The sequence below is a fragment of the Nyctibius grandis genome, chromosome 1 (genome assembly GCF_013368605.1).
Source record: "Nyctibius grandis isolate bNycGra1 chromosome 1, bNycGra1.pri, whole genome shotgun sequence".
Lineage (NCBI taxonomy): Eukaryota > Metazoa > Chordata > Aves > Nyctibiiformes > Nyctibiidae > Nyctibius > Nyctibius grandis.
This window is the reverse complement of record NC_090658.1, coordinates 90,531,610-90,781,982: the sequence shown is the minus strand read 5'-3', so window position 1 is coordinate 90,781,982 and position 250,373 is coordinate 90,531,610. Positions and strand designations below refer to the sequence as shown.

The following is a 250,373-nucleotide window of genomic DNA, read 5'->3' as shown; positions in this document are numbered from 1 at the left end:
AATATTTTTGTATGAATGGGCATGGAGTGATGAAGTTATTTTTCCATTACAGTATGGGCTCAGGTCAGCTTCCTGCCAATTGCTCTGTGATTGAGGAGACTGTACTTCTACACTTTAAAAAGAAAAAAACATAGCACTTGAATTGAATTTTTTAAATTTTGTCTGTTTGTGTGGACTGGAAGGTGAATACACAAAAAAGCCTTTAGTTTAGGGACCGAGTCTACAAACTCATTTGAACCAAAAATATAAGAGCAAATGACTTCAGGTGTGGATGGATGAGTGAAACTTAAACTGGAGCACAAAGGAGTATAAAGGTGGGGAAAGGGCTGTGGAAGGGAAGGAGCCAGTAAAAGACCAAATGCTGGCCAGGAGCAGGGGTTCTGAAAATACATGAATTTGTTCTCTCAGGTTAAGTAAAATCTGACAGAGCTGCCTTGTGTGATGCTCATTTCCTTTTTAATTAGTGGCTCTGTCAAACACTCCTCTGATGTTGCAGTACATGATATAAAAGCCACCTGGCTGTTTGCTGCGAGTGAGTCAAGGGTTACACAGAGTTGGTCCGTAATAATTTCTCAATATTCTCGTGTAAGGTACTGGCTTTGTCAAAACTGAAGCATTGTCCAAGACTTGAAACCTGTTGATTTTTGCAATTTATTTATCATTTCATGGCTGTTGAAGATAGGAATTAGAAATAAAATGTTGACTATACATTCCAAAGAATTAAAGTTTTTGTTTCACAAGAAAATTTTTGGTCTAAGTGCGAATTTTTGGTCTCTGCGTCTCTGACCAGCCACAGAGCTTTAGGGGATGCTCTAAAGCCCTTCAATTCCTGACTTAACATAATTTTTCTATTATAGAGCAGCTAATGCACAAATTTAATCAGAAACATGTGTTGGCTAAACTGTGTTTGCTTCTCTTCGTGTTCTCTCAAATAAACCTTGCTTTTAAAAAAAAAAAAATACTGTTGCATTAATGTGCTGTCTTAAAATCTGTCCTCAATAATTAAAAAACAGTCATTTTGGAAGCATTTTAAAAATTTTAATAGTGTTGCCATTGTCTTAAAAAATGACCCATTAGGGTACAAAAGGGCCAAGATAATTTTGGGGTTTGTTCTCAGTTACTCAAACTGTGGCAGTCACAGTTACACAGGGCTGATGGGCAATGGTTTTGCTTCCTGCACTGCTTGGTTGGTCTTGTCCAGCAGCTGCAAAAGAGTTTCTAACTGCATTTCTGTCATAAGCCGCATCCTGTGTATGGAGAGATTTAACAGAAAATGTTCTGAATTGCGTAAAGCACGTTGTCTCAATATACACACTGATTCACCATCACTTGATATGTAAAACTTCAACTGACCACAAGCTGGCAAGGTAGTATCTGAGAGATTGCTGTCACTGGTAAGTTCAACAGCAGCAAATGTGTCTCCTCCTTTTATAAAAGCAGGTTTATTTTGGCAAAGCAACTTGAAAATCAGTCAAAAGCACAGAGTTTATTCATTAGTTGTTAAAGTTAATTCTGTAACTGCTCCCGCAGTACTCATAAAAGTAATGCTTTGTAGCCAAAGCTGGGGTTTTTTGGAGTGAAAAAATAGTTAACGCGGTTTTGCTACTGTTTTCCTCCTCTTTATCCCTGGCACAAATAATAAAATCAGTTCAGCATCCAGGCAGCTCTGCTTATTGCAGGCAGTGTTTTTCTCTAAACAATGTATTTTGGTCAGACTCAGTACTGATGCATGTCCGAAGATCTTTTATCCCAGCAATGGAAAGAGAACGCTACCCTGAAATAAGTCTTAAGCACTAATTTCTGTTGTCTCAGAAGTCTAGGTTCAACAGAAGACACGTCTTAGCTAATTTCTGTCCCTTTCCTGTTAGCCCAAGCAGCACAGATAACAAAGAGCAGAGGCATGTGGTGTTTAAGCGATCTTCTGAAATTTGGGGGGAAGGAACAAGTGATTCTTTTTTACTTTGTTTCTCCTGGAGGCTTTTCGTATTTTTAGATTTCATGTGTTCACCTATGGCAGAGAAATTTAGTGAAGGAGTAGCAGTATTTTCAGCCTTTAACTAAAGAGACCAGATTCTAGGCTACTGAATAGTAGGACTACTGGCTACTATTTTGCCATATTGTACGGTCTACATTTCTCTACTCAGATCCTAGGGAATTGGGAATGAAATGCCACAGCCACGGAACAGAAGAAAAGTCTAATGACTGGGGAGATGCTCGGTGCAAGTGACCAGGAGTTAAGTCTGTACTCTGGTATATGCTGCCTGCACAAGTTTGAGAAAGCATCTTTTCTTACAGGATGTGTTCTGCTGATAAACACCCTAAAAACTGTAAAGGGCTCAAATACCTCCAGAAGGTATAGCTACATATATAGCTATATAGCTAAATAACCAGGACTGTCTTTATCACCATGGGCTAAACTAGATGTGTCTACCTCTTCTTTTTTTTTTTTTGAGATGTTTTACAAGCCCAGTGGAATGGGCTTGTGACCATCCAGCTCACTTCAAGACACCAGCAGCCACTGTATGCCAGCGCTTTCTGATTGCTATTTCAACAGTTATCAGATCCACCCACCTGCTGTACATCCCCTTACTGTTCAGCGTGCTAATTAATCCCAGGTTCTTCCAACTGCATATAAAAAGCCTCGTTTTGCTTTTACCAAAGCCATTCTGTGTAATATTCAAAACACAACTGTTTGAGCAATTCTTTTAACATGATTTATCATATGCATCTGTGTTTATATTAAAACTTCATGGAATTTTCAGACTTCACCTCTTGTTTCAACATGAAATGATCTAGATGATTCTATGTACGACATACATAATGCGACTGATTTTATCCACTCAAGTAAGGGGGAACTAATAGAGAAAAAGTGTTTCCTACATAACTATCCTTCCGGTTCTGTAAAGCACTGATTGGAAAAGCAATTCATCAAATACAAGTTGTGTAATGGGAAGGTGGTCTTCAGCCGCCTTTCACATCAACGGGGAACTTTTTTCACGTTCATCTTGTATGTTCAGAGGCAAGGACGGGGAGCTGTTTTGGAACCGCCCCTGCAGCTGCTGGTCGGTTGTGACTGATGATTTCTGACTTGTGGCAATCACTTTTTGAGCCTTGACGATTCTTGATGACCCTCTTCAGATAACATTTTATGGAGTATTTGAAAATGAGATAACTCAATTCACTTAGATTTAATACAATGCACAGGCATGAAGTCGTGACCAGAAAATAGAGGAAAATCATCTTCTCTGTGGGTTTGGAAATATAGCAGTCTACGGTATTGGGACATGGTCTTATGTCACATTTCACAAGACGTGGTACTTTGAATCCATTGTACAACTTATAAAACAGAACAAGAAAAACTATTTCAAATCCTGTTTTTAAAATAAGGCTGATAAGGTAAGTGTACAGCAATCCACCGTCTATCTCTCCGGGACTTTTATAAAGTTTCTGGTTGTGGTGTTTCTCTCTGTTCTCTCGGTAAGCGACATGAAAAACAACCAAGAGTGAAGGGGTGGAGACCATGATTAATTGCAAAGCCCAAAGTCTGATGTGGGAGACAGGGAAAAAATGGTCAAAGCAGACATTTTCACAACCAGGCTGCTTGATATTGCATTCAAATTCATCATGTTCATATTTCCAGATGTTTTCTGCAGCCACAATGTAAACCAGTAAGCGAAATATGAACACAACTGCTATCCAAATTCTTCCAATTCCTGTTGAATATTTATTCACTCCACTCAGCAGATCACGTAGGAATCCCCAGCTCATTTTTCTCCTCAAGGAAAGAAGGAAATGCTCTATCTAAGAAACACAAGGTCAGAGAGATGCTTCCTCTTTGGGTGAAGAAAAATGAGACATTGATCAAGGTGAAATATACGTAGCTGAAGCAATTTAAAATTATTAAGTGTTTAAAAAGGAAAACAACAACAACCAGCTGCTCTTAGTTCTGATAATTTGTACCTTCTGAGGCTAGTGCACAAAATTTATTTGCTGCTAATACAGATTTTGTCAATTAGGCTGAAGCCTAATCATTGTGTTAAACCGTCCTCTGCAAGTAAACGTGCCTGTTCTTCCCAAGGGGAAGCTCTCCTGAGCGTCAGGTAGAGCTTTCTCTGGCAAGTTCACGTTCACACTCTACCACTGAGGTACACTCAAACTTAGTCCTGTCGGTTATGCTAATACTAAACACAGTCAAATCAGATTTCACTTTCAAATTCATGTATAGGAGCCATGTGTCCCATAATCAGTTGACTACCAAAATGCAAATTCTTTTCTTTTTGTCTGTAGTCTAACTTCTCAGTAAACTTGTGCAATATTTTAAATCCTGTCCTGATTCATTGGATTTTATTTGTTGCATTTCTTACATTGTAAACTTTACATTGTAAACTTTACTCCAAAAATGTTTTTATTTTATAGTATCTTTTCCACACAAGTTTTCCCCTGTCCTAACTTTGGAACACTTTTTTTGGAAGAGCTGCCTAAGGAGCCATTGGCAACCAGACTCTCCTCAAAGTCAAAAGAAGACCTGAGATAACCACCAAGAGCATACAGTCACCTTCCCACCTGGCCCCACCTCTGAAGTCTGTGTGGATCTTCAAGGATACCAAGCTCCTTTGTTTTGTAAGAGCAAAGAGTAGATGTATTCTCAGGACACAGAATAGCTGTGGGACATGAGGAGGGAAATCTGAGAAGTTTCCAGATCTATGTGTTTTATCTTTTAATGTCCTCAGCCCATCTACTGCTCCTGCAAGCTCTGCCTATCAGAAAAGAAAATGTAGTCCTCTGTGGCTGCAGTGGCACATGCAAATCCCACTGCAAGCGCCATAGCTGCAGTTGGTACTGATGTATGAGCAAGGTTATCAGCTGGCAAGTTTGAGTACAAGCAGTAACGAGGCCACAGCATCACACAGCTCAACACAGATGGAAAGCTCCGTACTTCTTTTGCTGTCCCTTGATTCTCAGCCCATCATGACCTCTGCCTATGGCCAGGCTTCTGCTGGAAAACAAGGTTATTTGCCTATTTGGGTATTCCTGCATTGCTACCATTAGAGCTGATGAACTGGTGACTTACTTGAGGAGCTGAGGGGCAGCTGTGAAGATGAATATACCACTGATTTATACTGGAAAGGATGTTGAAAAAAGATGTTCTCACGAAGAATGGTTACCAAGCTTCTCCTTTGTGCTGCGGGTAAAAAAGAATTAACGGGAATATCAATTGGCGTATATCGTATCAGACATATGCTTATATGCTTTTAAAAGTGTTTGGCATCATGGTGACTTTGTCATTAAAGAGCTATTTCTGTCCTCCATGTCTGCAATTAGAGCTCAATGAGAAGTTTAAATTAAGTTCTTCAAGATATCAGCACTAGGGCTTTAATGCTTTCTAGATAAGTAATACACAGTCAATACATCGGTCTCAAAGGAGCTGAATAGCAAAGCATGAAGATAACTACTATGTAATAAAGCACAGGCAAGGAAACAAAACATTCACATGAGCGAGTGTGAATACTAACATGTACGGATGCATCTCGTGGATGAGCTGTCCTCTGGAGGAGATTTGAAGGAAAACCTCAAAAGGCATTTCCCAGGATTTTAAGATGAGCACAAGCACTATAGAAGGGAAGACTGAATTTTGGTATTGCATGGAAAATGAGTGGGCTTTTGCTAATGGCCATAAGAACTGCACCATCCCTTTCTAATGTAAAAAGCCTAATGTCACCTATCGATCCATGACTGGAGTTACACCAGTTCTGAGCCTCCAGCTGAACAAGTTGGGACAGAAATTAAAGATATGCTGGGTCACCAGCAATGCACAAAAATCAATGGGAACCAACACTGGTGGAAATCAGGCCATGGAGATACCTAAATACAGATTGAGAAATTTACCTTGAGGTCTCTTTTCCCAAAGTTGAGCTGCTACTTCCTTACCTGAGCAGCAACACGGATTAGAAAACAACAACTTTATACTTCTTTTGCCAATCCCACATTGAGGAGAAGGGTGTGAAGGGGAAAAGAAAGTCCTGCCCAAAGAAAATGGGGATCAAGAATTTGACTAAAATCTCGAGCAGATCCTGAGCAATGGGCAAAATCTAGCCAGCCAGAAGGTGAGGTGGATGAAATTCCTGCAAAGCTATTTTGAAAGACGGCAACACAGTTTTGAAAGACAGTACCTAGATGTTTGGCAGTGAGGCAGCAGGGTTTTCACAAAACTAAAGATGGTTCATGGTCTATATGTTCTGTTGATGAGAACTGAAATTTATTAAAGGACTGCAGGGCCAGCACTCTCATGGCCAGCGGTGCTTCTGCAGCCAGACCTCTGCAGAGCTCTGGTTGTATTTTTCCACTTGCAGCCTTCACTTTATGATGAGAAATGGTTGTATAGGACAACCTTCAGCCACAAGCCTAAAGGGCCACAGAGACTCTTTCGTGGTTTTTGTTTGGGTTGTAACCCGCACTGCTCCTCTGTTCAAAGGAGCTGCAAATGTGCCTTTAAAAGGTCATGTTTGCTTTATGTGCCGCTGTTGCTATAGAAGATTGTGGATGTTAACTGATGCTTTTGTATCCTTTGAAAATACAATTAAATCATTGAAGCATTGCAAAGGACATATGGAATGGGAAAAGTAAAACGGACTTCAAAGATAAGGAGTTACTCAACAGGTAAACAAGAAAAAATTGACTGAATGGGACAGCACAGGCACAGACTGATGAGAGGTTAAGTTAGCTGAGGCTAGAGAAGACAAATACATTATATAGGCTGTATGAAATTCAGAGCAAGGTGAGGATTCAGACAACAAAAAAAAAAGAGATCTTCAAATAAGCACACAATTAAGCAGTAGGGAAAAGATGACAGTGGTATGAGGTTTTGTAACACTTCTAGAAGTGGCAGTACATGTGGAAGCAGATGCCAAGAGTAGTATCAGGGCATGACACTTTAGCAAAGTTATATTCTGACTAATGTAAGGACAAGAGAGGGAAAAATGTGATCCAAATCCTTGTAGCCAAAGAGAGATTTCAACTTGAGCATTTGAAGGAGGTTCATTTTGTGCAGAATGAATCAAAGGGAGACAAGAAGGGAAGCTGGCTAAAGAAATTGAGTAAATTGTGGAAAATCTTGATTATATCAGTTTCCACTAAGGTAATATCCAATGTTGAGGCTGACAATGAAATGACTCAAAGGTTTAAAAAAACACAAAAGGGTCAAAGGGGGATCTATTTGTCACTGTGGACATAAAGACCACAAAAAGACTTAGCCTGTATTGGAAATTATAAAGGAAGCACTAGAGAGTCTTAAACAGTAAAAGAAAGATTATTTGCTCCATGTGCTCAAGAAAAAGTTGAGTGGAACAAGAAGTGAAGAGCAAGGATTTGAGATTAGATATACTTCAACACCTTGCTCCATACACATACGCGCACCACAACTTGGACAAAAGCTGAATACTAGAGATACGTTAATTTGTTATACTCATTTCTAGCTGAAGGGCTAGGGATGAGCATGAAAACAAGTGCCTGGGCTGCTCCTACTACCAGCTAGGAAATGGAGGCAGGTAATCTCTCTTCCTCCTCACGTACATCATTTATTCCCTAGATGTGACTTAAACACCCCCCATCAACAACACACACACGCTTTGTCCTGCTCACTAGAGACACGAATAACCAGAAGAGCCTCCACACCCCGTTTCCCTCAGACGTATCGGTGATTTGGTTTCCCCCCCTTAAGGCTGCACACGTGCTCTACTGAGCAAACAGGACAACTTGAATGCACCATTAACTTCTGAGTGTGCTGAATGTAATTTATTGAGTAAAGGGTTTGAATAATGCTATTGTTGATGAATATATTCATCATTCCTGTTGTTCAATGAGGTCTACGGAAGGTTGGCTAATGTGCATTGAGCAATGCATCCATTGAAAAGCATAGTGCTCAGAGAATTAGTTCACCCAGATTTCAATCAGCTCTGCTAATTTAATTACTTAAAAAGCAGAAAAGGTATCTGTGTGCAGAGGAAAACGGGAAAAAAAATAAGAAAATGCAAGAACAAACTGACTAAGTAGAGAGGAAGTGGGGAAAGCATCCAAAGTGTTAGGGGCACAAACAGGGCAGGGAGCTCGGAGAGCAGGCAAATTACAAAGGCACAGTATTACGGGAAATGGAGATGGAACGGTGAGAAATAACAGAAAGAACACGAGCCTGGGATCTATGAACTCTGTACAAGCAAGCTGAATTATCCTCACAGGGTGAGAGATAGAAAAACACTTTCTGATATAAACATTGCTAACGGGAGTATTTTGCTGCACCTACAGCTTACCTACAGCTTCTTTTTTGATAGGAAGAAAGAGAACCATAAATAGTGGCAAAAATGACAAGAGAGCAGAAGTAGAAAATCACAGAAGAGGATATAGAATCATAAAAAAAAGCAGAGCTGGTAACAATCTTGAGAGTTCATCCTCTCCATTTTTTACAATTTAATCAAAACATCATCGCAGCGCTTTTTTTTTTTTTAAACACCAAGGATCATCTCAGTGTTATGAGGAAAAGAAAAAAAAAAAGCATTGGCACAATGGTTTCCATAAACAACCAAACAAATAATGAAGCTTAGCTTTAGATGTTCATTTAGTAACTGCATTTTCCTCTTATTTTCTTTGTTTGCTGAAATAAGGAAGTGTACATCTGTTTTATGTTTGCTGAGTCTTTGTGCTTGTTTCATGGACTACCTCCTGCTTCCTTACTGACCTTCAGAGGTGTAAGGTCCACAGGTTGAGAAACACTGATTTGCTTCTTTCTCTGGCCCTAAGAAGGCTTTGTTGTGCATATACTGTTCCTGATGGTTCAGTCTGCTCTTAAATTGATGGAAGCTCTACTAGTCACCCCACCCCACCATGGTGCATCTATTTCAGTGCTCTGCTACAGAAGAGGGAGCAGGAAACCTCCTGGGAACACCAGGGTACAGTATAACTCCATTCGAAGTCACCCCACCAAGCTGCGCATGCGCCAGCTATTCAAACTGTTGCACATCTGCAATAGGAGCTGAAAAACTGTTCCTACAAATCACTAACCTTGCAACACCTTTGTTCCTTGTTCAACGGTGAGAGTGCCAATGTAAGGTGATTTCCAAGTCCTTATGAAAGAGCCACCAAGAGAAAACAGAGAGGTCATAAAAATTAACCTTGCCTTGTTCAGACAACTCATCTTTTATCATAAAATAAGTAAAGCTGTAACATTAACACAGTATTGATACTCATTGCTTTTTAAGGCTCTTCAGAAATAAGCCAGGTAAGGTTTGACTACCCATGAGCAAAAAGACAGCCCTCCTGGTCTGTGTGCTGGCCAAGTTGTTCACTCTGCCACAACTGCTGCTAGTGGTAGTGCGGCAGAGACTGTGGCTCTCAAGCTGATGTGAGCCAAAGATTTCCCACCTATTTCATCCTTCAGACACTTCCAGTGGAAGTGGAAACCCCTGAATGGCAGATGAAAATGTACTGGCAATAGCTTGCTCTTCCCTCACAGACCGACAAAAAGTAATCTATAGACACTTAGATTGAACTTAATTGGTATAAACCCTTCATTAATGTGTAGCAAGAAATGGAGTCCTCTCCTCAAAACATCAACAATCTAGACAAAGAAAACACGTACTGTGGAGGAGGAGATGTCCACCAGAGAGGTGATGTGGTTTATCCAGCATCACTCAGCATGTCAGAGGCAGACCTAAGAAAAGAGCCATGATCTCTCATAGCCTTGTCCCTTGCTTTCATCTTCCTTAGCTTACTGATTCTAACCTCTCACTGTTTCATGCCTATTATTAACATTTAACTCCTTGGAGCAAGAAATAAGCCCTTTGGTACATTAGGAGATAAACCTCTGTGTACTGTGATATTGAAAGTAGAATTCCACAAACAATTAAACAGTGTTTAAAATATACATGTGGTGTGTAAAAACATCAGCCTAAGTATTTATTTGCCAAACGACTACAGGAAGGAAAAGACAAGACTGGAGGGAAGAGGGCTCAGCTGGTCATTTAGCACTGGACCGGAGTCAGTTGGTTTGGCTTTTACACCCAACTTTCGCATAGGCTTCTGCAGTGGCTGGGGACAAATCTCCTTCCTTTCCAGGCTTCAAGATCTTAGCTGCCAAACGTTCACTTCTCTGGAAATATCACTTCTAAACTACATCTTCAGTAGGCTTCCTAACCTTAAGCAGGCTTGGCATTCTTTTTTTATAGCCAGCGGTGGCAAAATCCCGTCTTGTTTTGTATTTAGGGAAACCGCAAACACCGCTTAATAACCCAGCAGCTGCTGAGTGTGATGATTTGCCAGCTGCTAATTGCTGTGGTCTTTCCTCTGCAGCGATGAATGGGTTTTGAGAGAGGGCAGACACAGTTCACTGTTTTCTTTGTTACTTTGGTAAACTGTCTAATTAAAAAAAATTAAACTCGGAAGTAGCCAAAATGACTTAATTTTTTTTTGAAGTCGTGATGTCTGTATTTTGCCTACACGACAACTACTGCATTTCTCATCACCTTTGTGCCAAACAGATAACCCATCTCTCCCGTGCTCTCTTGATGTAAACAAAAACTCCCTCTGCAGCAAACGATCTTCAACATTAGTAAGTATTACTGCTCCATTCAGGCTACTGTTGTAATGCTTTAGTCAACTCGTAAAAAAAATGAATTGACAAAATAAAAAGCTTTCCACTGGAACAAGTGATCGTTAGTGGCCACATTACAGCGTATAACTCCATAGTAGTTATAAAGTACCACAGTAGTGCAATGAAAAGAGGATTATACCTGTGGTTTATGCTGGGACACTTTCACAAGGCTATTATCAAGCCTGTTTGACATTAGAAAAACAACTTTTCATTTAGTAAAACTATATTTTATAACAAGAAACTAACTTACCTGCGTCTCAGTGAATGATTACAGCTGGACCCCAGCTTTCTAGTGGCATTAACAATCAACAATTCATTTTCGAGAAAGGGAGTTACTGCTTTAAGCCTTGAAAATGGAAACTGATTTCCTCCTAGGTAATATACACTAAACGAGTGAAACCTGATCATCTGTCCTGGCACACTGTTCGAACCAGAACTATAGTGTGTCTCGTATCATCAGAAAGATACGAGGAAACTACGGCATTTGTTTAAAGTTGCAGGCTTTATCTCCATCTTTTGAGTGCTCATTGGCATCGGCTCTAATGCTGCACGCTTTGTGCTTTCACATTAGCGATGGCACAAGCGACGGCACAAGACACACACGCTGGGGCATTCAAAGCAGTGGGCAATGATCAGTGACCCTCTATGAGGCACGTGTAGCCTGTGCACTTGCAAGCCAAGAAGTCACTCGATGACATCAATCTTGCATGAACGTGCGCAGAAGACTCGCCGCAAAGAGCCTGCCTTTCATACGCCATTCCTACAGGAACGACCTGGAGGATCCGGCTAGTTCCCTGTTTCAGATGCTGCTTCATTACTAACTTTTGTCTCATCCAATTTATGCTCTCTCTTCGATATTAACTTCACTGCAATATCAAAAGAGCAAAAAAGGCTTTCATTAAATGCTTCTTGACTCTTAGCACCCCTTCATAGTATGGCTTCTGCATTTTTTTCAGAACTTTGTCCATGTCAAAACTTAAAACTGCTGTATGGAATTACAGTAACCTTTTGAAATCATATAACTGACCTAAGAGCCTTAACTCCCACCCTGTTTGCTCTCTGACATTTTACATCAGATTTGTATTTTGGGTTCTCTTGGGCAAGTAAATTGTCCGCCTAAAAAACTCTTTTAGGCACACATTACTCCTAACACTACATTACACAAATGTTCAGACAGGTCTTTCTATTAAAATATTAAATTACAATGGTGTTCCCAAGTAACTGAGGCCTGTTTTTTGTTATTAAAATGTATTTTGGTTACTGTACATGCTAATGAAGTCCTACATTGGACTAGGCAGCTGAAAGAAAGCCCATAACTTTATTTTTAATAACTAAGCAATGGAGTAAGTGTTTATGTCCTGCCTTATGCATCTTATCAATCATCAATGCTTTGGCAGTCATCTTTCTGTGGGATGTGGCTATACCACTCAGTAACATTACAAAAAAAAGCAGATAGACTGAACTCCTTGCCTCTTAGATGAATTCTTCATGGTATAATTTATTCACAGTATAATTTATTTAGCTTAAACTTACTGTGGCTTTTATCTTGGAATTATATGTGAATGTTCAGTAGTTCTAAAGAGAGGAAAGTATCACATAGCCTAACACATGTGCCTGAATCAGGAGCTTGGTACTGTCCCCAGAGAAGCTGGTGCCTCCAGAGGGTGACTGAAGGTGCCAGCGCTTGGAGCTGGACTGCAAGTAATGCAGAGCCTCCCAGCTGCCTGCTGGAGGGAGCTGCCTGCCGGGCGAGCGCCTTCCTCCCGGTGCAGCTGCGGAATGCCTGACAAAAGCCCCGGCTGGCTGAATAAGGTTCAGTTCACATCAGTAATTCAAAGGCCAAAATCACTGTCGGAATATTGTGATTACATGTAGTACTGAGAAAGCTAAAATTTAACTTTAAAACTAAACTTTATTATGGCATTAAAGGCATCTGAACAATTGTAACTGTCCTATAGAGATGGAAAAGAAAAAAGCCCCAACAGCCCTTTTTTTGTTAATTGGAACTGCATGGTGACAATCCCATCACTTAAATGTCAAAGCTCTTTAAGCATCTTCACAACACCCACAGCTATATCCCCATCATATCTAATATATAATCGTTAGACACTGCCACTCTCTACTGTATTTCATTATGTGGTGCTATTTATATATTAAAAGACAACTGTAAGGTGCAGAAAGTCTGAGCTCCAGATTACAGGGTGTCAGAGTCCCTTACTACAGAGTTCACTCTGTTAAACCTGCGAAATTTCTACCCTCCGGACTCTTCCCAGGAGCTGTGTTCCCTGCCTGAGATCTGGAGGGTGCCTAGAGCAGAGAGGGCACTAGGTGAAGGATTTTAACTTATCACAGCTGATTGGGAACCCCGGTGTTGCAGGCAGAGGTTAGTCCTGGTCCTTGCCCCCACTTCTAACTGCCTTCCCAACTGCATTGCCCTGCTTACATCAGACTGTCTCACCCATCTAATTGAAAATTAAACTTTGTTCTTCCTTTTTCTTTTCTGGCAATGTTAGTTTTCAGCTGGACCAGGGAGCAAAATGGGCATACTCCAAGGCTGAGCAAGGAAGGCCACAGCAACCACAAGTGAAAACAGGTCTCCCCTTGCCCCCTCCTTTTTGGAGGTGCAGTCGTAGATTAGCTCAAGTTTGTCTTTAAACCCCACTCTAAGGTATCTGGCTGTTTATTGTTGTAGTGAGCAAATTCAGTGCTGCACATGTTTCTCTGCTCTTCCTTTTTAGTAGAACTAACTTTTTTCTTTCCAGAGGGGATGCTTTGGGGTTTGATATCGTTCTGTTCCTAGTCAGAAACAATTTGCCCACTCATTAATGAAAGCAGAACAAACAAAGTGCCTTTTCCCTTCCATACTGAATTCAGTTAAAAAGATTTATAAGCTTGATCAGTATTTGAAGAACAATTGTTTTAATCTTTGCTGGAAAGCATGGCTGGGTGATTTGTTTCTCTGTCTCTCAGAGACACAGCTGACTAACAAGTGTTATAGAAGACATACACATAATGTTATGAAACAGAGAAGATGCATTGTAACAGATTTTTGTTTTTAAAATACATATTGCCTTAAAACTGTTCTGGATTTTCAGTGGTAGGGTCCCAACCACTGCATGCTGCTGTCTGAAAACTCTGCTTTCTTTCAATGGGAACGATACAAACGAGTGATAGCAGCTGAAAAGCAGCGTAAGGGCTCTTGAGATTGACATGAGCTGAGCACACAGAAAGCTCTCAATGCCACCCCTGTCTAGCTGGAGATCTGCTTGTTTCTTCTTCTGCTTTTATGTCCTTAATATGGCAACACTGTTTCACATGCCTTAGTGCAATAATTGTTCCCCTCCCCATTAACTTCGAATAAGATGGAGGAAGCACTTGCGATTCCTAGTTTTTGCTTCCCCTTCTCCCCCAGACTTGTCCAGGACAAAACAAGTCCCAGTTGTTAACTCTAATTAAAATATCGTGAAACCCACAGCATATAAAACACTGTAAAAATCAGGAAAAACAGGAATGCAAATACACACTAGACATTCACATATGAAAATCCAAAGAGACACGTGATGGAAGTTGCCCCTCTCACGACAAGTCACGCCAGTGCTGAAGTCCCAATGTCGATGCAAAAAGAATTTTTCTGTCCACAACAGCTCTGTAACTGTGTTTCTAAAGTAAGGATAAGCTTATCGGTACCTTGAGGCATCCTATCTTTATTTTGAAGACAATGTGAAGCTCTGCTCTTGTGCGGTACTTGAAAAGAGCAGGAGCTGTGAGGTGAATCAGCAAAGAGGCAGAGGCACGCTGCTGCTCCCTGGACTGCATTCGGCCGGCTATCGCATGCGAACGACGGCTGCATCAGATTTGCTCCATTCTCTACAGAGGCTCTTCTGCACCTCGAATGATAAGGGGATGCAAGTTTCAAGAAAAACAGAAACTGCTATTAAGTTCTGAGCGGCCACGGCATACAGCACAACACCGAATGCGGAATCCCAAAGGAATTTATTTAAAAGGAAAATAAATATCAGTAACAGCCTCAGGTTTGGAAAAGGAAGTGTCTTTTGCATGGTTACTTTTCAGGAGAGGTACTCAGATATTAAGAGCATGGGTGACTCAGAAATACCACAGATATTTACATTACCTTATAGAGTCTCTTCTATAAAAAGATGCCAGACAATTTTACAAGCCTTGATGGATCGAGCATTTCAACATCCTGTTGGGTCAGATGATAGCAACATAATATTCACATTAAAGATAAAATAAGACACTTTCCCACAGTCATAAAGCAAAACTAGGAACAGTAAGCAGCCCAAGCTTTTCTTCACTGCAGAGTTAATCTGGTTAGTCAGCACCTGCTCAATGTATGCTGAGTACCAGCACTCTCCCAGCCCCGTTTCTAAGTCCCTATCTGCTTCTTCTCTTTCTACACATAAAGCCTTGTACCACAACTCTTCATACGGAGAATATTTTCTCTTCAGCCAACAGTGTTCTTTGTACTGTGTGTGATTTCTTCCACCATCAATGACACCTGGGACTTACCCGTCCTTTACAAGAAGGATAGGAAGTGCTAGAGAAACTAGCAGCAATCTAACAATCCTTGCCACCATTATCAGGCAAATGTGTTCTGGTGTAAACCCATCCTACCATGACCTGGAAAATACTGTTATGACTCTGGATGGCCTTGAGTCAGAAGTTTTATCTGTGTGGATGGGGTCAGTTAATGACAGTAACTGCTGGGAAGAGGTGCACATGCTGATAAGCAAGTGCACTTCCCAGTGAGGTGATGTAAATGTTTTGCATCCCCATATACAATGTGTCAGTTACTTGTCAATTACTGTAAAATATCCCCCTTCCCTCAAGAAAACCAAGCTACCTCCCCAAAAACCAAGGCTCATGCAAAAACCTTGTATCGGCTTCTTTCAGTTACACAAATATGAAAACAAATGACAGCAGCAACCTTCACTCACATGTGACTTTCTACCCAATGGTTTCCAAACAAAATCAGCTGTGTGGCACATGCTGCCAAAACAATAGCTACCAGATTAGCAGATGGTATGTTGTGAATTAAATGTTGACACAAAACACAGATATACTACTCAATCCTCTCTTGACACCAAAACTTATTTCCCTACTATTTTTCTCACCTCATGATATTTACATACAGCAAAAAAAAAATCTTTAGATACTCCATCCGGATTCAGGAGGGACAAGTTAACCTGCAATATCGTATTGCTCTGCCATCTTTCAAAAAAAAAGTAATGCAGTTTGATTACTGCAGAAGAAAACATGGAGCAAGTGGTTCTGAGAGGCTGGATACCTCTACATTTATGTTTGTCCCCCTCTGCCTCCATGGCTGCCATAAACAGACCCTCCACCAAAGTCCTCTCACACATCCCCCAGGTGCAGAGAAGCATAAACTGGGATTGGCAAATCCAGAACTATGTATGTACTAATCCTCCAACTGGCTGCAGCTAAATCTCTGTAATATCGTCCATCACATCTCAGTTCTGCCTGCCTGTTACCTTGGGAAGTGCTAATCTGTCTCTCCCTTGCCCCCAGGTGTTGTTTTTTCTGAAGTTTGACGTTTCTACCCTTCATTCTAACGTGGCTGAAACTGCCCAATGGCATCGAAGTCAGTAGAGACAGAAAGGGAGGCAGGAGCAGGCAGATGCAATCGCATGGACTTCGTTTCCTCTCTACCTCGGGTAATTTTATTAATTTTAATGTTTACAAATAATAGAAAACAAAACACTACCTCAAAGCGGCATTTACGTAACCAGGAGTTTCCAGATGCCTGAAAACTTGAGTTCAGATCTAAATACCAGAAACTGGATGCTTAAATCACAGCATATTTTTCTACTCAAATAACTGCACTTCCAGAGACGCATCTCTGCGTGGAACGCCCCTTCCCGATCCCAGCACGTGGGGTCAACAGGTGGGGGGATCTCGCTGCTTCTGTATTTCCATTTCCCACATTTAAAACATAATTGCTGCTGGCCAGAGTACCAACATTTCCACCAACTGGATGAATCTTGTACAGCTCTCGGGGAGGTTGCAGGGGATTACCGGGGCCGGGACGTTACCAGCGGCCCGCCGGCAAGGCCCGCCAGCCGAGCTCTGCTCCCGGGCCGGGGGGCCGCGGGGGATCACGCCTGCCGGGAGCTGAGGAGCGGCTCAGCGGGGAACTGCTCCTCTTCCGACCAAGCCGGCTTCTTCCCCCACCTCCCCTTGTTATTCGGAGCTGTGCCCGGGGAAGTAGACCCACAACCCCGGCCGAGGAGCATTTGCACCTCCCGCCACCCCACGGCCGCCTGACAGGAGCGCGGGGCAAGGCCCATCCGCTCTCCCGCCCCTCCCGCCCGCGCAGGCGGCCTCCACCCAGGAGGGGGCGCTAGCGCGCAGGCCGGCCCCGCCCCCTCTGCCGGGGAGACCCTGGTGGCGGCGCGGGGTGAGTAGCGGAGGGGGTGGGGGGTGAGAGGGCGCGCGGGGCGGTGCGCGCTGGGCGCGAGGCGTTAATCGTAGCCTTCCGCCCCGTGAGGGGCCCTTGGAGCGCGGCGGCCTGGCCTGGCCCGGCCCGGGCTTGCTCGCTACGTCCCAGGCGTCCCCGCCGGCCTTTTCCTCTGGGAAGCTGCCCCCTTCGTCCCCGGCCTAAGCCCGGTAGTGGCGTCAGGAGCCCCCTCAGCGCCCGGGGGAGGTTTCTGCCCTTTCCCTCGCCGCCCTCACGGTTTGTGCTGCCCGGCGGCCGGTGCGAGGGAGTCAGGCCGAGCTGCTGGGCGGTTGTGCCTCACGTATGGACTGGCGCTGGCCCCCCCCTGGGCCTGGCAGTGCCTTGTGCCCGTGTGGTCACCTTTAGCCGGCCTCCACGGTGCCCTGACGTCCCTGCTGTGCCTAGGGCCTTGCGGGAGGAGGCCCGGGGCGATTGCTGGGTTGAGTTTGTGAATCTTGTCCGTGGGCCCCTGGCTGAGCTCCACTTGCGTGAACTACGGGATAGGAGGGTCCTTGGCACCGTGTCTCCTCTGCCGCTTAGTAAGTGGGGATAACCAAGGGCGTGTTTTGTTCACCTTTGCTCAGGTGGCATCTTGCAGGTGTGTAAAAGTGAGACCTGAGTCCTGGGGCTGCTGGGGTGGGTGAATAGAGTGACTGCACTACAATGGGGTGTGGGCTGTCCTGTCACATGTAAGGTTTATAAAAAAAAAAACCAAAAAAAAGATCCCTGGCGTTGTCTTTTTAGCCATTGGTCTCAAGGCTGCTCCTTAGTCCACAGGTAGATAAAGCATTAGCCAAAGGCAGGTAAAGAACCCCAGGTCCATTATCAGGAAGCTTACATTTGCTGTATTAAGCTGTACATCTCCAAAAGTTAATTTTAGGATGCACAAAATTGACAGGATTGAAAATCAGTGAGCTTAAGCTGGGAATGTTAGGTGACACCAAAGACAGTTGTTAATATATACACAAACAAAACTTCATGCTGTAAGAAGACAAGCTGAGTGTGAACTCGTACTCAGTGAATGTAGTTCAGTTTTTTATAAAAATGACATCTGTTTTTCATTCTGTTTTTAGGAAATATTCAACATTATTAAAATGTCTTCCACCAAACCTCCAAATGAAAATGAAACACCCAAAGCGGGAAAACCAGGACTGAGGAGTGTTCAGACAACTATGCTCTTCCGAGCTGTGAACCCCGAGCTTTTCATTAGACCTGTAAGAGGCTCGTTCTGAGAAAAACTAAATATGCTTGGAGAGACATGGTTGCTTTAAAATAATCATAGCAATTCTATGTGCATTATGTAACCATCTGTTGTTATGCAAACCACTCAGTGATGTAACTAGAAATATTTTTACTTTTTTTCCACTCTGATTGTGAAGAGCCCAGAACATTACATTGTTTATTCCAGCTTTTATTTCACTGTTATATTGCCTGATTCTGTTGTACCTAGCTAAGTTGCTTTCAGAAAGACTGTTTACAGGCACATTACCCATGTCATTTGACAGGTTATGTAATAGGAGTCCTCTTTAAAAGGGAACAAATGATGAAATGCAAGCTTTTTGATATGAAAGGAGGGAATTTTTGGTAACTTTTGAATATTTTGGATTTTTCTTTTTCTTGCTTTTATAATTAAGTTGATGATACTCCGGTTTTATTTACACTTGTAGAACCCAGCAAGACTGGATGAAATTTTGTGCTTTTTGTGATGATAATACATGATCTGCTTTAGAGGAATATAATTAAGGTTGGTTGGCAGGAGCAGAGTGCATTGTCCCAGTAGCATATCCAGGTGAATTCTGTTAGAAGTTTGTAGTAGTTACCTGTAGTTACTGGTTTTGGCCTGTTCATTCATGCTCAAGCAGTGTTAGGGAACAGCAAAAGACAGAGCACTGGGCAATGCGATGTTCTGTCTTCAAAAGGGAGTCATCTTTTTCAGAGGGAATTCCTTTTGCTGTCGGAAAATCAAGTCTCTCTCCTTGCTGCTTATCAAAGTAATTTGGATCAGTCTGCAAGAAGGCAATGATGATTTTTGCAGACGTCAGAATAGTTTACTGTTCGCTTTCTAAGCTAAGAGAGAATAATGTGATGTTTGTGTTGAATTAAAAATGTTTTAACTAAAAACATGTACTAATTTTTGGTTTTTTTTTGTCAGAACAAACCTGTGATGGCATTTGGACTTGTAGCAATTACCCTCTGTGTGGCCTACCTTGGTTATTTGCATGCAACAACAGAGAATAAAAAGGACCTCTATGAAGCCATTGACAGTGAAGGGTCCAGATATATGAGGAGGAAAACTTCCAAGTGGGACTGAGAACGTAAGGAAGGAAATCAGCAAATCAGTCACAGAACTTTTCAAGGCAACTACTACTTTTCTCTCTGTCCATTGAAATAATGGATAAATGTATCTCTTGCTGTTTAATGCAATTTAAGTTCCTTTATAAAATGCCGTGCTTGTACAAATAAATTGCAATTCAGATACATACAAACATAAAAGTGCTTTTAAGAATTGTTGTCTGCAATCTCCACAGTATGTCAGAAGATACGCAATTAACTCAGATGTGTAGTCAAGACTGGTAAATGCCTTAGAAATTTACGTGATGGTTCAGCTCACTTCTCTCTCTGCTTTGATTAAGTGAAAACACAGGTTTGTCTTTTATTTTTTAAACAGAAGGCATAGTTTACTGTGTGTGGGAAGAAAAAGTTGATCTCTTAATCTGTTGAAAGTTGATAATCAACAGTGGTGCAAGTAAAGATCTGATAAAGCAGTCATTGAAGGGTTTTATTTAATGAAGGAATTTGTAAAATACTGGCCAAAGTAATCCTCTGATGTTAGTATACTCCTCCTTACAAATCAAAAAACAGATCAGTAGCTAGATAGAGGAGAAAAAGTGAAGCAAGTGCTTCTGCCAAGAGAAAGGCAGGAAGAACTCTGCCATTACCTTTCCTGCTTGGCATCAGACAGCAGATCAGTGAACATACCAGTATCAGCTTGCCAATTGATATGTGTAACTCCAGGTTAGCCAGAGCTTGTGGGGTGTTCTTGACTAGTCAGCAGGACTAGTTTATTTAAGCTGCGTTCAAAAATTAAACTTCTCTGTATTGCGAAGTACATTATATAACAATTTATTATAGGTTCCTGAACTCAAAATAAGGAACGGGAAGTCTCAAATCAACAACAGACACAGAGAAAAGAACGTATTAACCTGAACAAGCCCAGTCTTGCCGAGCAGCCCCGGGTGTGGGTTGGAGGTGACCTCGTGGCAGTATGTGGGTTGGTGCTGCTGTGAGTGTGGCTGGAGGACGTTGTGGCATTTCCTTAGCACACGAGGTGGTCCCCTGTGAGCCTTTACCTTGAGCAAAACATACAGGTGGGTGCTTTCCTGTTCCAGCACTGAGGCCTCCTGTGGGCTTCTCCAGCTACCTCCGTGTGCCTGACATTCCTAGACGGTATCTCGTTAAGAAAACTCCAGAACACGTGGTGGGAGGGCACGTACCAGGCCGTGCTCTTTTTCTGCCACAGACCCTTATTAATATTCTGGTTGCCTTTTTCCATTCAGCTTCTCATATTTACAGCCCCATCAAGGGCTCCCAAGAAGGTGAGAGACCTCTTTGTTAACCCTCTTCTGGCCAAAGTGGCTTCTATCAGTCCAAAGAACACGCAGGGACGTCTGCTTTGCCACTCTGGGAATTGCTTTGGGTTTTGTTATTGAAAGGTTTTGTTATTGAAGATAAAGAAGGTGACCGACTGCCTTGAGGGGCAGCAGTTGCTCTATGGGTTTTCTCTGTATCTCTCTCTTAAATCCTTCACTTTGAACCTGTGATTTCCTCCTGTTCATGTTTTATAGTTACTGTATCCTAAATTCAGCTGGGCTTTGGTTTGGCTACCTCCTTCCTGAGAAGGGAAGTGAGCTCTGCCTTTGGTAAAGCTATAAAAAAATAGCATTTTTACAGCCTTTAAAAGCATATTCTCCTCTGTGAGCCAGCTGCCTCACAACAGCAAGGTCTTGGGCAAATCCAAAAGCTTGCAGGTGAGGAAACTCCTTGCCTTTTGATGGGTGAAGGAATTTCCATGTGAATTGATCAAATATTCAGAACTGTTCCATGCTGTGCATACCCTGTAGAACATGTTTTGTTTGACAGGATGTAATGGATCTTTAGAATTAATCTGTTCTTTTGAAAAGGGTCACACAGGATTTTAGCAATCTTCAGTTCATTAAAATGCATGAGTCTCATATGTTTGCATTAATTTAACTAAATTATTCCAAAAACAGTGCTACAGTAAGCATTTTAACCTATTTTTCTGCAGGCTTTTAAAATACACACTTTGATCCTTATACTTGCAGATTATTCGAAGTGAGGAAGCCCAGTCTCTCATTTTCACGTATTTGGGAATAATACAGGATTTGGGTTCTCAAATTTTTGAATTAGGTTTTGTGAAGTAAATATGGATCTGGAAGTTACTGAGGGAAAAGGAAAAGGGTGAGGGGGTGAAAGAGAAAGGTGTGGGACTGACCTGGGCAGGGTCTACGTATATGTGCATGCCAATGGCACTTCATAGAAAAGCTGTCTGAGATGGGGCCTCTTATCTGTTGCATGGAGTAAAGTCCTGTTAACCAGGTTAATTTAGAGCTGCCCAGGCTGAAGGAAGAATGAGTGTTTAGACTTGTCCTTATTTTTAAGGAGCTTCTCCATATTGTGGCAGCTGCTGTACAGGTAACTTCCTTAATGCTACAAAAAAATATATTTATAAAACGGAGATAAAGCAGGGCAAATACAGAGAAGAATGTAGAAAATTAATGGGTGTTATAGTATCAATACAGGCATTTGCTGTTTTAAGTGCCTCATTTATATATGTAAAAACTATGTGTGTATAGGGATTAAAGGAAAAAAACCCCACCCAAACACAACTACATCAGTAACAAAATTTGTTCACTCAACTCTGAAAGCATGGCTCCCTGTATGCATCTGGAGGATAAGCAAACAGCACCAATTTCTTTCAGCTTTTTGCCAATTCTTCATTGTCTGTGCTGGCTTTTACATCTTTACCAAGAATAGCAACAAAATGCTATGATTCAGATATCTGAAGCAGTACCTATTGCACTGCTCCTCAAATCTCCTTAGACTGCATGGTTTGAATAGAAATTGTTGACATTCAACAGCAAAATGCATTAAGAAGCCAAAGCCTACTGTGATGCTGCTTAGCTATTACCAGAGAAAGATAGTTCTTTGTGAGCAAAGCCAGCCCTGCCTAGTGACGGTTGCTACGTAGGGAGCTGTATTAAGGCTGGAAGGGGTAACTTCATACAACCCTTCCTCATCATCATCTGCCTGCTGCATGTTACTGAGTTGTCAGCATGTGTGAATCCTCACCTGAAGGCAAACGTTCCAGCTAACTTGGTAAAAAGTAATTGTCAATAATTTTTCTCTCTTCACCAGCTTGCATATTTTCTGTAGCAACAACAAGCATTTCACCTACAAGCAAGAGACCTATCAGAAACAGAGTTCTGACATTTTTGTAATTGTATTACAGAAAAATACTAGAATACCACAATGATTAGAAGTCCCGATCTGGACTCCTTTGTTTGTTGTGCTGTATGTTCAAAAATAGTACCACCACCGCCTTCCAACGCTACTTTTAAGCGGATTCGGGAGTATAAGCCTTTCAGAACACGGTATTACACTCATCGCAATATACTGGGTAAGTTTGTTTCTGAAATCCTTTCCTCGCAGTCTGAGATTTAGGAAAAGTCAAAGAGATGTTCCATCAATCTGTTCTTGAGAGTCATGAAGGCATTCACATCTTGGTAAGAAAGAACTTCACTTACCTTCTGAATATTACTAAATCCTGCATATTCAGAGGGGGGACAGGGTCAGCCGTCCTGTGGTGCATGAAGGCATTCGGATTTGGGCATAATGAAGTGCAAAACAGAAGTAGCTGTAAGACTGTTAGCAAACGTTTTGTAAGGCTCAAGTAGTTTGGGAAGAACTATGCTTGATTTAGCATTTGCAAAGATCATCCCTTCATCCTTCAACAGGACACAGCTGGGATGTTTTATCCTGAATCCTACCTTCTTATACCTGATTCTGGCTGCTGACCTTAGACTGAGGCTCTGTAGAGCCTCCTGATGTCTGATTTTTCTTGTGGCATACCAGAGTCATAACCTCAGCGATGAAGGAAAGCATATGGTAGCATTCATATGTTTGAGGATCTAGCAAAAATCTGAAGTATTTTTATATGCTATGCCTAATTGTCATAGAGGTTTCTGATCAGCAGTGTAGAGTTTTGTAGAAACCATGTTGTGCATTTTAATTAAGGAGTGTGCTTGGTTTCTATTTTAAAGAGTATCAAGAGATTATCAGTGCACTGAGAGCCCCAGCAGCAGAGTGAGTGCTATGTACGTCTTAGAACACGAGGCTTCAGCCCTGGGTCAACACACCCAGAGTAAAACACGTCCAGAAGGCCAGAGACAGTCTCTTTTAAAATTATTTTCTCTCTACTGCTTAATATAATGGACTGAGGAAAAGCTATGCATCAGAGCACAACATGCGTGTTGCTAAGATTTATATACTGTTGGACTTCTGTTTTGCTGATTTAAATCATTTGACCCCTTCATCCCATCCTGCTACTGTTTTCCTTGTACTTCGTGTTAGCTCCATGAGAGGACTCTGCCCACCCATGTGGAGTGGGAAGACAGGAGTGAAAGAGAGAGACTTAATCCTCCAGCGGCTGTTGAAAGCTAGATCTCCTGTGGCTCTATTCCTTTTTCATTTTTCCTTTATAATAACCCAGGAAAATGTGACTGTCTGGCCCTGTCAAGCACAGACGATGGGATCCAAAGCAATGCCCAGGCTTGTCACTGAGTAGGAAAGGTGGAGGAGGAGGATCTGAAATCCCATTGTTGGGAGGGGAGTTTTGGGTTACAGAAAGGCATCTTTATCCATCTCCCTCTGCAGTGGCTTCTCTTTTGGGCAATCCTTGGTGCTGAAGACCAGCCTTTCAAATGAGTTAGCAGGGCTACCTGTTTACTTCCACCGCATGTCCACAGGAGGAGGTGGTGATGCTAACATCTTACTTAGACCCCATCCATGTTGCTAAAGGGAGCATCTCTGGCCTAGGCCCTGTGAAGCAGTGTGGCTCACCTCTGTGCTGCTTTGCTCCCCCTTTCTAGAAGGGATTAGCTGTACTGCAGCACTGGGGCTGCTTGGGCCCTGGACAGACACAGCAGCCCTAGAGACAGAGCGACTGCTTTGTATGTGCATGCTCTGTTCCTAACACCTAAACTATCCTGCCATATCTCCCTGAGAATATTTATTGTGTGCCCCAAGAGTGCATGAAGGCATCTGAGGGCATCTTAGGGCAAGAGACCTTGCTGAAAGCCTTGGAGGACTCTGAGGGCACAGGGAGCCACAGAGAGCACCGTCTCACCCGCAGCATCTAAAGGGAGCAAAGCCATCCCCCGAGCTGCCACGAGGTTTGGTTGCAGACAGAAATGGGTGAATCATTCCCAAGAAAGCTGAGGACTGAGCTATTGCTTGTGCCATGTGGATGGCTGTCAGGTCAAGGAGTCAGGAGAGACAACTGTGATGCTCTCCTGTTCTGCAGCCTTGCCTAGAAGGTGAGAGTTGGGTTCAGTGCCTTCCTATTATACTTAGGAACTGCACAAGCAATAATAATTGTATTTTCCTATATGTGAAATGAAGGTGCGTGGTTTTTAGACTTTTGATTTTTAATTCACCTGCGGAGCCAAGCGAAGGGGTCGGGAGAGAGGCATGGGTTTCTGCACTCTGGTTGTTTGCTGTGCATGGTCCACTTGTGTTGATTGTGCAGAGATTGGAGCAGACATTCAACAAAAACGACATAAAAAGAAGGAGGCAGAGATACAGGAGCGCATTGAAAAAATGAAAGCTGAACTTTGGTCTCAGGTAAATTGAATTACACTCCTGTCATTTAAATGATTATGATTCTTTGGAATAATTGCTATAGCATAAAGACAGTTAATAAAGAACTTTGAGGTCACTGCTATAGAGCTGTCATTAGTTTCAGCTCGTCCTTTGTCCACGGATTTCTGCGTGCACGTATTTTTCCAGTTTTTGATCACAAGAAAGCATACTTTGAATTAATAACAAATTTTACATCTGGTCTGAAAACGGCCTCTAAAGCACACAGAAGTTATCAGTGGGTAAAGCTGTTCCCCGTAATGCTACGTAAGATTCGGAAACTGCCCTTTATGTTATATAGACGTCTAGTGGTTACAACTCACGGCTCAATGCTATTGTGTAACCACATTTTAACAGGCATCGCTGCAATAAAATTGCCAAATGGGCCAAAACGTATTTTGCCATCTGGTTTTAAATTTAATTTGCTCTGATTTTTTAAACAGAAAATACAGAACTATTGGTTATGTAATCTCTGCTTCATCTTAATAGGATGTTAATAGAATGTGAGCTGCTATACTTAAATAATAACTTGTTTCAAAGGCTGAAGCGTGCAAGGAGGATGCAGTGGATAAAGCTCTCAAAGAGGCAACCGCTAACCACAGTGCATTTGTACAAGACCTTAAACAAAAACTTGGAAAGGAATTAAAGGTATGAATGCGTTTGCTTTCATTACCGTGGAAATAGCCAGCGTGACAGAATCATGGGTTTGGCGAACAAGAATGTCATTCTATGTTAAAAAAAAATGGATTTTTTAACGCTTGCTGTAACCAGGACCTTCGTTCATCTGAGATTTGTACTCTAGTGCCAGGAGAAGTACTTGGCCTGGAAGATGACTGGCTTTGTCTTTATGTTAGATGAGATGTGAGCTTGAGCTAGCTGCATTTTTAATTCACTTTCGGCACATTTCACATATTTTTTTTAATTGAATGAAATTTGTGGCCTTTGTTGAAAATTCCCTGTCAGGCCTTTATTTGGCCAGCCACTGAACCTGATGAGGTGCATTTCTTAAGGGCAGTTAAATACAGGCTTAACTTTTAATCTGTCCTGCAGTTTTGTGTTCATCAAAGCTAGAAAGGTCTTTAACTGATTTGCTGAACCTGGACCCTAAGTGGGGTGGAGGAGAAGGAAAACTGCCAGCATATACATATTTTTAAATGAAGCACACCAACTGTAGCTTTGTATTTCTATATATACCTAGCACATGCTTTATATGGCTGTTTGGATATCTGAGAGACATGTACAAAGAGAAAGGAAGGCAATTTTCTTCTGGATCTGAGCCTTCCTGCTTTCTGTACCGCTTCACAGGGCTTTTTTACTACTAGAGCATCCAAGCACTCCTCAGTCAGGCATTATGTAGTCCATCTAACACCTGTCGTCCTTAGTCTTAAAGCCTCCCACCAGCAGACGAAGGGCGCACAAAGAGTTGCTAGAGTGTTTTGCTTTGGAATTTTATTTCATACAAGTTTGTAAATAGCTATCTGTTTGTACTGCAGGCAGTCAAAGCAATGTGCTTGGCATCATAAGAGGAAAAGCAGGGAGGTTTACAGTGGTCTTAAGTTTCTGGCAGAGTTCATTCCATTTTATGGAGCTGTTTTCCAAGACAGCTCTGTCTTTTACTGTCATAGCATCTGCCAACAATAGTTGGCAGAAGCTCAGTGCCTCATGTTTAACCGTTCAATTACTTGCCATAAGCCTGTTATGTATCTTCACAGACCTGAGTGCTCAGGATCTGAACATGTACCATTTGTTCCGATAACATTGGCTCCAGTGACTAAGGACTAGGGAGCAGATACAGAATTCTACAGCTGAAACAAAAGAAGAGGCAGTTATAACTAAAGTAATTGCAAGATGTTTTCAATTTGGTGGTTTGTGTTTATTGCAGTTCATTTTAAGAGGTGTCTTAACAGTGAGCTAACTGTTCACTAGCAGCTAGCTTGGAGAGATGGTGGCAGAAAATTTACTCAGCATCTGTCTAAGCAAGCAGACAGTGGCAGCCAACAAGATGTCTCGCTGAATGAGTGATTGAAGTGTTTTTCCATGTAGGATAGGTCAAAGACAACTGCTTTCAGCTGACAGCCTCAGAAATGGCTTTTTGCAGCAGTGCTGATGTGGCTGTTCCACCACCACTAATGGTCAGATGGCTTTAGTTAGGGTTCTTGTAGGCAGGTCCTATTATTTGTCACTCCACTTGTCACCAGCAGACGAACAACCAGTATCCACCAAAATACATGGAATACCGAGCTTATAGGTGGCTGCACAAAAGATTTACGGCAAACCTCATGTAACTCTGCTCATCCTGTATTAGAAAACCCACCAAGTTCTAAGCAGCCAGAGCCTTCCCAATAATGTCTTGCCACTTTCACAGAGGATGCGCTTGTCAAGGCTCTTGGAAAGAACTGTGAATGGTGGCAAAGCAGCATAGAAGACTGGGCAGTGAGTTAAGTGGGTTGGATTGCTGACCTGGATGGTCAGGTTTGGCAAGGCCTATAATGGCAACAGAGGTATATTGGTATATATTGCATTGTCTGAGATTCCAGATGTATATATGTCCATCCAGACCACCTGAGCTTAGTGTCGTCGTACCTTTATGTATCAGCCGCCGCAATATCTTCCTGACAAGCATGCCAAGGACTCGGCTGCTTCTCCATCTCACTCTAAAACCATGCCACCAGCCAGTGTGTGCTTGTGAAGAAAATATATCAGGGAACTATTTGTGCCTTATGTAGAAAACACGGATGATGTGGAATGATGCTACAATAAGTCACTGTAATTGCCCTGTAATATTTTCTGACGTCTGTTCTGCTGGGCTTTGCTGGGGATTTTTTAAAGACAACTGAGCAATAAGCTGTTGTCACTACTTACGTCTACTTTTAACTTTGCTTAAGGAAGAGGTGAGGAAGGTAAAGGCAGAGATGCAGCAGTACATGCAGGATGAGCTGAAGAGAGAGGCTGAAGCTGCAGAGCAGCGCATGGCTCACAGACTTCAACGCACCCTCATGGAGTGTGCCCGGGAGAAGATGCAAGCTGTGGCCGAAGCCAGAAAACAGGAGAGGGAGGCAGCCCTGAAGGAAGCAGCCAGACAGCACAGGTGCTCTTAGTGTTTCCCCTGACTTGGCTGGCACACATGCTCTGCTAAGGAAAATGACCAGAATTGCATCAGCATTGCTCAGATGCAAGTCTTCTAGGGAAAGATTGAGAGACCCTTTAGAAAAAAAAACATATTTGGAAATGTCAAGTGACCAGCAAGAGTTGCAGGGTCACTCTCTCTCGCTGATGCCCCATGTAGAAATAAAACATATTTTGTTCCTAAAAACAAGTATCACAAAGCCAACCAAGGATCCAAAAGTTTTGCTTTTTATGGCTGATTTGGAGTCATCAGAAATAAAGATCCCAGGGGCCTATTGTGCCATTCATGACATCTATGCAAAACTGAAAAGGATGTGTTCATATGGAGATCTGCAGAGCACAGCAGATTCTACCCATACAGATTAAGCATTGTGAATTAAACAGCTTTGATGTCAAAATAATAACACACTCCTCTCCCTTAAGAGTAGAATACATTTCATTTTTTGACAGCACAAACAACAAAATAACACTATACTCTCACAATGAAAAGATCAGTTCAGGTGTGTTCCTTTGTAAGATGCTTTTTTTTTTTTAACAGAGTCACACTTAAGCCTTGATCCATTATTTAATACCTTCGTTTTCACTATTAAAACATGCCCTTTCTGACAAAGATAAATCACATTCCACTGGTCTCTTTAACTTCTCATGTTAGCAGAGTTCCATGAAAATTTCTCCAGTGAAGTGGAGGGAGAGATAACAGAGGGCAGAAAGTGTTTTCTCTATGTTCAAGTATTTGGCTCAGTAACCTTAATGGATGCCTGATGCACCATTCTTTACACATCCCTGAACCAGCTCTGGTGAATAGCACCCATGATGTTTTGACTACATAATATAAATTATACATTTTATTCCTGGTGAGCTAGCACAAAGATGTTCTCAGTACCACTTAAACAAAATTACAGATGAATCTGTAGTCTGTTAATCAGTCCTTAGATTTCACTTCAAGACAGCATTTTTACTTGGGGGCAGAATTGTTCGAAGTCTGTTTGAAAATCAGTGTGTACTTAAGTGATAGCTCAAAGAGAGACCTGAATGAAGAGTGCACTAGTAATCCTTTAAGTTGTATTTTTCATTTGGAAGCAAGCATCATTAAATTATCGCTGGATGCGACACATGCAGAAATAGAATCTTCTGCAGCTGCCTTTCTCGGTGTCATCAGCGGCCTTCTTTTACCCTATTTTGTTTCAGAGGTCCTACATCACATTCTAGTTTGGTGTATATTTATAGTTGAATAGGAGAGGTTTTACAACAGCCTGAATAGACTTAAATTGTTTTTTAAATAATCTTTAATAACAGGTGTTACCCACAAATCTTTTCTTCTTTTTCTTTTTTAAATAGAAAGCACTTAGAGCAACTCAAAGAAGAAACTATGTTAGCTGAGGAACTATATCATAAGAGTATAGAGCAATTAAACAAGGAAAAAAGTCGTGAGTTTAATATTGCCCTGAGTATCACACAAAAAGAGAATCAGATTGAGACTGAAAAACGACTCAAAGAAGCAGAGACCCTACATCTTGATGAGCTGAAAAAAGTGATGGTTACACTGAAAGCAGCAGAAGAACAGGTAAAGACTCTCACTAAAAAACTGGAAGAGATGACAGATTGGAAGGACAGCCTGGAAGCTGAAATACAAGCTACAAGACAAGCTTTTCAAAAGTATATTGGTGCCACATTTCCTAACCTATCCCCTGGACAAGCAGATTTTATTCTGCCATTCAGAAAAGCATTTCAGCAGAAGGATGCACCAGAAGAAGCAGAGGACAGTGACAAGAAATGTCAGACAACTAGTATTGGAAGAATGAGATTCAACAGCTGTGGGTAAACAGAACTACAAATAGGTGATGCTGAAAAATAAATTCATCTCTGTTCACTGAATTATATAAGTGTGGTTAGAACGATACAGAGAAAAATAACCACTGCTATATTAAATAATGATGTGATGAGAAATTCTGCATTCATTTTTGTTTTAAAAATGCTAGTGCAGAGGTTGGAACATGGAGCACTTGAGGAGCTTCCCACTGAGTCCTTCTTGAGCAGGAAAAATCTGAAAATCTGATCAGAAAATCTGTCGCTTAGTTAAGCATCAGTGCTTGGACTGTGAGGACTTATGCCTCTGCCCCTGAATACTCAGGTGTGGAGTAAGACACACAAGCTTTGAACACCTGCAGCTTGGGTTCTGAGATTTACAGGGCAGTTATTCTATGTAACAGTGTGTATGTCTACGTAGAGTACTCGCAAGTGAGTGCTTACGTGATCTGAAAACTCACCTGGCTTGAGAGACAGCCTTTGGGCAAAAGGTGTGCGCTAGCAGGCATGCAAAATAACTTCCCTGGGGGAGGACTCAAGTTTAGCTGTTCACACGTGCTTGAAGCCTGCATTGGGTCTGAGATTCAGCCTGCCTAATCATCTGATTTGTCTTCACTGTGCAATAAGACTTCTCACAGCATTCGCTTAATATTCGCTATAGCTTTGTGTCTGTCTCATTTGTTACCTGTTAATCTGAAAACACTGTATAGCATCTTGTGTGTGAGCTGAGGAATGTAAAGGAGCTGGTCTTTACTGTAGGTGATAGAAAGTATAATAATGGTGAAGGAAACTCTGTAGGCATCTTGTTTAAGGGAGTTTTTAAGAGAGCAATCTGTGCAGCCTTCTTTTCCTCATGCGCAAAACCAACCCCAGAAAACAAAAAAGCAAAATAATCTCATAGATATCCATCACTTTACCAAACTAAGAAGTGGAGAGAAGTGAAGTCACTGGTTTCTCATAGAACAGTTTGATTCATATAAAATACTTTGAACAGATATTTGGCACACTCTGGCAGTATTTCTGACTGAAATGCCTATAAAACCTTACCTCACTGAATTGTGGAAGCTCTTTCTGTGGAGAGCTGATGCTCCCTGTTCATTTCCCTTCTTAGGCTCCCTATGAAAAGAATCCCAGCTTCATGTTCTCAGTTGACTAATCAAATGCATAAACTGCACAGAGCTCGAGATAAAATTCATGCTTACATCTTAAGAGTTCTTCAGCAGTCTGAAATACTCCATAAGCTCCATAAACCATTTTTTAAAGAAAACTTTTACATGTGCATTAAGCATAAAAGTCTTCTGAAACTACAGGAGTAAAATACTGGAACTAAAGTACTAGCAGCTGCATCATGAAATACCTAAAGCTGATGAACACTCTCTGTTGGGTTAGCTGATTAAAGGCTCACCTCAGCACATACCGCGGAGCTCAGAGGCACGGCAGCAGCTGGGGGAACCCCAACAACCTGATCAGAAGAACAAACCTCCAATCCAGCCCCCCCTGGGGCACCCCAGGAGGGCATCAGCCCCATGGACTGGGAGTGAGACCCATCACTGTGAGTCAACCAGAGAGGCTTTCTGGAGCACCTTGCAGACAGGGTGGATACAGCCTGGAGGTATGGGACTCCTTATGGGATGCAGGGAAAAGCATCTTGGCATTGTATGAGAATTGTACAAAGGCTTATTATGGGACATTTAGGGAAAGAACTGAAGGTTGGGAAGAGGGAAACAAGGTGCTTTGGGGAAGAAAAAGAGTAGGAAAAGAGAGGGATAAGGGGATAAAACAGGGGATAAGAGAGGCTGGTTACATGTAAATGGGCTGGTTATAGCTGACTATGCCCTGGAGACTGGAGTGCATATTATGTGGGTATGTATGTCAGTGTATAATCTCTAGCAAATATCAAGACAGGCTAGCTGACAAATAGGGTAAGAGGCATGGGAGCCAAGTGATGGAGTGGCCATAAATGTAAGGTACTGGAGAGACCAGAGCATCTGAGATCTGGCTACTTGAGGGACCAGGTGGTCAAAGTCAGTGACTGGAGAGGCTGTGAGGTCTGAGGGCTGGCTGCTGGTAAGGTCGTAAGTCTGGACCAGCTACCAGACATGCTGTTTGCATGCATGGGTCTGTGCATGAGGCAACATGAGGGGCAATTCTGCATCTTGCACATCAGAAAAACAAGATGATGATGCAGTGCTTCAACTCCCCTTGAACAAACAGCTCAAGTTCTCTTACAGTGATAGATAAGTAGATTTTTTTGTTCTTCTCTACTGGGAAGGATATAATATAATCATCATATACTTCTGCAATGCCTTACTGTTAACATTTGTTTTAGAAAAAAAGGAGCCACTCTGTCTTACAGGGTTAGCCCACTTACCTGGGATACAATGGCAGTGACTGATACAGACCATGGTATTTCAAGGAAATATTTTAGATGGTAAAGTATCTAACTAAGCCTGATGTAAGAAACTTTTTTCCCTTCTAGTGGTACTCACTGCACAATATTAATTATGGTTGACTGGCAAGCTGAAAAAAAAAGGTCATTTTTCATATTCTATAAGTTTCTGCATGTCAGATACTTAACTAATGAAATCTGTGAGTACAAGAGCTATTGGTAGCTAATAAAAATTGGGAGTTCAGACATACAAGCAGGCTTTTCATTGCATGAAGCAGAGACAGCATATGCTTGTTGGCTTGATTTTGTTCCTGTTTGAGACAGATTGCAGCATGAAAAGTAACACTACCCATTTTACTTGCACTCTGAATCAGGGAGAGAGTGAATACATGCTTTTTGACTGTTTGTCTGAATGATGCAAATAAAGAAGCTTTCAGATAACATCTGGATGCCAGGGTGCCAGTGATGGCACATATTGACGGTGGAGTGCATGAGACAAAACCTAGAACGGGGAGCTGTAATGCTGCAATGAATAATACAAAAAGCAGGATTTCTCTACTAGTCATTCAGGAGATGTTTAAGATTTCCAGGAAGTACCATAGTCTCAGGAACAGTGAAACTTTCTGTCTAAGGCAATGCTATAAAAGACTGAAAAGTGGGTTGTCTAATTACTGTAGCTGAGCAGCTGAAGTAGTAGGGAGCTGTGGAGTACATCTGATAAGCAGCTAATTAATAAACTAGAGACATCTTGCTCGTTAGTCCCTCAAAGGTCTGCAGAAGAGATCTGTGATGTCTTAAAAGGAGGATATGCAGATTGTGAAATCTCTGAATGCCTGGCATGGAGAAATGAAGTGTAAAAGGAACTAATGATGCTGGTAGCGTTTGGAGTATGAGCACATGCTGTCTGAGCATGTGAGGCAATTATGGAACCACTGCGTCTCAGGGCAACAGAGCGCAGAACAAATACACTCTGCTATGCATGGATGTAGTGTATCTACAAAGATATAAACCGAGTAATTGTGATTTAAGTTACTGATGTGATTTCCTTTGTTGGGCTCAATTAACAACAGTTCAGCATCACATTTGCTGCTAGTCAAAATACAGATTGAGTACAGGAATATGAGTGACTAATCACAAAATGCATCACGTGACTGGTGAGAGATGCAGGTGCTGGAACAATTGGCATTAATATTGGCTGGTAGGTACAGTACATGGTGTTTTGGGGATATCTAGGAGAGGGTTCTGCCTGGGGATGTGTTGGAGTCAGAGATTTCACAGAGGGAAAGACAAATCCTAGAAGGAAGAATGGGCCAACAATGATAGAAACATCCTGGGGAGTGAGGAAATCTGTGCCTCCTCCATTGCAGTTTACTGAGACTAGCAGTTAACACATCACCTTATCTTTCTTTGGCCAGGGAGCAAACCGTGAGTTAAACAGCTTGACTAACAATGGCTAGTAAACTAATTCCAAGAAGAAGGATAAATAAAACTGCTGTACCCCAACTGTGACATGGCCTGCCCAAATCTTGGCTCTTCTTCTAGCTGATTGTCAACAGTTTGTCTTGATCTTTGTTAAAACAGTCCCTAGCACTTCGTTTTGGCTTCTTCTAAGAGTATGGCTGTCTCATTACTGGAGCTTGCCTTTCTTTTGTGTACTTGAATGTTTCCAACATACAGCTGCAGTACTCTGTTATGCTTGTCCTAGAACTTCAGTGAGTAGAGCAAAATCCTGCCCATCAAGGTGTCTGAGCACCATATTTTTCCATTATTTTCCTCATAAGATTACATTCTTCCTTCCTCTAATAAACTTTCCAAAAGGCACAGGCACTTTCAGTTTGTTTATTTGAAAACTTAAGCCACACTATAAATGGAATATTGCTGGCTGAAGTTGAGCTCCACTTCACTCTGTCTTCTTTCACAGCTTCTCGGGAACTTATACCACTGATGCTAGATTAGTTGCAGAGCTCTGGGTACTACTGCTGCTAGGCACAAAAGCTGCAGTCCCTTCCCCGTGCTGCCTATGTCATCCCACAATGCTTCCTGATTTTTGTGGGTGTTTTTTTCATTACCTGCCAAGTACTGCAAGTATTAGCTTTTGGAAAAGAGTAGTTTAACTCTGAGGCTAGCATCTGAGCTACTTTGGCTCTATACCTAAGGTGTTAACCATCTTTTATACGTTTCTGATAGTCCCTCTTTAGTATGAGGTTTATAATCCTGATTTATACCCAGTTCTGATTTTCAATGTGGATTTAAAAGTCAGTGACCTGGACCTTCAGCCTGAAACTTCACCTTGAAGAATCTTATAATTTCGTTATACCAGTATGAATCTGATGCTGAGACACTTAGCTATTCTAGTGAGCACATGAAGCCCTTCTGTGACATTCCCTTTAAAATACTAAATCTGTCTGTCTGCAAGAAGTGCTTATTTCTGAGTCAACTGACTAGATGGTTCCAGCTCATCCATAAAACCTGTTTTCTGCTGTCCTGCTTCTATCTGAACAACCTCACCATTCACATTTGGTGACTTTTCAGGTGTTGCATGTCATTTCTGAGTTACGAAGGACATTTCTAATAGCAATAATAATCTCTACTTGAATGTATCCTTTCCTCTATTTTAAGGAAACTGGTTTTCTGTATACTGTTGTATTATAAACACCTCCTCTGTAGATAGGAATGACGTTTGGAGACTTTTGAAATAAGGGTCATTGTAATAAGAGGAGATGAATTCTTAGAAAGGTTATCTGGACTAGAACATTTAATTGCATTAAAACTTTAGAGCTGACTGTCATAAGCTGACTGAGGAGTCGACTCTCAAAATACTGTTCAGTGGGATACACATTCTCTTGCGTTCCCAGCCTGACTTGATAAATGATCTACATAAGCTATCGTCTACAGACATAACTTTGAATAGCCTTGGAAAGTGTCTCTTGAAGGTCCCAACCCTCTTCCTCTAAGGTCTAACATCTTACTTCTGACTGCCAAATACTTGCTCTTTCTGGCTTGTGACTTTCAGTGGCTGAAAGGATGGAGGAATCAAGATGCTAACACTTGTTAACTAAAGTAAGCTAGCTAGAAGTTCTCCCTAACCATATTTTCTAGATTCAAAGCTTAATTCAGGGGTTTTCAACAGGTTTTCATAAAACATGAATTCAAAGAGAAGTGTTCTTAGATGGTGCAAATAATGTGTATGCAAGTAAAGGCATTACTGCTGTGCTTGTGCCCCATTCCCTTTAACCTGACTTCTAACCCGGGAGATATGGTGAGGACACAACAGGTATGTTCCTTTGTCCTCTGTGTCACTGCAGTGAATCCTGAGCAGACCACCTGGATACAAGCATACTCTTATAAGTGCATGGTTATGAGAATGTGAGTGAAGCCAATTTTGTTTTAAATCAAATTTGCCCATCAAATGTAATACCCAAGAAAACAGCCCTTTGTGTTTGAGGAAGAGGAAGGTATAACATTGAAAAGGTACTGATTTGATCAGTCATATACTGATATGATCAGTCATAATGCTTTTTCAACTCTTTTCATTAGTTTGTTGTTAAGTAGAACCAACACAGAAGATTTTGAGTAATTGCACACTCCAAACCAATGTTCTGTCAATTCTTGTTTAGCTAGATTAAAAAAAAAAAAAGGAGCACCTTCTTTACCTTCTTTTAGGCACCAGGTCACAGTATTTACGGCACTTTATGCCTAAGGTTGCTTTACAGTCTTTATAGTAACACACATGGGTGGAAGATAATGAGTTAGAAATGAATCATTTATACAGCCCACCTGGTGCTTCAGCAGAAAAAGTATGAAAAATCAATAGCAGAAACTTGTGGAGGCTCTTGCCAAGTTATAGTAGGAGCTGCCATGGTTGAACGTACATGCAAGTCATCTGAAGATGGGCAGTCCTACAGAAAGGAAAGTGTAGCTTATGGCACTTATGAAGAGGACCTTTATGAAGAGTTGCTGGCAAACACTACAGAAAAGTACCAGAAAATACCTGAGGCCTGCAAACTTGCTAACCCAAAAGAGCCAGAGTGCATATGTCTCAGGTATGTCAAAGCACTAAACTAGGCTTGAAATATTTCCAGCATTGGCATAGCTAGTATCTCAACGCCAGCTGGGTCAGCACTGAAGCTCAGGTGTCAATGTTCCTCTAGGTACTGCAGGGCTACAAGGCAGCATTAAAGATAGGATCCTGTGGGGGTAACTCTTTGTACAGACTCTTCTCATTTGTACAAAAAGAGAGTTTACTCATTAAAACTGGAAAGTTACTCTGGACTTGGAGCTACATGTTGAAAACAGATTGTGCCCCTTCACTTTCTGAATCACATAATAAAAGTACCCTTGCCTTGCTAAACACACATTAGCATTACCTTCAAGTAAGGCCCCATTTTCACAGAATGGAGTGTCCCATAGTAAAATTGGATTAAAGTATTGTCCTCCTCCACCCTCTTCTTTTATTCTGGCCAAACGTTTGCTGTGGTGCTGTGAACTGGATCAGGGACCCGATTCCTTTTTAAAAGGGGAGAGCTGAGAGTCTAGGCAACCCAGATATATGCAGATCTTTTGTTATAAAACAGGACATTTGGTCTTGATTCAATAGCGAACAAGGTCAATGCTTACTGGCGTGTTTAATGCATTATCATCAGTCATGTGGGGAATGCAGAGGAGGAGCTGGCTGCTGCTGTAATGTTTGTATTAAGCTTTTCCTAAACTCTTTCACCTCTGAGACTGACTCTTTTGTTTTGTGTTGTGGTTTGGTTTTTTTTTTACAAAATTTATTTCTCCACTAGAAACTAAAACTCACATTAGTGATCACTTGTGAGTAATAACTTGGACAGATCTAGGTTTAAAGTTAACTACCTGAGGTGTGTTTCTTTACAGGGCAACTCTTGAATTCCACAACAGAAAATAAAACAAACTGTAAATGTATTTGACTTCTGACTTTCATCTATAAATATGTTTAACCCAAACATTGCGTCCTTATGTTAATAAAGAAGAACCAGAAAGCAAAGACAACAGATGCCATCACTGTGATGAGGAAAAGGAGGCAGTTCAAGGAAATAAAAGATAGCTGTATCTCCCATTTCTTAATGTGTTTAATCAATATCAGAAAATAGCTGTTAAATCATTATTCGTGTAGCGAGCTTATATTAGTTACCCATTCTGTTTAGGGACTGATTAAACATAAACAGTAATTTGTCTAGGGATAATTGAGAATGGAAACTGGGTAACATTCAAGAATATATACACATTCAATAATATCCATCTCTTGGTTATTAGGTAGTGCTCTATACAAGACTTGGTGATCTCTCCTGGATAAAGACTCCTAAATGGTTTGGAATACTCTATTTGTTAATGAGAGAAACCTGATCTCCACCACAAACTGGACTGGTCCTGACTTCTGTTACAAATCATGTTGGACAAAACTGATTGCTGCAGTCAAGAGCAGAAACTTCCTATGCCATCTCACAAACTATGTGAAAGTGTGGTGGTGCAGAACCCCCCACCACCACCACCAGGCCACATTGCAATGTCAGGACCAGCCAACATTAATCACAGGTGCAGTGAATGGTCTGAGACAATCAGGCACTCTCTGATCGTGCCTGCTGGTGCAGTGAGTTGACTATCTGGTACCTCCTGGTCCTAGGCACAAGTACAGTGAGTTCATACGATTAGGCACCCCCTAACCACACCTAAAATACCTGCTGCCCAGGAAATGGAAAAGAACAGTGAGTTGGGATGATTTAGCACTCCCCAACCGTTCCTAAAACTCCTATTGACCAGGAAATGTACTGAGAACTCCTCCCGCCTGGACCATTGCCTGCTCTGAAAGGCACCAAGACTGCCTGACAAGAATAATGGCCATAACAAGAAAAATGCACTGACCAAAGTCAATCAACTTGCAATCTTATAAATTCCGATCCTAAGTCAGACCCTTTAAGCTCTCAAGGATCACAGCAGGCTGTGACCCTGCATCTCCCCTTGAGGTGGGACGCCTCTCAGGGTAGATCTTCATGTCATTCAAGGTAGGTTTTGCGACGTTCAAAGTAGACTCACTAAGTGATTCAGACCATCCACCGATAGATGCCAATGAAGGGAAAGAGTGAGTAATTCACGTAATTAGGTTTCACAATGCTAAAATCAGAAGAGTGAGTAATTCACTATATTTTGATTTTGTGAGATTTTCAAAGATTATTGGGTCCCAAAAATTTATAATCTGCAGAAAAAGAAACATTTTAATTATAGGTTAACCTCTATATCTATATCTGTGTGTGGATGTATGTGTGTGTTTCTGTATATGCAATTTGATTTAAGAAACTTTGCTAAATCTTTAAGTCACTGTATTGATTATAATAGATTGTTGATTATTGATTGATTAAGTACTGCTAGAAAATCATATAATCTAATCTTGTGACATACCATAATAGTGTTAAATCTTAAATTGCTGCTGTCCCAAAGTTGTGCAGAACACATAACACCATGTTGAATCAAGACCACTGAAATCCTTGTATCCAATTCCCTTAGACATAAACCGTTGACCGAGTCTGGGACTAGGACTGGATCCAGCCGCACCTAGACTCCTCTCTGAGAAGGAGTTTAGAAAGCAAGTGGGTCCATTCTGAACCTCATGACTCAATGGGAAGGTCTCCCTTACCCTTTTCCCCTTTACTCCTGTCCATTCCCGATCTCTGTGTAAATAATTATAGCCCAATTCTAACTCAGTTTCCCTTTGTAGTAAGTAATAGAGTGAACCTTGCCATTCGAACTTTGTTAAGTCCTGCTTTTATAAATTCGTATTAAAATCACTTTTGCTAATATCTTTGACGGTGATTCTTTAAGCAACCTAAACCTTAATCACTGTCCTCTGTGATAGAAAGAAACTGTTTCAAAGCATGGCTCGGATGAGGCCGTAGTACTCGGTTCAATTCAGTAAGCTGCGCTTTCAAAGTGAAAGCTTGGAATTACTAACTTTACTGCCAAGGAAAAGTTCTTATGCTTTTAATTCTGCTGCCAAAAGGGGCTGTATTGGCAGGGTACTGGAGAGTTCCTGGCTGACTTTGCTGAAAACCTTGCAGTGTTACAGAAACCACGAGCCACCCAGTCTGCTTCATATGGGACAAGAACTGTAATTCACTGACATTATTACTGGTCAATTAGAGATGCACCCTTGTGACTGAGACCTTGATCTGTGTCTATGCTGCGCAAGCTGATGCATGCTCTTGCAGGCTTGACAATTCTGAACTGAGCTCCATAGAGACCATCCTCTTCAAGGCTTTCACTGAGGACAATGAGGAGTTGGATTCCTTTCATAGTATGACACGGGGCCACTATGATCTTGCCAGAGGATTCCTGGGAAGCTGCCAAAAAGACAGCAAAACTTTCTTTTATTCCAGTCAGAAGGAAAATAACCTGGGATTCTCTATGCATACCAGCAGAGCTCTTTCAGTATGTGCCCCAAGTCTTTGTAGCTTTAAATCCAAGGTTAAGATGTTGGAATGTACATTGTTCAAAGATCCTCCTGAACAAAAGGTTTCTAATACTGTAAAAGCCTGAAAGCCTTAACTTCATCTGTTCCTGTGCTTGGTTCTATCTAAGCAGCAATATGTTGAGTGACTTGGAGTGGGTCTTGAGAGTCTGGCAGTGGAAGAGAATATTCGTGGTGTTGAAAGACTGCTTGAAAGAACTGAGCTCATTTGGAAGTGAATCATATGAGTTCAACTCTATAAGCTCTATAAGTCCCTGCTGCTTGTTTTTTTTTTTCTTTACTAAAATTATTTTTCCCTTGAGAATACTGAAACTGCATATCTTTCTTTTCCTCTAGTAAAATTTGGCTTTTGGACACTGTAATCCTGAACATAAAATCAGTATACATCTTCTTTTAATTGCCTTGCAGCCTTACTTAAGACAAAAAGATCTATGCTTCTGCAATTTACTGATCTGTTCTCACCCAAATGCTGGCACAGGAAGCAGACTGGAAAACCTCAGAGGTACATTTCTGTCTAAAGCTCAGGGAAATAGCAAGAACAATTACGACCCCACAGGGAGAATGGCAGCTGGTGTTAGGTGGTGGCTTTTTCTTGGTTCTCAATATGTTCTTGTCAGGCCTCTTTACTCTTGGACACCAAGCGTTTTGGTAAATCCAATTTATGGCATTAAGGAGTGTCCGAGTTCAAACAAACATGCTGTGTGGATTTGTCACTGTGAGCAAGGCTCCCAGCGCTGCTGCAGATCTCCTTCCACAAATCCTGGCGCTAATGCTCTTACAGCAGCTTCTAGCGAATTATCTTTTTAAAAGCTGGAATTGTCCTTCCAGTAAAAAGTCTTGCAGGCATGATACTAACCATAATGTGCTGGAAAAGCTGAAAGTCAGCTGGTATCAGTGTGACTTTTTACTGAGGCTGGCAAAACTCTTCACTTTTCCCTTTTCCTTGCAAGCTGTCTTAATAAATCTGATGTGTGTGGACCAGAGAAGTGGTGAGTCTGCTGAGACTGTCAAAAGGATTGACAACAGTTTAAGAGCCACTTTCTTGGAATGTATGCTGGAGGCAGGAACTTCTTGAGCAATATTTTGCAGCAGTTTCTTTCTCCCTCCCCCTGGATGTGACCATCATGCGGTGTCACTGTATGTGCACACACAGTATGTATGCAGAGGGGAGGCACCGCAACATTTTTTAAAAAGTATTTCAATGGTTTTGACTAATCTACTGGAGTCAGAGTCAAGGAAACCAGAACCAGCACAGAAATGTGTGAAAGCTGGCAAACTGGCACCTTTGAGGAATTACAATACGCATATACAGTCATCTCTCAGCTGTATTTCACCCACACACACCCCCCAAGCTGTATGCATAGCCCATTTTTCTCACCTGCTCTCTTCTTGGCTCCAAATGGTGGAAATGTTCACTCTGCTACTGTCAGTACAGATAATAGGGAAACATCTTTCCTCCAGCTGCAGGCCTCTAGTTAGCCGTAAGTCTTCCATGGGACATGGAAAGATCTTTTTCCTTCATGTGCTGGTCAGAAGTCCCTTCTGCAGCTCATTGTAAGGCTGCTCTGAGTTACCAGAGTAGGGAATTTTTTACAAGCAAAGTATTCTGATGACTGCCTCACGCCCCAGATAACACAGACGTGGGTGCTAGGAATATCTGTCTTCATTACAAGTACGGGATGCAGTGCAGGAACAAAGCAAGAGGCTATTTCGTGCCTGTCTGAGTACAATAACATCCCAGTCTGGTATCATGTAAATGTTTGATCTGCTGCTCATATTTTAAGGTGTGACTTGGGCAGGTTCTACTTGATTGGGATATAAACAGGTTTACTGACAGATTTGCCCGTTGATATGTAGTAAGCTTTTGGGGAAGTTCTACATTGTGGGTGTTTTTCAGGTACTTCTAGAAGTCGGCTGATATAGAGAGCATACAGACCTTAGCAGGCTGTAAACATATATTTTCTTTTGATATTCTATATTTTTTTACCCATTTAGATGTCCATTATCTAGAATGCTGGGAAGCCTCCAGCATAAGCAAGAGGTCGAAGAAATGACCAGGGTCTTTCAGCAAAACATCCTTCCAAAGTTTCACAGCTACTTTTGAAAGCAGTTTGTGCATTCAGGGTCACCCACAAAGCTTAGAAATAAGCTTTAGTGCCAGTGTGGGCTTCCTTCAAAAACTCTTACTCTAGGAGGAAGAGGATATTCTTCAGTATGCAGAGTGCTAGAGCTGGCTGGAGGGGTTGAAGGTCTTCTGAAGTAAAGAATTGCATCAAGTGCAGCCACTAGGCTTGGAACTGGTGTGAAAATCCTTGCATTGCTCAAAGTGTACATTTTTACAAATCTGTAAGTTACTGCTTTGATAGTGTAGGTCAAAGCTCAATCCTGAGCTCTGTCTTTGTGAAATACAATCGTGTCAATGCTTAACGTGTGTGTCTTTTAAACCTCAACCTAGAGGCCTGTCCTGGTTTGGCTCAAACCAGGCCAAATAGCCTTAGAGAACCCAAGGTCACTGCTTACGAGTAAAGAGCCGAAGGGGGTTGTACCTGCAGGGAGGAGTGGACGGGGCAGGTGACCCAGGATTGACCAGCAAGGTATTCCATCCCATACATGTCATTCTCACTTTCCTGTTTATCACTAACCCACTGCCTCCTGGAGGTGGGGCCCAGGAGGGAGGGGCCCTCCTGTCTCCCACTGATTGGTACCAGCTTTGCCAAATCTCCAGTTAAAAGCCTGCAGGTGTGATGGCAGGGGAGCTTCTGCATTTTGCTCTCTGTCTGTGCTGGGGGGAGGTACTGCCTTTTCCCCTCTGCCTGTACTGGGGGGAGCAACTCTGCCTGAGGAGGATTTCCAAGCTCTTGATCTTGGTTTTGTACATATTTGTATATATTTGGTTATTTCTATTATTATTGTTATTATATTCTTTTTCATTATTATAGTTTATTAAAACTGTTTTAACTTTCCAACCCATAAGTCTCTCTCCCTTTTCCCTTTCCCTTTCCCTTAGGTGGGGGGGAGAGGGTTAACAGAGAGCATCTGCCACCTGGTTAATAGCTGGCCCAGCTTTAAACCGTGACAAGGCCACTTACATTTTAAATTGATTCTATCCCTAATTGAACTTTGAAAAGAGATTGTGAAACCTGAAGTTTCACAGTTATGTTTAAGTCCTAAATTGTCTTTAGGTTATAGCTTCCAGTGAAGCTGCAGGTAAAATCCCGAAAGTTCTCAGCCTGGTGTGTGCAACCTTAAAGACAGCTAATGTGATGTGTCTTTTATTAACACAAATGACTCAGTCCTTCAAACACTATAAAACAAGAATTTTACAATCAGATTAAGTTGATAATTGAGAGACTAAAGGAACTATACTCACTTAAGGATAGAGAAACTACATGAAATTGAGCTAGGAGCAGCATTTCAAGATCACCGTTGCTTAAACATCAGCAATAAGGTGACACAAAAGTGGAGAGAATTAAATGAAGTTCAAAAAGATGAACAAAGCCAGACTAGAGATAAAGCCTACAGAAAACTAACTAAAGCGGAGGAAAAGCAAAAGAAGAACTTCCTTGTCTGTCCAACAAAGCTGACCATACCCAAACGATCACCCAGATGACCCAGTTTAACTATTTCTAAGAACAAGTATCCTTTGTCCATTATTGGGGGGCTTAAGATTGAAATAGCATGAAGTTGCACATGTATTAAGCTAGAACTAACCACAAAGAATAGTATAAAGAAACTTGGTTGAACAGAGAGCATTATGCTTTATGGTTAGCTGGTTCAAAATTTGTTTCAGTGAGATAATACTGTTAGTTCAGTTTTCAAATGGAACAACACAGGGGTTCAGCTAGTCAAAGAAAATCAGGTTGTAACAGAAACTATTGTGAGGTGCTTTTTTTATACATAAATATTGTGTTTAAGGGTGTGTGCTTTAGCTCAAAAGACCACCTGACAACAACTCTAAATTGTTTTCTAAAGCAGAGCCAAATATTCCGTAGTAGAGGAAAAAAAATCACAGAATCACAGAATCAACTAGGTTGGAAGAGACCTCTGGGATCATCGAGTCCAACCTTTGACCTAACACCACTGTGTCAACTAGACCATGGCACTAAGTGCCACATCCAGTCTTTTCTTAAACACCTCCAGGGATGGTGACTCCACCACCTCCCTGGGTAGCCCATTCCAATGCCTAATAACCCTTTCTGTGAAGAAATTTTTCCTAATGTCTAACCTGAACCTCCCCTGGCACAGCTTGAGGCTATGTCCTGTAGTCCTGTCGCTAGTTGCCTGGGAGAAGAGGTTGACCCCCACCCCTCTACAACCTCCTTTCCGGTAGTCATACAGAGCAATAAGGTCTCCCCTCAGCCTCCTTTTCTCCAGGCTAAACAACCCCAGTTCCCCCAGCCGCTTCTCATGGGACATACCCTCTAGACCCTTCACCAGCTTTGTGGCCCTCCTCTGGACTCGCTGCAGCACCTCAACGTCTTCCTTGAAGGAGAAGGAAGGGCCCAGAACTGAACACAGTACTCAAGGTGTGGCCTCACCAGTGCCAAGTACAGGGGGACAATTACTTCCCTAGTCCTGCTGGCCACACTATTACTGATACAAGCCAGGATGCTGTTGGCCTTCTTGGCCACCTGGGCACACTGCTGACTCAGTGATCAAACTCAGATCTTCAGAGATTTTAGAGTATTATCTATAATACCTCTTCTCTCACATGCAGAATGCCCACAATTTGCAACACTGGTGTGGGATACTCAGATAGGTAGGTGAAAGTCCTTATGCCACCCTCAGAGTGGGATGTAAGTAGCTGTTTCAGGAGTCACAAGACTTGCAAAAGCTGAGAATCCTGAAAAGTGAATAAACTATACGCAGTTCAACCTTTAAAGGATTGCTTGGCTCCAGCAGGAGTGAAAATGAGAGATTCACTTCCCTCTTGACCTCCCCCTAGGTTACAGCAAGGACACTTCTCCTGAGAGGCCAAATACTGGCCGCACCTTCTCTTCGTCCATGTCTGGGTGGGCAGAGTAGTTCATTGTTGCTTGGGTTTGGATTGAAGACTTGGGCTACGAGGTAAGACCTAGAGTCTGAAAGGCAAAGACAGGAATAGAAATCAGGACACGTGATTTCCCCACCAGTGAGTGAGTGCTGCAAAGATATGAGTAAGGCTGCAGTCAGTAGAGGCTGAAGTCAGGTATATGAGGTCTTTGTTTCTAATGCAGCCAACTATAACCAGTTATCTAGTTAAAAGACATTTAAATACCTACTACGAACTCTGGGAGATGTCGGTTGGGCTGCTCTGGACTTAAAGATATTTCTTGAAGCTCTCTGCTCTTCTTGGTTGATGCTTCAGACCAAGACCAAGGGAGGTAGCATGCTATCTCCCTCATGTGCAGGTATCCATATGTGCATGTCAATGTGTGTAACCTATTAATAATCTTCCTCCTAGGCACCACTACAGATATCTCTAAAAGATATTCTGATTTAAATGACACTTAATATTGACAAAGTAACAGGGTGGTTGTGTAGAAGCGTGGTCTTTTTCAGGATGAGGGGGTTGTGGTGTTGCCTGGTGACTGTCTTGAAATGATGACTACCTCTGACACTACAAGGGAGCAGGTCATGCTTATAGCTGACGGTCATGTCTTTTGCATTCTAATAGCTCCACATGGAGCTGTTACTAAGGAAATGCCAGAGGAAGCAACTGGGACAGCTTTGGCAGCAAGAACTCAATGCAAGTGTAAAGATTTTCTTTTTGCTTTTCCCAAGTAGTCCTAGATGTTGCAAATCACAGAATCACAGAATGTTAGGGATTGGAAGGGACCTCGAAAGATCATCTAGTCCAATCCCCCTGCCAGAGCAGGATTACCTAGACCATATCACACAGGAACGCGTCCAGGCGGGTTTTGAATGTCTCCAGAGAAGGAGACTCCACAACCTCTCTGGGCAGCCTGGTCCAGTGTTCGGTCACCCTCACTGTAAAGAAGTTTTTTCTCATATTTATGTGGAACCTCCTGTGTTCCAGCTTGCACCCGTAAATGGCCAACTGGAAAGAGCTGCCCAGAACAAGGGCTTTTTGGGAGCTGTTGCTTCACATTTCTCAGTAAAGCAATGTCTTGCTGTGGCACATGAGAGCATTTGTTCTATGTAAAACTTTTCTAATCTGCCATTAAAACTTCCTGTGCTCAAAATGACCTGCCAGCAGACCTGTTTCTAACTGCCCCAAAACTGTGAAGGATAGGTATTCTCTTCTCAAAACCCTCCTGAGCTCTGTGCTGTGGTTGTGCACAGGAGAAAATCTGTACATCTGTATGGCCTCCAGCTTACACCTTGATAAAGACTTGAAGAAAACTCCAGTTTCACTTCAGTTGTCTCCTTGTCATGGGAAGGAGCTGAATGGGAGGTCAGAGAGAGTCAGCGTGGTAAACTGTCGCAGCAATGGACTTCCAGAATTTCTCACAAGACATGCCTTTGATTCAAAGCAAAACCAACTGTCCTTCTCAAATGTTTGTGCATGCCAAGGAACAGGACTCCTGTCCTTGTTTCAGCAAGATGGACTTAATGACCATCTCTAAGTCCTTTTCAGTCACATTTTATGTCTATGGTTAAATGGTTACTTCTACATCACGTGTTTTCTGTACTTGTAATTTCACAGATTGGTTTCCTATCTCCTCAGGGTATTTTCTGTCTAAATATTGTTTTCATTTCTATCATCAAGATTAGCTGACATATCAGATAGATTGAAAAAACAATTACAGCTGGCCAGTGCTGCATATCTGTAGAAAAGTCTTAGAATTCATTTCTAAACTAAAAGGTAAGAAGTGCTAACTCAGCAATCCTTCTCGTTTTCTAAGAGTTACCAGGCATCCCATGATGTTAAGATACCACTTTTTTTCCAGTCCTTAGTGCTGCTTTTGAAGATTGCTACAAACAGGCACAGCCCTGTAATACAGAAGTATTCTGCCAAGTATTCGGCACAAATTGACAGGATCTTAAGTCTTAATAGCTGCTCTAGGGGAGAGATGCTGCTCTGAGAGTAGAATTGCTTTTGGGCAACAAAATTCAGGATTTTGGAGAAGGATTTGCAAATTTGTACATAACTGCAAGGGTATCCATTTGGTTCCCAGCTCATTTCTTGACATGGGGAAAAAACTGCAGGGAGGGCTCTGTTTCTGGAGTAGTGTGGATAATAATCCTCTTGCCCTCCCTGTGTGATTCACTGATCATTCCCTGCCCTTTTGACAGATGAATGAAGAGCATCTTTGTACAGCAGTGAGAAGTCTGTAGCTGGACAAAAGTGAGCTGAGTTAGAAGTTAATATACATACTGTGGAATAATCACATTCCCATTATTAGTGCATTTTTTCTTCTCCACTAATGGAGTCAGAGCCATAGCAGCATATTTCCTACGAGTTTCTCTCCTTCATCTGTTTACTGGATAGTTGTGTTTCCATAACTTTGGAAGAAGTTCCTATAGCCTGAACTGAGAAGAAAGTCTTCAGTCCTGGATCTCCTGATGGATCCCACCAGTGTGGGGTGGTGCCCAGCAGTTGTTTCTTACACTTGTTCAGCTCATGGGGAAATTACTGCATCACTTTTTTAGAGGGGGCTTTTGCACACTGGTCAGATTTGGGGCTGTTGCAATGACTCATCTTAGCATTGCACAAGAAGGTGGTCTCCTCTAAAAAGAATATTAATGTTTCTGAATTATTATCATCTGTATAGACATAAGGACTAGTTAATACCTAGCTAACCCATGAAACAGCGGTGTGTGCTTCTGGCCAAACTGCATCTCTTTTGAAACATAACTCAGCAGGAACTACTTGACCTATATCAAGTAATATATGATGAGTCCTGGGTCTAATTTTCAGCAGATTTTTTTAGAGGGATGATTAATGGAAAAAGCTCTTGACCTGTGTTATTTTTATTAATGCCTTTGACTGAAATGTTGATTTAATGCTAATATTGTTTAGGAGCCTTAGGTCGTGATTCATCTGCACACAGCTGAATAATGCATCTTTTGCAGGAGTTACCAGTTGAGGCACTCGATGATGGTATGTCTGGAATTCCTCCACTCCCTCTGCACAGTGAATGCCAGAGCTCGCAATGTTTGAAGGACAAATAATTTTGCTCTTCACTGTTTTCTGTGACCTGGCAAATACAGTGCATCCATTGTGCTTGCTAAGGGATCCAGGCTAACAATAGTGCATTTGTTAACTGGGTTTCTATGCTTCTGGGTTTTTTCCCAGAAATGCTCAAATCAAGGGTAAACCTGTTGTGCCGTAATGTGTGTGAATGAATTTTTTGATTTCTAAGTTAAAAGCCAAATTGGACTTCTTTGTCCAGCAAAATCTTGCTGGCAACACTTTCATCATAGGGACAGCTGTCAGCTTCCCTGATCTGAGTTCCCTGTACAATGAGTAAGTCTAAGCTCCCTGCTAGGTGTCCTCATATTGTAGTGAAAGTCTGAAATAGTGGGAATTAGGGGGAGACACAGCACTAAGACACCCAGACGTCCCTTCTTTACTACTGCAAAATGATAGAGCTGGGAGAAGAAAACAGGAGAGCAGTCTAATGTTCCTTTACCATATTCTGCAACGGAGGCTTGAACCCTTAATGATACTTTAAATCATAGAGTTGTAGAATATCTCCAGTTGGAAGGGACCCATAAGGATCATCAAGTCCAACTGCCACATAATTGCTATAGATGTCATCTGAGATTCCCTTACATGTGACCCATTAGCCTGTGCTGTGCCTCAATGAACCTGAAATGGGTATATACCCACCACTTATAGAGCTTTCCAGGAGAGTCCTGGAAAGTTAAAATAGCTCTACACGCTCTTGCGTGAATGTGTCCTTAAAGCTGAGCCAGTCAGCCCTGTGGGCTGGCACCACATGGTGGCACACAAGGATAGAGGCCTCCGATTGCTGATGTGCAGGTTTGAGGAGGAAAAGAGAATAAAAAAATCTTGCACAGGAGGATACCAAAACATCTCAGCTTCAAAGATCAGTTTTATTGTGAACTACCAAACAAACTGAAGAAGGTGGCATGACATGTCTGCCCTTACAATGTAGATTTCTGACTGTGAGACTTCTGTGTGACTCTGAAAATAACAAAAGCCAGGCAGACTGAGCGTATTTCCCTCTTCAAAGAGAAAGGCTTTTTGTTCTTGTGTGAGTACAGGCTTTCCTTGCGCTGCTCCTTGTGAAGAGTCAAGTGTAATCAAGCGAACATTAGTTTCTCCATCAAGGTACAAGGTACTTTTGGGACCCTGAAATGTAGCAAACAAAAATCTGCATCACATGGCTTATGTTTTAACTTTAACTTCTGCTTCGATCCCGCACTGTCGGCTGTAAATTCCAGCACTCAGGTGTATCATCTTCAAAGAGCATTAACTGGTGCCTTGCATTGTTTCTGACAGCAGGAGACCTTCAGGCCAGAGGGCTGGTGCTTGCTCACTAGCTGGCCACGGATCAGGTGGGGTCTGAGTACAAGAAGATGCTAACTGAGCTGGAAGGTCAACTTGATTAGTGTCTCTTTCAGATGAGTGTTGAGTGAGAATGACTGGAGGATTATTCACTGCAGAATTCTTTGGTGCACGTGACTGTGTAAGTGGAGCTTGGACCAACTCTTCCTCAGCCTAGCCTCTCCACTGGGCACAAGGCAACAGGTTGGTGCGGTGGGTCAAGCTTCATAAGGCAACGCTTCTTGCCATCCTGGCAGTCGCGTGTTCTGGGGCACAAGCTCGCCGTTCACCTAATGTGACTGCCAAGAGCTCAGGCTGAGCCCTAGATTCGTCCACTGAGTCACATTGCTGATTCTGGGTCATTTCCCCTTCAGCTCCATGGTGTAAGAACACCCAGTTGCACCTTTGTCCCCACACCAGCAAAATGAGGGGATGTGCTCAGGCTTGAGCAACCTATTGAGTAAATCCTGATTCTGGATGTAGCTGGAGAAAGAGCTGACTTCCTAAATGTGATTGCCAGTCTAATGTGATAGCAGACTCATCAAATAGGTGATATGCTTTCCCTTGAAGAAAGGACTAGGGTGTCAAACTTTATTGCAATTTAAAAACTACTATGTCATTTTTAATGGTTTTTCAAACTAATGTGTAAAATCCTTCTATCACAAAGCCAAGAGTCTTTTTACTGTGTCTTGCTGACAGACAATGGCTCAGCCACACCGCAAGGGAGAAGAGTTTATCTGTCTTTCAGGTTATGACGACGCAGTCTCTGAGCAGCTGTATACTGAAAAGTTTTGAGGAGGGAATAAGAAGAGTCTTTAATGCTAGTTACAAGAACACTGGACAAGCCAGGCCTCCATTTCCAGGAACTATGCTTAAAACTTAAAGTTAATCCTAATTCTAGATGAGAAATACAACTGCTTTGATCATGAAATAGTGTTCTGCATCCTAAAGACTTCAGTAGCTTACCAACAAGTTAAATGAATGTTTGTGGTCTAATATAGACTGCAAACCTCCCCTGAAACCACATTTTTCTTTGGCAAATATATAATTTGCTGCCCTTCCTTCCTTCCTTCCTCCCTCCCTCCCTCCCTCGCTTTTTTTCTGCGGTAAGAATCCTGCTGGCAGTTGTAACTTTTCCATTCCAGTACTATCTGAAATACAACTTAATACTACTGAAATGCTTAAAACAATAAAAGAATTTAAATTCTCAGTCAGCTAAGCTGCAGATATATTGTTCTTTGCTTCTGGCCCGCGGCCTAAAAGTGTATAAGGCAGTTGGATGTATCCTGCTGGGATTTATGGGTATGAGCTAGCACTGGTGCTGGCTTTTCAGAAGTTCCATATAACGTTAGCTTCTGCAAAAGGAATGCAGTAACATTGCAATATAGTCAACCACAAGTTAATCCCAATGTTTTGTCTTCTGCATCAAGTGCTCTTTGGCTTGCAGGTGTCCCACTGACAACAGCAAAATTGGGTTTATTAAAGAATGTCAGTTATTTCAATTGAAGACGTTCTTATATCTTACTATTCCTGCAGGAAATAGTCAAGCAAACTACCACGACTGTGAATATCACTAACTCAGATAGGGTGCATGTGTGTGTCAGAGTGTGTGTCAAGGTGTGCGTATTTTTATTTAGGATCAAGAGTGTGTTTATGCAGAGAATGTCTTCATAGTCCTCACCTGCTGTGCTTCGGTTTGCATAGTAGAACGGGCTTTGAGCATGTGAACCAGATTCCTTTTGGGTGAAATGAAACTTGAAGATGTGCTCTGGGAATACCCCTAGTGCACTCCAGCCCCAAACATACCACCAGCTGCTGGGACCAGACTAAAGCTAGTTTGAATAACAACCGCTGTGGCCATCCATCCTCAGCACCAGCTGCTTCACTCTGCAGAGGCTGCACTACTTGAAGGTGTAGATATGGCCACAGATACTAGAAGAAAGTTAATTTATTGAAATAGCCTTTAAATTGTCTTTAAGAAGTCTTTAAGTTGTCAAGCCAAAACTGCACAATTATATCAGCTCTGCAAATGTACTAAAACCCTGGACAAATCCTACCTACGGCTTCCTATGCCTGTGAATGTGTTAGCGATAGCCTCTGACCATTATGGGATGGGAACTGGCTTTCTGCGGCTGCAAAATTGCAAATTCACCACCATCTCTACTGCAGATAGTGATTGGTTACACTCTGTAAAACCACCCACTTCTAGCTGATAATCTTTTCAGGAGAAAGCATTATTGCCACTGCTTTGAGCACCAAGTTTTATCACTCTTTTTTTTTTTTTTGAATCCCCAGAATGATATTATTCTTCTCCCCTCGCTCCTTCCCACCTGCAACTGCAGAAGAGCTGGTTCTTGTGCAATTTATTGGGAAGCACAGAGGGGAATCTCTGTGACCCTAAGCTCACTAGCAGTGACATGCTTCTGCTCCGTGAAGGGTCATGAAATCTTCTCCTCCTGCAATTTGTGGAAAAACAGTGCTGTAGATTTTTGTTCTCTTGCTAAATGTCTTGCTATAATTACTGAGCTTACAGGTATTGATTTTTTAAAATGGGTATGCAGAAGACATATTAAGAACTTAGCCCCATTAGCTGTGCTACTAGAATGAAACCTAAGACTTCACCATGTCCTTTGCAGTCTTGTTTTGACGCCTGCTCCACAGACCTTCCCAAAGCGTTTCCCACAGGCAGTGCTGGGACTCATTTCACTGTACCTTTGTACACACACTGAGAACATGGATGTAATCCTGCAGCTACTTGCCAGGTAGCATAGTATCATCTTAATTTTACTGATAAGAGTGACTTGTCTGAGATCACAGAGGAAAAACATCATTTTTTCCTCCTGTCAAGATTCTCAGCACTCTGTGTCTAACGCCTTAAACCAAAGGGAAAAAAATAAATCAGCTGAGAACCAGTGTAACTTGTCAGCTCTTATCCCTGCGTTCCCTGTGCCTTTTGAGCTTACTTGATTGCCTTTTAGGGACATGACTTTTAAATTTAATTAATGTGCTGTTACTCTTTCTTCCATCTGACATGGAAAAGCTCAAATTAATTGAGTATTGACTAACTGAGCTAGTTACAGCAAGGCATTGCTATCATCCAAAATGGTGTGCTCACTGGTGTGTGCAAGAGCTGGGGATGAACTTGGGGCCCACCTGGCTCCTGCGGGTGGGCTGTAACCCCACTACACCTCGGGGAACTGCCACCTCCAGCAGCAAGCATGAAACCTGAAAGCAAGCTTGGCTCTCTTGCTTGTGTTGCAGAGGGAAGCTGCCTCATCTGTGCCACCTCTCTCTCCAGCACTTGCTGTGTACCACACACACGTTTTGTGTATACATATATATGTGCATATATCTACGTATTGTATGCATTTATAGGTGTATATGTGTTTATCTGTACTGGGTCTTGCTGGGATGGTGTTAACTTTCTTCACAGCAGCCCCTGTGGTGCTGTGCTTTGAATTTGTGGCTAAAACAGTGTTAACACACAGACGTTTTGGTTATCTGCTTGCACAGCCTCAAAGATTTCTTTTTCCCACTCTGCCCCACATCAGCAACTAGGCCGGGGGCAGGCAAGAAGCTGGGAGGGGACAGAGCCAGGACAGCTGGCCCAAATTGGCCAAAGAGATATGCCATGCCATATAACATCATGCTCAGCTACAAAAGCTAAGGTAGAGAAAGAAGAGGCAGGGATTTGGCTTTGGGGATTTTGTCTTCCAAGGTGGCCATTGCTCAGAGACTGGGTATTCATCTGCTTGTGGGAGCTGGTGAGTGGGAGCTGGCAATTCGAATTGCCTTTGAATTTCTTGGGGCTTTTTCCCTCTTTCCTATACTTGTTAAACTGTCTATATCTCAACTCACAAGTTTTCTTGCTTTTGCTTTTCCTATCTTCTCCCCAGCCCCACTGCAGGGGTTGGGAGTGAGCAAACAGCTGTGTGGGTGCTTTCCTGGTAGCCGGGGTTAACCCACCACTGTCCTTTTTGGCACCCAACATGGGGCTTGAGGAGGGGGTCGAGATAACAACAGATTTGATCGGAGCATGCTAGACTGAATTTATATTGCCGTGTGGCAATTACTTGACAGAGAGTGCTAATGGCTGCTTTCAGCCTTTGCTGTTTGCTGTGTCACTGTGTTTTGCCTGGTGGGACCTATGATAAAAGTGGCCTTGAGCCCAGCGTTTGGCCCCAGCAGTGCTGCCATCCCACTGCTCCAGGGACCATCTGTGGAGGCAATCGGTGATTGCACCTTCCTCCTCTTCTCCCCAGGTGCACAGGTCTTCCCTGCCGTGCTGCAATGGACCCTCAGCTTCTCAAGCAGCTCTGCGCAATGGCAACACTCATACTGCTGTGTGCTGTCAGCCTGGTTTTGAAGCTGGCTGCTGCTGGTGAGGGTAACAACAGTGTCCCCACTGCTTCCTCTGCTGCCCACCACCTGCTGCCACCGCTATGGACCCCCAACCCAGCAGTCCCAGTTCAGGCCTTGGTGGTGCCTCCAGAGACTCCCCGGCAGAGGATGAGGCTGAGGGATGCACCCCAAGGCAGCCGATTCCTTGGTGGGAAGGGATGTGGGAGGGCTTGGCATAGTGCCTGTGGTGGTTTTTGGCCCAACGGTGTGGGAGTTCATGCCCGAAGAGGTGCAGAGGCCATCTGAGGTGGCAGAGCACCTAAAGGTCGGTTGTCCCGTCTACACCAAGAAGAGACAGCAGCTCCTGGTGCTGTGCTGGGGCCTGGCCTACCTCTACCAGGCCTTCCTCCAGCGCCCTCACAGAGGCAAGCTGGCCTCTGCATCCAAGCATGTGCAAACAGACATGGTGGCTGAAGCAGAGATCTGGCTGTCGGCTACCACCATGGAGAAGCAGTGGAAGCAGAGGTTCACCCTGTTGGTGAGGAAGGAGGAGAAGGGAGGGGGGCAGCCCCAGGAGGCAGAAACCACCCCATTACCTCTTCCCTGGTGAGGTGTGAGAGGTGTTGAAAGATTTTAGCCGCCAGCCAGGAGAGCAGCTGAGACATGGGGGCCCGCAGCCTGGCTCTGGAGGGCCAGGAGGCATGGCAGCTGGGGTCCCTCACGAGGGACCATCCCATCAACAATATGTATGTGTATATATCCATATACTTCTTTGTTTTGTGTATGCACATACATGTTTATGTGTATATATACATACTTACATATCCCTGTATATATGTTTTGCATATACATATACATCCATATACATGTTTTGCCTATTCATATATGTATATATTGTATACATGAGTATATATTTACATACATAGGCCTATGTATGGTATGTATACATGTTTATACATACGTATGTATGTTTATGCGTACCTACATATAGCCATAGGCATCCACATACATGGTTTGTATGCACATATAGATGTTTATATAGGCACATATATATATTCTTATGCCTCTATATACACTTTTTGTATATACGCAGGCATGTACGTATGTACGTTTTGCATGTACATACACACATATATTCTGTATAAACATGTATTTCTCTACATGCATCACTGTGTGGCATGTAGGCGCGTTCTGCATGCATAGGTATGTACCGACACACGCACATACAGATCCATACGTGCACCTACACCGCTCTCCCGGGCGGCGGCAGCGGCCGGGATCGGGCCGGGCCGGGCCGCGCCGCGTCCCCACGGCAACGGCCGGCGGCTGCGCCCGCCCGCGGCCCGCGCTCGCCCTTTGCCGCCGGCCGGGCCGGGCCGGGCCGGGCCGGGGAGGGGGGTGCAGGTGAGACGGGACGTTCTGGGGGGGCCCGGGGCGGTGGGATGGCTGCAGGGTCGGGAGGGGGGTGCCCCTGCAAGCGGCGGCGGTGCCGAGGGGCTGGTGAGCGGCGGGGTCCCGGCCGGCGGTACCGGGGGAGGGGAGGACACCCTCAGCCCCTCGAGGAGAAACGCTGAAAGACGCACCCGAAATCGTAAATAAACGCTAATCCCGTTAACGTGCGTGTTTGCACAGCATGTCTTGCGACCAGACCGAAAGCGTCATCAAGGAAATAATTCGCAAAGTCGGGCAAGAATGTGCGGCCCAGGGACAAACCGTTTCCGAAACCTTGGTGGCGTTCGTGGTAAGCACAAGTTAAATGTTTAGGGTGGGTTTTTTATTACCATTTCATGTGGGTGTTTTTCTAATCATGTTCAAATTCCGTCCGTAAAAAATTAAGATAAATACGTATTGACAGCATACAGAGGAGAAGTTTCAAACCTGGGTGCCCGTAGCTTGGCAGTTCAAACAGGCTTATAAGGCTTTCGTGAGGTAGGGGCTTAATTTTACACACAGTGAATAGTTCCCCAAAGCCACTGACTGACACCGCTTGGACTGAGTGATGTGAAGCAAGGACATAAATCATTCCTTTGGTCTTAAAAGTCAACAAATGTCAAGTGGCACCTCCCCAGCGGCCTGCCCAGTCTGGGATGGTGGCAGCCAAGGCTTCCAGGGCTGACTTGAACTTTGAAACATCTCGGTTTCTGATTGCCCGCTTTGGGAAGTTTTAAAGGGGCTTTCAGTGATATTCAGTATAGAGCCCTAAAAAACTGAAGTATTTACATCTTCCCTTTATTGTGATGGATTCTTTTGTTTGTTTCTCTGTTTAGGCAGGGCCAGGTAGTATAAAGGGGCTGAATATTTGAAGGAGTGGGCTTGGATCCCACTTAAACTAAAAATGAAATTGAACCAGTCTCAGTGTTGTCCTTGGTAAACAACTATAAGTATCCTAAAATCATTATACGCTTTGGCATGTCCTCTTAGGAGACACAGCACCGCTGCAGAATATAGTCTGTATGCATCTGCAGATCTGTGTCTGCAGAAAGATGGAGCTGGGTTTGTTCTTTATTGATGGTGTAAGAACGGAATCAGCTCTTCATTAACTTGTGTATGAATGTAAATGGTTCACAGCAGTGCTGTCAGTCTGCCATTTTTTTTTCCTAAAGGTGACACCGTGTCTTTAAAAAATACATGGGGCTCAAAAGCAGTATTAATCGATTAAGCATGAAAATTCATCGGTAAAAAACTTTTGTTATATGGCTGGCAAGATACCCACCACACATACCAGTTGCAAATATGCATATACTTCCCTGTATGCAGAACACCATGAATTTTTTATCCAAATGGCAAAACGTTTGTACTGAGGGATGCAACACCAACTGAGAAGTCTATAAACAACCATGATGGATTTTTATAAAATTTTACTTAGAAAAATATTTTTCCATTAAATTTTTAAAGGAGCTGTATTTAAATATTTATCTACAAAGTTTGCGTCACAAATAGATTTTTTTTTTCCACTTATGCCTGAGAACTGAGATTGAAACTGGTAACGTGTGAAATGAAGTAACTTTGTTTCATTATTGGAGATTGAATGGGAAAAAAGAATAGTAAAGAAATATTGACTGCATCTGAAATTTTTCAGAAAATAAAAGGTTAGTTGCAAGGAGTATATGTTGAAATATAAATTAATAGCTTCCTTTTGGCAATCTCTAGGTGAAAGCTGTTGTTTTAGATCCAAGAAGCAACTTTCATGTGGAGCAAATCCTTACAAAACAAGATGTGCAAAATCTTACCCAGGTAATTCTGACATGATCCTTCAGAGTCACTACTTAGCTAAGACTACAGCATTATTTGCTACCTGTTCCTGTAACTAAAGTGCCATTTTATTTTGATATGAACACTTTCTAAAAATTAATGCTACTTTATTCTCATGGTTCTGTAGCTAAAGACTGGATTATATGTTCCCTCATGTTAATAAATGCCTTATATTTCATAGTGTTCATAGTATGTTGAGAGAATGGGAGGGAGGGGGCTCTGCTGCTGTTGTGAAACCTGTAGCATAGTCACTGTCCATTCAGCTGGTTCCCCTGTGATGAGAAAGAACTCACTTCTCTGTCTCTCTCCTTAGCTCTGTGTTACCAGGCTGCTTGACACAACAAACCCATCCCTGAGCACAATTAAGATGCAAGTTTACTTTGATATGAACTATGCAAACCGAGGTAATTTCAATATAAAGAAATGTTTTCGTGGAAGAAACTGATTCTGAGTTTAGGACTTAATATGTCTCTGTGGAGGGCTAATAATTATTCCCGTTAAATGACTACTGGTAGTAAAGCAAAATAAAAATCCCTGGAGAAATGTACTATATAGGAGTATGGACAGCGGCGGCAGCAGCGACAGCGGCGGCAGCGGTGGCAGCGACTGAGGTGAGTGTGGGGGCGAGGGCGACATCGGGCTGTAACCGGGCGGTTTTCATACTCTGGGCCCCCCCGAGCAGCAGCCCCGAGCTGCTTCCCCCCCCACCCCGGACCCGGAAGTTCCCGGCAACGAATCAGGAGGGGGGGGGCGTAGCACCACCCCCTGTTGATCGGGTGATAAAAGCCTCCTGGAGGGCAGGGACTAGTCCCTGACCAGAGGGGAGAGGAGGAGTCAGCAGTGACTGGGTGTGTCCCAGGGCGGGAGAGGCCGCAGCCATTTGCAGCTCGTTGGGGAGGGCGCTGACTCCCTCCCAGTGCACAAGGCGAGGAAGGCGCCAAGGAGCTGTGAACCAGGGGTGTCACCAACAGGTATTTCCCAGCTCAGTGAAAGAACAATGGTATCTACCCGGCGGAAGAAGACCAAAATGGATGTGGGAACCCAGACAGAGCTCCCACGGAAGGAGGTGATGGTGCAGGTCGCAGGCTGTAGGGAATGCTACAGCGTCTCTCTGGTGACAGGGGGCTGTGTGCGCTGGTAGCGCACAGGTAGATGATCTGCTCGGCCGAGCGGCACAGCTGCAAAGCCAGGTTGAAAGGCTTCAAGCCGAAGTAGAAAGGCTTAGGAGCATTCGGGAGGCTGAAATGGAGATAGACTGGTGGAGCCAGGCTCTGCCCTCCCTGCAACAAAAATGGGAGCACCTGCCGGAGAGCTCCCAGGATCGAGGGACCCCTGTACTCTGCCCCTCTCAGGTGGAAAACAATAACCTAGAGGAGAGGAGTGAGTGGAGGCAAGTCTATGGCCATGGCAAAAGGCGAGTGCCCTCCTTGCCTACTTTGCCTCCACAGGTGCCTCTGAGCAATAGATATGAAGCCCTAGTGGAATACAGCTGGTCCAATGGGGATGTGGTGGAGAGGCAACCTATATCAGAGGTCCCACCACAGTCAGAAAAACCTGACAGGCATATAGCTACCTCCTCCACAAGGAAGAAGAGAAGAGTTTTAGTGGTTGGAGACTCCTTCCTAAAGGGATCTGAGGGCCCAATATGCAGAGCTGACCCCCATCACAGGGAGGTCTGCAGCCTGCCTGGAGCCCGAATCAGGGATATCACCAGGCAACTCCCCAACCTGGTGAAGGCCACAGACTACTACCCCCTGCTGATCTTCCAGACAGGTGGGGAAGAAGCTGCATCCCGTAGTCTGAGGGGGATGAAGAAAGACTACAAGGCCCTAGGACGGTTGGTGAAAGAGTCTGGGGCACAAGTTGTTTTCTCCTCCCTCCTTCCATTTTCAGGTGATGACGTGGGATGGAATAGTAGGATTCTCTCTATTAATGCCTGGCTACGAGACTGGTGCTACAGGCAGGGCTTTGGGTTCTTTGATAATGGCTGGTTTTATAAGACACCAGGCGTGACGGCAATACATGGGAAAGGTTTATGTCGTAGGGGCAAAAGGGTTCTGGGACAGGAATTAGCAGGGCTCGTTCGGAGAGCTTTAAACTAGATTCGAAGGGGGATGGGGTTGTAGCTGGGCTTGCACCACTGGGGCAATGCTCTAGTGTTGAGGCAGACCAGGAGGCCTCCCATCCCCCTAGGGTGAAATCGGTGTGCTCAGCTCGCTCCCTGAAATGCCTGTACACCAATGCACGCAGCATGGGGAATAAACAGGAGGAGTTGGAAATCCGTGTTCGGTCGGGGGGCTATGATCTAGTGGCAATTACAGAGACTTGGTGGGACGCCTCGCATGACTGGAATGTGGTCATGGATGGCTATGTCTTGTTCAGGAAAGACAGGCCAGTAAGGAGAGGTGGTGGAGTTGCTCTTCATGTGAGTGGGCAGCTAGAATGTATTGAGTTCTGTCCAGGGGCGGATCAGGAGCGAGTTGAGAGTTTGTGGGTGCGAATTAAGGGGCAGGCTGGCAGGGGTGATACTGTTGTGGGTGTCTATTACAGGCCACTGGATCAGGATGAGGAGGGTGATGAGGCCTTCTACAGGCAGCTGAGAGCAGTCTCGCAATTACAGGGCCTGGTTGTCATGGGGGATTTCAACTACCCTGATATTTGCTGGGAGGCCTACTCAGCCAGCCATCCTCAGTCCAGGAGGTTCCTCCAGTGCATTGATGATAACTTTCTGATGCAAATGGTGGATGAGCCAACTAGGAGAGGAGCGCTGCTGGATCTTATCCTCACTAACAAAAAGGGTCTGGTTGAAGCGGTGAAGGTTGAGGGCAGCCTTGGTTGTAGCGACCATGAGATGGTGGAGTTCAGGATCTCATGTGGCAGGAACAGAATAGCTAGCAGAATCACAACCCTGGACTTCAGGAGGGCCAACTTTGGCCTTTTCAAGCAATTGCTAGGGGAAATCCCATGGGACAGGGTACTAGAAGGTAAGGGGGCCCAAGACAGTTGGTTAGCATTCAAGGACTGCTTCTTCCGAGCTCAAGATCAGAACATCCCAACAGGTAGGAAGTCAAGGAAGGGTACCAGGAGACCTGCATGGTTAAACAGGGAACTGCTGGGCAAACTCAAGTGGAAGAAGAGGGTGTACAGATCATGGAAGGAGGGGCTGGCCACTTGGGAGGAATAGAAGTCTGTTGTCAGAGGATGTAGGGAGGCAACTAGGAAAGCTAAGGCCTCCTTGGAATTAAACCTTGCAAGAGAGGTCAAGGACAACAGAAAGGGCTTCTTCAAATACATTGCAGGTAAAGCCAACACTAGAGGCAATGTAGGCCCACTGATGAATGAGGTGGGGGCCCTGGAGACAGAGGATAAAAAGAAGGCGGAGTTACTGAATGCCTTCTTTGCCTCTGTCTATACTGTTGGAGGCTGTCCTGAGGAGCCCCGGACCCCTGAGGCCCCAGAAGAAGTCAGGATAGAGGAGGAATCTGTCTTGGTAGATGAGGGCTGGGTCAGGGACCAATTAAGCAACCTGGACGTCCATAAATCCATGGGCCCTGATGGGATGCACCCGCGGGTGCTGAGGGAGCTGGTGGAAGTCATTGCTAGGCCACTCTCCATCATCTTTGCTAAGTCGTGGGCAATGGGAGAGGTGCCTGAGGACTGGAGGAAAGCGAATGTCACTGCAGTCTTCAAAAAGGGCAAGAAGGAGGACCCGGGGAACTATAGACCGGTCAGCCTCACCTCCATCCCCGGAAAGGTGATGGAACAACTTGTCCTTGGTGCTGTCTCTAGGCACATCAAGGATAGGGGGATCATTAGGGGCACTCAGCATGGCTTCACCAAGGGGAAGTCATGCTTAACCAACTTGATAGCCTTTTATGAGGACGTAACCTGGTGGATAGATGATGGTAAAGCTGTGGATGTGGTCTATCTCGATTTCAGTAAAGCGTTTGACACGGTCTCCCACAGCATCCTCGCAGCTAAACTGAGGAATTGTGGTCTGGATGATCGGGTAGTGAGGTGGATTGTGAACTGGCTGAAGGAAAGAAGCCAGAGAGTGGTGGTCAATGGGACAGAGTCCAGTTGGAGGCCTGTGTCTAGCGGAGTCCCTCAAGGGTCGGTACTGGGACCAGTTCTATTCAATATATTCGTTAATGACTTGGATGAGGGAATAGAGTGCACTGTCGGCAAGTTCGCTGATGACACAAAACTGGGAGGAGTGGCTGACACAACGGAAGGCTGCGCAGCCATTCAGAGGGACCTAGACAGGCTGGAGAGTTGGGCGGGGAGAAATTTAATGAAATATAACAAGGGCAAGTGTAGAGTCCTGCATCTGGGCAAGAACAACCCCATGTATGAGTACAAGTTGGGGACAGACCTGTTGGAGAGCAGCGTAGGGGAAAGGGACCTGGGGGTCCTAGTGGACAGCAGGATGACCATGAGCCAGCAGTGTGCCCTTGTGGCCAAGAAGGCCAATGGCATCCTGGGGTGTATTAGAAGGGGTGTGGTTAGCAGGTCACGAGAGGTTCTCCTCCCCCTCTACTCTGCCCTGGTGAGGCCGCATCTGGAATATTGTGTCCAGTTCTGGGCCCCTCAGTTCAAGAAGGACAGGGAACTGCTAGAGAGAGTCCAGCGCAGAGCCATGAAGATGATTAAGGGAGTGGAACATCTCCCTTATGAGGAGAGGCTGAGGGAGCTGGGTCTCTTTAGCTTAGAGAAGAGGAGACTGAGGGGTGACTTCATTAATGTTTATAAATATGTAAAGGGCAAGTGTCATGAGGATGGAGCCAGGCTCTTCTCAGTGACATCCCTTGACAGGACAAGGGGCAATGGGTGCAAGCTGGAACACAGGAGGTTCCACTTAAATATGAGGAAAAACTTCTTTACGGTGAGGGTGACCGAACACTGGAACAGGCTGCCCAGAGAGGTTGTGGAGTCTCCTTCTCTGGAGACATTCAAAACCCGCCTGGATGCGTTCCTGTGTGATATGGTCTAGGCAATCCTGCTCCGGCAGGGGGATTGGACTAGATGATCTTTCGAGGTCTCTTTCAATCCCTAACATTCTGTGATTCTGTGATTCTGTGATTCTGTGATTCTGTGATTCTGTGATTCTGTGATTCTGTGATTCTGTGATTCTGTGATTCTGTGATTCTGTGATTCTGTGATTCTGTGATTCTGTGATTCTGTGATTCTGTGATTCTGTGATTCTGTGATTCTGTGATGGTGTTTCAGTATGGATATAGTAGGGAAAAAAAAGTACATTAGGTTTGAGAGTACACTCATCTCATCCTGCCTGAGAGATTTACTGAATGTAACGTATTGGATCGCTTGAGAACAATTATGTTTTCAGGGGCACTGACTAGCTAGAAAAACTTGCACTGCACCTGTGTATGTGAAAGAGAACGAGTATCCAGAACTGGACTGATGTATCCAAAAGGGAACTTGATGTTTTATCAATATCCCTAATTGAGATGAACAATCTTGAACAATCAGTTACAGTTTTAACCAAGTATGTTTTGGTCTCATCATCAGTGGTAACTTCATACAGTCTGAGAATGGGAATGTGGAAGAAAAATGAGATGGGAAGAATGTCTTTGCTGTAATTGTAACTTCAGATCTCAATGGGACAGGGAGGGCTGCCTGGGAAACAGAAGACACAGAACACGAGTAGACAAAAAATAAATATTTCTGTGTGGGAAGTCATAAAAAAGTTTTCTAGTTAGCATGGATTAAAACCAAAAATCAGAAACACTAGGAAGCTGCTCCAAAGTCTTCTGGACTGAGTAAGCTCAGTAAGTCCAGTAAGATTCTGAGATCCTGGGTGATGTTCAGATTTGGGCCTGTAACTTCAGGTGTGTATGAAATACGTGTGTGTGTTTTAGGTCCTACTGCAGTCAGAGGACTACAGGGAGCCAGACACTTGCTGCTTAACTTGGCCTGAATAGTTCTCTGGACTCTACTCACTGATGTTAATCATGCTAATTATGTTAAACTCCACTGTTGTTAATTATAGTGGTATGCTACCTTGAACATCTCTTCCTCATATCTGTGCTTCAGAAACCTTAAGTTGGTGCTCTGACTGCGGAAATGAATTGCACCCTCTGTATAAGCCAATTTTAAAGAATTTAGATAGCACTTTCTAACTGTCCTTCTCTCCTAGCTGAATTACTCAGTGAACAGCAGCGTGTTCTGGAAGGAAGGCTGGCTCCTGTGGTCAGAGATATCACAGACAGTCGTCCTCATGTGCGAGAAGAAATGGAGAATGTGTATCGAAAGATCATTAGCTACGTGCTGCTGAGGTCTGGCCTGGGTTCCCCAACAGATATTGCGGTTGTCAGGGAGGTAACAGGTCAGTAAACTCCCAGCTGTGAAACTGGGCTTTTCTTACTGAAAAATAAAATTTCACCTTCGCTTTGCTGATCTTTAGATACAGATGTAGTAAACTGTGATGAATGCTTAGTACCCAAACTGTCACTGCTCAGCCTTGAAGTCTAAACTTGCCATGGATTTCCTACTTCTTGCAGTTTTCAGGAGAGGGTAGTTTTGCTTGTTTAATGGTTTTCTTTTCTGTTCCCTCATATTGAGGGTTTTCTCACCCTTCGTAATGCTTACAGCTGCTCTGCAGAGTGTGTTCCCCGAGACAGAGATGATTAATTTCATCTCACTCAGTAAGAAGAACAAAGAGCAACAACTGAAAACTCTTGCCCTGCTAGTCACAGGCATTCGGTTGTACAACAAGGCATGCGGGAAAGGAGGAAGCAGCATTGATGACTGTAAGTAGACAACTGCATTTGGGCTGTGTGCTCCCAATTACTTCTTCCTGGCCTTCTTCACTGGAGTGGCTCCAATAATATCCCGTCTCTCTAGATAAACAGCTTTGACTCAGGGTCTGTAAACCTGAAGGAAAAGTACATATTTGGTACTGATTATAGGTTTCATGTAGGCTACTACTTTTTAGCTAAGAGGGAGACCTATGTGGTTGATGTGGAAGGGTTATATGTATTAACTTCATGTACTAATTTACCTCATGATAACTTGTTCCCTTATCCCTTGCCATTAAGTGAATTAAATATGTAATGTTTGCCTTTAAAAGCAGTTAATTACATTTTTGAAAGGACACTGTCAATCCAATTACAATTTTCTGTTGAGTATGTGTGATGAGAAGTAATAAAAGTTGCTGGGGCATTATCTGTATTCTGGTAAGTAACCTCTTCAGATTCTTAACATGTTCTCAAAAATCTTTTACATTTTGAATCTTTCTGCTTCTTGAATAAGCAAAAAATGTCAATGGCTATCCTGGAATTTTTCAAAAGCTGTATTCAGAGTGGGCAAGACTTTAATATTCCTCTTATTTTCTCTTTTCCCCAAAAGCCACATTACTTCTGATAAGTTTACAATTAATAATCAAATAAATGACTGGTCAGTGGAAATATTTTTGTGAATATGCATGTAGCATTGTAGCTCAGTGTGGAGACTTGGAATCATAGAATGCTTTGGGTTGGAAGGGACCTTTAAAGGCCATCTAGTCCAACCCCCCTGCAGTGAGCAGGGCCATCTGGATCAGGCTGCTCAGAGCCCCGTCAAACCTGACCTTGAGTGTTTTCAGGGATGGGCCATCTACCACCTCTCTGGGAAACCTGTGCCAGTGTTTCACCACCCTCATCATAAAACATTTCTTCCTTATATCTAGTCTAAATCTCCCCTCTTTTAGTTTAAAACCATTACCCCTTGTCCTATCGCAACAGGCCCTGCTAAAAAGTTTCTTTTTAAGAAAGGTCTGCAGTTCGGTTTTAGGGAAAAACCTTCTATTTTAAAAGACCAAATTTTCTGAAATAAAGCCTACGGCACTGTCCTGATAAGAAAATTGTGCTTTATTGGAAAGCAAAACACTTGCTTAGCTAGATGATATTTTAAGTAAAGCTTGCTTAGTTAGACGATAGTTTAAGTAAAGCAGTATAAGTAGGAAAAAAAATATACCTACCACATCAGAGAAAGAAGTAAGCAACTTTCTAGATTTTGGTGATAATTTTTGTCTCACATGCTAAGCAAGGCATTGCTGTCTTCTGTTTTTATAATATATGCTTTCCCACAAATGTCACCTTTCTATGTTGTGGCTGGCTCTATTCTAGTTTCACTGGGCCTGGGTTACAGTGTGAGGGAACATTCAACTATTGTGGTTACACAAAAGGTATGATTGACAACATGTTGTGGTCTTTGCCACTATAATATCTGTGGGTTTTGTAATCGATTGAAATAGATAATATGATTGTTAATCCTGTTACATTGGTTAGCATACTATAATATGGACTTCTTTGCACTGACCTGTCTACATATCACTTTTTAATAGATGGAAAAAACACAGCATGAATGCTTTTAGGTCAGGAGATAAAATGGATGTCTTTATGCTTAAGGCCAGTAGTTAGACCGCTAAAGCCTTAATTTAAGTGTTAGCAGCAGTCTTGCTCGGCAGAGATCTGCCTTGGCTTTTTACCCTGCTTCCAAAAAAGTAAATCAGCCAAGTGCTAAGCTTTCTGCACCTGTGGTTAGACCGCTTTTAATACATGTGCAAATTTACTTCCCATTCTAGCTTCCTTAAATATAGCTTTTCTGTGCTCACAGGGTTTTGAGTAGACATACCTCAAGCCTAATTACTGCACTGCTACTTACCGATGTTGCTGGCATTAAAAGTTCAACACACACAACAAAGGGCTGTATTTTGCACTTAAAGAAAGTGGCTAGGCCTTCTTATCCTATTTCCTTGCATAGATGTCTGCTTAAATAACAAAACATATCAAAACCTTCAGTGTAATGGTTGTCTGCTGTCGAAAATGAAATTTTAAAGAAAAAAAAAGATTTATAGTATATTTTTTATCAGCTAAAATATGTTTTATTGACCTGTGCATTTGGGGGAATTTGTGTTTTTTTTAAGTGCTAATGTTGAATTTTAATAACTGCATAGGCGTATTTTTTCATGTAGTATCTATCTTCTGTTTTTAATATTAATCTTTGACTCATTCTTAGAGCATTGTTAGATCTGAAAGTGCCCAGGAAATGGGAGGCCTATTCTTGTTATTAGTATTTTACAAATGAGGAAACTGAGAACTGAAAATTGTGCAGATTGCCTAAAGTCTCTCAGGAAACTCATGTCAGTAGTAGCAACTGAACTGCATCTACTATAAAGCAAGTTTTCTCACAGTCCTTGACTTGACTGTGATATTTCCACACCTGTAATTCTGAGTATTTGGAACCACTTGACTATTAAGATACAGTGGTTGAATCTACTATGCAAGTATTTGGAAATGAATGAATATAAGGACAAAATTTAGAAATCAAAATTTTATTGGAAGACTACTTTGCTCAAATACTGCACTTTAACCATTTGCTAATGATTTAAATCATTCTTTTTATGTGTCTCATATTTATTCTATACAAATAGTGCCAGCCATTCTGAAGGAAGCCATTCCATCAGCTACACAGACTGTCGATGAAGGTCTTAATACTTGCCATATGCTAGCCCATAAGTACACAGCTCTGTTGGAATCCATGCAGGAAGACCTACACAGATATACACAGCTTAGTTCTTTTAAATTAAAAGAAGCACTGTTCAATGTGAGACAATATGAGGCCTTCCTTTGCATCCTTCTGGTGAGATACCATCACATTATATCCTATGGGGTTTTATTGCAGATGGAATGTATTCAAGTTACCTACTTGTACTGGACAGAAATAAAAGAAAAATGATTCATAAATAAATAAAATAAAATTTATCTCTATATATGAGAACCTACATCACCTGTCATACTGAACTTTGTACCTAACTTGGTGGGTTTGGCTACTGTCAGGTAAAAGACAAAATGGATTAATTTTGCTGCAGTGTGACTGTGCAAATTTAATTTCTGCAGATTTCCATTTTTGGTTTAATTTCATTAACAAAGGACTTAAACAGTAGGGCCTTTTTTCTTGTTTGCATACTGATACTCACTCTGCCCCAAAAGGCATGAAAGAAAACCTCTCCATGTTCCATCCATAACTCATCTCAGTTTTAGTCTGCAGACATCCCCAACACATATGGAGTCATCAGAAGCCTTTGAAGAATACAATTTACATTCTTGAAACTTGTTTTGTTTATGAAGACCTTTTCATTTGTCTTTTGAGAAACTGCAGAGTTTCATTAGTCTTTCCTGTATATCATAAAGCTTGGAAAAATATTTCTCTTTCAATTTCCTTTCAGTTCTCTTCATGGTAAAAATGTAGAGGTTTTCTATAAAAATTGCTAGTATATGGTTGAGAGAAGCACCTGGACACTTAAGGAAAAATGTATTTTGTGGAAAGTTACGCTACATTTCATTCCTTAAAACAGTCATCTGAAAATAGTTGAATGAAGTGATCCAAGTAAATACTTATTACTAAATACTTGATTTTTTGACTGTCATATTTTTTGCCTGAAGTAAGTTCTCTTTCCAGTCCGATGCAATTACAAGTGCTCAAGAAGTTGAAAAGATGGATGTGCAGTTTGCAGCAACAATGGAGCAGTTGAAAAAAACAGTGCAGAATAAGATTTCCATAGATACCAAAGAAGTTTTTGTAAGTATTTTGAATGGAAAACCTATTTCTTCTTAATTGTAAAAAATCACTAAAGCATTACAAAATGCTTTGCCGGTGTATTTTTGCATAGTTTGTGTTAAGAAAAAGGCTACATTATTTTCTCTCTATTATAACAGCATCTGTGATTTTTGAAGGGGCAACTAAACTAAAAGACTTCATCTCAAGGTAAAAGAAAAGCAAGGTACAAAAAGGGAGAGAAGGAATTAAATGGTATTTTACTGCAAGTGTCTTGAGTCATTTGTCAGTATTTGTAGATTTACAGTGATATTTTCCAGTTTTGTGTAAATATTCTCTCCTGTTCCTTACAGAAACAGTAAGAACATAATGATGACAGATATCACATCAGAGTATGATTCTTTTAAAGGCTCTTCAGATAGCAATTCCTGTAATTACAGTATGACTCCTTGATACAATTTTTCTAAAGAAATCAGGTTTCTGTGATGGGGGTTTCAGCCTCTTTGCCCCTCCCAATATCTTCTGAACCTGTTGGCCAGTTTCAGTCAAATTTGTCAGTCTAGAGATCTCAAAATATGTTCTTTTCTGCAAGTTTTGTGAAAAACAAGCAACTAGAGAGACACAGTTAGAGCCCTCCTAAGATCAAGTCTGAAATGGGCATGCCACAGTTACCTGCTTTGTGTTTGTATGCTGTCTGTCCATGGGCAGCCACGTACCCCTGCATGATTGATGTTCTGTACTGTTTCACCCCTAAGTGGGATCTACAGGACATGGGAGGGAGGTGTTGGAGGAAAAGGGTATGTGTGATGCAAACTGCGGGTATTGTGGAGAAGGGTGCTTGATGACCCTGTGATAACCTAGGATTATTATGATGGCACAGTATAAAGGAAATGGGAGAGAAATATGTTGAAAACCAGCTTCATTTAATTTGCTTTTAATAATAAAGCTCATTATTTTGTGTGATAAGTCTATCATTTTAATTTCTTGTAGTTAGCTGCTCAATTAGCATGCAGTTCATACATATGTTAGGTTATATTTCATCTTTCTAAACAAATAATTAGAAAGCAAAACAAAGTGTAATGTGGAGGAAGGGGGAAGGAAGATCATGCCCCCCCCACCTACTCAGGAGAAACTTTTTATACTTCCCATAAGGGCATCTGAGCTGGAAACTCACGGGAACGGCACTTTGACCGAAGTACATCTCAGATGTGATCTAATGCTTCAGTTTATGCATGCTTGTGATTTTATAAGCCAGATATTCTCATTTGGAGAACATTTTCCCCTCTCTTCCAGCTGCTCAAAGCAGTTTTTTTTCTTCTTCGTGGGGCTTAAGTGACTGATACAAACGTTACCCTTTTCCCTAGAAGCTGTCTACTGTTGTCTGCTTCCTTCCTAGATTTTCTTCTCTCTTCAGGTTGGTTAGTTGTTTTTTCTTCTCTGCTGAAGACAGAATATGTAATGTCTTTTGATTTCATGTCTTTTGCAGGCATAAATTTCCCTATTACAGCACCATTTAAATAGTTCTTCTGGGTTTTGCCTAGTTGCTGAGAAGCTGGATCATGCAGGAATGTAAAGAAGCAGGACATTCTGCCATTTAAAAACCCTAGGATAAGGCCTATACATGTTGTAAACATTTGTTTTAGGAACCATAGTAGATTTCATTAATATTCTTTGTTTATTCTAGTAAGTAAGGATGATTTTGCTGCCTTCCCTTTAGTTTCTTCCATTTTTACAACCATAACATTTCCACAGCGTTAGTGATGCAGATGAATTCCAGAGCTGACTCTGTTGGCCGTTCTTATAATAATGTTATTAACATGCATGAAATATAATGTTGTTAGTGTACATTTCAGATTTGTTGAATCTCTTCCCGTAAATGCTCTGTGTGCTTAGAGGTAACAGGGCACATTTTATGTCACTGTCATTGGAATCAGCGTTTATACTCAAAGCTCATAGGCTTCTTCTGTATGTGCGCATCGCTGATGGGAATGGCAGCTTCCAGTTTGTCCTGAACCCCGTACCACTCTGAAGAGGCTTGCACCCCATTAATTTGACACATGTGATGGCCTGGGGGCTATGGTACCAAGTCACTCTGGAAGCAGGGCAGACAGAATAACACCTGATAGTTTGTACATACAGGTGTGATTTTACTTCATTTGGTAGTTAAACACGTGCATTTCTTCTGGTCCTTCTTACTCCTGTATACCTTATTTTCAGTTATAAAACTGTATTGTCAGTGAAGCACTCAATTCCAAGCATGGTCTCAGAGTAACTTATTTGGGAAAGGCTTTGGTGTAAAATGCAAAAAAATGCCATTCTGGCCTATGTGCATACATGTTGGACATACATGCTTTGGGCATATGTGATGGGAGCTCCTCTTACAAATCCCAGGAGTTCTCCGTTCTCCTGGAATTTCCAGGTGCTGAAGACCTTGGAGATCAGCTTCGCTTTGCTCATAGCAGGGATTGTTGTGCACAGCACTTGGGTTACGTTGCAGACATAAACCAATTATGGATTTCAGATAATTTTCTTTATTTTCTAGCCTCTCTTTGTCACGCTTTCTAACCTCTGGACCGGCTTTCAGGATGAGCTGCTACTGCTAAGCTTCCTCACAAATATGACTAACAATCTGCAACAGTTCTCGGAAATCCAGTCACAGCTTTTTCCTGAGGAAGTGCTAACATCTCTTCTGGAAGGAGTGACTGTGAAAAGTGATGAGGAAAGGATAAGAGAAACCATGGGTACTGAAAGTTATTACTTTTTGTTTTTCTTAATTTTTCCAAGATTTTGTGGTTTAAATTTTATTTACAGAAGGTGCTACACATTGATTTTTTTTAACAATCAGAATATGCACAATAAATTAAAATGAGTCTTGTAGTGTGTGGATTTATTTTCCATGTAGTGTAGTTTGGCCTTTTATTTTTGTATATAAAATTAAAATATAGCTACTAGATACAAACATACCTTATAAAAATGGCAGAATGATCACAGAAGAATATTTCTACTTTTATTTTACATTTCTTACATTTGTTTATGTCTTTTTATACCTTTCAGAGCTTCTGAAATGGAGAGGGGAATAAAAAAGCTAATTTAATGATGCTTTGGTTACCAGAAGTATTTGTTTGTAAGATGGTATCCCTAGTAACCAAGTTGTACTCCAGGGGATTTGTAACGCATGAGTGGGTGAAAACAAACTAGAAGAATAAGATATTACCTTCCTGTTGTTGTCCTCTGTTTCCAAAGAAAACTAATGCTGCTAAAGAAGGCTTCTGCAGGACTGATTTTTCAGCAGGATCTCTACTCAGGCAGGGCTAAAGTTCGGCTTTTGGAATCTTGGCACTGCAGGTCATCCTGTGAAGACCACAGTAATCCGGTCATCCTATAACGTTATTATATTTTAAACATCTGGTGTTTTGTTACTGAAATCCTTCCTTTGTTAAACCTTTTCTTAGGAACCAGGGTGAATGTTTCTGATTTCAAGAACCAAGAATGGCTTTTTCCAGAGACTACTGATAATTTTGATCAGTTGCTAATCCAGTACCATGGCTTTTGTGCACACGCGATTGGTGTGAAAGGCCTCACCCTCCCAGGTATGCTTGGTAGTTAGGTCTTTTCCTTACTTTATCTGTACACAAGTACTAGTGAAAATGTAAAGACCTGTTCTGAATGCATCCTCTCATGTCAAAGCTACAGCACTGTATATTCATTTTGTAATTTTTACCCCAGATAACTTATTTCCCCTGTTAAAGTATTTTTCTTTTAAAAATGCCCAAATAAACTGCCCTAAATAGAAGTCAGGAGGGCTTCAAGAGAAAGCAGACATGAGCAAGCAGAGGCAGAAACAAGATGGAACGGATAAATGTTTCCTCCTGCTTTATGTGTATCTGTATAACCTACACTGCAGCTGAATGCAGGTTTATTGTTGTTAACATGTTTTAATACAGGCATAGGAAAATGGTCATGCCTTCTATTTTGTGTATCTGTCTCTTGCAAACACACCCATTCATGCCTACATCATAAGTATTTTTAAACAGTGTTTATAAAATGCCAAAAATCTCTGAAAAGGCGGCAAAAGTGCACTTAAGTCAACTAATCACAAGAAATTTTTTGGTCTCTTCTTGGCTCATTTGTCTTGAAAGCAAGCCTTATTTCAGCTATCCCATCAGTTCATGTTTTCTGTCTCCCTATCCTTTACAGAACTTATACATATAGAATTTTTTTAAACCTACGGGAGGTTGGGAGGAAAATATTGCCATTACTTGGCAGTATTAAAAACCAGACATTTTAATGGCAATGTAAATTACTTACACTTGCTTAGTATTGCATATGAGAACAGCTGTCCTGGGTTGGACTGAAGGTCTCTAGCCCCGTATCCAGTTTCTGGATGTGGTCAGTCATGAACACGTGAAGATTATGAGAAATCAAGTAGGAATGATCCTTCCTTAATTGTATCCTTCCCTGTTCTAGCAGTCAGTGGTTATGGGATTTCCTCAGATAAATATTGTGTCTTTACCCTTCTGTTGAATAATCCTCAATAGAGGTTTTTCATTTATATAATTGCTTTTTGAATCCATTTAGAGTTTGCCACGGGATATTCTTATCATCAAGAGTCCTACAATTATAATTATATATACTATGAAAAGGTACCTCTTTTTGAGATGGTTTTAAGCTCTGGCTTGATAATTTCATCAAAGACCTAATAGTCTTTCTATTAGGAAAATTAGCAAATAGTAATTTTATATTGCACACAATTCACAGTTTTATAACCCCGTATCATATTATTTGTCTTCAGTTGCTTCTTTTTAATGCTGAAAAGGCCTCTTTCCTTAACCTCTCCTTCTGTGAAAGGTATTCCAAGCCTCTGATCACTCCCAGCTCCCTTCATTTTACTTCTTATTCTGTTGTGTTGGAACAAAATGTAGTATTACAAATGTAGCATATAGGTTGTTATGATGTTGGGTTTTTTCTCCCCCTCTGTTTGCATCCTAATAATTCCTGACATTCTTTTTGCTTTTAATTGCCACTGAGTAGTGCCATTTAATATTTTCAAGGCATTGTCTATGATGATTCTAGGTCTTTCCTGGGCAGTGACAGCTGAAGCAGAGCCTGCCACTGTCCTTGAGCTCAATTTGTGTTTTCCTATATAAGCTATTTGGCCTTTATTGAAATTTCATTTCCTCTGTTAATTTATTGTCCAGCTTCTCAGCTGCTTCATCTTCTTCTTCAGTTAATTTCAGTGTTATGCCTTTTGGTATAAATGGACTGCTGATCTGCAATCAAATATTTGCTTGAGATTATAGGGGAAACATTTGTGGATATGGGCTGTTTTCTTATGCCTTTGCTGTAAGTACTTTATCTGTTGTTTTACTGGCAGACACACACTAAGCCATGCTGGATGTGAACTGATCAGAAGCAGTTGTACTGACCTAACGAAACAGACTTTTCTGTATTTAAAAAGCTTACTTTCAGGGATTTATTCCGATTTCAGAAAAAAAGGAAGTGAAACTGACTTGAGGGAAACACAGAATCTTGATTACAAATGTCTCTTGTATTGGATAACATATTGTTCCTATTTTATTTTGTGGGGTTTGTTTTGTTTTTTTTTTTTTTAGGAAATCCTGCTATTGGAATTTTGAAGCATAAGGAGAGATGTTATGTTTTCAGTTCCAAAGAAGCTGCATACATCTTTGCTCAAGATCCAGATAAGTTCATTCAATTGAACATAGAAAAAGCAAGAGAACATGCAGAGCTAATTCAACTGCTTGAGCTTCGTCATCAGTTTGAATACCTTGCTCCATATGCACAGGTACACATTGCCCATGCCTCTTGCTGAACAGCTGTTGGGTCACTGATTGCTCTGTCTTTTCTAGAACATAAAGAGAACAGATGATACCCATCTTTAGAAAAGAAGTATAATCGTCTGCCTATCATACAGAATGTCTGAAAGTCCATCTTTTCCAGGCCTTCAGGGTGTTAATAAGAAACATTTTCCCTTAATGTTGTTCTCACCTTATCCCTTTATAGGAGAATATGTAGAGCCAAAAGATTGTGGCAGCAATAAAAGCTGTTCATCCTTAGCCTGGGAAAATCCTGTGTCTGATGTTTCTTTTCCTCATTTTTGCAGAAATAGCTTAAAGGGACAGTAAATAAATGCAATAGAAGATAAGCCAGATACCATATTAACGGGAGCTTTAGCTCAGCAGTTCATCAGTATGTGCTGGATGAGGGTGTAGTAATATCTGGGGACAGGAATTATGCAATATATTACAAAATGAAAGGGGACTCATTAATAATGAGTCACAGTGCTACCATGTGAAATCCAAAGACTTGATTTGGATTCATAGACATTCTCTGTGATACGTGATGAATTCTAGGTCCCCAGCAATGGAAAGAAGGTAGTCTTGAACTGGCCCTTCGTGAGAAAGCTACAGTTTATATCCTGGCTCTGGCAGAGATGTAACCACTTCTCTCAATTATGATTTGTGATTTTTGGTCCATTCATAAAGATAAACTGAGGTGTCTGTATCATAAAATACTGGTGGTGGTAGTGGGATCCCTTTTTACCAAAACCCAATGATGAAGCACTCACTCAGGATGTGGGAGTCTGAAATTCAGCTGTGGCCTCTGCCTAAAAGGTTTTCTGTCAGAAATTAAATCCATCAAATACTTAATGGTTTCTCCTTTTTAGCGGGGACATAAGGAACAAAAATATCGTTGAATGTAAAAACCATTATACATTTGTGGTTTGCAGGTTTCTATTTGCTTTTCAAAAGTAGCATATCCATACACTATTTTTCTTAGACATCTGTATTGTTCTCATTAATGCCTTGCTTGGTTTTGTTTTTGTTTTTTTTTCATCCAGGCCAGAAATGCAGACAAATGTTTGATGAAACCAAGCACAAAATGTGACAGTAGTACTCAAACTGATACTCATATCTTGCCTCCAACTATTGTGACATCCTATGAATGGAATGAATGGGAACTGAGAAGAAAAGCTATAAAATTGGTTTGTATTGTTATTACCAGATTTTCCTTGTTGGGTAACAAAGTTCAGAATACATTATTGTAAACTTTTATTCCTTGCAACAGAAATCTAACCTTATTCAAAGATGCACACTTCTGTTGCAACTGCCTCAATATTTTTTTCCAGGTATTTTTTCTCCTTATTTCTAGACTTCCTTATTCTCACACTTTTTCCATATTTTTCACCATTTTTTTGAGCACTGCTTCCACTGCTAAGTCTAGTCATTCCAAATTTTTTGGTTGCCTTCTTTAAGTAATGAGAGTTTGTTGATTAGCATTGAATTTTAAAGCTGCTTCTCTACACTCAAATAAATTTAACAGGTTGAAGATATTGCTATATACTTCCTTTACAAAAAAAACATTGCAGAAATATTTGGGTCAGGCAAAACTTTATTGCAAGTTGAGCAATTTATATTCATATTCATCACCGTCAAGTAAGAGGAAGAAAAATGTAGTAACTGGCAGACAGAATGGTTAGGAATACCTTTGGATGTGTTTGACCCTGCAGAAGCTTTCTTTGAGAACTTATCCATCCTTGAAAGGTATCAAAGCATGAGGCCTTTTTTTTTTGTGTAATGAAATATTTTTCGTTTTACGCTGATTCTTCATGTTTGCTAAAACCAATTCTGCTTTTTTTTGAAAAAAAAAAAAAAAATATCCCTCTTTCATGTAGGACCAATCCGGAGAGGTAAGAAACAGAGCAAGTAGGTTTTGTGTTGTATATATAATCCATAGGAAATGTTTGTTACACTATCATGATAATTTTCTGATGGATTGGACATCACAGTCTGTCCACAGAAGGTTGGCCACATAAAAGCTTTTAAAGTAACAGTATGTATTTAAAAAGCTGCTTTCTATGGTTTGCCAGCACACACAGTTGTCAAGGTATAGCACCTGATTTTCACAATTCAGTCAAAATGAACTTGTGAGTGCAGGGAATATTGTAGTTACCAAAATCAACTGGACACAGAATACTGCAGGGTTGATTATTTTTTTCCTGGGAACAGGTGCACTAGGGAGGCCTGTGGTCCGCTGTGCAGCTTCTTTCCTTTCAGTTGTTCTTTTTGCCAGGAAATCTCCAACGTTGTAAAAGGGAACCAAAATTTTGGGCTGAGAAGTCTTGACAGTGTTAACTGGCTTATAAAGGATTCTAAGTAATAGTTGTTACTGAGGTATATAAAGAAGCCAATTAGGTTTACTAGAGGCCTAGCTAAAAGCCTCCTTTGCTTCTGAAATGGACAAAAGTACGTAAATAAATGTGAGATGTAGTCAGTGGTTTATTTTTAGCATAAGCAAAGGTGGATGTTTTCCAATAGCTGAGCATGGAGATCATTCACAAGCAAATGTGTAGCTCGTTAGTTTGAAATGTTTAGAGAAAGTACTTTAAAGTACTAAGGGTGTTTTAGCCTCAACTGTCCATATGGGAGATTAGTGATGCTGAGTTGAAACAAGAAATCCCAGATGCATGCAAAAGTGTTTTGCCTACAGTGACTATGCTGAATTTGTAATACGGAGGTGACAGAACATTTAGAATCAAAGCGCTAAAATAACAGAAATAGCTTACCAATGCGTCTGTGAATTTGATACTTTTAGGGGAGCATCGGCCATATTTGTAGGTTTTGTTAGAGGATGAGCTCAGATGCCTTGGGGTTTTTTTCTGTTGTTCATACTTAGCCAGAAAACTTGTAGTGATATGAAGTGTTAAAATATGACTTTGTTAGAACACCTATTTTGATGTTAGAATTAAAATTTTCAGCTCACCTTTGTTTCTCTGTGCAAGCATAGCTCCTTGCAATAGAAATCATTCAGTTCTCAAGAGGGATGAACTTAACAGAGAAACAGTTCCTCACGCCTGCTCTTGTTTTAATCATCAGCAAAAACCTCGGAAAAAATAGACTAAAATGTAGTCTTCCTTTCCATACCATCTTTTTTGTAAATTCTGTAAATTTAAATTAAATTTTAATTTAATTTAAATTTTAAATTAAAAAATTCTGTAAATTCCTTATTATTCTTTTCTGTATTTTCCATGATGACACTGTGCATAAGATTCAGTTGCAGATTAAGATACCAAAATGTGTCTACGTATAGGTACTTAAACTTCCATTCCAGTTGAGAGTAACCTGGCTAGTGGTGTCTGGAGAGTATTTTGGCTCACCCTGATATGAACACCAAAATTTGGCCAACAGTCACTCTCTAGCTTCCACTGACTCCAGCCTCCGCTGACTGGACTGGACTCCAGGGACTTTGTTGCTTACATGTAGGGGTCTGGATACCACCACATGAGACTTGATTTTGTATATTTCAATGACAACATTATGTCATATGATTTACAGTGCTTTACATCATTGCTGACACAGAAAGCTCACTGGAATAAGGAACATTTTGTTGTTTCAAGTGCTGACTTTGTCATATTAACACTTGGAGACAAGTAGTTTTGTTGTATCTACAGCAGCTGCTGTGATTAAACAGAGCTTTAATCATAAATTACCTTAAATTTTGCCCCATGCCAAGGGGTTAATGAGCAATGTCTTGAAAGAAGGCATTTTTTTGCCTTTTATCTGATACTTTGTGACACCAACCCCCAAACCTCATCACATTTGGTAGAAACCAGACAGAGACTTGATCCTGTAGTTGAGTTATCCACAATATTCACGTTCTTCAAACTTAGTTTAGGTTGCAGATGCCCAAAGACATTTATCCACCTGCCATCACATTCAGTATGCTTTCAGACTGATTGAAATTAGTTTGAAGCACTGGAAGGGCTTAGCATGAAAACAACATTTTATTCTAACAAAACAAAGGCTTCAGCATTTAACAAAATTTGAAGCACAGTGACCAAAGGAAAATATGAAAGCAGTAAGAGGCTGACTTAAAATCGTGTGGGCCACATGCAGTGCTGTTCACACATCCTGTTAGTTCAGGAGTTATCAAATCACAGTTGCAACCGTGTATTGACAGCAGGGTGACGTGGCCCACGTTCCAGGTTTGTGAAGCCCATAGATGTAAAATATACAAACACACCTAAGTATACACTAGTGCTAAAATGTTCAAACAAAATTTTGCTTAATCTGATTCTTTTTGTGTCTTTAGGCCAATTTGCGCCGCAAATTGACTCATGCCATGCAGACTGATCTCAGCCATATGAGAAGAGGTAACTCCACCCAAGTGTACTTGCCAAAAGGTGTTAGCACCCAGACTAAGCGTGACAACTCAAGCAATGTACCCAGACCACAGATTTTCTTGGAAGGTCTCCGAGGAGGATCATCTCCTACTACTCATATGGTCAAAGTCGACTTAACAAGAGCAGTAGATGAAACCTGAGTGAAAATGAGAAACCTAAAGATTTATGTTGAATGAATATATAAAAATCCCTGCATATATCTGAATTAAGATACAGAAAATTTTCCTGTGTCTGTTGATTTCAGGAGGAGTTGGTTTATTTCATTTACTTTATCCGTTGCGGCTGCTGACTGGCATTAAGTGATAGAAATTATAACCCTGAAACACCCAGATTTTAAATGGCAATTTAGAATCAAGATGTTCCCACCAACTTCAACTTAAACCAACATTTAAATGTGTCGCGTGTGTTCTGGGATTTTCTTGAGGTTTTAATACAATGATTGCTTGCTGAAACACTGTCCTTAAGAGCCACGTCTTTGGCACATGAAAAGTATAATGTAAGACAAACAGCTTTTATGAGATACAGAGCCAATGCTGCAGCTCCTACAGAGGCATAATTCCCATTAGTGTGAAATAAAACTGATCCCAAGAGAGTCACCCCAATGTCACAGCTCCACCCTTAGAGCAGAATCATCAAGAAGGTAAAACCAGCAAACTGAAACAGCTGGGTCCTTGGGCCTGTCCATGCATGCGGCTGTTAACCCAAGTGTCTTTGCAGGGTAATAGGCATTAGGAGCGCAGGCCAAGGCAGGGAGCTCGGGAGGAGGGAATCTACCTTGGATGGCTCTGGCAGCCTTTTACGTCTCTAGTAATTTCAGTATTCATCAGCTAAGCAGTGTGCTGGTGAGCACACTGGAAACCATAGGAACTTGACTTCGGGGCACCTTTTTGAAAGCTCTGTTTCACTTGTGTTGAAAAACTAAAGCACGACAAGAACAAGTTTTTAGCTTTATTTCATTGTGGCAGCGCAGTGTGCGCCAGGTCTTATCAACGCAACTGCAGCTCGCATTCCTGTTTGTGAAAACCTGAATCATTTGAGCTTTAAGATGAAACACCTTCTCAAATGGAAGTAGGGAGTACTTTAAAACAGAGATACTTGTCACAACAACAAAAAGAGCTCCACAAGTTATTATCTGCAAAATGTCTAGGTGTGCAGCTGTGATTGCATTGGGTGTGCTAAGGTTTCTAAGTCTCTTTTTTTGGTCAGGTGCAGTGTGGTTTCCTGGGTCATTGTGATACAAACTTGTGATAATACATCTTGAAGGCTCAAGCTGCTGTCTGATATTTCTGTGGCATTGTGCAGGGTAGCGTTCTCTTTTCATTTAGCTGTCTCCAAGGCTTCACTTTTTAAAGTTATACCACTGGGACAAATCCACAAGGCATCACACAAAACAAGGACCAGGAGAGGAGTGCAGAAAAAAGATGAAGTTTCCACTAGGTGATTTTCTTTTTTGTAAAAAACTAATCAGTAGCAGCCAGATGTGCTGCTCCTCCATGTTTTTCAATGATGATCTGGCACGAATTTTGAGATTTATTAGTAAAAACATGAATGCTGTTACCAGCTGCAGCTTTTTTTATTCAAACACCCTGTTGCTGCTTAATGATATACTTTTTGTTGCTGTCATCTCCATGTATTTTTATCATCATTTGCTTTGAACCTTTTATGTTAAAGCTCTTACTATGAACCAACAAAGTGGTATTTTAAGAATACATAAACACACTTATTTAAAAGAAAACTGATGAGTGACAATCCCTTTCATCCTACTTACTCTTTTATTTTTCCATTTGGAGAAGCTACTGCAGTACTGTAAAATACTGAGGAATACAATTGTAATCTACATCTCAGTTTTGGCACGGCAGAAACGAGTCGGTACCTAAGAGCTTACTCCTGGCAATGAGAAATGCCTGTGTGAGACTCCTGGGTGTTTACTACCAATAAACACCCGGGGGGGGGGGAAAGGAGAGTTTACTTTTCAAAATGTCTTTATTCATGTGAAAGGGGAGACAACGCTCAGCTGATGCACATTTGAACTGGAGTTTTTCTTTATTTGCATCAGGTTCTTCTGATCTGCGGGTGCACTGGTGAGCGTGCTCATGATGGCAAGACCATGCAACCCACTGACAGCCTCGCAGCTAGGGGTGCGGTAACAAAGCCCAGCGCTGGCAAGTATCAGGCTTTAAGGTCATCCGGAGGGTACCTCCTGGTAGCACGCTGGCATCCTTTTGCAGACAGGCGCACAGCAGGAGATACGCAGATTGAAGCGAATTCGACTTAATTCCTTAAGCTTTACTCAATAATTCGTACGCATCGATACAGTCACTAAAAACACCTCGTGGCTTTACGACTGTGTCGCCGCACAGGTTAAAGCTCCGCTTCCAAATCCTTAACGCCTCCCCGCTCTCCGACGCCTGGCACCTCCCACGGCCCCGCTCTCACCGCAGGCTCCCGGGGGGCAGTCGCGGGGCCGGTGCCCGGCCGGGCGGGGGCGATGGGTGCCCCGCGGCGCTGGGGCCCTCTCGCTCCGCCACACAGGCAGGAACGTGACGCAGCCGCCCCGGGCACGCACCGCGCCCGCCCGTTCGATCTGCAGCTGCTGCTGCCCCGAGAGTAACCACCTCTGACCGACTCACTGACCGGCGGGACGGGCGGGCACCTCGCGGCCCGCCAGGCGGCAGCCTGCCTCCGGGCCCCGCCGCCTCCCGGGGCTTGGGGGATGGAGAGAGGCTGGCTATGCGAGACGGATCTCCGACTCTATGGTGAAACGAGGGAGGCGGGGCGCTCTAGGCGGCCGCGCCGCTCTCTGTGGTGCAATGGGAGGAGCGGCGGGGCACGGCGGACGGCTCCGGCCCGGCCGTCTTGGCGCACTGTGCGGGCACGATGTCGCCTCCGAAAGGTGAGGGCGGCGGCGCGGCGCGGAGCCAAGCGGTGCGGGTTAGGTAGGGGGGTGCCGTGGCTCTCGGGGGGGGAGACGGGGGCAGTCCCGCCCCCCTCGCCCAAGACGAAGCGCGATCCGCGCGCAGGCGGCCCCTCGCGCCTCCCCCTCCAGAGGGAGTGGAACTGTCCTCCCTGCTGGGGGCTGCGGCGCCGGGCGCCACCACCGCGGGCGCCGGGGAAGGTGGCTGTGAGGGGGCGCGGGGCCGCGCCGGGGAGGGGCTCGCCCAGCCTTCCCGCCCTCCCGTTCTCCTCACGCCGCCTGTGCCCGGCCTGGCCCGGGGCCGGCGGCGGCTGCGGGGGTCCCGCGGCGGGTCCGCCGCCTCTCCGGCGTGTGGGAGGTGCCGTCCGGCGGGACAGCGGGCGCTGGGTGACCCCGGGCCGGGGCTCGCCGGGCCGCCGTGGGCGCCTCTGCCTTTAGGACCACCCTGAGCCGCAGCCGTCTCGGGAGCGGTGACGCTTCTGTCGCCGGTTCCCGCTCCGCGGGCGCTTGAACGTGGCGCAACGTTTTGGGGGGCTTAGCCCGAGGCCGTGAGGCCCAGGTTGTCAGTGCATACGGGCACCCCCCTGCTCCTCGGCACCCTCCCTGCGGGTGCCGCCGGTGTCCCTAAAAGCACCAGCGGCCCCTGGGTTTGTGTTGGAGTGTGTGCGGAGATGCCACCGCCACGGCGGTCCCGAAGCCAGAGCCCTCGGGAAAGGCAGGTCTGCTTAAACCCTCCAGGAAGGCGATGCCTGTCCCTCCGCCAGCCTCCCCCATGGAGGACCTTGCGCAGGGCTCCTCAGCTCCTGGGCAGCAGGCTTGGTGGGGACGAGAAGGGGGGAGCCCCGGGAGGAGAAGGGCCAGGAGCAGGAGTTGCCTGCAGCGTGTGTAAGGTTGGGTGCCCACCCCTCAGGCAGGCTGCTGGGCTGTACTTAAAGTGCCAGGCCTGGCCTTGGGCTGCCATTTAAAAGTGCCCTGGCAGAGTGGTTAGATGAGCTGTGGAGATGTGTGGGAGGCCTGCATTTATGCCCTGAGGCTTTTGGCCTGTCTGGTCCCTTTTGCTGGAAAGTGTTTAATTCGAGTGGGATTTACTGAAACCAGCGAGAGGAAATGTGGGAGAGAAACAGCAGCTTCTTTCAGCTCATTATTTTTTGTTTTAAGCTGGTATAAGTTCAGGGTTATCAGCAGAAGATATGGGCGCCCCAGTTATGCTTCTTTTCTGCCCCCAGTGCTGCACTGGTACTGATGTAGACATGAGCCAGGCTGGAGAAATATTCAGGCTGAAAGCTAACTACAGATAGCTTTTAACATAACACTAGGACTATCTAGTATAGTTACTAGATTCATTATCACCTCCTGCTGGATTTGGTTTACTCAGGTTTGCAAACTGTTGCCAAATTGGGGCATTTATTTATTTTTTTAAGGGTAGTTAATATAGGCAAGCGTTAAATTTAGTTGTAGTTCGGTAGGACATAGACTTAAAATCGTAATGTGTAAAAACACATTGTTAATGATATTTTAATGCTGACAGAAACAATATTAGCAAATACATTTTTGTAAAATTGGACCAGGTTAATTTTATTTCTTGGTGGTTATGCCCTTGGATTCCTCCCCCCCCGCCGCCCCCGCAATCTAAACTTAATTTAAAAATGGATTACAGTTTGTAAGTCTCTTTTAAGCATTGTTAGTCCAAAAACTAATTGGCTCTACCTTTTAAAAGTGGTTACTGACGTGGGTAAGATTTTTATCTATAGGGAAGTAGCTAATTTAAATGATTGCAGCAGCAGGAGGTATTAACTGTACCTTGCAGAAATGTTATGCAATAGAAGACATCACTGGCTTGAAAGAAAAATGAACCGGAACAGTGGTTGCACTGGATTCAGCAATTCATTCCCATATTAAGTGAACAACGTTATTACAAATCTGCCCAGAGCTTATCTGTTAGCTCATTCCCTGATCAGCAGAGGAACATAAACTTATACCAATTAAAGTACATTTCTTTAGGATATTCAGAATGTAACAGTTAATGGCCCGGAAGATGCTGCTGAATGACCAATATCCACCCGTCAGATGTGATACATAACAAAGAATAATATACCAGTATGAAAAATGGTTTTGTAGACACCTCACATTTGCTGATGTCTTATGTTGTAAGTCAAGCCTTCCTGCAGAGAAGTCCTGTTTGGAGTCACGTGCTGTTCTCTTTACTGGATACAGTCTTAGCCATTCTCTGACATGGGAATGAACTGATGAAACTCTTGGGCCTTAGAGGAGGGCGACTGTACGAAAAACTGCCTTTTGCCAGTAGATCTGGAACAGGCTAACTCCCAAATTATGCAGGATAGTAGTTGGGCCAGGGCAAAACTCTTACAAGAGTTGCTGCTGTTGTAGGAGGATAGGAGCAGGGAACATAGAGGGGATAACACAGGTGATGCATAGTCCTTGGATGGTTTAATTTACTTGAATAGCCATAACCTTAGTGTTTTCTACAGTGAATATTTTTTCAAGAGAGCCCTTTGTGTGACGTCCCCTCACCATTCAGAGCAAACTTTCTTCTCTTACTAGTTTAGGTGGAAAATAAGGCTGAAGGAAATGCTGCCTTATTTATTAAGATTTGCTAGATTGAGTCCCTTCTTTGCTGATACTGAACTTTTCCTCTCTTTGCTTTTACTAGTCTGCCAGCACTCTTTGTGTCAGACTTCAGTATGCTACGTGGAGAGAATCAGCTGCTCTTTCAGAGCGAGCCCTTGCTGTCAGCTAAAGATCAGGGAAGCACAGAAAGACTTTTTGATTACTATTAGATAAATATTAGTCTATGATTAGTTTTTCTAGAATGAAGGATGATTGAGGGCAAGAGGACATCTTAGTTTCAAACACCTGGAGTTCCTATACAAGCTTCTTTGAGAAGAAACTTTAAAATTTAACTTAAACTTTTAATAGGAAGTGATTCACAACACTGTAATTAATGTATGCTGCCACGGTAGTATTCGATACAGTCCTCCAGCTGGACAACACCCTGTTTCAGTTCTTAAATTAAAATGAAGGGCATGCTGAGTCATCATCTTTGTTTTCTTTCAGAAAATGTCAGCTTACTCTTCAAGTTGTACTGCCTCACAGTGATGACCCTGGTTGCTGCAACATACACGGTTGCATTGCGGTACACGAGGACGGTGGAGACAGAACTGTACTTTTCAACAACGGCTGTGTGCATCACTGAAGTCATCAAGTTGTTCTTGAGTGTGGGCATCTTGACTAAGTAAGTATGGGAATGCTAATCAGTATTTGGGAAACGAATCCCAGCTTCTAACCTCAGATTCTCAGATACTGAAGCACAGATACATTTGAGAATGTGGCTGGATAGTCATGCTGTGGAAGAGTCATTTTAGAGCGGGTTAGAGCTTGTGAGTCCTCAACTGAAACTGCTTTCTAAACACCACAATGCTTAGGTGTGTCCTTTCTGCATATTTTCTATTTTTGTATGCTTTGGAATAGCTTCAAAATGTCAGCATGGATTATGTGCGATGCTTTGGGTCTTTAAAATATTGGTGCAGACGAAAGCTGGACGGTGACCCATCGTCTGCTGAATTATATAAAATTGTAATGTTCCTACTCATAAATTTTCCCAAACAATGTTAGACAGACATTTTGCTGTCTCTATTAACCTGTGGAATCAAAGCTGAAAGTCTGTGTGGTCAGAAAATATTGGAGTTTCTGTAATCCTAGGCTGCCACTAAGAACTAGAACTAGGCCACACGTGAACATCTGAAGTAGGGAGGCCATCAGTCTGCTGTATTTCCTCTCAGCTTCCCTGTGCCACCATCCTTCCTAGGAAGAATCTTTATATTCTGGACTTTTCCAAAGCCCAGTTCTTGCTGTTGTGGTAAAATTTGTTCTTTTAGGGTCTCTGCCTCTCTCTTTGTGGCTTTTGGTACATCACAAGGCTGGCTGTTTTGTGCTAGAGGATCACGAAGTCACATGGTGTGCTTCAATTTTTATCAGATCTTTTCTACTTAACATCAAAATAGCATTTTACTTGCTTTAGAAACAAGACAATATTTGAACTTGGTAAGGCAGCTGTGGCAAACTGCCTTTTGTTTAACCTTTCATTGAATGTAATGTGCTAGAAAAGGCAAGTGTGACTGGTGGCAAATTTGTGTTTCTCTTTTCATGCACCCTGGGCTTCTCGCTCTGCCAGCACAAAATGTTGGCAGAAGTGTCTCTGCTGACGAGTGGTTGCACTGTGGTTCTCACAGTGTTGTGGCCAGCGTGGATCCTGATCCAGCCTGCTTTCTGGAGGCTGCAGCAGCCCACGCTTCCCAATAGTGAGGGCCCTGTGGGTGGCTTCACCTGTGTGTATAATTTCTCAAGTCTGTTCTTGTGCACCTGGGACCCAGGCTGTTTATAGATACCAGAGAGGCCTGGTTCAGCAGGGTAAGCAATCTGCCTTTTGTTAAAGTTCAGTAATATTGTGTTCATTAAATGTATGGATGGTTTTTCTGCTTGAAATACTTGAAAAGGCATTTACTTTTAACACAGAAGTCTATTATGTTTTTAGAACAGCCCTGCACAGCCAAAAATCCAGGTAGCCCATTGTCCTCCGTTTGACAGAAGTCAGCAGGGGACACTTAGAACAGAAGTATTCGCAATAGGGCAAGCACGGCTGAACGTTCCTTAGCTCGTGGCAGAAGCGTGTGGATTTCCCAGCCTGGAGGCTGTGTGCATGCTGTGGCTGTCGCCCCTAACGATCCTGTCCTCTGTGAGATTGTCCAGTTTCTTTTTGAACTGTTAGTCCCTGCTGTACCTGGGAAATGCCTTCTGCAATATACACTATATGAAAAAGTACTTTTTAATGAACACTTTATCTAGGAGTTTCACTGGATTCTGTCTTCTTGTGTTGACAGACATCATAACTAATCTTTCCCCCTTCATTTTTATTTTCATATCTTTACAGATTTGTATTGTGTTTTCATCACTCGTTTATTTCCTAAGCTGGGAGTCCTAGTCTAGTTTTTCCATGACTATCCTAGTGCCCATCTCCACAGCATTTCCAGTATTGTTACATCCCTTTTGAAAAAGGATCTAGTGCTGCATACAGCATTCAGGTTGTGAACATGCCGTGGCATTAGGCAGAGGGGTGAAAGTGCATTCTGTCTTGGTCTCAGTTCCTTTCCTAAGGATTCCTAATGTTCTGCTCATTTCTCTGAACACAGCTGAGCCTTGAGCTGGTGCTGTTGGAGAGCTACTCCCATCTTTTTCCAAAATGCCCATAACTGGTTTAGACATCGTTGCTGTATTTTGAAGTTGTCATTTCCTATGATTCTACCTCATTTATTGAGAACTGAGTTTTATTTGCCAATTAAGATGGGATGAATCTGACTCACTGAGCTGTTTGAAGGCTATAATATCTGTTCTGAGCTGGTCAGCTAGTGGGTTTTTTCCTCCATAATTGAGAGAGAGATGGGCACCAGCAGACACTATTCATCAGGCCATGCTCACCTCTTCTTGGTATGATGTCTCGCTTGCTGCTGGGTCCAGATGCCTGCCTTTGCTGTCCAGGTAACTGAGCTGTTTCTCAGATAGCAAAAGATCTGGTGAGTTCTACTCAGTGTAGTGAGAGACCCTTTGGCAACTATTGAAAGTTTCCTTTTGGATATCACATACAATTGAGTATAATCAGCAAAACCAGAGATTGCTAATTTTGCATAATAAGAGTTTGGGGCAGGTAGGTGACACACATTTGTAAAAAGAAAGAAGCTGGGACCTGGGTGAAATGTGGGGAATTGGGCTCCTGGGGCACTGAGGAGGATGTGAGCCATTTGTTCGTATGTGTGTGTAAGGGAAGCAAAGGGAGTGTTAAATTCAAGAGCAATACAGGATGCAAGTAGAAAGGCCTGGCGGGGGGGACAGGAGTGATTTTGGATGTTGGTGTTTGTCAGTAGCCAAGCAAGAGAAGAATGGAAAGAGGGAAATGGGACTTGAGGAGAGCTGGGAAGGGAACTGGAGGACCTGAGTAGCAGCGACAGGTAAGCAAGAAATGTCAGGTTGATGTAGGAATGATAAGGGAGAACTGGCAATGCAGAGGTCAGCTTTAATAAGCTGAAGAGCAAGCCGCAAAAAAGGGAGAGCAGCAAGAAGCAACACGTTCTTCCCCACTGCCTGTTCTTGCATGCACTGTAATTACATGATGGAGACCTGTGAAGATAAAGGCAACAGGGAGCCACCACACGTCCTGCCAGACCTCCTCGCGTGTGCTGGTGCCAGTCCAGCATCTCCCGCAGCACAAGTGAGAACAGGAGCCCGGGGCTGGCTGAGGACTGAGAGGTGTTTCCAGCTCAGTAGTGTGCAAGGGCACAGTCTTTTTTGGATGTACTGTGAGGCTCAGTTTAAAGGGGATCTGGAAAATCACGGACATTTGACATCACACACAAATATTAATAGAAAAAATAAAAGGGGGAGGAGACACGACAACAGCCTTTTCTCCCACTGCCTGTATACTTAGTGACTTATTCCACTGTTTACAGTGTTCATGGTTGTTGTTTAATTTGTTACACATTAATGCATCTAACCTACTGATTCCAGGATGTCTTCTTCATCTTCAGGGGTTTCGACTTGTTGATAACCTCACTGTTTTTTCCCAGTTAATTTTTCTTTAATGAGCAGAAGGTACAACTGATTGCTGAGAACAAATTTTCAGCCTTCCCAAAGGACTCATTGATTTGATTTCTGTTTTCAAATACCAGTTTAAGAGAGCCCTCAGTTATATTAATATTTTATTTTGTAGAGAAACTGGAAGTCTGGCAAGGTTAATAACATCTTTAAGAGAAAATGTATTCGGAAGTCCTACAGAATTGCTGAAATTAAGTGTTCCATCTTTGGTGTATGCTCTCCAAAACAATATGGCTTTTGTGGCTCTTAGCAACTTGGATGCGGCAGTCTACCAGGTAATACATGTTTTTGTCAGCAACTGATCTGTACATTCATTTCTCTTTGCTGCTTTCTCTTTGCTGCTTCATGAGGCACGTGTGCTAGGTATGTCTGCCTAGCACACCGTACTCTCTTCAGCCTTAGTGTTACAACAAAGCGTCACCTGGCTTTTATTGAGAGCATACACTCTGTTGAGAGTTTGGTTTTCTGAGCTAACCCACTCACTGCTAGAGCCACTTCAAATTGACATTGTTGGAATTGGCGATGGTACAAAAACCCAAGGATCTGTAAGAAATCAATATAAATATAAAATTTTGGCACTCTGTAGTTGAATTTTCTGTTTTATTTTCATGGTTTTGGCAGAGTTTATAAAACCACATCCTCTGTGCTATATTCCCCTCTTCTTTAGGTGACATACCAGCTGAAGATCCCTTGTACAGCTTTATGTACAGTCCTAATGCTAAACCGTACCCTTAGTAAGTTGCAGTGGTTCTCTGTGTTCATGCTGTGTGGTGGTGTTACCCTTGTTCAGTGGAAGCCTGCTCAGGCTACGAAAGTACAGGTAAGGGTTTACATTTTGCTACTTCCTGATGAACAATAAACTGCTTTATACTTTGTATTTCACTTCACAGCAGCTGGGGTTAAGGTAAAGTCTCTTACATTCCACACAGCGGTACCCGTTTCCTATTTCCAGCCACTTCATCTACAACATAAACACTAGCTTGATCATTCCATTTCACATTTATTGTGTACCAGTTCAGGCAGGCTTGCGGTATTGCTCCAGTCACACTTGTTGGAAAGGCACCTGATTGCTACAATTAGTATAAATTACCACAGTCGTCATAATCAGTCTAATGCACCATCATAGGAGTATCTGAGTAATACCGTGTTTCCAGCAGTTGGCCCTGGTATCATTGTAATTGTTGGAGCAGAGAACTTGGAATTGAAGTGCTTGGCAGAATTAGGAGTGTAACTCCAATGCCTTGTGGGTGTGGGTTTGTCATTTAAACACACCCTTCAGAGACACTGACTTTATCCCATTCTAGGAAGAAACAAGTGTCTTCTGTTTCTTAGACCTTAGCTGCTGGTCAGCACATTAGTGGGAGAGGCAGGTCATGCAGCTGGGAAGACTGGCCACAGCCAAGTAGACGGTGCCTCTGAGCACTGCAAGGTTGGTAAGAGTACACACAGAAAGTGAAACACCATGCAGCTACATAGAGCTAATCTCAAGGGCAGCTCTAGCTAAGCAAGTACATCTTATACTGTAATGAAATGCTAATAATTTTGCTGTACTTAACAAAGTAGCTCTGGAATTAATTATTGTAAATCACTGAAGTGTTGCATCCTTTTTAAAATAATGGTTGATGTTGCAGGTGGAGCAGAATCCATGGCTAGGGTTTGGAGCAGTTGCTGTAGCTGTATTATGTTCAGGATTTGCAGGTATAGTATTATTTCTGTATGCAGGGCACATCAAAAGGACTGGAGAACTCATGATGTTTAAAACAGAACATTCTACCTTAGTTAACTGTCTTCGTTGATTATAAGATAAAAAAGGACTTTATCCCCTCTGCCCATAATTACCTTCTACTCTCAGTAATTGTGACACATTCATGACATGATTACTCCAGTTGTCAAGCAGATGACTGGGAGCACATGCTATTAGTTTTACGTGATGCAACTTAGAAGGCTGGTTTGGAAGTGGAAGCGTCTTTCAAATGCTTAGAATTCTAATACTGTGGGGAACTTCCATAATGACTCACTCAGTACAATTAATTAATGTACATCGATTTTATAAAGTTGGCTTTACAGTGAATATCTCCCTTATGGTGATCACATGAAATACTTGCATTTTTTTTATAGGGGACCTGAGCTCCTCACTCAATTCTTGCGCTAGCTCAGCCACGAAATACACATTGCTGTAGTCCGGTAGGTGGAAAAACTAACTGAGGTGCAGAGGGAGAATAAGTAAGGCAGAGAGGAAGATGAGTAGCAGGAAGCCTAGATAAACTCCATGAAGGATTTTTGATTGGGGGGTGGTGGTGGTGGTGTTTGTTGTTGGTTTGGACTTTTTTTTCCAAACAGCATTATCCCTCAGAGTAGTTTTTCTCTGGCTTCTGCAGAAGGACACCAGAACTGGAGGACAAGTGAGCTGGTGTTAGGAAATGCAAGTTACTACTTAATGTGAAATTTGGCTCATGGGGGCATATTTTCCTGTCTGTAAACTGGATTCTTCCCCATCCCTCTGTAAGAAAACAAGGCACTATCACCCACCTCTAGTGCCATACAACCTGCAAGAATAATCTTGTGCTGTGCATACACACTTGTTACTCTTGGAAAACATTCTGGCTGGCAAGGGGAGCCAGGATGGAGGATGTCATTCTTGTTTGGTGTCTTTTCAGTGCAATGGGCACTTTGAAGCAGAAATACTAAAGAAGACTGTGTAGAGCTCAGGCAACTTTTCCTGGAAGGTTATAAATTTACTCATTTCAGTAGATGCTCCCAAGCCATGAGACAAAATACAGCATTCACAGCAAAGCCTTCAGTGTCTCCTAAAGCTCTCATGTTTTCTTTGATGATGTGGGGAGATAGCTGTGCTTGTAAAGGTCTGCCAATTCAGACCACTGAAAGGGCTGATGCGGGCAGCTCTAGAGGATTTAGACACATACAGCTTCCTTCTCCAGCAAAAGGATTGCAGCTTGGGTGTTTCCTCATTGACAGCTGTAGCTTTGAGGCAGCTGGGAGGACAGAGTAGTTCATCTGTGGAGCTCCTTGTGCCCTTGGGGCTTTACATGTTGAAAACATAAATCCTATTCAAACTCCTTTCCTCTTCCTTCCCATGCCCACATGAAGAAGTTGTTTTGGCATTAAACCTTCAGTTTCTGGTCTGACCATGTTAAGTGTTTTATATTATTCCAGCAAAGTCAAAAAAATTACGTGTTTTTGTCCCTCAGAGTTGGAAAAAAGTTTTTTCTTCAAACTGCTGATCCTGTGATAATTTCCAAATATCCGGGGCCCCAACAATGCCTATAAAAGCATTGGACAAACATATAATGGCAGATCCTTTGTGACTTGAAACAGTACTAAAGAATAATTTCTCTAAATAGCACCCATTCTTTCCTTCATCCTGCCTACTGGAGTGATTTTTCTGCATTTTCGGGAATCAGAAAGCATAATTTCATTGGCTTACTTGTTTTATAACAAGTTATAGTTTATAAACTTTACAAGTACGCTTCATACTCAAGCCAGATTTCTGGTACATTGATTACATCTGGTTGTGCTCTGTGGGCCTTCTCAGAGGCCAGAAAACTCAAGACCGATTACCGTGGGTTCTTTTAGGCACTACAGCCATCAGCAAGACTAGTTTTTTGTTGATATTGTTGTTTAGACTTTAGAAATGTATATTTGTATGAGATGAAAACAAACAAGGAAACATGGTATTATTTGAATCCCTGAAAAATAAATCTGGTCTCTAATTAATTCACCATAAATATTCCGTATACTGTATTAAATTATAAATTGCATTTTTCATGAATACAAGAGTAGCAAGACTTTCTTTGAAGCTAACGCTGTGATTTCAGCAAGAGTGCACGCTAGGGCTTCTAACCCACAGGTCTTCTCTCTGTGCCGTCTCTTGTCAGTTCCATATACTCATATCGTATGAAAGACCTTGGGCGACATTGATCAGCAATAAGCATTTAGTCAGTAGGACTCACATCAGAAAGTCAGAGAAGCGGCTGAGAAGATCTGAGCCCTGCGAACCATTGTCTATGTTTTGAAATGAGGAGGAAATTCCAGAGATTAGCAGAGTCCTGGTACGGGAGCAGTGGTTAAAAAGGCAGCTGGCGATGGCCTTGGCAAATGTCGGCCTTTTAGTCTGACATACACCTCCCGAGTAGAATAACCAAGAAGTATTTGGGGAATTTCAGTAATGCAGAGCATAAAAGTAATGCTCATCGGTGTGGCACTGTGAAGAAGAGATTGAAATTAATTCCATTTCCTCAAAACCAATCTGTAGTTTCAGTTAGCAGAAGGCATCGGTTTTGGTTTGCTCTTGTAATCCCCTGAAGTGGTGGTTTCAGAACGTCACCACCCTGCCAAGCACTCTGCAAGCACAAGGCTTCTGAGGAATTCTCAGTCTCAGTACTGAGCGAATATAGTCCCACCCCTGTTTTTAATCTTTTACTGCTAAGTATCCCAATGGAGGGGAGGGGCAGGAAGTTCTACATCATACTAAAATACATAAATACTGTACTGGGGATAAAATACCAGGTGCCAGGGTTAAATGCTTTTTTTCTGGTGTAGAATTGTACAGAACAAACTGCTGGACAGAAGCCTGGCAAATCAGACCGAAATGAAGAGTACTTTCAGTTGTCAATGAGGTTCGTTGTTAAAACAACTCTAAAGAGAAATCAAATCTATTTTTGATGTTATGCACCCAATATCCTGTCCTGGAAGACACGTGTTAGCAGGGTGTGTTTTGGGGCCTTCTGTTTTGGGAACTTCTGTGAAACATAACAGTCTGTAGGACAAGATTCCAGTAGTCTTGCCTGGCTTTACTGCACTATGAACCATGAATCGTTAAGGATGACACTTCATGTCACTGAAACTTTTTTTTTTTAGGAGTTTATTTTGAGAAGGTCTTAAAGAGTTCCGATACTTCCTTGTGGGTGAGGAATATTCAGATGTACTTATCTGGGATTGTGGTGACTTTATTTGGTGTGTACATGTCAGATGGAGCCCAAGTTCTTGAGAAAGGGTTTTTCTATGGCTACACACACTCCGTCTGGTTTGTCATCTGTAAGTATCTTGTGGTTTTAGGGTCTTGTTACATTGTTTTGCTTTTTTAACTATGATATAACTGACTGCATGAAGCTACAAATTCAGTCTGAGCCACTATTCTTTACTGTCTTTTGAGGGTTTTTAAAAAAAAGTATCATTATCTTGGAAATTATTCACTTGTACTACTTAAAGTTGTGCTGAAACAGAAGTCTAAATGGAGAGTAGGGAGTAGATCATCTTTAAGTGAGTCATATCTGATCTACTAGATATTATGTAGCCATCCCCTTTTGCTGAATGTTGCTTCAATCACCAGTTAGGACGATGTAGCCCAAACAAGGAGTACACCAGTGGAGTAAAATGCATCATTTCAACAGTAACCTACTGCACCTTTACTAATAGAAACATGTCATCTGCTTTCCAGTTCTCGCCAGCGTAGGTGGCCTCTACACTTCAGTCGTTGTTAAGTACACAGATAATATTATGAAGGGCTTTTCTGCAGCGGCAGCCATTGTTCTTTCTACTGTGGCATCAGTCATCCTCTTTGGCCTCCAGATAAGTAAGTGCCTTCTTGCCTTTGATTTGACCATACACATTTCCTTCCTGGCTAGCAGGCTGCTAGCAGTGCATACCAAAGCAATCATTTGTGCCTCCTTTGATTTTTCTGGTTTTAACTTAAGTCTTCTCCAGGGCTCCTACACACTAATGTATCATCTCTGTTGTGTCACACGGGGTGCCTGATGATCCTGTGATTTCAAAGGCATTCACAGTTTGTTCTTTCAGAGGCATCCTACAACCTCCAACGGAAAGGTTCTTTCCAGTTTAAACAGCTTACGAGTTTATACAGCTTTATTCATTAATCACTTTCTGATGCAGTTTAGTGTGTGATATGGCTGTTTACCTGAGACTGCTGTTGATATGTTATCGTTTCTTGTCGGTTTTAGTACAGCCAGTGCCAAATTAATTCCTTGGCTGTTTTTCCAAGGGCTTTGCCACATCCCTGTTAAGTTATACCTGCTACTGCGTTAACTTTTGCCTTCCCTGTTTGCTGTGGACAACACCACATCAGAGCGAGTCAAACAGCAGCTGGGGCCATCACTGATGTGGTGAATATTTTTGAGAGGAAACAGCAGACTGCTTTGGGCTGTCCTGCAACTACAATGGATTTTCTCCCTGATCAGTTCTGTATCTGATACTGTACCCAGTAGCTCCTTCTCGGTCCTTCACTGTTTAGTTTGGGGTATTTTTTTACTTTCTGACCGTAACCCAAAGATGGTACGGTGTGATGGTGGAAAAACTAGCTTTCTGATGTGGGATTAGTGAGATGAAACTTAAGGGAAGTTTGCATAAGGAGAAAATCATCAGTGTTTGGCTGAAAAAGAGCACCTTAAAGCAAGTGGTGAAAAACACAACTAGTTTAAAAACTCACTTGGACAGAACATTTTCTTGATGCTTGACACACATCAAACCTGGACTGGTGATCTTTCTGTGAAAGCCTCATTAACAGTGTTTCTTAACCCTGTCTAGAAGTGGAAAGGCAAAGTGTGTTATCACAGGCTACTTTATCCCATCCACTGTGTCTTTATCATTAAGTTTATTGTAAAGTAAGCCTGTCAGACGGCATCTGGAGCTACCAGAGATGTCTCACGCTTGCTTTTCTGACCATCACCATGTTCTTGCTGATATGAGACTAATTGAAGTGTGGGGATTGTAAACACTCAAGAATTCTCAGTGACAGAGGATAATTCTAGATTCTGTGAATTATGAACAGCTTGTTGTCCTATTTAGTTTTGAGTAACTTTAATACTGTTATTCAGATATCATCGTAACTTATATAGTCTTCTGAAGGTTTCTTCTTAAGGGGAGGTGTTTAAATAAACTATTTTTGTCTCCTTTCAGCTGTTACCTTCTCCCTGGGTGCTCTCCTGGTGTGTGTTTCTATTTACCTCTATGGATTACCTCGACAAGACACCACAAAAATCCAGCCATCAGAGACTAAGAGCTCAAAAGAGAGACTTGCAACTGTGTGATGATGTCCATAAAAATGGACAGACAGGCAAGAGAAAAAAATGGACTTTAAAAAAACCTGCTTTTTTAAAAAATTGGCCTTAAGCTAGTCATGAAATGGTTTAAGTGGGATAGACTAAAAGCAGAAGTTAGTTCTGTTCTACATGTGAAGTTTCCTGTGGCTGATGCTGAGGCTATGTTACGGCCAAGGAGCTGGACGGGTATTTTATTGAAGGTATTCTTCATTCACATCAGATAATGAAGAGTCCCATTTACAAGGAAAGCAGAATGAAGGAACTGAACACTCAATTGTATATAATGTATATAATGGAGGGAAATTGGTTCTTTGTGTATTTGATAAACTGTCTTGCCCTTTGAGGGCAGAAATGCCCAAAAGCTTCATAAAAATGTATTAAGAAGAGCAATTACTGCCAGCATTTTCTCTTAAACTAGTTAGCAATTGCAGTTTGATTAATGACAGGAAAAGTTTTGCTTCTGGGTGATATGTATGAGAGGAACAGAGTATTTCAGTGTTTTTATGATGAATTAATAGTATTTTTTGCCCTCCATGCAATCAAGTCTCACGTGTCCTGACATAACTCCACCAGGAGTAACCACGCTCCAAGCATCACTTACCTAGAACTGATTAGAAGCAGCACTTGCTCTTTGGTTTAAAAAGTCAGAATGAAAGACTGGTGTTTCTCTTAAGTTGCAGATTTTCTCTCACTTTTCAAATGTTTTTCATACCTGCTGTAGCTGGGAGAGGGATCTTCTATGTGTTTTGTGAAACCCCAGTGGTATGGGGGAGGGTTCACATGTCTTCTTGTATCTCTGGCTTAAGTATGAATGAGTCAACTCAAGTGTGTCAGACTAGAAGATTTTTAACTGTACATTTTATCTCTAAAACTTTTTGTGCATAACAGAGTGATGCTTGAAAAGAGTTCCCGTAATGCATGTTAGGCTTTCATTTAATTTATGAGTGCCAACTGTATAATTTCAACCTCCTCCCTCATTTTCTGAGGCCTCACTCAGTTCAACCCTTCCAGAAACTGCAACTCTGCATTGAGGGAAAACTGACTTTGGTGCTTTGGGCAACTCGTTTACATTCAAAGTGGAGTAAAAAATGTGACCAAGTTTATATCCTGGTTAGAGTCCTTCAGGCATGAGTTAACCAGCTGGGTTTTACTTGAAAGTGGGGCATGGTAAACACAGCAGTAACAAACATACTTAATTTCTGTTCCAGTGGGAAAGGATGCTCCACTCTGCCTTTGCCAGCTGTTCTGTGCATTTAAACAGCATGTCACGGAAGTGCTGCTCTGGTGAGTCAAGGCTGTGGTGGTGGTGGGTACTGTCAGGCATTTCAGAGGCTGGAGCAGCCACCTGCACTACCTTACACAACGCTCCACCTCTCTTCAGCAGCGTGATGGCTCAGGGGTGCCAAGCAGCACCTGCCACGTCTGACCGTGTGTACAATGCTGAGGGTGCACTGCAGTTCCTGTTCCACCAGCTGGGCAGCAAACCTTCTTCTCCCCAGTCATCACATCAGTGTGACAGAGGAATGGGTGAGGAAAAGGATGTGACAGTTGGTCTTGGCTAATGTTTGTGAAGGGGGAGTGCAGTACAACACACAGGAAAAAAATTCTCTGGCATGCTCTGAGTTTGTTACAATATATAGAGCACCTGTAGCTGTTGTACCATTAGGCCTAAGTACACAAGGGCAACCACAGAAGGGGAGAACTTTGATTGCTTAGGGCAGCACAGTTAATACCACTTCCTCTACCAAAAGGATGTTGTATTTACAAAGGTAAATACAGAGCAGTTCTCTTTTATAGGAAATAACAGGTAGACTAGTGTCTAAAGTACACTCCTCCTACCAAGTGCCTGGGAGAAAGCAATTGTGACAGCCCTCACCTCCCCCAGGTATCTTGCTGTGCAAGCTCTTCTGCACTCGGTATGATGGAGCATACAAACCTCCAACAGCAGGCAGTGACTTTCCAGACTGCGTCAGCAGTGACACACAGGAGAGTATTTATATTCTCTTGAAAAAAATCTTTTTACTAAGAGATGTGACTTTACATTGCATACAGCCTCATTACATTTGAGTTACAGGTGTAATGCCAAGAAGTTTCATTCCATTGGCTAGAACCAAACGTGCAGCTTGAAAGAGACAGAGCCTTGCCTGGAAAACAAGAATAACCATCAGCTTATGGTATTGCTACAGCAGAACAGGGCGTAGTTCTCAGGACAGCAGTTAGGAGCAGCCTGTTAGAGGTGAGAACACCGTGCGCGTCCTCTGTCCCTGTGCAGGGCACTGGGATTCAGGCACACGCATAGTCTTGACTACTAGCACACCAATGCTGGCAGAATTCACACCAGCTGTTGAGAGCCCACTACAGTGGGATGCTTTTGTCAATGAAGGGAAGCTGGAAAGGGGTGTCCAGCCCACTCTAGTACCTTCAGGGCAGAGTGACCAGAGGAGATGGCTGCAAAAGAGCTAGCAATGACTAAAAAGTGAAAAATCTTTCATATACCACAGGCTGTTACAGCCTGAGGATACTGCTGGAATTCCTCCTCTCACTGTGCCTGGGTTAGAGGCTGTCAAGCAACTATGGGCTGCTCTGAAAGTTTCACTCTTCCTTGTCACTGTCTTAGCTGTTGCACAGCTGGCTGTTTGGGAAGGGTTCTGTCAGCCTTCCTCCAAAAAAATACTTCTTGAAAGCTGTCACAGGAATATTTTTTTACAGGATAAGGAAGTGAAACTTTCCACGTAGCCTGGACTGTCTTAGTTGTTCTTCCTAAGAAGGCATGGAACCATCTTCAAAGGCAGGAATACCTATAGCATCTAAGCTCAACTACAGAGGCAGCTCCATCAATTCCACTGAAGTTTTTCCCCCCACAATACAGCTCAACACGTGAATGTGATTTCCTAACAAAATCAGATAGGTAACTGCATTTGAAATAGATAAAAGAGGAAATAAAAAAGGCAGTATAATTAGTATATCATTTACTGAGCAGTTAAGGGGTCAAACATTGTCTGGGAGATCATTAGAAAATAATTTGCATCTATTTGCAACTGCACGTTAGCAGTTGTCAGCCTCAGTGCTTTAGCTAGAAAGGCAGTATAGACAACTTGGGATATGTAGGTGGCAAGAGGGAGGAGAGAGATTCAGTTATCTCCTAATTCTCTGCCTTCTCACATAATCACTAAAGGAAACCATCAGAAATAAAACAGCAAGTTAAATGCTCAAAGGTTTCCTTTTAAGAAGTTCAGAAGGAAGGGTGATGAGAAGGAAAGGGGTTCAATTGGGTTTGGAGCAGTTGTCCTTATGGAGCATTCTGTTCTGGAAAGATCAGGCAGAGCAGCCTGTTCCCAAAGGCACAGCCATGAACAGCAACCCCTCCCTTCCCGCAGCGGTGCCGCCCACAGAGAGCCTGCCTGTTGGCTCATTAGCCTGCAGGCGCATATTCACCCAAGCGGTTGCACAGCTGGGTCGGCAAAGCCCTAACAGATCATTCCTCCAGGATGCCCTACACGGACTCCAGCCACGTACCAATGCTGTGCCATACCTGGGCTAGTTCAGGGGTGCTGCCTTTCACAGGAAGGGTTTTATGTGCCACGGCTGCAAGATGGCTGAAATGGAAAACACTGTGAGAACGAGCAAGTCTCTTGACAAGAGCAGTGCTGTGGGCTACAGAAAGCAGCAGAACTGGAAGAGCCACAACTGCAGCATGCCAGAGACACTTATAGCCAACAGCCTCTTTCACCTGGCTGAGGGAGGGCATGGTTTTCTGTAGCCAGCATGTTGTCAGGGCATGCAATCAACAACTTAATGCTCATTAAAAAAAAAAAAACACCAACCCAAAACAACCTCTCCACTCCTCCCCCCATTAACCCCCCAAACTGGTCTGGAAAGATCCTTGAGAGCCTGCCCTATCATTTCCAAAGTGCATTATTCCTTACACAATTTAACTTGTTAAAGCCTTCCCCATACACAGGCTCTACACCTTCCTCCATGAAGTCTCCTCCTGTGTTTCACTGTCCTGTTAAATCAGACAGGTCCCTAAGGGGACCCTCCCTGCGGAGGTCACATACACAGTAATGCTGACTTACAGTAATAATGTGCTTTGTCCATCTCAACACCTATGCTGAGATCAGTGGTTAAAAGGGGTTTGGACAAAATTTCTTAGCTGAAATCTGCCTTTAAGATATGATTAGTCCAGCACGAGTTTAGGTTCAGACACTGGGTTAAAGCCAAGTGATTCTTTTTTCTTGAAAGCAAATTAGTTTCTGAGGAGGCTCCTGGCTCCTTTGTTCCTGGTTCCAACCTCGATCTCTACTACTTATTATATTATTTGCTGTCCTACTTTATACCTTTCCTGCTCCAGAGAGACTGTCCCACAAATTTACATCTTGCCACTATTTTTACTCTTCAAAGCAGTGCAGATGTGAGGGTTGCAGAGCCAGCTCAGGAAGACCTGTCCTTACCGGAGACAGATGCCAGTATCAGCAATCACCTTACCTAAGTGTGAGGAGGTAGCTGACAATGTGCTTGGGTTGCAGATCCTGAGAAGATCTATATAGGACCTCATCATACCTGTGAAGGAAGAAAAGGATTGTTTGGTGTTAAAGTGGTAGGAAGGTGTAACTCAGATATAAGGCACGGCAGACTTGCTTAAGTCAGAACAAACACACAACCACAACTGCAGAATTAACGAAAATAATCTTCTGAGCCAGGCCTAAGCCATGTAATTAGCACATAATTGATTATTTCTTCCTCGTTCACTTATTATCGAAGGAGATGATTGCTTCTGCTCCTCATCATGCAAACACTGTGGATGGCAGAGCTCAGAGAGGCAGGCTATAGCAAAGAGAACACAAGAGCTATATTTGCTCCTGGAACATTATGTCTGGTTTTACATTTCAACACTAATTGTAAGTACCTAGGAGCAAAAAACATGTATTAAATAACCAAGACAGTCAAAATAGTCCCTTAGAGGATGTTGCCTTTAGTAAATGCAGCTTAGAATTTTAAGTAGCTAAAGGGAATCTTGTAACATTAGAAAAGACAAAAACAAAGTGCATTTATATAATCCTGGAATAAAATCAGCTTATGTAACACAGTATCACACTGGCTAATACAAGCAGCGTCATGGAGATCCATGTTTATTCTTCATGTATTCTGCTCTCCACTTGTCCACATCATCCTTTTCACAGCCTGCAAGAAGTTACCAAACCCCCGGGGCTGAATAGATTTCACATTCAAAGTGGACTTCCTGGTCTTTGCTCAGCTCCCAAGCCCATTCCTGCCAGCATGCCAAAGCTGAACTTCCCTGGGATCTTCCTCCTTCAAAGGCGAGCTGCAGGAGAACTGGGGAGTGAGCTCTCATCATGAGGGCTCAGCGCTCACGTAAGAACTATAGCACCAGGGAGGGAGTGCTCCTCAGTCCCTTGGCAGGAAGCTAGAAAACATCTCTTACACATGCATTCAGCAGCTCATCTCTGCCAGCGTGCGCCAGGTGGCCACTGTTCAAACAGGGAAGGTCACTGCCTTTATACCACTTCACAACAGATGTGACAGAGACAAAATCAGGGGAACCTCTGCATTGTCTCAGGGATAGCTTAGACACCAGCAACTGCTGGCCCCTCAGAGACAGTGACGTAGGTATAGCAAAATTAATCATCAAATAGCCATTAATAAAGCTTCATGAAGCAATAAAGTTCATATCAAATGAAGGGGCCTTCTTGTGACACCAACTTTGTTGCTTCGTGAAGCTGCCATTTCAGTGTTGGCCTACAACAACTTGTTACATTATTTTATCAGTTAACTAAGTCCACTTCTGCAGGTATGTACATGCTACCTTCAATCTACTGCTCATTAGTCTGCAAAGTTAGTGGTATTCAGAACTGGTCAGCTAATTTTAAGGGCAAATGTTTGGCAGCTTTTCAAACAGCAGAAGCAAAGCTGTGGGAAATGGGCTTCTGACAGCTCAAGAGTGTTTATCATGGAAACTTTTAAAGAAGAATCTACTCATGGCAACTCACAAGGAGGACTGAACAGTAATTGTAACTCCTGAAATCATGGGATATTTAAATGTGAGTTTGTTAGCCACTGAGTGCCTGGCCTAATGGATAACCTAAATATTGCTTTCTGCTGGAAGTAAAGGCCCAAGGAGATGTTTCATACAAATTCCATATGGTGCTTGGTCAGACTCAAAGGCCTTTGCAAGAAGCAGACCTGAAGCTCTATAAAAATAAGAGCCCTGCAGTGGAGCAACAACCTCTGTTTGAAAATGGACACGTCTGGGATGCAGTGATCCCTGCAAATCAACCTGAAATACATTAACCCTGTCAATTTTTACAAATAAAACGGGCAGCTATACACTAATCTGATAAAAACCAAGAAACGACCAATGAGTTTTTTGTGAAATACAATTGCACTGGATAAGTAAGATACTACCAGTCTTATTTAGAGTGCTGGCTGCTCTTGATACTCCTCAAGAGAGCATGCAGCATATCACAAACTGCAGGCAGACCTCTGGAGGCAATTACAGTTCATGGTAGGACTCTGCAACCTACAGCTGCAGTCTGAAAGGAGTCACCTGGAACTGTGACGTGACTTTTGGAAGCCCGAATTTTAAACAGATGCCCTCAAGAAGGCCTTCCTGTGGCCAAAGGAGTTAACTCTGGCATTGTGCAGCGTGCAATGCGGTATATAGGACCTCTCACTGGGAATTCTGAAAGCCTCAATTACTTCCAGCTCCATTGCAGGCTGCGCAACATGGACAACTCCCCTGTCTCCAAATTTTAATTACACACCTATGAAATAATGAAAACAGAAAATGCTCAACTTCAAGACTGAATTAATGAAGAACATTACTGCTGTTAACAGGTATTAGTTGTGCACGTTCAGTTGCTCTGACGGATGTTGAGCATGCACATACTCCATTTCACCTCACCCAGGAGCACTTCCCACATGACAAAAACAGAACAGAAGGGACCAAGCAAATCTGCAGCTAATATTTATAAAGAGCTTAGCATATTTCTGTGAGGACCAGAAATAATTAAGAAGCTCACGTACACAAAGTATGTTCCAAATATTTCTTTTCCCTCATATGGCTCCTAAAGTCCACGAAGACTTCAAGTGAGGGCTACTGTTGCAATCAGTATGACCCAACAGACAAGCCATGGCCTGAAATAGCCGGCTATTTTTCTCCTATGATCGTGCAGTCTGTGCCTGCTTAAAAGGCTGGCAGCAAATCCAGAAGTTTATTTTAAGGGAACTGGTATTTGGAAAGAAAACTAGACAAACCTGAGAAGATGCTGAAGAACAGAGATGGCATCTGGCTCTTGCAAGCACGCCACGTTAACGTCAGTTAGCTGCTCATTCCCATGCATCTGTTCTAAACTAAAATGTAGGAATGAAAAGCAAATGTTGGATGAAAAACTCTTGTTAGCAAAGCTGAACAAGAAAAACAGTAATTTGTGTTTTTAAGACAAAAGGGTAGGCATCTTCTGCTCAAGCTGAATGGAACACTGAGACAGACTAGCTGACTTCAACCCAAGACAAAAAAATTAAAATTTGCGCCAGACATTCAGTATCAACAGAATTAGAGAAATGTGTGGACAACAGGTCCAGAAGCTGATGCTAAAAGGACTAGGGAGGTAGTCGATAGCCTAGTAATGGTACCCTAGTACCATCAATACCTAGATGATAAGGGAGTACAAGACTACAGAAAGGGATCAGGCTTGCATGCTCTCCCTGAATACCATCTCCTATTACCATTGCCTCAGACAGAATACCAGGTTGGTACGGACCTTCGGCCTGATCAGGAAGGTGTCTTACCTGCTTTTATGAAAATACACATTGATGTGTGCATTAAAAATGCTCTGACAGATCACTTTAACTGATGAAACTGTTCAAACTGGACTCTTGTGAAATTCTTTTTAAAAAATAATGAAACATGTCAGGTGTTTGACCTGAATCAACAGGAAGGGGTCTGCTTTTAACCTTGGCTACCAACAGTGGGAAATACCAATGTTAAAAAGACACTAGCTACAGTGGCAAGCAAAAACATCTAAGTTCTGTGATTTGGTGTATTTTACAAGTATGGGCATTTTGGTTTTTACAACAGTTTCCTTAATCTTAGGGCCACCGTTCCTCATCACTGACACCAACCACACAGAGAGGCTGTTCCTAGAACTGAGAAAGTACATGGAGAGTTAGCTCAGCCCTGTGGAAATGAGGTGGAAATTTCATTTTAATTGGCTTGCTCTTCTGGGAAGTCTCAGTGATTCCTGTCGTAAACTCACACCTCTGCTGAAAAAGTGAACGTGTGTCATATTTAGGGAAGGAGTTAACGCTACTACGTAACAAAGCAGTAAGTTAATAAGGTTAAAATACGTGTCAAACTGTACCTCTGCATACAGAATCACAGAATCAACCAGGTTGGAAGAGACCTCAGGGATCATCGAGTCCAACCGTTGCCCTGACACCACCCTGTCAAACTAGATCATGGCACTAAGTGCCATGTCCAGTCTTTTCTTAAACACATCCAGAGATGGTGACTCCACCACCTCCTGGGCAGCCCATTCCAATGTCTAATAACTCTTTCTGAAAAGAAATTCTTCCTAATGTCCAACCTGAACCTCCCCTGGCGAAGCTTGAGGCTGTGCCCTCTTGTCCTATCGCTAGTTGCCCGGGAGAAGAGGCCAACTCCCACTTCACTACAACCTCCCTTCAGGTAGTTGTAGACTGCAATAAGGTCGCCTCGGAGCCTCCTCTTCTCCAGGCTAAACAACCCCAGCTCCCTCAGCCGTTCCTCGTAGGTCAGACCCCCCTCCAGACAAACGCTCCTCTTTCTTACCTATGGAGTCTGGCATGGGTGTACTGCAAGAACACGCCTGTATCTCCGCGACTTTGAAGAGCTCGATCCCAGCTAAACTGATAATCAGACAACAGAAGGCCCCGGAAGTCCTGGAACAATAAATCAGTGTCACCTAGATATGGCTCTCCATCTCAATTTTTAACTTTTCACAGAAGATGAAAACACCTTGGGAGGCAGCTCAGACTCACCTGAATTATTAGTGCCGCAAGACCAACTTTCTCTGCTGTCTCCATAGGGTCTTCTATCTCTTTGGTTGCTGAAGAGAAACAGAGAAAAAGAAATCATAAGTCTGTAGTAGCATAACAACTCCCTTGCTCAGTCTTGATGATGCCAATACAACAGCATCTTCTAAAACTGTGAACTAGTAATATGGAAATTGTTAGGATGCATACAGCAAGAAGTCCAGGATAGAAATCTTTCTTAAAAGTTGAGATACCGCTGTTTCAGATGGGCTTTTTCCCACTTCCCCTAGTATGTGTAATGCAGATTTTAAGGTCAGAAGGGTTCACTACAACAGGCTAGATAGACTACCCTGAATTCCTCTTCACAATTCAGACAGACAGTCTCTAAGATCAGGAAGAAAACGACAGGGCAACTCAGATTTGGTTTAAAAACTCCAAGTGATAGGCATAAAAAGTCAAGCAAAAATTGTCCCAATGGCTAATGGAGCACTCGGATGTACATTTAGGGAGTATTCACACCATCCACTGCAGATATCTAAACTGGCTATACACAGAGAACCTGAACTGAGAGACTTATAGAATGGTTTGGGTTGGAAGGGACCTTTAAAGGTCATCTAGTTCCAAACCGCCCTGCCATGGGCAGGGACACCTTTCCACTAGACCAGGTTACTCAAAGCCCCATCCAACCCAGCCTTGAACACTGCCAGGGAGGGGCATCCACAGCTTCTCTGCAACCTGTTCCAGTGTCTCACCACCCTCATTATAAAAAATTTCTTCCTTCCAATCTAAACCTACCCTCTTTCAGTTTAAAACCATTGTCCATTGTCCTGTCACCACAGGCCCTAGTAAAAAAGTCTTTCTCTGTCTTTCTTGTAAGCTCCCTTTATATAATGAAAGGCTGCAAGAACAACATCTCCCCGGAGCCTTCTCTTCTCCAGGCTGAACAGCCCCAACTCTCTCAGCCTTTCTTCACAGGAGAGGTGCTCCAGCCCTCTGGCCATTTTCATTGCCCTCCTCTGGACCTGCTCCAACAGGTCCATGTCCTTCCTGTGCTGAGGACTCCAGAGCTGGACGCAGTACTCCAGGTGGGGTTCCACGAGAGCAGAGTAGAGGGGGAGAATCGCCTTCCTTGACCTGTTGGCCTCACTTCTTTTTATGCAGCCCAGGATACAATTGGCTTTCAGGGCTGCAAGTGCACATTGCCAGGTCATGTCCAATTTTTCTTCCCCCGGTATCCCCAAGTCCCTCTCTGGAGGGCTGCTCTCAAGCCATTCATCCCCAAGTCTGTACTGATACTGGTGACTTCCCTGACCTAGGTGCAGGACCTTGCACTTGGTCTTGTTGAATTGCATGAAGTTCGCACAGGCCCACTCCTCAAGCCTGTCCGAGTCCTTCTGGATGGCATCCCTTTCCTCCGGAGAATCAATTGCACCACTCAGCTTGGTGTCATCTGCAAACTTGCTGAGGGTGCACTCAATCCCACTGTCCATGTCATTGATGTACTGGTCCCAGTACGGACCCTTAAAGGACACAACTTGTTACTGGTTTCCACCTTCGACATTGAGCCACTGACATATAACTCTTTGGACATGGCCATCCAGCCAATTTCTTATTCATCTAACAGTCCATCCATTAAATCTGTATCTCTTGAATTTAGAGGTAAGAATGTTGTGGGGGACCATACCAAAGGCCTTACAGAAGTCCAGGTAGATGACATCCATAGCTCTTCCCTTGTCCACCAATGCAGTCCCTCCATCATAGAAGGCCACTAGATTAAGTCAGGCACTATTTGCCCTTCTCCCTGGGTGGACATGACAAGCACATCTCCAAAGCTCCTCTAACTAAATGGACTGAACTTAAGTCTATCATTACAAAACCTAATTAATCTGGAAGAGTCTAAGAGAGAATGTCCTCACAACAGCTGCAGAGACATGTCTGCAAAGCTATTTCCAGCTTTTTCACAACTCAAGTGATATTCTTCAGCAGATAAGCAGCATGCTGTTGTGTACAGAAATTCACCAAAGGGCCTGTTTCATTCCCTGTCTCACAGGGAAGTTCACAGGGCCAAGCTGGTGCTCCAGTTCATCAGAAGTACAGTGAACTTGCCTATATAACAGCATTTTAGATGCTGGATCTTCTGCGAAATCAATTATTTGTGTTGGGACCCACAACCTTGCCTAGTGAAAAGGTGATGCTTTTGACATACATAACACTTTCTGTTTTTAAACTCAGATCGCAATGCACTCTACCAGGGTCTCCTCTTCCTGTTTGTCTCTACTGGAGAGAAAGGAGGATTCTTATCATAGTCTTTTACAAGGCAAATCTGTTCCACTTTAGCAAGGGCGAAGTGCACTTTTTTTATTGTCATATATGTAATTTACTAAATTTGCAGAGTTCAGCTTACGATTTCCTGTCCCAGCTGATTTCCCACTAACAGCAGAATATGGAGAATTCAGCTGTTCCTTTAAGGCCACTCCAGCTGAAACAGTTTTGCAGTACAGTTTTAGTGCACTTAGATTTCTGTCTTTTGCGTTGGTATTTCTTCGTGCCAGGTCAGCAAAGCCAACTGAAACAACTTTGAGTAGTTCACACTAATCAGACCTTTGCTATTTACAAAATTCAAAAGGACTACACTTGAAAAGCATGGGGATAGTTCACAGCCTTGAGAAGCCTCAGACTGGCTATTCATTTACGAAGACAAATATGTTTAGATTACATTATTACATTTCATAACAGATTTGTTTCAAAACAGAACAACTGCCTCAGAATTCAGGCTTTTGTTTAGATGCTTGATGAGACACAGACAAAGCTATCTAAGACAAAGTAAAGCAGCAAAGGAAATAATAGGCATTATTAGAAAGGATTTATGTGGACTGCAGGATTCATTGAGATGAGTAGAAAGAAAAAGGATGCCAATGGAAACTTAAATAGCTGAAGAACTGTGTATGGTTAATAGCAAAGGAAGAGTTTATACAAAGGTATTTAACTAACCAGTTCCAATTCCACGCAGGCATGATTTTTAAGGCTAGCATTGGTTGTTAGATGCCCAGTTCCCAAAATCTTTTCAATGACAGTGAGGCATTTTGATGCCACACACAAGTTTGTAATATGCTTCACTGTGTATCCCAACACTTGTCAATCATTGAAGACATTTCTGAGTCAGGGCTTTAAGTTTTCTAATTTAAGGAAGGGGAAGTAAGGCAGGAATTCAAACACAAGGGGAAAAATTTCTACAAGCACAGGTAGGATTTAGGATCTAACGGACAAGCTCTGGGAAATGCTGCAGTGCCATCTGAGCACATTACTTCTTTTAGCTGTTCTTCTGCCTACTGCTTGTGCAATGGAACATAGGTCTGTACCTCTGCTGTGTCAGTTTAGTCCAGCATAAAAATAAGTTTGCTTTGCACTCAGCTATGATGCTAACTTTTACACTGAACCTCTAAGCTTCATTCCTCTCTGCAGTAAAACTGGTTTGAATCGAGGGTCACCCTTCTATCATTCTGCCTGCGCCCCCTTCTCCTTGTCCACTCTACAAGCAAAATTATCTGTATTAAAAAAGCTGAGGAGGGAGAGCAAGGAATATGCACACTACTTAACCTGATCAGTTCATGGATTCAATTCAGGACCTAACCCCAGAAAGCACAAGAGGGGGCAGCATTTCACTGGGAACTGCTGGAATCTTTACTGCGTCAACAGAAAACAGCTCTAGAGCCACAGCCCAAGGTGCAGGCAAACATCCCCTTCAGCAGATTTTGCTGCAGAGCAGTGACCTCCTGGGGACTTCGGAAACAGTCATGAGGCTGGGAGGATGGCAAGGCAGCACTTGCAGTCAGGCTACAGTCAATCTTGCCAGATAAAAGTGTCAGAGCTACAAATCCTTTGGATGAAATCTGACTGTTGCCTGAACTCCATCCCCAACCCCCACTATTGACTAGCTTGTCCCTCCAGAAAAAAGCAACTGTTGTCCCCCAAAGGCAGGTACTTCCTTCCCAGTGCATAAGCATGATGAAATAATTTCACTGAATGTTAAGATTTGCAAATCTGTAGTTTAGGGAAGTTCACAGAGTTCCACAGGGATTCACAAAGTTCACAAAGGATTATTTTAACATTGTTTATATTATGGGAGATACAAAAAGTGCACAGATCAAGGCATATCACTGTGATTAGTCTGATGCAGGGAAAAGTGAAGGTTAGAAAAGACAACACTTTTTTGATAAACACAGAACATCAAAAGAAATTAATAAGACCTGAAATAGCTAACTTTTTGTGGAAGCCATGTTTTGTAACATCCTTGAGCGAACTTCATTTAAAACATCTTCCAGGAAAATTACTTCTCCTCTCCGAGTCTTCATCCCTTGAACTAGACCAAAAGACACATGCTGGCACCTGTGTTGAAAAGCAGCAGGACCTAAAATTACATTTTAATCAAGAGAAATGTTTGCAGTGGTTGTTCAGAGTTGGATTCTCACCAGGAAACAGCAATAACAGCTGAATAAATAGCGCTCCAACGTGGGAAGCTTAGTGATATAATCAGTAACTCTCCTTTCAGCAACCAAAGCTCCATACTGATTATATAATGGGAAAATTATGATCAGAATTATGATAACCTGGTCATTTGTGTGCTCTTGGGAACCTCTCTTGCTACTAGCTTTAATACAGAGGACCCAATGCAATAAACTGAGGAGAGGCAGGATATAGACAGATCAAATTACTGTGGCAACACAGATCTGTTAATAACATTAGAAAGGGAGTCATAATAATTCTATTGTGGCCACATTAAGCTAAAAGTGTAATTAATCATCGCTAATCATAAAACATTCATTGCTTCTGCTCACAATAATCCCAAGCATTATTCTGGATCCACAACCTAAGGTAATTTTAGTGCAAGTTTAAGCACTGTGAAAGGAGGCAGACTAATATTCCTGAAGGCTAAAATCCTATATTTAACCACTAAAGACATGCAGTCTGTCAGAGAGGAATATGATTTAGTCTGCAGATCCATTATTGACCTTTGCTCAGATTGCTAACAAGATTGGTAATCACAATGAAAAACAGAGTGGATACATTTCCCTGCAATAGATATTGCAAGCCTGGAGCGTGATTCAAACTCAGATTCAGATCTCTGCTAAAATATCATACTTCAAGAAGTAACCGTTTAATATGTGATCACACAATATCCCAGAAGCTATGCCATAAAATCTGAAAGATTGTTTCCCTTTTTCCCATTTTTACATCAAGCAGTTATGAAAGACCTGCTAAATGAGAGACAGGGCTGTTTTTCACATGCTGAACATATGGCAATGTCTCCCTTCACAAATAAAGCAGACCAGCAGGAATGCACATAAAGAGTGAAAAGGTTGGTGCCGAGGACCTGAGGCCCACATTGCACACAATTCCAAAGAGTTTTTTTTCTTATTCTTTCCTGCTTATTGGACTAGCATTAGTTGGGTCCTACAGGCCAAACGTCTGCTTGCACTCTGGAGTTCATTAGTTGCACATCAGCAGCACATCTTGTAGTTTAGTTTCATCCAAAATGCCTACATGATGTGCTACAGCATGGTGGTAGGTGGACACAACCAGGAGATACTCTCCAAAAGAGCACTCCACTGAAATTCCAATGTACATATTACCTATTCTTTAATAAAAAAGAAAAAAAAGGTATATAATTAAGATTCATAAATACATACCTTTCTGCCCATTCATAACCCATGAGCTTGAGTATTTGGAACAAATGTTGAAAGTGATTACTTTGACTTTTATCTGTCTACGGAATAGAATTGGTGTGTATTAGAAAATACTCCAAGTTTGATAAGGATTAGCTTTTAACACACACACATACACAGCCCGCCACAGATACTGTGCCAGTAAGTGACTGCAAGCAGAATTAAGACCTATGAAGACAGGCAGGACTTGAAAAATGTAACAGCTGGAATCTGCGGCAATGGGATTTTGCATCTTGTCAGAAAAAATAATCTGTCTTTTCAAAAATGATTATTCCCAGGTCTTGAAGGCAAAGCCATGAACTGAAATGAAACCTTGATGTTCTTTAGTTTCACATAATCTGTGAGCTTCCCATCAAACAAAATGCCTCCATTTTCACTTCAGAACCTTGCTGCTCTTGTTATATTCCCATGTTTTACATCACCAAACTTTAAGGCTCCTTTGGCTTTGAGACAGAACACCTCTTTAAGCTCTCTGTCTCCAGAACCCCCCAGGTTTTTTTGTCTCCAGCATGATTTGTGGAGCTTTACATCATAAGTCAGGTGCATAATTAAAAAAAAAAAGTATAAATGATCACATTTTCATATTAATGATGAATCTTGTGCTCTCTTCCACTTCCAGTTACTCTCTCCTATGACTCAAAGCAGTTTCTGATGGAAGTTTCTTTATGTCTAACAAAGATCTTTGTGTTTCTAGCTACAGCTGTTGCTACAAAGTTCACTTTCCTACCTAGTTGCTTTGACTACATCACTCAAAGACTCCTTTAACCCTCGTTAAAAAACACTGCAGTGACAACCAAATGACCACTATTTCCTTATTTGTTTGGTGTTCCAAGACAGGGAGTGAGCAGTAAGTGAAATGCTTATCTGCTTTTTTTTTTTTTTTCAGCTCTACCATTTGATCAAGCCTCAAGCACCTGCTTCCTCTTTCACAGTTCCTCATAACCTGTTCCACTCCTATGCATCACCTCTCTCTGTGCCAATTCACAAGCAAGGATGATAAATGGACAGTGGTGGTCAGCATTTCAAACAAGGCCTTCCAAGCTCTTTTCCACACACCTTACATAGGAGAGAAGAGCTGCACCTGTAACAAAGCCAGATCTCTCTCACTAAAAGATCTCACAATAAACTTCACAAAGTTTAGATTAAGGCCAGCACACTGTACTGGCCAATGCTGCCTCGCTGTTTCCTCTGCTTCCCTCTAGGTCCGAATTCATCTCTATTCTCCTGTTTTACAAGAGATTATACAATCCATGACATAAACTGGTCATGTTTTGTGTGCACAACAGCATGTCCCTCACCACCTGGACCACGATCACAGCATTTAAAAGCCTCTTTGGAGGACTGCAGTCTTTTGTGAGTAGATACTGTGGCAAATCATGACAATACTCAAAAAGACTCCAGTCCTTCTGAATGTAATTGCTTCTTCATGACGGTTCACAGAGCAGAATTTTCAGCTAAGACTAAACTAAAAGCTGATTTAAGTTTGTAATTACTTGTCTTGACCAACGTATATAGAAATAGCATACAGAAGAATATTTTAAATCATTAACAAAAAATAATCTAATAGCTTTTTTTAATAATCCTTTAAACTCCCATGGAGATAACAACATGAAAAGAGAGGCCAAGATGAGAATACCTATCAGGCAGTACAGGCTGAATTCCAGGTTTCAGCTGGCCACCTGAAAACTAAGTATCAAATCCTGTGTTTTTGCGATGCTGTATGATACTGCAAGAAGCATAACAATGAGTGTTTATTATGCTTGAACAATCCACATAATTAAAATTGCATGAAAACCAAATTTGTTAAGAAGGATGGAAATAAATACTAGGAGTACCACACAACTTCATCTCTATCTAAAAGTAATACTCAAAACATGGATGTGTAAGTAGATTAAAAAACATGAACCTGCAGACACTACCATTTCATAAACCTACTTTTTTTTTCATAGCTTCAGAGCACGGCAAAAATAACACAAATGCTCAAAAAGATGATTTCTATTGTGAAGAATGGCAATTTTTTCCTTACAGGCTCCAAAATAATACATGTCCAAATGTAGTCCAAGTGGTTAGCTTTAAGGGAGAAGTTTGCAGTCTGACAGTGTGGATTATATTAAATTCTTCACATATAAAAGTGTTTTCATCTCCTGTTTTGAATGCAACATTCAACGGAATCTTAGTACCTCTTTAATAATACATGTCACACATTTTAAAATATTTTTAATATTTCGCTCATATCATTGCATTTTTATTAAATACGTAGGATTTTTTTAAAGCATAGATTGGTGAATGCGCTGATTTACAGCATTACAACTAATAAACCAATTTAATGTTCTTTTAAACAAGTTGATCTGATGAACATAAGATGATCTTACAAAATACGACTCAAGAGCCTCTAAACCATTTTCTTGTAACAAAATCAGGATTCTGAAATACATTTGCATTTAATAATTAAAGACTACAATAATCCATGTTCTCGCTTAAACCCATGAAGTCCTCCAGCCTCTGGTAACACTGAGTAACCCGCTACAAAGCACTGCCACAAAATAGCAGCGAAACTCAGCAAGGCTGGCAGTTCCCTCATCAGGCTGTCTATCCCACAAAATCTCTTTAACAGTTTATGTTATCGCCCTCTCATTTTATGACTCACTTTCTCATCCCTCAGAAAGTCAGAAATTATAGAAATACTAACCGTGTTATCCAAAAACTACGCAGCCTTAGCAAGGTATGAGGAGAGGCTGAGGGAGCTGGGTGTCTTTAGCTTGGAGAAGAGGAGACTGAGGGGTGACCTCATTAATGTTTATAAATATGTAAAGGGCAAGTGTCATGAGGATGGAGCCAGGCTCTCCTCAGTGACATCCACTGACAGGACCAGGGGCAATGGGTGCAAGCTGGAACACAGGATGTTCCACATAAATAGGAGGAAAAACTTCTTTCCAGTGACGGTAACTGAACACTGGAACAGGCTGCCCAGAGAGGTTATGGAGTCTCCTTCTCTGGAGACATTCAAAACCCGCCTGGACGCGTTCCTGCGTGACATGATCTAGGTAATCCTGCTCCGATGGGGGGATTGGACCAGATGATCTTTCGAGGTCCCTTCCAATCCCTAACATTCTGTGATTCTGTGAACAGGATTAGACAGGCTAATCCATCATTTCCACCTTCAATGAGACATTGATTGTAACGGTCACATTGATCACACCACAGTCCAGTTTTGCTGCATATCTGTTTGGACTAGGAGTAGATCAAAGAGGCCTAGGCAAGGAAGTGAACAGTTACTGGAGTTCAGCTATGAGCAGCCAGTCAGCTCTCTTGCTTCTGTACTTGCTCACTCCATTAGCTTAACATTCAGCCCTCATCCTAATCTGTGTGAAATACTCATCCAACTATTTTCTTTCTTTCTAATTGTTCCCTCTGCCTTGGTCTCTACTACCTCTTGATATAAAAAAATACAAATAATTACCTACCCACATGAACTAGGCAGGGAGCTTCCTTAACTCCTAATGCATTGCACTTTCACAGCCACACAGCTCTTCGATGACAGTGAATCTCCTATGTTCCAGTCAGCAGAGGTAACCTCCCCCCTCAAAACACAACAAAAAAACCCTGTTCTATGACCACCTGTGGGAATGACAAGTTAGTAGAAACTTCCTGAAGACTGAAAATAAAAGGAGGAATGTGACTTAGCTAAAAGTCACACTTTAAACTATCTGAGTATTTAATGTTATGCTTACTGATCTCTCCCACTCCCCTAAATCATGGTATTTGTAACATTATATTGTTTTTTTAAGGAGTTGCACCAGAGAAGATTTATGGGCATTACCAAATACATCACAAAGAACATGCCAGAAACCTGCAGGTTTTTTTCACAGGTCATTAATTGAATTACATAACAAAACATGATTTTCAAAATGTTTTTTTCTGAATCTGGGAAAAAGAAAATTTAAAAGCATCATGTGATATGTCCTTGGTAATACTAAAGCAAAAAAAGTTTCACACAAGTGAGGAGATAATCCTGCTACTCATTACTGCTACTGCTGGAATTGTTAAAGATCAAAATAATCAGACCAAGAAACATAAAGAGATTCCCTGTCTACAACTGCTCCAGATTGATTAAACTGTACTTTATGTGTGATTTCTACATAATGAAGCCAAGGCACTATTTGACGCCATAAAAATTTACATTTCAGATAAGGTATCAGGACTTAGATTAGACTTAGATTCATTTTAGAACATTAATTTCTAAATTTCTAAATTAAAATTTTACAACCCCTTATAACACTAACAGCTTTTTCTGACTTGTTTAAATATTAATTATAACGATTATATAGAAAATACAATGCCAGTTGAATAAAAGTTCATTTAAAATGAATTGCAATGAATTTTTAAAACAGAGAATAACTCCAGAGCTGATTTTTCAACGGTTCTGTGGGTCATGAACTGAAACAAAACCAAGAAACATTGCCACATTGAGGCATAGTTGCTGGGCAGTAAGGGCATCTATTTTAGTGCCAAAAATACCATGTGCCAAAATCACATTGGGAGCAAGAGGCCGCCCTGTATTATTGGCAAGAGTCAGGCTCAAAAGTGTTTGGTGAATCTAGAATTACTTACCACATAAATCATAGTATCCCAGCTATGCTTATTCATCCGGTCTATAGCAGCAGCAAGATCTCTGAAAAAGATAATGAGAAACTATTTGAACTTTCACTCAAACACACCTCATTATTTGCCTTTTGGGAAAATAATCTACCCTTATGGAAGGAAGAGGACTGCCAGATTAGAGGGATCTATGAATGCCTTACACAAAAAAGAGGACATGTATACTTTGTTCATGATGTGTTTGAAATGTTTTTTTTGAACCACCAGCTATGAAAATTACTGAGGAAAGAGTTCTTATGCACAGAGTAAATCTGGTCTCTGCCTAATGGGACAATCAGCTGGAAGACTTGAGAGAAACAACCCTCTCCTGAAAAATTAACCAAGTGCTCAGTGTTAGGTTACATGATAAAAAGCTCATCTTCACACACACAAAGTAGTACTGAGAAACAACTTGCTCGAGCTGCTCCCAGGGCTGTCACAGGAGAGCCATCAGCACCATGCCCCAGCCTGAAACCCATCTCACAGGTCACCAGGAGCAGCTCTCCAGACCACCTTCTCACTGAGGGACGTTACTGCCTAAATGACATGGGATGCCAGGGAAAAGCACCTTGCAATTGTACAAGACATTATGGGATGCTTAGGGGAGGAACCAAAGATGGGAAAAGAGAGGGAGAAGATGATAAAAGGGACAGGTGGCTTGTAAACCGATTGCTGGTTAGTATGTTTGTCCGGTTGTGCCCTGCACCTAATCAACACAGTCTGTCCTGTCTTCTCATTAAACTCCATTTCAAACTTTTCCTGGGTGAGGGGCTATCTCTTCTGTGTGCACACGTGTTTGGAGGTCTAAGTATCAGTAACTGGAGTTGGAGACTACAGCTCGTATAGGCCATGGGTCTGTGGTGCCAGCAACTGAAGCTACTGGAGGTAAGTGAAATTAGGTGATGCAACTAGAGCCTGACCATGGGTTGTAGGGGCCAAGGTGTCTGTGCTGCCCACAACCAGCGTGAGGGCACATATGTCCACATGTGATTGACAGCAAATATCAACCAGAACTAGCCAGCAAGTAGGTGAAGTGGCCTGGGAACCAGGTCCACATGCATCTTCAAAGATGAGGCACCCAGAGGAGTCTGTACTATTGGTATCAGGGGGTCCAGGCCAACTGCTGCAGAGACCATGGGGCCTAGGGGTTAACTGAGAGACCTGCCTGTGTACATGTGTGTCTCTACGTAGAAGGCAACAGTGGAGAGTGAGAATCCAGGGCCAGCTGCTGGATGGCCCGCATGTCTAAGCCCAGTTACCAGAGGGATCCGCTGTGTCTGCACCAGCAACTGGAGTGGGGCTATGGGCCTCAGGGTCTCGCATGCCCAGGTGTCAGCAAGTGGGGAGACCTGGCGATCCAGGGGCCAGCTAATGGGCAGACTGAGCATTGAAGCTCAGCTACTGGAGAGAACCACATTGTGTACCCATGCTCTATATACATAATACATATGTATATTACTTATGTAGATAACATATATACATACATGTGTGTATATATATACACACATACATACATTAGACCTTCACCGTAATCAGCCAGAGGGGAACAAAATGAAGCCATTTGTGCTGAGTGGTTTTGTCTGTGTTGCCCTCTTTGGTGGGCTCTGTGTACATATGTGTGTGTGTTTGTGTGCCTACTGGGAACAGCTGCTCAGCCTTACTACTGGTTGGACCTGTGGGCATGGAGCTGTGGCAGCCTTGCCTCTGGCTACAGGATTCAGCAGCTCCCTACGGTGCAGGATTGACTGCAGCATCTCTTTAATACCCTTGTCCTGAAAAGCTGTACACAGTTTACCCTGAGGGCTAGGCATCTGATTTATTTACTTTACTGGCACAAAGGAACTGTTAAGGCTTCCATATTAAAATACCCAAGAGGAATTTTAGGATGCTGATGAGAAGGCACAGGAAAACAGTGATAAAATTGATGGTACGGTGCTGGTGGTCCACTGAGTCAATGAAGACATGGCGGAACAAGGCATTTTTTTCTGCATCACACTGCCAATAAACATTTTAAGCAAAGGTTTTTCTAAAACCTTCATTATTTGGCAAGTGTTTATCATGAAGAGATACCACCTTTGTTTTCAAAGTCAGTAGTTGGAGAAAGTATTATGATTTATAGAAAGAGACTGCTTAAGGGGAGGAAAAGTATTTAAAAGCAGTTGGTTTTCCTGAGCCATTTTCATCCCATCATAGTTACATTGCTAGTTCCAGTTACAATTACCCATTCATCAAGGTGTTCCATCCCAGAAATTAAAAGCTTCCCAACCTGTACTACTAGTTACAAATGTAATCATGTACAAAAGTTTACTGGCAAAATAAATGGCAAGAAACACAGATGGGCTTACTTGCCTTGTTATATAAAGCGATGTCCCATCACTACGCATCACGGTGGAGAACGATGAGAGGTCTTTCTTTTCTGAAACATCCACAATTCCTGTCCCTTTTCTATAAATTGAGAGAAAACACTGAAGTAACTGCAAGCCAGATCCAAAAGACAGGTAAAGTTCAGGTAAGATAGAGATCAGGACCAAAACGAAGGCTTCTTGCCATAGACGTTCCCCCTCCTCCCCCCGACAATCTCATTCTTTTCTTTGAATGACTGTATCCTTCAAGTCTTTTTGAAGACCATTCCTCTAAGTTTGTCTCCACTGCTGATGCCAGTGAGCCACCTGCCTACATTACGGTGCACTCCATGACTACAGCTTCTGTCCCAATTCAGCCAGGCAGCACATCAAGGCAAGGATCTCATCTAACTCTGCTCGTTAAATGGCACATGCAGCTATCAAACTAATTAAGAGCCTAAAAGGCCATTAGGAGCTGAACACTGTCATTGTACCTAATTCGGCACGGCCAGGCTTCTGTGCTAGCCACAAGAAAAGGCAAACTTAATTTTTAGCTGCGATTGCACAAATCCTGTTGGTCTTCTACTAGAAGAGCAACCAAAACCATCTAAAGAAAACTGTTCCCTTTAGATGATGTACACACCTCACTCAACATATTTCATTTGAAATGCAACTGAGTTGTTAAGTAAAATACACCAATAGATTGAATAGTGAGCTCATACATTGTTTTCTGAAGGAGTCCTTTATCCTCCAACATCTTTAGAACTTCCTGGGACTTCTCTTGGTAAAATGATTCTCCAGAATATTCATCAAAGTGCACTCCTAGACGCTGAAAAGTTCCAAGAATATCAAAGAAGGGAAACATTGTTAGATTGAGGCTAATAATTTCTTCACATTAAATGAGATGATAGGTCTGTGTCACAGATCAGATAGAGTGCAAAGATTATTTTTATTCCAAGAAATGTCACTTCATTGTTAAAATGAAAGGATGTTTGGATTTTGATTTAATCCATTTCTGCATTAGAATTAATCTCCCTGAGTTTAACACAGTTTTGGAGAGAATGTTCATGAGAAATTAGGAGCAAACTGGAGAGAGCAATTAGTACAAAAATTCTGAGGTAGGTCTGTAACTTGCTGTGCTAGAGGCGAAACCAGTGGACTGCAGAGAAGTTACTTGGACTTGAAACCAATCCTATTTTAAAAGGATGATAAAAGAAATAACAATAAGCAGGAGCTGCTCACAAACACTGCTGAGCACACAGAAATCACCATTACTAGGAAGGTTGAGCGTATACCTAGGAGAGATAGCATGACCTTAACTGACAAAACCAGGTAAAATGTAATAGTACAAAAGACAAGGTTTTTAATTGAGGGCAACAAAGCTGTCAGTCCATCAACTTGATATTAGTTTGGAAAGGAATTGGGACAGAAAGATCTAGCTGTACCAGTCATCATGTGATCAGTGATGAGTGACCACCATGATGCAGCTGCATACACAGCCCAATATCCACTTACCCTAACAGGTCAGCTTTCCACTAGAATTATCAAGGCTGTGTCTCACTTTGGAGATGTTAACTTAGTGTACTTAGCATGAATGCAGTGATATGTTTCAGGGAAGAAATTAAAGTACAGCCAGGTTATCTGGATTATTGAGGAAGGGGCAGGCCACTTCTCTTTTAACTTTGCAATCAAGGATAAAAGAAGACATGACCAGTTTCTACAAATGTATCAAGAGGAAGGAGATGGAAAAGTGCGATTTTAAGTAAAGAATAATACTAGAAGAAGGAAGTGGTATAAAACGAGTCACAAATTCTTTGGAGTTGCAAGTTAGAAAAAAATGTCTAAGCCCATCAAAACTGGGCATCTATTCCAGAATTTCATTGCAAGAATGTGGGAAAGAAAAACACTAGCTGGTTTTCAGATGGACTCTTGAGTAAGATTACATAGTATTAATACCAAGTGACTGGATTCAGTGACAGAAGGTGTATCTCACTTCCGTTTCCCAAATTCATAAGATTCATTGTGTGGTCAGTGGCACAAACATCTCCCACGAAACAGTGGACACCAGCTCCATTCTTGAGATTACAGTACACAACAGATGGCTGTATATTGCCATATATGGCTCAACTCAACCTGCAGGTAACTTATGCACTGATTAGTATTGTAAACTCCTGCTGCTGTAATTACTTACACTCCATTTAATACGCAACATACACAGCTCTGCATTATAACATTAAATCAGAAGTGTGAAAACAGAGTTATCTCCTAATAAAATTTATTACATAGAAACTGTTAAATTTAGCGGGTTGTTGCTGACTTCAAAGATAAAGCAAAACTGAACAGTATTTATCTAACATTAATTTTCTTTGTTGCCTAGCACCATACTCCTAGCTTCAGGGCTTCTGAGAATGGAGAATTAGTCAAAAGGTCAATTACATGGGCTCCATCAAACAAAATTTATCTAGGCTGTCAGCAACTAAAGTGACAGTCTGCTTGGATGTTAAATCAACGACCGTGCTTTTCCCAAACAGAATGGGGCATAACCTGGCATATTTAGAAACATCTTCCCCACAACACTCTGAAGTTTACTGGAAAGGCAATGAATTGACAACATTACAGAAACCTCTGCTCCTAAGTCAGTTCACTGCTTGGCAGTCTCTTGCATGAAAAGGTGCTGTGCTATGTCAGTTAGATTGATGGAGCAACAGATAAAAAGAGACCATTTTACCAACAACACAGAAAAGGCAGTGGATGATTTGTACCTTATAAATTCGGATGTATTCTTCAATACTGAATTCTCTAAATTGTTTCCAAAGTGACAATGTCTGCTCATCACGTTCCTCCAGTTTTCTAAAGAAATCCTTAGCCATCATTTTTGTGTTTTCATCTTCTGCTTCTTTGTTAATCTGCACATACACCTAAAATATAATGGCACTGAAAATGTTGAAGTAGTATAATCCTCTTCTCCAATAAAAATAAGCAGAGCAAAGTTCTACAAGAACAATACAAATACATTTAAAGATGACATTTGTAATGTTAAAATTTTAAAGCTGTGTTAAAGGAACACATTTCCTATTTAAAGGATGAATAAGGAGTCCAAGCTCCAATAGGAAAATATGCAGCTTATCTTGAAACAATACTAAGGTCATACTTCCTCACCACTGTCTCTATCATCCTCTTCATAACCTTGAAACAACTGCAGCAGAAGAATATGGAAGAACTAATTTATGCATGAAAGGGAAATCATCACAGTCTTTTAAACCAGAGACTTTTCTTCAGAGGACCAAAGGTGATGACTCGATGTTTTACAAGCTCATAAAAAAAAAACCAACCCAGTTCTGATCCAAAAGTCACTTACTTATAGTACTATGCATCCATACTAATACATGCCGTCTCTCTGTGGCTGAAGTCAAGCATATGAATATCAATATCTGACTAGACACGCACATATGTACTGTCAGTTTGCTAAAAGCATTACAAACTCTTGTATTAGCCAACTTTATCTAACAAATTTGGCTCTCCAGCTTGGAGAAGGCTGAAGGGTGACCTCATCGCAGCCTACAACTTCCTCAAGGTGGGCAGGGGAGGGGGAGGTGCTGATCTCCTCTCTGTGGTGACCAGCGATAGGACACGAGGAAATGGAATGAAGCTGTGTCAGGGGAAGTTCAGATTGGACATTAGGAAAAGGCTCTTCACTGAGAGGGTGGTTGGTCACTAGAACAGGCTCCTCAGGGAAGTGGTCACAGCACCAAGCCTGTCACAGTTCAAGGAGTTTCTGGACAACGCTCTTAGTCATATCGTTTAGTTTTAGGTAGTCCTGCGAGGAGCACGGAGCTGGACTTGATGATGCTTATAGGTCCCTTCCAACTTGAGATATTCTATGATAACATATTCCTTTATATCTAAAGGCCAAATATTTGCCCAATGATTCCTTGCTTTCCACATGTAACATTTTGAAAGCCCATGGAAAAGTTTTTAGAAAGTTAAAGTACTACGTAAAAATACTTAAATTAACTAGTGGTTATACTATGTATTTAGACCCAAATAGTTCAACTCTGTTTATCTTTTAAGTCTTTGTAAGGGAGTTTTAATCCCCAAATCATTGTGATCTTGATAAAAAATAAATAATTATTAAAACTTCACTCCTGCAATGTTCAGACAAGGAGTTTGCCAACAATACCTTGCTTGAATGGGTTCCACCTATTAAAAAAAAAAAAAGCTTCCACAGCAAAACTCTTGAACTTTTCCCCTTCCTTTTATGTCCCAAGATTTTTAGAGATTTTAACAGGCAGTACTGCTGACAAGCCTCAAAGATTAATGTTTGTTTAGTTCTGCCACAAAAAAGAAATTTAAAGTAGAGGGAAAATTGAACCCTTTCCAAGAACAATGTTCCTCCTCCCCCATCAATAGCTTCACACATTCTAACAACCCCCCCACCCCCCAATCTTTGATGTTATAAAGCAAAAATAACACAAAAGGCATATTTACATCTGATTCTTGATCAAAATGGAAGGTGCAAAGAGCTTTGAAAAGGTACATTTGTCTATGCATTTATTTATATAGAAATTGTGCTATGGAAATTTTCTTTTTAAACGAACTGTAGGAAAGATTAGTTTCACACAACAGCAGAAAAAATACCACTTTGAAACACATCTCAGTTTTTGATATAAACCAGGAATACAGCTGAACAAACAGTTGAAAAGTGGGAATATTTGAGGAACTAATTTGGTCTCAAACAACTACTGTTTAGAACCTTTTGGAGCTTGACTGAATACTGTTCTCTACAACTTGAAGGTAATTTTTTTTAAGGTCATAAAGCCTACATGCTACTGCAATAGATGGTATTTTAAAGCTTTAGTGCAAAATTCAAGTATTGAAAATTTAAATCCTGAGAATGGACTGAAAATATAAATAAAAATTCAATAATATGCAGCAATGCACAACCACAAGAATATGACTACTTCTTGTCATCTCTTTAAATCAGTCCTACAGCTCTAAAACAGCTCCATGTTGAGAATCTATCAATTTTATTGAGCAGGCCTCAGGGATGAGGGAACAAGCAAACAAAATTTATCTATGTCAAAGAAGCTGGCAAACTCAGAAGGAGCTACTCTGACACATAAACAATCTGCCTAATATGTATTCAGCTGTAGAGTATGAAGTATTCAAACACAGTTTGTTCATTTGCCAGTAAACAGATTTATGTAAAACACTTATCCTGTGACACACTGTCTGAACACCGGCATCAGCAATAGTTCTTGTATCCAGCTCAGAGGGTGAAGCACAGCTCAGCTTTGTAGTAAGAGAACACTTGACAGTGCCGCACAAGAACCTGGACAAAACCCCATCAACACGTGAGATCTTTCTTTTAAAGGATGAGGGCTTGACTATTAGCCATTCAGAAAATTTTGCCTACCTGCAGAAATGCAATCTATAGCACTTGCACCATGCTGGTGGGCAACCAAGAGAGCAACCTCCTGCAATGAAACTACCTTCCCTACTGCTGAAAGGCATTTCCTGAACGCCTGTCAGCAGTAACTGCACCTTCTAAGGCTCCTGGCTCTTTCACACTCATGGAAGAAAGGAGAGCATTCTGTAGAGCCAGAACAGTATTCTGGAAAGTGACGGTCACTCCTCCTTACCTATATATGCTAAGGCTCCATATTAGATACAAAACACTTTTAAAGATCCTTTTCCCCAACCACAATGAATTGTGTATTGAGTAATGGAAATTAAATATTACTTATTCTAAAAATACTAGCAACAAGAGGATTTTTACACCATACATGCCACTTCTTTTTACAACTTTGGTAACCAACACACGACAGTATCAGATACGAGACTCCATTTCTACTGCAGTTAACACAGTGAGGTCAGTGGTCAGCTGTGCCCAGTTAAGATAGTTGATATCAGTCAAGCTGGCTGTGGTGGTAGCAGCAATCAATGCAATCTAAGCATCCATACAATTACCTCCTGTATGGGGTGTATTTTTCAGCTTAATGAAACCTGTCTCTGCCGCCATGGCCCAGGCTAGCACTGGTCCTTCAAGCAAGGTCATTTAAATCCCACATGAGTCTCATCACAACCCTGCAGACATACCATTCTGTACAAAATTGACAGCCAAGTTAAACAAACTGTCCCCTGAAGTCCCTAGTTGGTCTTCTCTGAACTTACCTCAAAAAGGTGTTGTAAAGGACTGGATTGTAGCTTTTCTTTGTTGCCAAAGCGTTGGAAACCTACACCCAATAAGCCTTGAATAACAATTAAACACAGTTAGACCATAGCCCAGAGTATATTGTTCTGTTGTTTTCATAAGCAAGTCTAATCTTAACAGTGTGTAACAAAACAAATGCCTTACATTTTTAAACAATATACTGATGTATGCTACAAAAACAAATCAAAAGCATAACCTATTATTCCACTGCATGAAAAAAAACCAAAACTATAATAGCTAGAAACTAGTAAGAAATACTATGTTGATTTTGCAATTCCTCATAAATGGAATTTGTGTTTCTGGACTTGTAGAGAAAAATTATCTTTTACACAGTAATGAGCTGTAAACGAGAAGCCACACAGTGAAACTGTCCAGCAACAGAACATGCTCAAAACTCCTTGTTTTGCTTCCTCCCTTAATAGTATTATCATTCCAAGGACAATAGAAACTGGGACACAACATGGCATCCCACATACCATTCATGCAGTATTTTCAAAGGAACTTTTTGCTGCACGCTGAGAATACGCAGCTTTTTTTGCATGTATCCAATTTGGCTTCAGCACTTTCTGAAAGCCATCTGAAAGGGCAAGAAATCCAAATCCCAGCCTTTTTGTCTAAATCAAAAGAGCCCATTAACTCCTCCAGTAATCTAGGAATATTAACCCTGCAGCCTCTTAGATTTTCTGAGGCTGCTTTTAAGGCCATCTCATTCCTCTGAGCTGACAAGGCCCAGGACTGATGTGAAGACAGCATCTGAGGAATAGGTATGCATGTATCCCTTTGAAAAGCCCTCTGCAACTAAACAAATAGCACACTCAATAACTTCCCTCTTGGAAACACTGAGTGTGATAGAAGCCGTGGCAGACTTAGGTAAGAAAAAGAAGTTAGGGTTTAGGAAATAAAATGAGTCTAATCCTATTGAAAGGGAGTTTCTGTGAGGACAGCTTATACTATGAGCAATCACAGCTTGATTTCCTAATGATCTTTCTTAGATTAGCATACCTACACATTCCACTTTTCAATGCTGGCTTCACACTCCAGCCCTCAGCAAGACTGCCAGTTTTTATTCAACCCAAACATATCCTTCTACACATTTCTGTCTTCCCCAAACTATCCCCAGTCCTTGTTATACTCACCAATTATTGGCAAGATGCAGCATGTGTTGAGACCGATTCTGACTTAGATGTGCTGACTGGTTAGCCGGCAGGCTAAACACAGAAGTTAACTTTCTCTCCCAGAGAGCATTACATTGTATTTCTACCCCTACTCGGCTGCCAGCTGTCACAATACCAAAAGAAATTTGTTCTCTTGGAGACATTTTCCTTTGTCAGATCTGGCTGAAGTTGGCCAACGGGTTCAAAATTTATTAGGAGCAGTGTGACAGGAAGACAGATGGGCAGACAGTGTGATTGCATAAAGCTTTGTTACCCTAAGAAACCTGCCCCAAAACTGCCTGAAGGTTGAGGACTTCTCTGCCATGTTTCAGCAAAATATGTTTTCAATTATTACGTTTTAAAGCCTCTGACAATAGCAGTTGTAATAGAAATGCTGACAGATCGTTAATTATAGCATTGCTTCTGGGAAAGGACCACTATAATAATATTCCTATGCTGTAATTTTGTGAAGTATGCCTATATTATTTTTTATAAAACCTGTCATATATTTGAGCTGAGCCAGCCCAAATAAAGAGGGGAGCACTCGTTTTGAAAGAAACAGTTGGAACTACTAGGTCAAAAGCATGATTCTAGCAGTTGTCCGCTGGACAACAGGTACACATGTACATAACAGGCATTGTGATCTTTATACCTTCAGAAAACTTTGTATTAAAATACATAAAATTCCTGATATTCAGACTTAGGAGTACAATTTAGAATCTTCAAAGAGTGAATGAGGTCACTTGAGAAGCCCTTTAACCACATTGCATTTCACTGCTTAATTGTCATTGCCACATTCATTATACAATAACAGTGATAAAATTATGTTTAAGGGGGAAAAATGAATGAAATACGCAATGATGAAATTTATTGAATTTTAGGTGACCTCATTCTTTATTCAATTCCTATGAAACAAATCCTAAGTGAAGCAAAGCTCTGCTATAAACTACTGTTTGATCAGAAACAGGATCAGGAAAGACGAGCTGCGGAGGAAATAATTTAACAAAGGAAAAAGTATTCTATTACTGCTCTCACAGTCATAAGAATGTTTTACTCAACTGTCTAAAACCCAGGAATTTACTCTAGAAGGAGAATGGGTAGAACTGAATATATTTTAGTTACGTTATCTACACTGCTGAATCTGAATACATAAATGGAGTAGAAGTAGAGTATTCATGTTAAGTTTTTAACACGGCCCCGTCATAAAGTTGATTCATTAATGTCCCCATAAATAGTGGTACCAGAGAAACTGGGAGGGGCAGCATAAGGGCTGGAATGAGCAAAAGTGACTGCTTAATAGACACTGCACTTTGTGCTTGCCATTTAAAAATAAATATATGGACACTTTTCAGAACCTACTGCAAAAGATGTGGGAGAGTTTTAGTTTTCACAGGTATACCAGCTTTCAAGAAGTGGCATGACTGTATTTTTTTAAATGCTTAAAAATATGTCAAAATCAGCTTTTGGGTGAAATTAGAGAAGGAAAGGAGAATATTTAAAATGCAAGATTAACAACAGAAATCAACAAAGTTGTGAATCTATGGATGGGTCAGCTGCCATATAAAAGGGATATTTACAGATCCAGCAATTGGACATAAATTTGACACAAAACTGGGAGGAGTGGCTGAGATGCCGGAAGGCTGCGCAGCCATTCAGAGAGACCTGGACAGGCTGGAGAGTTGGGCGGGGAGAAATTTAATGAAATATAACAAGGGCAAGTGTAGAGTCCTGCATCTGGGCAAGAACAACCCCATGTACCAGTACAAGTTGGGGACAGAGCTGTTGGAGACCAGCGTAGGGGAAAGGGACCTGGGGGTCCTAGTGGACAACAGGATGACCATGAGCCAGCAGTGTGCCCTTGTGGCCAAGAAGGCCAATGGCATCCTGGGCTGTATTAGAAGGGGTGTGGTCAGCAGGTCGAGAGAGGTTCTCCTCCCCCTCTACTCTGCCCTGGTGAGGCCGCATCTGGAGTATTGTGTCCAGTTCTGGGCCCCTCAGTTCAAGAAGGACAGGGAACTGCTGGAGAGAGTCCATCGCAGAGCCACGAAGATGATTAAGGGAGTGGAGCATCTCCCTTATGAGGAGAGGCTGAGGGAGCTGGGTCTCTTTAGCTTAGAGAAGAGGAGACTGAGGGGTGACCTCATTAATGTTTATAAATATGTAAAGGGCAAGTGTCAAGAGGATGGAGCCAGGCTCTTCTCAGTGACATCCCTTGACAGGACAAGGGGCAATGGGTGCAAGCTGGAGCACAGGAGGTTCCACTTAAATTTGAGGAAAAACTTCTTTACTGTAAGGGTGACTGAACACTGGAACAGGCTGCCCAGAGAGGTTGTGGAGTCTCCTTCTCTGGAGACATTCAAAACCCGCCTGGACGCGTTCCTGTGTGATATGGTCTAGGCAATCCTGCCCCGGCAGGGGGATTGGACTAGATGATCTTTCGAGGTCCCTTCCAATCCCTAACATTCTGTGATTCTGTGATTCTGTGATAAATGATCTCTGGTCAGGGAATAAATATCAACTCATGCTGGGCTGCACATGAGAGGACTTTTTAGTCCTCACTTATCTGATGGACATTTCAGAAGATGTAGTAGTATGTATGTGTGTGCATGCAAATGCATGTGCATGCAAGATTGATAGTCTTCTAGGGCCTATTCACTTGCACATTCTCCACCCACACACCTCTCTTTTGCTACATTTTAAAGGCAAACTGAATATTTTAGGGGAATTGTTGGGATATCTTTAAAGATACAAACTCTCCAGGCCTCAACCTGACAAAATGCAGTTGCTGTGCAAGTTAATTATGCTCTATGAATAATGAACGAGTTTGCAAAGGGAACAAAAAAACAGATAAAGAAAACACCACAACACATTACTACAACACAATACATTATTGTATTGTTATGTACAGGTGTGGCATGAGTAATTTAGCAAGCTTACTCTTCCACAACTGTTACACATGCAAAATCTGAATAAGGAAGACAGCATCACAGTAGACATGCAACACCTATGGTAATATGCATGCATTTTGGCTGGAGGCAGCAACAGGAGTCTGTTCAGCTATAAGAGCACAGGTACAACCAGCACACTCAGAAAATATTTATACTGCTCTTTAAAAATAAACCCCAAATTACACATACATAATCTGAGAGAGGAGCTACTGAAGAATGGAGGCACTGTTGGGTAAATTTCCTCCTGTTATTTCTTGTACAGTAGTATAGGTCATACTGCTGATGAATCAGTCTGGATTGTTTTGTTCATATTTTAAGATTAACTACACATTACATGCATGGAAATACAATATTACTCTTGTAATATTGTATATATTACTCTTGTAGGGTCCTGCACCTAGGGAGGAATAACCCCATGCACCAGTACAGGCTGGGGGTTGACCTGCTGGAAAGCAGCTCTGTGGAGAAAGACCTGGGAGTTCTGGTGGACAAGAAGTTCACCATGAGCCAACAATGTGCCCTTGTGGCCAAGAAGGCCAATGGTATCCTGGGGTTCATTAGGAAGAGTATGGCCAGCAGGTTGAGGGAGGTTGTCCTCCCCCTCTACACTGCCCTAGTGAGGCCATACCTGGAGTACTCTGTCCAGTTCTGGTCCCCCCAGTTCAAGAAAGATAAGGAACTACTGGAGAGAGTCCAACAGAGGGCTACGAAGATGATTAGAGGACTGGAGCATCTCCCTTATGAGGAGAGGCTGAGGGAGCTGGGTCTGTTTAGCCTGGAGAAGAGAAGACTGAGGGCGGATCTTATCAAGACTTACAAATACCTTAGGGGCGAGTGTCAAGAGGAGGGGGCCAGATTCTTCTCAGTGGTGCCCAGTGACAGGACAAGGGGCAATGGGCACAAACTGAAACACAGGAAGTTCCATCTGAATATGAGGAAAATCTTCTTTACTTTGAGGGTGACAGAGCACTGGAACAGGCTGCGCAGGGAGGTTGTGGTCTCCTTCTCTGGAGATATTCAAAACCCGCCTGGACATGACCCTGTGCAGCGTGCTCTAGGGGAACCTGCTTTGGCAGGGGGTTGGACTAGATGATCTCCAGAGGTCCCTTCCAACCCTAACCATTCTGTGATTCTTTCTGAGCCCAGAGTGAATCCAATGGGCCTGCAAAAACTGAAGCTGGAAACCCAGACCATATTATACAGTAGAAAAGAGAACAGGAGAAACAAATATCAAAACATACCAAACTGCATACCCCAGTCACCAAGGTAATTTATTCTTGTTACATCATGTCCCAGTGCAACTTTGAGATTTGCTATAAAATTCCCTGGTAAGGAAACAAAATTCATATTATTATTCAGCTGTAGGTAGTCTCTCATCCCAACAGAACAGTTTTCAGTTTGTGTATGATCTGTATTCAAAATGAAGAGGAAAAGCAATCAGATGAACTACTCCACAGAATTTGCTAAAATACTTCACAACTAAAAGCAATAGTATTCTGAGCAGGAAAAGAAAGGCTGGACATTTGAAAAGAGCCATAAAGTGTCTCATACAACTGTGATAAAAACATGCACATGCACATACTGCAAAGTATATGAACATGGAAAACACTTTTTGAAGTCGTCTTGTATTCTCACAAATATGTGGCAGCATACATAATTCCCGTTACAGACAGGCAACCTGATACCAGGAGGTTAAGCAAGTACTCAAATTCACAAACTGCTGTTAACAGTGACGTTAAATAGAGAACATCGAGTCCTGAATCTCTATACACTGCTGGAGCAGTACTGAGCTCTGCGCTTAACACGCTATGTGTCTGATATGCTCCAAACTTACCGTATCACATAAGCACGTCTTGGTTCTAACTACTACAACAAAAACCCTTCATCTTTCTCCTGAGCTTAGTTACAACCACAGAATTACACAGATGAAACACCTGCATCCCTTCCTCTATTTTCCTGTGCTTCAAGCGTACCTTTTAATTACAATACTGATGTAAAAGGATGCAGAAAGCTTTCTCTTCTTCTGTATTATAACACCATATTATAGCTTGCAATTACTTTCAATTCCATTCTCTGTAGTCAATTAATTCTCTTACTATTGGACAAACATTGATCTACAGAACTACTTTTGAAAGTGGGGTTTTTTTCTATAGCAAAGGGTCCATAAATGGAACATAAAGAGCCAAAAATATGTAATTTCACTCAATTATCAGTCCATGAAGAGGCAGAATTATTAACTTTAATAATTATACACGATACATTAAATATAATTAAAACCTAATACATTACTAGCTGCACAGATGCTGTAGGATCTTCTGCTAATAACCTACTAGTTTTTATTGTGAGAGAGGGAAAGGAAAGAAATAATGTTTTCCATATGCCATTAGAGTACTGCACAATAAACATTAATTATTCCATTACAAATGACAGCAACTGTGTTAGTAATACTGGCATAAAGTAATTGACATACAAAAGCAAGCTTTTTGCAAGACAGCCACAAAGACATAACTATCTAGATATAAGGAAGAATTTTTTTAGGATAAGGGTGGTGATATGCTGGCACAGGTTGCCCAGAAAGGTGGTAGATGCCCCATCCCTGAAAACATCCAAGGTCAGGTTGGATGGGGCTCTGAGCAGCCTGATATAGTTGAAGATGTCCCTGCTCAATGCAGGGGGGTTGGACTAGATGACCTTTAAAGGTCCCTTCCAACCCAAAGCATTCTGTGATTCTATGATTCTATCTGACTGCTCTGCAGTCCAGTGCAAATTGGAAATTCAAAATTCAAAGGACTCTTATAACACTTCAATGAAAACTGCCCTGAGTGTCTTTGTCGAACAGTTTTAAACTACTTCATTTAATGTTCACAGTCATAAAACTATATTATGTGTGACTTAATAAATCTGCCAGCAACACATCACGCTCTTTTCTTCACTGCATAATGAGCAAAAGGTTTTTAATTAGCAAGTCTAGCCTGACACAGCCACTCCACTAGAAGAATGAAAGGTTAGCAGTGTTCCCCATCAAGCGAAACAGTAAGACAAAGAAGCCCTTTGAGGACACAGCAAAATGCGTACTTACCTACTATCGTGGAACGCAAGTGTCCTATGTGAAACTTTTTGGCAATATTAGGGGAGCTGTAACAAATTTTCACAAAAAATGTTTGTTCAATGTACAAGACTGCCAGATCACCAAGCCAAAAGAATTCAACTCATGCATATGAGCTGCAACCAGCTCCAAAAAGGAGAAAAGAAAAGTAATTGTTACAGGCGACTCCCTGCTAAGGGGAACGGAGGGCCCCATATGCAGGCCAGACCCGACTCGCAGGGAAGTCTGCTGCCTCCCTGGGGCTCGGGTAAGGGATGTTGCCAGGAGGCTTCCTGATCTGGTAAGGCCCTCTGACTACTACCCACTATTAGTATTCCAGGTGGGTAGGGATGAGATTGAAGAGAGAAGTCCCAGGGCAATCAAAAGGGACTTCAGGGCCCTGGGGCGTTTGGTAAAGGGGGTAGGTGCGCAGGTGATACACTCTTCAGTTCCTTTGGTGTTTGGTGAAAATAGGGAAAAGACTATGAAAGTACAACAGATTAATATGTGGCTAAGAGACTGGTGCCATAGGTGGGATTTTGGGTTTGTTGACCACGGGGCGGCTTTCATGGCACCGGGCCTGCTTATGCCGGATGGGGAACAGCTGAGTCAGAAGGGGAAAAGGGTTATGGCCCAGAAGTTGGCAGGGCTGATCAAGAGGTCTTTAAACTAGGTTCGATGGGGGAGGGGGATAAGACCAGGGCAGCCACAAATGAACCTAGGGGTGACAGGCCTGTGTCGGGGGCAAGGCCGCTAGCCCAGCTGAAGTGCGTTTACACCAATGCACGCAGTATGGGCAACAAACAGGAAGAGCTAGAAGCCACTGTACAGCAGGAAGATTATGATGTGGTTGCCATCACAGAAACGTGGTGGGATGACTCTCATGACTGGAGTGCTGCTATGGATGGCTATAAGCTCTTTAAGAGGGACAGGCGAAGCAGGAGAGGCAGTGGGGCAGCGTTGTATGTTAGGGAGTGCTTGGACTGTGTCGAAATTGAGGAAGATGATGAGGATGACAAGGTTGAATGCCTATGGGTAATGATCGGGGGAAGGTCGGCAGGGCGGACATTACGGTGGGAGTCTGTTATAGACCATCCAACCAGGATGAGCAGGCAGACGAGGCGTTTTACAAGCGGCTGTCAGAAGCCGCCCCGTCGCCGGCCCTTGTTCTCGTGGGCGACTTCAACTTGCCGGATGTCTGCTGGAAATACAACATGGCAGAGAGGAAGCAATCTAGGAGGTTCCTAGAATGTGTGGAGGACAACTTCCTCATGCAAGTGGTAAATGAGCCCACTAGAGGAGGGGCCCTGCTTGACCTGTTGTTTGTGAACAGAGAAGGACTAGTGGGAGATGTGAGGGTCGGTGGCCGCCTTGGGAGTAGTGACCACAAAATGTTAGAGTTTTCGATAGTGGGGGAAGTAAGGAGGGGCAAGAGTAGAACTTCTGCCTTAGATTTCCGGTGGGCTGACTTTAGCCTGTTTAAGAGGCTGGTGGACCGAGTCCCTTGGCAATCGGTCCTGAACCGCAAAGGAGTCCAGGAAGGCTGGACGTGCTTCAAAAGGGAATTGCTAAATATTCAGGAGCAGGCTGTCCCAGTCTGTAGGAAGGCAAGCCGTTGGGGAAAAAGACCGGCCTGGTTAAACAGGGAACTTAGACTAGAACTTAAGGAAAAAAAGAGAGCCTACTTGCTCTGGAAGAAGGGTCGGGTAACTTGGGAGGTCTATAGGGACATGGCCAGGTCGTGTAGGGAGAAGATTAGAAGGGCCAAAGCTCAATTAGAGCTCAATTTGGCTGCTACAGTCAAAGATAACAAAAAAAGCTTTTACAAATACATCAACAGCAAAAGGAGGGTCAAGGAGAGCCTCCACCACTTGCTGAATGAGGAGGGTAGTGTAGTGTCAGGGGATGAGGAAAAGGCAGAGGTGCTCAATGCCTTCTTTGCCTCGGTCTTTAATGTCAAGACCGGTTGTCCTCAGGAGACTCGGCCCCCAGAGCCTGAAGTTAGGGACGGGGGGCTGTGTGAACCTCCCATGATCCAGGAGGAGACAGTTAGTGACCTGCTGTGCCAGTTGGACACCCACAAGGCTATGGGCCCGGATGGGATTCACCCCAGAGTAATGAAGGAAATGGCAAATGAACTTGCCAAACCACTTTCGATTATCTACCGGCAGTCCTGGTTAACTGGAGAAGTTCCAGCTGACTGGAAATTAGCAAAGTAACGCCCATCTAGAAGAAGGGTCGGAAGGATGATCCAGGGAACTATAGGCCTGTCAGCCTGACCTCGGTGCCAGGCAAGGTGATGGAACAGATCATCCTGAGTGCCATTACACGGCACATGCAGGACAATCGGGGCATCGGGGCCAGCCAACATGGATTCATGAAAGGCAGGTCCTGCTCGACCAACCTGGTCTCCTTCTATGACCAAGTGACCCGCTTAGTAGATGAGGGCAGGGCTGTGGATGTAGTCTATCTAGACTTCAGTAAGGCATTTGACACTGTCTCCCACAGCATCCTCCTAGACAAACTGGCTGCCCGGGGCTTGGATGAGTGGAATCTTAAATGGGTTAAAAACTGGCTGGATGGCCGAGCCCAGAGAGTGGTGGTGAATGGGGCAAAGTCCAACTGGCGGCCGGTCACTACCAGTGTTCCCCAGGGCTCAGTTCTGGGGCCGGTGCTGTTCAATATCTTTATAGATGATCTAGACGTAGGGATTGAGTGCACCCTCAGTAAATTTGCAGAAGACACCAAGCTGGGTGGGAGTGTCGATCTGCTGGAGGGTAGGAAGGCCCTACAGAGGGATCTGAACAGGTTAGATAGATGGGCCGAGACCAACGGCATGAGGTTCAACAAGAACAAGTGCCGGGTCTTACACTTCGGCCACAACAACCCCATGCAGCGCTACAGGCTGGGGGAAGAGTGGTTAGAAAGCGGCCCGGTGGAAAGAGACCTGGGGGTGCTGATCGACAGCCGGCTAAACATGAGCCAGCAGTGTGCCCAGGTGGCCAAGAAGGCCAATGGCATCCTGGCCTCTATTAGGAATAGTGTAGCCAGCCGGTCTAGGGAAGTGATCGTCCCTCTCTACTCAGCACTGGTGAGGCCGCATCTTGAGTACTGTGTTCAGTTCTGGGCCCCGCACTTCCAGAAAGATGTTGAGGTGTTGGAGCGAGTCCAGAGGAGGGCGACCAAGCTGGTGAAGGGTCTGGAGGGTCTGACCTATGAGGAACGGCTGAGGGAGCTGGGGTTGTTTAGCCTGGAGAAGAGGAGGCTCCGAGGTGACCTTATTGCAGTCTACAACTACCTGAAGGGAGGTTGTAGTGAAGTGGGAGTTGGCCTCTTCTCCCGGGCAACTAGCGATAGGACAAGAGGGCATAGCCTCAAGCTTCGCCAGGGGAGGTTCAGGTTGGACATCAGGAAGAATTTCTTTTCAGAAAGGGTTATTAGACATTGGAATGGGCTGCCCAGGGAGGTGGTGGAGTCACCATCTCTGGATGTGTTTAAGAAAAGACTGGACATGGCAATTAGTGCCATGGTCTAGTTGACATGGTGGTGTCACGGCAACGGTTGGACTCGATGATCCCTGAGGTCTCTTCCAACCTGGTTGATTCTGTGATTCTGTGATATAGCAGAAGAACTGAAATAAACCCACAATTTTCAATTTTCCCTTGAAACTCCCTAATTAGCTTCTGTTCCAGACAGCAAATTTTCCTATCCAGTCAGCTTTTCCTCCAATATCAGCTGACAGCCAGTGTTACAGGGGAAAAAAAACCCCCACAAACAACCCCACACCAAAGAACCTCCCAAAACCCAACTATATTTGTGACAAAGGACTTACACTACCTTCTCACTTTTTACATGTTTTGGACATAGGGATCATTCTTCTCATACCTATAATAGTGATAAATCTCATACCAGAACAGGGAACTTTGTGTACAAGAATCAGTAACTAAAATCACATCTTCTTCTACCAACAGTGGCTCCCCAAAAAAACCCTGTAACCACAATTGTTTACCCCTGGTAATAAAATGGAAGTTCAGCTATGAAAATTCACCTTCCAAATTAAAGCCAAGTGCTTACTTTCTGTGACTATGGATGCCTTCGGAGGGAGTATAAATGAACAAAAATATTTATACATAAGAAGATCTGAGTCAGCCACTTTTCATTCCATGAGCAGGTTACCATAAACAAAATTGCACTGGACAGGAATTTTGGGGCAAGCAATTGAGAAGATTTAGCATGACAAATGCCTGGATGCTTTAGCAAGTTAGGGAGGAAGGTATTAAGGTGAAAAAAAGAAATGGGTTAGTGGCTGAAAATTCAGATGATGTTTCTTGATAACAAAATAAAAGAAGTCTACTTAAAAACTGAACGCTATTATGCACTAAATGAGAATATTCTTAGTGGAGGGCAGTGTGATGCGTGAACTCTTTAAATACCAAAAATATATTCTGGGGAAAAGCCTTAATTCCCTAAATATAACTTATATTCTACTTGGCAAATATATCAGAATATAAAATACAGCTGAATATAATACCATAAATATGGTTTAACTTCACAGGCATCATACATTACAGCAATGAATATCAATCAGCAAAATATCAATCAGCAGACAAGGCAATTTTCTTAAAGGACTCATCACATGCACTTACCTGAACTCAATCACTGCCTTTTGTCTAGGCATTGCAGAGAAAAGTTCGCTTTTTACTCCATACTCTGAGCCATCTTTTAACACCTGCTGCAACACAGTCTAAACCACAAGGAAGACAAAAAAAGAAGGAAAATATGTTTCAACAACAGAAAGCTTGATCAGGCAAACTGTTTACCAATCACACAAGAGTCTGATCCCACAGCCTTTATTCACATTAGCAATTAGGTGGCTGGTCTGCCAAGCAAACAAGATCTCATATGCAGGTGAAAATGCCATTAACTTTTGAAAGCTGCATCTGATCAATTAAAAAGTTAGAGAAATTATAGGCAGAGATTTTGGTGAAAATCAAGGCTGATTTTGCTGGAAACTTAAAAGGGAGTGGAATGCCTAGTTTTTATCATTTGTTATTTAGGTAACATGAAAGGGCAACAGAGTAACCCGGGGGTAATTGGTGGGCAGGAAAGGAAACTAAGTCCAAGAATATGGATAGAACAGTGACCTCATGTAAAATGAGAGTTCTCATGTAAATAGGGTTCTAACCAGAACCATCATCTCTCCCAATTGAGGCAACACATTTTAAAATAAAAAGAGTACCTTGTAGAACTAGACCATAGATTTGAATGAAAAAGTAGGGGTGCTTATGAGCAGTAAGCTTGACTAGAGAATTTACCTCATTGTGCAGCCAAATGTTCTCAACACATTTTTTTTCCTTTTTTAATTAATAAAAAAAGCTATATACACACAACAGTAAGTATGCTATAGTTTTATATTGAGGAATTTATTTTTACCTTAATGCACCTGAAATATAGTACTCACCTTTGCTAATAATTCCCTGTTTATTGTAAAGTTCACTGTTCCTGGACCAGCACTGATTTCACTCACTACAGCATCACATTTTAGCTAAAAGAACGAAACAAAACAGAAACTCTGTATGAAAACAGCTAAATTGGCAAATTGTAATTAAATCCATTATCAATATTAATTTAATCTACTATAAACATTAAATGTTATTTATTGGTTTGAAGCAATCACAAATGGATCATTTAATCAATCCTGTTGGAAAAGGGATGATTTTATTATTTCCAGTTCAAGCTTAATAGCCTGAAATGTCACACGTATGTTTTATTTCAGTCCCTGCATGTGTACAGTCTGTGTTTTATTTTGACTGGGAGCAGTAGCTGATCTCTTTGTACACACAAAAGCTGAGATACATTTGGCAATTTACACAGTACCTGACAGCACTTAAAAAAAAAATTTTTTTAAAAATCAAGATCATAGAATCATACAATATCTCAAGTTGGAAGGTACCATAAGGATCATCGAGTCCAGCTCCCTGCTCCTCACAGGGCTACCTAAAACTAAACCACATGACTAAGAGCATCATCCAGACACTCCTTGAACTCTGACAGGCTTGGTGCCGTGACCACTTCCTTGGGGAGCCAGTTCCAGTGACCGACCACGCTCTCAGTGAAGAGCCTTTTCCTAATGTCCAATCTGAACTTCCCCTGACGCAGCTTCATTCCATTTCCTCGTGTCCTGTCGCTGGTCACCACAGAGAGGAGATCAGCACCTCCCCCTCCACTGCCCCCCTTGAGGAAGTTGTAGACTGCGATGAGGTCACCCCTCAGCCTTCTCATCTCCAAGCTGAACAAGCCAAGTGACCTCAGCTGCTCCTCGCAAGTCTTGCCCTCGAGACCTTTTACCACCTTGGTTGCCCTCCTCTGGACACACTCTAATAGTTTAATGTCCTTCTTATATTGAGGCCCCCAAAGCTGCACGCAGTACTCAAGGTGGGGCCGCACCACTGCAGTGTAGAGTAGGACAATCACCTCCCTCGACCAGCTGGCTATGCTGTGATTGATGCACCCCAGGACACGGTAGGCCCTTTTGGCTGCCAGGGCACGCTATTGACTCATACTCAACTTGCCATCAACCCAAACCCCCAGATCTCTTTCTGCAGGACTACTCTCCAGTCTCTCATCCCCTAATTTGTACATATAACCAGGATTACCCTGTCCCAGGTGGAGAACCCAGCACTTGTTCTTGTTAAATTTCATATGGTTGGTGATTGCCCAGCTCTCTAGTCTATTCAGAACTCACTTTAAGGCCTCTCTACCCTCGAGGGAGTCCACAGCTCCTCCTAGTTTAGTATCACCAGCAAACTTACTTAATGTACATTCAATTCCTGCATCCAGGTCATTTATAAAAACATTAAAGAGCACTGGCCTTAAAATTGAGCCCACGGGAACCCCACTGGTTCAATGTCTTAAAGAAAACCAGAGACAGAAGTTTTGGACTGCTGTTTCTTGAAGTTTCTGACTTTAATGACAATGTTTTGCAGTACCCAGTAATACAAAATAAAGATGTTAAAGGTGAATTTCTTAAAAATTTCATTTACAATTTCAATAAGGCACTTGTTTTGAAAATTCTGAACTCCATAAGGAATGTTTGGGCACCCAACCGCTACTATGAACCTCCTCTTTACAAAATTTTGGTCTGTTCACAGGCTGAGAGTTTCAGATCTCAACCTGTCAGGATTAAGTTTCTTATTAAACTAGCTGTTTTTCATAGCCAAGAAATTGTCTCAAAAAAAAAATGGGATGGAACCCACTTAAAAGACGACAGAATCACTTTACCACTTGGTTAATATCTTTAAGAGAGGCAAGCTATACATTCCTACTGAAGCTCATCAGCGCGAAGAAGAAATTCTACCCCCATGCCAGGTCTCCAGCTTAGACACTAACTTAACCAGGAGATGAAACCATGGTTAGCCTTGAAGTCCTTTAACCTTCACAAGCTCCAATAACAACAAATTTCAATGTTTATACACAAGCTACATGAAAAAATATTTCTTGTATTGACTCTGAATTTCCCACCTTTTCATTTTACGAAAGGTCCTTTTTACTTATGTTATGGGGCAGAGAGAAAACAGAAATTCCCACTGGCCTTTCTCCATACCATTTGTTCTGCTAAATGTTTTTCTACATAACCATTTGTCATCTCAGTGTTTTTCATCTCCCTCTAATATGAGTGCTCATCTGGCCTCTCCATAGCTTTAACAACTGTGGGAATATAACGGAAGATTGGCGAGGAGGATTGTAAATACGCTCAAGTGCCTTGCACCTGGGGTGCCGAAAAACACATATATCATACTAGTAGCTGTTGTTTAGTCTTGTGTGCTGGACAAGTAGAACATCTGCATTCAGATAACATAGGCCTGTGATAAGACTCAGGGGCACCTAATTGTTCATGCCTGAGATTCCTGCCCTGCTGTGAGAAACATCAAAGCACAGTGGAAAACTGCCACCTGCTAGAAATCCTTTATATACAGGCGAAAGCAGCAGGCCCGGAATCTCTCACTCTCTGTCTAGCAGGAACCGAGCTCCGCGGTGCCCGCGTCCCCGCTTGCGTGCCTTTGCCCCGGGTGCCGCTTCGGAGATCCCCCGGTTTGTGAGGTAACGGGAATAAATTTGCTCTTTGCATTTTATCCGTGGTCTTGTGGCTGTTCCTGCATCCTGCCTGTGTCGGCTCACACATTTTGGTGTAGTCGGCAGGATCCAGGAACAGCCACGCCATGGCTGAAAAAGAAGTCGGGGACTGGGGAGGCCGTGTCGGTGTCGGTGACTCCCCGCATTCCAGGATGGCCCAGTACTGAGGAATGGGCCCCCCGTGGCCACCTTCCTGGCTATGCTGGGTCCACCAGAAGCATGGCCTGAAACAGATGACGGGGTGGCGATGACCCCCCGGGCAATTGACACGGCTGTGCGCGGGTTGCCATGGAAAAGGGCATCAGATTCTTCTCGTAAATTAGCGGGGAGATTGGGATGGTTGTTAGCTACTGGTCTTAGAGCTTTTCACCGTGAAAATGTTGCATTACGGAGTAGAGTGAGAGAATTAGAGAAGGAAGTCCGGACTTTACAGGATGCAAAGGTGATTGCGCATGAAGTAATTACTATTCAAGCAGAGGGGTGCTATGAGTTGCAAGATAATATAGAGCGGCTGGTAGCACGTATTGCTAATAGACGAAGGGATAAATATGGAAATATTGAGAGTGAATCCTCGGACTCTGAGATTGAGTTTGAATTTGATCTGGACTTAAAAGGCAGGGAGGTGGTGGAAGCACGACCCCTCATACAAATGATGGGGCAGCAGGAACAAGCAGACGGGGGAGTGCAGGTCACACGTACTTACACTCCAAAAGAATTAAGGGAGTTTTTAGAGATCTATCAGCAGAAGAGCGGGGAAGGCATACTGGCATGGATTTTGCAAGCTTGGGACAGTGAGGCTGCCTCTATTCATTTATTAGCAGGTGAAAAAGGTTTATTAAGCCCTATAGCCCATGATGATCAGATACAGCGGGGATACGCTCAGCTGCAAAGTGTCAGGGGCCCTGATGGGCGAGCCATTATTGCACCTGCGCTGTATCAGTGGTTGTGTGCAGCAGTTTTAACAGCATATGCAGAACCTGTTGAATTAGTGTCGTCCCTTGTAAGCTGGTGCACATTGGAAGAAGGTATTAATTTGGTGTGGCAGATGGGGATGGCTCATGCGTTAGTTACGGGATCTAGTCCAGACAGTACACTCGTAACAAGAAGTATCAAAATGCAGTTCTTGAGAGGAGCGCCTGCCTCACTAAAGCCCCTCATTATATCATCAGTGACAAATGCTACGAGTAATATAGGTGCCCTAGCAGATACCTTAAGGGAAATTGGGGCTGTAATTTCAGGGCCATCTGTTTGGGTGGCGAATAAAGGAAAGCCGGCAAAAGCAAAGGGGGTTACAGCATGGGTGACAAGAAAACAAATGTGGAATGATCTTATACAAGCCGGCATCCCACGATCAGAAATAGACGGGATCACAACATCAGAAATGTTCCGCAAATGGCAAAAGTTAGCATTTACGCGAAAAAGCCGACCACCCCCAGCCCCTCCTGCCACCGCAATGCACGACACTACTTGGCAAATGAACTATAAAGTGGCTGTCTTGGGGCAGGGAGGGGGGTTTACATGTATTAGCTCTGGTGAATACTGGAGCTGCAATTACTGTATCGCATAGTATTGTTAATAATAAAGATGCCACATCACAGATCTGTGGATTGGGGGGAAATCTGACCCCCACCCTCCAAGCTAAGATGACCTTAACAATAGAAAATGCTACACCATTTACTGCGACTGTGTTAATTGCCCCAGTTAAAGAATATTTCTTGAGTATTGATATGTTGACAGGACGAACAGTTGAAACTTTAAATGGTTGCTTCTGCTTTGGAACTTCGCAAGCAGGATTTGCTATTCGATCTATAACTGTCTTACGTGCATTCCCGAGTGGGATCCTGTTGTGCTGCCTGTGCCTGCCAAGGTGATAGCAGTAAAAACAGTATTGTGTTCTAGGGGGGGAGGAGGAAATTACCCAAACCAGATGGCACTTGGAGAATGACTGTATATTACACAGAATTGAATAAAGTCCCCCACCCCCCCACCCCATGCAGTTACTGTACCAGACACGGTTACTCTTATAAAAAAAATCACCAAAAGTTTACAACCCTGGAGAGTGGTGACAGACCTTGCTAATGCTTTCTTTTCGCTAGTCGTTGCTTCAGAAAGCCAAGACCAGTTTGCCTTTACCTGGCAACAAAAACAATATACTTTCCAAGTTTTTGCCTCAGGGATACAAACACTGTCCCTCCATCTGCCACCAAATGATAGCAGCTGATGTTGCCCTATGGTCAGGTACTGTTACTGTTTATCATTATATTGATAATCTATTGATTATGGCAGAGTCACAACAAGAAATCGCAGCTGCGGCAGGCAGAAAAGGCGGCACAGACTCTGAGATCGAGGATGCAAGGGCCTGAAGCCGAAAGGCCTACATTTTTGTTTTGGGTTTTTTTTTTATTGTTATTCTACTACCCTATTTAACTGCTGTAATGCAGGAGCCGGACTATGCAGTTCAAGATAACAACAACCATTCCCTGTTTTCAGCTCTGTGTTCAGAACCGACCTTCAACACATGTTTACTTCTTTCATGCCTCAAAAGGCCCTGTGAACTGGTCTCGGCTCCTTTATCTTAGAAGCAAGCAAAAACTATTCTCAATGCAGTGCTCCCAAGCAAATCTTCTGCTCCCCAAGTAAAGCACAGCTCTTTGCAGGCCAAGGGTCTTCCACAGCAGCAGTTGCTGAATCACTGAAAGTGCATTTAAAGGACCAAGGCTGGGCAACTAATTCAAAGCAAATACAGGGCCCTAGTACTACCATACAATTTTTGGGAATAGATTGGCATGTACTTCTCCTCTTATTTGACATCTTTTGTTAATATTGGATTCTCGAGTTCTTGTATTTCAGGCATCTTCGACAACTACCTGTACCTTATCTAGAGGAGATAGCATTGGAACAGTTTTATTGCTGTCACAAACCCAACATCGAATTGAAGTTCAATCTGAAAAAAGCACATGCCCTGGATACATTTCTGCAAGGCCAACACGTAAATACTTAGATTTTGTGTAACTAATTCATCTGCTTTTTATACGAAGGGAAGATCAACAGCTGCAGATCTTTTAACGATGTGTTTCATTAGCATGCCAGTAGCTGTATTATACAATTATATTACGCTAAGTGATTGTGATATTAATGTTTTTTCATTTGCTATTTTTTCTGAGTAGGTAACGACTGTATGCCAATGAACATTACAACATTGATTGACAATGGACTATTTCCTCCTCCAACACCATAAATGCAACCTCAATATCACTGATGAACCAGCCAGCACAGAGGACAACATTCAACATCTCCAGGACTTATAGCATCCAATGGAACAATCTACTGATGGTGCCTGGCTGGCTGAGTGGTTTCATTCCCTGACAGGATAACTGGGACACTTGATTTACAGTATTATTCTATAGATATATATGTCTATTCCTTTTCCTATATGTATTTATTGCATGCCTCTGTATATTACTCTGTTCTATACCCAGCAAGCCCAAATGTACGCATCCAGCTTTGTACTCCCCAGGAGAAGTGGTCTCTTGAGCGAGGGGGTGGAATGTGGGAATATAACAGAAGATTGGCGAGGAGGATTGTAAATACGCTCAAGTGCCTTGCACCTGGGGTGCCGAAAAACACATATATCATACTAGTAACTGCTGTTTAGTCTTGTGTGCTGGACAAGTAGAACATCTGCATTCAGATAACATAGGCCTGTGATAAGACTCAGGGGCACCTAATTGTTCATGCCTGAGATTCCTGCCCTGCTGTGAGAAACATCAAAGCACAGTGGAAAACTGCCACCTGCTAGAAATCCTTTATATACAGGCGAAAGCAGCAGGCCCGGAATCTCTCACTCTCTGTCTAGCAGGAACCGAGCTCCGCGGTGCCCGCGTCCCCGCTTGTGTGCCTTTGCCCCGGGTGCCGCTTCGGAGATCCCCCGGTTTGCGAGGTAACGGGAATAAATTTGCTCTTTGCATTTTATCCATGGTCTTGTGGCTGTTCCTGCGTCCTGCCTGTGTCGGCTCACACAACAACCTCTCCTCCAAGTGCCCTGTGCCTCTTTAGTAACCATATCTCCCCTTGCCTAAGGCTTAGGCCAGAATGCCGCTACGCTATACAGGGGCATAAAAAACCACAACACAATGTCCCCTCCGCAAAGAACTAACTGTCCAAAGATGAAACAAGAACCAGGCAGCCAGATGAAATCAAAAGTCCACGGAAACAAGACAGTTCTGACCTTTCTGACAGACAATTCTCAGCACGTCAGAGCACATTATGTTTCATTTAGTATCATATTGCCTTATTATTTAGGCTATTTTAGTCAACAAGAAATATTTCCATCTCTTCTGCCCAACCTAAATATCTGTATTTCAAATACTGTGACCTATTTCCTCAGAAGTGACTAAGAACATACTATTGAACCTCGAGGCACTCCATCAACTGTTTATCATGCAAAAAAACGATCACTACCTCCATTCTTCTGTCTCCCTACTAGTCTTTTATATATGGTCAAATTTTGTTAATGTAGATGACACGATCAGTCTGAACAAATGATACTAAATGCACCTCCTTTATCCACTACCCAATAAAAAACATTCTAAGAGATTAATGGAATTTTTTTCCTTTGTCTAACCAGTGCCGTCTATTCAGTTTTGGGGCTTATATTGTTGGTCTGTTCTTTACTGTTACAACTGCTCTTCCATGTAACGATGTAGGGCTAAGTGTCCCAGGTTTATTTAATGAGCCACAAACAATAAAGGAGAGCGAGAATTTGTAGCTTTCCACCCACCGGGAACAGCAGCTGATTTTAAAGTGACAGACTAGATACAAGGAAAAAAAAAATTGTTACCATGATGTTGCAGTCATTGGACCAGATTGCGCAGGGAGGCTGCCAAATCCTTGGAGGCTTTCAAAACCCAATAGGATTTCAGAAGTCCTGAGCAACCTCATTGAAAAACTCTCAACAACCTGCATTAAGGAGACTGGAACAGATAACTTCCTGAGATCTGTTCCAACCTGAATTATTTTATGGTTCTAGATCAAGTACAGCCTAAGCAACCTAATCTAGTTGAAGATGTCCCTGCTCATTGCATGAGGGTTGGACTAGATGACCTTTGAAGGTCCCTTCCAACTCAATCCATTCTATGAGTCTATGATCTTGAAGTTGTTTCAGAACGTTTGGTTGTATATCTGTGCACTATCAGTTCTTCTTTCACATGAGTCAGAATATTCATCTGTTACGAGAATGTGTCCAAGATACAGATCTCTTCAACATCTCAGCAGTGAATAATGAAATAGTTCAGCTCTTCAATAGCATTACAACTGTTTTTATTTGTCCTTTTAAACTCCTGATTATATAACAGCCCAACTGATTCCTTCTCAAGCTTGCTTTCTGATGCAGATGAAGAATCTTGTTTGCACTTTCATTACGTGATGTAGCTCCACTTCGCAACAAACTTCGTGACAACTTTCTAATTTATACTCTTCATTGCATCAGCAACGCATTTTTAACTGTAAAGGATTTTCTTCAGCTCAAACGATCCCTCAAACCTTAGCATCACCTTCCCGAACCCACTTTTGTTCAACTTCATGCATGCCAACTTCTCCAACTTTTTATTTACTTCCTTTCCTTCAACCTTTGTGTCACTTCTGTAGACCTTGTTTTGCATGCTACTTCTTTTTTATGCTGTAGTCAGTCTTAACACCTCAGCTACTGTCATTTCCCAGACTAACACACCTGAAAAAAATTGTTGTTCTAAGAAACCTCTATTTCAAGCAGTTAAAGATTTGAAAGTCTGGCCTGTCTGACCCACAAGCTAAATTTCTCCATTGCCATCCTGGTGCTGGATTTTGCTGTCTTTGATTTTTCAAGCCACTGCATACTCAATTTTTTTCCTCAAGTTTTGGGCAACAGTACAGACTATGGCATACCCTTTAGATACCCTCCTAACTTAACAAATATTACTTACTCTCAAACTATTTGAAAACAGTAATTTCACAAGAACCTTAACTAAAACTGCTTCTCCAGTTCCCTGTGAAGATTCTGTGTACAATTACACTAGGTGCAGTCATTAAACTGCTCTGACCCAAACAGATACATGGAGAAAGGATACCATTTCTTGTTGCACTTCTAGTCTGTAAGTTTGTTTTTTCATCAAATATGTAAGATTAATGCATTAGCATACCCTTTCAGCTAGCTTCTGAGCTCGAAGCTGAAGATCTTGTGCTAAGCAATTACTAGAACTGCCTTCTGTTACAGACGCAATGGAAAGCTGGAAATCAGCAACATGCCTAAAAAAAAGAACAGATGAAAATCAGAAAAAAAAACTGTTGAAATGATGGGGAGATTTGGCAGATCCAAGCTGACTCTGCATATGACAAGTCTGATTAGCAAATATAAACTAGTCACAGATACCTGAAAGTTCACTATGTTTAGAAAGGTGCAATAGAAGGCCAAATATTACCTTTGCTCTAATACAATCAGAAAGTAGATACAGTGAGAACACCATTTCAGAATGAACAAAAATTATGCTCATGAATAAATGTAATTTACTTGCTCACATCAATACACCCCTCAGGCAGGACACTGAAAAAAAACCCTCCTAATAACTTCACATTGGTTCTAAGCAGTTTCACATTCAGATCATTAATGCTGAAACATCTGCCATTCAACCACTGCCTATAATTTGTACAGCTTTTTGAGCAATCATATTTGTTTTGAGCTTGCTTGAAAAAATACAGTGATTTAATTAGACTTAAGTATCTTCTTATAATTGGATTGGCATATTAGCTTAGGTTTGTTTTTTCTGTATTTCTTTTTCCCTAAAGTCCTGTTAAGCTCTTGCAATAATAAGCACAACAGAAAATAATAAAACATGACATGACATTGTAAGATAAAATGTAAACACTACCGTTTTTTGGAGACAGGAACTGCAGATATGGACTTTATTAAATTTTCTGGCGGCAGATCCAAAACCTTTGAAAGCTAAATTTCAAATAAAGAACAAAGTGGCATAAGCAAAAAAAGATCCAGGAAAAATACGGCTCCCTGTTTAAATACTCGTGGGGGGTGCATCACTTAAATCTGAAAGCAAATTTCAACCCAGGTAACAAAGCAAATATTTATTAACTATTATAACCAACACAAAAAAAAAATATGCAATACAAACCCAAGAAATGTTAAAGGAGCCTTAGAAAAAGCAAGACAAAACACCACGTATAGTTGCTTTTTTTTTCCTCCCCGGGAAGGCTCCCCTCAAACCCTGGCGTGCCTTTATCGACTTAACAGAGAATCACAGAATGGTTTGGGTTGGAAGGAACCCTAAAGATCATCTAGTTCCAGCCCCCCTGCCACAGGCAGGGACACCTTTCCACGAGACCAGGTTGCTCAAAGCCCCATCCAGCCTGGCCTTGAACACTGCTAGGGAGGGGGCAGCCACAGCTGCTCTGGGTAACCTGTTTCAGTGTCTCACCACCCTCATAGTCAAGAATTTCTTCCTGATATTTAATCTAAATCTACCCTCTTTCAGTTTAAAACCGTTCCCCCTCGTTCTGTCACTACTTGCCCTTGTAAAAAGTCCCTCTCCAGCTTTCCTGTAGGAAGGAGGCCTTCAGGTACTAGAAGGCTGCTGTAAGGTCTCCCCAGAGCCTTCTCTTCTCCAGGCTGAACAACCCCAACTCTCTCAGCCTGTCTTCATAGCAGAGATGCACCAGCCCTCTGATCATCTTCGTGGCCCTCCTCTGGACTCATTCCAACAGCTCCATGTCCATATCTAGTCGCGACACCTCACTTAGCTTATCGCACACCTGGCAAGCGGGGGACGAGGCGGCCCGTACCATGCCAGGGCCTCACTCCTAAGGTACGAACGGCTGGCTCCTTGCCAAGGCCAACAGTCTCTTGACTAACTGCTCACGAGTTTAAGTCTGTGGGGAGGTGTAACCTGCACGCCCGGGGCGGGGCAGGTGGTGTGAGGGACCCTGAGGGGCTGTAAGCGACCGTGGTGGCCTCAGAGCTCCCGCCAAGGGCCGGGCGGGGGAGTGGCCCCTCTCACGTGTCGCCCCCGCGCGCAAGGGAAGGGGCGGGCCCGCGGGAGACGCTCGAGCGCGCCCCCGCGTCAGAGAGGGGCGGGGCAAGGAAAGCCCGCGCCGAGACTCTCGGCTATGGGTCGGACCCACTGTAAGACGCTCGGGGGGGGAAGGAGGGGATGTGGGTGGTGTCTGGGTGAGGGCGAAAATGGGAAGTCTCAGTTATGGCGCGCCCCTTCTCCGGGCAAGCTGCAGGAGGGAGCGGCGTACCTGGGAAGCGATGCTCCTCCGAAAGGAACAGGCTGCCATGGCTCTGCCGCCAGGCGGAAGGTCGCAGCCGCCCCTTCCCCTCCACCTCTCCTTTCCGCCCGCCCAGGGGCGGGCTGGGTCGTACCATTCTCAGGATGGGGGTGGGAGGGGGAGGAAGAGCCCATTGGTTCCCCTTTGCGCGGCGGAGGTGCGCAGAGGCAGAGGGTTGTCCCACTGCGCAGGGGAGGCGGGGAGAGCGGCGAAGCGAACGGGACAGGCCGGAACGTTTCACGGACCCGCAGGGAGCCGGGCGGCGTTCCCGGAGTGCGCGTGCGCCGTGGGGCTGCGCGGCCCCCAAACCCTGCGGCTCGGTCGGCGGAGGGGCGGCCTGTCCGGTGCGGGCCTGGGGCGTGAGAGGGGCGACATGAGCACGTGTTCCGTCTCCAAGGTGAGGGTGAGGGTAAGGGAGGTGCGCTGCCCTCCGGCCGCCGCTCCGGCGGGGACGGCCGCTGGGTTTCCTTCCCGCCCTGCCGAGGCGGCTCGGGGCCTCGTACGCGGCCGGGCGTGCGGGGCCGGCGTGGCCAAAAGCGCTGGCTGCCCCCCCCCGCCTCGGCGGGACGGAGGCTTTGTCCGGCCTGAACGGCCCCCTCGGAGTGGTCCCTGCCGGGCCGGGCCGGGCCGGGCCGCACCGCACCGCCTGAGGAGAGCTGCGCGGTTGTGCGGGTGCTGAAGGAGCTGACCCCAGAATTGCCCTGTCTCCCTGTCGCGTCCAGCGTCTCCTCCTCTTCGTACCTTCATCCTTTGTCTTTTCCCTCATCCCCGGTGCCCTGTTTGCTGTCTGTTCCCTTCCCTGGCTGTGGCAAGTCTCAGTGGCTCTTCGTCCGTGCCCTGACCCCACTCGGTCCCGCTTTACCCAGGGCACTTTCTTGTCTCACGACAACCAGTCAGCCCTCCTGCCTTGCTCTTCTGTCCTGTTAGCACACGAAAAACGCTCGTCCTTGAAGTAAACCTCACCTAGAACTGAGCAGTGGCTGTAGGTTTTGTCACTTCCCGCTAAAGTCTGTTGGCATCGCTTGTTGCCACTTCGAAACGTTCATTGCGTCTTCCCCCAAAACTAATTTAATGGAGAAACAAAAATAAAAGTGCTGTCGCTCACACATAATGTTAAATATCTGTTATGGCCTTGATATTTCTGAGCCAAAAGGTTTTATCAGGCCTGTAGTCAGGGTTGGCAGTAGGGACAGTGCATTCATCAGAGTCTTAATATGTAGCAAGACTTAAAATGTGTTGGAATGTTTAACTTATTTCCTGTCTTGCTTGGTCATAGAGTGAACAACAGCAGTGGTTCACAGCGGGAAGGGATGCGTTTTATCATCAGAAGACTCCTCTCCCTTATATTATTGTTCACTGAATTGTGATGTGCAGCTGGATCCTTCAGTGTGGAAGTTGCTGTGCATGTTATTACTTTTAGGAGTAAAGGAAAGTACTTCCAAACAAAGTTAAAAATTCAAAACAATCAGATTTCCCTTTCAAAAATGGCTGTTGCCATTAAGTATTTAGGTAGTGAAAGGTGTCCTCCCCTCACCTTGCCTCCTGTGTCTTACATGTAATACCTCTTTGCCGTTTTATATTCTGGTCTCTGCTACGTTCAATGGTGTAGGGAAATCCAATGCTTTTAAAGCATTAAATAATATTCATGTTTCATTTGACTTAAGCATACATTGTTTCTTCTTTTATATATATGTTTTGTAGTTGTTTTGGCCAATTCCAGTTGTGCTGTTGTGAATTACTGTTCTGACGCATTGTGCATACTGCAGCGTAAATAAGGCTGTAGCATAGCTTTTTGTAGTGGAGTTGTTCCAGAGTTGTTCAGGATCTGTAGCATAGCCACAACTTTTGTCCAGCTTGTTTTAGATGGTTGTTAATATATGTGGTAAAATGAAAAGTATCGGAAGGCATCTCCAATTCGTAAGGCTGTTTTTCAGAGGAGAAAGATACTGTTGTCGGTGTTTTACTGCAATTTCTTATTTGTGTCAGAAGGGAAATATCACGTGCAAAGTCACCCAACAGACTAGCGCCTGTGTTCAAAATTGAACCTACCTCTCAAGTTTCATTTTCACTAGCTCATTCTTACACTAGTGGTTGAACTATCCTAGGTTGAGTTCAGTAATTTTTGCTTGTATAAGCATCTCTACTGAGAGGTATAGGATTGAATCAGTCTGTTTATTTATCTTGAACACTTTAACACTTCCCCCTTGCTGTAGCACAAGAATCTCACAGTGAGAGCTGGGGAGTGCCTATGACTTCTGATATATAGGAAATTATTATAATGCTTCAAAAGAGATGAGTGTTTATTTGAGAGGATGAGGGAGGAAATTTCAGATTTTTCTAGAGGAAAAAGAAAAAAATCTGCCAGAATTCAAAGCTTAACACTTGTGTTTTATTTCCTTCTCCTTTGTGATGAAACTGATCTAACTGGGAGATGACTTCTGTCTGGAGGACTTCCTTGGAGCCAGGGTTTTTATTTATCTGAACCTTTTCCAAACTCTTTGTCATTCTGCTTCTAGCCATCTTTACATTTTCGAGATGGGATGCACTTGTCCTCTGTAGCTAGGGCATGTCATTGGCTTTTGTGAGTGACTTAATACTCATTGCATTATTCTGTGTCACCTTTTCTATCCATCACAGCCTCCTGCTTTTTTTTATTTTGTTTTGTTTTTAACTGAAACTGTACTGAGAAAACTCCATTGGTGTGTGCTTAGGGAATCATTTCCTCTTAATTCTAAACCTGTTGGAGGTTATCAGAAGTTTAAATAATCTGCTGCTGTTCTAGTTGATGGTAGAATTGAAGAACATAATGGAAGGGTGAAAAAGTTCTTCCCAAATATGCTGGGATACTGCTTCCACTAGTTTTCCAGCTTGAAGCAGGAATATAAAGGTACAAAATGCAAATTGGTATCCTTAAGATGCTGGCAATTCAGTTCAAATTGTTGGTTTAATGGAGCACTGAAATTGAGAGAGAATAAAGTGTCCTACAGAGCCAGTCAGATTGATGCTTGTGTTGAAGTTTATGTTTTTTTGCTATTCTCTAGGGCTGCTTTGTTTTTAAACCAAGTCCCAAGAAGAGAAGGGTGTCTTGGAAAACAGGTTAGTGCATTTTGATATATGTTTCTATGCTTGCGTTAATCCTGGAAGGTTCACCACATCTGATTGAATTCTGTCATAGATGCGTGAGGATTTCTGTTGTCAGTATTGTTGTCAGCTCCTGTTGTCAGTATTGCTGGAAATACATTTCTTCAGAGGAACCCCAGCAAATTGTTGGCTAGTGTAAATGTTTTTTTGATCTACAGCAACTAAGATCGTATAGCTATCTTTGTCTTTGCAAATTTTTTTTTTACAGGAGAACTCCTTTCCATGCCACCATAAGTTGTGTACTGACTGACAAACTATTTATCTGAAGAGTCTGAATGAGCCACTTCTAAGCTATGGGAGTCAGAAATTATATCCCATGCATAAGTCTCATCATATTCTCAGTAGGTTGCTTAAGTTTCTTGAGGAAAAGAAGAAAGAAAAGCCATTTGTGAAGATTCCATGGCTTCTGCCCACTAGTGTTAGTTATATATATTTTCTTTTCTCCAGCCTATATGCTGTGTATACAGGTCTCGTCATTTGCGGAAGACTGAACAGGACTGACTCTTATTGGAGCCATAAATACCGCTGCTTGAATAGTTGCTGTTTGAGACTCGGTTAGGAAACTTAACTGTTCTTATTCCCAAGTTAAAATTTTTTGGGCAGCACCAGAGCTGTCAAAAGGTGCGACAATTTGTATAAAAAAAGTGGAAGGGAAAGTAATAAGGCCAGTTTTTTGTGGAAATTGCCACAGGCTCATTCATTACCAGAGGGACTTACTGTAACACCTGCTTTAAAATTAATCCCAAATTATTTTTGCCATAAGAGTTGGTATATATGTAGCTCAGGGAATGAGAGGCGGGGAAATAGAATCCAGTCTGTCACTGCAAGTCACTGCCAGATAAATAAACCAACAACCAAGACCTATGCACTTAAACCACATTGAAATTTTCCCCCTTACTGGATATTATGTTTTCATTTTTGCAAGCTTAGTAATGCTTGGATAAATCCTACTAAACATGTTGTTCTAGTTAGCAAATGCTTTGAGACAGAAAAATAAATTTGACTGAACTACCCCTAAAAGAGAGGCAGAGATGAGCTAGTTTGGCTCTTCACAGTGTCTGGATTAGAATAAACAGTACTTTGATGTTCATTCATCCAGTTTGGAAGCCCAACTGAAACTTCACAGCATCGATAGTTGATAATACTGTTGCACCCCACAAAAGGCCTTCTGTGCACATTTGCACCTATAGTCTGAGTTTTGGTACTATAAAAGGAATATTTTTATACTTTATCGGCTGGATGGCCGAGCCCAGAGAGCGGTGGTGAATGGGGCAAAGTCCAACTGGCGACCGGTCACTAGCGGTGTTCCCCAGGGCTCAGTTCTGGGGCCGGTGCTGTTCAATATCTTTATAGATGATCTAGACGTAGGGATTGAGTGCACCCTCAGTAAATTTGCAGATGACACCAAGCTGGGTGGGAGTGTCGATCTGCTGGAGGGTAGGAAGGCCCTACAGAGGGATCTGGACAGGTTAGATAGATGGGCCGAGACCAACGGCATGAGGTTCAACAAGAACAAGTGCCGGGTCTTACACTTTGGCCACAACAACCCCATGCAGCTCCACAGGCTGGGGGAAGAGTGGTTAGAAAGCGGCCCGGCGGAAAGAGACCTGGGGTGCTGATCGACAGCCGGCTAAACATGAGCCAGCAGTGTGCCCAGGTGGCCAAGAAGGCCAATGGCATCCTGGCCTCTATTAGGAATAGTGTAGCCAGCCGGTCTAGGGAGGTGATCGTCCCTCTGTACTCGGCACTGGTGAGGCCGCACCTTGAATACTGTGTTCAGTTCTGGGCCCCGCACTTCCAGAAAGATGTTGAGGTGTTGGAGCGAGTCCAGAGGAGGGTGACCAAGCTGGTGAAGGGTCTGGAGGGTCTGACCTACGAGGAACGGCTGAGGGAGCTGGGGTTGTTTAGCCTGGAGAAGAGGAGGCTCAGAGGTGACCTTATTGCAGAATTTCTTCTCAGAAAGGGTCATTAGACATTGGAATGGGCTGCCCAGGGAGGTGGTGGAGTCACCATCTCTGGATGTGTTTAAGAAAAGACTGGACATGGCACTTAGTGCCATGGTCTAGTTGACATGGTGATGTCAGGGCAATGGTTGGACTCGATGATCCCTGAGGTCTCTTCCAACCTGATTGATTCTGTGATTCTGTGAATATTATGCCTTGGTATATTACCAATAGTGTGGTAGCTGGATTTTTGTTAACTAAAAGCCCAAGACCTATGTAGTCAGGTGGGTTATGTATTTTAAGTGATTCTTCTTGGGGATACAAATGAGGTATTAGTTTAGGGGAGACAATGAAAATGGAGGATGAAGGATGCCTCTTGTTTGTCATTTGCAGAGCTGTTTTCGGTGTTTTTAATGCTTTGGGAGACTGAATGTGCTCATCAGCTGGTTCTCTTCTGGAGATCAGACCACTGCTGGTGCTGCATTGAATGGCCACCAAATGGACATTAATGGCTAGCAAATAAATTTTTTTATATGCATACATTTAGAAAAAAATCAATTGTTGCATTTAATGTTGCGTTGTAGCAACACTTAACAGGCTGTTTACTTAACCTTCAGTCTTTGTCAGTGGTGTTAGTGAAGCATTAAAGCTACACCAGGCCTGCTAAACGTGTGCTGGGAGTAGAAGGATGGTTCCAAGCCTGTGCTTTGCCTTTTTTTTGTTTGTTTTTTGGTGGTGTTTGTTTTTTAGGGGAAGTGTAGACTGAGTGAATGTGGGAGGAAAAACAATGAGAAAAATCTCACTTGGTTATGCTAGTTTCTATTCAGTCTCCCATTTACACCCAGCTCTGTCTTTCCTTCTTAGTTGGAGGCTGGTGGAGAGTTTCTATACTCACATCTGTGAGGCAGAGCAGCACCTGGGAAGCCAGATGTATTCAGAAAATGTGTCACTGTTTTACCAAAAAGGATCTGATTCTCCTTTTGTTTTTCATAAAGAGCCTGTATAGAAGTGAGAGGCAATTTAGAGGTGAGCCAGAAATGTAGGCCTGGTTTGTGCTTAAAAATTTTGCTGGCATAGTTATGTTGGTTAAATGTATTTTTAAAAAAAACAATAAATCTGTATTTCGTGTACCTTACAGGCCTTTCCCAGTATACCTTATTATTTTCAGGAAATTGGTGTAAGCTGCATCTTCCCTGGAGAACAGAAAGGATTTTCATGTATCTATTCTTGCAGACCTTTATGGTTCATGTCTGACTGTAATAGTGAGGGAGGATTGAATATTTAATAGATGAAAGAGACCCACAAAACTTTCTGAAGCAAGGGAAAGATTTTTTTAAATTTTATTTTAATAATGAAGGCTGTTTGCTCAGATTTAGCCTTTGGGCTAAATCTGGGACTTGAGAAGGAATCCGGTTCCTTACTTTTTGCCTGCATACTTGGATAATAAATTCTGCTTGTTCCCTCGCTTATTCTACCAGATACCAGCAGTTAATGAATCGGTTAAGAAAAAAGTCATCTCCCTCAGATATATATGTATATCAAGATGTTACTGTTTCAGTTGACTACATCGTTTTCTTCTCAACAAAAAATGTTTTGTTTTAATAATCTTATTTGTGCTTGCCTTTGATTGCTTTCTTTCTAGATAATGATTTTGGAGAAGGAAACAAGGATTCAGAGGATGCTGCCTTGCGATTTGTTACTTCTCAGGCTTTATGGAATCAGATCAAATCAGAAACAGAGGTGAGCCTTGCACCTAATACTAAAGCAGTGTTTTGCATTTATAACAATGCTGCTTGCTTCTTCGTTTCTGGAGATCTTTTTTACGTGCTTAAAAGGGCAATTAGTTAAAGCAGTAAAAGGGCTAGAAATATCGACTGAGACTGAAATCCCTGTCCAGAATATAAAATAGTAATAATAAATCCATCAATTACACATTACTTCTAACCACAAAACTACATGCTTTTGATGCTTCAAGCTGCTGCTTCTAAGCTTCTCTTCTTACTAATTGTCCTTTTTATTAATTCCTGGCATACTGCTGTTTTCTACCTTCAATTCAGTTGTGTGCTGGCCAGCCCTCTGAGGATTTTAGACTGCTCTTGACCTCAGTGTTACAGAGTTCATAGCAGCCCAGGATTCACAGTGGATTTATGTGAATACAGCTGCATGGGTGTCAAATACTGAATGACACAGCTGCAAGCATAGTCTATTGAATTAGTACGGACAGTGTCAATGGGGTTGTCTGGTGGGTTTCCGAGTTGATTTCATACTGAACTATGGCCTCCTAACTGTTGTGTGTTAGATGGCATGCTGTTGTTGTGTTCCTATGGCCAGCTGGCTTGTATTATAGTATGAATAATTGCTTCCATACAGCAGGGATTTCCTCCTCTATTCAGTGTCAAGGATTCTGGGCAAGTATTGCATATTCCTCTGCCTGCTGTTGGACTCTAGACATCATGAGAATTTTTTTTCCAAAGTTTGTTTTGGGATGTACGGTAGAAGCCAGCTGGATGTAGCTTACAATCTGGACCCTTGGGCTAAACTCATAAATTCCTCTAATTCTGTTCCTACTATTCCGTGGTCCAGCTCACTTTGACTAGTCAGCACCCTTTTCAAACCACAACTAGCCAGGCTGAGCAAAGCAACGCACTACATCGTGGTGCTGATTATAGAGAACACACAGAAATTTGTGGAGGTATATTTGATATCTTCCTGCTAACTGTTTCAGCTTGTCGGGTTAGCTGCCAGCATTGGCAGTAATGTTGGCAGCTGCACCAGAAACTGCCTTGTCAGCTACACAGTGGACTATAGGGAAGATGACATTCTGTAGCTACTTCTGGAAGACCTTTTCTTGGGTCTTCTTTCTTTGGCACAGTGTTGTCAAAGCTTTTTGACACAAGGCTTCTACATTGCCAACAGTGGCTGCAGGATTTTCAGGCTGAAGAAGTGTTGGTGGTTTTTTTTTTTTTCCCCTAGTGCTCTGCAAGGATTTTTCCCAGAGCAGCAGGCACAGCCCATCATAGCGAAAGCCTCCCTTAGCTGCTCAGAAGCACACAGCCGTTGCAATTTGCAAAATCATCTTTCTGTCCTGTTCTAAATCTCCTATCTTTGTTTTCTTTGAGGCTGCTAGGAGTTTGCCAGATACTTTCTTCTGTTCTTCCTCCTCCTGATGGAAGACAGTTCCTGCTACCTTGACAAATTGATATGGGCCTTAGAGTTTGATTTGCCCAAGGGCAGATTACCTGCAGTTACTTTTGCTACTCTACATAGAATTTTCTTTATCCAGCTTCTGGGGTCTCTCTGATATTTTTTTCTACTGAGGTTTGAATTACCATTCTTTTATCCCATTGTTGGCAAACTTGGACGTGATAGTTGTTCTTACATATAAAATTGTGTGATAATTCAGGTTGCAAGGGAGCTTAGAAAGCCTCTAGCCCGAATTCCTCCTCAAAGTGGCATCATCTGTGAGGTCAGACCAGGCAGGTGTGGGCTTTATCCAGTCAGGATTTTATTTCTTATATACTTTCAAACCCTGCTGTAGTAAACCTGATCCATGGCAGAATATCTGGGAAGTGCATGGCTTGCTTGTTTGGACTTTTATTCTAGGAGTTCTGGTAGTGTGCTAAGGGAGTCTAGCAGGATGTTTTCCAAAGTTTTTGCCAGGGTACTGCTACCTGATGATTTGTTGGCAGGCCATGTGCCTGTGCTGGTGTTTTCCCAGTTCTCTGGTATCTACTTGAGGTGTTGAAGATTGAAGAGGATTTGACCTCTAAGTACTTCCTTGTGGAGCACTCTTGACCTTTGTATGTCCATCATAAACTGTGCTGTGATTGTGTCAGCACCATCTGTCATCTGGTGATGACATCCTTTCAGACTTTTCACAACACGAAAAGCTGGCAAAAGTACTGCAGGAACTGTCCTTCATTTTTGGAAGGTGAATTTTGGACTTTTTTGTTTCAGTATTGCATGGTATCCCAGTTTTGACCCCTGCTGTCAGCAGTGGCCTTGCAAATGTTCTTACTATGATACGTCTCATCAAGGGCTTTCAGAAACATTCCCTTCCTGTAAGGTGAGGAATTCCAGTTGCACTACCAGGAGCCAGATTAGAAACAAAAAGCCTAAGAGCAGAGCTGGAATATGGTAATTTTAGCTTTAATGTGCAGATAATGGTTTTCGGACCACACAACAGATAATCATGACCAAACCTGGTGTCGTAGCAGGGACTGAACTTCCAGTTCGTATGACATTTCCAGAGTAAGCAGCGTCATGCAAGTAAATGAGTTGGTCACTTGAGGTGCAGAGCAGCCTAGTGTACTTTGAGGAACATTACCAGAATAGTGCCAGTAACAAAATTGTTTTGACAAGAAAAGACTGATGGATTTTAAGAAAGCTGAGTAAATGTGTAGTGCTATGGCAGACCGAATTCCATCTTCACAAGTGTGCATTGGAAGAAATAATATATACTGTAACCGTGCAAAGTAAGGATTTAGGTTCTTGTTAGGGCAGCTTGGTGAAAACATGTACAATAATGATCAGAAGAAGCTGAAGGTCTGATGGATTCTGAAGCAGAAGTTTGGAGGATTGTTATGGGACATATGGTAATACAGGAGCTGTTACGATGCTGTTACAAAGCTGATGGCATAAACTCTTCTTTTAAAATGCCATGTTACAGTTTCTTCTGAGTTGCCATAGAATTTATCAGGCGGGAGCTCAGAGGTGCACAATCAACATCAGAAAGGCCAGAAGAATGTTTTTTAATAAGTAGAGGGTGAAAAGAGTAAGATTACTTTGTGTACAGTTTTATCAATTGTTCAGGAGAGCAACAGGAACTCTTCTGTATAATGGAAATGTATCTCGGGTTTTTGAGCAGGCATCAAGTGCAATCTCCGGGAGATGTGACCTTAACTCCTTTGGTAGCTGCCTCATCAATGCTGCTAGAGTCAGCCTTTCCCATTTCATTTAAAATCAAGTTCACTGCTGTGTGTGTCACTTCTTGTTGCTAATAAATCTTGATGCTGATTTTATTTGAGGCAGGGGTTTAATCTTGTTTCTAACATCTGTGTTCTAGAGTGTATATTGACGTCCTGAACTTCAGAGTACAGGGTTTTTTGTCTGTTCTAGAAGAAGGCATATCTTGGATTAGAGACAGATTTTAAAAGGCAGATACATAATAAAAGAAATACAAAATGCTGCCACTATATGTCTACCTTTAAAAGTTATCTCCCTCTGCTTTCTCTCACCTTTCCATATATTCCTGCATGTACATATTCTTGTATGAAAACCATCCTGAAGGGCAAAAGACAGCATAGCAAATGTTGCAGTCATGTGGTTTATTATTTTTTCCTACAAAACATACTTAATGGTTTCCTTTATTATTATTTTTTTTTCTTTCATCCTGAATTAGATTTGGAGAAGCTGAATGTTTGCTCTCATATAGATTTCACAGAAAAATGTGTGTTCTGTAAGCCAAGAGGAAACAATAGGAATTTTCATGAACGTTCTTCCAGAAACTAATTATATTGTTTTATTCCTCCTATGTCACTTACACTTTGTCAGTATGGTTTTTTTGATTCTTCTTTAAAGCCTGTGGTGTGACAACACAGTTAAGCTCATTTGCTTTCCAAGTTATTGCTGAAGCATTTGACCAGAAGTGCCAAGATGGGAAATGTCTGTGTTTGCTGCACAGTGAATAAATTAGCATGCTTATAGTTCACAGGAAAACTTAGTGTTACTTAAAATATTACCCTGGAGTTCTAAGGATTAAAAATTATGCAGGAAAGGAGTAGGAAAAGGAAGATATTCTGATGTTTCCACATTTTTATAAGTAAAATCTCTCTGTTTACAGCAAATACAGGAAGACTTGAATAAGCAGTTATTTGATAACCTAGTAAGTTTTTTGAGGCGATCTCATTCTGAGTTCCAAGAGAAGACAACAGAATGGACTTGTCGGATGAAGTCCAGAGAAATCCCTACTGCAGCTCTTGTCTTAGGTAATTTCTTAAAGATATATTTTGATATATACATCTGCTTAAAACTGACACAGAGATCAAAGAAAAATACATTGCTGACTTCCAGCAATTACTGTGAGCAATATCAGCTTCAGAAATGTTAACAGAAGAGATTGGGCTGGGAGAAGGAAGCAGGATAAGACTTCCTTCCCCTTTGTCTGTATGCATAATAGTGCAGTAAGGTAACACCTTCCCTGAAGGTCTGTCTTAGGCAGCTGGTAGTGGTTTGGTTTTTTTTTCCTGATGCACTGGAGATGCTTTCATTCTGTCCCTGTTTCTGCCACCAACATGCTTGGTGGTTTCTATGACTAACCATGGAATTACACAGCTTCTGTATTTCTGATGTATGTTCTTGCAGTGCATCTTTAAGTGTAGCAAAGCAGGGTCATTATCTTGGAAAAGGAGCAGTGGGTGAATAAAATAGCTGAAGGTCGTATTACTGTAGTTAGTGAAGTTCTGAAGTCTTTTTTTTTCTTTTTTTTTTTCCCCTCCTCCTTTCTTTCAAAGGGTTGTAACTAATCCTAAACCTGATTCAAGGCAACCTGATTGCATTTTCAGTGGATCATTCTAGGGAACCTAAAATCAGGCCTGTGCTTTAAACTTAACATGTGAGCACTAACAGCCTGGAAGGTAGTCTACTTTTGTAGGTAGCAGAAAATGAGAAGTTCCTGCTCTAAATATTTCTGTGGAAGAAGATGTGAATTGCCTTCTCGAGTGGCTTGTTCTTTTTTTTTGGTTGACTAAGGATGTTAACAAACGCAGTAAATATTGAGTAGTTCATAGTAAATTCAGATGGTAATTCATACTAACTCATAGTAATTTTCCTCCTTACATAAGCCATGTGAGGATCCAGGTCTCAGGTGTATGTGCTGCTCTTCTAGAGAAGTGTCTGCAGGCCTTAGATGTCTGTGGATGGCTTCTGAGGGTATGAGGAACAGGGAAGTTAGAAAACCAAACCTGCTCCTTGTAGGTTTGCACCCTTGGGAAGTCTTTAGTTAAAAAAAACCCCTCCAAACTATATGAGTAGTTTTTGCAGTGATTCCCTGTTCCTTTTAATCAGCTAGTATTAACATGTATGTCTAATCTTGTGCTAGTTTTTCATCTTTCCTCATAGATGATGTGATGCTTTTCATTCGTTCCTTGAGTATTTGAGGCATCTTCTGTTTTTTGTCTGCTGTTCAGTTTATTATTCAATCATTGTGGTCACAAATCACAGGAAAAATGCCCCTTAAAAATTTGTCTTTCTTCTAGGTGTAAATGTTACAGATCATGACTTGACTTTTAGAAGTCTCTCAGAAGTCCTTCAGAATGACATTACTCCTTATATAGCCTTGCTGGAAGCCAAAGATTGCCCAGGTAAATACTGCAGTAGCTTTGCTTCTTCACCTGAATAAGCTGTCAATTAACTAGAAGGTCTAGCTTTTGCCCTCAAATGTAAGAATAGTGGGATGGAGGGATCTTGAAGACTTTCTGAAGATTTGCTTAATCCCATGTTTACATAGCAGTAATGCCTACTGTATTTGAAGAGGTATCCAATTCTGTTTAAAACAATAAAGATTGAAATACTATTTACCTGTAGCATAAATGTCAAGAGCGTGTTGCTTAGTGTATTGCGTGTCAATATTGTAGGTTGTCTTTCCTCTTGTTTAATTGGACATTGTATGTGTGCATTCCACTTTTTAAATGCTTGCAGTCACGTTATTACAGGGAGGGAATGGGTAGAATAAAATTTTGTCCCACTCTCCTTGCTCCTTTTTTAAGTAAAAAGATTGAAACAACTTATGGCAGCATCCCCAGATTTATGGATTGGCTGCCTTGTTTATTTTTAGGTCACTGTAACAGCATGTGGCTGGAGTTCAGGAAAGGTGCAGGGCAAACATCTTAACCTGAATTGTTGCTGTCTAGGCAAATTAATAGGATAATTTTTATTGCATTAACAATGTGCATATCATGAATACTTTCAAGCTTTCTGGAGCATGAGATGTGCATTCTGGAGAGAGGAGGAGAATAATTAGAAAAGTGAAAAATAATAAGTGATAACTTGGGGTAATTTTTTAGAGTATGAGTTGGAGAAGTGTTACTGAATAACCAAATGTCGTTACTGTGTGTCTAACAATGTGTTGTGAAGGCATAAAAAATCTGATGCAGAAGCTGATGGGGCAGCTGATGAACTGCTGTATAGATGTGGACTCATTGGAAGATGAGGACTACGTGCAGGTTTCCCAGAACAGAATACGTTGTTCAATGACTTCTCTTATCAATTGGTATGAGAGTGTAACAAAGGTATGATTTTTTTTTTTTGTATCAGCAGTTTATAAAAATGCCTGACCTTTAGAAGCTTTTAAAAAAGAAATTGAATAACTCAAATTTCTATGCAATAGTGAAAAAATGCCAAAGGTTAGCTTTTCATTTAATGCAAAGAAGTAACTGAGATTGAAGTGATTTGAATGTAAATCTGTAACGTGTATAACGTGGAGTTAGTGTCTGATGAGGTATGAATATCAGAATTCCGAAAAACAAGGAAAAAGTGCTATTTTATCATATGTTTAATTGGGAACTAGAAGCTTAAAATGCAGTCTGAGCTTCATGCCAGATGCTTTTCTCCCAGGAGTGCTGAGATGTTTTGCTTATTAAAACAAAACTTTTAAGAAAGAACAGCCATCTAGGGGAAAGGCACCGTATTAGTGCTAATGTGCCATTATGTCATCTGCAGCCCACGCTGCAGTGAGAAGATAACTTTCAAAATATTTTGAATCTTTGTATTTAATAAAGCTAATAATGAAGTTTTAAGTTTTGTTTGTGTCATGAATAAAAGTTAGAACTGATTTTATGATTACTTCATCAAAGCAGTGTGTTAGATAAAAGTTTAATGAGTACGTACTCTTTTTATTACTGGGTAAAGGTATAGGAAATGGGCTACGTTCATGTATGCAACTCAGATCTTCTCCCTCAGTCCCAACAGAATTTCACCAGTTCTGTCCCACAGAGCTAGTCGTGTCTTTGTTGGAATGTGGGGTTTTAAAGTTTGTTGATTCTTTGTACTTCCTGCTGTGCCAAACAGGAGGAATAAAAATTGCAATTCTAGCTGCTAATAATAAATGCAACTGTAGCAAAAAGTCAGTCATGTCACTTCAGAGCATTATAATATCATAGACGTGAATCAGTCTTTTTGTTTTCCTGTCTTCTGTTATTGATGCATAACAAATGGCTTTAAAGAAAACAGATTCTGAAACTCCAAGGAAAAAAAGAACCTCCTGTTCTAAACACTGGCAATCTCCTCCAGTTGTAGTTATATTCAAAGACATGGAAAGTTTCACCACAAAAGTACTTCAAGACTTCATAGTCATCAGCAGGTAATGTGACCTGAAGTTTAGTTCTTCCACTCCTTTACCCATTTTCAATTTGCAGCTGTTTTGAAGTGTAACAATGAGGCCAGTGGAGAGTTGGAATCAAATATTAACGCTGCTTCTTTGCAGCAGTCATTGACCAGAAACCTATTTGCTAGGTTTTGGGGATAAATCCTAAAGCTGACTTGGGACTCTGAACTAGAGTGCCTAAGGGCTGGGCTGACATATTGGGTGGCTGGTTTAATTCTTTACATAAGAGGATTTATTGGTATTAGTTGTTATAAAATTTGTGGTTGTGAAACTGATTTTTTAAGATGCCTAGATCTTTCTTCTGTAGACTTTTTAAATTGTTTTCAGAGTATATTTTTTGCATGACTACTGATGTAATGCTGCTTAAAGGTCACTAACTTACTAATAGGAGTATATAAAACTTACCCAGAGAATTTCTCAGTGTTGGCCAGGATCTGTAATGAGTAGCTGACTACTTCAGGTGCTCCTGTGCTTCTGTCCTTCCTTAACCTGTCTTCCTTAATGTCATCTCATGCATTCTGATCAAAAACCCATGCTGTTCTCCAAAAAGAGCATGTTACGCTTAGTCCACAGGTTGAAACTACAGTTGCAGCAGAATTGGGGCTGCAGTTGTACAATTAATTCAGCTGCAGCGTGCACACCTAACATTACCTCTATACAAGGCTGGGCAGTTTCACTTGCTGAGAGACCCACCATAAAAATATTTTTCTACTTCAGATCTGGAAGATGGGTTCTCTGGGGAGCATGTCAAGAAGTAAAATCAGAAATGCACAATTATCAGGAAATAATTAGATGTAAGGCAGGGGAAAATGAGGTTTTGATTGTTTTTTAAGTGTTATGTTGTATTTTGCTTTTTGTGGCAAGGATAAATACCTGATTATGAGCATGTGGAATGTCGATTAAGTGCAGTTCAGGTCTGTCAGTCTACTATTTGCAAATACACTTTTTTTCATAGACTGTCTCTTCAGAAAAAAAGGTTTAGAGGATTCAAATGATCTTATAACCAAAGATTGTCTTAATTAAAGTAATGTAGAAGATAGGTAAAATAGAAGCTTGGCAGAGGTGCATAACACTTTGGAAAAGATCTTTGGGATAGTTGTAGAAATTGGGTTTATTCTCTCCATTTCAGTCTTAAACATGTTGAATAATAAGGGTGAAGTGGGTAAATGTGAGAGGTTCTTCTGATCTGTTAATCACGATTCAGTTTCTCTCCGATTTTCTTTTACGTTATCAACAGTGGACAGTAATACATGAAACTTATTGGTTTTATGTTTACGTCTCTAGCAATGACTTTTGAAGAGTTAGAGAAATGAAATAATTGTGGGATAACAATTAAAACACAAAGGTCAAAAAGTTGCTGTGGTGAAAACAGAAGAAAGGAATAAATTCTCAATTTTAATCCGGAAGATATTTAAGATAGCAGAATTTGTATCTCCTTGAAACTAATAAAAAATGGAAAATAGTGATGAAATAATACTGAAAACACTGTATTTTGTATAATTTGTGTGCTGTTCACAGGGAATACAGCATTCAGTCCTGGTTATCAGTTCTCAAAGCATATACTAAAAAATTATCTGAAGAGGAAGACTGAATCTGGAGAAGTTAGAATTCTTTTTTTTTTAAGTATAATGGGAACATAGAACATTAGAGTGGTTTCATATTTATTTTAAATTTACTAAATGGTGTTAAACTTGTAAATTTTCTTGAGAGTGTTAGCTGTTTAATATATCTTCTTATGTTTTCTCTATTTCTTTGAAAAAAGAAATTCATATTACAAGATTCAGTTCTCTGAATATAACTTTTTGGGGAGCTAGGATCAGTACAATATTCTAACTGAAAAGATGCTTTTTATGCCACTTCCTGAAATTTGAATCCGAAAATGTATTTTTATTTGCTTTTCTACTTTACAACTTCAAATAGCTTCCTTTGTTTTTCATTTTACTCCACATCAAAACTCTTTTGGTTTACTGGCAACAAATCTTTTAGTTTACCGCTTTCTGCATCTAAGCTCAGTGCTGTAGTAGGAACATAATGCATTTGTTTCATGATTTTCTATAATGTAACTATTATGTTTTTTTTCTCCCTTCCCCCATAATCTAGTCAGCATATCCGTGAATTACCTCTAGTACTGATTTTTGGAATCGCTACATCTCCAATGATTATCCACAGCTTACTTCCTCACTCTGTTTCCTCTCTGCTGTGCATAGAGCTTTTCCAATCCCTTTCCTGTAAGGAGCACCTGTCTACTATAATTGACAAGGTAATTCCCTTTCTAAATAGAAGTGTGTGTGTATTCAAGCACAGTGTACATGTGTGGCCTTGTAAAAGTAGGTTTGCCCAAAGCTTTTGAAATGGAATCTGTTCCTGAGAGCTGTGAATTTTTGGTATTTCTACTCATAGTTGCAGAGTAGCTTAATACTGAGAGCTTCATGTTACGTTGAGACACACTCACACATCTGCTTTCATCTTTCAGTTGCATTGACATCTGTGCATGCATACTTGGGCAATTACATTTGACATTCCCACCTCTTCACTAAAGTAGTGCTTTGATTTGAGTTTTACTTTGTTCTAGAAAAAAAGATATCTTTAAACATAGAAAAATTCAGTTCAGCATGGCTTTTACTACCTGTCAAACATTAGCAGAGTTATCCAAATGGTCAAGCCATATAGACGCTGTGCCTGTGCGATTTTTGGTACACTGCTTTGTGCTGGATTTCCAAAACTGCTGTTACGCATGCTGAAAGTAGTGGTATCCCTGGTTGTTACAGCAATCTCTGTTCTGTTGTTAGTAATTTTAAAAATAAATACAAAAATAGAGTTAAGCAAAACTAACTTCAAATGTTGCGTATTAGTAAAAGGTACTTAGAAAAATGTGGCGAACTGATAAACTGAAAATCAATTTTTGCATGGATGGTTTAGTAGAAATACTGTTTTTAGAAGTTGGCAGTGTATTTAGTATCCCATTTAGTTGAATGCTAACAAATACTGAGAATTGTATCAAATTGTATATATAAATTTTGCTGAGTTGAATTCAGGAAAGAATTTCTGCTATGGCTGCTTTTCCTTTTTGTCTCCCTTAGCTGCTTCTGACAGCCCAGGTTCCCTTCAAGCTGGGTGACAAAGTTCTGCAGGTTCTCATCAACATATTCTTGTACCATGATTTTTCTGTCCAGAATTTTATCAAAGGATATCAGGTAGGCAGTGGTAACAACAACTCAAATTATGGTTGTGAAAACAAAGGGTAATTACTAGGCACGGAAAGATTTCTTAGGTCCTAATCTTGCTGGTACTGAATTGGATGAAAAAACGTCCTTTGGAAACAGTTTGGATCTGTGAACAGGTGGGTGTTTTAAAGTTAAAACTTTAACTGCTAAGGTTTTAAGGGAAAACTCATAGGACAGGTATGAAGAAACAGTAAAAGCTTACTCTGCCACAAAAACCCCCCTATATTTAGAGGTTACATTTAAAAGGATAACCTACCTTAGTGGGTAGAAAGACCTGTATTTTGCAATAGATTAACTTGCAGCTTCTAACACTCATGGCAGAACTCTCCAGCTCTGATGCTTTGTACCAGGCCCTTGTACTCTGATTTGTCATGGTGTGAGTAGGCTACAGCAGTGTTTCTTCCCCGCTTGAACTCCTCTGGCACAGTTTCTGGATGCACACGTCTTACCTTTTCAGGGAAATGGGAGCTGTAGGGTCACTTACTTTGTGCCTCAGAGTAGGTGGTACTTGTGCTCCAAGCAGCTGTGTAGCAATGTGTGAGTTACATTTACCCTCCCAGCAGACAAAGTGGAAGACTTCAAGATTTCCAAAAATGGTCTATACAGAGCATGATAATTATATCTTTATTGGCTTATATAAGTCTTCGTATCTAGATGTATTTCTGTGTCTGCCTCTTTGTAGCTTTTGTGGATTGTGGACAAGAGTTCTCTGAAGAATTTGTAGTCCCTGTAGTCTGTTCTAATGCAGGACTGTGAAATTGTTTGTTTCTTGCCTGGTTCCATTAGTAAAACATGCTTTTCTAATGTCATATACGTTTAGAGTGTCTCAGATTCTTTGACATGTGAGATTCAGTGATTACATGTGGCCAGGAGAAATATGCTGGCTGTAGTACCTCTTCCTGCAGACAGACCTATGTGGGCTTTCATAGGTTGCAACTCCTCTTATTTGAAAGAATCACCAGGATTTACTGATTCCCTGTTGGCCTGATACGAAAATAGAAGTCCTAGCCCTGACAGCGTATGGCTGTGTGCTTGTGCACTAAAAGTATTCAAGGATGAAACAATTTCAGATCAGATTTCCTAAGTGATAGATACAAGGGATCACCATCCTCTCATTATGCCTAGGAGTGATGTTAACTTTTCTGACAGGAGGTGTCTTTCCCCTTTGACAGTTATTTATGTTTTAAAAGTTTTTAGTGAGGTAGTCTGTTTGATTGGGGGGTTGTTTTGTTTTTAATAATAGATAGGGCATGTAGTGATAGGATGAGGGGTAACAGTTTTAAACTGAAAGAGGGTAGATTTCTGTTCGATATTAGGAAGAAATTCTTTACTGTGAGGGTGGTGAGACACTAGAACAGGTTGCCCAGAGAAGTTGTGGATGCCCCCTCCCTGGAAGTGTTTAAGGCCAGGGGCTTTGAGCCTGTATGGGGCTTTGAGCAGCCTGGTCTAGTGGAAAGCTGTCCCTGCCGTGGCAGGGGGTTTGGAACTAGATGATCTTTAAGGTCCCTTCCAACAAAAACCTTTCTATGATTCTATGTCATGAGTATATGCTACTATTCTGCAAAGCTGTGATGCTACAAATATTCAGTGCAGCTGAAATTGGTGATAAAAGTGCATTTGTACATATGCATAGTAAGAGCTTAGCAGTATATTTTTGTGCACATGAAACAGAAATTAGGATGTGATAAGTTTGCTTGTGTACAGTAGTTCCTTTCCATATCTTTAAATACACTGTTACTTGTGAGCATTGGAGCTGAATATGTAACCTAAAGAATGCAGTAATTCACATAAGTGAATGGAAATATTTGACAAGCTATAGTTATCATTATGTAAGAGGGGGGGAAAGATGAGGTGCCTAATATGAATACTGCATACAGCAAAAAAGGTAATTATGTGACTGTATTTAAAACTGAATAATCATTGTCCTGTAGTGACTTACGGAATATTTATGAACGGTAATGAGTTTTTTTAAAGGAATACCATTACTACCATTGTAGTATATGCACTGTAGTAATAAGAAGCATTATTTTATTAACATCACTGGTTCTTGCTTTGTTTTTCAGTTCTGTATTGTGGAGCACTTCTGTTCCCAGCCTCTTAGTGTACTGTGTTGCCAACTGGTAGATGCTAAGAAGAGAGTAAATTCTTTATCACATGACCAGTGTGAAAACATTCGAAGACTGCCCTCTTTTAGAAGGTAAAAGGGGAAATAAATTTTTGGACAATCTTTTATTTAGTCAGCTTTAAAAAAGATGAAAGGAATCTGTAAATGTAGCTCTGTGAAAACTGTAGATCACTTGTGTGTATGATTCTATAGCAAAGGTAAATTCATCAAAAGGAGGACAGTTCTAAATAATTTCAGGAAGCCTTAATCTTCTGGTCTAGAGAGTACAGCTTCTGTGATTTGTAATCACTTGAACTTTTTTTTTCCCCCCCATCTTGTTCTTAATACAGAAACAAGCTATTACAATAAATAACCATACATCACTTTTGAATTTAAGATGACTTGGAGCATAATCTGTAATGTTTTGGAGTGATCTTTCAACTTGCTGGATTTGACTGTCCCTTTTTGAATCTTTCCAAAGAAATCCTTATAGCAGCATAAACTTTTTGAATTTTTTAACCCTATAATGTTTAATCATACTTTACATTATAATTTTTATGTTCTTGTTCTTTCTTACCATCAGGTATGTGGAAAGTCAAGTATCAGAGAAACAGATTGCACTGCTGACAGCAGACGACTTCTTAAAGGTAGAATTTTAAGAATGTCTTTGGAGAGCAAAAATTACTTTCCCACTGTATTAGTTTGGGGAGCATAATAAAGTACAAGACTAAGATGTATGGTTCCGTATAATATCTTTCATACAGTACATACTGTGCTTCACGTCCAGTAATGGAGAATTAGGATCAGCACAACTTTTCTTACATCAACTTTTACCTATGTCTAGAAATATAACTGCTTAAAAAGAAAGCTACAAGGTTTATTTATGGCCTGGTCTTTTAATGCTTACTCAGACTGGAAAGTCAGTGAAGTGTTTGAAGAATGAATAAGTAATCTTGGAGGTTATTTCATAAGCTCTTAATCCTCCATACCCTCTGTGTAGTTTCTGATTGAACTCAGTAGGGCAGTCTGGGTCCCGAGGCACACATTCACACTAGATGTCATACAGGATTAAAACTTCAATATATGTTACATGTTTACCTGAAGGTTTGTCCAGTCATTAAAGTCAGACTACTACTATTGTGAGCCCTTTAGGAATTCACCAACAAAGATCTGTTGGTTATTTTCACTAGCTGAACCACTCCCAGTAGAAGCACTGCTCAGGGTGAAGGGTTTCTCCTAACTCTTCATCTCAAGTATAGCTAACCTGTCAGGCAAATGGTACTAGTAGAGATAAAGCAATTAATTTATCCTAGCAGAGCTTCCTGGTCTGTAAGGACTTTTCAAGTGTAAAGAGCAATGGAAGGGCTGGGAGAGAGGTTGGTAGCAGGCAAGTTTGTAAGTGCAGTGCAATTACAGTAGTCAAGGCAAGACATGATTTATACATGATTTTATGATCCGTAGTCTTCAGTGGCAAAAATAGCTTAAGCTGCTGCTGTTCCCATGCTGTTTATTTACACCTCAGCAAATGTACCAGCACAACTGCTTGTGTGGCAGTGCAATGAATATAAACAGAGAAACAATCCAATTAAAGTAACCTGACCAAAAAAAAGACAAGACATGGGAAATTTTTTGTTGTTTTTTTTTCTGCAGAATGATTTCCCCAACGCAGTTTACTCCGCGGGTGTGTAAATGCTTCGCTTGAAACAATAGGAGGGAAGGAGTGGAAATGAGCAGCTGAGACTCTTTTTCTTTGTTTAAAGACTATGTAATGGGTTGCTACTTTGAAAGTTGAATACTCATCAAGTTTTAAACTTTATATGTTTAATAATATACCCCTTATTTCACAAGCCTCGTCCTGTAAGTTTGGGAAGGAGACTAGAATTCTTGTGCTTATGTGCATATGATGCTTCTGACAAATTTTGATTTGAAGACACTTGTTATAATCTCTACAATAGGGGTAGGACTATTGCTGCATTGCCAAGCTGGCAGTGTAGTCTACTTGGGGAGAAAAGACGCTACTGCTGCATTAATGAGGTGTCATACTAATCTACAGTATCATTCCAAACTTTGGAAACACTTTCAAACTCATTATGATACTACTTCATATAAATTTACTGTTCGTGTTCAGGACCAGGTAAACTTGCTGTTCAAGCTTAGCACCTAAACCTGCAGTATCCTTTGTCAGCTGCAATTTATATTCCATGGTGTTACCACTTTTCATAGTAACTATGGGAAGAGTTCCACCTATTCAGAACAATCAGTTTTAAAAGCAATTTTACATTCTAATTACTTACAACTCTGAAAGTTTTCGTGGCAAATTTAATTTGAAATGACATAAATGTTATGATCTATAGTTATGGAAATAACATTGCACAGTCTTCTAATAATGTTTTCAGACTCTTCTAAAACAGAATATGCCTTTTCACTCCGTTATTTGGCAAAATACATAGTTCTACTGCATTGCGATTTATGTATATTAACTACATCAGTCTTGAGCTGCGAAACAAGATGAGGGAAATACAGATGCTATAATGCCCTAGGTTTGGGGGAATAAGATTGATGCAGCAGCATGTAAGAGAACTTGTTTTTTTCTTCTCATCTTTTTTTGTGATGGGGATAATTTTTTTTTTTTAGTGATCCCGCTTAGAATTAAAATACAGACTTATGAGTGTCTACTCTAAGGTCTTGGAAGTCATTTAAACAATTGTTATATCAGTGACCCTTAAATTTTAATAGATAAAAAGTCTATGGGGAGAAATGTCTTTAATATTTTTAATCATCTTGAACTTTTTTAACATCAGAAAGCTCTCTGCAGCACTGAGTGTCTGTTACTTTCAGTCTTTGCAGGATGATACTTAACCTTTCCACATCAGTACTTCTTTATATTGCTTGCAGATAAGGTTTTGCTTTTTTTTTCTAATCTTTGATACCACTTGTTTCAGTCTACCTTTAGAGAACTTCAGTGGCTTGTTTTATGTTTCCACTTGGAACAGTTTGCTCAGAGTTGAGCAAAATGGCAGTAAAATATGTAGAGAATCCTGTGTTTTTTTCCTCTTTATCTTTGGCTGAAGATAGGTGAGAGAAGATCATCTGATTCACAAACTTAAATGTATTGAGCCCAAAGTACTTTAATACAGCTACCAGAAATTTTGAGTGTGGTTTTCCAGAAGTGTTACATGTGCTTCCATGGGATCATGTGATCATGAGATGCCATCCAGTAAATTCAGTAGCAGCAGTTAATTTCTTTTTCCTAATACATGTTTGGTTTTTTTTTCAGTTCTCAATCTATGAATAAACAGAAGTCAAATTAAGAGCACATAGGAGCAGCAACTGCATATTACTTTATTTTCTGTGAACTGGTCTTTTTGCTTATACCTAACTGATAAAAACAGTGGCCACCCACAATTTAAGAAATAAACTTTTAAATGCATTTGTAATATAAAAATGCAAATAAGGATTTCAGTAAAAGTAGCTATATAATTTCTCATTGCCTATTAAAGGTATAGTGTATTGTCTCGTTTTTGTGAGATGACATACCAAATCTAAAGGCTAAATGTAGCTGAAAATGGTAAAACAATTCTCCAGTGAGACAGAAGAAGAAAGTAAAGTAACAATATGCCATGTGATTGCAAAGAACTGTTGAAATACAGCTTTTTGCATAGTGGTCTTAATTTAACACTGGTGATTTAAATCATAGCACACCACAATGTCAAAACTTCAGTGTCATTTTAAATACTTTATAAGAGTTTTAAATGAATGTCAGAATGACTTATAAAACAATTAATTTTGTCACTGTAGGAAATAACTCAGAAGTTGCTGGAGGACTTGCATGTTTACCATGAAAATTATGTTTCAGTTCTGAGGTGTCTTCATGTTTTCACATCTTCTCTTCCAAAGTATCCTTTGGGCAAGCAGGTGATGTACTGTTATTCCATTTTAGTGAAACACGTTTTTTTTGTTTCGAAGTATGACATCTGAATAAGTATTCATTCTTTCTCTTTGTTTGCTATTCTGCTGCTTTCCCCCCTGCTTCTTAAAATGGAGACAGATGCTTTCTTGCTCTGGGCAGAGGGCAACAGCATGTGATTTCTTTAGTGGTGTGGATGGTACCTTGTCCGTCAACAGGAGGAGTTTCCAAGAGGAGGCAGATGCACAGATCAGCAAAAGAGTCTGCACAGCTACTTTCCCACACCTGGGATTATCTGTATGCACTGCAGACAATGTATACTTATCTACCCCCTTTTAGCTCACTAGTCAAATAAAGATGAAGAGACTGAGTTTGAACAACCTTCTGTACAGAATAAAATGATAGTAAGGGAACAGTGATAATTGCTCTTAATAGCCGTATTGCTCTAATGTCATTAAATCCACCTTCTCATCCTAAGCAGTTTCGCCTTCCAGCAGAAGAACAATATATTCTGTGCACGTCCACTTGTCTGTTGGTTCTCAATGTATTCCACACTGTTATTAGATCTGTCCCTAACTACAAAATCAGCATGAACTGTCCCAGTATTTGAGTAATTTAGCTGGGGCATTTGATTGGAGTTCCTCTCTATTCTCTGCAGTTACCTTCATCTGAATGTTAGTTGTTTGGAATGTGGCGCAGAGCAACACATAGACACCAGCAGCACTAGGAGTTTAGTTCAGTAAGATACTAAATGCTCTCATTTCTTTTGCAATCATTCTGCACTTCTGGGAAACAAGCTCCAAAGGAATTATGTATTACTTTGAAAAGCTTGTTGTAAGAGTTCCACATTGCTTTGTTTGTAAAACACTTTATCCTTTCTTCACCTTCTGCATAACAGATCAGGGAGCTCCACTGTGCGTGTTTGGAAAACCGAGTGTGGGAGACAGAGGAGTATGAGTCATCTCTTCAGCTAGCAAGGTGACTTTTTTTTTCCATTTTGTTTTAATACCACTGTACACATGGAGAATATCATTCATCTGTTATTCTGGAATTTAAAGCTGAGGATATTACCTGCTCGCAGCTAGTTGTAGGATTGTTTGCAAGTATAATTGACTGCTGTTTTTAATTTTGTCTTTCTGCTGTTTTCCGTGAAACTCAACCAGGTTCTAATATCTCTTACGACCTGAGTAATTATGCTGGAACCACTGAGATTACTGTGTGTGAATGAGAACATCAGTTGGGCTTTGTCTTTCAAAGCATGATTGTATTAGATATTATCAACCAAATTACTAGTTTTAGTTGGCCTAAATTTTAATCTGTTGTGAAAATTAGAATCTGTTCCAAATGAGTAGCTGAGGCCTTTCTTATATTTTTTCACTGCTTTCCCCCTGCCTCCTTTGCCTGACAGTTTGTACAGGGACTGAGTTAATTTTTTGTGTTACTGTGAGTTTAGGACTGCAGGAGAGCCTATGCTTGTGTTGTCTGTCTGTTTAAAATCAAAAAGTCATCTAAGCCAATTTTCTTAATAGAAAATCCTTCAATTGCAATGTTGCAGCTACAGACTTTTAAATGTGCTTTATAATGGCAAGTGGCTGTTTCCTGATAGCTGCGTTCATTCAAATAATACATTGGTTATATCATGCAGGAGCTGATGCAACACCGTTACCATAACTGCCTCTTCAAGAGCCGCTGAGCTTGTGAGGTTTGGTGTGTCTGACAGTAAAATTGAATACAAAAATTATGCCATCGGTGGGTGGAGGATAACTTTTTTGGCTCATATAGACAAGGAAACATACTCTTCAAACTGTACCTTTGCCATACTGAGTGGTTCTTGCACATCGCCACTGCACTATGTTCTTTACTCTCATCCCTTTGAAACAGTTACATACTTGATTTGTCATTTCTAGTGTCTTTCCTTAATCCTTCTCTGACTTGCCTGGATCTTGACAGCACTCAATCACCTATCAGTCCTTGCCCACATTTTGCTTTTCTGTACTGGCTGTTCTGGAGTCTCTAATAACTAACTCTTGGCCATTTTTTTCCTCTCCTTTTTTTCCTCCTGTGTTTAATTTGTTTTCTTCCACTCTGAATTCATCTGCCTCTTCTATCTCAAAGTTGATGCTGCCATCAGATTCTGGCTTGCTCCACCTTTATTCTTACCTGTTCATCTCTCCTGTTTTTCCTCTGGTCCTGGCTCCCACTGTCGGAGCTTCTGATAGAAATACAGTGATCACGGTCATTCCTTTCATAGATGATTATTTTTTTTAATCCAGGAATTCTGTCATTTTTCTAACAAAACTCTTCAACACGATGCCTTCAAATACTTGCGATTTTAGCTGTGTTTATTATTTTTTCAGCTTTTAACTTTAACTCCCTTTTCCATTTTACCCATACTTCCTCTTGTCTCTGCTTTTTCTGCATAGAATCTTGCTGCTATTTTTTAGAAGAAAATTATAAAATGTGATCTTTCCCCCTCTGCTGACAATCTTCTTTTTTCCCCCCTTTGTTCAGGTATGGAAGTAATTCACTCTTCCTTAGTATCTCTGCCTTCCCAGGGCCACATCACCTGTTGATATCCTTATGTTCACCTTTTTCCATCCCTCATTCTTCTTTTCCATGTTTTTCTGGAGTCCATATTTTTTCCTTGTATTTATAAAGTAAAAAATAGAGAACCTTTTGATCAGCTTATTTCTCAATTTGTAACAAAGTCTCTCTTCTGCCCTTCATGAATTATGTCTGAATGTGGGGTTTTCAGTTGTTCCATTGAGGTCCTTTTGTGGTTGCGTGCTTGTTTCCCTACTTCAGCCTTTCCTTGGGCTGGCTTTTATCCCGTCTGCTAAAAGTGCTCTCCCCAAAGGTGGTGTTTCAGGTGATGTAACTTTAGCAATCTAGACAATAATTATTCTACTTTAATCTAATTGTCTACAGTCTAAAAAAGTATCATGGGGCAAAAGAGGAAGAGTGTGTGAGCTTTGGTTCACGTTGGATTAATCCAGTCAGAAGAGAGAGAAGATTAAGAGATGCGGGAGAGTGTCTCATTGATTCGTTATGATGAGCTAACTGGCTGGGACATCTGGTCAAGCTTTTAGGTGGCTTTGAGAACTGTCCGACCTATTGTCTTCTGTCTAGATACTGTACTCTGTTTTTGTCTGCTAATCATTGATGTCATTCGTCACATACTGCTTATCACAGTCCTGCCCTTCTGTGACTGTTGTCATTTTGTTGTTGACCAATCTCTGTTACCACTTCTTCAGATGATTCCCAACTTCAGCATTCAGAAGGAGTTTCTATGGACTTCATCTTAGCTTTCTTTCTTCTCTTTTCACTCGTCTCTGAATAATCAGAGACTATGTTTGGATGATCTGAGATCCTCCTTTCTGCTTTAAGCCTGTCTTCTAACTGAATTAAAATCTTAACCCCACTCTCTGATACCTGGCATACCTTGCAGTAATCTCAAGCCCAAAATGTTGAAAAGGATCCTTTACTGTTTCCAGATATGATAACAATCCTCTTGCCTGTTCTTTGGGCCCTGTAATCCCATTGTTGTCATAAATAAGTTTTTCTAGAACTTGCAGCTTCTTTTTGAATAATATTACTAAAATAAATTTGTTCTTTCCCATTCAGTGATCTCCAAACCAAATCTGGCTATCCTCTCTCCATCTCAGGTGTTTAATTATTGCAGTGTTTCATCTGGCCTGGAAGAAGGCTATCTTGTTATCCGTTATGTTCTACAAGATAATTTCAGAATGTTTTACAGCCTTTTGTGTGGTCAGGGTCACCCTTTCTGTTGTTAACTCCTGATGCTTTTCTGTACAAAGCAAGTGTATCTGAAGGCAACACCTGACTTGCAAAAATCCATAACCCTGAATCAGATAAACTGAAGTTTCAAATTCTAGCCTTTATAAGCATTTGGCATCAACTGCCAGTTAGAAACTACAGCTCAAATTACAGTTGCCCCTCCAGACATCCATAAAGCTTCTCCAGCCTCTTCTAAATTCTTCCTTAATTTTCTCTTATTCAATGTTTAGGTAGCTGATATGGAGACCCACTGCCTGACACATTGATCACTGTCATTTCATTCTTTTGTCATGCTCCCTTTTTTGGGTATCTGTGTTTTTTTGTGTCTTCTAAAATCCTTAAACTATTAGCACCTTTATTTTGTGTTTTTATATTAGCACCTTTGTTTTCTATAAGACAAAGCAAAAGCACAAGAATAGGCTGGGAGGGGCTCCTAGTAACAGCAGCTATTACAAATGTGTGATTGTTTCAGAACCAGAGTGTTTAGCAATGGGAACCTCTCACACTACATCAAAAAAAGTTACATGTCTGTGTAATGGTACTGGCTTGATGCAGTGACTGTAATTCTGGATTTCATTTATGGATATTTGCAGAGACTTGCTTTGTTATCTTTTAAACAAAGATTCTGAGACTAAGTAGTGCTTGGTGACATTTATAAAATGCCCTAATACATAACTAAAAGTAAGTAAATGCTAGGCTGGGGGTTGGGCTAGATGATCTCAAGAGGTCCCAGCCTAAATGATTCTGGGATTCTAGTGGTGGTCAGGTTTATAGCAATTAAATACAGAAAACAGCAATTTGGATTTTGTTTGAGAATCATTCTGAATCACAGAGAGTAATGGATTTTGTGGATGTGCGAATATATACTAATCTGATTTTTTTATCATTTCATTTACTGTTCTTGGGAATGAGTTATGAACCCTGCCATACTTTTATATTTTAATCGCACTCACAGTTTCAAAAATTATAACTCTGTATCCAGCAAGTGTTTTTAGGTAGAATACCAGAAAAGCTTTCATTGTCAGTTCTGCAGGAGAATGTGAAGGACATCTGTCCAAGTTGATTTGTTTCTTTCTGTTAATGACAGCAAGGAAAAAAATTGGCTTTAGTGGAAGACTGAATGCTTGAAATCTTGGAGGTTTTTTCTTTTAGAAGGAGTTTTTCAAATTATTTTTTAGCTTTTTTTTCAACTAAGAACATTGAAAGCTGTTTCATCATTCTGCATTTCAACTTCAGCCAACAATTGTGTCTTTTAGGATGTTGAATAAGTCTGATTTGGTAACCATGGTTCAACAGTGTGTGGAAATTTTTGTGTCATCTTCTGGGAAGGAGTTTGATAAGACAGTAGAGAAGTTGAAGGAGTTCTTGACCCAGTTTCAGAAACTAGAAGGTGGGTGTGTACCATCATACATTCCATTGCAGATTATATGAAGCTGTTTTATAATCTGACCAAGGGGTATAATTTTCCCTGGTGATATCCTGTCATTGTATCAAACCAGCAGATTTTTCAGGATTGTTTCTTTAAATACATGCACAAAATTAGGAAACGTTTGTATTCTTTATTGGTATGTGTTTCATACTTTCTATAATACGGAAGAGTGATGTAAGATAAGAAATTGGACAGATCAGCAAACATTACTCACTAAATCTGTCATACGTATATTTTGAGCATTTTACCAGATGTAGCAATCATTAAAAACATTTAACAAATAAAACCAGATATTGAAAGATAAATAGGAGCAGACTTACTTATGACATGGTATTTAATCCAAATGTATGTAAAGTTCTTTCACCTGCACCTTCAGTTAAATTCGTGTAAGAGCTAGGACACCAGGCATCAGTTGTCAGGGCTCTGCTGATATGCTGTAACTTGTCAGGCCCATATATTTGACTGTTCATGGTAGAGGAAGTATTTGAAAGTTTAGTAAGGCAAATGAATAGCAACCTTCTGTCTTTCAGGGGCAGGTTAACAGAAACTGCTGTATTCCTTCTGAAATAGGGATATGGCATATTCCAGCATTCTTCTGGAATAGGAATTTCGTTGCTTCCCCTGATCTACAGAGAAGTGCTCCCCTATGATTCCGTTTTGAAGATAAAGTGGTTATCATCTGTTCTGTTTTACGCATATTGAATTAAGTTCATTATCAGTGTGGTTGCTACCCAGCATTTGGACAAGTAGGCAATGAGCCACCAAATGCAGTCTTATATTAATTAAAGTAGTCATGTAATGCTCTACAGTTAACTGAAGCTTGTTTAGAAGAATTGGCTATTGCCTGTACCATGCATTTTTGAATAGATGTAGTAATAGGAGGGCTGGGGTATAGGAAATAGGTGATCACTTTGAAAAAACTATATATGTCACTGAAGATACCTACATTGAAGAATCTGAACTAAGATGGAAAACCTAAAGGTTCATCTAGTTTGGGAGAAAAGAATTGATGCAAAAGGTATCAAACTACCAAAAGTAGTTGGATTTTTACCTTGAGGGAATAAAAAAGAACAACTCTGGGAAATCAGGGACCTGCAGAACTATAAAACAAAAAAGGCAGTATTTATTTTCAGTTAGGATTTGAAGACCTTTTTAAAGCAGAGAAGGTCTAATGAATCCATGAATGATCTTAGTTTGTTTTCAAAGCGGATTTAGCTATAATGAAGAAGTGAGAAGGGGAAGTTAAGATAAACTTTACATGAATAGGTTGCTGAGTTAGGTGACTTCTTGTATGTTTCTGTGACTGTGTTGATCTTTAGCAGTTTTTGGAAGTCTGCCAAAAACATTAGGTACCCAGGTCTCCCACAGAGCCCTTAGAATGAAAGGATAGTCCAAATTTGTTGGTGTTTTGTTTTTTTTTTTTTAAAACAAGGACAAGTCCATCTTTCTGAGTGCCTAATGAACTGGAAAAAATAAAATCATGAAGCCTGAGGAAACAAAATATCCTTATGTTCAGTCTATTTTGAGCCAAAGGATTTGATAAAAAATATCTCAAGATATATCGGTGTAGTAGTGGAGAGAGGAAGTTCTCTGTTTTGAAGTCTTCAACACAAATACAAATCTCCACAGAGCACTGGAAAGTACCAACTCATTCTATGTAGGTCACCAAAAAGCTTTTATATATCATGATTGTCACTGCTGATTGGAGCTTTACCTGTGATCTGTAGGTGGAGTCTCCATAAGTAAGGCAAAAAAATCATTACCTTTTGTTTTGATGTTGATTATCCCTCATCCTGGCATTGATTGTGCTTTGGGAGTTTTTGCTTCTTTGTTTTTACCTAAAAATTACTAATTATTGGTGCAATTGATTAATAAACTACATGGCTATGAAAACAAGATTTTGTTATAAATTAAGATGAGAATAAAATAGGACAGTGAAATACCTTAGCACGCTTTTGGTTTGCTGCTGTGGTTGCAGTTTCTGGATTAAGTAGGGAGAACTCATTTCTTGGTGTTTTTTTCACACGAGAAGGAAAAAATATGCAGTGTGTGGCTTTTTGAACACTCCTAAAGCATCACTAGTATCTAGTACTAATCTGTCCAATTTACAAATGTTGACAGTATGACCTTAGGATGACCTAAGCAGAATTCAAGGGATGTGCAAGGCTTGTGCTGGATCTTTGCTCAGGGCTGAATTGCTTTGGTTACTTAATTACTGTTGGTTAAACTGCACTGCAGACTCCTTTTTTAACATCTTTCACAAGGTGCAAGACTCAAAAGCTGCCTGTGTTTGGGTCTATGTGAAGAAGTAACAGAACGCTTCTCAGATTGCTTGGGTTAGGGGGCTTATATAGGTAGTCAGGAAAAGTTTACCCCACATATCAAACATTAGTTTTGTTCTAGTAGCAGAAGCTTTCCAAGAACAAGATGTGTCCGTATCGTCACAAAAGGAGCTCCAGAAGAAGACAGACCTTTATCATCTTCAGAAGGTTAGGCCTGCGTAGGCTTTACTGACTAGTTCCTTAACTGAGACTTTTAAGATGTAATTGTCCATGGTTAGTTCTTCCCAGCTTGCTGGAGCTCTGAGTAAAGGTTGTGTATAAGTAACTCTTCTTAAAAATGAATGAATCAGTACCAGCTATGTCTATCAGGCCCACCTGACGTATAGAAAATTATAGAAAATATCTGTCATAAACTAGGATTTTAAAATGCAAATTAGGGGTTTTCTTTTTTAATTCGTAAATTACACATTCTGCCTAACACATATTTCTTTGAATTTCCCAAACTCCTACCATTTTGAGAACTGAATACACTGGCCTAAATAAAAATAACTGCACGATTACACTTTCAAACATCATCAGTGAAGACATGCCAGCAAAAATTAATTATACATGTTAAACATATAGACTGTGTTCTCCAGAGAATAACTACCTCCCATGTAGTTTTATGCACCACTTTTTTTTAAAGACACTGTTGGAGTTGAAGGAATCAAGGCGGTCTAAGAAACTGACAAAGTTTGAAATGCTTCGTTTTGAAGTTGTTGACTATATAGACAGTCTTGTAAGGTGAGCTTTCCTGTTTTATATTCCTGCATTAGTTTGCACAATAAGTTGCAACAGAAATTTTGCTAACATGTTAATCTTGTCAAAGTTGTGTCTTGGTCCCTGCCGTATGAAGCACAGGTTTTTTTACTTTCCTATTCTTTCTTTGATGAGGGGTCTAAAAATAATTATTAAAAAAAAAATAAATCTCTCTTCCATGGATCGGTAGAAGGAATTGGCACATGAATTGACCAACTTATTTTGGCTACAGAAAAAAAGTTGAGGGGAGGACTAGGTATATGTAGCAAAATAAAGTCAAGAGTTTTTACCCTAATCTTTGCTGATCTGTTCTACTTATGAAACTGTATAGATGTCAAGTGTGATATGTCAAGTGTCAATCTGTTTTGGGAACTGTTTCGGTGAGCAAGGCATAGCAGATAGGGTTTTGGAACCAGCTCTGTAGCAGAAAATGTGAGAGGCTGGGGGTGGGGGAAGAGATGAAGGCACTTGTTAATTATAGAGCCTTGGAGGGGGAGGCAGAGAAGCTAACAGAAGTATGACTGTGCCAGGAAAAAAAGCTTCAAATATGAAGACAAAGATGAGCAGAGACTCATCAGGAGGCCTCAAGATGGATAAGCAAGATCTGTGGAGTAGAGTACATGACTGGTGTTAGCACTTCAGCTGCTGCCCTTATTCATGAATTTGTCGGTGGCCCAGCTAGAGTTCTATGCTAAACCCATTACATGTAGAGTTGATAATAACTGCCTTCCGTGCTTAAAAGTTGATTTCAACATTGTTCATCTCGTGTTTTCAGAGATTTGTCAGTATTGGTGGGAAACATACATTGTTGTAGTCTCTGACTGCAGTAGACCTCTGTTGTGTCCCTAAAGGTAAAGGTTATATCTCCCTCCCCTCCTTCCCCCATGCCTCATGTTGCTTTTTCAGAAATTACCTTGTTCCTGCAGACCACAAGACTCTGCATGAGATAGTGTATTTCAACACAGCCAGTGTTCTCCGTGAGCACTTGAATGCTGCCCCAAGGACTGCACTTCATACAGCTTTAAATAACCCATACTGCTACCTGAAGGTAAGAAACAGATGAGTTGGTTGTGGTGCTGGAGTAGTTCCTGAAGGCTGCACGTGATGATGACCTGTAAGGCTTAGTTTTGCTGTTTCATGAAGCTTGGCACACATTCAGCTGTTTTGCAGAGAACCAGCAAGTTAGTGCTGATAAGCATCTGGGGACTTTGCAAAGAGCTAGGGAGTCTATCTGGCTGAAAAGAAGCAGCTAATTATGGGAAGAGTTTTATATGGGGAACTCATTTTCCAAAGTCTGTTCTAGTCATGATCTTTTCTTTCTCCTGCAGATGTAGCAGAAAAGTCATTTTGTCCTCCATTACAAATGGGATGACCATCCATGGGGAAAAATACAGTGTCTGTGGCTCTTTCCAGAGACTTTCTTTACAGGGCTGGTGCTTAGACCTCACTGTGTAGATTTGCGATAAGGTGGAGGTTCTGTTCAGGCAGAGTGATGTCATTAACAATAGCTTAAATACAGCATATTTACAGGAGTCTTTGGTTTTGTTTCTTACATTTATTTTTTTTATGTGTTGTGTATTGACATCCTATCTTTTCTGAAAGCATTGTCAATTGATTCTAATTAGTGAACCCTGCCCTTTTCTAGAGAAGAAAAGCAGCCCTTTTCCACTTCTTTCATAAATAAAATTCACAGGATGACTGAAAGAAGGAATAGAGCAGGATTTGGAAAAGGAGTGAACATATAATTTCTTATTGTCCTTGATTATAGATGCTACTTAGAGTTATCCTCATGCCCTAACATTTGCCTTAAAATTGTGATTACAGTTTGAAGAAAACATTGGTTGTAGCTGTGTCTGAGTGATTCTATGTACTTGAGTTCAAAGCCAACACTTATCAGGAACCACACTTGATAAAGATCAGTCTTTGAAATCTACAGCCGGATTCGTATTGGGTTTGTTGGCACTGTGCCTCTATTTGAATGAGAGTTGTCAGCTTTGCTGTGTGCAGGAGTTATTTCTAAACACCACTTAAAGAGCTTATTTGTGAAAATAGTAGCTAGCAAGTGGGGCTACTTGCCCTAATATGCCCTAATAGAGACCTAATATGAACCTCAGTAATTTATATTTTTAGAAAACCTGTAAAAATATAGATTGGGGAGAGCTAGCAGAATCTAGCTGCTGATGTGTGTTAATAAGTATTCTCTTTGATGAGTTGACAGGATTTAAAGCCCTCTGTCATCCTGCCTTTGTTCTTTGACATACTTGAGCATATTTCCGATGTTTTCCAAGTAGATTGTGAAGGTTTGGCATAGTTTTCTAACAGCAGCAGTGTTGGCTGAGGACCCTTGCTTAGCATTTAATCCATGTGAGTTCAAAGAAGAAATATGTTTTCTTAACTGTATACATGACTTTTCATGGCTTGTACTTTCCTGGGCCATGATCAGAGCAAAGTTCTCTAGAGCTGTTTCCTTCCAGAAGGCTAGGACAGAAGAGGATCTGCTTCAGTGGAGTACCAGAAAGTGATTAATATGTGGATGCATTTCTTAGAAGAATCTAATCCAGTTATTTATTTAGCAAAAACATGAACCTAAGGATCATACTTATCCTGGTGGGGGGCGGAGGGAACACAAAAACCCACAAAAAAAAACCCACCACAAAAAAAGTGTAATTCTGTTTTCACTGATCCTTGAATATTCAACAAGTTGTAACTTGGAATACCAGCAAGGCACTGCTTAGTATTGTGTCAGCACAAGGAAATCTCGTCTTAGATCTTCTTGGGGTTTAGATGGTCATGCAAGTTTTGTTCTTCACCTTGGGTAAGGAGGGTGATTTTTCACATTGATCTCAAGCAATGAGCCCTGTTACCCATGAAGATACTTCGATTGCTATGAAATGAAAACCCACAAGTTGCAATTAAGCTCCTGTATCAGGGAAAGGGGGATACTAGCATTTGGGCCTTGGGAAAGATTAGTAACATTGATTCCAGAGCAAGGTATGTATGAGTCTGTCCTCTAGCTGGCCTCTGGGAGCAGGGTCAAGCCAGAGAAACCCCTCATCAACAGTGTTCTGGGTTGTTCCCACTCCCATGCTCTTCTCTTTCTGAAACAGCACCTCTGTGCTGTATAGGTGGTTTCACAACTGGCTGCTTGTTCTAGGGCAGCTTCCTGCTTGTCAGTTGATAGTTATTTCCTCTCAGGGACAATGCGTGTGCTGCTGCCTCAGGAAGCTGAGGTTTCCCTGCATGCAGCTGCAGCTCCCTCCTATGCTGTAAAGACTTGGCCTAGTTATCACAAGTGAGGCTGATTTGTTTCAGGTGCTGGCAGAGACCCTGCAGTGCCCATCAGGAATATCTTTTCCTGGATCATTCTCAGCACTTTCATGTGGTCCAGGTAGATATTAACTTCTGCAGATGAACCTGTTCCAGGAGAGTGTAGTTGCTCTAGAAGTTGCATCCGCTCTTGGTTGTGATAACGTTCTGGCCTTAAGCTTAGAAAATCAGTGCAAAGTGTCCAGCAATGCCAGGGCTGGTGCATGGGTGAGTGGTAGGAAGCCACAGAGTTTAGGAGAAGTAGTAGAGGGGGAAAAGAGGAAAGGGTTGTAGGATTGTCCCTCTGGGCAGTGGTGAGCCACTAGGTCAGCCAGAAGGTGTAACTTCACCTGTGCCAGTTCGTAGCACAGTAATATTTGAAACTATACGCTTCTGAATTATAATCTAGTAAATTCACGTCTGGATTGTAACATTTTGAGGGTTTAGCCATGTTACTCTGAATTTATCTGGAGACCACCTGGACTGGACTGAACTGACAGACATTAACCTAATGTCTGCAGCTTTTGTGTTCCTTGTACAGAATAAATAAACTTGAGTTAGACTTTCTAGAAGTTGTGAAGCGTCTGCTAAGTGCTAGAGTCCAAACTGAATCTGAGTCTCACAAATTGCAGGGAATGAGATCTATGAAAGGTAAGATAGAGATTCTTGAGCAAAGTCACGTTCTTTGCCCAACCTTCTTTCTTATCGTGACAAGCATTTATTTATGAGGATATCCTTCCTAGACTTCCCAAAAGTAACTGGCAGATTTTACTAGCATATAAAAGCATTTTAGCAAAAATTTCTACCAACTGAAAGGAATGATCAGTGGTTGTTTTCATGTTAAGAGAGCTGCCTTCTTAGAGTGCAGGAAACTGAAAAAAAAAATTACGAACTGATATGAAATTATGTAAATTTTTGCAGCTCTACAAATCCTTTTGCTTTTGGCTCAAGTGGCTTTTTTTCTTCTCAGGTAAATGGTTCAGTGCTGATGACCTGAATTTCCTGACATATAGAATAGTTTGTGAGAAATCAGACTTTTGTCTTTATAGGGGCTGAGTTTCAAGCCAGAGAGAAATTGTTACATTTGAGATAGATAAAACTCTGAGATGAGCGAAGCAGTTTTGCTTTTTAGTACATCTGATAGATCTATACTAAGACTTCCTCTTTCCTTTTGGGTGAGCGGGGGGGGAAGGGACACTTTTCTGTTTACTACATAGTATAGTTTGAGGCAAATCATGACTAGTTTCTTTTCCTGAATCCACAGAACAAAATATTTATCTCTGATATGTAAACAGAACTAGCAAAAGCATTGGGGAAAAGCCTAATCAAATAATCACTCATTAGAGCAGAGACTGTGTAGGTCTACAAAATTGTAGAAGGAACACCAGGAGTGAAGTACCGAGGTGTTTCTTTGTTGGTTTTTTGTGTTCTTTTTTTTAATGGCATGTTTTTTTATTCTCCTGGGTTTGGGTTTTTTTTTTCCTTTGTACCATCAACTTGCCATTAAACACACAATCAGTAAACATTTGGTTAAAATAACTACTACATGAATTTCCTGAAATAATGTTATATCTATCCTTAGAGATTGTTCAAGATGAAAAACTGATCGAAGTTACTGCCTTCATTTTTTTTTTTTTTTCAGAATCAAGATTTGAAAAATGATGGAGGAAGCATTTCTAATAAAGCCCCTGACATATGCATAGTGTATAAGCTTCATTTGGAGTGTGGCAGATTAATTAATCTCGTTGATTGGTTAGAGGTATGTGCTGATGCAAACAGTGCCTTTACCTGCTTTCAGTATTCTGATTTATGTTTATGCTGCACATCTGCTTTTCTTTAGTAGCCCTTTCGACAGCTGGAATCATTGCATACCTCAGTCCCTCCTGTGCAAGAACACACAGTAACTCCAATCCCCAGCCCACAGAGTTTTCCTCTGACTACTGTGAATCATTTATTTCCAGCATTATTACTCTCTGACGAAAATCTTTTGCTTCTGCTTCTATTTTGTGCTGGGCACAGATCAGATTTTATGCTTCACAAAGCTGCCTTTTTTTTCCCCCTTTGTTTTTAAGTATTCTGTGACACTTTTATGGAAACAGGCAAGTGCTGCTGCTTGGCAAGTGTGGGGCTCTTGAAGAGAACGCTTGTGCTGGGGAAGAGCAAAGGTCCTTGTAGCCCGATTCCCTGTCTCATATGGTGACCAAAGCAGAGAGAGTATAACAAGAGAACATAGGTTAATATGATTCATTCTCCAAATACTCCCTAGCTAACAATCACGTTTTAGCTCTAAAGTTTTCTAAACTGGATTGGCTTAGCTGTATGTCACAAGCCTACCTGGATTACATTACCAATATAACTTTTTAGCAACCACAGCATCCTCTGGCAAGACATTCTGTAGCTTAACTACAGGCCGTGCAGAGGAGACTCCTTTTACTTGTTCTGAGTATGTTTTGTTTGCTGCTGCCTTCTTTGTGTATTGCAAATAAAAGTGGACAGAAGATTCCTACCCAGCCTCTTGCTGTCCCTCAATTTTATAGACTGCTTCTCAGCCAACTTATCTGCTTCATTTTTCCAGAATGTTTAAGCAGTCTTGCTTTGAGAATGTTTTTCAGTTCTGTATTTTTTCTGAGAATGAGTCAGGGACCAGAACTGTATTGGGATTTAAAATGCAGGCACATGAGTTCATAGAGCGATGTCTTTCATTCTGTATTCCTGCCATGGTAATATGTAACCTTGCTTGCTTTTTTGATTGCTGCTGAACTGACATTCGCATGGAGTTATCATCCAGAGGTCTCATTCCTCCTGAGTGATAGTCATCAGCTCAGAGCTCATTAGTTTATATGCAGCTCTATGAAGTGTGTTAAATCTGTGCTGCTTTTCCCTTTCAAGGCTTTCTCAACTGTGGTGACGGCAGTTGAGGGACCAAATGGAGATGCAGCTTCCTCAGACCAGGTGGATGATATTATCCAGTATCCTTTCTCATTTCTCTCAAGTTTGACATTCAGACGCTTACAGGATTGATGAACCAGGATTTTTAAATACAGCTTCACATGCACTGATAACTAATTCCAGAAAAATAAGACTACTAGTTTAAACAGCCTTAATGTCCTGAAAATGTCACAGCCATAGATCAGCTGAAATAGTTGGGCTGGGGGTGGTGAGGTAAGAGAGCAGCTTTTGTCCATAGGAGCTGTTTGGGTCTGAAACAGAACCAACAGTCCGCGAATCAAGTTGAAGATATTCTACTGTTAAATCATCTGAGAGTTGGTATAGCTGCTGTATGGGGGAGAGCATTAGTGGGGAAGAGATGATAGGGTAGCTGTGACCTAGAGAGCAGATGGAGAAATAGAGACAGTAGTTTATTATGAGGAAGATGGAAGCATGAGCAGAGGAATGCTTACAGAGGTAGTGTCTCTGTAGAAGCCATGAGTTCTAGTACCTTAGAGTTGAGAATTTTAGTTCCCACAAAACATCCATTCTGCTTCTCACCTTGTCCTGATTCTTAAGTGAGGTCTGCAAAGTATTTAAAGGATGAGCATTACAACCAAAACTTGTGGCTACAATAGTAGTGCTGCCACAGAGAAGACATGAAGAATATTTATATGCTCTAATACTGCACATAGCTTTCCTTTAGTATAAGGCCTTTCCTTTTTTACAAGCTCCACAAACACAAAACTAAATTATCTGTTTAACTGAAGGATAGATAGCTGTGTGTCAGGATTGCAGTAAGAAAGGTATAGTGACTAGTGAGTAAAGAAAAGGTGTGCTGTTTTATGAAACCTCAAAAAATATCTGTAACAGATTATCTGTCTTCCCATTTTCTTGTCAAGGGACATGAAAGTATATTCTGAGAGACTACAAAATTAGTAACTTTTGTTGGCTTTAAGCTTCTCTTAGCAGTGGGGAAAGGAACTCTTCCTTTGTTGCCACATTGTATGCATGTAGCAAAAGAAATACTGATTAGATTGAAGATTTGTTCTTCTGTGGGCGAATCATGCTCTGCCCTTATTTCCAACAATTTCAGTATGCAACACATTTTGTGTACTCTGTCCTTGCTGTGACTTCTAGAGAGAACGGTGTCTCCATCAACGTGTCATAAATGTATACTCAGTTTCCTTTACTGAAATGTCCAGCGCTCGTTTTATTCGAGCTGTTTCTGAACTGGAACTCTTAGGCTTCATAAAGCCTAGCAAGCAGAAAACTGACCACGTGGCAAGGTTGACATGGGGAGGCTATTAATGTGCCACTGAGATCTTAATAAACCTGTTCGTTCCAACATTGTGCAAGGGCTGTGCTCCCACTAAACTAGTCCTCGCTAACTTTGCATACTGAGTCAAAGTCAGCGATGACTGAATGCTGTGAGATACATGCTGAGTGCCTGGAGAGACTTGAATACAAATCTTGTTTTTTAATATTCAGCCTCCTGCTCTATTAATGCTCATGTTCCAAATACTGTATTGTTGTGCCAATTTTTATCTTCTTTGATGTGTGATATTTAACACTATATTGATATAATTCAGGCTAGCAAGCCAAATGGACAACGCTGGCTGTATAAGCTACAGAAGTGATGAAGCAGTATTATTAACTTGCTTATAAGCTGAGAGGATTTGAGTCATCATTATAAAATGCCTTCCAGATCCTTGAACTACAGATTTTAAAAATAAATAAAACCAGTATGCTAAAAAAAGACAACAAGCATCCATGTTCAGCCTCTGCTGCATGTTCTTCAAACCAAAACTCCTTCATGAAGAGGAGAAAGGGACAGAATCATTTTGAAGATGATGATGATAGAATTTTTTGCTCTTTGAGAAGAGCAAAAGCAAACAGCTTAAATCATTCCCTTTTTCTAGTGAAGTTGATCAGTACTAGCTGACTTTTGCTGTTAGGGGAACTTGTCTCAGCATAGACTAAATGAGAACATGGCACTCATGCACATTGGAGGATAGTAGTAAAATCCACACCTGAAGTACATACACATTGTAACTTTTCTCTTTGCTTAGGATTTGTACTGTACACAAGCAAAGGAAACAGCTGTGTGAAAATAACAACTATTGGCTGAGAGTGTTAAAGCACTGCTCATCTGACATCTTCAAAGAACCATCTCAGCCACTTGGTCCTGCGCAATAAGCAAGCTCAGGATGCACTCTCTGATGTTCTGCCACCACGGAGCAGTGCCTACACCTCAGTACAGGCTACCAGTTCTGTACTGTCTGTAGGAACAGGACTGGAATGGCTCACAGCTGCTTCTGATTTGGTCAGGATAAACCCAAGAGCTGCCATTCTCTTCCTAGAGTCGGTCTCAGATCAGTGCCTGATACTGTTAACAAAAGCCACAAATGAAGTGCTGCGCCAAAGCGTTGGAAAACTAAGGTCATTGCTGGAGTTCTGGTCCCCAAGGAAGCTGAGGTTGTGTTAAGAAAAATGTGCACCTGATTCCAGGTACCAGAGTAATATGGGTATGTCCTAACCAGCCCAGTCTTTTTTCTTTGGCACGCAGAAGCTACACCGCAGATCTTAACTGCATTGAGCTTCAACTTCCCTCAGACAGGTTTGGGGAGCAACTGTGTTTGTGCTGATGTCAGTGTCCCATGTTTTCCAACCATGGAAAGACCAAAGGCGAAAAGCTGTGTTTCCCTCCAGAACACCATGTATGTCTGCCATACATTGATAAACCGCCCAAGGGCCACGACAGATGCATTTCAGCAGTGTGGGTGGAGACTTCAGGTCAGTCTTACCACCTAGGAAGGGCTGCCGTTAGAGAAAGGTGTTTAGACTTCGTCCCTCCCAGCCTACTTAGAAGTTGAATGGTGATTAGTTAGTTTATGGTAAAAGACTGTATTTACCTCCAAAAAACTCCCAGACTTCCTCAGTTGCCTTTGAGAGGATTACAGACTTCACTTTCCTTCTGCTCTTAGTGCCTGTGTTCAGCTGTCAGTAGAATCCAGATGCTCCCACTTAGTTGCACTGGCACTTCAGCCTACTCAAACCAACTGAAAATGATAGCCTGGAGCACTGAAGATTGAATCACTCGCATAAACCAGCTCTGTACTAGGAGGGGGGAAGTCCTATTGCAAGAACCTGTAACTTACCAAGCTGTTTACCCAGGAATGTATAGAAGGTAGGTTAGGTTAGGCTGGTTTTAAATACCCTCAGAGAGGGCAGGAGTCATGTATTTCCCAATTGCTCTAACTGCAGAGACACACTAACGTGGAGGGCCTGGTTCAAAATGTTGCCAGGCAAATTAAGAGGCTGAGGAGGACAAGTAGTTTATTGGCCTTTGTACTGCCTGAACACACCACTTGGGAAATGTAATGGTGAGAACTCAGAGCAAGAATTTTTTTACGATCTCAGTGGAGCAGTTGCAAAAGTTCCTCTCTTCCGCCAAGACACAGGGGTAAACAAATTCCACTGTTCACTGCAGAGACCAAGCTAGGGCACCTCTATCCTAGCGGTCTGTGTGAGGAAAGGGAGACATTTCAGTAGGAGGGGAACACTGAATAGCCCTTCCCTGTCCTGAACCTCACTTATTTTATCTTGCAAATACCCTTGACAAATGGAAGGGAGCAGCAGAACAGCCAAACGTCTCACTGATCTGCAAGAGGACATGGAGCCAAGCGCTCGCCCCAGCTGTCCTCTGCCGCCTGCCCACAGCCTCCCCCCTCCCCTAACCTCACCCAATGCAAGGTAAGCCCACACCCTGTAACCTTCACACCTTCGGAGGGTAAAACATTTGGAAATAAAGAGAAGCAAGCCTCAGCAGTGTGTGGCTTTTAATCCCCCAATGTGCAGGCAACATGACAGTAAAACAGAAAAAATAATAGTTAACAGCTGTTTTTGTCTTTAATAACAAATTTTGAACATGAGAGTCACATGTTTGCTATGTATATACGGTTTCTCAGGATCAAATCTTTAATTCAGTACTTGGCACTTCAGACTGTAAGATGGATAAAGGGGAAATACTTAACTGAGTAGGAAGTACTGTGTAATTTCATTTTCTTCAGCAAGGAGGACAGGAAGGTTGGACAGTTAAAAACACAAACTAAACAAAACTGGTCGTAAATTTCATTTAGTTTGCATTTCTTCAGAGGCTGGACTTTGTAGTCAGAGCCCGAGGTGCCTGGGAAGAGCTTAACATCGCTAAATCCTGAACTACCATCAGGAACAGCAGAGACGCTACAGCTATGAAAAAGTACCTTGTGCTTTTCCTCCTTTAATCAAATTCTGGTGCTAGGGGTCTGATAACACCAGGCTTTCTGTTCACAGATAATCTGGCTATATAGTATGAAGTTTACAGTATTTGTAAATATTCCAAACTCACCCTCACATACCTTAGCTGAAATACACAGAGATTTCAACTGCAAATATGTATGTCATTTTAAAATGTTAGTTTCTACAACTGTCTGCATAGTAACAGGTTCTGCAGATACTCCAGGAAACCTTCTCTGCCTGCGCACTGAAAGCAAAGAGGACAAAAAAAAAAAACCAGCCCATTTTTGTATTGTGGTACTAGCTCTGAAACGGTGACTGTGTAAAGCCTCACCTCTGTAAAGCCTCGCCTCTGAACTGATAACTGTACTGTATTCTTCAGTAGGCACATCTTTCAACAAAACTGCCGCCAAAAATCAGACCTGAAAGTAAGTCAACTCTTGTTTGAATAGTTTACCTTATCTTGGAGGCTACAACAGCAGTAAAATACACGAATAAGCCGGGTGCCTGTAAAAGCCAAACATTCATCCTCACATTTTTCATCTCAGAGAATGGCTTCCAATACAAAGGTCACGAGCACTGGTTCACAACAAGAGCATAAACTCTTAATACTTTACCAGCCTCGGTTTTTTTCCTCCCCACTATGGAATCGGAGAGCTAAATCCTTCCCAATTCCCATCTCAGGAATGGACAGAGCTTTCACAAAACAGAGTTTCTAACAAGAATCTGCTAATGGTCTTGCTGTTCAAGAGTACACAGGTAGGTGTCAAGCATCAGCACACAAGATTCAAGCAATCTCCTTCCTTTTCAACCTTGAAAAATGCTGAATAATCTTACGTTATATGCAACACACAGTCAGGATGTACATGCTGCTTTTTAAATATACAGTAACTGAGATCTGCTTGAAAAGAATTTACACGTCACTACCTTAAAAACAGGTTAACCAAGATCTTTGGTTTCACTCTGCTAAGTTGCAATTAACTGTCCTCAGCTTGCTTTGCTTTTGGATAGACTGCAATTACATACAAATTGCAAAAATATTCTAAATGCGACCACCACAAAACCTAGTGCCAAATCTTGCCCATTTCTACTTGAGTCAAAAGCCTTTGAAAAGGCTCTCCAAAGCAGGTTTGTTTTTAAGCACCAGGCTGCTCTTCAGAGCACTCCAGTTCTCCTCAACAGTAATCGAGCAGCCAGCCATTTTCCTGCTAAAGAATAAGTCACCTGTTAGAACAAGCCTTTCATGTGCAATTCATCACATCAGATATTGGCACTGAGATTAGGAAAAGGAGCCTTAGGAAAAGGAGACAGTTTGAAGTCCAAGACAGAACAAGCAGCAGGTTAAAGAATGAAAAATTTCAAAGAATGCAACCTTGTTTTCAGAACAGGCACAAATTAGGCATACCACAGCTGTGATGCATAAGCACCCATGGTGGCATTATATTTAATCTGCCAGAAGACTGATTATTATGCATTAATTTGGAGCACCACAGGAGTGGGCTGGGTGCTAACATGACATCACTTCTTATTTGTAATAACTCTTAATATCCCAAAGGAAAAGATAAGCTCAGACGCAGAGACAATCACAGTGGCTGGTATCTTAACTCTACTCTTATCTCAAATTATCAGTCAGGCATACACACATGTCTATCAAGTCAGAACAAGGATCTTCTAGAACACAGGAGATACAGGAAATGTATCAGGATGCTGGAATTTGGGTAGTGGTCCACCTAGCAGCAGTGGTTTTCCTACCCTGGGCAAGTTAACAATAAAAGGAGATCAAGAAATGAAGAGCAGGAAGGAGAGGGACTGAGAACCTTGAGGCAGACAACAGAAGTTAAAGCCCGTGATAACTTTTATCTCCAGTAACAGAAGACTCGGAGAGGGAAGTCTAGCAGAGATTTCCCATTTCTGAGATTCTGAAAATAGAATAAGAAGAATTCAAGTATTTGGGTAAGACAGGTTTCAAGAAAGTGAGCAGAGAATAGTGGTCAAGAAAGTGGTCAGCAGGTCGAGAGAGGTTCTCCTCCCCCTCTACTCCGCCCTGGTGAGGCCGCATCTGGAGTATTGTGTCCAGTTCTAGGCCCCTCAGTTCAAGAAGGACAGGGAACTGCTAGAGAGAGTCCAGCGCAGAGCCACGAAGATGATTAAGGGAGTGGAACATCTCCCTTATGAGGAGAGGCTGAGGGAGCTGGGTCTCTTTAGCTTGAAGAGGAGACTGAGGGGTGACCTCATTAATGTTTATAAATATGTAAAGGGCAAGTGTCATGAGGATGGAGCCAGGCTCTTCTCAGTGACATCCCTTGACAGGACAAGGGGCAATGGGTGCAAGCTGGAACACAGGAGGTTCCACTTAAATTTGAGGAAAAACTTCTTTACGGTGAGGGTGACTGAACACTGGAACAGGCTGCCCAGAGAGGCTGTGGAGTCTCCTTCTCTGGAGACATTCAAAACCCGCCTGGACGCGTTCCTGTGTGATATGGTCTAGGCAATCCTGCCCCGGCAGGGGGATTGGACTAGATGATCTTTCGAGGTCCCTTCCAATCCCTAACATTCTGTGATTCTGTGTGTAATACTGATACTGTGGCAATGTGCCTAATTCTGAAACTGTAATCTCACTACTGAGTGAATAAAAGTTCACTAAGAACTAGAGCTCATCACATGGCTTCTCTGAAATCATAAGCATCAGCATGAGTCAATAATGCGTGTATCTACAGCTGAAGTTTCAATTACATTTCAACTAAAACCCTTCTGTTAATTTGAAATGGTACAAAGACTCTGTTACACAACAGACTCCCACTTACCCAGAAGGTGACAGTAAGTTAGAGGAGACAAACAGTCTCATAATCAAAGGATTACTCTGATGTAAAACTACTTTTGAAGTCCCCAAAGCAGTTAACCCAAGTCATTTGGGAAGCAATACTTCTACCCCACAGCACACAGATCTGGCACTTGCCATGTAGTAACTTTTCAGCAATCCACACCGAGACTCAGAAGTGCACACCAGCAGCAGCCAGCACCGATACAGCAGTCAGTCTGAATGCATCCAACAACAAACCCCTTGACCCTGAACACAGAGGTTACACACCTTTAGTTTCTCCAATACCTAGATAGTTCCAGCTTGTGGTGCAAGCGCCTGCTCTACCTTATGAACAGATTTCCTTTGATGTGTCATTTAACTGAAGGAAGATGAGCACAGCTGTTTGAGTCAGCTGCAGCAAGTTAAACGAACAGTTTCTTGTCAGTTCTGTAACAAACATGCTTCCACAACAGGGAACAATGCAGCCGATCTAAGGAAGATTTCTTTGCCTCTGAAGAATTACCTGAGGTTTTCATCCACCTCCTTCTCCTGATCTAAAATTCTGACCCACCCACTACTGCTAATAAATAAAGTTTTTCATTTAAAACACTCAGCTTTAAGTTTATTCATACACAGCAAAAGTTCCACCTGCATATTAAAAACAAACAGATTAGAAGTAAATGTTTTATTCCTTCCAACTAAATTCCAGTACTACAAGGGCAGTAAAACAATGATACACTGAAAATTGCAGCAATAAACATTTGTTAAAGACTGATAGAATAAATAAAAACTACAAAAATGAGAAATCATATAAACCCATTCTTAACCCCCCAAAAAAGTCATGGAATACAGAAATGCCCTCCTTCACTATTTCACAGGCAGTACTGTGGGCTATTTGCTTAAAATTGTCCTGGGATTACATTCTAACTTAACTGTGATTACAGCTTTGTTGTAGTGCACAGTTATGAAAACCACACTAACTTCAGTCAGAAGTGTCATTCTAACATTTTTATTTATACAACCAGTGAAGGGCAACTTCTAGAACACCATCTTTAATCCTTTACTTTTTCAAACTTATCAACATAAGAAGCCAAATTTGTAATGATACAGCAAATGAGGCCACTGGTATTATTACAGGTAGCAAAGGTCCACATCCAGGTGGTACTGACATCAGGGAGCACTCCAAAACCAGTTGCTGCATAAGAGTGGTTGCCACTGACAAAAGCTTGAAATAACCTGTGTTCACAGGGGGAAAAAATATGGCATTGCTGCAAGTCTTTACTGGGACAGCTTGCAACAATAAAACAGGGTGTATACGGTCAGCCCACATATGCAGAAAGTGTGATTCATGAAACGTCTGGAAAGAGAAGACAAGAAGTTAATGATGGATTTAACAAATGCCCAGCTCTATCACAAAACCTGCTATGGCAATATGGAAACCTGCTTCAAAAATAAAACCCAGCATGTTATGGGAGACAGTTTTAGATGTTTTAAAGAAAAGCTGCATTTTCTCCTCACATCTTCCTTTCAGCCTTGGTCCTCCATATTACCAATTTAAAGTATTTTAACCTTGAAGCCTAGCTGAAGCTTAAGAACAAACTATGTCCGCTTAAATTATTGGAACATTCAGTAATTTTAGTGCTGCTATAGGAACCAGAAGAAGTAGATACTCACAACTGGCAGGCTGTTCTCCATCATCGTCGCCATGATTGGATCATGCGTGAACTTCACAAATGCGTCGTATTGTTCTGCAAGTATGAAGCCATTAGAAGTGTGAGTATATTAAGTTTTAACTCAAGCTGAAAAATATTCAAGGCTATGTTATATGTACAAATTCATATAAATTAAACACGCATCCACTAACAGTAGTTTTTAAGTGACTTTAGACAGCTTCATAGCTGCCATTTCCTTTTCATCCCCAAGAACAACAATGCAGCACATGTCCCCTTAGAACTTTCCTTTTACAAACTTCTGTAACGGGAAAAGACAGTAATAGCCTCAAATTATGCTGCACATACACGAAGACCTCAATATACCTAACACCTGACTAAGCAGTCAGGACACTGTATTTTGAAGTAATCAGTGTGCTGATTTCACAGATCCATAACGGGGGGCAGAGCAGTTTAAGCAAACATGGCATTAAGGTCAGTGCTAGGGCTGGAAACATAACTTCTCTCTGCCTTCTATCACTACCAGATGTAAGAAAATTAATTAATGAAATGGAACACAGAAGTACAGGAAAGGGACTTGCTGCGGAGTTAGAAATTCTTTTTGGTGACCACCAGAAAATCAAAGGCAAAGACCAAACTAAAAGGATGAATAATGCTAAGTGATTAACACTGCACTAATTCCAATCACAAAGCAGCCACAATAGGAGGCATATAGTTGACTGTGGACTTCATGAAAACAGCTACTGTGGTAGTCTGGAATGAAATTTAGGTATCAAAGGTATTAATTTGGCTTTGAAACTAAGCATTGTTTATTTCCCAGAAAGATTATTCTTTCTATTACACACCTACATACAAATGCATTCGCAATATTTTATTCAGTTTTAATATTGCACTCATCAGCAGGATATCACCTTTCAGAATTAGGAAATTTGAACAAGGAGAGTAATATCTACAGATGCCGCTCCTATCCATTCCCCTTCCTCCCTTGTGGAAAAATACATGTGCAGCAATGTGGGGTCGTTCTGAGAAAGGGCAAGGTCAAAGAAGGCATATCTTCAACCAAAAATGCAGTTAGATTTGTAGTGGTTCCTAGTCCCACAGGTTTGCCCCAATTAAAGTCCCCATCCTCTTGCAGGGATGAGCTTCACCTTTGAAGTAAACAGGTATCAGTAATCAGCAAGTAGTGCAGCAGCAGCCAACAAGTACGGACCTGACCCCAACGATCTAAGGACATTCATCCCTGACTAGAGGGGCCTGGGGTCACAGCAGCCAGTTCCCCTCTGCCCACAAGCAGGACCTCTGTTTCACTGCAGTTCTGACTGATGGCTTCTCAGCAGCCATGCGAGAATCTTAGCAAACAACAAAATAACACAAAGAGCAGACTGAAGGATCTGTTGCCAGAAACATGTCCAAAATAACAGCAACTAGAACTTTTCCTAAAAGTATGTATTAAAGGCCAGAAACCAGCTTGCAAGCTTTCTTCTTTAAAGGTTTAAGTCAACATAAATAGCTGCTTTGTAGCATCATCTTTGTTAAAATTATGGCTTTGGAAATTTAAAGAATCCACGGTTACTAAAAATCCCCTTTCTCATGGCATTCAGATTGGCAAAGTTACGCAATCCAAAGGTAAGAACAACCTACATTGAACTGTTTGAAAATTTAAGTGAACGCTTCTAAAGATACTTACACTGGCATCCCGTATCGTATTATGTTCTAAGTATCTATTTTAAGTCAAAAGGTGGCTAAATGCCACGAATACAAATATGATTACTATACTCTATGACTTGACCTTTAGTATAATAAGCTGTTTTTCACAAACAGATTCTAAAAAACCTTTCAAGATAAAGTTTCCCTTAGCCCCTTACACTCCCTTCTCTGGTTTTAAAATCTGCAAAGGATCTCGCAAACCCAAGTTTCTGCTAACACAGCAGTTTCGGTAACAGAGGCAGGAGAGGAAAGCAGAGCACTACAGTCATCAGAGTCTTCCATTTATCAAACACTCGCTCTGCATGAAAGGCAACTCTGCTCACAAAGAACACAGGAGAGGGAAAAAATGGCAGTATCTGGCTAACTACCTACAAGAAAACTGTGATTCAGAAAGGAATGCAGAAAATACCTGAGATCCAAACATTCAGTTAAGTCACATGAAAGAAGCTATTCAACTGAGATGTATTGCAGAATTTCCAGTTACATTTCCATTGACTTTGCTAGTTTGAAAGAACGAGTATCACCTTGCTGTACTAAGTTTAGAAAAAGATATAATCATTCTGTCAGCAGAAAAACATAACTGGCCTTCTATGTAAGGAATTTTTAAATTCTTTTGGCAGTCTCTCTTTCTAAAATCCCATATAATGCCGAAAATTTAGTCTTGGCTTGATATATGGAATGCAGTAACATGATCTTTCTAATGGCTCTTTTGGTGATCACCATCACAAGAACAAGTAAACCTAACTCATCTCACCACAATCCTCCAAACAGAAACCACCCCTCTCTCCCTTCCCTAAAACAAACCCAAAAATGTTCTCTTTGGGACTGACAGATGGAACACATGTAAGGAACTTGCCAGAGGGGTTCCTGCTGTAAAGAACTACAAGTTTGTACTCAGAAAGTGTCTGGAACAAATGTAAATATATCTGGTCTTCAAATGGTTATTATGATCACTGCTAACTGAAATGCATTTAAAAGAATGCAAGAAATGACCCAATTCCTAACACACATAAATGAGAAGAAAAAAGCTCTACAGAGTCCTAATTCATCAGCCTAAAGCAGGTTAAAAAGAAAAATGCAGAAATGGAATATCAGGCCCAAAGCAACAGAAGTATTTAGGGCTCTAGTTATAGTTGTAAATAGATGTAGATTTAAGAGGGACTTAGAACTATAGTAAATTCTTACATATCAGTGGCAGATCAGCAAGCACAGAACAAGAACAGAGGCTCAGGTACAGAGATAATACCGTCACAGGCAACCCACAAGCCTGACACAAGTCTGGTGACTTTCGGCATGGGCACGCCTGTAGGTTTTATTCCCACACCTGAAGAGATCTGCAAACTTCAATTCTGAGGTGTTTTCAGGTGGGAAGCAGAATAGCCATGGGTATTCAAAAGCAGGTTTGCTGCCACAGAATGCGCTCAGATGTTCATTATCATCACACTAAATATTAAATTAGACACTGAATCATACTGTGAAGGCACCTACCTCTGAATGCAAGAGAATTTAGGTGCTCAAATGCTAGCAAGATGCTTAGAAGACGACAGCTTCAATAACTAAAGAAAGGCCGTATTTACAATGCTGACATTAACACAATCCTTACGAAAAGGTAGCTGGCATCAGGCGACAAAAATATCAGCTGAATGATGTGAAATACAACAATTTAACACAGAGCATCAGAAATGCAGCTAAACTACAGGCAGATACCAGACACCGCTGGCAGCAGTGTAATGGTAAGTACTGGGAAGAGAAAGGGAAATCTTAGGTACTGTCTTCTTGCCAAATTCCAGAAAAAGGAAGTCAGTTCCCAAGCAGGAAAAAAAAAAGTCCTTCACAAAGAGCTATTAAACCAGTAGAATAGAAAGTCTTTCTGGCAAAAAAAAATGAGGAGGAAATGATCAATTCAAACACGATAGCAAGAGAAAGTTCCATCTGAAATAAAACCACTGTTTCCCTTGATTAGTAATACCCAGGAGGCACAGTTTCTATCCAAGGCAGCACAGAAGAAAAAAAAACTATCAAAGAGACTACACATCATTTTTTCTGTCCTGTATGCAATCTCAATCCTTAATCAGATTAGGTCAGAAAAAAACAGCATAACACAAAAATGAGAAACAGTTTTAAGATTTCAAACTCATCCTAACACATTATTTTGAACTATAATATACCTGCAAGTTTTGTGGTCAAAATTTCTTCATACTCTTCACGGATTTTCTCTTCACGTTCTTTCAGCAAACGTTCACAGATCATTCCAACTTGTCTGAGAGTAAACAGGGGCTGTTCCTTTTTCAATGGTGATGATGCTGCAGATGAAGTACCTAAGATTAAATATTTGGGCATACCAGTTTACACTTACAAGTAGTTCAGAACCATTTTTGTAATCAGTTTTCGTCACATCTTTTACATTAAAGGAACTTTACAGAACATTTGGAGAAGTCTTTCTCTGCCATTTGAACATTTCTCATTACCATTAAAGTAAAACTAGAGACTCAAAAGGAAGACATCTACAATGGACAATACGTACAAGTATCAAAACACAAGTGTGTTACACAAACACTGTGAACACAATTTACACGGCAGTTGCCATTTACAAATTTAAGCTTCTATTTTATGTAAAAATTTCAGTACAGTATATTTTTGCAGACAGCTGTTTTGCAAAAGCCTATTACAGTATCAGTGGTAGGGTATGCAGGATGGTCTCTTGAAAACAATGCAAGCTTTGTGTTCTACTGATTCTTAAAATGAGAAGCTACAATCTTCCAGATCAATGCTAGTATTGCCAAAAAAAGCAACAGTACCTGGTGAGAAGGTGCCATAAACCACCAGATAACTAGGGAAAATCATTTAAGCAAACATAATCTAAGAACACACAGCAGAATTTCACAGAATTTTCTGGGTACCTGGCAAAGCTGGTCCAGTAAGGAGAAATGCATGTGGCTGTACATCAGTAGAACAACAAGGATCTGTCTGCTGGAAGCTATTTTCTAAGTGTCTCCTCTTCTGCATGCGTTTGTACTCCTGTTTTATGTTGTACAGAATTTGTTCTATAAGAAAAACAGTAAGAAAATTAAGCCTAAAATAATTACATTTCAGTATTTCACTTAACTTTATTTCCACTCAAACACCAAACACTGTAGATAATTAACAGATGATAAAAGCTAGACTCTTAAAATATGGCCTGCAAAAACCACCACACATACAATGAGTACTAACTAAAAGAAAGGTAACTCCAGACTGTTTTCACCAGAACACTAGCAAAAATGTTGTTAGTTAAGGTCAGGTACTGGTGCCAGAGTACTGCTAGCAAAAATAAACAGCGGAAGGTTTAAAATTTAGGAACTATCAACTACACAATATACATGTATAAAAATTAGGCTACAGAACTTCTCGTATTCATCATCTTCCCTTCATACATTTAATTTGCAATCATCTTTCTCCCCCAGAAAGCGTTTATCATTCATACAGCTATGGATAACAAAAGACTCCAGAATAAAACATGTACATGAAATACCATTCCCCTCTGCATAGTTACTGGCATATATGCAGCAAAGTGGAGAGGAAAACATAATTTAGACAGAACATACATAAAGCAACTACTGCTTAAACTCTCAAAGAACTGGAAACTGACAGACAAATTACAAAAGCCTTCCACAATATTTTAGACAGCCTCAGATGTAGCCAAATAGACACAATGGACAGATCAATAATCTCTTTTGAAGGAGTACGGCAATACGTAGTTCAAAATTTGATTGCACTGAATAAAATACAGAAGTGCTTTTAATAATTTCATCTCCATTGCAGAGTTACGGGAAAAAAGTAATCCTTTCAATAAAACTATAAATCCTGTGTGCCTTTTCTCTGAAATTCTGTGTACCAAGAGGCTCTCAAGTACATCAGTGCCCTAACTGCATACCCTCTGGCAATATAAAATATTAAAGAAAAAACAAAAAGCCATTTTCTATTTTTTACAGAAGACTTTCACAGAAAGAGACTTCCGAAGACTGTCTTTATGAGAATTCTTACTTTCAAATGCATTTTAAAAAAATCTCCCTATAGTATCGGCTTCCACTGACACTTCTAGACTTTTGGCAAAGACAGCTTTCCAAAACTCAGATACATACAAATCAATGTGATCGCGTCAGAGTTGCAAAGGACCCACTCACTCAGTACCTTCCTACTTCTGTTTGGCATTTTGCCAATACTATACCATTAAAACTTCTCAACCAATTTTCACGTTTGTAAACAGTACACTGTTGAGGTTCCTTATTTGAACATTTTCTAGTAAGCAACCACGTGAAACAAGTAACTTCAGCTACCAGCTTATTCAGTCAGTGGCTGAAGCCTATCCTAGACCAAGCAGAAGCAAACATTTGCCAATTCCTAGTTCAGAGGTTTAACTATTGCGGTGGTTCTTCAATTCCGTAAGTCAGTCTGGGGGCTTCCAACTCATAAAAAGAGAGGAAACTATTTCCACTCAGCAGGAATATCAGCATCTTCAGCAAAGGAGCTGCTTCTTTGGATTTTGTCCACTGATGAAGGCCTTGCAGTTTATACCTTTTCAGTCCTGTGCCTACAGTGCTTGTATAATTTTAAGCTCTCTAAAGGGGGATCAATAACTTGGTTCAAAGAAGCAGCAAATGCAGATGATGTAATAAAGAAGCACTGTAGGGAAATTAAGAGAAGGAAACTACGAGAAAGTGGGGAAAAAAGTACTCAAGGGTGGCTGAAGGATTCACACTTTTTGTAGGACAGGATACATACTACACTCCAGTGTGGTACAGAAATACAGGTTACACCGAGATGCAGTCAGGCTTCCAAAATTAAACAAAACCCCATGTAGAATTTGTCATGTGCACACACACTGCATCAGTTGGAGAACGGCCCCGCAACATTTTTACTCAACAGCATTATGGTGGTAAAACAATACTTTTCCTCAGAACCAAGTGCTGTTCTAGCTAAAGCGATACTGCATAATTTTGAGTGGGAACCGAATTAGCTCATAAGACAACATCTGTCCCAAAGCATGTCTACACTATGAGAAACATGACTGCAAACATTCACACTGTATTTACATTAAGTGAAGAATGTAACAGATCACGTGCATCCTTCACCATGACTACTTCGTCTTGGGCATACTTTCCAAATTCTGTATGAGCTGCAAAAATATCAGCCAAATTTTGTGTGTAACAACTTTGATAAATATCTTCTCTACAGCTCTCCTTTATATTATCTTTTTGCAGAAACATTCTCAAACTACATTTGTGATAGTTTGAATCAAAATCAATAAAAAAAAAACAAACAAAACACTAAACAGACTCTGGTCAATGGATGAAACTCCAAGAGTTAAAACAACAGTCATCAGACAGGTTACCTCCAGCCCTAAAAACCCCTGCAAATTAAGTAGGGAATAATTCAGAGAAAATGTTAAAATACCAGCCAGAATAGATGGAGCAAAAGCAGCATATGGGGGGGCAATGACAACAGGGAGGGGAAGTGGAGAAATCAATGACAACAGGGAGGGGAAGTGGAGAAATCAGATATTGACTTTGGCGAAACAGTAACAACTGGGATAGAAAATTAAGACCTGTGCACCAAGGATACACGATTCCATTCCAAATTATATTGAATTGTGGACACAGAAGTCTCAATGATATTACAGTAATTTCTCCTACTTTTAAATTGGCAACACTTTTTAACTTGCCATCTTCAAATCTTGCTCTGAAAATCAAAAATCTCAAGAAACGCCAGTGACGGATACATGGGGAGATCCCTGTCCTGACAAAACCACTCTGACAGTTTGCATTACTGTAACAACTTCAGGTAAAGGTATAAACCTGAGGAGGGGACTATTTAAACATGACAATACACTATCTACATTGCAAACAGCCACCAGGAGAAAAAAGCCTGAAATCTGAAGTCCTGACTGAACACTTGTCAGGCACATACATAACCTGGTTTGGTAAGCAGCATTCCTCTATATAGTCTAGCTTAACGAGATTTAAGGCACTATTGCTCAGCACAGAGAACTGGACTACTCAGCTCTACTCAGTACCGTGCTGCTAGTAGGCAAGATGACTGTGATAAAGACTCATCTCATACTTCCCAATCTCCACCATTTGTAAAATAGAGATTAATAATCAAGAAACACAACTTTAACATAACATCAAACTGTTCAATGACTTTTGACATGAATGATCAGACTAGTAATGCTTCAAACTAAGCAGGCACATTTTTGCAGCAGCAGACTGAGTAGACATTTTTATTAACGTACAGTGGCATAAAATCTATGCCTTGACACAAAACTACTTCACTGTGAAGTGAAATGCAAGCTTGCAAATATTTATGACTTACGTTGTTTAAATGCACCAAGTTACTTCTGGCATTTACAGTTTTGCTTAATAAATCCACAAAAATACTTCTGATGAACAAACGTTTTCTGTTCAAAATTTTTTATAGCATCTCAGCACTTGAAAGAAGCCATGAAATATTAAGGCAGTGCAAATCAGACAACTTTTGAACAACACCTATATTTCAGACATCTAACTGTAAAGCCCTTTAAAACTCTGGCCCAGTTAAACAAAGCTTAGAGTTAGCAGATCTCGCTCTCCAACCTAATTTTGATTCCAGAAAACCTTCCTGCCTTTACAAGTTCGGTTTCTTAACTTCCTTCACCTCCAGTTAGCTTTGACTACTCTCTCTGCAGTTGACAACTGAATTAAAATGTGCATTTAACTGGTGTCAAACACAGGACAGGTTTTTTTATGCGTTCCTCAAGCTGGAGGCCCAAATTGTCTTTTTCAACAATGACATGCATTTTAATTAACAAATTATTTTATATGTAAAAATTTAGACTCTGAAAGTGCACTCATTAAAGAAAACCTAATCTAAGTGAGCTTCTCTAAGACTATAAAACTGAAATGAGAACTTGAATCATATATATTGGAACTCATTAGGTATTTTAAATAAAGACTTGCATCCATCTTATAGGTGGTGAAGTTCAAATCAGACATTGCATGTCAGGCAATAACTTCATTTACGAGATGACAAAATAAATATATTTAATATGATCAATCATGCATCACTGTGGCCTATCCTCAGTTTCTTTCTAATTTCACTTTAGCTCCTGCTCAGTGTTTCCTACTAGTTAGAGGTACCTCTGAAGGCACAGAGGTAGCTCACAGGAAACACCACACAGAGGTGCCGAAAGCGAAAATTAGGCGTGTTGAACCTAGGGTTGTAGCAAGAAAAAGCCACACTAACACATTGAAATGAATTCGTACTTCACAAATGACATTTCAAATTCAAGATGACTTTGAATCCCAGCCAGTTACGCAAGACTATATGCCCCTTTCTCCTCCTTCAGGTTCAAGGCTAAGATAAAGAATGACAAACAAAGATTGCTACTGTCTCACCATGGCCACTAAAGGCATGGGAGATTCAGTTAAATACAGCTGAATATAATGAAATGCACAGACACTTTTTTTTTTTATCTAGAGCTTTATGTACTAAGAGCATAAAGTTGAGTACATATGTTCACGAAATACTGCATTAAGAGGAAGGACAGCATTGATGCCAGTCTTCTTTCACAATTTGAGATATGATTCAGGGAACCAAAATTTCACATTTCAGCTGATTTCACACCCAGTGAGGAGTGGATGAAACAGGAAGGGGGCAATTCAGAATTCAAGTCTGACATCTGAAATATGATCTGTCACACTAATGGATTACAAAGCCAAATATTCATTTCCAAGGAGTGATGTCGTCTTCTTACTTCCTTTAATTCATGATAAAAAGGCAAGTTATTCTTTTTCAAAGTTCTGTCATCTAATTACTTCATCCTGCCCTGTAATTACCTAGAAATTATGTACAAGGGAAACAGCAGTTCAACTTGAAAAGGTAACAAGGCAAACAATTATTTTCTCCATTTTAATAGCCGCTTATCAACTATGAAGGTGCTGATTGTTTCCCCTGAAGGATTTTTTTTCTTCTTTTTTTTTTGGGGGGGGCGGGGGGGCGCAGGTCTTGATTTTTAAACTAGCAATCTCTCATCTCAGTTCCTGGCTTCTCTCATTTAGCTGAAGGAAACTCTGGCAAAACATGTAGGAAGGTGACTCAATACGCTGAAATCAGAGTAGCAGTTTTCCTGGCCCGAAATGGAACCTAAAGCTCAGGTTTCAGTTTGCAATGTCACCATTCAACACATGCATTCAAACCTGAGCCAGGCCTGAGATTTCTTCTACGTGAACCCACCAAATGCTATCCTGATGTCAACAGCATACATCTGCAGGGATTTCAGCTCCCGTTAAAGCAAAACTGCTTCACTGTCCTAGTTCAAATTTGTAACATTTCCACTAGGCCATCACCCTTATCCAACGTTTAGTTGATGCTACCACATTCCTAGTTTTGGGGTCCCCACCAGACTACTGACACGCGACATTAATTTCAAGAAGCTGGCTTGCCCTAAGGGCAGCACTGCAGAAGAGCAGTGGGTAACAATGTTCTTCACTTTTTATATCTACTTAACCAGGGAATCTACAGGCACAGAAAGAAATTAAAATAATCCAGCTATTCCTCTTGCTCTCTTGCTTTGGTCACAGACATCGATCACTCCAGTTATGTTTCTTAATTAGGCACGGTCTGTGAGACTTCAGTAACAGATGTATACTTTTGGAAATCATACTCACCTGACAGGAGCATGCTCTAAGCGCCAGAGAGAACACTGGTAACGGGGACATGCTGACACTTCACAGCCAGTGTCTATAGCTACAGAACGGACAGAAGCAGCTCGCAATGGACTCTGTGGCACAGAGCTGGCCACCTCACGAGGTCCAATTACCCAAGGTCTCAGGCTGACAAAGGTTCTGGTTCTCCCACAACAAGTCGGATGCTCACATATGCATTAGCTCATTCTGCAAATGTGTTATTTCAGGAAATCCCAGTTCTCCTGATCAAGGGGTTGAGGAATGAAAAATAAATCAAGCAATGCAAAATGTATTAGACACAGCAATTAGACCTTTCTCTTCACATAAAAAAATGTCACATTGCATTTGTCAGACTTGCCACAGAAACAAAAAAACTGCTTCAACATGTTATGACATCTACGACCAAGAGTATTTAACATTTATAGTCACCACAGGCATCTATATGGAAATTTCTCATACAAATTGAATTATCAAGTCCAGATGCAGCCATTATATGCTTTTCTTATTTTTTTTTAAGGGTGGGAATGTTTTGTTTTTTAAAACCCTAATGATTTCTGCAATACTGGAGCTCAATGAGAAACTTGGCACCTCGCCAAGATAATTTAGCAATAAATACACATGCTGACAAATGTTAGCAAAACAGAAATTAGGCAGAAAGAGATGCAGCACTACTAATATGTCACATTCCAAAGCCACTAGATCTGTTCATTTAAAAGCCAAACCTGTACTTGGGCACTGTCTGACCAAGTTTCAGACAGAAGTAGTTCAGTTTGCTCAAGAGGGCAACTGAAAAGTCATAGGAGGACAGCCTATAGGGAAGGCTAACAGTTCTTCCTATTCAAAAAGGTCAGAGTCATTTTCTTGCACTAACTTTGAAAATTTGTGTTAATTAGATCCATTTTTTTCCAGATTATTCTGTGAAAGAAAAAGGTATACATTAAATACAAATTTATCTACCTCTGTTTGCCAAGAGTCCCTCATGAGAGAGGGACTCCTGCAACCAAATCCATTTCATAGAATCACAGAATGGTTTGGGTTGGAAGGGACCTTAAAGACCATCTAGTTCCAACCCCCTGCCATGGGCAGGGACACCTTTCCACTAGACCAGGTTGCTCAAAGCCCCATCCAACCTGGCCTTGAACACCTCCAGGCAATTTGCAATCTTTAACTAGAGACATGTGCCATACAATTGCCTTTAGAGTAGCAAATACCAATTATGCATACTCATTACTAAATACTGCATAAATTCAATAGTTTCCATATTCCATCAAACGTTTGACATTATCTCTGCTTTGATTTCAACCAGTGACCTGAGTGGAAAGACTGTTCTCAATAACCCCACCCACTACAATTTTTGGTTTGCAACATCAGTTAGTCGCTGGGGAAGCGTTTAGGCAGATGAATGTTTCAGATGGAGGAACAACTGCACGTGCACATGCAGAAGTTTGTGAATTTTTAGCTATTTCATAAACCGTTTTTAAATACAACATTCTTTTTGAGCCTACAAAGTTCTAGCTGCAAGTTAACCTCTGATTTTGGATGAGCAGTATAGAAGCCAGCTATTCATCTCAGTTTGTCTTCTCAGTTACTATGTATGATGAATTAAGAGATTTAAATCCCTAAGGTCAACATTATTTCTCTCTCCTCCCCCCCTCCATTTCTTTGGACTGTATTGCCCACCGTAGCTTCAGTCTCAGAAATATCCACACGTGCAGGCTTTCTAACACTGACCTGCCTTTGACTTTGAAAAACAACTTAAGTGGAGTTTATTCTTTTTTCTTTTTTTTTCCACACAGAACATAATCTCTCATCAGGGTAAAACTGCAAATAATGTTTCTAAAACACCCAGCAGAGAACAGAAAAAAAATACTGCCACTGCTTCCTCCTTTCGCCCTCTAGAATTCATTTAACAGCTTCAAAACAGGACAGCACCCTTAGGACTTCAGAGGAAACCAAACACGTGCGATGCATTAGGCATCCAGACCGAAGTACAGTTATTCTGGTCATACAGAAGTCTCATTTATAGCTAGAAGTTACATGAAAGTAAAAGTCATTTTAGTATTCAAGCAGTAGAAAACTTTACTTAAGAGAAGCAACTCTCTCAAAATTGAACCAGTCTTACACCAAGCAGATATGCTCTGCACCGCTTATAGTGAACAGAGTGTTAAAAACATAATTCTAGATGCAAACAATGGTATCCAAAAATTAGCAAACATATTCAAGAGTATGCTTCAAGCCAGTAAGCACAATTCCACAGAAAGTATAGACAGTAAACCCAAAATTACTGTTTAGCTGCCAAATTCATTGAGAAACTGGAAGTGACCTAACAGCTGTTCAAATAACTACAAAATATTAAAAGACTCTTGTGAGAGATAAATTTCATCTTGAATAAGCCTACCCTCTCTAAAACAGACGTATCATTTATTTGTCTATGACCACTCTATAAAGACAGCTGTTTTCTCATCTGACTACCACACTGTATTCTTAGTTCTCAGCACCCCGCTCAATCAATCCATATTCTACTTCCAGATAATTCATTTTTGAAATGATTAACCATGTGGTAAGAGGTTCTGGTGCTGATACAGTGTTCACTGGGTGAAGTTAAAACACTACCAGGACAGAGTATCAGATATAAGAAAAATGCTGAACTGTGAACTTAAATATCAGCACCAGGTTTTATATCCAGAGCTCTAATTTCATATGACCATTAATTTTCATTAAACAAAATTCAGACAGACACTTTTTAAGTGGTGGAAACCTAAGCATTAGAGTAACACGCTGAGAAAACCATAAGTGAAGTCAACTGAATTCTGGCGATTGTTACTGAATTTCCCAATACAAAAACTGAACAAAATGGTCACTCAGTTGGGAACACTTTCAAAAGCAAACTGGAATTCTTTTCGCACACAGAGCAGTATTTATCTGACCCAAATGTAGACACCTACATCAGAAATGGTCATGTAAATTAATTTTACAGTCAAAAGAAAGCAATACCTATTTCTACAGCACACTTTGCCTCATCCCAAGTCAGAGCTCTAGAATAAACCATCTGCTTCTTCCAACTACCAAGAAAACCACAAATTATTAGGTCAGATGCACATTTACAAAACTAGATGAGATGAATCCCACACAATCTTTCAAGTGGCCCCTTTAAAATGATAAGCTCTATTTTGTTCACTGATGGTCAAAACGAAATATACACAATATCATAATACCCCTAAATTCAACTGAAAGTAAAAACTAAGCTGCTTTAACAGCCACATTTGCACTAGCACTGCATAAAGATTTTCTTCTTGTAACAGAAACCACAAAGGGAGCTTTTAAGCAAAACACGTGTAAAACGTGCACAATTTATAAATGCTTCAAGTTTTGCTCAGGAGCATTCAAGTGCTGTAAGAGACATTTTGATTTACTGTCCTTCACTTTTCATTATACTCTACAAATGGCTTACACAAAACACACCCTTGTCAGTACAGGATCACCTTTCCACATGGATTACCACCTGCACCTCTGATTTTCTCAAGAGAAGATAAGGCCTCTATTTGCTCAACTTCGCTAACATTTTAGTTTTTAAGAGTTTCAGAATCATTAAGTTTAGGTTTCGCCTCAAATGCTGCTGTAGGTTATCTCTGCTGAAAAATTTATTCATTTGCCTCCTTTCAGCAATACACTTTTACAGACCAGACAATATTTATATTAAATATTCATAACCTAAGCTCTCCAAATCCCTAAGAAAGAAGCCAGAAGAAATTCTTGCAATGAAGCAACACTTATCTTCTAATAAGAACCAAACGAATTCTGATTTTAAACATCTATCTCGAAGTATGTGTAATGCCTCACTGTACCAGGGAGTGCCATCCATCATAACACTCATCCCAGACCGCTGACTCATTCAAGGTCTTTTCCTAGAGGTTCAAAAAAATAGCAAGGCACTGATGCCAAGTGTAAGTACTTTGTATGCCCTCTATATATTTCCTCCATAGCAATTTTTTATTATTTGATTAAAACCTGTAAAAAATGTATTCTACTGTACAGTTTCAGAACAAATAATATAAAAACAAGGTACTGCCCTACATGGAGGAGACAGCAATTTGAAAACACGTTCCAACTTACTGCTCGGTAATACTAGCAGTAATCTGGGACCAACTTTTGTATAAAAGGGAGCACTGAACACAACGGCAGAAGGAATTCAGCTGCAACAACTGCAGAGGGCTTTTTTTTCCCTGCACACAAAGGACACAGATCCATACCTCAGTGCTACAGCCACTCATGGCTGCAAGCTTAACCGTCCGTAACTGCATTACTGGAAGCTACCCACTGGACTAACCGTAGCAAAGGCCAATCAACCCTGCGTGCCCAGCCAAGATTCACTCCTTTCTTCTCTCCCTATTCGTTGGTAAAACGAACTCAGTTGATTTTTAATTGACAACAATTACACAAGCAGACCTGAAGCTTTTGGGGCCACCGGTTGACTCATCTCTCACACGTTAAGAATGTAAAAGGGTTTCATTCTTGCCCAAAGTCTCTGAGACGAGGAGACTGCCCAATTCCATTTTATCTGCCCTAAAGGCAGCTCTCACCCTTGCACGCAATCGCTTTCATCGCTCGGTTTTCCTACGAAACTTTTAAGGATGCCACAGAATGGGTCATCCGGGACGGTGGCACGCATTCAAGGGACTGGAAGCGGAATTACCCCTTTATCTACTTTTGCTTTTTCCCACTGGCGTTTTGCGGGTGATTGATGACAGGCCGCGCTCCCCGCCCTCCTTCCGTCCCTCCCGTTCCCCCCCCCGCGCCGATGTCTGATCAACGGGAGGAACGGGAGAAGGTGCCGCCGCCTCGGCTCGGGCAACGCTCGACCCACCGATAATGGCTGCAAGGGATGGATGGGGGCCCCACCGAGAGGCCCCCAGCCCCGCAGACACAACGGTCACACCACCCGTCTCCCCCCCCGCCTCCGCTCCCCCAGCGTTTCCGCAGCCTGACTCGCCCCTGCGGCTCTCCTTGCCACATCCAGGCACCCGTGGAAGAAGGGAAAAAAATCCTCCATACCCGGCCCCGACGCGAGGAAAGCCGGCCTCCCCCTTTCCTCCGCAACGGATCAATCCTCCCCCACCAACGCCCCCCCCCCCCCCCCGTTCCCCCGCTCGGGTGCCTTTCTCCAGTCTCCCCCCCACCGCCGCCGCCCCCGACCCCTTTCCTATGGCCACCCGCCCGCATCGGCTCAACCCGCCCCCCCCTTCCTCCCCGTCCCTCCTCCCCCTCTCCTGCTGCAAACGGCCATTTCTATTGTGTCTCCGCCGCGGTGGTGCCAAGCCGAGCAGGGATCGCCCCGGCCCCCGCCGTTGCCAGCCACACAGCCCGACAGAAAATGGCTGGAGGGGGACGCGAGACCCACCCAACCCTTCTCTCTTCTTCTTCCTCCTCCTGCCCCCCTCCCCGACCGCCTTCCCGGCCCTCTGCCCTGCGCACCCGCCGCTCCCCCTCCCTTGCCCAGGTTCCCCCGCCGCCGCCCTGCACCCCCAGACACCCCCCCCCCCGCCTCCTCGGCTGCCACCGCCCCGGGGGGCTGCCGGGCATGGCGGGGCCGCCTCCCTCACCTGTGGTGAGCCGGGACGACACCTCTCCGAAGGGCGAGGGCTCCATGCGCAGGTATTTCTGCGGGGAGGCGGCGGCGAAAGAGGAGGCGGCGGCCGAGGCCGGGGCTGACAATGGCGCACATCGCCTCCGCTTCGGGGACGCCGGGCTCAGCAGCGGGTCGAAATCCAGAGTCCTTTTCAAAGTGGCGCCGCAAGCCATGGCGCGGGGCGGCGGCGGGGCGGAAGAAGGGGGTTCGCAGCGAGGGGCAGGGGAGACGGCGGCGGCGGTGGTGGCAGCAGCCGGCCCTGCCCAGAGGCGCCTTCCCCGCTGTCTGGGGCGGGCTGGGGGGGAGGGAAGGGAGGGAGGCAGGGAAAGGAGGGGGCAGCTGCGTCAGGGCCTTCGCCGCCTCCCTGTCGGCCTCTCTCTGGGGAGCGGCCCCGACCCCCCCAGCAGCTCCGGCTCAGTCGGCTGGATCTCCGCTCTGGCCGCCCGCCCTACCCTGGCCGAGCCAATTCCGCCCGCGGCCGGTGGCGGGGCGGGAGCTGGGCCGAAGGGCACGGTGCGGAGCTCGGCTACCCGATCCGGGGCCGCCGATGACAAGCGATGGCGTCCGGGCCCGAGCGGCAGCAGCGCTTCCCTCTCTAACTCCCGCACCAACAATATGGCGTCAATAACAACGCCGCGGATTCAAAAACCAACCGCCCCCACTGCGCGTGCGCTGGTCGGGCGGTGGCGGCCGCAGAGTCTCATGGGATTCGTGGTTTTCCCGCGCCGGGCGCGCGGCTCTGGGCGGGGCGTCTGCAGTGGCGGCGGGACTGCAAGTGCCGGCGTGCCCCGCGCCGGCTTCCGGGGTCTGATTTAAATCCCCCCTCGGAGGCTGCGGTGCGGGGTTAAAGGGTGGTGCTGCGGCGATGGGCTGTCGCCGCTCGCGGGGAGCGGGGCTTAGCGCTTAGCCCCGGTGGCGGCCTTGGCGCCTCGGGGGAGCAGCGCGGCCCTGGGGAAGGGGTGGGGGGCTCCTGTCAGGTGCCGGCGACACAAAGGTGCCTGCGCTAGGCCCCGCGGCCTGGACGGCTGCGGCCGGGGGCCTGCTGTTACCTTGTCTGAATGTGAAATAAGGGCAAAGTGCGTTTAGTGGCCTCCATGATGAGGGCAGGGCAGGGAGCGCGCAGGAGTCGGCGGTACGAAGCGGGTGGAGGTGACAGCTGAGGACAAGCCAGCAAGGGCCCCGCAATGCCGGGAGTTGTATTTTGGTGACCAGCTGATTTCCTTGCAGTTGCATAAAAGCCCTTCTTGCTCAAGGAGGGCGGTGAGGGAAGAGGTTCAAAGAACTATAGCTGCTTGTGGGAAGAGCAGAGCTCTTTCCTGTTCAGCTTCCTAATTGAAATAAACTGTGTCGCAGTTCACCCCGGTGGGAAAGCTAACAGGGATTGATAGGCCTGAAAATGTATGTAACCTTCAGCTTTTCTGTATCTAATCCTGTTAATTTAACTATGAACATAAAGACAGGTCATCTTTGGAAGAAAAAATGGGGAATATGCCCTCATAAAATTTTAACACTTTGGTGTTTTTTTAATTGCCTTATGAAATATAAGCTAGCCTTTTTCTAATGGCATTTAAAAAACAAAACAACCTTACTATCATTTTGAAGCAAGTTTTTGCTTTATGTGTTCCCTATGTGGCATAGATTGTTAAATAAGCTATAACAGCATCCAGTCAGTCTAAACACAAATCTGATGTCTGTGCTGGCAATGTGGTTGTGCAGTTCTTGGTGTAAGTGACGTTTTCAGTGATGGGGTGACCTGGCAGAGCTTATCTGTGCAACAAAAATATAAGTAGTAATTGATCATTTGCTTTCTGTAACAGATAGCTTATGATGATTTTGGAACAATTAGGTGAAATTCTCCTTAGGTTTTACCTGCCTTACCTTGGCTTAAAACTAATTGCAGAAAATAGCAAAATGATTCCTCCGCTGTCACCTTTTCTACTGTAGAGGAAGTACTTGGAGTATTTCCTTGGTAAGGAAGATGCTGACGAGTCTTTCTAAAACTAAGACAACTTCTGGTTCTTCATAACAAGGCTCAGGAAATGTACTGATGTTATTACAGTGTTATAATTGTCCTACTATTACTATACTGGTATAACTCCTTCTGCGGACACTCTTCTGTGCAATAATGATGGCTGGTTTTCCATTAATTTAATTCTTCATTTCCATTACATTTCCCTAAGCAGATAAGTTTCCCTGTATTCATGCAACAGTCTTAAGTATTCTTACCAAGCGCTTCACCCAGGAAGACTGAGGCAAAGTTGTTCTTGCAGGCTTTGAATTAAGGAAACCTTGCATGTTTTTCAACATGTGTGTGATGCACTTATTGAGTTTGGAATGCCTTGTGCCCATACAGGACTGAGACAGCCACGTCTGCCTTCATCTGTATTCTGAGAAGTGCCAGTGTTTGGGTGCAATATTGAAAAAAAATTAAATTTTAGAATAACCAGCACTTACCCATTGAACTTAGTATTTTATATGTATGTATTCTGCGTTCAGCAGCAGAAAAGGTTCAGTTACATTAACTCATGTGACACCAAATCCTAAGGACCATTGAGACACAATTTAAGTCAATTAAAACAGTCTGAGGAATCAGGCAAAACTTCATCAAGATAAGCTGCTAGAAAGCAAGCTTTTGCCAGCACAGGCAGCACTATAATTGTGAGCAATTGATTAGAACATTGATTATCCTAATCAACAGTTACTCAGGCTTCATCTGACATTTAATTTGTTGAGCTAAACTGAAGTAAGTCTGATTTAAGACAAAATAAGAATTCACACAGCCCTTTGCAGCAAATTAAACCCAGCAAAGCCAACATAGTTTTGCATGTAGGCAAACCCTAAGGCAGCAAAATGTCCAACAGCAGTGGCAAAGTGCTTGATGGTTGTGAGGGAATATGTGTTTTTACTTTTGTTGTGGCAGGAAACACCATAGGGTCAAGGCTGCAAACCACTATTTATGTTGTTCTTTCTGCTACTTACTTATTATATAACCAATTTGCAGTGTCCCATTATGTGCTACGTGGGGTCCCTTTAAGATTATATATTCTAAGCATATTTTTAAAACAAATAGTACCCACAAATTTTATTAATACCAGGAATGAGAGAGCTTGTTTATAACTGGTGTTGTGCTAGATTTTATTGGATCTGCACTGCAAGCATGACACCTGTTAAAAAGACCAGTCCAGGCACGGGGCAATGTTTTGACCTTTGTACGGCTCTGAATGGGATGGGAAAGTAACCCCGTCAGTGTACTACTTTGGGACTGTGATGGAAATGTCGTAGCTGACCGCATGTTGGTCTTTATGCATTCTCTTTTCTCTCCCTTCCTCTGCCATTGCTCCATTCCCCCATTGTTTTTCATTTTCTTTTTTTGCTGTCTTCCTCTCATTCTCTTTATATACCATGTTGACTCTGCTTCCTTTTCCTTTTCCTTGAGACATCCTATTCATTTGATGCAGGGTCCACATCACAGTCCTTATCTTTTCTTTTATGGCATCTAACCGTATTCCTCCCACTTCGCACAGTGGCTCGTTTCTCATTAACCGGTTGTGCTCGCAAACACGGTGACCACCAGTGGGCTGAGCTGTTTTCTAGGCCTTATTCCATCTTGCCCCGAGTGAGTAAAAGTCACTGTAAGCAATGTCATTCCATTTGAATTGGCCATGAATACTGAAGGTTTCTTACTGATGTGTGAGGCAGATGCTGTGGTTGCAGATTTTGTAGACAAAATGCAGTGGAGGTCAGGACCTCAGTGAAGTGTTTGTGTGGTGCCGAGTGAAAAAGGATTAGTTAAGGTGAAAAAATGGGGGTTAGTGCAGGAATTGTAAGGTGGGAAAAAACAGACAGAAGAAAAATAGAATAGATTTCTCAGTCTGCTTTGCTATACAGTCACACAGATAGTGCTGGCAAAAGGGAAAGGATACACAGGAGCAGGAATGAAAGCCAGAGGTCAGTGAGGGTTAGCTCTGCTGCTTTAGGTGCTGACTTATGCTGGTAAACTGTACCAAAAATTATGATCTGAACCTGCAACACGGAGTGACCTTCAATAGGACAAACATGTTTCTTAGACCTAAGGTACAACGGTATTTCCAGCAGAAGTATATTTGCTAATATAAGAGACATTGAAAACACCTATTTCATCTGAAATACTGTATATAATTCCACTCATATGTATTCAGGAAAGATTAATTAAAACCAGAACTTGTCCAGAAAAAGGTGACTGGACTGATTAGGAAAATAGAAATGGAAAATTTACCTACTGCAAGAAGTAAAGGATTGTTCGTTAATGGTTATTGGCCTAATCAAATAACTGTTGAAGTCTACAGTTTTCCTCTAAAAACACAAGAAGGAGATAAGTTCAGGAGATTTTTAAGATCTATTTTAGTGATGTGGACTGTGTTGATGCAAGAACCGGCAGTTACCTCACCCAAACTGGAAATAAGAGAAAGGTTTATATAGCTGCCAGAGGCATGCGTTTCCAGAGCACTCTTCAGCAGTGGTAGCATGGGTGAAAATAAAACAAAATCAACCTCAAATCTTTAGATTAGACTTAGGCGGTCTTTAGATAAGGCTTAATATTTTAAGAAAAAGGATTGTGTGGTATGGTTGCTTTCAGTGGCACAAGACTATCCTGAATGACCCAGGAAGTCCTTGCAGTCGTTTTGTAATATAAGATGGCAACAACGAAGTCACAGTGAAACTAAACTTTTTACTTGCAAGGAGATGAAGCAGTAATAACCCATTTGAGTCAGTTCACCTATATTCAGGATAATACATTGAGGCTATAAAAGGAAAATTACTAAACTCACTGGTGTATACGCATGAATTGTGCTAACGGACCTGGATGTAGAATGATGAGGAAGCAGTAGTAAAATTTTGCAGCTCTGACTACTGAGATTACTTTGGAAATTTCAGGAAAGTGTCAACACTGGCAAAGTGTGGATTAGTGCACTTTTCCATCTGTTGTCAATCACAACCTTGAGTAGGTTCACCAAAAAAAGTAAAGGAGTATAGGAAGGGCAGTGTTTTGAGATACTGGACACATTACTGCAACCTAAAGAAAGAATGCCTTACATCCCCATGTCCTGCACACCCTTGCCCTCCACTGTCAAACATTTTAATACACATTTGCATTATGCGTATCTGCTGTCTTCCTTCCTTTTTCTCTAGTAAAGATTTCACATTTTTAAACTTCACATATAAGGTTCCCTGCCTGAATTTTGGAGAAACACTGAACCCAAATAAACTCTGCTTTGCTCTTGATCTTAAAAAACTGCCACAGTGCTTTAGCAGAAAGGAAAACTACACTTTTTATACAAAGATTTTTTTTTTTACATAATGTTCTCTTATATCTTTGTAGAACAATTAATTTTTAATAAGTGATTATAAGGGTAAAGGAGCAGCATAGTATTACATAAGAATGGAGAGTAGAATCGAGTCAACTAAAAATACATTGAACTGGAATGGTGAAAAAAATTACAGGTCAAATATTAATCATGTGAGTGATACCGAACATGTGAATTAAGGGCCATTAAAGTCAAACGCACTTAGAGTTGTGAGCGTCTCTCCACTGTTGCGGTGGACTGGAGCCCGGATCCTCTGTGAGCTTACACAACTGTGTCAGGCTGAGATGTAGTGAAGGTCAGGCTTTTCTTCTGTGCCAGTATGTTAGTGAACAAACCAGTGTAGGACACAGTGACAACTGAGTCATATTAACTGTTTCCTACTAATTCCTCAGGTCTAGGAGGAGGTTTGAGACACCATCCATTCCGTTCACTCGCAAGACCTAGCCCTGTAGTTTGGTGTGCACAGAAGAAATGCGCACGTGCTTTTCATTGCAGACCTGTTGCTTCTTTGTAAATTTTGCATAGAAACTCAGTGGAAGCCAGCTGAAAATTGCTTTTTTATTAAACTAAGTTTTCCACAAAGACCAACGAAGAACTGAGGACTTGAATTAAAACCCTTATTTTCCCAGATCATTTACTAATGTCACTATCTGACCTGTCTTTTCCATCCTTCTTTTTTTTCAGATAGTATCTGGCTACATTTTGTTCTCAAAAACCTCCTCTCTCTCTCTGCAGCTGACCTCACGTGGTATGTATGTGCCCTGTACCATCTATACACACCTACTGCTTAGCCTGCTTCTCCAACTCTGATCAATCCACCCCTCCGCTTCCCCATCGCTGCCTCCCGCTGCCAGTCCCATGCAGTACCTCTCAGTTAGTGTACCTTTTCTGTTCATAAAACGTGAGACAACGATCATCTTCCACTGGCAAATTCCCTCCTTGTCCTTTCTCCACCACCGTGGGTAATTCTGTCATCCTCTGAGCTCATTTGCTCTCTTTTCCCCCCCCATATGAACATTGGGTTTAGGCTGTGCTTGTTTTTCTGTTAAATATTTCCAGTGACCCGTTTCCCCACCTCAGACCTTGTTTCCAAAATTCTTCCCAGACTTAGGTCACCTCTAGCCTGAAGATGCTCATATAAATTACCAGCTTTCTAGAAGTTTCTCCCAGGGAATCTTTAGCTTCTCCTTTCCACTCAGTTCAGGTTCTCTCTGTTCCCCATTCTAGCAGATAAAGTTTTCACTACCCTCCTCCCCCTTTTTCCTCACTGAGCAGCAGCATCTCGCCACCGTGGTGCCCCTTCTTGGGTTGCCTTGGGTTGTTCATCCCTTCGGTTTCAGGCCTCACCTTCAGGGCCCTGCATTGTTCTGCTGCTGCCTTAATTCAGGATTTGTGTCTTTGCTCCCACACGTTCTGGTCTAGCCCAGCTTTTCCCTAATAGCTTCCTTTCTTCCCTCCTCCCACTTTCCTCCGAGGGCTTTCATTCATGCTGCCCTTTTTGTCTTCATTCAGATCTCCCCATAAAATGTGCTTCTGCCATAAAGCCTGTCCAGCTTGGATTCCTCTGCTGAAATATAGCCCATTCCTCTATAATAAAAACAAATCCTGTTTCATAACAAAACAAAAAGAACTGAGCAAGAGACTGACTATGCAATTAATTCTTGCCAGTTGCTTTCTGCCAAGAGCAACACGCTTGTTCTTATCCCACTCCTTAGGATTGTCCTCCCCATGCACCTCCTGTTTGTCCTTTTGTTTTCTTATCAGCTTTCGAGTCCTTCCTGAGGGCTCCTGGCCTGATCCTGTGCTCACATTGGAGTGGAGCAAGGAGTAACTCCACTGCAATGAACAGAGCTTTGCCAAGGTGAAATTTCTGTGGAAGGCAAATCAGCCCTTTGTGTTAATATTAGCTAATAAAGCCTGTGCGCAGCTCCAGCACAGCACTCTGGTTTTAATTAATAAGAATTAGCATACACATCTACATACACTCTTCTTTTCCCTTTGTGGGCTCAGCTACTTTGAAGAAAACCTCTTTGTATGTCTTCCTGGTTATTCTATATCTTGACATGAAAAAACCCCGAACGAAGAAAACCCCAAAACCCAAGTAACATCAAACTCCCATGCAAACAAAAGGCTTAGCTGCTGCCGGTGGCAGGGAGCGCTGGGAGCAGCCCTTCCCACCTGCCGAGAGGAGCCAGCTTCCAGCCCGCACTCCCTGCTGTTGGGGAGCCGTCCAATTCCCAGCCCGCTGTCCCTTCCTCTGCCTTTGCACAATCCCACTGCAGTGACCTCCCAGTCCTAATTGGAGCCTCTGGGCATTATTGTATTATTATTATTTAATAGGCAACCACATAAAACACTGGTTGACATTTAAATAAGAGTAAAGAAAGGAAAGCTCTGACTCCTAGGCTGTTTTGTTTTCCTGTTGACTTGGGTGAAAGCAGGAACAGGTTTTCTATACAATACCCACACTCGCACAACACATGCTTACCTGTAGTGTTTTAGAAAAGACACTGATAACATGGCCCCAGTGGGGGTGGGAGGGCCAGACCTACTGCAGCTGTCAATCGCTGTTGCAACATAAACTGTAAATATAGAGACGTAACCTGGACGTTCCCAAATAAAATGCACTAACAGCTTTTCTTGCCTGAGCTATGACGAGCAAGGATTCAGCATGCATTTTCTGCGTTGTTACCCCCAGCATGTCCTTTCAAGTGGTTGTCCGAAATGCACAGCCATCAGGATGCTATTAAGAAGAATAAATGGAAAAGAGGGTTTTATTTTTGCATTTGATTGTAAATTTCAGACATTTCAGAGTGAGAGTTATCATGACAAAAGAAAACGTGGTGTCCTTGCAGTGAACGCAGAGGAGCACAACTCGTTCAATAAGGTTTTGAAAGAAAACAAAGAGCTGAAGGCCAGAACTGACTCCTTTAGAAACAAGTATAAAACGAAACAGGATTCAAAGTGCTTAAAATACTTTGGTGACAAGCAACAAAGAAGCATCTGTTACTAGAATTGATTAAGGAAAGGGAGAGAAAATCTTGAGAACTTTTTAAAAAGTAGAGATTTGATGTGTGGGGAGTATAAGGACAAAATTCTCCCGGGCCATGACTGGAGCCCTGAATCAGCATAACTCTTTTCCTTGAAGAAAGTGAAAAGTAGACAAGGGTGAGTCGTGCACCCTTATTATCCTTTTTCATTGTGGATCAAAGAGGAGGAATTCTTGGGGCTGCCAGCTCTCCACTTTCCCGCAGTGAGTCTGGAGTGCGGGCTGGGTTTATTTCTCTCTGTTAGGTAATGCCTCTCTAATACTCTAAATGATCAGGTCCTATAATGGACTTCTTGTGAGATCTGAATCTTATTTACTGGTTTGTGTGTGGTATAAATGTTTTTAAAGTATTCAGTAGGAGTGAAACATTCTTGCCTTTTATATACATATATGCTTTAATTCTAGGGAGTTTACCCCTCATTCTTCCCACCATTTCATTACATGTTTGCTCTCCTGTATTATATATTCATGCAGTGCCTCACTTTTATTTACATATGTGGACTGTAATAATTCTGTGATGTTTCTTGGAACTTCTGTATGAACATGTTATATAGAGTCAATGTGGGCATGACAAATGTATTGCAGATTTTTCATAGATAAACACAGTCAGTGAATGCAAATATGAATGAATTTGTGTGCAAGTTTTAATATCTAAGCAGAGCTTATAAGTGCATAACACCTGTAACAACAACTGTCAGTGCAAACAGGGAAACTACTTTTAAGGCATTTGCGCTGATTTAAAAGTGCTGGACTTTGAAATACTTCAGCTGACATGGTGGAGATGGGTTCATCCTCCGGCAGGTGTTTAAGTGCGTAAACTCTGTTATTAAAGAATACAAACTTTATTAGCAGCTGATATGCCAAAGTCCTTGTGAAAACAAGTACCAGGATGGTGAGGACTGCCTTACAAAGCAACCTGTGGCTTTTAAAGACATTATGGAAATCTTACTGTGGAATGGATTAAAAAGTGCTGGTTGATGGTCTTAGGGGGATGGGTGTTAAGCATGGAGAATTTTTTTGGAAGGCAAAATGGGAACGTACCGGAAGGGTACTGGATTTGCATGAGTGGCCATGTAGCCAGTAATAGGTTTGGTCTAGAAGCAGGGAGCTTGCTTAGGAAAGGCACTGCAGAGGCAAGTAACGTAAGGAGAAAATAGTCTGTTTGAATATGGAGTGGAATTATCTCCCCCGGAAGGGAGACCAAGTGACTGCTTTTTTGTGAGAGTACTGAGACAAGAATATCCTAAATTGTTACTGAAGATGTAGAGAAGTATGTTCTGTAAAGTTTTTTGGTGCATTTTATCAAAACTGTTCATGTTACAAAAAGAAAGAGATACATGCAAATCCAAGACTTTAATCAACAAAAAGGCAAAATAAACCTCTTTCAGCCTTTTCTTTATTCATTAATACAAATCTTTGCTTGTTTCTGTATTTGGTGGAGGTAAAGTCCTGGATTGGCCTACAAAATATTTCCTAGATAGAGAGTTCAGGTTCAACATGTGAAAGAAATTTGTTCTGAATTCACTGGAAGTCCACCTGCTCATTCTAAATAACACCATATTAAGTAGCTGTTGAACTGCTGTAAGAAAAGTTATGTTTTGCAGAGAGAGGAAATGAAATTTTCTTTGTATTTGTATTTCTTTAGAGCTCAGTCTAAGTGGCTTATTCATGGAAAATCAGAGGACGACAGCCTTCAAAATGGCCAGTAGACTGAAGAAACTTGGCTGGGTGCATCTGTCTTCCCATTTGAAAACCTTGCCTATTGCTTGCTCCTGCAGAGTACCTGGAAACATCGGTAAAAAACAAATTACGTTAGTCCCATTGTATTTTAGAAGCTCTTTTGTCTGTATAACATTAGGATGATGTCAGAGGTTGATTATATGTTAGATTGTTCCAATATGAACAATTAATTTTGGGGCAAAAGCCACTGAGGACCCCGTCAGACACTGAACAATGTTTTTGGTTTTCATGCACTGAATCATCAGTGTTTATAGGCCTCCAACATGTAAATCACCCTGAGGTAATCTGGAAGGGAAGGATATGAATAAGCCAATTAAACTGGCAAAGAGCCTAAGGAACACCCTGTTTAGGGATAAAATCACATGCCTGTCCTAGTGCCAGTAGTTTTGGAGAAGGAAATAGAGTTAAAATCTTTGTAGTTCATTTCTTTGCAGGGAGAGATGATTTAGAAGACATTGGTCTTCTCCTTTTGTATGTGTGAGCTCAGGTGACTGAGATAAGGTAGTAAGTAATGTGTTTTCTGCAAGTAACTTTTCGTTTGATGATACAGAAGGATGTCATCCAGGTTGCAGAGGATGTAGAAACTAGTTGCCTCAGTTATGGTAATTATTTCATATTCAGTTTTATGATATGAGCATTCAAAGGACTAAATTGCCCTTTATCTTTCCAAATACTGCCTTTTTTTTTTTCTTTTTTGGAAAGGGAGGCACAATTTTCCATCAGGAAGCCTTCTCCACCCAACTCAGCAGTTACTAGCGTACGTTAAGGTGCTCTGTATCTAAATAATAATGAAAACAGCTGCTCTCTACCTAACCATCTGCCAGGCCTGTGCCTTCAAAGGTGTGATGTAATAGGGCAAAAAGGAGAAGTGAAGAAAACTTTTCATTGAAGGTTGTGCAGAGGAAAAAGTGTTTCCATTCTTGGTTTACTTCTTCACAGCATAAATGGGTTCTTATTGTGTTTTTAAGAGGCTTGCTGTATTTGCTGGAAGACTACTATGTATTTCTGCCATCCCACGCAGATCTTTGAACTTGTAGCCAATTCCAATCAGGAAAGTAGTTGACTCTCTAGAAGAGACATACCCTGTATATGCCTTCACTGGAAGAAAGGCCCAGGCAGAATTCATGACTGACACCAGACACTTTATGTGGGAGTGGATCATTATGACCTCCCCAAGTGCAGAAGCTGTAATTGGCATTTGTACGTTATTAAGCATCAGAGAATTTAACGTAAACAGAAATCCATAGGAAGTTAGGAGTCACCAGTTACACTGCTCACAGAACTACTCGCTTAAGGGCAGCTTTTGGGCATTTTTCAGACACCATTAACAGCAGGGGAAATGTAACCTCCCGTGTTTTTCTCTACATAGCCCATCATCTTTGGACTTCTAGAATCGTGTTCCTGGTTGAAGGGAAGTTACTTCTTGAGAACAAAAACAGCCAGAAAGCAACAGACACATGGGATCACTGGAGACACCACCTACAGCCCTCTGGATGCCTTGGAAGTAACAGCATCAAGGGATCCTAGACACAAATGCACAGGCTGGCAAAAAACCTAGATAAACATATTTGTTCAAGATGATTTCAATGCCTCTCACCTGACCCCAGCCATCTGATAGCTCAGCATCTAGCCTACACCAGCCTTTACTCTCTATGGAGACAAAGAGGCACCTTCCAGGAGCAATTTGTTCCAGCCCAAAATAGGTATGAAATGGGTGTGATGAACCCTTTTTTTTCTGTCTGTCTGCATTGTGTGCTGAGGAGGCCTAGATGACCATCTGATTTTTTAGGCAGCTAATTTTCAGTGAGATGAATCCCAACTTTAGTGTTCAGCTCTTGTGCAGTCTGACCATGCACTGCTGGCAGCAGAGCAAACTCCCGTTACTAGATGAGGGCTAGAAATTTTGCACCAGAGCATTAGTTCAAGGACCTCTTTTGTTTTGAGCTGAAACTGGAGGTTTACTCAGCCTCTTGGACATGTCTTTGGCTCTTACTTTCAAGCATTCAGGCACTGCTCAGAGCAGTGGAAAGAAACAGAAATAGCTGCTTTCACTTCTCTTGTTGGTGTATGGGCCCTGCCGAGAAACAGGAACCAAAGTAAGGTTAAGCAGGGTTTAAAGGAACAAGATAATGTTTGGTAGAGGAGGGGAAAAACACATAAGCTGGCCAGGTCTTTAACTTCAGAGCAGTGTACATAAACTGTTGCCATGTCCTCAGGAAAACAAGGGATTCAGGAAATAGTCTCAGGCTAGACTGCATGAAATACAGAGCACATGACACAGCTTGAGTCCCTTTGTCTCAATAGACAGCGCTCTAGAATCCGTATGACCTTACTCCTGCCCTTGTTAGCCTGAAATATGTAGCACAGCTGTAGGACGTAGTTCATCATTTATCAAGGGTAAATACAGTTCTGGATGGGAACATGGAGGTGAAAAGTGTTCTGCACACAGTGTTCGCTTGCGTGTTGTAACTTGCTGCTTGGAAAAAAACAGAACGCTTTGTCTTCTTGTAACACTGGTGAGTGACTCCTTATCATAACCTTGTAAGAGGTTTCAAGTGCATTCATGAATAGGAGGATGATTAAGATGACACATCAAGGTTTTCTGAATACTTATTCCTATTCAGCCACACTCTCATATTTTTCTTAGGTTTCGTTCCAAAACAAGGTGTTTCTAATCTCCAGTGTGATTGGTAAACCACATCCTTTCACTCTTGGTGGCCCAGCTTGCTGTGAAACTCAAGCAGAGCAGTAAGAAAGTGAGTTTAAATGAGGGGCTGTCAGAGCTAAAGCAGCTAATTTAGCTGAAAGGCCCTGCGATGACCTCTGCAAAGGAGGCCTCTATTGCTCTGAGCAGTTACTGTGACAAAACCCAAGGCTAAAAATGAAGCAACCTGACTAAAAAGTTTAGTGGGGAAGAAGCTAAATGGAGGATTTAGAGGATCTAGTTTGTAGGGAGAAAGAGGAAGATGGCTGCGTAGCTGGGGAACAGTTGAAAGTCTTGCTCTGAACACATCCATAAATCATCATGCCAAATAAGGTATTTTCTCTTCCTTCAAGTATTTCGCAGGCTAGGAGTCTGCTTTGGCCACAGCTGCTTCTCTTCAACAGTCCATTAGAGTCCCAAGACTGGGTTTTGAGCAGGCTGTGTAGGAAGGATGTAATACTTCTCTCTGTTATGCAACTGAGGAGTTAGGTCTGTAGCCTGACTAATGTGCCTTTTTTTGAGGAGAGGACTCATATTAATTGCCCTACATCTAAGGAAATCTAATTTCAGAGCACAAGGACACAGAGGAAAAAAGCAAGCCTGATTTTTCCAGTGTTCAAATGATCGTATCAGTGCAGAGATTTGTGTCACGGGGAGTGCCTCTGGGCCTTCTTGCCACGGGGATTGTTAACAGAGGGCAGGAATACAACTGAGACCAATGGCTTCAGTGACTAGACACCGGGGGAGTACAGACAGTATCTTTGGCATGAGGCTGAAGGGGCTGCAAGAGACAGTGCAAGGGCTAAAATGTTTACCTGGTGTCTCTTTGCTTCTAGGGCTGTAAATGGGTGCTGACCATACAGACCAGCAGCACAAGTTTCACCACACTTCCAAAGTGAAGTAGCTCTGGTGGTTCCCTTTTCTTCAAAGTGTTTTACACTTTCTTCAAAGCTACGTTTGGGGTGTGCATGGTATGAGCATGCCCAGTTCAAAGGAGGTAGAGGTAGTAGAGGAGATAGTTTAAATTTACGTTGTAGCCTCATTTCCTTGATTTGACAGGGCAGAAAGAGAAATCCCAGAAGCCATGTATCTCGAGATTTATTTGAAGTTGGTTACAAAGAGCAAATGAAAATACAGGTATGCTTCTTGACATCGCCACACTGACCCTCATGACATACAGCCCTTCCTGTCTACTTTTCCAGCTCAGCCCCCTGTTCCTACCCCCTCAGCTTTGTAGCCCCAAGGACACAGTTAACACCTGCTACTTGCTGTCTGGTGCCCTCTGGTGCTGCAAGTACCTGTCCAGGCTACATCCCATCACATCCTTATGCAGTTGTGGTAACCAGCCTGTACCCCTATGGGGGACTCATGAACTGGTATCTGCTCTTTCCCCATTGCAGCCTGGCTGTGGCAAGGGCCCTCCAATATGCCGTGGCACAGGTGGAACTGGCCTGGGAAGTAGGAAGAGCTAGTCCTAGCTTCTCTAGTCCTGTTTCAGTCCTTAAACAGGGAGACTGGGAAGCAGACAGGCTGTCACTGGTCCTCCATCTACTTAACATTGAAGTCCATCCTCCAGGTATCTCTCCCTTGCTTTACTCCCTCCCCTTCTCCAGCTTTAGCCCTCTAACTTCTTTCACCTCTTCTATCATCCATCCTCTTTTATTACTGTTATCTTCACATAGTTGCCTGGTCTCACTGCAGAAAGCCTTTTTTCCTCCTCCAAGATACTGCTCCTCTTCCCGTAGGATGCTATTCCCACCACACAGAGTCTCTGATCCCACTCCAGACACCTCATATTGCAGGGCCCATGGCTCAGGAACGCTTGGAGCTTACACATGCTCAGATCCAGTGTTCAGAAAACAGGATTACAGTATCTTTGCTGTCCTTCATCTCCTCTCTAATTAATCAGTGTTAATTGATTGATTGATGGTGGCTCTCTGGCGTAACAATCTCCCAAGTCAGAGAAGTAGCCACATGCCTGTCATTCTCATGTGTCTGCCCGGAGCATATGGTATGTATTAACCTCCAGAAATTAGTTAGAGCCTCTTCTAAATTAGTTTGTACAAATTGGTAGGGCTCATTTCTCTGGACTAAAAGAAAACTGGTGACAGAGGCAGATAGCAGTGACAGGCTCACAGGTCGTTCTCTTGGTTTTGGTCCAAGTAGATTTCACCCTCACAGGGAATGAGTGGATCACTCGGTGACCACAAACTGCACACTGATGGTAGGTTCTTGCCTGCAAGCCTGCTGCCCCACGCCTGATGCCTGTGCCCTGTTCAGTTTAGTGCTCCCTTCCTGAGATGGTCAAACCCTGTTCATGATGATGTTGTCATAGTGCTGCACAAATAGGCAGTAGCTGCCATGTGGTAACAGGGATCAATTTAGAGGAGCTGAGACTGGCTAGTCCCGCTTCATCCCCAGCCTGCTCTGTCTCTGCATGAAACCCTGAGTAACTGAGCCCTTCTTTTCTGCTCCAGTGCTTGGCTCAGATTCCTCAGCTTTCTCTCATTAGGCTCTTTTTGGCCAGCCTAGTTGCTGGGCTTTCTGAATTGTAGGCAGATGACAGTGCTTCCATGCTGTCAGTGCATCTGAGAGTAACAGCTGTAAGGAAGGACCAGCTTCACCTGCTGTGTGGGCTGAAACATGATGAGTTGCTCGTTTGCAATCTGATTACCACCAGGAGTCCATTTGGCATGGACTTCCATGGCAGATTCATGACCTGAGAACAATCAGTCTGACAGATTTCAGTTCTCTGCCATAAGGAGGAATTATAGGAGGAAAGCCACAACTTTTTTTGTTGTTGTTTTTTTTTTTTTTGACAAATCTCTCTTGGAAACACCTGAACTGGTTAAACGGAAAGTGAGATATCTGCCCCAAACTCAACCGAACCAAAACTCCCAAACCCAACAACCAGGCAATGAGCTGTAGGCAGGCACTAAGCTTGAAACATGTGAGCTGGAACTGACAAAGGGTTGGCAGAGCTGTAAGCAAACTGCAAATGGGACCTTATAAAGAGAAGTTGGGCAATCTTCAAAAAAGTGGTGCTACCAGTCCTGTCAATGAATACTTAGATATGGCCCTTGCAGATTGCAGGTCCCTTGATGCAATGCTCACTGGTGAGTCATTTGGAAGATCACTAATTGAAGGATAGAAAATGGCCTGCTGTGGCCTGCAGCCCGTATGAGCTGCACATTTTTTTAAGGGATGTTTGTTGCAATCCCCTCTATTTTCTGCCAATGGGGTGTGGCTCTCCCATTCCTGGCAAAGTGGCTGGTGCAGCCTTTGGTTGGGAAAATATGGGTGCTGTTGCATGACAAGCTAGGCTTCCCTAATGGGCGGGTGAAGTCACCTTCTTCCTCTCCAGCACAGCATCAGGTGTGTGATAATTCCCTAAAGCACAGTGGAACCACACAGAAATCTGGCAGCTTTATCCAGTTTGTAGTTATGTGATCTGGCTCATAAAAACATCTGAATCACATTTCACACTACCTAGCTACATAAACAACAGCCTGATCCTCTTAGGATCTAAGCCTTGTCTTCTCAGACTATGCCTCCTTTTCCTTTTTTCATCAGAGGTCTTGTGACCCTCACTCCTTGCATAATTATTTGGGCTTGCGTGAAAGCTGCTGTGTTCAAACTCCTCGGCCTGCAATCAGAAGTGGCACCATGTTAAATGCAGGCACCCAAAGTATCTTTGGCTGTGATGCATTAGAGAACTCATTCTTCATGCAAATGGGAGGGACACCGCACTCAGGACCGCGGATGACAGAGCATGGATAGGCAGCAATCCTGCAGCTCTGCCTGTGGTGGGTGAGACAACCCTTACACCTCCTTGTCTTCTTTTTGCCTTTCACCACTGTGCCTTCCTGGATCCACTCTCTTTGCCAGCTGAAGACTCCCGGTCAGCTCTGCTGGAAGCCTGAGGTCACAGAGCAGGAGACAGACTGTAGCACTGTGCTGCAAGTATGGGAAGTGTGAACATTAGTTTTGTGGAGGCTGCAAGGAGGGAGCACTCTGGTGAGTAGTTGCACAGACACTGCATCCAGTCTGGTAGGCAGAAGTGCACCCTCCTATTATGGAAGGACAGACGGTTGCTATGCTAAGCAAACCGATAACCTGGTATCCTGCTTCAGACAACGATGAACACTGGCTGTTAGAGGAAATGCAAGAAGTGCTGTAGTAAAAGATAAAATCACTCAATGTGGACATTTCTCACTGTCCTACTGGTATCTAAGTCACTAGTTAAATATGTCAACAACTAGTGACCAGCATGAGATGGGAAGGATGAAGGCTTTGTGCTGAACTATTCCAGTTGATGTCCTACATGATTCCTCTCACTTGGCTGAAACAAAAATGAAGAAAGAATGATACCCCCCTATCTGGTTTCTTCTGAAATACATGACAAACCCTGTATTTTTCTCAAAGGTGCAGGGTCAAACCTATCATTATGTCACACAGAGAGTAATAAATATCATGACTAAGAGTTAACAGTGCATCAAAAATTATCATCTCTAAGTCTTGTTGGCAGGCTTTAGGTGAACTGAACCAGGCTATCAGCTGCCTTCTTCAATGACAACACAACAACTACTCTCTATAATCATTTTCTGTCACTGTATACTAAATGCAGGTGAACAATATTTTACACGCACAGATACATAACTGATTATATTACAAAGAACTGCAAGAACAAGGCATTTATTTTCATTTTTAGAAATTTGAATGAGGTGATCTCATTACCCAGAATCAGGATGTATCTTGCTCAGTGAATACAATAAGAAATGGGTTCTTCAAATCCCTAGTTCACAAGCATTTCGGAGAGAGTTCAGCAGCACAAGAAAGATGTACCATTCCTAGAAACCTCCTGACTCAACTCCTGTCCTGTATCTGTCAGTGATTCAATAGCATGGCAGTTACAATTGAGCACAAACATACTTCTCTCAGCAAACAGGAAGAGGCTGGACAGAAGCACCAAGATGGTAATGGACTGTGTGGGTGCCAATGACTGTGTGGTCACACCTGGTCAGGGCTGTGAGATCAGTGATATGGGTAAGGTGGCCAGGCTTGCAGAGGGAATATCTGAGTTACCTGTCACTGTGTGGTGATAAGAAAGGAGGATGCACAAGGAGGATGATAAGCTTGATCGCACTTAACTTTATCAGGCAAAGCTGATAAGCTTGATGGGCACTTAACAAGGCAAAAATGAGAGATAACAGTGCTTCATTTCTATTTCTTTACCTAGTAATTCGCTTGCCTTTTCCTTTGGATTGAATACTTTGTATAAGAAAGCACTGGCTGCAGCACTTAGACATAGTGTGTAGACTTCTGTAGATTTACAGACATTGTGTGACATGGTTGGAGAGAGGATGGATTATCAGCAGGTAGCCAGCAGCCTGGGGAGAGCTGCTCGAGATTTGTGTGCTTCCATGTGCATCTCCTCAACTTCACCTGCTCTGTTGGAGATTCGGATAAAAACAGGACTGTGCTTTATTTATGAAAGCGATAGTGACATCAGAACAAAAATACATGATCCATGTAGTTCCTGAAGCTAGAGATTACTCACAGGATATTGCTAGGGTGTCAAATAAAGATTTTAACAAGTGGGTGTAAAAATTTTATCACAAGTCTGTCTTTAGGAACCCAAAGAGCTGCTCCTATTTTCAAAAGTGTGGAATCTCTGACAACTTCAGCTGCTCTCTTCTTCCTGCTCTTATTTTGTGAATGGAGTAGGGCTCAGTGGTTCAGGCTTTGTGGAAGTCGTTCTACTTGCTTGAATTGGTAGTATGCATAACAAACCGGTAGCATGGGTCAGCTACTTTTCCTGTCTTTTATTTGAAGTTCTTTAAAATGATCAAATCTCTGCAGATGCATAACCCATCAAAATATAAATAAATGGAAATGAAAATTTTCTGTTAAATGCCTCCTTCCTCCCCACTCCAGCCTCCTGGGTGGAGGTTTCTTCCTATCCGTCAGCTTCCTGCACCAACCAGTGTGTGCACACATCCCTTCTGCCTCCCAAGGGCTCCTTGGGGAGAGAAGAATCTGCCCAAATTATCCTAAAAAGACATTATTGCTTCACTGATTAAACTCCTTGGGGTAGTGATGTGTCCAACAAGGCTGATGCCTGCAAATGATGCTTAGTTTTAAGCATAGTTCCAAGGGGAAGAAATGTCTCCTCCTGCCAAATATGAGTGGGTTTCCACGTTGAAATGTTTGCTGATGACTTGCATGTGTGAATAGGTCTTGTCAGTAAGATACCTTCCTTAAACAATCTCAGTTACATTGGTCTTATTGCCCCCTTCTGTTGACAGGCTTTTGGAGGGAGGGGAGGACGTCATGAATGCAGAAGTGCGTCTTCATTAGTTAGCTCTTTTTCTTTTTCCCAGCACATGAATCTAAAATGGCTCTGCTGTCTTGTTGCTGTAACTTAATTGTGTGGATCAGAATTTAATTCACATAATTTTCTGGCCCTAAATAGTTGAAGTTCAGAGCTGTTTCACAGAATAATTTTCTTTCATAAGAGCCTCATTTTCCCCACTGATTCTTATTCTCTGTGCTATGAACCTTTCTTGATCATCTCTATTTCAGCCATGTAGAGGCATATACCTGAGTTATTCTTTGGGTAGTAAAATGTTTTCTGGCAGTCGATGCTTGAAGACTTTTGGAATAAGATCATTTGTAGCACAGAAACATCAGGAAGGTTGGGAGCCCATTGGGGACCTGGTTGCAAGACAGTGTTGTCCTGATTCTTCCATTTTATAACATAGGGAGATCCAGCTGTTTGACAAGCCCAAATCACACTGAAGCCTTGGGCAATAAAACTGATTTCCCGCTGTGCTCAGGGTGATCAGTGTCCTGGACCAGACAGCCCAGGACGTGGCTTTTCTCCCTGTCTGTACTTTGTAGGGGTGTGGTCTTCAGGGAGCTCCTTCTCTACTACTGGAAGAATCGACTTTATGTTCAATAAGTTCAAAAGAGGACTTTAACTTCCAGACAGATGTGTTGATCTGTGAGGCTCATCTGCATGTATGTGGCATGACCACTGAGCAGACGCTGTCATCTATGAGCCTGTGTTTGGAAAAGAGTTGTGGGAGTGCTACCAACAAGCAGCTGTTAGGGATAGCCGTGTCCGTGCAGTGCTCTTGGGTGTACGTCCACTCTCTCTTAAGCAACTGAGCGGGCGCCCAGAAAGACAGACATGCTGCGCTGCGTACGTCACTTCCTAAATGTTGCCCTGTCTCTAATCCGCAGCTGCTGCGGACTTTCTTTTCAGCATAAGGTCACTTTATCTGAATAAGCAACAACGGCATCTGAAGGAGCAGTAGATTTTGAAATGGAGACAACTGGAGCGATCATACTTTGATCTCTGGCAAAGCCCAGGGGCTTGATTATTATCCAGTGGAAGGAGCTGAGATAAATGAGTTTTCAGGAGTAGGGAACTCAAAGAGTTCAGGCTGAAGGTGGATTAGAGTGAAGGGTGATGGGGTGCATCCTCCTCCCAGGATAATGAGGTCAGTTATCAGCGAGCCACAGGGTCCTCTCAGAGCCCAGCACTTTACAGGGCTTACACACATTTTCTAGGAGCAGGCAGGAATGTTTCTTTCCGTAGACCTCTGCCACCTCCTTGGAAGCTGATCAAACCCGTTTTATTAAAAACCACCACCATTTGACTTCTAATGTTTTTTATACAGATTAAGAACATTGACTTGGCTGACTGAACAAGGGAACCGATTGTAGCTCAGTTGCTTCATGCTGGAAGAGCTTTAATCGGACTGAGTGGGAGTTTATGTTTAAGGTACTCTATAAAACGAGTTTTGGTGATAAGCTTGTAAACTGAATTTGAACCTTGCACAGACTTCAGAGAGAAGGAATAAACAGCTCAATTTGTATTCTCTACAGATATACACCAAGATGTCCCTTTAACCTTTGGTTATTTTACCTAGGGGGTCAAACTGTTTTTTAAACTGTTTGAAATTATTTGTCCAGATTAGCTGTCCATGCTGAAGATGGAGAGCTTTCAGGGTGGCTCCCAAGAGCCCTGAAGCCAACCATAATGAATGGGTTTGGTGTTTTACTTGGAGGAAAAAAAGCTGAATGTGTTACAGAGCTGCTAAATAGCCCCAGTTCATTCACACAAACTTGAGGATAATGTGGTTCTCTTGATAGTATCATTAGAATAGCTTATTTCAAGGGCATTTGTGTCTGACATCTTCCCTCCTTCGTTACTTATCAGCCTCTGTAGTTATACACAGCAGTGAAATGCAATTAGAAGACACCGGTAGCTGACAGGAAACCTTGGGGAGCATGTAGGGTTCATCTCCCCTTTCTGCTGAGACTGGTGACCAAACTTTCAGGGGATCGAGTGGAAGCAAGGTCAGGTGGTCATCCTGTGAAATCCTCCAGTCCAATACATCTCAGAGTATATACACATAGGAGTCAGTCTGGAGAGTTTGGTAACTGGTCAAGTAATTATTCATCACCAGTGGTGATGAATCACAGATCCCAGCACAGCCATCACGGAGAGTCTGAGACTGTCGCAAACCCAGGGCATGAAGGAGTCACTCATCGAAGCAGTGAAGGGGTCTTTGCCTGGGAGGGATTTTCTTTAGATGGTGAGGTTGTGATCTGCCTGAACAGATGTTTAAATATTTTATCAGAGGAGTCATCCAGCTGATGTGTAAGTGTTACAGCTGTAGGAAAAGAGAGACTTTTCACAGAATCACAGAATGGTTAAGGGTTGGAAGGGACCTCTGGAGATCATCTAGTCCAACCCCCTGCCAAAGCAGGAACTTTTGTTTGTGTTTTCTCAAGGTGGAGGGCTGGAAGTGAGAAACCTGATGTCTGGCACTGAGATGGCCTTCTGCATACCTGTGGGCAAGTCACTCCCATCATGGTGCTGCTCTTGCAGTCTCCCCACGTCTGCTCCAAAAGGTAATTGCTGAGACCCAGCAGCACCCTGAGCTTCCGCAGTCATTCTCCCTTCCCCGCTTCAAAAGAAATCCACCTAATTTATCATAATAAAGGGAACATTTTTTTAAACCTGGCTTACAGTTCATGCACTGAGTATGTGCATCTGCCTCTTCATCCCTCCCAGTGACTTCTGACCCTGATGACCAACTCCAGCATAGTATGGGAGAAGTGTAGTGGCCTCAGCAATATCAAAGTGACATTAAATTTCCAGAAAATTGGGAGAGCAAATAATTGAAATGTCACCTCTGCTGAGAGAGAAGTCTCACCAGATATCGGAGGATCCCAGTGGGGAAGAGGAAAGAGGGACAGAGCTAAAGCTGTAAGAAACCAGGCTTCATTTGCTCATTCTCTTGCACACACTCATTTTATTTTGTGTTTTCTTTTAATTTTCTCATAACTCCTAGCTATCTAAACCTTACTCAGGATTTGAAGTGTAAGTTAGTGTAACCAAAAATTCCTCCCATTAGCCCTCAGTTGCTCTCAGCAGGGTATCCAGAGAGGACTAGAGGTCACTCAGTGTTGACTCTCCACCCCTGGCAGGGATAAAATATAAGCAGCAAGGACACTGAACATGCCCAGGGAACAGGTCAACTAGGAGCTGGAGCAGGCCCATTCATCAACCAGTTTTACCATATGCTGAGGAAATGCAATAATACACGTCTAAATCAGAAACAAATTGCAAAGACTAATTTGTGAACTGGGGCCCTGTTCCTTGGAGTAAAGGTCTTTTGCTTCTAACCTATCCCCACTGGCTTTGCCTGTATAGAAATAACTATGGGAAAAGGCATCACAAACTAATCCGGTTCTGTAAGCCTTCTGAGGGCATTACTGACTTCTTTACATGCTCCCATTCAGGAATCGTAGACTCTCTGAACACTCAGTTTCCACCTGAATAGCTTTACTCTCAGCCTACTTTCTTCATCACACGTTATTTTATTCTAGTCTGCCCGGAAATAACAAGGTATAATTGGCATTCTGACCATGATTTACTAATATCTCCTTGTGCATGGAAGGAGACCTCAAATTCTATGCATTCATTCTCAGTCAACGTCAGCTTGGTATTAACTCAGTGTTATTACATTATTGATTTTATTCATCCCAGGAGCTACATCAATTTATCATGGAATTTACACTTCTTTAACAACCAACACAAATCAAGAACATTTGTTAGGCTTGTGATGTAGACTAGAAGGTTTTTGGAATCTGATCCTCGTTTTCCTTTACATTTGTTTGGATTTCCAGTTAATCTGAATTCCTGTCTCGCCCCTTTGAACTCTCAACCAACTGTAAATACTTCTGATAGATTTCCGTGCTAAAAACTGTATTGCAACATAGTTCTGAAACAAAATGAAAACCAACTGCAAAATACCTAGTGCCTTCTGATGTATTGATATAACTGGTTTGGGGAAAAAAAATGGTCGGGTGTTTTATGTAATACAGTGGCTACATGTAAACAATAAAATCTGTTTGTAACCTCAGTCACGCATTTGGTTCTGCTATATGCAGTATAACCATTTGTAGTTTTAACTCATGTCTTGAAGGTGTGTAGCAAATTAAAAACACAGCGAAGAGTTTGTCCTTTTCCGTTACATTTTACTGGCTGGCTTATTTGCAACAGATGAAGAAATTCTGGGGAAGTTCATTGTCTGCTTCTGCATTTGTTCAGTCTTCCTCTCTGGCTGGACTCTGTGATGGCTGGAGAGATATTGAAAGGATGATGTCAGACGAGTGGGAAGTGAAAGCTGAAGGGAATTTTAGTCAGATGCTTTGAACTGTTGATTTTTTTTTTTAAATTGGTTAATGTCTACATAGCTGAAATGCTGATTTAGCATTTGGGAGAAAGGATGTTGGACACCAGAGCAGTCACAGCACTGGATGGAGTTAACAGAGGTACATTTTAGAGAGCTAAAGCACCTTTACTAATGCTTCCTTCACACCACAGAGAAACCCACCATTGGCTGGAGTGTAAGGTGCAATTGTAAACTTACTACTCTGTATAGTAATTTTATCACTGCATTTGTATGTTGAGCCTGTTGCTTGTGTCTGTTACCTGTGTACAGTAAAAATAAAACTTTAAGAATATACTGTTGCTTAGTAGTAAGAGGATAGAGACCAGTCAGAAACACAAAAATGGACTTTACTGAAAATAGAAGGACTAATTCAGCTGCATTTAACTTAAAGTGCGTGAGTAAGCTAGAAAAGGGAGGATTGCAAAATCTGTGTGTCCATGGCAGTGCCACCCTTCAGCGTTACCTAACACAGTTGGGATTACATCATCAGAACAAACTTTCATCAGTTCATCACAGTTTGGTTATATGACACTATTTTGAGCTCAGTGTGGAAGTGATGCTTTTATGCAAATTTGTGTTCTCTGGAGTATTGCAAACAGTGTCAGAAACTCCATCCAGCCATAGCTTGCCAGAAGGTGCCTTGTGAGAGAAGGCCACACCACCCGAAAATACCAAACGAAAACTTCAGGAGCTAGAGGATTTGTGTGGACTTTCTCTCTGGAGTCATCAAAACAGGACTTTTTCGGCCACATTGCTCAGGAGAGTTTCTGGGACATAAGGTACCAGCAGTTCCCACACCAGCATCCTTCTGGTTTGCGTCTCATCTTTTCACGTGGTGGTGAAAGATGGATACCTAGGTACCTGAGTGCTTGTGAGGTTTGAAACAGAGGCATGCAGGAGGCAGGGAAGAGAAGACCAAGAACTCCCTCTGGGTTTGCCTGGGTAGACAAATGTTTCTATTATGTTTTTACTACTCTGATAGCGCAGCCAGCTTGCATCTGTGCTGGAAGCCTTACGCGTGGGCCGTTTGTCTAGTGGTAGCTGTGATGGTCAAAGAGTCATAGTGAGATGCAGTGTCTCTGCTCAGGCTGAGCGATACAGCGAGAACCATCCTCCAGGTCAGACCTAGGGTCACTGAAAAGCCAGGGAAGCCATGAACCAGAGCAATGCTGTGGTGCTGGGAGCAGAAGGAGGAAACGGAGCAACTGCGAAAGGCGTGATCTGCTCCTGCGTTCCCCAATCTCCCAGTCAGGGGCAAGGGCTGAGTGAGGAGCTGCCACGGAGCTGTAGCAAAAGGCTTGGCACTCGTGCATAGAGACCGGCCAATGCATGGGGTTTGACAAGAGTTGAGACGGTACCCCAACCGCTGCTTCAAGGGGCATGGAGGGGTGGCAATTTACCCCTGTTACCTCATACGCCGGCCAGGCGCATAGGTAAGCAGGCTCTGGCCTTTGCCAGCCTCTCACACCAAGCCACGGGAAGCACTGAGCACTTCTATAAACCCATGCTGCAATTCCGCAGGCGCTGGGCAAGAGCAGGCACACGACCGCTATCGGATTAGCCGCTGACTTTATGCTGCCTTCATGCCGCTTGTGGGAGGACACGATGCAGCAGAGAGGCAGAGTGGCACGGGTGAGCGATGCCTCATCCAGCACCCGGCACACTCATTCAAGGTTAACCCACCAACGATTTTAAACAAGCGTGAGTAGCCAAAGCTAATTTATCAAAGCTTTGCACTGTGTGGCATCTGGCTTGGCAACTAGGCACCCTAATGCTGGCTTCAGCACATTGCTGGATCGTGGCTCTGAGCTGTGACTTGGCCGTGGTGTTTGGGTGGGTTGGTAGCGGTGCTTGGCTGTGCAGTGGAGGTTTCTGCATGTTCACCTTCGCTGCCAGCGCTGCAGCAGTGTGTGGGCTCCAGCTGCTGTGGCTACAAATCACCAAGCCCCCTGGGCCAAGCCCTTGGGCTCCGCAGGGGCATCTGACTTGCAGCAGCTGTGCTGTGCAACCTTGAACATTAAAATATCTTTGCTTGTTGCTCAGACTCCGTTGTTTTCCTTTTGCTGGCTCTGTGCAGCTTAGTGCTGTCTCGGGAGTCTGTATCGGCAAAGGTCGCCCAAGTCGGGTTTCCCCATACAGGGAACACTTTTCTCACCCTACACTGTAACCCTCGTGATTTGTTTTCTTTTAAATTCCTTTCCCTTAGATTCAATGCTATCTTTAGATGTCATTCTGTTTTGACAAATGTCCGTGTAGTTCCTGATACTATCAGGGAACTGTGGCATGACAAGGACTGGCTTAAGTAACAGCTGCATAACTCTGTCAGGAATGAATGATGCGGCCGGTGCCCTTTCTGGAAACACTCCCATTTTAGAATCATAGAATCATTATTTAAGTTGGAAAGGACCTTTAACATCATCGAGTCCAATCGTTTGGTGACTTTTGCTCCGACGCAGGATCCGGCAGCCAGTCATGGCCTGGCTTGCCCGGGTTTTCATCTTTCCTATTCCCTCAACTTTGTGCAAGCACCTTGTTGCTGCAGAGTTTTTGCTCACGCTTCGGGCTTCACAGCCTGAGAGACTAGAGAGCGGAGGTGTACAAGGCTGGCAGGGCAGGTAAATGGGAATGGTAAATGGGAACTGAAGCCTGAAATGGTTAACCCTGCTGAGAGCTGGGCTCTTCACCCAGCGAAGTCCCAAGGCATGTGTTTCCTCAAGGACGATGGGGCTGCAGTATGGACCTAGAAATGCTCTTCCTGCCTCGCAGCACAGGCCAGTTGTGTTGTGGACACTGGTAAAATGGGCTTCCAAGAAGAGGCTGTGGAGGTGGAGGGCAAGTGATATATCATCCCCTGAGATTTTGTGGCTTGCACATATTTTATGTATCTTTATTCTTTAAAAAATAATTACTGCCTTTGCTGTGTGCTATATTATGCACAGCCTGGGAAATGTGAAATCTAAAGAGTTTTGTTGGCTTTTTTTTTATTCAAAGAGAACTTTAAATTTGCGGTGCTGAAGAAATGCAAACTTTTTTTTGTTTCTTATTTTCTATTAAACCTCTGATGCTCTGGATATAGTTGCCTGTCTCTCTTCAGGCATGTGTTTACCAAGGGTAACTCTACCATACTGCCTTTGCTTATTTCAAAGCCACAGTTTTCCCAATGGTTTTTCCTCAGCGACGCGGGTGCAAGCAGGAGACACACCTATTCTCAGGCTCCCTATCATCTGTTGCTCAGTTCTTGCCTGGGTGAGGCCATCGTGTGCACCCAGCTGTTACCTGTGCAAATACAGCAAATGCCACCCCGGAGAGCTGTTTTACCAGCTAGAGGAGGTGCACGGAGCAGCAAAGGGGCAGCAAGGCTGTGAGCTTCTCCTCTGGCATCCCCGGCTATTTGAGCACCCTATGCTTAAGGGTGCTCAGAAGTCTGACCATTCAAGTTCATACTTCAGAGTCATCAAATCAAAATATTATTGGAAATCTGTCCTAAATTATAGACCATACAGTCTGAAATCACCTTCAGCTAAATCATAAGATGACATTTCCTTCCTATAATGGACTGTATAAACCTCAGCTTAAAATTGTGAACAAAATTATCCCATCATTACCCAGCTGATTTAATGCCAGTGTGCATTCAGAGGCGCAGAGGTGATCCTTAGCATCACAAATGAACTTTATGTTTCTTTAATTAACTGCATGATACTGCATGTTGGCAAGAAGGTGTAATGATACTTCATCCTTCCATCAACTGAACAGCAGAAAGTTGCAGGGATAATACTGGCAAGAAACAGGCTAGGTCTTCATTTAAGAACTACTCTAAAAAATACCATAAAACAAAAGCCTTTTAAATAGTTCAATACTATATCCTCAAAATACTTATGCTGTATGTGTAAGAGCTTTTATGTGTATATGTAAGTATAAACAGTTGGGATCAAAATCAATGCTATAGCTGGGTCAAACGTAGCTTTACGAACAATTTTTTGGATCCAAATAGCTACAAGCCTTGAGCGTTGTGCAGGTGGTTGTAGGTAGGAAGTGCAAAGTATGATACAGTTAGGTCAATCGTGTTTACTTACAAGAACATACTTGGCTTTTCTTAAGACGCAGTGAGGGTTCAGGCTGTGTCAGGCTTCCTCTCCAGGGATTGCCCACATGACAGTTCTCAGCCTTTTTTCTGTCTGGCAATGCTCACTACATGCCTGGGTCTGCTCCTTGCCCTGTCCCCAGCCCTCCTCCCACCTCCTTTTTGCTGCCCTTTGCTCAGCCCCAGGAGCCCTGCTGCTGTCTCCCTGTGTATGTCCCGACACTGGCATGATGCTGGGCCAGGCTCAGGATCCCAGCTTGTCCCTAAGCCCTTGGGCGTCTGTCCATGTGCTCCCCCGGGGTTCCAGCAAGGCAGTGCTGAGTCAGCCCAGGCTGGCAGCACAGGTCTCGCAGAGCTCTGTGCCTCACTCACCCCTTACATCTCAGGATGTAAGACCGAGATGTAACTCACCTGCTGGGAAGCACGATGTTTTTTCTCACCCTGAGCCAGCACAGCTATACAAGCAGTTACATTTCCTGATCTGAATCCAACAGGTCTGCTTCAGTGCGTTGCCTCCCTGCTCCTTCCCCTTATGCATCCCCTGTGCTCAGGGTGCAGTGCCCTGCGTGTTCCCTTTCATAGGAAGCCAGGACCAGAAATTCCCCTGCCGCCCCTGCCTCTGGCAGCTCATTCCTCACACGGAGCCCAGGTCTGCTGCCCCCGGGGCCGCCATCACCAGCCGAGGGCATGGGAAGGGAGTCTCGCCCTCCCAGAAAATGCGTAGGCAACTCCACCCTCGGCCCATCTCCTCTGCCCAGAATTTAGAGCAGCTTCGTCTGTTTGCTTTTGTTTAGGTTTAAATATGTGCTTAGCTATCTCTCAGAGCTATCTCAGATGCAGGGGTGTGGGTGAGACTGCTTAATTTATACCCAGCCAGTGACATCTGTAGAGGGATTGGGATGGCCTCGTCTCCATGATAGCCGTTTATCCTTTTCCATTTAGGTTGGTTTAAAAGCTGATGCATTTAAATCCTTTGTGGCCACTCTTCTTTTGGCTTAATGAGACGTGAGTCTAAATTGCTGGCAATTGAGACACAACCATAGTAATACCCTCTCAGAAACAGAGAAAGTGCCCCTGCAGAAGGTTTGCACCGTTTTGAGAGCCTGTCTTTCAAAACACTGCTTCAGTTGTCTTCCCAGGAGGGACCTGGTTGCATACCGGGTCACGCTTTTACAAAAGGAGAAGAAATGGCAGGATGCTCTGTGTGCTTGTGTGATGGCCCAATTCCTCCCTAAACTTTCATCACCACCCTTGTTGTTTCCATCATCAGGGTCCTTGCAATAGCCTGACAGCCAGGCACAGTGCCTGCCAGGCCAGTCACCTCCTTCCATGTCAGCAGAAATGCTCAGGTACCAACGTGAGGAGCCACATCCCCAACCCACTGAGAGTCAGTGGAAGAACACCCTTGGCTTTCACAGGGTTAGGGTTTCAGCCCAACCAGCGCTCTCTAGTTGAAAAGCTACAGGCCGAACACACCCACGAGATCCACAACATACGTCTCTAGCAATATGCTCTGATTTTAATGTATTTGCATATAATCTTCTCGGTGAGGGTTTTCCCACTAAACTCTTGCTCTGTCATGATGAGGAATGCTTAAGACAGCAAAATGGAAAACACGGCAGGACGATATGAACACCTGAACAGAGGTGAGCAGGACAAGTGTGGTTACCTTTTTCTTTACCCTGCTTTCCCTCCTGCTGGCCCCATCACTGTGGTTTTTGCTCCAGTGTTACTCCACGGTGGACCCAAAGGGAACATCTGCGGCAAGTGTGCAGCAGCATCCTGGTCCTCATGCTTGTGCTTTTCATCTGTACACATAGTGATGTACCACATGTTGGAGACCAGCCCATCAGGTCTGCACGAAGCTTGCGTGCAAATCACCAGCTGAGGGCCCCAGGGCTGTTTTTTTTCTCCAGGACAGGGTGGATCTCCAGATCTCCAAAAAGGGGAACCCATTCGAGAGAGCTGCTTGCTGCCAGGGACTGAGGAAGTGTAAGGGGAGTGATGTGTTGTCTGTTGGGGATGGAAGGCAGGAGGATAATTACAGTGCAGTCATTTTTAACAGCACAGGACAGTATGTCACTGAAAGTATGTTTTTAGTCCTGAAGAAGATGATAAATCCATGTCTCAGTCTTTTATGTATTTACCCCTCTGTGAGACACAGAAGTGCTGTTACCCACTTCTCATGGGGTGAGGTCATAGAGCACATGAAAAGTGAGAAACTGAGCTCTAGGTTAATGGCATAAACATGGGTCTAACCATCGTCCTTCAGTATTGGACTCGTTCTTGGGAAGAGGGAAGGAGATGGGCACCCTTTCTCAAGTGCAGTCAATCCCACCAAGCCAATGGCATCTGCACATGTTTCTTTCCATCTCTGTTATTTTTCTAAGGATATATTCATTTAATTCCTGAGGAACAAGGATCCTTAGGTCAGATTGTGGCAGGCAGTTGTATTGTGGGTCCTGTATGGGATTCAGATCCTCTGCAAGGTGCTCTGTGAGCACCACAAGTGCTTCTGTGGGCCCACCACAAGTGCCTCTCCTTACTCACAGCATTGCCAAGTCCCTGCAATGCTTTCCAGATGTACTTTAAGTCTCATCTGGAAGAACCAGATCTAGGTGGGAATAGACTTCAAGGGCCAGCTGCACACAACAATACTGATTAATGCCCTTTTTTTCCCCCAGATGCAGCCCTGTCCAAGATGGTCTAGACACAGACCACCAGCAATACAGACTGTCCATTTGTTATATCAATTTTTTTTTTCAGAAGGTATTAATTTGGGATGTATTTCAACCAGTGATTTCGACTGGAAAAGTACCGGATCCCATGCTGTGTATCTTGGGGGTACCCCGTCTCATTAATAAGTACCTTCATTGCACAGTATTTTCTGTTTATTTTGGAAGGTTTACCTCCCCTCCCTGAAAAAACAGAGATGAAATGGGATAAATACAGGCAGGAAATGGTTTCCCTGGCAACACTACGAATACATAAGAACAACCTCATCATTCACTTTTATTCCTTAGATACACTTTTAAAAGAAGTTTGAGCTACATTAAAAGACATCTCCTGTTCACAGCACAGCACCCAAGTCAACAGAATTAATCAGCCCTGAGTTCACTTTCAGTGAGACAGGAACTAAGTCCCTTTAAAAAACAGGGATGTAAGGTCTTAGATTCCAGGGAATGAAAGCTGAGTCAAAAGAGGAGTTCATTCAGATTCAACGCTGGTCAAAAAAAAAGCTGCTTTATGCAACATTCGGCTTTGCTGAAGTGTGACCTATGCTAATGAACTTCCAGCGTGTCTTGTTCAGAGAACCGTAGGTTTTGGTGAAGCCTGGGTCAGATTGTCCGTAGGCAAAATCTAATCTAGTTGTATGACAATGCCAGAAAGGAAATCAGAAAAACTGTTTTTGAGAGGTTATTAGGGGAGATGTCAAAGCTTGGTACGATGTAATTTCTACTCCTGTCACGTTGCACTAATACATCCCCCCCTCCCTCCCAATCTGCTTGCCATTCGTGCCAGCCTCCCCACACGCTGAAAGGTGCAGGAGAGAAATTTCAGCAACTTGGATGACTTAACCTTCCATCTGGAACAGCATATCTGGCCTCAGAGGCCAGGGGAGACCTTGCTGGGCATGTCCTCCTCACCCAGGTTGGTCTACAGTCTGGAGGCAGGAGGTTTTTTTCCTGAGGGGAAGCTGTTTGGGAAGCAGGGTTTCAGGCTTAACCCTGCCAGATTTCTACCTCCAGGGCAGGCAAGATCTGCCCTTTCTCCTCATTAAAGAAGGATCAGATTGGCCAGCAAAGGTCACGTCATCCCAAGGAGCTGGTGTTCACCCTGCTTCCTTGTCTCATGTCCTTTCTGGGATCACTGCTTCCCAGACAAGATCCTCTGTCCTGTATGTAAGACCTACTTTCTTGGTTCTGATCTGCCTAAACAGCATTATATTTGTCTTCAGTGACTGTTGGGGATCAATCCATAAACACATATACAAATCATTATCCAAAAGCTGTGTTTCTACTGAACATGTTATTGATGCTGTGAAAGGAGGACCCGTTGGTGATGACATCTGCAGATGATAATACAGAATGTTTAAGGTCAGGCCATAGGAGGATCAGTTGTTCAGCTGGGTGCAAACGAACAACATATGCTTCAACACGCATCTAATGTGAAGTCACAGATCTGGAAACAGAAGTGGCTGCATGTTAGAAAGTCTTGGGGGCCTCCCTCTATCTGGCTCATTGGAAAGAAGGCTGAGAAGAGGGCTGCTCACTGCTTACCATAGCCTGGATGAGGACAGATATTTGATGGCAGAATGCTCTTCATTCTAGCAGATGAACAGAAAAAACACTGGGTGGAAGCTGAAAGTAAGCAAACTCAGACAAAAATAAGATGCATTTTCTTATTGTGAGTGTAATAGTCATTGGACTTCAGTGACTTCAACCAAAGTTGAAGTGGTTCCTGTCTCCCGGACAGGAAACTTAACATTCATGGTGTTTTTCTTAAAGGTGGATCACTTCCAGGAGGTCCACTGAGCTAGGTTGTGTAGGAGATCAGAAAAGATAGTCACAGTGGTACCTTTCTGGTGTGAGCCTCTATCGCATGAGGAGCAGAGCAGAGCAGCTGGAGAAGGTAGTCCAATATCATGGCCAAGCAAGTAGGTTTAGCCTCTTGGAAGGAGTCCTGGGAAGAAAGGTGAATATATGGTGCTTCCACATCCTGGAAGGGCTCTGATATTTGCAGGAGAGTGCTGATACATATTTTCTTTTCCTCAGGGCCTGTTTGATGTAAAGACCCCCAGGAAGGAGAATGTCTTGTTTTACCAGTCCCACTGCATAACTCTGTTTTGTTTGGTCTCAACATCAGCCTAACTCCATGCTCAGTAATACTGTTGCTGCCTTGCATCAGAAGAATCATCCTTCTGGGATGGATTAATATTGTCTTTCTCTGAAGTGGCTCTGTGTGGTCCAGCTGATGGTGCGCAGAGAACACACCATGGCAGCTGGTGCTGGAGGAAGTTCGAAGAGGGTGGTGGTTACTCGGGAGATTAGGGATTTGCAAAAAGCCCCAAAGCCTGGGTCTGGTTCCCACTGATGTTGTGCCACTCAGGACTAGCTTGTAATAGGAAATGACGCTGTAGCCAAAGACAGCCCTAGAAACTAACGTAGTCACTTCCTCATCTCCAGGGGTCTGATTAAACTCAGAAATAGTTTCTAAGCTGGTTCTGCATTTTCCTTCTACAGTATTACTAACCTCAAACTTAAAAAAAAAAATTCCAAAGTGCTGGCAATGCTCTAATGATGAAATATGACTGAAGTATGGACGGGTTTGTTCTGTAAATGACTATGTGTGATTTGTTTCAAGATCAAAATTCAACAATTGTATCCAATAATAGAATTTCTGCTCTGTGGGGTGAGATTCTCCCACACACAGTGCTCGGTCTCAGTGATGGGCTTTCCTTATCACCCCACTCTCCTTCTTACACAAAAGCCATTTCTCAAGGATACACCTTTGTTCAAGAAGGGTTTGGTCCTGGGAAGCCCAATGAACCAGGTTATGGAGACCAGATCGGATGACCACAGTGGTCCATTTCTGGCTTTAAGCTGCAAAAGAGGATTTCCTGAGCACGAGGAGCAGGGTACCTAAGAGAGGTAGTCCAGCATCATGGCCAAACTCCTAGGCCCATCTTCTGGGAAGGAACAATGGGAAGAAAGGAGAAGGATGCCCCAATGGGGGACTTTGCAGGGCCTGTGCTCTGCAAAGGGCTCCTCAGTGTAGTGTGTGAGCCAGGCAGCGGGCCAGGAGCAAGAGCAGAAGAAGCGATGGGGCACAGCCCAAAGTTGCATGATCCACAGTGACAAAACATGGGGGGCTCCTCTTTTGGGAATGAGATCCTTCAGGGCCTGGCTCTGCCTCTGTCTGTCCTGGGTGTGTGGAAGGAGGCAATGGTGTAGATGCTCTGCTGAGCTAAGACAGAGCAGGGTTTGGCTGGAGGATTGCTAGTGCCTCCATGCCTGCCCTAGCTCTGCTCCTGCCCTGGATTAGCTCTGTGGGAAAACCCTCCTCGATTTCAGCAAGTGTTGCCTGAGACCCTCTCTCTGTGCTTCTGTGCTTCCCTGCCACGTCTAGCAATTAAGCAAAAGCCCCAGACATCCCCTTGCTCATACAATGCTTTAATTATAAAGTAGTTTGCTTCTGATTGGCAATTACTCTGCCTGGGAATGGGCCTCGCAAGCGGGTGGGCCTTTGAGACCTTGCTGTCGCTTTCATCTGCCTCGTCCCCTTCTCCATCTGGCTGCCGACGCATAAGGTCTTGCAGGCTTTTCCATGAAATAATAGCACTGAAAAAAATTAAGAAGTGGATGGGGTTGGCCTTCACTGAGGCTGTAGCTTTGGTTTGTTTCTTTTTGTTTTTTCCCTTTCCCCCTTAGCTGTTAATAGGAAATGTCTGATTCATTACCATTGCTGGGCTAATCCCATCACACTGTGGCACTCAGCTCCTTCTGCCAGACATGCTGTAAGCAGAGAAATGAGATAGTGGTGGCAAACAGACAGCCTGCCACTGACCTTCTTTTCCTAAAGGCAGTGGGACTACTCTGGGAAAAGCACTTTTCAGAAACACAGTCCTGATCCCAGATGCTGGGGTCTACATGTGGTCTGAAGGGTTGCGATGGGAAGCAGGAGGGTAAGGACTGGGTGCGGGGAGCAGACTGGATCTTCTTGCTCTGAAATCCCTGAGGCTAAAGACCCGGGACAGAAATGCAAATGTGCAGAAATGTGGAAGTCTCTTCTGTATCCTGACATGGACAGCTTTGCAAGGTGCCCTGGGGTCAGGGATGGGTGAAGGACCTTGGGCAGCATCTGTGCTCCTCCTCCTGGCCTGGGGAAAGCTGCTGCCCTCTGCTGACCTCAGACACCCCCAGTCCTGTGCTTTCCTATCCCATGACATCCTGACTGGTGGCATAACCCAGTCCTAGCTCAAAAATACCGTGATGGATGGAAGTGCTGTAGTGCAGAGTTGGTCTGATGTGATCAAAGGCCACATGCCACCAGCAGGAGTCACCCACTGCCACAGTGGTCTCCCCGTAAGCTTTCTATGGTCAGGGACAACTGGGTTGTGCAGCATGCTCTCCCATACCAGTTCACCCTTCAGACCCCATCGTAGCGCCTTCCCACATCAGGAAGCATGTAGAGACAGAAGTAATTTCCTTTTCCAACTAGAAACTCCATGGGATTAGATCTTAACACCATGCACTTAGTTTTAAGGTTTTCCTTAGTACAATCACACTGGTCATAGGTAGTTGTTCAATAGTAAATGCTGGCAAAGAGCAAATATTTAGTGGCACAAAGATTGGAAACTGAGCATGTTTTGGATGAAACTCTCCCTTTCTTCAGCAGCCTGTGTTTTTTTGAGCTATTTAAATTCAGCCACTAGAGAGCAAACTTCTTCTTTTTATCAAATGGCAGTTTATAGATTTCTTTAAAAAAGAATTGTACAGTTCTTCAGGCTAAAACCCATAAAAATTGAAAACAGAGCTTTTAGTTTACAGAAGGGAAAAGAGCTTGCTTACTTTTCCCTTTCTTTCTCTCTTTTTCCTCTTCCCTCTTCTCTCTTTCTTTCTGTCATTCTCCCTTATCTTTCTTTCTCTCTTCACAAGCTGTGTTTTAGGAAGGGAGAATAGATGAGTGTGTTTTGTTGTAGTGAAGGCCTCTGCTAATGACTGCCGAAGCTCTCTTCCTTCATGTCAATCACCAGAGGTAATTGTCCGTCCTGACATTTGGCAGGCTCTGTGAGGAGCATCTCAAAAGGAGGCCTTGGGATAGGAACAGGCACTACAGCGCTGAGCATGTGATTGTGCAAGGGTTAGAGAGGAGGAGATCTGCAAACCAGCAGGATTATACCCATTAGTACTGGAGACTGCCTCTTTCTGGAGTAGTGCTGCAGCAGCTGGGCTCCTTAGACCAAGTGGTTTAAATGCCCTTGAGATTTTAATGCAAACAGGTTGGAGATGTCAAATCTTTCCACAGAGGAGCCTCCAGCCATGAGCTTTCCTTTGCCCTTTGGTCTTTCACAGCTTGGAGGTGCCACCACTCTGATGGTTCCTTTGCAACTGTGCTGGGGGAGTGGGGTCAGGGGTGGGGAGTGAAGGAGACCCTTTTGATGTGGTGGGATTGGGAAGAAGAGCCCTTCTTACTGGTTCTTTCAGTGAGCAAAGGTTGTATGTGCAGATAGGAAGCTAAAAGCAATGGCATTTTAATCAAAGGGCAATGGCATTTTACTAACTTACTTATTTGATTCAGGAAAAAGACCGTCAAGTTGCTTCTGGGCTACAAGGACTGTGGGTCCAGGCTCTGCAGAGTCCTGTAGTTGCTGTGCTACAACTATATGTTCTTGACAAGGTAACAGCTCATGTCAAGGCTGCCTGCAAGCTTCCTTTAAGTCAATTCTAATAACAATAAACCCTGCAGAGGTGCTGAGATGCACAAAGAGGCTTCCTAACATGATATTGGTGGCAGAGACAGCTCAGAGCTGGTGGAGACAGCCTGGGAGATCTGTAGTTTAACAGGAGACAAGTCCCAGGTATGGGCTGGGACTGTGCTGCGTGTCCTGGGCTTGCCAGAAGCAGCAGTAGGAGGGAACTGGCCTTCCTGGAAACCATCTCCAAATGCCCCGGAGCACAAGTGAAGCAAATGCTGATTCAGTTGAGATCTGGAAACTCCCATCAGCACCTGATCAAAAGCAGCTCTTCCTGGGAAACTGAAAGGGTATTTTGTGAAATACTTAAGTGTTGTCAGCATTGTGTACACAGTGGGTTATCTCCCTGCCTTTCTTTGTGAACTGGCCAAGGGACCAGCTGTGGATACACACATGTTGCCTAATGATCAGAGGTGGTCCTTTATGGTGACTCACAGGCATGCTATTAGGGCCCATGGCCTGACATGGACCTTTGCAGAAGGGGACTCCAACGGGTTGTGGGTGGTATGTGATTTGACTGCTAAGAGGACAAGTTCTACCGTTTAATGTCCCATTGACATTATGAATTGCCTCATGGGGTGATGTGGCCCAGATTTGATCAGTTTAAGCTGTTGTACCAACCTGGAAGCTAGTATTTTAGAGTGAAACTGCTTTATTATCTCTGTGCTGCATTAGGCACGATGAAGTGGCTATATGAAATGAGTTAGTTGTACTCCCACAGCATGCTGTGACAGACTCTGCAAGCCAGATGTTTTGCCAGCAAAAAGGGACCTTAGGATTTTGGAGTCAGTCAGAGCAGCTATGAAAGTCACGGTTGGCAAATCTCACCAGATCAATCTGTTGCAATGTTTTTATATTTAAAAGTTTTTATATTTTGTTGTGAGGCCACTGATCTTGAGACCAAATACAGCTTGGGCAAATGCTGCAGCAGATCTCTTCTATTTTGGGAATATCAAGGTGTTGAGGAGATGATGAGTCAGTTTGGAGAATGGGGTCCCACCATCCCCCTTTTTGACACAACTTAGCTACAGATGTGATCTCAAAGAAAGAGACGTGCCTTTAGGGACTTGGATATCAACAACTTCACTGTAAGGTCACAGAGATCGCAGAGATACAAACCCTGAGAAGTGAGAACATAAACAGGGTTGGAGCGTCCCACACCACCAGGCATCCAGGACACCACAAAGGGTTGGATACTGACCTGGCTGAGCAGTGGTCAGAGCACGTGTGACATCTCCTCTGACCCTCTAATAATGCCTGCTTTGATCTCCTCTGAGAATATGTGCTAACCCTTTGTGAAGTGTGGCTTTGGGCAAGCTCACTTCACCAGAGAAGCTCCTAGCTGGTGCATGCTTAGATAAAGAACAGCCAGTGGACAAAATAAACAGCTCCCAGGGCTTGTTGGCAGCAGCTGCATAGCTCACGTCTTTGCTCTGTGCATGACAGCACAGTCTAGTGTCAGCATAAATTCAGCCCTGGGCACATTCAAACCTCTCGTACACTCTTACCTGCCCAGATAGCTTTTAAAACTGTGTTAGAAGCAAAAGCTGATTATCAGCTTAAGTAGTGCTGTCTCTCCTCTTTGGCTGTAAACATTGGCCACAAGCAGGAGCAAAACCAGCACCTTGAACTTTCTCTAGAAGAGGCTCCTGGATAGAGACTGTTCCGTGTTCAAGCAATCATCACCTACTTCATTCAGGTACATTTAAATGTGCTTTGTGCAGCTTCCATATAGGGCCAAGGATCATTGTTTCTCTCTTTATTAAGAACGTAATTATAGTCCTGATGATTTTTATTTTGTGTCTGAAAACCTATTTTCTGCAAATGTTCATGCCTCTGAAATTAGATCCCATGAACTCTGAATGGGACAACTCTCACACGTTTTCCCCAGACAACTTTTCTAAACACCCTCATAAGCGATTGTTTCCAGAAATGCTCTCTGCTTTTCAGTATCTGCTGGTATTTTCTGTGTCTCCTTTGGGAAGGTTTCCTTACTATTACGGTGCTGTAGTTGCCGAGGCCCTCACCTGCAGCACTTGTTGGTGCTGAACCACCCTGGCACTTGCGTTTTGTGCCTCCCATGCGCGAGAATCTGTGTGCAGGGATGAGAAGGAGATGCCTGGCTGGCACCATGGGGGAAGGACCACACTGCTAAGCTCTGTGTCACGATTTAAGGCTGGGCTGGCTGTTAAACCGGTATCAGATGCTCTCTGTTAAACATTCCCCCCAAGAAGGGGAAGGGAAAGAGAAAAGGGAGAGAGACTTATGGGTTGGAAAGTTAAAACAGTTTTAATGAACTATAATAATGAAAAAGAGTATAATAATAATAATAGAAATAATTAAATATATACAAATATATACAAAACCAAGATTGAGCTCCCCCAATGTCGGCCACGTCACCCCCGGCACTGCAGGGCAGGCTCCGGGAAGGCCCAGGCTGGGCCCAGCGACGGACGGGAACTGGATTCATGAACACACAGATTGGCATCAAGGGCAGGAGAAAAATGTACAGAGTCCTCTTCATACACCAGCCATAGAAGAAGAGAGTGAGACCCTCGTGATCCCCCCGCTTTATACTGAGAATGACGTGTATGGGATGGAATACCTTCGTTGGTCAATTTTGGGTCACCTGCCCTGTCCGCTCCCCCCTGCAGGTGTGACCCTTCTGCGGCTCCTCACTCATAATCAGTGAGGAATTTAGCAGTGACCTTGGTTTCTCTAAGACTAAGTACAGCAAGAGCCTTTCTGCATAACATCTCTACTGGTTCCTCAGCGATAACTACAAACTTCGAGCATTATCAGTCCTGGAAGCAGACACTGTCTGCAAAACATGCAGTTAGTTTCAGAAAGTGCAGTTACTTAGAAGAGACTTAGCTGAAAGGAAAAATCACTGAAAGGAGAATTGGTCTGGTTTAGGCCAAACCAGGACAGTGTGTCAGGGAGTGCATCTTCCTGTGTACTCTCTGTGTGGCTTTAAACTGTGGCTTTCCTACTCAAGGCCCAGAGCTAAAGCACTTCTCTGTATTTCTCTTGTCTTTTTCGGCTTGGAAATTCTTTGTATGGAAAATTTCGTATTGAAAAATTAAGGAAATTTCTTCCTAAATCCTGTGGAAAATATTCTGTAAAGCACTGGGTTGTGCCCAGGGATCAGGATTTCATTCTTGGTTTCTGTTCACTTTAAAGAACTCTTTATTCTCCTTCTTTTCACTCAAGAAATGTATCGATTTTCTTAACTTTTCTCTCTGTGTCTCTGCCTAAAATTAGACAGCCACTTTCCTTATCACTAACCAGCTCTGTGCTGGTATACTTTTCCATTTCTTACCTTTTTTTTTTCCCCTCTTCTCTGTGAGTTCTGTCTGGAAAATGTGGCTTGCAGTGAATGTTTACTAATGCTGGAAAGGTAGATAGGACAAAATAAAAACCGGACTCAGTCTTGCTTTCTTTACTCCGAACGTTATGGGAATGCTCAGGTATTTGTCCTTCAGCCAAACCTGTGAATCTCTTCCAAGGCCTTACCTTTGTTTCTTACCTCCAAATGAAAATTAGCGTCTCTGGTTTGGGGAGGCGAAAACCTTCTGACATGCTCAGGTCAGTCTAGGGTCTGCAGCAGGGTGCTCTGTCTGTGGGTGGTCTGATGACATTTGGTGTCATTCCTGGCTTCAGAGGGGTAAGGCTTTGTACCCGACCCCGAACCTTGCTTAGCAATTGCCTTGTGCGGTTTTAGGCTTAAGCTGGCAATTAATACTGTTCTCCTTTCAGTGCGTCAGCACACTTGTCATGCAGAGAGCAGCGAGGGCTTGGAGTGGTCCCAGACCTAGCCTGGGGGGAGTGGAGGAGGGAAGGAAACGGACGCTGAGGGTGCGGGAGAGAGGCCAATCACCTCCAGCATTTATGAAACTTATGCCCTATAAAATACTGCAATTATATTGTTTTCTAAATCCAGTGGGAACCATTGTTTTTCAAGCAATAAATATCCTCCTGCAGCACTGGCAGCCGTAATATGGCAGCTCTGACAACCTGAAAGTGAAACTCATTCCAGTGACATGAAACTGATGCTAGTGACTTTCCATTAGCCAAGCTGAGAGAAACAACCAAAAAAAAGGTAAATAAATTGGAGTTTTAATTTTTTTTCCCTTTTCCCTTTTAATAACCCCTTTCTGAGGGATAAAGCCCAAGACTTTCACTAGCAATATGTTTTTGATAACATTTTGATAACAGAACCTTGAGAGATGCAGAAGGAACCACTAATGACTGATAGGCCCAACACAATATTTTTTGTTAAGGTTGAAGCTCAATTTTTTTATCGTTCAGACGTTTCAAGGCAAGATGATGTAGGCAATCATTCATTCTTTGAACACTGACAATATTTCCTTTTCCCATCTTTCAGCTGTTTTGGTCTGGGATATACAGGTTATTCTATTGATATTCCTGTAGCAGAAATTCAAATGAATAACAAATACATAATAATGAAAAACAACATGCCTAGAATGACAGGATTAAACTGAGGTCGTAATGCAGCAAAGCCTTCCTCAACTCTCAGCAGAACAGCCCTAGAGCTAGGTGCTTCTTGGCACAAAGGGAAATGAATGTCCAGAGCATTTCGCTGTAAGCTACTGTACCTAAGCCACATGCAGTACTGCACTGTTATAATTAAACCATTTGGTACGGAAACATGTTTACGGGTTGATCTGTCATCGATTGAACGACAAGATCTGTAAGCTAAATTTTCACATTTATGGAGAAGTGTTCTTGTGTAAACTACCCCTAGTTTGGTGCAACCTTGGACCTTCAGGTAAATCAGTACGGTCTGTGTGTACCAACAAGCCCATTAACAGATGTTAGACCAAATGATAAAAATGCAATACAAATGTAACTGGCTCCCTACGGCGACTGTGTTGACACGTAGCATTCCTTGGGAAAACCCTTACGACATTGCAGATGATGTGGAAAGAGTTTTGATGGACAGATGTACAGGGCCTCCCTCCTCCTCCATAAATGCTTTCATCTCCTGTTTGTTAAACCACCTGGTTAATATATTAAAGACTTTTAATTCTTCTGGCTTGACACAGAGTTGTCATTATGTGCCAGTAAAAGACAGTGCAGTGGAAATAAGCCACTTGTGAAGGGCAGGTCTGTAACTGGTGACCTAAAGGAATATAACCTCATATTTTCTAGTTAAAAGGGATATATTTTGCTCTCCAAACAATTTTTCTCTAGCCTTGAACACCAACCAAGTGCTATTGTTACCCGGGCATTTGTGAAATATATCCACAGTTCTCACACT

At 42.2% G+C, this 250,373-nt stretch overlaps 8 protein-coding genes across 14 annotated transcripts; 5 read left to right on the top strand and 3 right to left on the bottom strand.

Moving 5' to 3' along the window:
- Window positions 1-3,000: 3,000 nt before the first annotated feature.
- On the bottom strand, window positions 3,001-3,768 carry GJB7 (gap junction protein beta 7). Its single transcript, XM_068419721.1, has one exon. The coding sequence runs from the start codon at window positions 3,766-3,768 to the stop codon at window positions 3,001-3,003; it is 768 nt and encodes a 255-aa protein (XP_068275822.1).
- Window positions 3,769-17,020: 13,252 nt separating this feature from the next.
- On the top strand, window positions 17,021-19,610 carry SMIM8 (small integral membrane protein 8). 2 transcript variants are annotated; one of them, XM_068409398.1, is made up of 3 exons: window positions 17,021-17,078; window positions 18,191-18,331; window positions 19,270-19,610. In XM_068409398.1, the coding sequence occupies exons 2-3, from the start codon at window positions 18,212-18,214 to the stop codon at window positions 19,426-19,428; spliced, it is 279 nt and encodes a 92-aa protein (XP_068265499.1). In that variant the 5' UTR covers window positions 17,021-17,078; window positions 18,191-18,211; the 3' UTR covers window positions 19,429-19,610. The 2 variants fall into 2 exon arrangements, with proteins under 2 accessions (XP_068265499.1, XP_068265506.1); XM_068409405.1 differs by lacking the exon at window positions 17,021-17,078 and adding an exon at window positions 17,138-17,656.
- A 600-nt stretch (window positions 19,611-20,210) lies between these two features.
- On the top strand, window positions 20,211-30,098 carry C1H6orf163 (chromosome 1 C6orf163 homolog). The gene is made up of 6 exons (XM_068413081.1): window positions 20,211-20,485; window positions 22,648-22,815; window positions 24,946-25,040; window positions 25,596-25,703; window positions 27,941-28,143; window positions 29,520-30,098. The coding sequence occupies exons 2-6, from the start codon at window positions 22,668-22,670 to the stop codon at window positions 30,001-30,003; spliced, it is 1,038 nt and encodes a 345-aa protein (XP_068269182.1). The 5' UTR covers window positions 20,211-20,485; window positions 22,648-22,667; the 3' UTR covers window positions 30,004-30,098.
- Window positions 30,099-54,865: 24,767 nt separating this feature from the next.
- On the top strand, window positions 54,866-77,813 carry CFAP206 (cilia and flagella associated protein 206). Its single transcript, XM_068414209.1, is given in 14 exon segments — window positions 54,866-54,988; window positions 54,991-55,063; window positions 55,277-55,401; window positions 56,811-56,894; window positions 57,226-57,316; window positions 63,070-63,258; window positions 63,524-63,682; window positions 66,346-66,554; window positions 67,374-67,493; window positions 70,012-70,210; window positions 70,922-71,059; window positions 73,082-73,275; window positions 74,332-74,475; window positions 77,583-77,813. Coding segments are annotated over 14 exon segments (2,079 nt in total).
- Window positions 77,814-80,141: 2,328 nt separating this feature from the next.
- SLC35A1 (solute carrier family 35 member A1) lies at window positions 80,142-95,151 on the top strand. Of its 2 annotated transcripts, XM_068409575.1 has the most exons (8): window positions 80,142-80,566; window positions 83,663-83,840; window positions 87,366-87,525; window positions 87,918-88,070; window positions 88,882-88,948; window positions 92,129-92,305; window positions 92,709-92,843; window positions 94,184-95,151. In XM_068409575.1, the coding sequence occupies exons 1-8, from the start codon at window positions 80,551-80,553 to the stop codon at window positions 94,312-94,314; spliced, it is 1,017 nt and encodes a 338-aa protein (XP_068265676.1). In that variant the 5' UTR covers window positions 80,142-80,550; the 3' UTR covers window positions 94,315-95,151. The 2 variants fall into 2 exon arrangements, with proteins under 2 accessions (XP_068265676.1, XP_068265686.1); XM_068409585.1 differs by lacking the exon at window positions 92,129-92,305.
- Window positions 95,152-96,339: 1,188 nt separating this feature from the next.
- RARS2 (arginyl-tRNA synthetase 2, mitochondrial) lies at window positions 96,340-145,999 on the bottom strand. Of its 3 annotated transcripts, XM_068409541.1 has the most exons (20): window positions 145,883-145,998; window positions 144,499-144,572; window positions 143,773-143,878; window positions 134,925-135,008; window positions 134,110-134,207; window positions 129,458-129,513; window positions 127,620-127,703; window positions 122,237-122,313; window positions 118,825-118,980; window positions 116,785-116,891; window positions 116,070-116,165; window positions 113,694-113,754; window positions 109,047-109,123; window positions 107,621-107,745; window positions 103,366-103,433; window positions 103,157-103,266; window positions 101,602-101,697; window positions 98,812-98,886; window positions 97,859-97,922; window positions 96,340-96,470 (listed from the first exon to the last, which is right to left on the bottom strand). In XM_068409541.1, the coding sequence occupies exons 1-20, from the start codon at window positions 145,919-145,921 to the stop codon at window positions 96,384-96,386; spliced, it is 1,740 nt and encodes a 579-aa protein (XP_068265642.1). In that variant the 5' UTR covers window positions 145,922-145,998; the 3' UTR covers window positions 96,340-96,383. The 3 variants fall into 3 exon arrangements, with proteins under 3 accessions (XP_068265642.1, XP_068265650.1, XP_068265660.1); XM_068409549.1 differs by lacking the exon at window positions 101,602-101,697 and having other exon boundaries at window positions 145,883-145,999; XM_068409559.1 differs by lacking the exon at window positions 144,499-144,572.
- ORC3 (origin recognition complex subunit 3) lies at window positions 145,722-185,512 on the top strand. Of its 3 annotated transcripts, none has more exons than XM_068409528.1 (20): window positions 145,722-145,763; window positions 148,954-149,008; window positions 152,639-152,736; window positions 156,839-156,983; window positions 158,253-158,357; window positions 159,130-159,284; window positions 160,218-160,354; window positions 162,479-162,638; window positions 163,459-163,572; window positions 165,666-165,799; window positions 166,290-166,353; window positions 169,505-169,621; window positions 170,512-170,591; window positions 174,668-174,801; window positions 177,244-177,329; window positions 177,808-177,905; window positions 178,827-178,968; window positions 182,869-182,985; window positions 184,116-184,195; window positions 185,360-185,512. In XM_068409528.1, exons 4-20 carry the CDS (start codon window positions 156,944-156,946, stop codon window positions 185,463-185,465), a joined length of 1,869 nt encoding a protein of 622 aa, XP_068265629.1. In that variant the 5' UTR covers window positions 145,722-145,763; window positions 148,954-149,008; window positions 152,639-152,736; window positions 156,839-156,943; the 3' UTR covers window positions 185,466-185,512. The 3 variants fall into 3 exon arrangements, with proteins under 3 accessions (XP_068265629.1, XP_068265625.1, XP_068265619.1); XM_068409524.1 differs by lacking the exon at window positions 145,722-145,763 and adding an exon at window positions 146,117-146,309 and having other exon boundaries at window positions 177,247-177,329; XM_068409518.1 differs by lacking the exon at window positions 145,722-145,763 and adding an exon at window positions 146,117-146,309.
- A 7,424-nt stretch (window positions 185,513-192,936) lies between these two features.
- AKIRIN2 (akirin 2) lies at window positions 192,937-209,557 on the bottom strand (the record flags this gene model as incomplete). Its single annotated transcript, XM_068396381.1, has 4 exons — window positions 208,912-209,557; window positions 197,510-197,653; window positions 196,778-196,927; window positions 192,937-192,980 (listed from the first exon to the last, which is right to left on the bottom strand). Coding segments are annotated over exons 1-4 (537 nt in total), but the record flags the coding sequence as incomplete, so codon positions are not given.
- Between the last annotated feature and the right edge of the window lie 40,816 nt (window positions 209,558-250,373).

What these genes read in the sequence shown, in the direction of transcription:
- SMIM8 (XM_068409398.1), top strand. Translation starts at nt 18,212, where the DNA reads ATGTCTTCCACCAAACCTCCAAATGAAAATGAAACACCCAAAGCGGGA. An exon ending in CCGAGCTTTTCATTAGACCT is followed by an intron (nt 18,332 to 19,269) that starts GTAAGAGGCTCG and finishes TTTTTTTGTCAG; the next exon opens with AACAAACCTGTGATGGCATT.
- C1H6orf163 (XM_068413081.1), top strand. Translation starts at nt 22,668, where the DNA reads ATGATTAGAAGTCCCGATCTGGACTCCTTTGTTTGTTGTGCTGTATGT. An exon ending in AAGCTGAACTTTGGTCTCAG is followed by an intron (nt 25,041 to 25,595) that starts GTAAATTGAATT and finishes CTTGTTTCAAAG; the next exon opens with GCTGAAGCGTGCAAGGAGGA. An exon ending in AACTTGGAAAGGAATTAAAG is followed by an intron (nt 25,704 to 27,940) that starts GTATGAATGCGT and finishes ACTTTGCTTAAG; the next exon opens with GAAGAGGTGAGGAAGGTAAA.
- GJB7 (XM_068419721.1), bottom strand. Translation starts at nt 3,768, where the DNA reads ATGAGCTGGGGATTCCTACGTGATCTGCTGAGTGGAGTGAATAAATAT.
- ORC3 (XM_068409518.1), top strand. Translation starts at nt 146,286, where the DNA reads ATGAGCACGTGTTCCGTCTCCAAG. An exon ending in GGAAGCCAAAGATTGCCCAG is followed by an intron (nt 158,358 to 159,129) that starts GTAAATACTGCA and finishes TGTGTTGTGAAG; the next exon opens with GCATAAAAAATCTGATGCAG. An exon ending in GGTATGAGAGTGTAACAAAG is followed by an intron (nt 159,285 to 160,217) that starts GTATGATTTTTT and finishes ATGGCTTTAAAG; the next exon opens with AAAACAGATTCTGAAACTCC.
- RARS2 (XM_068409541.1), bottom strand. Translation starts at nt 145,921, where the DNA reads ATGGCAGCCTGTTCCTTTCGGAGGAGCATCGCTTCCCAG. An exon ending in ACATCGCTTTATATAACAAG is followed by an intron (nt 113,755 to 116,069) that starts GCAAGTAAGCCC and finishes TATCTTTTTCAG; the next exon opens with AGATCTTGCTGCTGCTATAG. An exon ending in GTTCTTCAGCATCTTCTCAG is followed by an intron (nt 98,887 to 101,601) that starts GTTTGTCTAGTT and finishes CTTCCTTCACAG; the next exon opens with GTATGATGAGGTCCTATATA.
- SLC35A1 (XM_068409575.1), top strand. An exon ending in AGTGTGGGCATCTTGACTAA is followed by an intron (nt 83,841 to 87,365) that starts GTAAGTATGGGA and finishes TTTATTTTGTAG; the next exon opens with AGAAACTGGAAGTCTGGCAA. An exon ending in CCTCTTTGGCCTCCAGATAA is followed by an intron (nt 92,844 to 94,183) that starts GTAAGTGCCTTC and finishes GTCTCCTTTCAG; the next exon opens with CTGTTACCTTCTCCCTGGGT.